Raw genomic sequence first — 271,157 nt, 5'->3', positions numbered from 1 at the left:
TTTAATATTTATAATTGCACAAGCTAATAAAAAAATCTATGCAATAGCTTTACCGCGGCAGTTCCCGAGTGCCACACGTTTTTATTCTGAGTGATGGTGTTCTAAGAGCATGCACGGCACATGGCCCTATATGTTTCGATCATAGAACAATAACGTGGTACTTTTTACCGCTTATTTATCTAGTGTTAAGTGGTTATCGGAGCTTATAAATATCATAGCTTGAATGTCGCCATCCGCCTTGAAACATGAGTTCGAAGTCTTAATTGTATTGGATAAAAGCTGTTTCATATTTCAAAGCTTGTCCACTTCGAGGTCGTTATGGGTTATGGAGGCGCAAATCGCCCTACTATCAGTTAAACTTGCAAGTTTAAGTCTGAAGCATAGGCGTTAATCCGCTATGTAAATCGGTTAATCCGGTATCCGGTTAATACGTCTCAAGGTGGACTCACGGTCTGTTGTCTATTAGTTTCGATAGCAATCAGACAGCTCAACATCAAGTAAACCCTAAGCTCGACTGCTTCGACACAACTGTAAAAATACCAGATCAGGCAAGAAAATAAAATAATAAGAATAAAATAACCGTGGGTGGTAGTCTGTACCATGCGGTCCATGCCACCCACGATCGAACGAACACAGTGGAGGAACGTCACATGTGGTCGCAACCCTCAGTAGTGAACGATATAGAAGAAGAAGAAAGGAGATAAAGGCGATTAGATTTTTATTAAATCCCATCGATTCTCTAAGCGAAATTATATATTTAACGTCATACTATATCAAAAACGTGTTTAGGGCAATCCTAAACATAAAATGTCATATTATTGTTTTTAAATACGGGAACACACTAATAAGTATGGCAACACAGTTAGTTGCAGTTGCACGAAAATTCTGGACAGACGTGCACGTGTTGTACATCAAGAAATAAAAATCCTTCGCTCTGAATCTAGTTTTTATTGAAGCTAGCACACAAAAATGCAGTCCACGCTCTAAACAAAATGTACTAATAAACTTAAGTCATACGTCAAATGGAAATTGTAAGCTGCGAGCGTTACTGTATAATGAATTTTATTTCATTTACGTAGCCTTGATGTTTAATTTAACTTTGAAACAAAGTAATGCACTTTCTAAGATTATGCTTTACGACAACTTATGCACTAGCTTCTTTAGATTGAGTCTATCTAATAAAACTGTTCATTTTAGTAATGGTAGTCTTCAAAGCGTGATAGAATGCGCGTAGTAGGTGAGCTCACGGGGCTCAAATCTGATGACGTTGCTAATACGAACCCTAGCAAGCGCTGTACTTCGCAGAATCTACCATCGGATCGGAAACGCGACCCACTGAGAAGATCCGGCGAGAAACTCATTAGGCTGTTTCTGAGGGTTAATTTACTCGTCGAGCCCTTAGTCGCAAGCGACGGGTTCGACTAGATCGATGACCGGTGCTGGAGGTACTTAAAAGCACCGTTAGTGGATCGGGAGGAAGACCAGTGCGACGAACGCGTTAAGGTATGCAAGTTAACAGTGTGCTTAGTGTTAGTTTTTAACGTTCTCGATAGCGTAAAAGTGAACTCAGATTTGTATGCAGTTGGAACAGCGCCCCTAGCGGCAAACGTAGGCAAACGTTCCAATTCCATACAAAATTGAGGTAACTTTTACGCGATCGAGAACTTTAAAAAACTCGCACTAACCACACAGATACGGAAACGAAGTGATTTTGAGCCTCGTTTTTATCACTTTCGATGAAAAATGAATTAATGTTGATAATGCTAAATTGTCATCATGCTGGTTAGACCCATTTTTTTTTCGGGGCGGGGGCCGAACCTCCTACGAGGTCCCCGCGCCTAGGGGGCTCGCGGAGTATGTGAAACTCAACGATCTGCAGGTGTTGAGAGCAGACCGCGGGCCCAAGGAATTTTAGGGCCCACCCACTAAACGACTCCCCTGCACTCTTCCACCCGACGTCCGATCTCCGTCCGGGGTCAAAACCCGGTCAGAATAGGGGGTTACCGCGGTCAACACCACAACCAGACACGCGGATGTTGGTTAGACCCTAGCTTAGCAACTAGGCAATGCCCAAAGCTGGATGAGAGAAGCCGAGAATCTTGCTCAGTGACGTGCAATTTATAGAGGCCCATGTGGACTGCTATAGGCTGATGACAATGACGATGATGAATACCCCAAGTAATAACTTACTTATCAAATGGCACGAGCAGGGCATGTTTTTTTTTTTTTTTTTTATAACAACTAAGTGGCAAACGAGCAAGACGGGTCATGTGAACCTGTGCTAGAGAAACTGGCCACATTGCTAGAGAAGCTCGCGAATCTCTAACTAACCTTGGTTAATAGCTCCTCCCCACTGCTCGTATACAACAACCCTCGACCTCATACGACGCAACCTATGGTCTTTACCACAGAGCTAGACTTGGTAGTTTTGCGTTATTATACTTATATGTGCAAAATTATAATTTGCGTAATTACTGGCGGTGGCGCGCCTTGTAAGCCTGCACTGGCTATTATTAGCACCCTGACTATTTCAGCCAAGAAGCAGTAATGCATTCCGATTTGGAGGGTAGGGTAGCCATTTTACATTAAAAACAGAGATCTTAGAACTCAGTCTCAAGGTGAGCAGCGGCGTTTAAGTTGTTGATGTCTATGGGCACCATGGTGACCCCTTAACACTAGGTGGGCCGTGAGCTTGTCAAAAAATCTGAGCAACAAAAAATAAAAATTATTATAATTAAATAATTGAAAAATTACCAGAGATGCATCGATATCGTATGGCCATATTTCGGTATATATTTATTTTAACTTTCTATTGTATACCTAACTGCCACTTTATATGTAAAGACGTAATATATTCTTCTCTTTTACGTTTTTTGGCGACACAACAAGTGCTAAATATTTTCTAACGACTTCAATTAATTTACGTACCTCTTTAAAACTTAGACAACATCCCTGTGTGTCAGTTTTAAATATATTAAATCGTTCGGAAAGGCGAGCTGTAAGTAACGGCAGTACCCTATTTGAGACCGCTTTATAGCGTAATGAATAATACAACGAGTATTACCATTTGATTCACTTAAATCGTACGATTTTCGTTTAATCCATTGTACATTAATACACGTGAAGTAAAAACTTTGTGCGCCTTTTTATGAAAATTGCGCGGACGGAGGAGTATAAAATTTCCCACACTTATAGAGAATGTGCAGAATGGTAATATTTTTTTTATAATTATGCATAAAAAATACATCATATCAATTTAAAAAAAAATACACACACTACCATGTAGTTAACACACAAATGCGCATACATGCTCTTTTATTTATTATTAAAGTCTTTGGTCCAATTGAGAATAGATATTAATATTGTTTGTCTTTAATATTACTTCTCTATAGGCCTTGGCGCAATTTGTGATTATAGAAGTAAAGTATTTGACAATAGAAGCATAACAATGTTCAAACTTATAATTTAATTTAATAATTATGATCGAACTTCGACTATTGGGCGACCACTACTGTTTATAATTACACAAATATTTACAGCTAAACTTGGGTATCTTACATATCCAACCGCCTAAAAGCCTGAAGCTGCCTTAGCGGAAATAGTAGCCAATAGATTTCTGTTTGCTACATGTAAAAATTGCAGTATGTAAGATTCATAGCTCGACGCGAGTCTCCTTTTTGCCATTTTTTGCGCATTTTTTGTGGCTAGAATTAATCTTAATGGTAACCGTCGTGCAGAAATAACAAAAAAAACGGTCTTCATTTCCCAGTACAGATACCGAAAAGAATAGGGGTGCATTGGAAGACACCTACACTCCGCATTGGGTCGAGACGAGTTAAAAAAGAAAATCTTAATGATGCGTTATTGTTTTGTTCACTATTGAATATTTAAATAGAACATACAAAATTTGGATTGGAGCCTGGCAAAACATATTTTTGTTAGGTATTAATTCTGCTGGACAGTCTCTGTGGTAGCTAAAGTGAATGCATCAATACTAGCTACAGTTGTAATATTGTCTACAGGTTTAACGTTCTTCCAATACAGTTGTGTGCGTGAGATGTATCGTAGTTAATAGAATTATATTTAAGGAGTGCCGCAAGGCTCCGTTCTCTCACCGCTCCTATTTAGTTTATTTATTAATGATATTCCCCGGTCGCCGCCGACCCAGCTAGCCTTATTCGCTGACGACACAACCGTTTACTACTCAAGTAGAAACAAGTCCCTAATCGCGAGTAAACTCCAGAGCGCAGCGTTAGCCCTCGGACAGTGGTTCCGAAAATGGCGCATAGACATCAACCCGGCGAAAAGCACAGCAGTGTTATTTCAAAGGGGAAACTCACCGCTTATTTCCTCCCGCATTAGGAGGAGAAATATCACTCCCCCGATCACCCTCTTCGGCCAACCTATACCCTGGGTCAGGAAGGTTAAGTACCTGGGAGTCACCCTGGATGCATCCATGACATTCCACCCACACATAAAAACAGTCCGCGACCGTGCCGCATTCATTCTCGGCAGACTCTATCCCATGATCTGTAAGCGGAGTAAAATGTCCCTTCGGAACAAGGTGACACTTTACAAAACTTGCATAAGGCCCGTCATGACTTACGCGAGTGTGGTGTTCGCTCACGCGGCCCTCCAATCCCTACAATCCCGCTTTTGCAGGTTAGCGGTCGGAGCTCCGTGGTTCGTGAGGAACGTTGACCTACACGACGACCTGGGCCTCGAATCTATACAGAAATACATGAAGTCAGCGTCGGAACGGTACTTCGATAAGGCTATGCGTCATGATAATCGCCTTATCGTAGCCGCCGCTGACTACTCCCCGAATCCTGATCATGCAGGAGCCAATCACCGTCGACGCCCTAGACACGTCCTTACGGATCCATCAGATCCAATAACCTTTGCATTAGATGCCTTCAGCTCTAATACTAGGAGCAGGCTTAGGGACCCCAGTAACCGTACTCGTCGAACTCGACAAAGAGGTCGACGTGCAACCTAGCCCATGCATCAGCCTGCTGAGTTTCTCGCCGGATCTTCTCAACGGGTCGCGATTCCGATCCGGTAGTAGATTCATTCGCGAAGCAATTGCTCTTGAGTTGTTAGGTCTCCTTCGGAGGCGCTCGGGCAGCTGTTAGCAAATCCCACCCCTCCTGGCTGAGCCTTTGCTCGCCCACCTGTCCTGGTGAAACTGGAAAGGCCTTCGGGCCACCAGTAATCTCTCAATCATAAAAAAAAAAGAATTATATTTTTTAACTCTTTATAAAATCCAAGTTTTTATGTGTTGTAAGTTGCAAACCTCTTTCAAGTGTACGAAGCGTCTCAAAATAGAAAAACATAGCTACAGTACCTAGTTAAGTAGTAGAATAGCCTTAAGACAGTTAGTTCGAAAATGGCTTACTACACATATACACATGTAGGTTCTATATTTTGTAGTGTATATGTTACCGGAAATGTATGAAATCAAGGAATTGTATACAAATCCTAGGAAATGTGTACAATTCCGATACTATTTAGGAAATGTATAAAATATTGTTTGAAAAACTATTTAATGCATAGATATCCTAGGAAATGTATAAATTTCCTCGGAATTGTATATAATTCCAATATCGTATTAGGAAATGTATAAAGTAAATGCTTTCTGTAATAAAACACGTTGTTAATAATATTTTTTAAATATAACACTTATTGAGACAATCGGGTAACAGTCATACCGTAAAATAATAATAATATATTCAGATTATCTTAATAATTAAAACTTCTAAAATCAACTATCTATTAACTTTTAACGTATCACAAAATCAACTTATATTTATTCTTATAAAATCAAATTTTCATTTGGCAAGTAATCAGTCTGATAATTAAATAATTATAAATGTCAAAGTATAAAAGTAAATCTTTATATGATAATACTTTGTCAGTCCATATAGCTATTTATTTTTGCAGGGTAAGCTCGAATGGCATTTGGAAGTACATAATACTTTATTTTTAAAACACAGACATCTTGAAGTAGCACAGTTTTTCTTGCAAAGGCACTTCTTAAATCCCTGGTCGGTTCCAGTGGATTGCAAGTTGGCAACTGACCGTAGTGCAAGACTCGTCCCGCTGTCCCCGCGTACCCACCAATATCTTAAATGTTTTACATTTCCGATTGCTATTTAGGAAATGTATAGATTTCCTAGGAAATGTGTAATGTGTAAGTATAATATAATTTATTTCACACATTTCCGTGCGATTTTAGGAATTACATACATTTCCTAGGAATTGTATACAATGACGGATTACATACATTTCCGTTAACATATATAAACTCGAGTTAAGAAATAAAATTACATTGACATTACAATGATAAACTGGCCATATTTCACGATGTGTAGTGGCCGAAACGCAATGTATTTAACAATAATAATGATTTACCGGCTCCCAAGTAAGATTTAAGGTTCCCCAGGCGTGGTGGACGCTCCAAGCGGTTACAATTGATTTATTTATAGAACCCGGCTTCCAGTACCTGGTATGCCACTTAGTTGGCTAAACCGATTTTCATTTGATATTTCCTTTTGTTTACGTTAGGACGCCATGATCGATGATAGGTCTTTAAAGTATAATAAATTCACGCTCCATTTGTTACTTGTTAGCTGATACACAGCAAAACCTAAGTACGACTGTGTTCATTTTACTTTTATTACTTAAGTGGGTGGACGAGCTCACAGCCCACCCGGTGTTAAGTGGTTACTGGAGCCCATAGACATCTACAACGTAAATGCGCCACTCACCTTGAGATATAAGCTCCAAGCTCTTAGTATAGTTACAACGGCTGCCCCAACCTTCAAACCGAAACGCATTACTGCTCCACGGCAAAAATACGCAGAGTGATGGTACCTACCCGTGCGGAGTCACAAGAGGTCTAACCACAAGTAAAGATTGAGATGAAGATCTTTTTTTTTAAATGCGTTTGTTTATTTATTTATATGAAGACTATAGGAGATTTGTTATGTTTAGAACTGGTTTCAAAAGTACAATTATTGCTACTGAATAGGTGCAATTCTTAACATACTTACCGTATAATTATTAGATGATAAAAAACTTCGTAATACTTACATTGGTGGTAGGACCTCTTGTGAGTCCGCACGGGTAGGAACCACGACCCCGCCCTTTTTCTGCCGTGAAGCAGTAATGCGTTTCGGTTTGAAGGGTGGGACAGCCGTTGTAACTATACTGAGACCTTAGAACTGATATCTCAAGGTGGGTGGTGCATTTACATCGTAGATGTCTATGGGCTCCAATAACCACTTAACACCAGGTGGGCTGTGAGCTCGTCCCCCTATCTAAGCAATAAAAAAAAAGAAAATAATAGCTTTCCAATCTCATTCGTATTTTTTATTAATATTTTCAGTCCGCTCACGTCCACTGCTGGACATACGCCTCCCCCAAGGTTTGCCACTATAACCATAATAACACAAAAAATAATTAATAGATACTCAACATTAATAGTTCGAATGAGTTAGTGGCGAAAATAAACTTTCTTACTAAAACAATGGAAGCTCTAATATTTTAGAAATTAACAGATTAACCTATACCTTAAATAGTCCAACATTTTTTTTTTACATATTCTTAGTAAACAAATTAAATAACAAAAATACTTATTTACTTCGTCTACTAAAGGTAACAACAAATAATATGGTTGCTTTAAAAAGAGTTGTAGATACTTTTATTAGTACTAGTTGTCCTTCACAATATCGTCAGTCTTTAGTTTCACAAACAATTAGTGATGAACTTAACGGAGCTGTTACATCGATAGATCAATCGCGTACTTGACACGATCATTTATTATTAAAATCGAAACTCGTCATGAATAATATTTCTTTGTCTATAATTAAATTTAAAAACATTTGTAGATTATTATTTATGTATAAATATTAATCTTATTACGGTCTGTTTATTACTTTTATTACCTCATTTATTACCTTATAAAGAACAAAAAATAGCAGTTAGCATGTACATATATCGAGAAATAATAAAATAAGTATTTAGTTTAAAAAGCAACAAAAAACGTTAAAATATCAAACCGATTTAATAATTAATTTCTTTTTTTTTTAATCTGTCATCAATGATCGGAATAGGTATTAGAATTCGTTTCTACCTATTCGATATTCAAATGATGTTATGAAATGGTTGTACTGTCATCGGTTCTTGATGCTAGTGTAAAATTTCAAGTTAATCGATACGTCTTGAAATCGATAAAAATGGATAAAGTTTTCATTACATACAAACAATCATCATATGCACATACCAAGCCTATAAAAGCAAGTTAAATTAAAACCGAAATGAGCGGGAAAAAACCATTTAGTGCTTTAACCAGGGCAGCCCTGCAATTGCGACAGTGATGAATATTAATAGTTAGAATTTATTAGAATTGGTTTTTATTTGACATCAAATAGTGTAGTAACAGAAATGATTCATTCAGAGAATCTAGTCTTTAAATCGCAGTTCTGGAGTCTATCGACAGCGCCCAGCCTCCGGCCCTACGGTCATAAAACTTTCACGACCTTCCCTATTACCGGTTTTTTTGGTTCATGTGAATACTAAAGCGAGCTTTCCAGTGATTTCAGAGCTTTCCCTACTTCGCGCCACGGTACTTTGTTTTGACTTAATAAAACTAAGAAAATGGTTTTTTTTTTAAACCAAATTCCAATCATTAAATTACACATTTTACCTAAATGGCACGTGAGCGATAGCTGTGATTATATCCGTGGAACTTTCCGTGAGTATTGGTATTTTTTGTTTTCACATGGCTTAAATTCGAACTCTGGAGCCTGAGCGTGGCGATTGTGTGATCCGCTCGACGGACTGCGGTGCATTGACGTACAGTAACTAAAATTATGCATCTTACTGCTTATTTATTTGTGCTACTTGCTTGAACATTTTGCATCAATTGCTTATTGAGCTATATTTGGGAAACATTTAACAATGCATTGTGAGGGTTGCACTACAAAATTATGCAAGGAAAAATTTAAGTGCAATAAATGTGCTTCAGAATACTGCTTTGATTGCCTGAATATTGCTTCCGCTTCAAGGAAACAATTAAGCGCTAAGCAAATTGCGTCTTTAAGCTGTCCTTCTTGTCAAAACGTTACGAAACGTAAAACTAACTGCAATACTCCGATCCACAAGCGTCCTGATTTGAATGACACTGTCAATGCTTCTTCCTCTTTTACTTCCTACGACTCGACTGCAGTGGATGCTTCCTCGGACATGGAATCGATCAGCGGACAAGTGACCTTGGAGAGCATAGGGCAGCTTCTCGATATGAAACTAGCGCCTGGCTCTTCGTTCATGACTCATTTGCGATCCTCGCTTAGGAAGGATATCACAGAAATGGTGTCTCAGGAGGTTAATCGTGCTGTTGAGGGCTTGAGAGTGGATTTCTCGCAAACGACGGATTTCATGTCTGCTGAGCAGAAAAGTATCCGATCCAAAATTTGTGATAAGGAAAAAGAAATCGAGTTACTCAGACTACAACTTAATAAAACCGGGGAATCTTTACACAGGCTTCAGAATCGAGTTTCTATGGTGGAGAAAATTTCTCGAGACCTTAATATTGAGATTCACGAAGTTCCGGAGAATAATCATGAGAACCTTAATCACTTATTTAAAAAACTTTGTGAGTGTTTGAGTGTCAACATATCTGATGCAGATATCAAATCTTGTCGTCGAGTTGCTAAAATGAATCCTGACTCGAGAAGGCCAAGAAATATACTAATCTCACTGTCATCCCAGCGTCTTCGTGATGAGGTTCTATCTGCGTTTACTAGGTATAACAAGTCTAATTCAAAAAATAAGCTTGGAACCGCTCACGTCGGCTTAACATGCGCGGTTTCAAGGATTTATGTATCTGAGCATCTCTCTCCTGAGGCTAAGGAACTTCATAGCATGGCTAGAAAACTGAGCAAAGAGAAAAATTATAAATTTGTTTGGGTTCGTTTTGGTCAAATTTATATTCGAAAGGACGAGAAATGTCCCGCAGTTCATATTAAAAATATTGAAATTATTAATAAACTGAGAAACGAGTAATTGCAAATAATTGTGCTATTGTATTTAATTATTATTATTATTTCTTTCTTTAAAAACTTCTATTATATTGATTATTAAGTATTTAGTTAAGTAGTTATATCTTTATTAATAATTAATTAGTGTATAGCTTTAATATTAACATAATTTTAATTATGCTTTCAATATATTACCAGAATGTAAATAGGATGCGCAGTAAGCTTGTAGACTTTCGTTTGAATCTACTTACCAATAATTACGATGTAGTATGCCTGACGGAAACGAATCTTAATAAGTCAGTGTTTGACGGAGAAGTGTTCGACTCGCGTTATGCTGTCTTTAGGAGAGATCGTGTGGATTCCTCCTCTCATAAAATTGAGGGAGGTGGTGTTTTAATAGCAGTCCAGAAAAAATTTGAGGTTATTCGTCAGGCATCTTGGGATAGTAATATGGAGGATGTCTGGGTAACTCTGTTTATGAAAGGATCTTCGTCGCATCTTAACATATGCGTGTGTTATTTGCCTCCAGATTTAAATTATGATAAGCTGAATGAATTTTATTCTAATTGTCAGAAAATAATCTTGAACGATCATCCTGATGACGACTATTTGTTATTGGGAGATTTTAACCAACCAGATTACATCTCAGCCATGCGTATTGCTTCTCCCTCAAAACTTAATATTTGTGCTGGAGATCAGCCTTGTACCAGTGGGAAACTCTGCTTACTGGAAGAGTTTATGAATTCTTGTAACTTAATACAGTTTAATTACATACAAAATAATATCGACCGCATTTTAGACTTAGTGCTCTCAAATCTTATTAATGTTAAAGTTGGTGATGTAGAATCAATGAGTAGGTTGGATAAGTATCATCCAGCGATCATAATAAGCTTATCAGCCCAGCCAGTCTCAAGAAGTTTGGCAAAATGCAATAATAAACAATTAAATTTTAACAAATGTGATTACAATAAAATAAAAAATGACCTACGTTTCGTGGATTGGAGCATGCTTTTATCATCGTCATCGGATATTAATAAAAATACACAAATATTTTATGATATGTTATTCGAAATAATTGCTCGCCATACACCTTTGACCTCGTATAAATATAATACTTACCCTGTTTGGTTTAGTAAACCTCTAATTAATTGTATAATAGAAAAAAATAAGTATCATAAAATGTACAAAAAATTTGGAAATCCACGTGATTATGATGTGTTTTCAATGTTACGCCATCGTTGCAAAGTGTTGACCAAAGAGTGCTATAAAAGATACATTGCAAGTACAGAAGAATCTTTACAGAAGGACACTAATGCATTTTGGAGATTTATTAACAACAGGAAAGGTCACGTTTCTATACCAAACGTGGTTACTTATGCTGGCGACTCCGCTTCTAACGGTCAGTCAATAAGTGAACTGTTTTCACGGTATTTCGGCTCTGTTTTTGTTAATGATCACAATCAAGATGATTTTCTCAATCATAGCTGCACGGAAATCGATAACCATATTTCTTCCATACTAACGCAAGTTTCAATAAGTGAGAGTGACATACAACGGAAAATTAAACAGTTAGATGGAAAGAAGGGTCCGGGCCCCGATAAACTTCCTCCTTCTTTTATTAAGACATGTGGAAAGGAACTTTCTGTTCCGCTTAACATTATTTTTAATAGTTCTCTTAGATCTGGTACTTTTCCAAGTTATTGGAAAACTGCGCACATTATTCCTATACACAAAAGTGGTGATAAATCTTGCTGTGAAAATTATAGACCCATTAGTATATTGTCGTGTTTTGCTAAACTGTTTGAGTCGTTAGTATATGTTTATCTTTACAACCATATGAAACCATTGATCTCTAGCCGGCAGCATGGTTTTGTTAAGAACCGATCTACGATTTCCAATCTCCTTGAGTATAAGCATTACCTGTGTCAAGCTTTTGCCACTAGAGGACAGGTTGATTCTATCTATACGGATTTCTCTAAGGCTTTTGATAAAGTTTGTCATCGATTACTTTGTCGCAAGTTGTTTTCATACGGTGTTCATGGAAATTTGTATCGATGGATTTGTTCGTATCTGGAAAATCGAAGTCAACTGGTGGCATTGAAGGGTTTTGTTTCTGCTCCGGTGCAGGTTGGTTCTGGTGTTCCCCAGGGATCCCACTTAGGACCCCTCCTTTTTATAATTTTTATTAATGATTTGATTGAGAAATTATCTTGCAGTTGTCTTTTGTATGCCGACGATCTAAAGGTCTATAATGTTATCTCCCAGACATCCGATTGTCTCGCCTTACAAAAAGATTTGGACATTGTATCGGAATGGTGCAAGGTCAATCACATGCATTTGAACATAAATAAATGTTCCATAATTACGTTCACTAATAAAAAACATAAAATTATTCATACATACACAATTGAGGGCGAGACACTAAAAAGACTATTCATAGTTAAAGATTTGGGTATCATCTTCGATGAAAAACTTTCATTTAGGGAACACTATGAACAGATTACTTGTAGGGCAAATAAGTTATTGGGGTTTGTATTGAGATCATCAAAAGATTTTAAGAATCCTCGGAGTGTTTTGTATCTGTACTTCAGTTTAGTGAGAAGTGTATTGGAATACGGCAGTCCAATATGGTCCCCTAATTACAGAGTGCACATTAACACTATTGAGCGTGTGCAAATGAAGTGTTTAAGATTATTAAGTTATCGTATACAACCAGGCCGCTCTGAACTTAAATACGAGCAAAGACTATTAAACTATAACATGCAGTCACTAGAAGATCGACGTACATGCACTGATCTGATATACTTATATAAGATAATTCACTCTCTGTTGGATTCGCCTGAACTATTATCTCAGATTTCACTAAACATTAAATTTAGTGCTCGGAGGGTCAACCAAAACAATTTGTTTGCATTGCTAATTTACAAAAACAATATATCTTACTATAATCCCATTACCCGAATGTGTCGTACCTATAACGAACTGGCAAGGTCGTCACCTGAGTTAGATATTTTTACTTGTAGGTTAGTTACGTTTCGAAAAATGTTCAAGGGCATCCTCCACTTTATTAATAGGTAGGTTAATGTAATTGTTAAATGTATTATATTGTGAATTTTTTTTTTCCTTACATTATTCGTTAGATTAGTTTTTGTTATTGTGTTGTTTTGTCATAATTGTAAGGAACATTGTTATATAAATTCAGCACTATATGTCTTGTTTTGTCGTGCGCACATGTCTTATGTTGCAAGCCAGATTTTGTTTCTTTTTATTTGTGTTTTTTGTGTATCTTTAGCTTGTGATGTGTGTTGTGAGCCTAATAAAATAAATAAAAATAAAATAAAAAAATAAAAAATAAAATCAAATCAAATCAATTTTTACTTTTCAACATAAATGAAAGTATACACTTGTTAAACGTCAAAAAGAACTACCGCCAATTCACAAAAACTAGGCTCCGTCTTGAGAAGAACTGGCAAGGACCTCAGCCGGCATGTCTTTTTTTTTTTAAATATTAGAATATTTTTTTTAAATATTAGATTTCTTTAAATATACATCAGGTTTCAAATGGGGTTCAGTATCTTCTGGAAGGTGTAATGAAATTGGCTCTTACAGTAACGAAACACAATTCCATTCCAGGTCAAACTATAGGTCTACAAAGTACAGAAGCCTCCACTCCGAGACCTTGAAGTACCAGGTTGTTCAATTTAACTCGTATGAAGGCCGTTTAGACTAGTGATAAACTTCACCAGGGATTGCTGGAAACCTCTGGGTCTGAGGAGTTGGGTTTTTTCTGTATTTTGTGTCGTGTTCGTGTTCCACGAGGAGTGATCTAAAGGATTTTGAAGTCTTCATGGCCTAAAGGATAAGACGCTCAGTGCATTCATATCCTTCCTCGAATGAATTTTCAAGGAATCCTTCGCAGTAGGCGCACGTAACTACGCCGCAGGCATGGTTATTGTCCATGTCGGACAAGCGGTGATATCTTACCAAATGGCCCATAAGCTCGTCTATCGACCATGAGGAATAAAACAATCGATCTGTCGATATTTACTACATTTTGTTGTTGTCTACACTTCACTGATCTTTAATAAAACGTAAGTCATGTTGTATGCAGTGAAAGTAATATGTCCTGATATTATAAGGCCTGCTATATGCTCAGTATATATATATATATATGAATATATGAAAAGCTATAATCATTATACCTAAATTTTTTTTAGGATTGACTATAAAATAATGAATAGAAAAAATGTGTAAATGCAATGAATGTGTATAGAAAATCATCTGTGCCGATAACTTTTGCAAAAGATGTTTATATTTCAAAGTGGAATGGAATATGGACAAGAAGTGAAACCAGTAGAGTTATTTATTTATTGAGCGGAAATTTCAAAATTTCATTTATATACTCAACCAAAGAACCATTCAATTTCTTAATCCAATATCATAAACATTTCGGCATTACGAAAAAAAAAAACTGATTAAAAAGCCCAAAGTAATGAAACCGAGCATAAATTCGACAATTTTCGCACGAACGAACATCGTTCCCTACCTAATTTGAGGCTTTAAAAAAATTAATTAGCCCGTGCCTCATAGCTGAGACGAAGCAGGAAAATTTTAACGGCTCCCAACTGACAAGCTTTCTTTTACGCGGCGTCTACTATTCCTATCTGCAGGCGTTAATACTTAAAATTAAATAATGTAGGTACTAATAATTCATTCCAATATTAATTTTATGGGCTTAAGAAAGGATAGCTTCTTATCTTCAATGTGTATTATGGGCGTCGATAAACAACCATATGTAAAGGTATTTAATTAATTCAATGCTATGATTTCTCATGCGAGATCTACAAACCAGACAAAGATTATAATTAATTGTTCTGAGTAATTTAGCGCCAATTGAACTAATTTTTTTTTTCATTTAATCTATTGTCAAAATATTTATAAATGTCAAAATACTTTATTTAAACAGCTGTCTATATTCATTATGATTTATGATGACATTCTCCGTTATCCCTGCTGCGATGGCGCTCCTTTAGTTTGAGGGTCGTGACCACCTCCATTGATGGCTTTAGTCTGCACGAAGTTGTGCTATCTCATCCTATCTTCGAATATTCAGAGAGCATCGTAGACGGTGGAATGAAGGGCAGTGCGAAACTGGTCAGACCAACGCATTCGACTGCGCCCCAGCGATATTTTCCTTCCACTTTGTCAGTAATCAATATACATATAACAATTATACAGGATGGAGCGCCTGGTGACGGCGTTGTTTTTAAAAATGATGACGCCCTTCTCTTCGTTGTTATCATGCCTTCCATAGTGACAGTAAAACTTACTTTTCCAAATAATTCCGTTTATAGAATTGTGTACAACAATAACAACAAAGAGCTCCACATCGTTCGGCTGCTCAAGCTGGAATGTGTTGTGCGACAATAGCAACTCGTGTTTAAAGTAGAACAGTGGGTGTAGTTTGTTCAAGAGTTTAGTATTTTAACAGCTACCGTTAGTGAAGCCGTCGTGGCCTAAAGGATAAAACGCAAAATTATAATTTGCATAATCACTGGTGGTAGGACCTCTTGGGAGTCCGCAGGAGTAGGTACCACCACCCCGCCTATTTCCGCCGTGAAGCAGTAATACGTTTCGGTTCGAAGGGTGGGGCTATATATATCTCAAGATTCAAGTATTCAATCTGTTTAAAAGATGGGACATCATGTGGTCAGATAAATGGCCGAGTGTCCATGGGCTCCAATAACGACTTAACATATGGTGTGCCGTGGCTCCGTTCACTCGAATATGACCGGGCTCTGAAACTGTAATACTTTAAGACAAATATGTTTTTGTATGCATAACTAACGGCATCTTGTAACGAATGCCCCTAAACTTAATAATATATGTTGGTAAAGTTAAGGCCTTTAATTATTGCATAACTAAACAAAGAATATAAAAAAATAATGATGATGAAAAAAATAAAAAAACATACAAGTCTTTATTTGTTACAGAAAATTTACAAAATCCTTCATTAAAAATAAAATATAGGATAGGTAATATGTTTCTGCCATCTACAGGAGCAATGAGAAACTAATTGAAGCGAAGCTATCTAGTGGCAGACGCCCGTAAACATTTTTGTTGAGTCCTTAAGTTACTCATCTATAGCTAATTTATGTTTTTTTTATTGCTTAGATGGGTGGACGAGCTCACAGCCCACCTGGTGTTAAGTGGTTACTGGAGCACATAGACATCTACAGCGTAAATGCGCCACCCACCTTGAGAATCAGATATAAGTTCTAAGATCTCAGTATAGTTACAACGGCTGCCCTACCCTTCAGACCAAAATGCATTACTGCTTCACGGCAGAAATAAGCAGGGCGATGGTACCTACCCACGCGGACTCACAAGAGGTTCTACCACCGGTAAAAATCCAACCGAATATGTGTATTATCTATGGAATATGAAACAAAAAAGTCAACAAACCCTGAAGTATGCTAAGTTTAATTACATAATGAAATCTGGATATATTTATATTACCAACGATGCTGTACATAAGTTGTTTGTAGTAAGATAAAAATTTTAGAAAAAAACGCTACTAAATAATAGTCCACAGCATTTCACAGCTCCAGTGAGAATCAACTCTAAACGTCATAAAAATGTTCGTAAAATGAACCGTCGAAAAGATTTTCATTCTGACAACTCGTCTATATATATTTTTTTCTTCTTTTTAATTGAACTTCTTACAAGTGGAGGGAAGTTTTTAATTAGTCACCCTGTACAATTTTCTGTTGGATAAAAAATTAATGCACACTTTCTTTTTCCTAAATTTTATGTGCTACAAGTAAACGCATATTATTATCTAAAAAAAAACCGTGTTTATTAAAGTATACAAATATGATTAAGTCATCATATATTTGAACATCCAATAGCACTCATTGTCCACTTAAATTATTAACTTTTCTTTCCGAGCAGGCGGCCAAAGCTCCTTCGAGGTATCCGCGACTAGGGGGCACGCGGAGTATTTGGGACTTGACTAGAGTTAAATTAGCGAAAATAAACAGATGGTCTGTAATGGCACATATTGTTTTAGGCTCTTAAAACACCATTAGGCTACCTAAAAGCCACCTATATTTGTTATATCGACGTCAGAATATCAAACAAACTGCTTTTAATAACTTGACGGAATCGGACAAAGCAACGTAGCCATTCATTGTTCTTCAAATATAACAAGTTCACAGTAAATAAGGCCATACAAATTTGTAAATCTATATCCAACCTGCAAAATGGTCAAGAGAAAATATATTTTCACCATACCATCTGAACCTACCTGATTTACCACTAAGTATTTTTTTAAAAATTCATTACTGTAAGAACTGGGAACCCTCTTAAAATGTATTTATCTATCTATATCTTATACCTTTAAACGAGCAATTCTTGTATATATACATATAATCTAAATCTCGGAAACGGCTCCAACGATTTTCATAAAATTTAGTATACAGGGGATTTCAGGGGCGATAAATCGATCTAGCTACGATTTATTTTCAGAAAATGTTGTTTTATTCGTGTTTTCAATAATCAACTTTATCGATAATCAACTTTATGACTCTTCCCGACATATATTGGCGAATAATAATAATACTTTTACTGCTTTAAAGACACAACAAGATTTCGTTATAAAAAAAAAGGCGGTCATTATCTAGTATTAATTAAAGTCGATGTGTGTATGTGTGACTCTAAAACAGCTGGACAGATTTCAATGAAATTTTCAGGATAAACTAATTTATTTTTCAGATTGGCCTGGCGGTTATTGCTGTGAGGGTTGGTAGCGATCAGATCAAAGATCGGCCAGCGAAGCGTGCTGTTCAGTTTTTACAATAACAAAACAATAGATTAAATGTAATAATATGAATCGTAAGCATGGGTATGTCAGTGATTTTGATCACATTTCGATCATTGTGCCAACGCTAAAAATGTTAAGGCTTTTAAAATAGCGTTCGCGCAATGTTCTTCAAATATCCCGTCATATTAGCTTTAAGATAAGTTAACGGGAATACAGGAAGTTAGGTAAGAAATTAAAATATGTAGTTGCTACTAAATTAGAAATAAAGGCAGTAACCGGGGTAGTGACTCCCATACCTAATAGCTTTTATCATCATTCAATCATTCATCCAACAGAAATATTTACGTGCAACTTGATTTTTTATTGTTTAAATTAAGTCAATTATTTTAGCTGAAAGATAACGTTAGATCGTTCTGAATGATGACTGATTCGATGGTGCATTAGTTAGCGACACTGACTGTTGCGTCGAGGGTCGTGGGTTCGATTCCCACATACCTATATATTTAAACGTATATAAGTACGTTTGTCAGTCTCAACAATAACACAGGGAACTCTAATTTGTGGTCGGGTGATACTGTGCCTGGTTTAATCCCAGTTATTTATTTATTTAATATTATTATTTATATTACAAAAAGCATATTAAAAAATACGTGCAAAGCCCCAATTGTGTTGCGAGTCAACGATTGTAACGTATGGTTAAAACCACTTTTACAATTTAATTTTAAGTTGTTTACGTCGAATTATCGAAGACTTTACAGTTTTCCTTTTACAGTTTTTATACGTCGACATCTGAATACTGTGCAAATTTCCGTCTACTTTTGTATAAAAATATTTCATGTGTAACTTGACTGTGTAAATGTAAATTTACTACACATCAATCTGTAAACAAAAGTAAATCATAGTCATTTAAAAAAGTTGAATTATGAGGGGACCTGATATGAGCTTTAAGCAAAGAGCTTTAGAAAATGCAAGGCTCTTAGATGAGTATCTTATTAGAACGATTGTTTTGTTTGAAATTTAAAATATCTATCTAAAAATTTTTGTTTTTAAAACAATATTGCTAGGAGGGCATCTCTACACTGTATTGTAACTCCCGTACCCAACTTCCATCCCAGAGCTGCGTGCAGTAAATTGAAAAAGCACTAAAAAATATGATATTCACTTTAAGTTACTTTCACCAAGCTGTCTTCCTAGGATTTCCCACACAGCATAAAAGGCCAAACCCGAAAGCTCTCCATCCAGCCCGCCCGAGGGCCACATCCATAATCTGATATAGGATTTCGGCCAATTTCACCTCACACTTAATTCGTTCAGGGAGTTAGTTTTGTACGAACGTAATTAAGGAAAGTTTTTGGATTAAGCGCCTTGTTTTTCCACTCGCAACGACCAGTTTATTTCGACCCCAGAGCCCGCCCCGCGCTACCTTGAAATTCGGACAGATGAAGAGGGGCCTGTTTTGTAATTAAAGCTCAAACGGGAGTGGGCGATGCTGCCAACATTTTTCGGCCACTTATTTAGTTTTAGTTTAGCGAGTCATTTCGAAAACTCGACGCCCCCAGACGGTGAGATATCAGGTAATTTCGTTGTTGTAAATTTGTTTTGTTGGCTCGTTTCCGCGGTGCTGAGTTTTGTCTTGTTAACCTAGATTTTTAACACGACTTTTTTCGTGGTAAAATTTAAGCAAAAGTTGTAGGAACAAAATTAATATAACTATTTTGTTATTCGATCTAAAGTTGGAAATTTATGTTAGATCTAATGAATCATTGTACGAGACGTATTTGTCTATAATAACATATAATATATTCTCTTGAATTGAACTTATAATCTTTTTTTTTTTTTTGAAGCACAAGTTTTGAGAAGCATATGTTGTATAAAAACAATCGCTATCACATCGACACAAGAATGTCTGTAAACGTTTATCTGGCCACCTTTAAGCGCAACAACAGAATGGAACCCCATTTACTTGTATGTATGTATGTATACAAAGGGTAGGGAAGAGCGTTACTTTTCAAAAAAAACAAAAGAAAATTCAGCGGAATGCTCGCCATAAATTGTACGACTCGCGGGACTACTACGTTTGCATACCACCCGACAATACTGTGACCATACGTTTTGTATAATATAAAACTATGGAAATTTAGGAAATAGTAGATGATTTTCAAATTCCTTACGTTTTTTATTAAAATTACTTACATGTTTTTTTTTTCTCATACGACGTGTACTACACTTTGTACATATATTTGTAAATGCTTCCGATCCAAACATGTTATTTGTCGACGTATGAATATTGTGGTAAGTTATAATGCGTTATAATGTAACAAAACACTATTATTTTTTCTAAGCATGAAGATAAAAATTGTTTTTAATCTTTGAAGTTTAATTAATTTATTTGTCCCATTGGATAGGTGACCTGATATATATTATATTATGTAAGTTAAGTATACGTACAAACATATAGTTTGAATAGTATAATAAATACAGTCAGTACATTTAACTGATTACATAAAGGAAACTATAAATCAAATAATTTTTTTTGATTCAAGTTTATAACGGCTAAATAAACAAAATCTTCATCAAGTATTTCGATCTAATTTCACTTATTTTCAATTTTAAAATCATCGTAAATCATATTCACCCAACGTTCGTCAACAGAACACAGAGGTATAAAACTATACGTAACGCACACACGTGGCGCTGTTAGGGCCGCGCCGCACTAGCAGTCTTCCCCGCCCAGCCCCGTATACATGATTTCCCGTGGCACAGCCCTAGATGAGCTGGCACTTAAGACCGTATTGTTCCTTTGTTTTTAAGAACGTGAGCCGGTTTATAAAAATACACACTGAATATTTCGCGAATGTACGCCTGTCGTTTTGACTATGATATTTCTATGACGAACGTTGAATTATTAAAAAAATATTATTAATTTTTTTTCCATTTTCTACGACCTTCTGCTGCCTTGTAATCTAGTAATTAACAACACCATGTCAAATTCAAAAGATGAAATCAATAGGCGTATGATATAATTAATTATGAAAAAGAGAATTAATTTAAATTTTTTAACAGATTTTTTATTTTTTAGTGCTTAGATAGGTGGACGAGCTCACAGCCCACCTGGTGTTAAGTGGTTACTAGAGCCCATAGTCATCTACGACGTAAATGGGCCACCCACCTCGATATTTAAAAGCTAAGGTCTCAGTATAGTTACAACGGCTGCCCGATACGGCTGAAGGATACTTCAAAACGAAACGCATTACTGCTTCACGGCAGAAATAGGCAGAGTGGTGGTACCTACCCGTGCAGAGCACAAGAGGTCCTGCCACCAGTAGAACCAGGTTTCGGTGATGCCAAGCACTAGTTACACAGGAATTGTTGCTAGAAACGAAAGGCGACGCTCTATCGCTTTTCAACTAAGTTTATGTGCCATATCACGTAAAAAATATATAGTATTAAAATATGTTACAAATCTCTGTGCAAAATTTCATACATATCTCTTAACACATGATTGCCACGTAGGTCAAGCGTGCCCTACGCGGCGCACTGAAATAATCGTGTCGATTTCTGTTACTAAGCGCCTGGATTACCTAACATCGCCTTCTTTTGTATGTTAATGTGTCTTTTAGGTCACTTAGAAATAGATTCATTCTCAGTATCTTCAGATTCGTCTTTCCCAGAATCTACTAGAAATTCTGGCACCTTAGTAAGAAGATCGAAGATAGAAATCGACATAATTACTTCAGTGCGCCGCGTAGCACACCGGCGACCTACATTACAGTCAATAGAGTAAGATCCCAGGGCCCCCAGACGTCACGTATTTTCTGACGAACGAAATGTGGCCGATTGCGTAGTGTTAGTATGTACTACTACCTACCTACTACCTTGCTTCGACGGCCAAGTTTCAGGTACTCAAGGTACATAAAATCATTACCTACTTCACGTAAATACTGAAAGCTGGCGTGATTGAGTAAAAAACATATTATACAAAATTTTAACATTTATTAAACTCGTATTAGTGTTAGACTTTAGATTGATCAATAGATGGTGAATTTTGTTTTCGATGTTAGAATGATTTAGAAATAAAAAACATAAATGGATTGCATGAAGCGTGAAAAACTTACAAGGGTGTTAAGTGGTTATCGGAGTCCATGGATAAAGTCGTTTGACTGCTTCACAGAAGAAAATACGCAAGGTGTGATGAATGACGTGCCAACTATTCGTGAGTTCGTCAACATCTTTCGACCACAACACAACCCTACGTCCCGTGAAACAATTTGGCGAAGGGCCTCTCTATGTACAAGTGCGTTTTACTATGTATAAAATATGGGTAAACAATCTAATATGACCCCCAGTTTTGCAAGTCTGAAATCAGTGTTTCTCCATTAACTAATACATTTAGACGACTTCGTGTCTAAAAATCGCATTTATTAGGGATTCTTTGACTTATCTGAAGGATGGGTGACGGGTTTGAAGTTGATGCTGTGGGCTTCAAGGACTTCTTGTTATTTAATGGGCTTTATCCGATTATCGGCAGGAATAAGAATGAGTTAGGTATCATGTTCGAGAAAAACGAAGTTTTCTACAATTTTATAAATGCCTCCGAAACATATTTTAGCTCTACTGAGACTCGAGTATGTTGGCGTTGGAATATAATTGAATACGTCAGAAGCAGTTCTAATAAAGTTGATTTAGTTTGAGTGACTTTGTGAAGGCCTTTGGCCTCATAAATCGCACATTGCTTCTAGCCCAACCTAAATACATTCCCAGTCCAGTTCCAGCCTTTAATGAATTAATTATTTTTATTAATTTTATAATATTTTCTATTGCCTTTGCAGTCAGCCCATGGACTTCAGAAACGCCAGGGACAGAGCCAAGCCCCTGCCTACCGTAAACTTACTTTAAACACTGTTACATCACTGTAACTAATTTATGTATAGAACCTCGTCTAAATTAACATCTAAAATAAAACATCACACATAATCCATGTTATTTAATACAAATAAATAAGCTACAATAAAATTATTGTTATTTTACTCACAATTACATATCTACTTTAAGTAAATAAAAAATAATTACAGGAATAATATTGAAAAACACACGCACACGTCTCTTCTGTTTTCTTTGGTTAAATTTATAAAAGAAATTAATTAAATTTAATAGATACTTTGTTTCATTAAAAAGAACTTAACGTAGACGTAAATTGTGCTCATTGTGATGAGAATATTTACAATACATACTCAACACAATCACGAAAAATTTTTAACCTCAATTTTCCATTCCATAGCTACTATTTATTTAAAATCAGGGCAATTATGGAACGCAATAGAATATATGTTTCGCTAAAATATGTCAAACAAAAATCATTCTGTTGAAGATTTAATTGATTTCGTGATAAGTACATTTTATAGCAATATATGTGTGTTCTAAAAAAACGTGAATTACAATTTCATGTCTACTAATCGTTATTATCATTTATTGACTGTATTTATTAAATGGTTGTACGTTAATATCATTCATAATATTATTTATTATATAGGTATCTTCAAATCTAAGTACAGAAATGCAAAGTATAAATGCAATATAAAAATACAGTTTAATTAGATTATGTTTGTTTTCAATAAATCTATCGTTATATTGATCCGTTTCAATCCAATATTCATATCAAAATTTGCACAACAAAGAAAAAAAAATATTAAGAAAATTTATTGCTTCTTATTTATAATTAATAAGTTTCTAGCCTCATTTTTACATTTAAGTCTATTATATCTAAAGTAATTAAGGCACGTAAAGTGTGAGCAATGCTGGGTGAATCGTGGAATATTCTAGAGCGTTCTAGAACATACGAAGGTTTCAATGATTAATGGAGAAATTTAAACTTTCACAAAAAAAAATTCGGTAAACTTGATATTCATTTATTCTCCTTACATAACAAATAGCCCCTTCGTATAAAACATAAGGAAAATTCGCGTAATGCACTCCATTTATCAGCAAATATCCTTAATCGTATTACAAGATGCAACTCGAAACTTTAGGATGGAACTCAATAAATACACAATCCATTATTTACAGATGATTCTTGATGATTTAAAAAAAAAAAAGTCACACCCGTCGCAATGCTCTGTTAATTCCATCTACCTATAATTGGCCGACCTGCTCGGTCCTTCGGTGGGCTCCAGTACGATCCGCTTGAAGCATCCATCTGGAAGCTGTTCAAGGATGCCCTTGACGTTCTCAACTTCAGACCGAAGGAGGTCGTGCTCATCTTGATATTCTTTCATCCATCTGAAATTGTTGAACACAATAAATACGACTTTTTTTGTGTATTAATCGACACACTTAATTACTTCTGTAAATAGGTGTAGGTGACCTCAAAGAACTAAATATCTCTCACAGGTTATCGTCAACAGTGCAATCCAGGATTCTTCGATATTTTGGACACGTATCGCGACGGCCAGCAGAGTCTATCGAGAAACTTGTTCAGGGTAGGGTCAATGGAAAGAGATCTCGTGGACGAACCCCCATGCGTGGAACTGATCAGGTGAAAGACCTTACTGAAACCCCACTTAACGAGTACGTGCGCCGGGCCTCGGTTCGTGGACTATGGAAAACATCTGTCAAGGCTTTAATAAGCAAGAATTCCACATGACCACTACTGCTCTGCCAAGAGCAACCGATTATCATGATGATGACCTCATGAGCTATCCGGTATTCCACGGTTACAGAGCCCATGGACAAAACCTCCTAAAGTGGGACTGAGGTCTAAAAACGACTGCTTTACTTCTAAAACACAATTTACAAGTACTTCGCAAGTTCATGAGGTAGTATTGTAGGTACTTACAATAAAAACTCACAGTAAGTCCTACCGTCAATATTTACTTAATAAATTTTAGGGACACTATTTTTCTTTTAATTTTCAGGGATAGTACGAATTTAAGTATTTATTCATTTGAAATTAACATAAATAGATTGTAAAATAAATTGACATTAAAAAAATATATTGTTAATTTCAATAAACAATTTTTCTTTTGAAATCTATGTTATTGGGTTCTGACGGAATATTTGATTTCCTATTATTTAGATAATAAGTAGCCTTTAAGCTTAATAATCGTTTAGCTTTTAGAAGCTAGAAACAAATTATATGATAAAAACAACAATAATACGTTTAAATAAGCCACGATTAAAACTAAAAATCAGTGCCAGTACAGTTTTTTATATAATAAATACAATTTACCTCTGATGATTATTCTTGGCTTCTGTCAATGTTTTTATTTTCCCATCAAGATCTACACCTCTCAATGCTTTTTCGGCACTGTCCAAGCTTTCCTCTGTAAAGAAATAATTCATAATTTAGATTAGATATTATGCACTTAATTGACTTAACACATGACAAGGAAAATAAAAATAAGGTAAACTTTAAAATGAACATATAAAAGTGCTACAATTGACGACTCTATAGCGTAGAGCGATCTCCGCTCGGTAACCATATATGTTTCGGACAATGGACTGCATTTTGTGTTAGGTCGCTGGCCAGCGTCAATAAAACTTCATTTAGAAATAAGGCTTTTATTTCTTTTGGTACACAAGACACGTACTAAGCACGACCAGAGATTTCGTACAACTACAACGACTAGTGTTGCCACATGTTAATGTGTTGCCATACTAGAAATTTTACATTTAAATATGTATAAAATGTTATTTTTATGATTGCCCTAAACAGCGCACGGTGGAACATTATTAATGGCTGCAAAGCAAATATGATATTGCGTTATTATTATATTATTGATTGTGCGGCTTCACAACACGCCGCGCCGATGACAACAGTGATGCCAACTAATAAAGTCAATTTCTTCAGCCAGTAGAAGACGACATCAATTTCCAAAACAACTATTGCAAGGTTGTAACATTAATAATGATTCAGATTTTCAGTCTGTCTTCAAGGTTTGACACTATTGATTGATTGATTGACTTTTTTTTTTATTGCTTAGATAGGTGGACGAGCTCACAGCCCACCTGGTGTTAAGTGGTTACTGGAGCCCATAGACATCTACAACGTAAATGCCGCAACCCACCTTAGGATTCTAAGGTCTCAGTATAGTTACAACGGATGCCCCACCCTTCAAACTCAAACACATTACTGCTTCACGGCAGAAACGGACAGGGTGGTGGTACCTACCCGTGCGGACTCACAAGAGGTCCTGCCACCAGTAAAAAATTAATATTAGTTAGAATGGTGAATTAACTCCGATACATACTTAATCTGTCCAATGCTTCATCGTCGAGCGTTGGGAGATTCTGCAGCTCATCCATAATGACTTTCAGATCCTCAAGACCTTTGGTGACTTGTTTCTCAGCTTCCCGAGCGTCGATATTCGCCTGACCAACCTGTTTTTAAAATAAATTTAATCTATACATATAAAAATGAATTGGTGTTCGTTAGTCTCGCTAAAACTCGAGAACGGCTGGACCGATTTGGCTAATTTTGGTCTTGAATTATTTGTCAAAGTCCAGAGAAGGTTTAAAAGGTAGATAAATATGAAAATTCTCGGAATTAAAGAAAGTTTAGGTCTTTTATTTATCGATTGAGGCACTACGAACTCTGCCGGGTCAGCTAGTGTACAATAAATATAAAACTTCAGAGGTGTCAAGGGACACCCGGATGGAACGAAGTTTCTTTCGATTAATTAGTGAAGGAATTGTAATTTTTTTTTTAAGTTATAGTAATAAATTACGGCATTATGAAGAAGAAAAAAAACAATACTATGAACTAAATTACTATTGTTGAAACGCTATCTCGAGAAACTGTACTCATTACGCGGACCAATCGGATACGAGCAATGTCACGCGATAAGCGCCTACACGTTGGTTGGTCAGAATGACGGATCTAAAAAGTGTTGTGACAACTTTTCGTAAGAATTTTTTCCGTCTAGCCCCCTTTCACAACGCGCGATAAGGAACTTCGTTCCAATTATCAACCAACACTTGTAATTTAGACTGTCCAATACCTAATAACTTTGGATAACTTTTTAAAATATTTTATCACGATAGTATGATATACATAGCTAAGCTATTTGGTTTCCTACTATGTAATGAAATTATTTTTGTATCTTTTTTTAGGATATCACATCACATTTCTCAGATTGAATTCTTTATTACGAATTCCATTAACAGGTCAACAAAACCACGCATTCGCTACAGACTTTCCTATACGTATAGGATATAAAGAAACCAATGAAACATAAATACAGCCCATTGCATTTCTCGTCGTATCTTCTCAGCGGGTCGCGATTCCGATCGGTGGTAGATTCAGCTAAGCACTGCTCTTCCTAAAACTAGCGTTGGCAATTCTCTCAAGTTGAGCCCGTGAGCTCACCTACCCAGCGAATAGGTAGGAGAAAAAAAACATAAATAACAATAAGTATTTGTTATCGCTCCACCATCATTAGACACGAAATTAAAACCTCAGCTAAAATCTCTAAAAGTTTCAAGTGGAGTATGTAATTTGTTGTTTAATTATTAATTTGTTTTGTATTTAAAAATTATAACATACCTAAAATGTTAGAACCCTGTCATCATACGACCGACTATTAGAACTAGGAGAATGTTTAAATAAAATTAACTATTATTGATATCATGGAACCTTCTGAGAATAGAAGAACACAACACTTTTATATTTTGCTACATTGGAACTTCACCCGGAATATATGGGGTGGGATTCATAATACACAAGTCTTTGGAGGGGGCCTTTACCCAGACCGGGATTTCTTGTTAACTTATAATTATTATTATTTTAATAAACGTAGGTACTTATATTACTAACATAATTTAAGCTAACTTGCTAACAAAAGTCATGTTTGTTGTTTAATGTAACACTAGATGATGACCGAGCTTTGCTCGTTTTTTTTTGACAACGCCATCTTGTTGTGTCTTTAAAGCGGTTAGTTGCCCTCAATTAAGAAAAATAGTATTATTATTCGCCAATAGATGTCGGGAAGAGTCATAAAGTTGATTATCGATAAACACGAATAAAACAACATTTTCTGAAAATAAATCCTAGCTAGATCGATTTATCGCCCCCGAAATCCCCTGTATACTAAATTTTATGAAAATCGTTGGAGCCGTTTCCGAGATTCAGATTATATATACAGTCAAACCTGGATAAGCGAGAATTCAAGGGAGCACAATCTCATTCTCGCTTATAGAGGTGTCATCATAATCGCCTTATCGTTGTCGCCGCTGACTACTCCCCGAATCCTGATCATGCAGGAGCCAGTCACCGTCGACGCCCTAGACACGTCCTTAGATCCATCAGATCCAATAACCTTTGCATTAGACGCCTTCAGCTCTAACACTAGGAGCAGGCTTAGGGACCCCGGTAACCGTACTCGTCGAACTCGACAAGGAAGGAGGTCGACGTGCAACCTAACCCATGCATCAGCCCGCTGAGTCTCTCGCCGGATCTTCTCAGCGGGTCGCGATTCCGATCCGGTAATAGATTCATTCGCGAAGCAGCTGCCCTTGAGTTGTTAGGCGCTTGAGCTTTAGCTATTAGCAAATCCCACCCCTCCTAGCTCGACTGTCACTTATAGAGGTAGGTAGAGGAGATAGGTAGCAGTCCCACTCACGGAGGTCCATGAGGGAAAAACGACTCTCTCTTACAGAGGTTTCTGTTTCTTGCTAATAGAGGTTTTGGGAGCTTAAAATTACGGGTCCTGGCTATTACTCTCACTTATAGAGTTTTCTCACTTATCCAGTTCTCACTTACCCAGGTTTGACTGTATATACAAGAATTGCTCGTTTAAAGGTATAAGATTATAATCCACTTAAGATTGTAAAACCAGAAATAAAAGTGTTATTATTATTAATTTTTTTTATGTAATTTGTATGTACCTTCATTTTTGCGTCACGCGTTAACTGCATGTTGTCGGCTGCTTTTTTCTCCAACTCCTCGATCTGTTTCTCCGTACCTCGCACACGAGCTGTAATCACATGTATCTATGTTACGATAAAACCCAAATTTTATAACACATATTCGTATTCGTTAAACTACGCCGGGAAGCCAGATAATGAAATTGTCTTATAACAAACGTGAGACAATATTGATTTAAATATTATTTCCAAGCACTAAGAGTTATCTTGTAAATTAAAATTCGTTTGATAGCTGAGAAAAGTACCATCAAGTTGCCCATTGTAGAGGAAATGGAAAATGTTTTAGTCCATCAAACCTATTTTTTCTGTTTCATGTTTAATTAATGACCCCGGCACAAATATTTTTACAATTTTCAATGAGTTTAACGCGCTCCGACCGCATTTCGTGTTCGTTCATAGATTATGACAAGAATCGAATGCCTTCTAAAATTGCAAGGCTTATGACGGAGCTCATTTATGTTTGAAACATAATAAAGGAAAAGACGATTTCTTCGTGACGTTCAAAATATATAAAATCAGGTTTGAAGGACCATAGTGTATTTTGTGTGGTTAATGATATATTTACAAAACTGTGAAATTTTGAAAGTTTTTCAGTAAGGCTTGAGAGTAAGGTAATTAAACTTCAAGCGGCAACCCTTTTTGACCTTTATTCGGAACTTAGTTAGGAGTAAGGTAAAAGGTAACGCAATATTTAAATTTATCTTCAACTTTCTCTATAATCATTATTTCTTAAATCTGAACTACATATATCTTTTTTATTATATATCTATATTAGAATATTTCCAATTAATATTACATAACATTATTTAAAACTTACTAATCAGTTTGTCTGACTCGTCTCTCAAGTTCACAGCTTTTGCTTTGGCAGCGGACGCTTTCTTCTTGATTTCGTGGGCGGCCTTTTAAAAACAAACAGAAAAACATGTATTTGTTTTAATTTATGACGTTTTGTTGCTTCGAATGTGTTGAATGTTCACTTTGAGACATGAGGAACGATTGTCTTTTTTAGGATGGAACCTTTACTGGGAGTTCGAAGGCCGTTCCAACTTCCAACTTCTGATGGTAGTACCTCTTGTGAGTCCGTACGGGTAGGTACCACTGTGCTATATTTATTTATGTTTATGTAGCCGTCCAAATATTGTGAGCGAGTATTGTTAATTAAACAAGTGATAGTGTTTTGTGGACACGTACTTTTATAAGAACAATACATACAATACTGACGTGCTGTAGGCACACCACCACCCTGCCTATTTCTGCCGTGGAGCAGTAATGCGTTTCGGTTTGAAGGGCGGCTCAGCCGTTGTGACGGCCGCTTAACATTACAATTTGAAGAGCTAGCTGGATCCTATTATCAAATCCCGATTCTGATCCGGCAGGACATGCATTCGATACGTGTCGTACAGCTGTTAGCAGATCCCTGCCATTCATGATGAGCCCGTGCTCACTCACCTCTTTTATTTTTATTGCTTAGATGGGCGAACGAGCTCACAGCCCACCTGGTGTTAAATGGTTACTGGAGCCCATAGACATCTACAACGAAAACGCCGCCACCCACCTTGAGATATGAGTTCTTAGGTCTCAGTATAGTTACCACCGCTGCCCAGACCTTCAACCCGAAACACATTACTGCTTCACGGCAGAAACGGGCAGGGGGGTGGTACCTACCCGTGCGGATTCACAAGAGTTCCTACCACTAGTAAAAGGCAATACCTCAGAAGCTTTGTCGGCATATTCCTTTTGCGCCTGCTGGGCCAAGTCCCTGGCCTCCTTCGCCTTGTCACTGGCGGCGACCAACTCCTCGGTGATGCTGTTGATGCTCTCCTCGGCCGCCGCTACCTTCTCTTGGACGGCCGGCACGTCCATCGTGGCTTGGATCGCTTGCTTGTGCGACTCGGTCACTTGATCACTGAACTCTGTTCGTGAATGATATCAAGAAATCGAGACGTGTTTTAAAAAAAAGCAATTTATAATTAAAAGCTAGCGATCGTGTGCGAAGAATTTCGGACTCCAGCACGCGGAAAGTGGTAACCTATGGCTATGCTGACGTAGATTAAAAGCTAACATTTCTTTGTGTTTGTAAAATGATTATGAAACTTATTAGCTGTTTTTGGTAGTCCAAGGTGGGTTTTGTCGTAGTACTACGATTTTACGATAGATGGCGTACCTATGGTTTCAATAAATGTGTATGATAAATTAATTTGGCGTTAATCACACGAATACTACAATATAAAATAGATTTCTGTCGAGTAGATGCTGTTTCGATTTCGTAAAATTATTGTTTGTCAAGCACACTTAAACGCTGACGTCACAATTCATTTTACACCTAAATACGTTGTTTTCAAAATTCCCATGGAGAAGGAGTACAGAAAGACGTATCAGGAATCAAAATCCTGTATTAAGATCGAGCTGCGACAAATCGACAATAGATAGAACATCGGAAACAAATTGGAACAGCGCCCCTAGCGGCAAACTAAGGGAAGCTGTTCCAACTCTATACAAATTTGAGTTAACTTTTATGCGATCGAGAAGTTACAAAGCTCGCACTAAGCACACTGGTAGTCGTAAAATAACTATAGTAAAATTATTATATTTTGTCCGTGCAGTTTGGGTCATGAAACATAGCCCGGTTAGGGCGGTGAGCATGTTGCGCAGGCGTAACGCCATTATCGATAAAAACAAATGAGTCATCGAAGGCAGGTACACGGCGGTGGGGTGGTATACGAAGGGTGGTGAGACATTGTTATGTTATGAGTCATTTGTTGTACCTACCTGCAAATTATAGTACATATGTCGAAGAGAAATGTGTTTTTATGCATTCGCTCTCTGAATATCTTTAGTGACCAATGGCTACTCCTTTGTTTTGTACCAAAACTGCAGAATTTATTCAAAATAATATTTGCACGTGTGTTAATTTTTTTCACTGAAATGAAAATAGATCCCAAAAAGTTACAAAGTGTGAATTTCTGCCGTTCTCATTAACTTGCTGCGGCGATATGTGGTTTAAGTGTTCAATTTGTGATTTTTACTTTCATTTTTATCACTAACCCACAAAACGACAAAACTAAATACACTATCGATAACGCTTATCGACAACAATAATGCGCATCACTATGCCCGTCCATAAGGCTCGTGAGTGGAAGAGAGAGCGAAATACTCGCTTCACCGCTCCGATTATTTATGACCCAAACTGCACGGACAAAATAATTCTACTATAGTCAACCTGCCTTTTGACAATATTTGAAACAGAATGAAACACTGCAGAGTCGCCACCGATGCCGCTATTTACCTTTTAAAGTCTTGTAAATCTCATTTGCGGCTGTCAACGTGGCTTTCGTGAGTTCCACATCGTTTTTAGCTTGCGCCTGCAGCTCATCCAGCTTAGCGAGGAGATCGTTGAGTTCCTCCTGCCTGTCGTGACCTTGTTCCAGCAAGTCCCGACCGCGCCTTATGCCATCCTCTAAATTGTGAAGGGTGTCTTCGTTCTCAGCTATCAAACGGTCCAGCTCTGCTGATTTCTCATCAATCTGTAACGAGAACGGTGAGACATGCGGTAGTACTCAAAAGGTATTAAAGGTTTCATAACAGCCAGTGCCATAAGCGTTGTTATTTGGTAAGTTCTAAGGACTTTTGTCAAAGTATAATTTTTATAATCATTAAAACGGATCGACTGACTCGGTAGTTAGCGGCCCTAACTGTTCGTGTCGTGAGTAATCGTAAGTATGAAATTTCCCACACTTATAAATAGAGAATGTAGAGAAGGAGCGCAAAATGTTATTATTATTTTTAATTATGCCTACAAAATAAATTAAATCAATAAAAGAAACTTGACGCACACTACCATGTATTCGACACACACTTAAATACTCTTTGTTTATTGTGAAACTTTTATTATTGTTTAAAGTCTGTGGTCAAATTGAGAATAGATTAACATTCTTTGTCTATGATGTTATTTGTCTAAAGTGTAGTTTTGGCAAAATCTGTGATTATAGGAAGTAAAATAATACTCTTTGACAATAGAACCATTATGACCATTAATGTTCAAACTTATAATTTCAATTAATTATAGTCGAATTTCAACTACTTTTTTTTTCATTGCTTATATATACCTATATGTGTGGACGAGCTCACAGCCAACCTGGTGTTAAATGGTTACTGGAGCCCATAGACATCTACGACGTAAATGCGCCACCCACCTTGAGATATAAGTTTTAAGGTCTCAGTATAGTTACAACGGCTGCCCCACCCTTCAAATCGATACGCATTACTGCTTCACGGCAGAAATAGGCAGGGTGGTGGTATCCACCCGTGCGGACTCGCAAGAGGTCCTACCACCAGTAATTACGCAAATTATAATTTTGCGAGTTTGGTTTTTATTACACGATGTTATTCCTTCACCGTGGAAGTCAATCATGAACATTTGTTGAGTACGTATTTCGTTAGAAAAATTGGTACCCGCCTGCGGGATTCGAACACCGGTGCATCGCTAGATACGAATGCACCAGACGTCTTATCCTTTAGGCCACGACGACTGTGTTTTATTAAAATAACTAGCGGTCCGCCCCGGCTTCGCTCGGATGGCAGCGCACGCGATATTTTAGGTAATTTTTTACACCTTGGGTTACATTATTGGAAATTAGTAAGGATCCCTAATATAATTCGCGTGTAGCCTGTGTCACCCGGGGATAGTGTAGCTTGCCAAAAGTGAAAGAAATTTTCGAATTCAAGTCAATCGTGAAGAGTACCTGCGGAACCACTAGTATATATAAAAATGTTAATCAATCTTTGTTATCCATAGCAACGGGAATCTTAAATTGGGACCAAATATGGCTATGATATTTATACCGTTCTATTCATCTCCATTGAATCTTCGTGAAGCTTGTTGAGCTTGATGTCGGGCAGCAGCGTGGTGTTGACCTCCGCGTACAGACCTAAAGCTTCGTCATACACAGCTCTGGCTCTCTTTAAAGCTTGATCGGCAAGCTCTGTCATACTGTTCAGTTTTCCCGAAGCCGCATTCAGTTCGTTCGTTAGGATCTGAACCTCGTTACTGTGAATTCAAATTTAAAATATCATGTTTACCTACTTATTATGTACATTGCTCCGATTTATTGTTTGTGATCTTGCACAGGCAGTAAGTACTGATTAAGTATTTCTGATGTTAAACATATTCTACTGGATAATTTAACGGTGGTCAAAGTGTCGTGTGGCATCTATGGCTTATAAATAAAATACAAGTAAGCCGCGTGACATATCGATCTAATAATTACGAAACAACTCCTGTAGGAAAAGGTATATAGTTTTTATTATTTTATTTTTAGTTATTGCTTAGATGTGTGGGCGAGCTCACGGCTCACCTGGTGTTAAGTGGTTACCGGAGCCCAGACATCTACAACGTAAATGCCGTGACCTACCTTGAGATTTGAGTTTACAGCACAACGGTTGTCCCACCCTTTAAGTCGAAACGCATTACTGCTTCACGGCAGAAATAGGCAGTTATCTATACATCTATATATAAATAAATACTACATATAAATAAAATTGGAATATCTGTTTGTAATATTGAAATAACTAATTTTTAAAATACGCATATGCATATAATGTTATATAATATACGCTACGGTACACCAAAATAACATTTTTCACAATTTTTGTCGTCTGTCTATTCAATCCAGCTAATCTCTGGAACGGCTGGACCGATTTTGACGAGACTTTCACTGATAGGTAGCTTTTGATATAAAGAGTAACTTAGACTACTTTTTTTAGACCAATTTCACCCCGCGGAGTCACCGCGGGGAGAAGCTATTTATATATGTGTTAGCATTCATAATGTCCATGTACCAACTAATTACCTAATATTGGCTTGTTTATTGATGCCATCTTTGGCGATCTTGTTTGCGACAAGCGAAGAGTTGAAGGCCTTGTCCGCTATATCTCTGATGTTCCTTGCTTCGTTCTCTAACTTCTCAGCGAGAAGCCTGGATTCTTTGGCGAGCGCTGACATGTCCACGGACTGCTTGCCAAACTGGTCTGATCTGTTGCGCGCTTTCGCTAACGCTGCTGCTCCTTCCCCGTCCAAGTACTCCAGAGCGCTCTGTTTGAGGAGAGATGTACTTTCTATGAACAGCATTCGCTTGTAACTTGTAAGGTTGTAGATGTATGGAATTTAGAATGTAAAATTGAAACTATATACTCGTATAGCTTCGTAATGCAATCATTGATATTAAAAACAATGATACTTTTAATTCATTGTTTACGATGCATTATATATCTATGCAGTAAATTAATTAAAGTTTTTATTACGAATAATAATAAATGTTCATAAAAGAATATCACAATAGTCTTCTCGCCAAAAGAGTACTAATCAAATTTATGTGAATAAGAGTGATGTTTAATAAGTTTAAAATTATTAAATAAGCGAATGATTTATTACGTTGATTTCCTTCTGGGCGGCCTCTATGGTGCCCTCGGCTTTGGAGACATTTCCCTTGCTCTTCTCAACAGCTTCGTTGCCGTCAAAGCTCTCGTCCTCGATTTTGAAGAGCATATTTCTGAGAGAAAAAAAATGTACATTTCATAAACTAAATCTATTTTATTTCGAGCCACAGCTAGAAACATAAAGTGTTTTTAAACATAAGCATACTAGTATCATTCGTTGTAATGAATATAAACACTGATTACAACAAACCTGTAACTCAATTCATTGGCCAGTCTGAACAAGTTGGCCCCTGCTATCGCGAATATAATGCGCCTAAGGCAGAACTTAGGGTTAGATATACCCAATTAGATATGCGGTTAGATATACCGTCTGAACCGGGAGCCTTGCGAGGACGTAGCTCTTTGATTTGTCGGCAGATTTGCCACAAACAACGCTCGGGCGAACAAAGGCCGGGGTAGCAAAAACCGGACGAAAAAAGGCCTGGCGATTGAGTGGTCGACGAGCACGTCCGCACGTGAGGGGTGCTTCTATAGGAATGAGATTTGGACGTGCGACTTATAAGAGGCTGGTATTTTTAGATAATCTGAGGCCAATGGAATACAGGCCAATGACTTATACGAGAGGTGACAGAATCACAAGATTTCCTTTTTCTATGAAAGAAGGATTAGTGTTGGCCCGAAGGCCTTTTCAGTTTCATCAGGACAGGAAGGCGAGCAAAGGCTCAGCCAGGAGCGGTGGGATTTGCTAACAGCTACCCGAAAGCCTCTGAAGGAGACCTAACAACACAAGAGCAGTTGTTTCGCGAATGAATTTATTACCGGATCGGAATCGCGACCCGCTGAGAAGATTCGGCGAGAAACTCAGGGGGCTGATGCATGGGTTAGGTTGCGACGAAATGTTTGCTGAGATCAACGAGTACAGTGGCAAGATTTCGTTTAGGAAATCAAAATCCACGTGAAGTCCACTAAAGTAAGTTAGTTTTTTTGTATTTATAGTAAATACCTAATGTCAGCAAGTCTGTCAGCCAGTTCAGCCAAATTGTCGGTGAGGCTGGAGCCCCCTGTGTTGCCAAGGCCTATTTGTGCTTCCTGAGATAAGCTCTCTATCTCGGCTCTGACACGCTGCAGTTCATTATCGAAGTCAGCGTTTTCCACCACCGTTGGAGCCTTCGATATTTTAGCCAAAATCTAAAAAAATTAAATTAAAATTTATATTAGTGTGTTTGTCTTATAATATTAATTCATTTGGTTTCAATCGAGTTGTAAGGTTACTATTAAGCTTACTATTATGATTATAATACCATCAGTAGTATCTTTTATTTTATTTTCTGACGTAATACCCTCAAAATAGAACAGTCAGCAAGATCGTAGTGGTTTAATATTTCTGTCGCAAAGCAGCTATACGTGTCGATTTGAATGGTGAGCCAGTCGTCATGAAGTCTAAGTCTATTGACGATTAGACCTCTTGTCTCAAAGAGGGTTTCGAAATTTTACTATGAAATCTAGTAATTTATCGACACGGCACAAAATGCTATGGTATGAAAATTTTGAACTATTTGCTTTTACCTCATCAAGCTCTTGCAGCTCACGTCTGTGCTGATTGACCGCATCGAGAACCAAATTGTAGCAAGGGGGACAGTCCTCACAACCCTGGCCATCGAGACGACGCTTTTTGTTCTCCATACATCTGGAAGTTGCAACAATATACACTATGAATGTAGTACAAAGATAATAAGAGGCGCCGTAGGGCATCCCGGAGCAGCCGGGGCCAAGGACAGAAGCATCTGTGGCGTAATTGGTTCATCTTCGGTGCCCTGGCCTTTAATTGTATGACCAAAACAATTTTTATTCTAAGCAACAAGTACTCACGATTTCTTCTTTTATTACGTACCTACTATTTGTTCTAGTTTCATTTGTGGTCTTGCAGACTATTGAATGATCTTGTCGTTTTAAAAAAGTGAAGTTCAATAGTGAGTGACCTCTCGCATCAAGCTTTGGAGTACAAAGGGTGGACATTCAATATTATTTTATTTCACTGTCATCTAGTGACGAACTGTTAAAGCATTTCGAAAAGTTTTGATGATATTTTTGTTTAAAATAATTTATAGAAGAGCTCTTAAGTAGTGTTGAATATAAGTTTAAATGAGGATTTGATGCAACATTTAATTCAATGCTACTATAATAGATGACTCTGCGACCCATTTTTTATTTATTTATTATAGCACCATCTAGTGAAAAGGATTTGACAGCAGTTAAGTTACGGCGAACGAGTTAATTATAAAAAAAAGAATTTATTTAATTAAAACGATGTTTATTCGTTTGAATGTACTACAAGACTAATTTATAATTACAATATATTTATTAAAGTAAACTTATTGCTAAATCTGCAATGGTGCAGTTTCTGTTATGACGCACGGGGTCATCCGATGTGGATTCAGCAAATACGGGCATCGGGCGATTGCCTAACTCCTCCCTCCTTAAGATAGAAGCGCGTCCCGCAGCTTCCAGCAGCGTCCTCGGTGCTAGTGTTCTCGGGGCTCTCGTTCTTTGATTGTAGTCGTCGCTGTCTCCACTGCCACAGCTTCCAGATGATTATTGCTATCAGAATGAGGTAGAGTCCCAGTGTTGACCAACTTGGGGTAGTCATCATAGTCTGCCAGTCGATGATAGGTTGTTGAATGTTTTCGACCCGGTCCATCAGTTCGTGGATGCTATCCAGAGATATATCTTTCAGTTGTAGGTTATAGCGAATATTCCCTTCTAGAATAGTGGTTTCGCTGGGAATGGGTACGATTTCATCAGCTGTAATAGTGTCCGTGTTTGTCTTCAGTGTTCGGTTGAATATTTCCACTTGACAATCGCTTGTAATGCTGGCGATGTATATTCCTGACATCTTTTTATAGTCAGATTTCCTTCCGCAGCGAGATTTCAGGATTTGTTCGTCTTTCAAGATGATAAGCCATTTGTTGTCTTCTAGTCTCTGGATCTTGCCTTGTTTCAGGTTCATCCTGGCACGGGTGCAGTTTGTGCTCTCGTGTTTTATAAGAGTTACTATGCAGTCTTCAGAGTTCTCCACAGGTTGGGTGTTCAGCGATGTGCAGAGTTGGACGTCTTGTGTGATCTTCTTGCAATCTTCCTCCAGGTATGAGTACTCGTTGGTTCCCAGTGCTAGGTATTTGGATTTAGGAATAATGGTGAGGTTTTGTTTATCTGGTATGGAGTATAGATGGATAAGGTCATAAAGGTTTTCATCTATAGAAGGGATATCTAGTATGAATGTTAGTGCGTCGTTTGTGCTATACGCTTTTACGCTAATAGAGCTCTCTATACTATGAATATTTTTAATACTTATTCTATCAACGGGTCTAAATTGGTAAAGTTTTTGAATAGCTGTTATTTCACTTATAAGACTGTGTGGAGCTATAATGCTAGGATGCATTACTTCTAGTTGTGCAAAGGTCATGGCGTCTTCTAATATAACTAATTTATCTAAGAGTAATTGCAAACTAAAATATATTTGGATATATAAATCTAAAAAGTGCAATCTGCTTATTACTACGTTATTACTTAAAGTGGCGTTTTTTAACATTGAACCTATCTTTTTCTGATTTTCGTCTAATAACTTGATCTGTTTACTAAATTCTTCAACTACGTGCTTTGCTATGAATAAAGTTTGTTTTTGAGATGTGTTAATATTATGGACTGAATTACGTAGATTAGATAATTCATTTTCAAACTTAATAGCGTCTTCATAATCCAGATTACCTGTAATAGTTTTAACTACTGAACCTAAACCGTTAATTAAGCCACGTCTAAATCTATGGTGCGGTGCAATAAATGCTAACTTCTTCCCTATTAAATGTAAACTATTTTCTATTTGATCCTTATATGCTCTATGCAGGTCTTCGTTACCTTCAGCAGCTTTAGTACTGGCATATAAAGACATAAGCTTTAAGCTTGTTTCATGTAAATACGATACGTTATATAGGCAGGCCAGACTAAAAGTGTCTATCTGCTTCAAAATTTGTCCTTGTTTTAACAAAAGGATGCCATTAGTATTGTCTATAGGATTAAGGGTCAAGTCGGCGGCTGTGTAGAGTACGAAGGCTCCTGCGATGAGGGCCCTGGAACAAGATGTGGTCTACGTAAGAGTTTGAAATGAACTCGAATCGATTTAGAATTTGGGTGGTGCCCTATAATTTCTGCGACATTATTAGGGTGTAAATGAATGATTTTATACGGACCTTTAAATACTGGTTTTGTCTTGTCGCTCCTGGTGGTTTTGGCGACCTGTTTGTAAACGGTTTCACCTACCTTAAACGTGATTGTTTCCGCTGCCTGGTTTCTCTTTTCTATTACCTGCTCTTTGTTCTTAGACACGTGGGCTGCTATACATTCCTGTACTGCTTCTGCATTCTTGCGGTGATTGAGGACATAATCTTGATAAAATTCTTTAGGATAATATAGCTCTAATGGATTTCGGGATGCCGTATGACCGAATAAAAGCTCACGTGGTGTATAGCCTGTAGTAGAATGAATAGCGTTGTTATAGGCGATGATAGCGTATTTCATGATCAATTGTATGGGGTCGTCTTTATTTGTCATTTTTTGAATTCTTATTATTTCTGCGATGGTTGAATGAAATCGTTCAATGGGTGAGTTAGAGTTTGGGTTGTAAGGCGTCGTGAAGTGAATGTGGATATCATGCGAAGCACATATCTCTTTTATGACGTCATTATCGAACTTTGTATCTGAGTCTGTGGTGATTTTAAGAGGTAGTCCTAGTACAGAAAATACTTGTAATAGAGCTTCTGCGATGTGAACACTACTAGAAGCATTCAGAGGCACCGCCTGGGCAAATTTAGAGAAATTGTCGATAATTGTTAAAAACGTTGCACCTCCAGTACTATAGAGATCCATGAACAAGTGTTGAAATGGCTTCGTAGGTGTCTCTGTTATAATCAATGGAGGTTTTAAGGGATTTCTTTCATATTTGGCCTTTAGGCAAAGGTCGCATTGATTAATGAACCTTTGAACTGTCAATAACATATTAGGCCAGTGATAATTCCTATGCAGATGCTTAAAGGTCTCTTGGATACCGCGATGCGATGATTTACCTTCGTGATATCGCTTAATGAGTTCTTGTTGTTCAGTTTTATTTTCAACAAGTGTGACCCGCGAAGTACATCTTATTAATTTAGGTCCTCTGTCATTAAAGATCGTAGTATACACTCTTGAAAAGGCTAAGTATAGATTTTCGTCGTAAAAATAGCAATGAAAAACACGGTCAGCTATTGTGTGTTCCTTTAAAAATTTGATAATTTCTGATTCAGTGTTATTTACTGGGATGAAAACATCCTTAATAACTGTCCTAGAGTTTGTTGATCTGTCCTCTACTCTGTATGTAGAACCTGGTGTGGACCTAACGTAAAATTGTTTCAACTGTCTATCAATAGCGTCGGATATTATAGGGATACCGTTATTTTCATTATCAGGTTGGGTATGATTTGTAGAAACTAATTGATCGGGGTCGACTGTTGTTGCACTCCTTGTGTCTGTCTCTTCGTCAATTTGAGAGGGATAGATACTGGTCATTTCTACGTCATTGTTGTTATAAGGTTGGTCGTCATTGTCAGTATTGTTACGTTCATTGTCTTGGTTATTCGGGTCATTAGTTTCTACCTCTGCCTGTCTACGGGCGTTTTCGAATATTCTATTTATTATGTTGTCGTCACTATTGTCGTCAACATTAACAGCTAGAGAATCTATACTATTATGAAAAATTTTTGCTCGGGATAGTGCATCTGCGTTAGTGTTTTGTTTGCCCTTTTTATAAACAACTTTGTAATCATACTCTGCCAACTTTAGTTTCCATCGTGTTAATTTAGAGTTAGGGTCCTTTAGACTCATTAACCATGTAAGGGGTCTATGGTCCGTATAAATTGTAAATTTACGGCCATATAAGTAAGGTCTAAAATACTTAATTGCCCATACTATCCCTAACAGTTCTTTCTCTATGGTAGAGTAACGGATCTCAGTATCTGATAATGTCCTTGAGGCATAGGCTACTGGTTTATCTGAGCCCACATTGCCTTGGGAAAGTACTGCTCCTAAAGCAAAGTCAGATGCGTCTGTCGTTAAAATAAACGGCTTGTCGAAGTCAGGGTATTGCAGGATTGGGGCGTTTGTTAGAATTTGTTTGCATTTATCAACTGCGTCTAAAAATTCGTTTGTATGTTCAACCTTTGCGTTCTTTTTTAGACATGCTGTTAAAGGTTTCGTCAACTTCGCAAAGTCCTTTATAAACTTCCTATAGTACCCGACTAGTCCTAAGAAAGCTTTTATGTCTTTTTGCGTTTGTGGTATAGGGAAATTTAATACTGCTTTAATTTTGTCCTTGTTAGGATTTAGTCCTTGGTCCGTCAATTCATGTCCTAGAAAGTTAACGTGCTTCTGTAGAAATTCTGATTTGTCTAACTGAACTTTCAAATTATGCATTTTGAATCGCTGAAATACTAATTTCAGTTTTTCATTGTGGTTTTGTAGGGACGTCGCCGCTATTATGACGTCATCTAAGTACGTAAATACGTTGTCTATACCTCGGAGTATATGGTCCATAAGACGCTGGAAAGTGCTCGGGGCATTTTTTAGTCCGAAAGGCATTCTTAGGAACTCATAGTGGCCTCTTTCAGTAGTAAACGCTGTTTTCTCTACGTCTTTAGGGTGCATTTCTAATTGATGGTAGCCGCTTGCTAAATCTATGGTCGTGAAATATTGTGCGCGCCCTAATCTGTCAAGGATGTCGTTAATGTTTGGTAAGGGGTACTTGTCTTCTATAATTCTGTCATTAAGTCTTCTATAGTCAATAACAAGTCTCCATTTAACTTTTCCTGATGCATCCGGTTTTTTTGGAACAATGTGTACCGGGCACGACCAAGGGGAGATACTTTCCCTAATGATTCCTTGTTTTAATAGACTATCTACCTGTTTCTGTATCTCTGTTCGTTGTTGGGGAGCCTGTCTATAACTTCGTACAAAGATGGGGGTGTCGTCGGTTAGTCTTAATTCGTGTTTTACTGTATGGGTAAACGATAAAGGAATGTTTTCCGAGTAGAATATGTCACGGTACTGATAGCAGATTTTAGTAATTTCCCGTTTTTCTTCCTCGTTCATGTGGCTGGTACGAATTTTCTTTAAATTTTCACAAAGTTCTTTATCTATGTCAGTTTCCGTCTCAATTTTGTTAATTTCGTACTTGTGACTGTTTTCTATCAACTGTGACGGTAGTGGGCTTAGGGCTAACATACGATTGTTACTCACTATTTGTTGTGTATCATTATAATTGATTATAGATGTCCTGAAAGTCCCGTTTTTTACTGTCACTATCGCGGCTGGTGACTTTAATCCTTTAGACCAAGTGAAATCGTCACAAATATAATAACCGTCGGTGTAATTTGTTTTAACCGTTATAAACCTCTCGCAGTTCGGTTCTATTTTAACTTGCTTTACCGGATAGTCGAAATAGATTGGTATTTCGGTATTAAATGTTCGCAACACTTTGTTTTTGAAATCTATACTACAGCCTAATTTTTTAAACAAGTCCATCCCAATAAGGCCCTTATATTTTGGGTCAAAATCAAACAATAAAAATTTATGGTGTATGTCGGTGTTGAACAGGTAAGGTAAAGGTAAAATTGCGACGTGCTCGTGACGAGTAGTAGCATGCGCGGTTTTTACCGTAAATGGCTCACGTTCGATGCAATGTTCGAGACTAGTACCGGCTATTACATCGGGTGATATCATACAATGTGAGGCACCAGTATCTAATAAAAATTTACCTTGAAACTCCGGTAATTCGATGTAAGGGAGGTGGTCTTTGCCGTGGTGGTTGAGGTTAACAGTCTTTATCAGCTGAGGTTCGATTGGTCCTCGTCCTGAAGAAAATCCTGTTGATTTGATTCTTCTCCCGACATATCTGGCATATACTCGTAGTTTTGGTCACTGTATTGCATATTATGGTTATAGTACTCACCACTGTAATATGGGTCGTAACTGTCAGGGTAATACTGCTCCTGGCTATGCTGTGTGTAAAACATTTCTTCCGGTGCAAAGCGCGGTTTTTCGGGCTTTTTTACTGACCTCATAGTGACGTCTGATACTCTTTGTGGTGGGTTTATTTGCTGTCGAGGTACATTTAGTTGTGGTCTAAAGTTGCCTGTATTCCTAAAGGTACCTGATCCGCTAGGTCTCACATTACCTGACGCCGAACCACTCCTCCAAGACGGCATGGTTGGCCCTCGTTGTGGTTTTAGCTCCGGGTTCCAACTATTGCGCGGGGGAAGGTTACTTACCGGGTAAGAGATTTGGTTAGACTTAGTTATTTCCTTTTGCTTATGCTGTATATTTAGTGAACTAAAGCTATTATTAAATCTATTAAAAGCTAATCGGGCTTCCTCTTGTCTAGCCGTTACTATAGCTGCTTCTAGAGTCGAGGGTTTTGAAATCCTCACCCCAATAGATACGTGAAAGTCTAAGTGACTTACATATTGGTCTATTACCATATTTTCGTAGTATGACTTATCTGTGTGTCTACCTACCACGTTTAATGTGTCTAATATTTCTCGCAAACGTTTACCAAATGACTCTGCGTCTTCGTTCTTATTACGACGCAACCTTATTAATTCTTGCATCAATTGTATTTCGTTGCGTGGTTCGCCTAATCTACGCGTTAGTGCTGTTTTAATAGCTTGCCAACTATCCACGTTTCCCTCGGAGGCTATTGCACAAATTGCAGTATCGCTCAGTTTACTCTTAATTAAGCTAATAAGAGCGGGGTGTACCCTAACTGGTTGATCCAATAATGATATAACATTTTCTACTTCTTTAATAAAATAGTTCAATGTTTTAGGGTTACCATCGTACTTAGGTAACAGTTCAGAAACGAACTTAAAAGTTGCTAGTTCGATGTTTGCCATTGCCATCTTTATAAGCTATACAACACAAAACTATAAAACTCACAATTAAATAACTTTGTAATAATGTTTTACGTAAGATTATTAGCTAGTACTCTGCTTATTCTGTACGACAAAAGCGTGAAAATGAATTATCAGCAACGTTATATGATCCGCGATTTTAGCAAACAATAAAACGTACCGATGATTTATAATATTGCTATCCAAGCGAATTACAACTGTGTCATTGACATATGCATATATAAAAAAAAAAAAAACCTATCAGATTCACCTACTCTAGTGTATGAAGTGCTTTGTTTATAGCGATTTTAGTCTATACACAAACACACATAACATTCAGGATATAACGGCAGGAAATATAGCACAGGAAACTGGGAATACAACTTGCACTCACCCCAATGTCCTTTGCATCTCCAACCGGGCCTTGTAGTACAGCAGGACTCCCAATTCTCCGGAACTCCCGCTTGATGATAGTCGCCGTTCGTAGATCCGTTGTATGAGCTCGCGAAAATAACGGTTGATACCGTTCACTCAAGCCTGAAGAGTTATATTCAAGGCGAGTGTCGCGATCCTACCGACTGCGCCAGTTAAGTTACGGCGAACGAGTTAATTATAAAAAAAAGAATTTATTTAATTAAAACGATGTTTATTCGTTTGAATGTACTACAAGACTAATTTATAATTACAATATATTTATTAAAGTAAACTTATTGCTAAATCTGCAATGGTGCAGTTTCTGTTATGACGCACGGGGTCATCCGATGTGGATTCAGCAAATACGGGCATCGGGCGATTGCCTAACTCAGCTCTTACAAATTTTTTTTTTTTTTTTTTTTTTTTTTATTGCCTTTGTAGGCAGACGAGCGTACGGCCCACCTGATGGTGAGTGGTTACCGTCGCCCATGGACTTCAGCAATGCCAGGAGCAGAGCCAAGCCGCTGCCTACTGCATAAATATATTTAGTGCATTTTATTTCAAATATTGAAATACAGCCACGCTCTCCTGCGGCTTATAGGTATAGGATTCCCCTAGATATGCAAATAAAAGCATTAAGCTAAATCATATTTTGAAAATGAAATCAAGTTAACCAAACCATTCTCTAGCGATACCCCGTCATTCATTTGGTAAATTGATTTACCAGATTTTTTGTCTAATCGTTATAAATAGCTTTACAAACTAAACTTATGCTTATATTGTTTGAGATGGTATGGACATGTGACGAGACGAAATAACAATGAGGTTGTTAAGAGTTTAATGAATGTGGAAGGCTTTAGAGGAAGAGGTAGACCTGAGAAAAAGTTGATGGATTGCGTGAAAGACGATAAATTGGGAGTGAGCGAAGAAATGGTATATGATAGAGCAGGGATAGCCAACCGGTATCGCGATAGACCGGTCGATCGTGGCTATTATTAGTTCAGTCGATCGTAGCAAGAAAAAATAAATAAATATATAGAACAGACTGCGCAACATAATCACCAATCATCATCATGCACGCATCATCTTCATGTTGTATGATTTGTGAATGACCATTACGTCACATTATTTATCCTCTCTTGTACACAACAGTTTTCTTTTATTAAATCATTACAGGTTTATTTTAATATTTTTAATAAAAGAAACTATACTACTTATTTGTATACTGAATTACATTGTTTCGTTAAATTTCAAGAAATGTCATTGGTAGATCGCAGAGGGTTTCGTCAGTAGACAGTAGATCTTGGTTCTAATCAAGTTGGCCACCCCTGTGATAGAGGAGTGTGGAAAGAGAGAAAACATGTTGCGCCGACCCCAGAGCACTGATAATATACATTTCATCTCATACTAGAACGAACATAAATGGAAGTCAACTGTACCAGTAAACAGTCTTTGACGACTCCATGAAGCGTCCATTAGACCACCAGCTTGTTGACTAAGCATTCTTAACTAAAGCCTAAACATTCTTAAGACCCCAATACTACTATTAATACTACTACTACTGACCTGTCACAGCGGCGTCCTTCAACGTTTTCCTGGCAGGTACACTGCCCGGAGACGTCGCACTGGTAGTTGGTGGAACCCCACTCATCACAGTCGCAACCCTTGCATCCCTCCACTGAGAAACCGTAGTGGTAGTCTCGGCAGCGATCGCAGTGCTTCCTATTAACGCATACTTATAATGAAGGTTCCGTCACATATCTTGGTTGGTACAACACGAAGACATTTGGACATGATATCGAAATGTCAATGGTTTAAATTGACGGTTTTTTTAGGTATGGGTGAAAGAGCTCGGAGAGGGTGAAGGAGAAGGTACCTTCTTTTCAAGTCTAGTGGCAATGCGTACGCTAGTCACGGATGGGTCAATAATAAATGAGGAAACAGTCACGACTAATGACACTTGCCAGTGTGTGCGTTTTTACGTAACATTTCACTTATGCATTTTTTCATAATGTTTATTTGTAAACGCTTTTTATTTAGCTTTTATTGCATTGATAAGTGAAGAAGCTCACGGCTCACTTGATATTGAATCTTACTTGAGACATGAGCTCAAAGATTCATTAGGTTTGCGCAATAGCTGTCGCACTCTTCGCCTTGGAGCAAACGATTCATCTCGGTGTGCAAATACGCAAGACCGGACCTACCCGTCTCTTTATAGGCTTTATAGGCTCACCCATCGATTCCTGGTTTGCAGTAGCACTGCCCCGTGCGCGGATGGCAGGTGCTGTTGTACGAACCCTCGAGATTGCAGTCGCAGGGCTTGCAGCCATCGCCGGAGAAGATGTTATAGTAGCCGTCCTGTTGCGTAATTGATAGCATAAAAAATCGTCGTGCCCTAAAGGATAAGACGTTCGGTGCATTCGTATCTAGCGATGCAACGGTATTCGAATCCCGCAGACGGGTACCAATTTTTGTAATGTAATACGTACTTAACAAATGTTCACGATTGACTTCCACGGTGAAGGAATAACATAGTGTAATAAAAATCAAACCCGCAAAATTATAATTTGCGCAATTATTGGTGGTAAGGACCTCTTGTGAATCCGCACGGGTAGGTACCACCACCCTGCCTATTTCTGCCGTGAAGCAGTAATGCGTTTCGGTTTGAAAGGTTACTGGAGCCCATAGATATCTACAGCGTAAATGCGCCACCCACCTTGACATATAAGTTCTAAAGTCTCAACTATAGTTACAACGGCTGCCCCACCCTTCAAACCGAAACGCATTACTGCTTCACGGCAGAAATAGGCAGGGCGGTGGTACCTACCCGTGCGGGCTGAAGAGGTCCTACCACCAATTCTCAAATTTTACCACAAAACGCTGTCAACTCTGAATTTATTTACAAACACAATGTTTATTGGACACAGCATACTCATATTGTTATCGACAGCATCGCTCGTACTTACTTCACACTTATCGCAGTTTTTGCCGATAACGTGAGGTCGGCAGGTGCAGTATCCTGTAAGTCCGTCACATAGAGGAGGTCCCTCGGGACTCTCTACCGTCCCGCCTTCGTGACACTCGCAGGGCTGGCAATCACCCTTCTGTTTAGGATCCAATGCGTCACCGTAGTAACCTATGACAGATTAATAATTTAATTAAAATTAACTCATTTGCTACCGTATTATTGTAAAGTTAGATAGAAACTTTAAATCTACGAATTCACTCTAAAATAAGTTATAAATTAATGAAACGATTACAATAGAGATGTGACATTAAAATATTCTGATCTTATTTATTAATCAGAAAAATATCGAAATTTCATGATACTTATTCAATTTGAATACTCGTAAATTCATCAAAATGAATAACAATTTTGTGATGTAAATAACAGTCACCACAGCAAATTTTTGTGATTTATTTTACATTTATCATTCTACAAAAAGAGGTGGTAATAATTTTTTGTAAGTTATTTTAGATCCGATTGGTAGTGATATTGTTGCTCTAAGTTTTGGCAAAGTTTTTATGACCGGCCGCCTGCCTGACGTCAACCCTCCTTGGGAATGCTTTTGTTGACCTTGGGCCGAGGTTTTATTGGCTTTGGTCTGACTTTGGCTATTAGTCGCCTGATATTGATATTATATTATATATTATATTTGGCGACTAAGAGCCAAAGGAGAAAACATGTTGCGCCGACCCCAGGTGACTGGGAAAAGGGCAGGATAATGATGATGATGGTAGTGATATTGTGTTAGTTATTTTCTTACTTATTCCTAGAATTTTAAAACATTACGAACGATTATAAATTTCTGTTGTCAAAACTTGTTTGATTTTATATATCTTTAACATACTATGTGTTTTTTTTTTACTTCCTATTGTCCTTCCTTCCTATCCTTATGGGGTTATACTAGATTCTTCGAACGAGTAGGTTCCGTAGGTAGGTAGGTAGGTAGTTCACGGGGCTCTACTGACGACGTTGCGAACACGAACCCTAGCAAGAGCCGTGCTTCGCAGAATCTACCACCGGATCGGAAACGCGGTACACTGAGAAGATCCGGCGAGAAACTCAGTGGGCTGTGTCTGTGGGTTAATTTACTCGCCGAGCCCTACGACGTGTAATATGTGGTAATAAACAAGATAAGCAGGCAAGTTGTCAGAGGTCGCAGGAACACGTCAAATGTACGTTCAACACTAGACAAAAAGATTGAGTGACCTCTGTTCTAATCAATAAGCAAATCATTTGAATGCTCACCACTGAGGCATTTGTCGCAGTGCTGCCCGGCCGTGTTGTAGATGCACTTGAGACACTCCCCGGTGGTTCGGTTGCAGTTGCCGACAGCATTGAGGTCGACGTTCCCGTTACACTGACATTCCTCGCATTGCTTCTGAGGCCCGAACTGCCCGTTAGGATCGCCGAAGTGCCCGTCGGCGCAAACCTCGCACCTCGGTCCTGTGAAACGATTTCCCATGAATATTCGAGAAACTTCATGCACAATACCATGTAATTTGATTTTCAAAGTGCTGTAACCAATTATTGAATTCAAATATATATTTTTTTATTGCTTAGATATGTGGACAAGCTCACGGCTCACCTGTAGTTAAGTGATTGCCGGAGCCTATAGACATCTACAACGTAAATGTCGCCACTCACCTTGAGATATGAGTTCTAAGATCTGTTTTTATTCAACGGCTGCCATACCCTTCAAACCGAATCGCATTACTGTTTCACGGCAAAAATAGGCAGGGTGGTGGTAGTACTTATCCGTGCGGACTTACAAGACGTCCTACAACCAGTAAACAGCTTACAAGCGCAGTTAAAACACTGTGCCTTTTAAAATCCTTACCAGCGTAACCGTCGGGACAGTCAGTACACACGATGCTCTGGTCCATGAGTTGGATGCAACCACTGTCCTTCGGACAGGGACAAGGCTTACAGTCGTCTGGAGTTCCAGCGATAGCATTCCCGTAGAAACCTTTCGCGCAGAGCTCACAGTTGCTACCGGTCGTATTGTGCTTACAGATACAGAATCCTGAAAGATTAACCATTAATGACTCTTAAAGTATATATAAAACGAAATTACCATTCGGCTACCGAGAACTAAGGTGCCTCTTGAATGAAGGTAGGTCCTAATAGGCAACAAAACAAAACACCAACGCGGCGAAAAAGCAAAAAAAAAGGATAAGAAAAATATAAATCCAAAAGAAGTGCAAATAAATGCCAATAACTCACCAGTCGCGGTGTCACAAATATGGGCATGTCCGTTACAATCGCAAGGTATGCAAGTCGAGTACGGTCCGCCGTTGGCAGGCTCGTGCTTGAACCCTGGTGCGCACTCTTCACAGTAGTCCCCAACATAGGCTTTGGGACACGAGCATTTCTCCACCCAGTTAGCTGGAGCCGCCCCTTTCTCTCTGCCAATCTTGGCCGTTTCCAACTTGAAGTTGATCAGGTACCCGACACCGCCTTTGTTGTATGTTCCCCTGATTTTGATTGCCGTCAAATTCTGAAGGATCGACATGAACTCATAGTTCGAAAGCGTCGGAGACCAGCCGTAGCGAGGGTCTTCCTGCAGTCTGAACGTATACTCTTGAGGCTAGAACAAGCGACACAGATACTTGAATAACAATTATTCGGAGAACATCAAAATAATCGCGTTTGCCGCTTATTTGCTATTCGCAATCGCACCATCTTTCAATGAGAACTTTACTACTTACTTGATCAGTGGGTTCTGGATTGTTCTGTCCGTAAATGTTCATTGAAATAGAAGTCCGGGCGCCCTCGAGGATAATGTCCTGAGCAGATGGATAGCCACTATGTTCGCCTAATTTCAGCGAAAATTTCATATCGTGGTTGTACGATGGCCGCTGATCGCCAAGGAATTGATTCGGCGCAAGGAAATAAACGATCTCAGTATTCTTTGACACGACCGCTGAAAAAAACACCCCCATTAAGGCTAATGCACCTAAGGTTTCTTCTTATTATTATTATTTACTAGGTGTACCCGTCCGGGCATTTAAAATTAACATTATTATTTCTCACCCCCACAAAGATTCTCATCATTAACGCCCCCGCAACTGGTGTAGGGAGTCCAACACTCATATAAATATTAGCCTATCCATTAAGTACATGTATTTTCTACATGGATACCCAGTTTCAAGTCAATCAGATGCACGGTTCAGTAGTTAAAACGGAACATCCGTAAAAACCACTGTAGATTTATATATATTAGTATAGATTAATCACAAATTGGTACCAAAACAGACAAATTTGTTTAGATTTTCAAAAATAAACCTAACAGACTAGCAATTACCTATATTCTGCGTATTAGCATTAAACTGCAATTGTGCCGGTTTGCCTGTTTCATCAACAGCATCCCACTTCTCCGAGTCTCGAATGAAATGAGCGCTGATGTCGTGAACCTGGTATTTCGGAGCGGAGCTGCACTGGGACGAATGGCCGAAGCAGAAGCAGGGTGTGCATCCAAACTCGTTCTGTAAATCTAGATTGAAGAAGCCGGGCTTGCACCTAGAATGATAGTGATTATTGATTTACAAGCTGGATCAAAGCTATTTTAAAATATTTATGAGGTGATTTATATAGTTCGATGAGTATTATAGTGTAAGTTGATGTACGAAATAATATGTGCTTAGGTATTGTGTTGCTTTTGTTTTTTTGTAACTTAAATTTATAAATTTCTCTTCTTGTTCACTTTTTACTTACCTATATGTGATTTTGATTGTGGAAACATAGTTGGTTATTGTTTTAGCTATTTTTTTTAAATATGATATGTATTGTACTGTGTGTTTCTCAAACGAATAAATAAATAAAATCATCAGAAACAGGATCTACCATTTTAGTGCTTTCAAAATTATAAGCACACGATATGTTTGTAGTCAATCATTATACTTAAATACAATTTCCATCACCTTTAGCTTGGTTCTATCTATCTATCAGTCCACAGACGTCCACTACTGGACATAGGTCTCCCCCAAGCCTCGCCACGATTGGTCCTGCGCTGCTTACATCCAGCGGATCCCCGCGAACCTCAACAAGTCGTCAGTCATTTTGTACTGATGATCTCTTTGAGTTTGAGGATTGGACCTCTTGTGAGTCCACACAGGTAGGTACCACCACCCTGCCTATTTCTACCGTGAAGCAGTAATGCGTTTCGGTTTGAAGAGTGGGGCAGCCTTTGTAACCATACTGAGACCTTAGGACTTATATCTCAAAGTGGGTGGCGCATTTACGTTGTAGATGTCTATGGGCTCCAGTTACCACTTAACACCAGGTGGACTGTGAGCTCGTCCACCCATCTAAGCAATAAAAATAAATAAATAAAACTTGTGGAAGGCCCATGCTACGTCTTCCGGTACGCGGTCGCCACTCAAGAACTTTTCAGCCCCAACGGCGAACCGTTCTACGAGCAATGTGTCCTGCCCACTGGCACTTCAACGTCGCAATCCTTAGCCTAGTTGTTTGTAATTCGTAATCAAATAATAGTGGTTTATAAAAACAAGTCTTACTCCCGACAGCGTCTGCCCTCGACGTTCTGTTTGCACAGACAGACACCGGTCTGCGGGTCGCACTGAGGGGTGTTGCCGTACGACCCGGACTCGTTACAGCCGCAAGGCTTGCATCCTTGGTTCGTAAACTCGTAATGGTTCGGCGCACAGGCGTCACACTTGTCCCCTGTCACTCCGGGCTTGCATTGGCACTTGCCTTCTGCATTGCATTGAAGGCTTCGAGAACCTAAGCAATGAATTGAACAAAATCTTATTTGATTGGTGAAAACGTCAAAAGTCAATCTCATAATGCAATGAAGGAAGCATTTTATTTACCTAAATGTAACATTCAATTATGTTTATCTTGCGAAAAACTACCCTCTTAATCGATAACAATTAGTATATTTGAGTGCACTATCAAAATTTTTTTATTTATTTCATTTACTTCAGATTTTGCATCCATATTACATTTATTAACATTTCATATAGTATACCAGAATGAAATAAAAACAATAAGTACAATTTCCGAATAAAAAAAAACAATAGTAAAAACAAAAAATAAAAATGAAATTCAGAACTACCTTAACCTAAAACTGGTTTGGACCCAGAGTGCTATCTATCTCTCTCTCTATATCTATCTATTCGCACATACGCAAACATTCCCGACGCACCGCAGTGACGCGGCAGCGACACAATAATATGACTTTTTTATATTTATTTTACCAAATCTCTTACGTTTTTACTATCAGTCCAATAACTAGTTGTTCTCATTAGAATGTTTACCGGTAGGGTTACAGTTGCAAGGCAAACAGATGTCTTCGGGACTCTGGTAGAAGTTCTCCCTGCACCGCTCACAGTTGGGGCCGTCTCGGTTGTCACTGCACTCGAGACAGTGCCCTCCGTGTCCGGTCCTTTCGTACAACTCTTTGTCGAAGTAGCATTTGTTCGAGAAACCGTTGCAGTTGCACGCTGAGGGAGATTAGCACACGTCACTTATATATGTAATAAATCGATAATAAATTCTGTTAAAACAAGTTTTGCTTTTCATCAAACCATATGCCCAAAATTTTATGTTTACGGTATGCAAATTTAAACATTCTTATAACTAGGACGGCAAAAATTAAAATTGACAAGTAAAAAAAAAAATGGCGCCAAGTCGTCAAAACGCGAAAATATGTCTGCCATTCAAAATTCAAGGTAATATAGTATCGAATGTTTCAAATTATAATTAGTTTAAATAAACTTTACTCATATAAATTTAATTTTTTGTATCAAAAAATATAATCTCAAGAAACAGAGAAAAGACTACAGTCGCATTCGTATAAAAATGATTGTGTGAATGAATGAATGCTATGTGACGGCCAGAAGTAGAAGCCCATTTTCGAGCAATTTCGGGCATTTTCCCGAGAATATAACACCGTCATTTAATGAGTGTTAAATCAATAAAATTATTAAACAATGCGACGTTACATAGCGACCGCCAAATGAACTACTAAATGTTATGAAAAAAGACTTAAAACTCAAAAAATATAATTTACTTTATGTCTTATATAATCATACTATTTTTAACATCTACAATTGAAAACGTCTTGTAAAAATTACTCAAGATTTGGTTCTTTGTGAACGGTATATACGATAGCGGTGCTGCATTGGTTTGATGGCATTAAAAAGTCCATTACGTTCGCTCTTTGAAGGGATTCTCCTCCAGGAAACCCTATATTTACGCTTTAAGCTGAACTAAGCAATTCGCAAAGAAAAACAAAATTCGCCATGCCAAACAATCGCATAATTAAACTTAAACTTATTCAGAGTTTTAACTGTTTATTGATTGAAATAATACTACAAATATTATAAAAAAAATATAAAATTATAAAAAAAGTTTTTTTTTTATATAGGCAATCAAAACATTTCTCAACAAACAAAGCAATAGCTATCACTAAAATACTCTATACTAGCATAGACAGGAGAATCTACAAAATTCAAAACTTAAAGATAAGTGGAGAGGAAAATCGCTAAAAATGCACATTAACATAATATTCCGTTAAACTTAAGGGGTAAGGACCGCGACGTATCGACGCTCATGCAGTGAAGTATCTATGTTGCGGTGTGACTGAGTGAAAGAATTACGTTGTACAAATCATTGTACATAATACACTTTTAATATTTACAATTACAAATGTACAAGTACAAATCCGTAATATATGCTAAACACCCTCACAAGAATCTATTCGTATTTAGCTAGAAAAATATTTAAGCGGGAAATAAAAGAACGTATATTTTTTAATAAACAATAATGATTTGATAATTTTCGCATTTAAATAACGAAACGGAAAACCGGTGGTGTCTTTTATTATTAATCATTGAAGTTCGTAAAATAAAGTTAAGGGTTATGAGAACGAGCCAATTATCATAATTTAATGAATAACGACCATTAAATGTTCTTCATACAAGTCTAGGTAGGTAATTAAATTCATATCGATGTATTTAATTAACAAAATTGTGTATTCATTTAACTAACTTCCAACACTACGAGAAAAGTGACCTAAACTCAAACTACATTTTTTTAATGCAGCGATTTCATTGTAGCATATTATTGGAATAAATCTACAAAAAAGGTAATAAAAAAGTGGCATAACTAAAGCACTCCACAAAAACATACAGCAAAACAAAAGTAATGATGTGAAGCAACATTATTCATCATTCAGATTTGTGAATCGGACGAATGAATGAATGAATGAATGAAAATTCTTTATTGCACAAAATAGTGTACAAAGGCGAACTTAACGCCATGCAGGCATTCTCATCCAGTTAACCCTCGTTGATGAAGTGAAAGATTGAAGAAGTTCGTAGCTGTGATGAAGTTAATACATGGCGATAATTTAAAGAACTACAGTAGACATGAGTAAAATGAACACTAGGTTATAAATTACATTGCCAAAACAAATACATAGATACATACATACAAATATACATACAAAGATAAATAGATAAGAAATACAAATATCAAATAAAATAAATTATATAAACCACAACTACATACTAATACAAAACAATCAAGCTATCAGTGTTTTGAAAAAGAGATCATGTGCTTGGACATGGACGACTAATAAGTACTTTTATTTTATTTTTATTGCTTAGACGGGATTAACATTTGAGACTAACCCTTGCACTCATGCACGTTGGTAGATGAAGCACGTCCCCACGGCGCGTCATTATAGAAATCTAAGCAACGTTCACATTCGCGTCCAGCAGTGTTATGTTCGCATCTGGAAGCCAAATTTATACCAACTATATAATCGTTAAACAATTACTAATTATAATTTTTTGCTTCGATGCGTGGACGAGCCTGGTGTTAAGTGGTTACTGGAACCCATAGACATTTACAACGTAGTTGCGCCACCCACCTTGAGATATAAGTTCTAAGGTATCAAGTATAGTTCAATAAAGGATTAAGTAAATGTAACACCCAAAAGAAGAAACTAACAAACGGTGACGTCATACAGGCGGCTATTCGTAAGCCGAGCTAAATCCTTATGCAACATGAAAGAGAACCCACTTAATGTGGGATAAGCACAAGAAGAATAAATAGAAGAGAAATAAATAAACCATTTCTCCATCATACCGGCACGATCTGGTCTTTGTTCCGTCAGGCTGCTGTTGAGAATCGCACACTGATGCGTGGCCGTTGCATTTGCACCTGGCGCCCACAGCCACATCAGCAATAGCGTACCAATACGATTGTAGGACCTGGACGTCCCCGAAGATCTCGTCACCGAAGGTATTGAGGCGGTCGAGGGAGATACGCAGGTCGGTAGCCGTCACCCAGTCCTGTGAATTGAAATACAGAATAATGCCTTCTGAATTTCTATTGGATCGTCTTACTCTTTTTTTTTAGTAAATACTTTTTAGTAAATATTATCATCTCAAGACTTTCTATAATTAAATCGGTAGATAAAATTTAAATATAACGGGTATCAATCAAATAAAAGATTCTTCTACGAGATATTCTTGTAAATCTAATCGTTATTATATTTGGCATATAGCATATTGATTTTGGTTATAGGTATTTTAAATGTCAGAGAGTAAGTTCAGATTTAAATGAGTTAAGATATACATTATTTATTCATCATTAGATACTGTACACTTTTGCTGAACGCTGATTTACAATATTTAATGCGACTATATTTGTTGACGAATTGTCTGCGAGTGACTTCGCAATACATTGTAACCTTACTATATAGATGCATAATAAGCTTAGCTTACTCGTAGTTCCAGCCGGCATAGTTACATTAGAAAAATTTCATCAATTTCGATTTAAAATTAGCATTTCAATAATTATACCTGTAATTCGGGACTGCTGTCGAACGTATATGCCGAAGGTCGTCCCTCCAGCGTCGAGAACGGCACGTTGCCTCCGGATAACGGAGATATATCTGAATATTCGCTGGTGCAGAGAGCCCTAGTCTCCGCACCTAATTCAGCACTTTTCTGCTCTTCAACTCCGTAAGTTTCTCGACATGAGGCACTAAAGAAATAAATATGCACTTTAAATTTGTTGTAAGTATTAACCAATTTGTATACAGAAACCTTCTCGAATTTCTGTGAAAGTAGTTAAATCGTCAAGTAGTCGAATCTTAAGCTTATAATATAGGTGCACAAACCCATATAGACATCTATACTAATATTATAAAGCTGAAGAGTTTGTTTGTTTGAACTCGCTAATCTCAGGAACTACTGGTCCGACTTGAAAAATTCTTTCAGTATCAGATAGCCCATATATTGAGGAAGGCTATAGGCTATATACCATCACGTTAAGAATAATAGGGCTAATAGGTTTAAGTGGAGTACCAATAACGAATGTTTCAAAATCTGGGTATTTTTCCCTTTTGAGAGCTTAAGCTATATGTAGCTATACGCCAAAGTAACTATCTCACGCGGATGAAGTCGCGGGCAAAAGCTAGTTCTTAATAGTACTATGCCCTTCTTTGTTATCTTGTCCCTCCAAAGTACCCTTTCTCCTACCGCATCCTTATTTCCCTCTTTTTTCACTGGTGGGGCGTGTTGTGAAACAGCCTGAATACAACTATCCTATGTAAGCAGACATTCGTTCTCGTTTGAAGAGTGGGGCAAACTTATACTGTGCTGTATAAATTAACTTCACAAGCATTTAATGATTACACCAAATGGAAGTCAAATAGTTATGCCCCTGTATCTTGCATAGAATAACAAAAATAACATTAATTTAATTTACTTACATTTACATTTTTAATCTATTGTCACACTGGTGAAATATGAAATATAATTAAGAAAATTCCATTAAGATCATTTCACAGATTCCCCTTGAGTTACGGCTTCTTTTTGGGACTGGTGGTATAGTTTATATTAACATTTAATAATTTAAAAAGTGTACCTAACAATGAGACACAAGCTGAAACAAAACCTTTTGATTTGATTTACCTGAAATATTGGAATGGCTCCCAAACTTTGTCTTCGTTTGTCTTCTTGTAAATTGCAAAACTTTGAGGTCGAGGCGAATAAAACACTATCCGGACATACGTAATATCATACGCTTTGCCTGTTGATAACGAAATAAAGCATTTATATCTATTTATTTTCTTTAGATTAGTAATTTTCTAATTAAAATTTTTTTCATGGTTAACTAATCTATAGTTCCATAGAATTCGCAAACTTACCCAAATGTAAGGTCAAATTCACTTGATTGGGGTACTGGATGCCTTCCTTCATTGTCTCCGACTGCCACCAAGTCTGGTTGTCCTGCTCGTGATGAAGGTCGGTTAAGTAATAGCTGGAGAACTGTCCTGGTTGACAGTAGTCACAGGACCTGAAAATTTTCAATTAATTTTGACTCGCTCCTAATTTTATTAAATAAAGGAATATTGCTTGATAGAGTTAGGAAAAAGATATGCATTTAAAGTTACTATAGAAAGCTTAAAGGTTGGTTTGTTATTTGTTTAGCATTTATAAATAATTCAAGTTGACGCTGAATAGAGCTTTTAGAATCGGGCTGTTAGCTTGGTGCTCGTAAAGTCATACCTACGTAAATTCTGCATTTTAGAAGTGATGTTTACCAACTTCTCGTAACTTCATTTAATATTTAATATTTATAGCAAATACCTTGTAGACGTCCCAGCGGATGTCTGTATGCAGTATAACTTTACTCCGTTGTCTCCACAGGTGTTGGTCGCCTCCATCTGGACCAAATAGGCGGCGTTCTCGAACTCTGGTATGCATCTCTGTTTCAAAAGATAACTTGTAATTAATACGATAATTTATACATTTAACCACTTCGACAAAGCGGCACGACACGAGAACTCTCTCATCGTGGCCGCCGGTAACTACATTCCCGTTCCTGCGGACAGAATGGAAAGCAGTCGACGTCGCCCAAAACACGTCATTTCGGATCCTCCCGATCCACTAGCGGTGCTTTTAGGTACGCCAAGCACCGGTCATCATTCTCGTCGAACCCGTCACTTGCGATGAAGGGCTCGACGAGTAAATTAACCCTCAGACACGGGCCACTGAGTTTCCCGCCGGATCTTCTCAGTGGGTCGCGTTTCCGATCCGGTGGTAGATTCGGCGAAGCACTGCTCTTGCTAAGGCCAATGTTAGCAACACATCCGGCTTGAGCCCCGAGAGCTCACCTACCCACTAGGGTAACGCTGATATCGCCTCTCAAGGCTATCTATCAACATAGATAAGAAAAAAAATGTATTTGATAAATAATAATTCCAAAACGTATATTTATTATGTTAAGTCTCACATACGACACTTGAATGAATGCTTCGAATGAAAATATGCAAAGTTCTCAATATTGCATGACGAACGTACCTACTCAAACTAAGACATATCAATTATATAAAAGACAATCGTATCGAATCAGCGAAAAGTATCAGCGATCTTATAAGAAAACAATGAATTCAAAAAAACTACTAAAAAACACGGTTTTATAGAAAATCCTAGTAAAAGATAGAAAATAAATTTATTGTAAAAAAATCGTAGGGTGCATGGTGTCAATAGTTATACATATTTTATTGACAGCTATGAGTAGAAGGATTAACATTTTGATAATTTATCTTAAAAAAGCACTCCACGCTACTTTTACAATAAATTTATTATCTATTTTTTAATTAGTTTTTCTATAAAAGAGTGTTTTTTTAATTTATTTTAAATATTATATATTGATTATTTTTTAGTTTAACTAGCAATATGTATCACTAATTATTCACATTCAGGCAAATACAACAATTTCCAATTTGCTAAGAGAAAAAAAGAAGGCACTGACATGAATTTGTTGTTTTGATTGAAGAAAGTAAATAGGAGATCTAACTGCTTAAAATAGTGAATTGTCATCAGTCCTTGTTAAGTATGGCAAATTTCAAGTTAATCCAACGTTTTGAAGGAGTTAAAATGATTTATAAAGATTACGTTACATACTAACCTACGTATGAAATTAATAAAAGCGTATTAGAAATAAACGCTTCTTTAGTTTCTTTTTGCATAGATCGATAAACAAGCTCACGGTCTATGTGATTTTAAGTGATGACTGGAGCTCGTAGACCTCACAACGTTACAGCCGCCACGTCCCTTGAGACAAGAATTCAGTTGTTCTGTCTCACCGGTCATATTTCACCTTTCGAGAAGTAAAGTTGGTCTACCTCTTGACAGAGATGGATAGGACGATCGATTGAAGGGACAACACTAAGCCTTCTCAACAGAAACACAAAATTTACAATTTACAAAATTAACAATTTAAATTTGGAGTCTATTATTTATTAGACAACTTTATTCTACGACTAATCAAGACCATTCATAATTTCCACGATGAAAGAAGCCAGCCGTTAACTCGTCGACCCAACTAAGCAATAAAGAAAAATGTATATCAACGACATATCCATCTATCAAATGATACTTCACGATTCATGTTATAAACTATATACCTATATGGATGATAAACTAAATACCTACATGTTGATAATAATCTATCAATCTATCTACTAATCATTTCGTATTGTAAGCACACGATGCATCGTATTGCTTGTAAAGAGTTCTGAGAATTTTAAAATTAACCTACGAACGAATAGAAATAGACAAGAAGTGTTCTTAGTATTCGCATTAGGTAGTGTTTATATGAAAAATAAATTGTCTTTGCAATCCTAACAGTGATTACAAAAAAAAAATGTTTCTAATGTTATCATTAGAAGCATCATTGTAGCATTTTCTTTGGGTTTTCGAGTCGTAGCTATAATTAAAATTATTTGTACGATAGTCCATGACCAGGAAACCCGTAAAGTGTCCGAAACTTCGGAAATGTAATGATGATTCTCGTCGAACTCGTCAGGTCGGAAGAGTTGGAACGTTTGCCTACGTTTTTCGCTAGGGGCGCTGTTCCAACTCCATACAAATTTGAGTTAACTTTTACGCTATCGAGAACGTTAAAAAACTCGCACTAAGCAAACAGGAGTATTCGTTTCCGTTGTTTTTTTTTAAATGAAATTTCTTCTTTTTAATAAAGCGAAGGGTATCTACAGAACGTACAGCCAAGCATAACAACCGAGACTTGCGGACAGCCCCCCGACCGGTGTGAACGTCCTAACTAACGCAGCAACTAAATATAGAAGCACTATTTTGGCGGCAAAACTACCATCTGGAATTGACGAGAACGAGCTTCCTTGTTGTCGATGCGTTTTTATTACAACAACACGGATTAAGATATCGATTAGTAACAAGTATTAAATAAAGGAATGTTTAAGAAATAAATGTTAAAATAAGTATGTTTCGAGTACCCTATGCTTTGAGTTCTGAGCATCGCTTCTGATTAAATTACATCTCGTCTTTCATATCCTTTAACTTTATTGATGGTAATAAGAACACTCGCCAAAAATAGGATCAAATTTTTTTATTCACAAAGAAGACTACGGTCAGATTCCATGCTCGGTATACATAGGTGGAAGAGAACTTGACGTAACGAACAATTCATTACCTACCTTTTTTTTTATTATGCTTAAAAAATACATTAAATCAATAAAACAAACATAACACACACTACACTGTATTTGACACACACACGCATGCATACTATTTGTTTATTGTCAATCTTTTCTTATTGCTTTTAGTCCGTGGTCAAATTGAGAATAGATTAATTATAGTTTGTCTTTATTCATGTTTGTCTAAAGTGTAGTCTTGGCAAAATCTGTGATTAAAGAAGTATAAATAGTCTTTGACAACAGAATCATAACAGTGTACAACTTATAATTTCGATTAATTATAGTCGAATTTCGACTACTGGGGGACCACTAGTTTATCATTAAATGACGTCATCGCAGCCTTTTCCAAACGACTAGTTGGTCGTAGCCTAAGAGTTTCTGCGACAATTCTTCTATGAACGATATTTGCAAAGAGTCTTGGGTGGTATGCAGCGACTTGATTGTGCCCCTGCGATTACTGATTATCAGAGACACGATGACTGTTTTGCTTTTTATATAAGCATTACGATAGACCGCACACAGCCGATAGACGTATGCGTGGACGCATCTAGCAGCAAGACCGATGATTCCTATTAAAATATAGTACTTTAAATGGAACACACCTATGACGTAAATAAATTTCGGCATCGCGATATCGCGAATATTCACGGCGGGAAGTCGTTGGATGCGGAAGGCGGAGGACCGCATTATGTGGAAGGCATTGGGGAAGGCCTATGTCCAGCAGTGGGCAGATAAAGGCTGATGATGATGATGATGATGATGATATCGCGCTTGCTTTGTTAAAGACTGGGAACGTCGATTATTTCGAGTAACGTTCGCGTAACGTTAAAAACTTTCATTTATCTCATTGGGTGGTCTCTGATATCGATATTCGCTTGATATTATATTATTATTGCGATCAATATATAATTGCTACAATCTGGTCAACTGACAAAAGACGTTATCGTCCCGCCCTAGACCCTAGACTAGTTTTTTAGGTTAATTTTCATTACTTCACAACCAATCGTAAAATTAGATTCATAGTAGAGGATTGAAAAGCAATTGTTAAAAATTAAAACAAATCCTAAAACGTAATCTTTCGCAATTTCGGACATTAATTATTATTCTACAGTATGACAATTAAGTTCTCGTATAATTGTAACGGATGCGAACTGATAAGTGTTCCGTTGGCCTCCCGATAACGTCCACAAGCGAGGGAGTAAACGAACTCATTACATATCAATGGACTTACAAATATTTTTGATAACCTCCGCGATTATCAACCAAAAAATGTATGGCAACAATAACTAAGTTTAAAATATAAAATGGTTATGGACCGAAAAATTACTGCGGCGATGGCCAATGAAAATGAATAATCTCCGCGATTATCAACCAAAAAATGTATGGCAACAATAAGTAAGTTTAAAATATAAAATGGTTAGGGACCGAAAAATTACTCCGGCGATGGCAAATGAAAATTAAGCCTGCGAGTGCGCACAGGTAGATAATAAAGAAGACGTTAAATAATAATAATAATAGCATATTTTTTTGTACGTTCTATAAAACAAACACCAAAGATGTGTTCACGAATCGAAGAACTATTACGCGCCTAATTTGCGGGTTCAATCACTTTGCAGGGTAACTGCAGAGCCGCACTTGGGCAGCGGTGATTACAACTAAATTCCCCGCGTCAATTTAATATCCTCGTGGCTGAAAATTTTAAATATTGAACGTAATACTGTTGATTCTTTTAATCGATATATAATATATTCCTCATAATCCTCATACTAGTTAAAACTTTGAACTAAAGTATACACGTGTACTTAATGTAGAATATTAATTATTCGTTTATATGTTAAGAAAATGCTTGCAATCAAATTCTTTATTTCTTTAATTTATTTATAATATGCGGTTCAATTATTGAAATTTAAATTTTAAATAAGCATAGTGCTTAATTTTTTCAGAAATTCAAATTGTATATTTATAACATGACCTGTTTTAAATTTAGTAAATGTACGTGCACTATTTAAAAGCATTGGAACGAAAAAAAATCAAAAGCGAACGATTACGTCACTTAAATAAAGCTTACCTGACAACTTTAACTAAAGCTCTATAAAATGCGTTAAAGTTACAGTAAAAGACTGGTCTAAAATCTAAACCCTTAATTCAATTAGAAAGTAATGAATACCTACATAAGCACATGATATATAAATCTAGATATCATTGGTTGATAGGCGTGTTACGTTTTATAATGAAATGATATACATAAGCTTGCATTCCGAGACTACAACGGAATCTGAGTTCGGCCGCGTTTGCCTCGAACCAAGTAAGACAGCAAACAAAAACAAACGCTTAGCACACGGAGCGACGACCACAAGTATAAATGTAAAAGCTCTGACCACTTACTTGAGGTTTTCCATCGGATTTATAACAAGAGGCTCGTTTAGAGCCGACCCTCGGCGTTTGGTAATAATTCTGAGCCACGGCTACGCTCAAGATACTGAGCAAATATGTGTAAATGAGCGGCCGCGCCATTTTGTCGGAGCGCGTGGAGTCGACGTCGATTCACACGCTCGTCGGCCAAGCACTAACGCTCCGAGCGTTTCACAACACTGGCGCAAAGAGTAAGTCAGCGCGCAGTAGGAGCTGTGCTCTCATTTGTCTCTCAGAAGCAAACGCTTCGTATAAACATACTGTAATTGTATTATAAACCCTAGTTAAGGTTACGCTGAAATAGCCTCTCAAGGCCCTCAGCTTATTGATTTAATTTATGTTTTGCAAAGGTTTTTTTTCATTGCATAGATTGGTGGATGGAACCCATAAATATCTACAACGTAAATGCCGCCACCCATCTTGAGATATGAGTTCTAAAGTCTCAGTATAGTTAAAACGGTTGCTCCACCCTTCAAGCCGAAAAGCATTACTTACTGCTTTACGACAGAAATAGGCCGGATGGTGCTACCTAAAATTATTAAAAGCCTTACTTACGTTACGTTGCCTTCATTAATAATTATTAATTCGCGACGCTTGGTATATAAAAGTTGTTTGTGTTCAAAACGCATTTTACAACTATTAGCATACAATTTTCGAATAAAATTATATTAATGATAGCTTAGAAATAATAAAACATGGATTTTTAAATAAAGCAATTAACGCAAATTAAAGCAAAATATAATAAAAAAAATATTAAATAAAACAATTAACCCCCGATGAGCAGTGAGCTTGTTCACGCGTCTATGCCATAGAGTAGAATAATAATATGAAACAAAATTCACATTTTAATTTGATTTGGTTAACACTAATTGAGGTTTAGTTTAAATAATTTAATTTTATTCGTAAATAAATATTTTTTTATGATATTTTACCAAAGTTAATAATCGAAAGCCTGCGAGGGTTAGAAACTTAAAATAATATATAAAAACGGCTCGTGCATCACCCAGAACACGATCATTATTGATGGCAATGCACAAGAAGCATGTGAGGTCAAATGACGAAAGCACACAAACAACGTAACTCACAACCATAAGAAGAGTATTTGGATAAATGTTGCCTAACATGGAATATTATTACTAATATTATAACTATTTCTATACTTATCTAAAATCTTATTAACTATACAACAATTAAAATTTTTTTTTAGAAACACTATATTGAAAAATACTGCCGCTAATGGCGGTGTCTACGATACAAACCACCAGTAGTTAGGACTCCAGAGTGAGAAACCTCCTCACAATATGTGCGGTATCGAAGATAACTAACTGCCTTCTGTATCAGGCCCCTAACCCACCTGAATAACGAAAGTATCTTAAGGTTGATCAAAACTTTGCCAATTTCTATTACTATTACTAATATTAATGCTAATACTATTCAAATAACATAAGTAGATCATTTATTTTGTTTTTAATTATGTTGCTCGAATTACACAGTCAGATCTGGATTTATTCTATGCCAGTCGGACAGACGTGGCCCCTTACCGACCTTTTTTTGTAGACAAACCTGAAAAGGCCTGCGCTTTTGTTTTCTGTTAGAACGCCAACTCGACTTTTCGACGAAAAAACCGACGAACCGTATAAAGGATCAGACATTTACAAATTATTATTTTTGTGTTAATCTGCCGCCTGTTTCGTTTATCGACTGTCAAAGATATAGTACAAGAACTGTTCTGTTGACGGGATTTTTATTTTCGTTGACGAGACGGTGTGCTTAAAGCGATTATGCGTCACAGAATATTTTGTACATGACAAGAAAACGGTACTCACTGGTTTTGATAATGAGCAACTGACTTAAAAAAATTACAATTAATTAAAATTAGAAAATTAATTTTCACGTGTTTTCATTATTTGGCGCACGGCTAATCTACTATTAACTATTATTATATATTAGCTACTGATCATTGCTCTCCATAGCTGTCACAGTATGGACGGATCCTTGAGGTCGATGTCTCAATGTTGCATAACGACTTTCCACCGTTCAAATCGAAATCTATGATGAGTGTCAGCAGCTATAGGCATGGTGGTATCTAATGATACAGGTCCGGGAATTTTACATTATAATCGAAGTGTTCAACTATAGATGTTTGCCGGATGTGATTATAATAAATTCGTAATTTACTGATTAGCAATAAAACGTGAAAGAAAGTTATCTCTATTGGTTATAATGGAAACATTGTATGTACGTATGTATGAGTATTACGTCTGGAACAACTCATATTGAGACTGGCACTTCAAAGTTAAACTGTCTACTAATGTACATACGTCATACTTAATGATTAATTGAAGTTTTATTTCAAACAACAGTGGTTGATTGAAGAATTCAACGAATGTGACAGAAGTTTATAATTGATGTCGCAAATACCTTTTTTTTTGTCAGGAGGAAATCGCCGGACTTCCGCCCTCCACTGGATAGAGGGCGGAGCATGTCAGAGTCGAATTGACTAAAGACTCCTGTCGCTCAACAACCAACGTCCAAACCTCGCATGAGACAGAACTCATGAAGAGGCAAAGGGAGGAAAGTGAAGCGTTTAGTGCGGAGCACATCTCTCCCATTACTCTCCCCCTCGGGACGCCGGACTGGCGGTCGTCGGCGCCACGACCACCAAATGTATTCTGTTAAATTGCTTTTAAAATAATTTACGGAACAAAACCTATGCTGATTTATAAAACTTATAGCTGCTTTCCCATGGAAATAAGTTTTTGAAATATATAATTTACATATAAGATTATGAGTGTATACCTATAAGAACATATGGATCGAAACCAAAAAATGTTTAGAGTAAAAGAAATGATGTATGAAGAAGTGGAAGAAGAAACCATATGATATTAGAAAAAAGCTTAAAATTAGCTTAAAATTATTGTGAGCATGTGTTAATTAGTTACACGTGTACATTGTATCGAAAATAAATCGTGCTCTGTCGCATCCAGCGTGCGACTTCTATTTCTATATACACTAGTTCATGTTGCTATCCACTAGTTTATAAAACTGTTCAAATGAGGCATAAGCGCAGCTATTTAATGATCGTTTGTATTTACATGCATACATAAGGATAGCGACAGTTTCTATTTAGTGATTTACAGGTGAGTGTGTTCACAAAATAACTATAATTATTCAACTAAAATCGATGTGTTTATTAACAATGAAAAATATAGGAAATCGTTTTCTTCATTATACTCTTCGGGGCTAAAACATTGAATTGTATAGTTTAATTAAGATTAAGAAATAGTATTTATTACATGTGAATTAAGTTCTCGTAATATTTTATATACATTTATTACAAACACATTAATTATAAAATATTTAAGATGATTGAAAAATGCTTTTTTTCGGATTTTCAAATATAAACTTTCCAATACATATTTCAAATATATTACTGTTTTTTTGAAAACACAAAATCTAAGTTAAACTTAATAATCAATGTTGCAAATTGACGAATAGATTTATTTTTTTACTTTATCAAACGACACTAATTTAGTTTTCCCGTAAATCGCAGTGCTATCTGTCGAATGTAGATTACTTCCTTTGCCTAGCGAGCACATGACTAAGCCTCTGTGTAACCGAGTGCATTAGGTCACGACTACACTTGTTTCATTCACACTCAAACATTCGTCTCTCTCGCACGGGAGCTTTGAGCTTCCCGTGACTTGTTCGACCTGATAAAAAAGATCTTGCGACTATCCGAGAAAAAAAAAATACACACTGCTTAATAGATAAGCGAGGCTCCTGAAATATTTTATTGTAATGTTTTTTTTTTTACCAAAAACAAAATAACGTTAAACGTATTTGAGTTTAATATCGGAGTATTTTTATTGAAATTACAATTTAATCAGTTCAGTTTCAGTTTATCTCGTTGTATTTTACTTGGAATGTGTATAACCCCCTATAATTGCTGCATTGTCTGTTTATGTTTGTTTGTCGGAGTATTAGTCAAAAATTACTAGCTGAGCAAAAATTTAGTGACATCGAAGGAATATTTTTTTCGATGTTTAAATTTATCACAACTATATATGTATAGTCTTAGCTAACTGCGTATATATCTAATATCACAGTATCATGTAGGTATATTAATTACATTTCTAAGATTTCATTGTAGCTTAATGCATAGGTATATTATAGTCAGATATAGAGTCTACTTATAGACATAGTTTTGTATTCCACGTTGTATGCAATTCCATGTCTATACAAAGAAATGAAATTGGAGTGTCTGTTTGTAAATAAAATGACTACAATTTTTACTTAATGCGTAAGTATGTATGCACACCATATACCAACTTTTTACATACACCAATTTTCATTTTTATTTTGTCTGTCTTTCTGTTTGTCTGTCTGTCTGTTTGTTCCGTCTAATCGTTGGAACGGCTGCACCGATTTTGACGGGACTTTCACTGATAGGTAGCTGATGTTATAAGAAGTAACTTGGGTTATTTTTAGACTAGCTTCGCCCCGCAGCGTTACCCGCGGTACGACAATAACCATAGATAACAATAACCGCGGGGCTCAGCTAGTATTACATAAAAACAAAATCAGTTCTAATCATAACCTTCAATAACTGCCCTTCAAATTTATCACTACGTTTTTTCAGTAATCGTCAACTACAAAATGATTATTAAAATACCGAATTTATAATATTGGAGTATTGCGTGATGTTTTTTAATTATTATTTATATTAGTTTAAATTTTGGTATTATTCTTATTGCATTGCCTACACACACACACACACACACACACACACACACACACACACACACACGCACGCACGCACGCACGCACGCACGCACGCACGCACAAACGCACGCACGCACGCACGCACGCACACGCACACGCACACGCACACGCACACGCACATATATAATGAAGAGATTATGATTAGAACTGATTTTGTTTTTATCTAATACAGAATTGCGTACAACGATTACTGTTAGGTTTTTATTAGAACATCTATAACACATTCTGTAGTATCACAACACAACAGCGTTTCGTACCCTGAGATATGACGTGGACGATTCAACTGTTACCTTTCAACTTGAAAATAGAATTGTGCACACATTTGTTCTTCCTCTATCGTCTGGGAACATGTGCTAAGTACGTGCGTACCTAGATGTGGAATCTGCCAGAATAGTTCAGGACGAAATAGTTGCATAACTCTAAGCGAATTATTATTATTCGTCGAAAGATTTTTTTTACATATTTATATTATTTAATACAAAAGGCCTCTAAATATAAACAAAGGTGTTCTTTTAATTTTACCGGAGCCTTCAGAAATGAACTTTTTTTTCTTTTTTTCCTACCTTTTCGCTGGTAGCCTAAGGGGCTGTTCCAGCTACGCCCGGACGGGGTAGGTGAGCTGACGGGCTCAACCTGAGGGAATTTGCTAACACTAGCCCTAGCAAGAGCAGTGCTTTGCAGAGTCTACCACCGGATCGGAATCGCGACCCACTGAGAAGATCCGGCGAGAAACTCAGTAGGCTGTGTCTATCGCTCGTCGAACTCTTCGTCATAATCGACGAGTTCGACGAGCAAGTGCCTGAAAGCACCGAGAGTGAATCCGGGGAACCGACAAGATATTATGTTTCGGGCGACGATGACTTTGCGTTGCCCCATCGCGGTCGTATAAGGGAATCGAACCTCAAGATGTAATAGCCGCTGCCTTTTCCTTGAAACACGACATTAAATTCTCAATTTTCAACTGTAACGAATATATCATATTTTTAACTACCCAAAACCATATCTATATATTAATACGTGAAGCAAAAACTTTGTACCCCTTTTTACGAAAATTGCGGGGACGGAGGAGCATGAAACTTCCCACACTTATAGAGAATATGGGGAAGGAGTGCAGAATATTAATATTTTTTTAAATTACGCATAAAAAATACATTGCACACACTACCATATATTTGACATACACACGCATGCATACTACATTTATTGATCCTGGCTGAGCCTTTGCTCGCCCACCTGTCCTGGTGAAACTGGAAAGGCCTCCGGGCCACCAGTAATCCTTCAATCATAAAAAAAAAAAAAAAAAAAAATACATTTATTGTCAAACTTTTCTTATTGCTCATGGTGTGTGGTCAAATTGAGAATATATTAAATATTGTTTGTCTTTTATTAATATTTGTCTAAAGTGTAGTCTTAGCTAAATCTGTGTTTATAAAAGTATAATAATCTTTGACAATATAATCATAACAATATTCAAACTTATAATTTCAATTAATTATAGTCGAATTTCGACTACTGCGGGACCACTAACCAATCTAAAACCATATATTATACGAGTATATGAAAGTTAGTAATATGTATTATGAATGAATATGTCATTCTAAACAAATATGTATTATATCTAAAAAGTTACACAAGTCTGTGTGCTAATTATTGTCTAAGCAAAATTCATTTTAAACATTAACCGAAAACGTGGTCTGCAGATGTTTAGATTACGTAATTCTAAAACTAGTGGTTTTTTAATAGCTAAGCTAGGCATTCGAGGAGAACTCAGAACTCATGTGATTTTTAGCGGATTTTGGACCCTATTGCCTTCGCAATTTGAATGTCGTTGCTCAACTTGAAACTCGATGTCGAAATCTCATAATATGTATAGTATAACGGGTGTACCACACTTTAAGCCTTTAACCCATTCTCACGGATCGCTTGGAACCTCTAGGTCTGCGGAAGGACTTTATTTCTCTCTATATTTTGTACAATTTGTTCCATGGGAAGTGCTCTGAGGAATTGTTTGAGATGATCCTATCATCTCGTTTTTACTACATCTCGAGTTCGTCCATACTACCTATAGCCACTGCGTCCATCCAAATCCGGCGTTGTAATGAGCTCCCCTCCACGTTATTTCCCGAGCGGTATGACATGTCTTTCTTCAGACGAGGCTTGTGGAAAGTACTTAACGGTAGGCAGCGGCTTGGCTCTTCCCCTGGCATTGCTGACGTCGATGCGCAGCGGTAGCCATTCACCATCAGGTGGGCCGTATGCTTGTCTGCAAGGGCCCAGGGGCAATGGCAATACAAAGGCAATAAAAAAAGCTACAAAATATAATTACTCCGAATATATGACAGCGGGATACTCACGTGGGTTCGAAATCAAAATACGCCTATATCATATCGACACACACGTTAGCTTTTTATGTTTGAGAGATTACTTTTCAGGCCTTTTCAGTTTCACTAGGACAAGTGGGCGAGCAAAGGCTCTGGCAAGAGGGGTGGGATTTGCTAACAGTTGCCCGAGTGCCTCTAAGAAGACCTAACAACTCAAGAGCAGCTGCTTCGTGAATGAATCTACTACCGAATAGGAAGCTCAGGGGGCTGATGCATGGGTTAGCTTGCACGTCGATCTCTTTGCCGAAATCGAGGAGTAACGTTAGCTACTAACGAACTAACATAGGAAACCAACTCAATAGATCTATCAAAAGATTCTAAAGCGCGCAATCTTAGCTATTCCTCTTTTAATGATTTCATTAAACACAATCTCCGTTCTCGAGAAAGTTAAAACAAAAGATTAAAGTGTTAACGTCAACAGAGGTCCTTGAACCCGATTATCAGCTCGTGGCACCCGAAAATACTTCCGTCCTATCTATATTTAGGAACACTATCAAAAGATACAGTTTTATGTATGTAGGTCTTAATTCGATAAAATTCTCGGGAATTCATTCTCACGTGATTAGCAGACGCATCTTTATCGCTGCGTTCTGGTCGGACTGAATTCGATTACAAACAAAAATTAACCGCCTTGCTTAGCTCTTAAGGAATATAATAGGAAATCAGTAGTTAATGAAAATGCATTTTCAACTGTTTGTCTTGTCGATTCGAGGAAACATTTACTTTGCAATTGTCCGGTGCTTATTCCTCCACAGTTTCTCACAGGAGTCTTAATAGGCGCCTGATTTAAAACCTAGGTATTTAAAGTTGATTTTAAAGTTTCTAGACGCAAACCAGATTTTAATTCGATCTAAGTGGATAGAGCTGTAAGTTGAGCCGCGTCGTCTCACCCCTTTTAACAGCCGCCGCGCATTTTCCACTCACTAATTACTGCTGTACCTGTTGCTAAACTGCCACAACTCAGGAAATCACAAAATTTTCGTTGTTTTTTTCTTCGGATTACGTGTGAGAATACTCGGGGTATTAAGTTGTTGAACTGAATTGAACATAAAAGATAATACTATTGTGTATTTAAAATAAATAAATAAAACATATTCCCCGTACATATACCGTGACAATACGGCACATTTACGTAAATCTCATTAGGAAGGCTCAAATTTATTTGTGATGAGATTTTGTGTAGCGGATATAATGAACACAATTTCTTTAAAGAACACGTCAATATTTTACCAAAATATGATATAATATATGAGAGAAGAGCATGGGTGCATGAATGGAAGAGGACATTTTGCGCCGACCACACATGATGTCAGATAAGGACCAAAAGACGAATAAGGAATAAACATTTTACAGTATAAACAGAGACATGCAAAGCTACATTTAAAAATGATCAAACTTAGTTTCCTTTTAACAATAGACTAAGCAAATGTTATTTTCAATAATCTAAGCCTTCACAGAAATACGTCCTCGATTCAATGAATAATCTACAACAAAAAGGATTGTATTACACGCCACGTTAATCAAATTAATAGTTCGGATAATTCGTGATATTATCACGGTATGGTCCCCGAGGTACGAGCCTCCTTGTATAAAACGCGACAATTCGAATTATTGTAGTTGTGCTGTTCTCCCTGAGGGTGTAGTCACACGCGACTGCCATTCAGCTCTCAGCACCAGTTGCTGTGGCAGTTTGGATGTGTCCACCGGTCCTGACACACCATGGACGCTAAGGTATTCCTAACTAGTTAATAAAGTGATAAGTTAATAGGCAAAAACTTAATGGGACTTGTATTGAATTTTGAAATCGTAATCAGCTTCCTGTTCTTTTAAGCCAATCTACTACTATTTTCATTGATAGCCGAAATTCTAATGCACAGATTATCGGAATACAATTTTATACATTGTTTTAATGTTCAATTTAATGACAATTCATCGGAGGGATGTTCGCGTGGCTTAATGAAAAAATAAAAAATAAACGATGCAATACAACAATTTTACGTTTTTATATAATACATCACAGACGTCCTTAAAATTATTATTCAATGCTGTTTAAGTATTTCAAAGGCACCCTTTTATTGATGAATTTAGTCGAAGATAAAATAATTTCGGGTAAACGTTATCTTTACTAAGACACGCTATTTTTTACAGTTTTTAAAGACAGCAAACACGGAAGTAAACGCTGTGAATAATAATAATAATCCTAATAATAATACAAAGTTAGTATTCCATGAACAAATATATATGACGATATTTTTTTTATTGCCTAGATGTGTGGGCGAGCTCACAGCCCACCTGGTGTTAAGTGGTTACTGGAACCCATAGACATCTACAACGCAAATGCGCCACACACCTTGAGATAGAAGTTCTAAGGTCTCAGTATAGTTACAACGGCTGCCCCACCCTTCAAACCGAAACGCATTACTGCTTCACGGCAGAAATAGGCGGGGCGGTGGTACCTACCCGTGCGGACTCACAAGAGGTCCTACCACCAGTAAGAACAACGATTGTATTGTCATTTGGGCATTAATAAACTAACAGTATTTAAACCGACAAAACTAAAAGGTACCGTATACCTTAGTGTGTTCTTTTTCTTAAGTTTCACTGACTGCTGTTGATTAAGCCGTATTGATGGTTTCTGAATAAAATTTATTTAGTTGCTACGTAAATATCAACTTTGTTTCACTTAATCCTTAAGAAGATTTTCCATTACAGAGCAAAGAGCGTGGTATTCTGAAGCTGGAGCCTCGACCGAAACTCTCAGGCGAAGCCAAAATGGAGTTGTCACCAATGGTAATTCCAATACATTATTTTTTCATAGTACAAATTGCGTATTTAATTGAGTTAACAATAAACATGTAAGAGTATGATTCTCAACTAATATTTCAATTAACAATAACAATCTGGCCTGCCCGATAATTCAGGACTTTTAACAAACAAATTTAGGCTACGATCTTTCTTCACTCTTCTATCTTCTATCTACTATCTTTAATCACTTACAGCTTTTATTTATTTTAATTGATGTTATTTAACTGGTAATTTTAATAATATATCAATGATTCTATGTACAGTTATGGACTGGCTTTTGAAATGGACGTTTTTAATTAATGAATAATAAGAGAGATGCCGTGTCTGGATCTCGTAACGTGAGCATTGGCGGGAAGATATGCTCAACAAACATATTAATAACCACAAGCCCACTGAGGTTCTCGCCGGATCTTCTCAGTGGGTCGCGATTACAATCCGGTGGTAGGTTCAGCGAAGCACTGCTCTTGCTGGGGCTAGTTTTAGCAAATTCTCTGAGGTTGACCCTTTTTTTTTTTTTTTTTCAACCTGTGAGCTCACCTACCGCTTGGATGGAATGCCCCCTAAACTGCCGGCGAACAGGTATGGAAAATAAAATAATTCATCGACAATCAGCCGACAAGAGTGAACTTCTTCTTTATTCTCCACCTTATCCCTCCAGGTGGGGTCGGCACGGCTATTTTTTCTCTTCCGTTCTCTTCTATCAGCCGTCATCTCAACACCCACTCCTCGCTCCCTCATATCGTCATTCACACGAATGAACGACTTATAAATACTTAATACATATATGATCCAAGACTGTATGTATCTTGATACTCTTTGACTGGAGTTTTCATTCCTTTTTCACAAAAATGTAGTTTTGTGACTCCTTGATAAGACACGCCCCACCAAACCATCATTGACGCAGGATGATGACCACGTTTTACCTTTCCGACCACTTGAGCAACATCTTTAGAACTGTGAGCGTACACTTTATCATTTTGCTTATTGTAGTGTTCTTCAATCGTGAACATTTTTTCATCGGTAAAGTGGATATTTCTGTGCCTTTCACCTGCGTATCGCGACAGAAGGCGTTTTGATCGATTCACTCTTTTTAATTGTAAAGATTGATTTAGGCCATGTCCTGTATATCGACGATAAGCACCGAGCTTCGGATCTTGTTTTATAAAACGCGACAGAGTTGTAGCAGAAATCTTCGTTTCTCGCGATAAGATTTTTTACTTCCTGATGGGGTTTCGACGAATTCTAGCTTTATCAGCATTAACAGTCTTTGTAGTTCTAACATACGGCTGATACTACTAAGCCTTTGAAGTGTCTGGAATATGACCGACGGCTCCATACCCACTTTGTGCAAGGCGATCACTGCAATCCTATTTTCTTTAACGCCCCATTTCATATTGTAATTTGATAATGAACACTAATAAATATGTGGAACGGCGCAAAATCGAAAGAAGTTTTTAAAATAATATACGTTTTCCAAATTCAAAATATAAATAAAAGTTGGAAAAAAAAAATGTTACAGTATTTATGACGAGACTTGTTATTTACGTAATATATTTTGGGGCAATAAAATTGAAAGAATAAAGAAGAAGAAGAAAAAGTTGTGACCTCGACATAAGACACATTCAGCTTATTGTTTCTGATAGCTTACAACACGTGAGCCAATGCGGCTATCAACTCTAATGAGAATTCAAGATACATACGTCATCTCACTACCTAAAATTACCGATACGCAATTACCGAATCGCTTAAGCAAACACTGTGTTTTCGGGGCTGGTGTTATTTTTTTAAATCATAATGCATTAATTACGAGCCAATAGGCGCGGCGGGGTGCCGCTAATTGACGAAATGTAACACTAGCTTTACGTAACCTGAAAATTGAATGGCCTTTAGCAATGGGAACGTACAGAATCATATTTTATTAGGTACATATCGACGCTTGAAAGATAAACGTGACTAAGCGACAATAACTGCTTTGTATATAAATGATAGGCAATAACCATATTCGATGCGCAAAAAAAAATATTTCTAGGTCTATTAAATTTATTTCAATCCTAAACCTAGATTCTACAGCTGGTGGTAGGACCTCTTGGGAGTCCGCACGGGTAGGTACCACCACCCCGCCTATTTCCGCCGTGAAGCAGTAATGCGTTTCGGTTCGAAGGGTGGGGTAGCCGTTGTAACTATACTGAGACCTTAGAACTTATATCTCATGGTGGGTGGCGCATTTACGTTGTAGATGTCTATGGGCTCCAGTAACCACTTAACACCAGGTGGGCTGTGAGCTCGTCCACCCATCTAAGCATTAAAAAAAAAATTCGTTAAAATAGTTTTTTTTTCAGGTATTTCAACTTTAATTTATTCTACTGTAAAGTTCACGCATTGTCGCTTAGTCACGTTTGCGTTTCAAGCGTCGATATACATTTTCCTTGATCTAGATCGGTACAAGTAAAACGTACAGAACAAACAAAAAAATATACATACATATATGGAGATAAATAATTTTAATTTGCATTAATTACTCTCAAAGAGAAATTGCAATGGGAAATATGTATGCGTAAATGAATTAAAGACTTTCTATCTATTGTGGAAGTGAATTATTTTATATTGATTGAATCTTTTTTTTTTTGACTACTATAAAATTGCCAAACATAACAATTCTGTAGTTATGAACTCGTTAAATTCAAATCATTATATTACTTATATAGACCGAATAAACAAATCAAAGTTTTTTTTTAAAACACTTCTGGTTATAGTAAGCATCTGAAATGTCGCAAAAGAAAAACGAGATTTATTTAAAATTGATTGTGGGCGAATATTATAGAAAAGTCAGTAGGTAAGTAGTTAGATACCCTAGCCGAAAGCCGAATCATAGACGAAAAGCAAACTTCAACTTCTAAACTAGGCCAACTCTCCTTCTGAAGCCAGGCTCGCCTCACAGTTGATAGTCACTCCGTTAGTTAGCTCAGACAAATTCTGACATTCAAATTAGATTAATATAGGATTTTGAAAGTTTTAAATAATTTGTTTAATCTTTCGACCTTATGCGCGCTTATTATTAATCAATCTCATTACCAACAATTCAGTTACGTATAAGTGAAAATTTGTCATATGATCTCTAGTTTACGAATATGTACCTATATATTAAGTATTTATTGCTACAGATCTGCCAAATTCATAAATATACGAAAATAATAGACGAACATAAGGCCCGCTTGATAATGAGTGTTCGCTATTTTTAATGGACATTAGGAATGCCATAGGCAAAGCCAAACGTCTTCACACCGAAGCTTGCAAAAGGCTTGGTGAAACATAAATAATTGTAATCGATCGTATTTAATGATGTCATTTAAGGAATCAGTAACACAACAGTAAAAACAACAAATTTTGTTTTCAGAAAAAAGTTATGTTTTTAAAGTTGGCAAGCCGCAAACCTTTTTTTGATTAAAATAAATAACGTTTACTTAAACGTTAAATAACTTTATTTAAAACAAGATAAATTTGTAGAAATCTGTCGTTAATTACAATGCTGCAACCTAACGCTGGGGGTGGAGTGCTAATCACGAAATGACTGGATAGGGATGTCGCATGCACCAAATAAAAATTTAAATCCACTGAATTTATTTTACATTTATTACGCTATAAAAGTATTAACATTATAAAGAAACGAAACCTATTACGTACATTTATTTTCATTTGGGGCAAAGTTTATTTAAAAAAATATAGTGATTTTCCTGCCCTTTCTATTTAGCATTAGGATTTCCTCAGTAATTTTATCAGGAAATCTATCCATGGCTCGTTTCGGTGAAATAAAACACGAAAATATATGTCGGTGGTTGGGTTCAACAAATCAGCACGAATTCAGAGAATTTAACCTGGTGGGTGCTCGGAATCACTTTGATAATTTCAGCAGGCACTCTCATACAAAATAAATAAATAATAATAGTAAAAATCCGCTGAATGTAGGCTGCGCAAGACCGGTTATCGTGCGAGAGGCTCGACGAGTGAAGTAACCCACAGACACAGCCCACTGAGTTTCTCACCGGATCTTCTCAATAGGTTGCGTTCCGATCCGGTGGTAAATTCTGCGAAGGAAATTCATTTGACCAATGCTTGAGGTACCTAAAAGCACCATTAATGGATCGGGAGGAACCGAAATGACTTGCTTAGGGCGACATCGACTGTTTACCATTCGGTCCACAGGGTCAGGTATGAAAACGCATTAAAATCCTATCTTATTGTCCTCACCAATTAAGTGAGTGAATAGATTATTACGGGGTCGTCGTACTCCCTTACGGGGGCACGGAGCGGGCCTCGGGGTAAGCCCCACTACCCGGGCAGACGCTCCCTGCCACATAGGGCAGGGGTGAAATGAATGCAAGACTGGATTGGGGGGGGGGCTGTTCGCAGCGTGCTTCGGCACACTCGCATCGACAAAAATACATACATATATTTAATACGACGGGCTTGATGATGCAGGAGGAGTGATGCCCGCGGACGACGCACCCCGGCGCCGGCTGCTGCCCTCTGCTTCCTAATGCTATTTTTTTTTTTTTTTTTTTTTTTTTTTTTTTTTTTTTTTTTTTTTTTTTTTTTTTTTTTTTTTTTCCTTACTATCTAACTACAACTAACTACAACTAAACTAAACTAACTAAACTACTATATACAACAGGGACAACAGTCAGCAACCGTGAGGCCCGCCACCGGCCCCATGCCGCGGCCCCACCTCTACAAACCAGAGGAGGAGCCGCGGCACTAGTTTGGCGCTCACCCGTTCTGGGCTCCCCAAAAGGAGAAGACCATCGCGGGGAGGGACCGATATGAAACACTCCCCAGACGGGGGAGTGGTCCACCCAACGGGGGTGGAAAATGGGTCCCCATAGGGGGGCACCCCAACAGTGTGGGGGGAGATGAAGAGTGTGGACAGCTCAGTCCCATGGGGGCACTCATTATGAGCACTCCCATATCACTCCGGTTAAGCCGACTATCTTACCATAGCCGGGGGTTCCAGTAGCTCCCTTGGTAGCGCCCGACCATCAGGTGGTCTGGCGTGCAAGGGAGCTATATTGTGGAGGTGCTCGTGGGATCCACCGTCAGCCCGCTCGTAAAGATTACGAGCTAGCCTCCGGATGAACTCCTCGAGCGACTCCACGTCCAGATCCCGGGCGATTACGTCATTTCTGACGTAACGCCCTGCTCCGACTATCGTGCGAAGAGCCAGATTTTGCTGGACCTGTAACCTCGCCCGCATACCCTGCGGGATGAGGTGATACCAGGCCTCAGCTGCGTACGTGATACGGGAACGGACATACGTCTTATAAATGCCGAGCTTAGTCCTGACCGGCAACCTGGAGGCCAACACCGGCCGGAGGAGGAATCTCGCACAGCGAGCGGCCGCCAACGCCTTATTGGCGTGGGCGGTCATCCTCAAACTCCGGTCGATATCGACCCCCAAGTACCGGACACTGGACCTAAACTCGACATTAGCGCCACGGAGACTGAGCTGTCCCGGGACGACTGTTGTGCGGACCGGACCGAAGAGGATAGCCGCAGTCTTCCCCACGTTGACCGCGACCCTCCATCGATCCAGCCACTGGGGCAGTAAGTCCAAGAGCCTCTGCATCCTCAAAATGGCCGCAGAGGGGACGTTGGATGACGAGAAGTAGGCGCTGTCGTCGGCAAACAGCGCCAACTTCACGTCTACTTCCCACGCTTGGAGGTTACCCTCGAGCGTGGGAATGTCGTTTGTGTAGAGAGCGTAGAGGAGTGGAGCCAGGACGCTTCCCTGCGGAACTCCGGCCGTGACTGGGCGCACCGACGACTTGGCGCCCTCGACCGCGACAAAGAAGGATCTTCCCTCCAGGTACGACCCCAGCAGTCGCACGTAGGCGTGCTGGAGGTCCGTGTTCTGCACCAGCTTGTGGATCAGTCCCGCATGCCAGACACGGTCGAAGGCTTTCTCGATATCGAGAAAGACTGCGGCCGTGTACTGGCGCGCGTTGGACCGATCCGCCAAGTGATGCATGACGCGGACCAATTGCAGCGTTGTCGAGTGACCGCTGCGAAACCCGAACTGCTCGGGTCTGGGAAGGATGTGCGGCGACACCCTTCTCAGCAGCAGCCTCTCGAACAACTTGCCCACATGCGACAGCAAGGTGATCGGACGGTAACTGGAGGGATTTCTCCTATCCTTGCCGGGTTTGGGCAAGGCGATAACCTTGCCCAATTTCCAAATTCCCGGGAAGTGTCCTGTGGACAGAATGGAATTGAACAGCCGTGTCATGTATGACACGACCGTTTCAGGGAAGTGGAAGAATGCGAGGGAGGGGATACCGTCCTCACCCGGCGCCTTGCGCCTCTTCATCCGCTTGATGGAGAGGCGCAATTCACTGGGAGTGATGAAAACATCATCTCCCAACGGTGGCACCGGGGAGGAGAGTAGGTTCGCTACGCTCTCTTCCACCGATTGGTGGAATGCGGCCTCTGAGGGTGCAGAGTCATTCGGAACGAACTGCCGCTCCAGCATTGCGGGAGTGAATAGAAATTTTAGGAATAACCTATAGCGCTAGACAGCGACTTAGCTGTGCTTCTAACATGGCTGACGTCCATGAGCGATGGTAACCAATTACCATTAAATAAGTCTTATATTCGTCCCGTTTATTGGGAAGACAATATTTTTCTTTTGTTTTTAAAATTTCATTAATAACATTATATTTTTAATTTTTCGTTTTTAAAAGTTTTAATGTTTTACAATTATTTTTCTCACTGTCAACCCTGTATGTTCCTTCAAGTTAATCAGCGTCAAAGTCACTGAATCTCTATGTCGATGACGTCTTGTCACGACATTCCACTGCTATTGAAGATTCTAATTTAATTTTCAATTCAAAAACAACAGGTTTCAACATGGGGCCGTCCATTTTATGCCCTCATTCATGTTGTCGTGTACAAACCTATTACGAGTAATATCAAGTAAGGTACATTTCTATCTGGACGAAGAAAATTGAAGCTGGCTGAAGAAAATTATTAAATTAATAATTTATGTACCTATCATAGTTGGTGCTAGAACGATTTATAAGTTCGCATAGAAGGGTACCACTATCCTGTTTGTTTCTGATTCCATTGCGTAGCAGTTACGTGGTCCGTATTAAAGAATAGCCGTTATATAATTATTAAATGGCGGTGATATTTCATAACATGCTGTTAGCTTAGGTTTCCGGTAACTAGTTACCAAAAGAAGTTCCGTGGGCTCATTCACTCATCTACGATACAATACAGTGTTTTATAGAGGCGGTCCCATCCTTCAAATCTCAATGCATGATTCTTATTATTGCCTTTTTTATGTTTGCTGGCGGTAGGACGTCTTGTGAGTCCGCACGGGTAGGTACCACCACTCTGCTTGTTTCGTTAATACGTTTCAGTTTGAAGGGTGGGGCAACCGTTGTAATTATACTAAGACCTTAGAACTCATATCTCAAGGTCGATGACGCCATTTACGTTGTAGATGTCTATGGGCTCCGGTAATCATTTAACACCAGGTGGGCTGTGAGCTCGTCCACCCATCTAAGCAATAAAAAAGTAAAAAAAAAACTTATCCACATGACTTTAGGGGTTATTCTGGCTTCGCCTTAATAAGTAAGTAGGTGAGCTCCCGGAGCTTAGCTAAAAGAAGATGCTAACCAGTCCATACCAATCCCATTAAATTTAAAATTTTCTACAAACATTAATTAGCGCTAGTAACTAAGAGTAGCATTGTCTACGACAATGTTTAAAATTTCCCATTCGAATCACAGCAACATAACAAAATATTACGCATTTAATGAAAATAATCAAAGAATTACACGAAATAGCTTTTATTGGCACGAGTCAGGACAAAGATTAATGTTTCGCGTGAATAAGTCTATTATATCATTAGGTAATATGAATTACAGAAGCGCACGCAGACAGCTAATTTGACTGTCTCTAAAAAAAATACAGAGACACGTTTCGTTTCTTTTTTTATATTGGATATTTTTTTTAACAATGTCTTAAATACTATACTACGTAATGTAAATACTATATATCTGATATTTCAAGTAAGATAGATACTGTATCTTGAGATGCCGGCTAAAGGCTGTGCTGCCTTTATTTGAGACACGAAATTAACGGCAATTTTGTGGTTTTTGTCATTTCAGTTATCATCCCATTTTCGTCAGGAAGAACTTTTTAAAAAAAAAGTTTGCGTTCTTAAATATTAGTAGTGTAAATGGTATGAGTTTTAGTTTTCAAAAATCATAAAATTAAATTAATATTTAGATAGACAATTTGAATAAATCAATTTTGATAAGACAATCACAAAAGATAACTAGATTCTGAGATTAAACATTATACCTAAACTGGCTACGATAAAGTAAATATAAATACATTATTTTAAAAGAAAAAATTATGTATCCTTCGTACTGCCTCAACATATTCAGTTGATCTGATATGGGACCCTGGACCAATAAAAAAATAAGTCAAAATGAACATTGAAACTTTTTTCAAACTAACATAGTGGCCACAGATTAAAAATCAGTATAGAAAGAAAAATGCTGCTGCCTGCTTTGAAAAATTAACTTTTTTATCTGAGCCTTAAAATCAAATTATGTTTTTAAAAATAAAACTGTCCATTTCAATCAATTTCGACCGCGTCTGTACGAAAGTTGAAGTTATTTCTTACCGCACCTCCCAATAACAAGCCGCCCTGTATATTAATTTACGATCCTAAGGCTCACCTCATAATAACTGCTATAAAAACATATTTTTTATCGTAGCCCGGAATATGAAACATATTTATAACTAGGCTATTTAGTTCGAAATGTCATAAAACAATTATCTTGTAAAAGTACAATGATAATTAGGAATTCTTAATTCAAATGTGACAGTTGTAATAGATTATTTTTTTCTTTTGATGACGGGATGCAATGCGTGACAAAAATCAGTTTGTATTAAGTTCAGTTCGCAAAGCACCTGATCGGTGTCGTAAATCGTTTAATTTATTGTGTGGTGTGCGGCGAGCCTTGTTTGACTTCAGTCGATACTTGATAAGCCACAGCACAGTCTGATTGCTGTTCCCCCGATCACAGGACGGACAGGATCGGTCAGTGCTCACGAAAATATATATTTTTTTACATAGAAAAAAAATCTTAGAATATTAGTTGATAGTTTCAAATAATAATAAAAAAATTGGTTTCTCCGAAAAAGAAATTCTTAATATTCGAATTGTTATGCAGTCATGAAAATTTTCAATTTCCACGGAGGTATCGTATCAAAAAATTCCCTTGGCTCCAATTACTAATTTTCCATTCAAGGAATCCATCCAATCCGATTAAAGTGTTAATTCGTAGCATTCGTAATCACATAAATTGCTAGTTTTGGTGCTTATTTAGGAAATGGAAACACGCAATATAAAAACGTACGGTGGTAATTAAAATCTGACATCAAAAATAAATGGAAATAATTACGGTCCTTTCAAAATTTCTTTAAGTAATGAAAGTTAAATTGAACAAACAAAAACATTAGCGTATTATTCGCCGCGGGGTGTCTTGTGTCATCATTATTATTAATTTGACCTGCTAGAAAAATATAGAAAAAACCCATGTGCTTCAGAAATGTCACGTTAAAGACTCAAACACCCAAACTAAACGATTAATTTTAAATTTTAAATTATTAAAACAAGGCCCGGTAATGTAATAAATTAAATAACAATTTATTTCGATCGGATAGAAAATGTACAGGTTATTGATGTCTTTATTCTGTTTTTATTTATTTATTTAATAACGACTCATACAGATCGTCTACTTAATTTTATGGTTTTAATCATTCTTCTGTGAGAAGATACCAAGGATCTTGACAATCTTTCTCAGTAATTACTTCACTTTATAAATTTATGTCCAGAAAAATCCAACAAAGGTTTAAATAAATAAATCCATAATGATAATAATATTTTTTAATACATATTTTATTTTATAGAATGAACTAGATAGAACTGTATAGAACAATTATCTGGTAAAAAACGCAATAACTATATTTAGTTATGTAAGTTGTAATAATTGTTTACATTCTACGGATTACTTTTTAGGTTTCGTCTGATCATCCTCCGACCTCGCCGCAGCCTTCAATAGACCGGTTATCGGTGACGTGGGCGGACCCTGGTAACATGACATCCTCGGGAGTTAACCTATTCCATCTGCCCTCAGAGACACCCATCACTGAGGTTAGGTTTTCGCCAACAGGTGGAGGTGAGTATAATGAGTTATCAAATGACGTTTGCAAATCATGCCTTATATATTTTTAGTCCTTATTCAGTATAGAGTGTTTCAAAAAGTCTTGTTAGTCTGACTCCTTGCTATATGAGCCTTGATGTTTAAGCAGTTGTTTTGATGGTTTAAATAAAGAAAATAAATATTACCACTACATTGAAGACTATAAAATGGTTACTGTTTTTTTTTTTAATTTCATCCTCCCATTTAGTTTTAAGTATGGCTTCATTTTTACTGTCTCATAAACTATAATGCGGTTTATTATGAGAGCATCGTAATTGTTAAAAATTATAGACTGGGAATATAATTAGCGATGTTCGAAGGAAAGGGATAAGCTGCCGTCGGACTTGTTTATTACCGCGGCTCGATCAAAGAAACGCTGCATATTACCTACATCTTTGAGAATATTACAAGCTGTTCATATAGCACCATTCCTTATTAAAAATAAATAAAAAAAAACGATATTTTTGAGACAGTTAATGTCGATTCCTTTCGGACTGAACCTAACCCTAACCCTCAATTTCCCGCGTATTTAACTGTGTTTAACAAAGTACACATATTGAAGATTTTTGCCTATATTATGTGCACTATTCATGTGCACAGAAATTTTCAAGTTCATATTCGAGCTTTGAATATTTTGTTTTAAGTACAATTCTATGCTTTAAAGTAAATATTTCATTCAGAAGACTGAGAAGAATATTTTAATGCATTATGGTTTTTTTAACGTAGCAAATGTAAATTCATTCCCGTAGACTTTCACGAAGAAAAATACTATTATGATCATATATTACTGCACTAACCCATGTAATGAAATACTTACATTTAAAACATCAGTTCAGAATACACAAAAACTCATATACTGAAGAAAAATAAAACAATTAAAGAAAAATGAAAATGCAATGCAATTTTGGCCGATTTCATTTGCACTGTTATTACTATTGTTTTTTAAACTTTTCACAATACATTCACATTTAATAAATATTTTATAGTGCCTTCTTTAAATCACATCACATTTATATTTGAATGTGTTTTCGTTTTGTTCCTTGGCCTTGTTTTTGAAACTCGACCGATTAAGATTCTTTGACAAACTGTCAGTATTTGTCGCATTTGTGCTCTAAGCCAGACTTGAATTTATTATTTATAGAAGAATTCGCGTCTGCTCAGGCTTTTTGATTTATGAAATCTCTGAAGGAGAAATTTACTGTAGATATATTTCTAGAATTTATAGCCATTACTTTGAAAGTGATTTTCTGTAATAATTTAACAAATTCTGTAGTGTAAATTTCACATAATCAAACAAGGCCTTTATCGTGTGTGTTTTATCAAGCAACATAACGTCTAAACTGTCTCTCACAGACGGCTCTGATGATGAGACTTATTCCGCGAGCCTGAGCGCAGTACTACGGCAGCGCCGCGCCAGCGTGAGGAGGTCCCGTAAGGGTCGCACCAGGAGACCATCGTCACCATTCATGAACGACGAGAGCAGGCCGCGGCGACGGTCTTCTGTTTTCACAACCAGCTCTGGGGAGTAAGGGAATTCTGAATGCGTCTCGCACAACAATTTCAGACGCTCATAATGGAATTTTACAGTTTTTTTTCTTTTTTTTTATTACTTATATGAGTGGACGAGCTCACAGCCCACCTGGTGTTAAATGGTTACCGGAGCCCATAGACATCCACAACGTAAATGCGCCACCCACCTTGAGATATAAGTTCTAAGGTTTCAAGTATAGTTACAACGGCTGCCCCACCCTTCAAACCGAATCGCATTACTGCTTCACGGCAGAAACAGGCAGGGTGGTGGTACCCACCCGCGCGGACTCACACGGGGTCCCACCACCAGTAAGAATAGAACCACAGGAATAAAGTATTAGACTATTATTAAAGAAAATTTATGTATGCGATTCCATCACTTCAACACACAATCAAATACTTTCCAATCATTTATCTGTAGTAATAATATCCTTGTGCTATCTTAATCTTTAGCAACAGAGCAAAAAAAGGAACGATATTTCTAAACTTAAGATATTTTATATTCTAGCTTTGTTAACTAACTTAGCTCTTCCACTAAGTTTATTATCCTAATTTACTATACCCAAATTGAACCATACGTTTCTGAGTAAAGAGGACGTGGAAAAACAAAGCCGATATTTTTATAAACAATTTTCAATTTCTACAACTAACATAACTTAAAAAAATATACTCTGGTGCTCTTAAAGTACTAGTTGCTAACGCGAATCTTCCGGCTGATTCATTACTACAAATAAGTTTTAACATCCAACAACTATCTTCACTACTTGCTTCTTGGCGTAAACGCACTCTATCGGTATATTAGTAAAAATGTTTTTTCTATCCCAGCACGGCCATTTCTATGGAAGAAGTGCAGCAAACGATCGTAACCCAGGAGCAGATCTTCGAGAACATTCATCTGCATAAAGAAGTGTTAGGCTCGGTGAAGCAACAACCATTGGGCATGAGACGAAAACTTAAGATTGTACACCAGGTATCCCTTATTTTACTGGCCTCCACTGTTTAAGGCCATCAGCGCAAAAGTATGACGTATAATGGAATTTATTTAAAATATAATAAATTGGGATGCAAAACCGGCCTATCCATAGTTTCACCCATAGATAACAGATAGCTTTGTAAACATTGTTTTTCCGCGTATTTTTTTTTTTGCCTACTCAAATTCAAATTCATTCAAACCTAATAGCCTACATACTAACTATGGTAAGCTTAGGCCACTTTTGCGCTGATGGCCTCATTTGTACATACTCTGAAACTTAGATTGGGACAAATCTGGAAATTTTACTAGTTCAAGCTGACTTTCTTCGTTTGTTTTAATAGTAATAATTTGAAGTCGTGCCCTCATTTTAGGCTAAAACGTACATCAAACGACACGAAGGCCAACTTCAGGAGCGTTTGGCGCAGTCCAAGTGTACAAAGGATATTTACGCCAGATTCAATATACTTATGGCTGCGGTGAGTTATAGAAATTTGAAAAACCGATATTAAAGAAATTACAGTGATATTAAGAATACAAAATTTTTGGTAGATTTAAGTCCACAAAATAATTTTTATTAACTTTGGAGTGACTTTATAGCAACGTAAAATTAAAAACAAGTGTTAGTATAGCAAGCCGCTGCCTAGCATTTTGGTAGGCAGCGGCTTGGCTCTGCCCTTGGCATTGCTGAAGTCCATGGGCGACGATAACCACTCACCATCAGGTGGGCCGTATGCTCGTCAGACTACAAAGGTAATGAAAAAAAAAAAACCTTATTATGAGCCTGCACGGTGGCATACAACCCTGCCTACTTTTGAATCAATTCTTGAATCCGTTGCGATTTGAAGGTTGAGGCAGTCGTTCTACTGTAAAAACTAAGACTTAGAACTCATGTCTCGAGGTGATTGGCAGCATTTACATTGTTGATATTATGATGTATGGCTACCACTTAACGCAAGGTGCTCACCTAAGTGTGAGTTCGTCCAACGATAACAAAAAAATACCTTTTAATATAAAGACTAAATTTGTATGCCGTTGGAACTTTTGTCTTCGGTGCCGCTAGTTCCAACTGCATATAAATTTGAGTTACGTTAAAAAACTCGCACTAAGCACATTGTAGCCTCTTCCACTATAATACTAGAGATAACTAACATAGAACAAGACCGTTCTGGCGTTTGTTTACTTTTAGAAATGGCAACAAGTGAAACGTGAAGCCGCAAATACTTCGAATCTACTCATTCCCTGGGAATTACGGATCAAAGAAATCGAATCGCATTTTGGCTCGGTGGTCGCATCATACTTCACGTTCCTCCGCTGGTTGTTTTGGGTTAACCTGGTTATCGGATTCATTCTGCTCGTCTTTGTTATAGTCCCAGAGGTAGGTTCCGTTATTTCCTTGTTTATGTCGCGAATCAAAATATCTGTTTGCTTAGTACGGTGCTTAAATTTATTACATAAATCCGGTAGCTGAATCAATATGTCAGAAAATAAAGCAATACACTACGAAATATATCTATCAAGAATTGTAAAGACACAGACGGACATATGGAATTGCAATTTTATCTGGTTTTGAATGCAAGCAAACGCTTAACACATTTAATGCCAACTACGCGGCGTCCTAAAGGATCGGGAGGCCGAACACACGACGCCGTGGCATGATCAATTTGTTAAAATTAATAGCGCGAACCCTAATCCAACATTTGATATTATAAGATCGGTGCTTTATGTTTATGACCATGTACTTCATGCAAAGTTATCGCAGCGGTACTGGTTTTATCGTAAAAAAAGTAAATTTTTACCAGAATCTAATGAGCACTATAATCTATATCTATAATTTATAGTAAATTTTACATATAGCCCAATAACAGCATTACACACCAGTTTTTTTTTGTTGCTTAGATTTGTGGACGAGCTCACAGCCCACCTGGTGTTAAGTGGTTACTGGAGCCCATAAACATCTACAACGTACCTAAATGCGCCACCCACCTTGAGATATAGTTCTAAGGTCTCAGTATAGTTACAACGGCTACTCCACCCTTCAAACCGAAACGCATTGCTGCTTCACGGTAGAAATAGGTGGGGAAGTGGTACCTACCCGTGCGGTCTAATAAGAGGTCGTACCACCAGTAAATAGTAAGGAATTACAAATTGCCATATTCTTCTAGTATCTAACAGCCGATCCTCTGCAAGACGGCGAAAGGAAGATAATAATGGAGGACGAAATACGCAATTCTACGAAGCTGTTGACCCTTTGGGAGTTCGAAGGTGTACTGAAATACTCTCCAATATTCTACGGCTATTACAGCAACCTGGAACGACCACAGTACAGGATGCCGCTCGCCTATTTCCTGACCGGCCTCGTTGTTTACATTTATAGCTTCGTGGCTATTCTTAGAAAGTGAGTTCGAAATCAACCGTTGTTGTACAAGTTTCAATAATTCTAAATCATGCGACACGACAATTCCAATGGTACCAAAAAAAAAAGCATTGAAACTAAAATTCCTGAAAAAAAGAACTGGACACAGAGGAAAATTCAATTTCGTAAAATAAATGATGATTTAATAAATTAAAAGCAGGTCGCAAAACCGTATAACCTTTGAAGGGAGTAGCGGGCAGTGTATATAAACAAAACAACTGCAATAGATCTCCAACTATTTTCTCACCTACCCATATATAATATTACAAAAAACATTCTTGCATATTTTTTTTAGAATGGCAGAAAATTCTCGAATGTCTAAATTATCAGAGAAAGAAGACGAATGCATATTCTCGTGGAAGCTATTCACTGGATGGGATTTCATGATAGGCAACACAGAGACAGCACACAATCGCATAGCATCGATCATACTCGGTTTCAAAGAAGCGTTACTTGAAGAAGCTGAGAAGAAGAAAGACTTGAGAAAGTAAGAAACATAAGCTGAGTAACAACTAGTTTTTAACTTGCTTTTACGAACTCTAGATCAGTCTCTTTCGTGAGCATAACTGTATTTATATTTGAGCACTATCACTGACACTATAACTGACTTTCAAAGAAAAATGAAAATATTTATTTATATTAAATAACTCGTGCCTGAATTCGGTTGCAGCTGGCGCATTATATCTCTTCGTGTCTTCGTCAATCTGTGTGTGATCATCCTACTTGCTGTGTCTGCATACGCGGTAGTCTATGTTGTGACGGGCTCTGATAACAACCAGAAAGTTCGCAGCTGGTGGTGCGAGAATAAGACCACGATAGTCGTCACTGGTATCTCGATTACGTTTCCGGTTTTCTTCGAGCTACTTGGTTTCTTGGAGCATTACCACCCGAGGAAGCAGCTCAGGTTACAATTGGCAAGGTTAAAACTTATCGTCATTGTCACTTATCATGATTGCACACCTAGTTAACAATATTTTAAATTATTAATTTTCCTTTCCAGAATAATGCTTCTTAATTTGCTGAATTTGTATTCTTTGATTTTTGCCTTGTTCAACAAAATCGATGGCATGAGCAAAGATCTAGACTCCTTACAGCCGAAGCTGGACATGAATGCGACAGCTTTTCCCGAAATACTACTGAATATGACTGAAGTATTAGCCACCAATATGCCTAGCGAATGCTTTGAAGAAAGAATTATATGTGGGTCATGTAATATGGAGATAACGTTTCAATTTAGTATAATGAATGACACAGATTCGCCGTTGCACATATACAAAAGTAAAACCAAAGCTACTAGACAAGAGCGTGCAATAATATTAAAAAATATATATGCAAATGAAAACGAAAGCATTAAAGATGAAACTGCCATAGACGAAGCAGATGCTGAATATTCGACAGAATCACAATTTTCAAGTTCTGCTACAGAAAACGAATATTCCATTTCAACCGACATGCAGAATGGATCCGAAACAACGGTACTCGAGAGTATATTATTACATAGAAAACAACTACAAAATTTACATAAAATAATACTATTGATACCACCGGTTGTAGTCAATAAGCCAAATCAAACTTCAGATATCGATTACAATGAATATGAGGAAGCAGGCTCGGGATCATCTTCAGTTGAGAACACGAAAACAATAACAGATACCGTGAGTACTGAATCGTTTCTCTCGTCAACAGAAAGCTTAGAAACGGAAATTACAGAAGAAATTAAAACTATAGATTTCGAAACAACTACATCGACATCTATTACAAGTGACGTGACTTATGACCCGAGTACCGATTCAGAACTAACACCAAGCACACCCGATGGAATTACCGACACAACAACAAGCTTTGATGATGTAACATCTAGTACATTAGATTTTAGTAGTAAAGATATGTCGGACATCATCACAGAGAGCGTGGAGATTGATACTACTACTCAAGTAAATAAATTAATTGACGATTTTACAACTAATATATACATATCAACTGAACCATTCACACCTACAGAAATAAGCGAAACAACAACATATAAGGATGTAGAAAACGTCTATGTATATCCTAACATTGATATGGTTTTCAACTGCACAGTCAATTGTGGAGGTCTTAACGTTACTCAAGTCACCTATATATCTAACTTTACGATAGTAGAGAGAATTTGTTACGTAACCAAATGCCAATATAGTACGCTAAACTATTTGCGAGACAATCAGATTAATATGACCATCGTAGACATGGTGTATACCGATCAAAACAATAGAAAGGTTTATAACTTGACAAAGGACACAAAAAAGAAATTATTGAAACTGTGTTGGGAAACCATGTTCGGACAAGAACTCGTTAAATTAACTATGATGGATTTAGTGAGTAATTTTACAAATTGGACTTGAATTTTTATATCAAAAAGAAAAAAGTTCAAGCTTTTATTTTACTATTTCAGGTATTTGTACTTTTGAGTGCTTTATTTATGGACTTCTTTCGGGCACTGTTTGTGCGATATATGAACCGCTGCTGGTGCTGGGATTTGGAGAAAAAGTTTCCGGAGTATGGGGACTTTAAGATCGCCGAGAATATTTTACATTTAATAAATAATCAAGGAATGGTTTGGATGGGAATGTTCTTTTCACCCGGCCTTGTGGTTCTGAACGTAGTAAAATTGATGATCATGATGTACTTACGTTCGTGGGCTGTTATGACCTGCAATGTGCCCCACGAAGTCGTATTCAGAGTTTCAAAGAGCAACAATTTCTATTTGGCCTTACTGTTAACCATGTTGTTTCTTTGTGTTCTACCAGTCGGCTACGCTATTGTTTGGGTGAAACCGTCTTGGCATTGTGGGCCTTTCTCTGAATATGACAGGATTTCCGAAATCCTAACCAAAAAAATAAAAAAGAAGCTACCAACTACATTAAACTTTGCATTACAATATATAGCATCTCCAGCAATCGTCATACCTTTATTGGTTCTCTTAATTCTTATAATTTATTACTTGATATCGCTAACTAACTCTTTGAGGGAAGCCAATAACGATTTAAAGGCAAGTTCATATCTATTCACATAAATTTGTAAGTTTTTAACGGCTTTTATTAAGTTAAAAAATTTACAGATTCAACTTCGCCGTGAACGAACCGAGGAGCGAAGAAAAATGTTCCAACTGGCTGATACAAGAAGACGCGCTGGGTCATCAGCAATGGATAATACTCCTTTTGCTCGATGGAAGAAGGCTCTACCGTCTTTGCCATTTAGCAAATCCATCGATTCCGACGATCGTAAAGCATCAACTGGCGATGAGATTATTCTGCCTTCGAAGAAAAAGAAAGGTATAAATATATACTTTTTTATTAATTTTTATTTTGTTTTATTTTTATATTTTCTAATAAAATGTAATTTCCAGGTGGAATCTTTGCGAAAATCGTTGGAATGGCTTTAGATAAAAAAGTTGACGTAGAAGCAGTATCTGAAGTAGATAATATGTCGCCATCTCTTAACAATGCTGATGACGAAACCGATACAGACTTTCATGAAACATTACCCAAAGAAGTATTGAAAGCAAAAGATATAACCATAGTTGCACACTATGACAAAGCAAAAGAAAATATTGTACTAGCTAAGCGAAATGATAGTGAAGAAAACAAAACAACTGTTAACGGGAAATCGTTGAAAGTAAAAAATGATAATAAAACAGAAAAGAAAGCCGTATTCGAAAAGCAAATGAAAGATCCGCAGTACGGAGATATTGAAAAACCTGAGGAAGGTAAAGCTCCAGAACCGTATCCTAAACAAACTGTTGCACAACGCGAGGATATGAGGATTTGTAAGAAACAAACATCAGAATCGAGTACGAAGTCAAAGCAATCTGATTCCATTGGATCTGTAATACCAGTCATAACCATAAGTACTACTGAAAGTGATGAAGAAACACTATCTAAAATAGAAAAAATTGAGGAAAAAGAAAAGGACAAAAAAACGAACAAAAACAACACCGACTTGAAGTCACTCAGAAGGCAGAGTAGCGTTGATAGTATACAAGAAATTAAGCTCCCAAAAGAGAAAAAACAAGAAGAAGGACATAAATTTCAGTACTCGCTGTGAATGTAGAACTTACGTTAACTAAGTTACAAATATTATACTTTATTTAATCACAAATGCTCTTTTATTTTATGAATAAATATAGTAAAATATACATCGATATATAGAGAGAAAAATAAGAAGAGTTCTTAGTTGCCTTATTACAATATCTAGTAGAGCAAACGCAAACGTAATATCTGACGAATAACGATATCGCACGACTGAATGGCGTCAAAACGGCATGGGGACTCCCCACACACCCATCAGTTTGTGTGTGCAGTACATATTCTAAACTCATAAGTCTCTTTGAGGCATAACTTTTCCCCATCATGGGGGGCATAGTTCGACATCCTCGTTCATTATAATCGTGTCCAACATCCAAATATCTCTTGAAACATCCCCCAATAAACGTGCTACCATTACATTTGGTCCTATATTTTCTCATTAAATACTTTTCGCTCTCATCGCCTCTTTCAAAGATGTCGAAGCACGTTTCGTTACTTAGTCCAGTGTTGTTCATACCGCAAGTATAACATCTGGCAGTACTATTTGCTCTTCTAAGAAAAGCGACAACGGGTAACGCGCGTGCCTCGAATTTTGCACGACTTATTTCGGTATTTCTGTTAATAGATTCTGGTATCGTTATTTTCAAAAAATTCATGTCCGCTTCTGGCAGCGTGGTTGTTTTTGATAATTCATAGTCCGTATGAGCTATTTTAAAGTTTCTTTGTTTGAAATGATAAAAATCGTTTACCGTTTCTAGTCCTGTTTTGTGGCCGTAATCAGGATTTTCGAAAATTTCATGTATTTTGTAACTGCGTGTCGGAAAATACGATCGCAATGTTTTTTTTTTATTTAAAAAATGTGCAGATACTGATTCGCTTGACGCTATAGTCGGTCGATATACTAATATTTCACTATTATTATCGTCATTTATTCTAACTTCCGAAACGAATGACGAATGTATCCCTTGCGTCGGTCGAAATAATAATATTTCTTTCGTCAAACCACTCTCAATACCATTCGAGTACGTATAATTTCTATATCTGCTTTGAAAATCTGAAGGCAACAAAATTTTACGTGGCGATTGATCCCAAAATTGATTTAAATTGTAATGCTCGAAGAATTTTGTTTGTGGCTTTTCTGCTTCGGTATTAGACCATTCAGGAGAAATACTGGTAAATATTTGATCGTAAGCCGAGTTCTTCCGAAATTCTTCGTCTTCGTAATCCTGAGAAAGAACTTCACTTGTTGCAGAATAATGATGAGGGTTCTTCATCCGCGACAGTAAAGATAAATGAGAAATCTGAACGTTATAACTAATTTGTATAAGTACAAATAATATAAGTTTCATTTTGTTCCGGAAAAAAGTTAATAATTGAATATTATTTGATTAAAATATTTATATTAACAAAAGAAAACAAACCTGTAAACATGTCAAAGACCAAATTTCAAATAGACCATAGATAATTAATCTAATTATTATCGAGAATCAAAAAACAATTGGTTTCTTCATAATAAACTTTTTACCTCAACAATTTCTATTACGGTCGTAATATTTCAATCGGACTCAGCGCGAACTTAAAATGAAACGACTGAACTCGCCCTGGTTGATAAAGATCCACCCTTTGCGCGTCAAGCTACGAGCGAACTTTGGTTACATGGATAGCCGAGCGCCCGCGCATTCGGCGCGAGGACGCCACGCGGGCAACATGGCGCCCGTTCCTGCGCTCCTGTTTCTATTATTCTTCCTCCACGTGACTCGATCCGAGATCCTGACCCCGCCGTACTTTAATTTGGCTCAGGGGAAGAAGATTGTGGCCACGGCGACATGCGGAGACGAGGGACCCGAGTGGTACTGCAAGTTGGTCGGCGTTATTGCAGATCACGACGAGCGCGTGATACAGGGACAGGTAATGTTTACGTTTTTGTCTCCTTGTTTGTGTGTGCGGATGAATGGATGAGTAGATTTTGTTAACACAGATCAGAGACAAATGCTATTCGCTCGAATTATTTGGAAGAATTGAATGTTAAAGACTCCTTTAAAATATATTTACTTTTAAAGTATGCAACTAAATATTTTATTTTATCGCTATTTCATTTCAAGTAATTATCGTTTTTCCACCTTTTAATAATACTTATTATATTATGTTGTTAATTTAAATCTGTACTATTAATGTTTAAAAAATATAAATCGATGGAGACATGTAGGCTGGCTTTCTCTTGTTTAGCAGAAACGAAATGTCAAAAGTTCGTTCCCCGACGAGGATAAAGCTTGTTTTCGACTTTATACCTGTTCTTAACCTTTTTAGTTTCTATTAGCTGGATCATTAATATGCGTCTTTATTCGTATTGATCTATATGGTTGGAAGGGATCCAGCTGTTCTGCCGTACCCTAGAGGCGATAACCACTTACAGCCCACTGTTCCTTGGCATGGTCGTAGTGTATTTATGTATTATAATTTAACAATTTGTAATATTATTTCAATCAAAAATATATTAATTGAATTTAAATTGTTGACCCTTCGGATATTGGCCTTTAGTAGGTACATGCGTATCAATAAATTCTAACAATTTAATGTAAGCAATTGTCGCGTGCAATGGTATGCGAGTGTCTTATTACATTACGAAGAATTTTAAAATTTAATGCTAGTTAAATTTTTATTAAATATTTTGTGTCTATTTTAAGATATTTTATTTTGCGAAATCATAAATTTTGTAACAACACTATCAACACATACATAAATTTTTAGGACATTGAATTAAATGCTAATCCTTAATTCATTTTACGTTTATAATACTCCTTTTATTGAATGCTATTATATAGTAGTGAATAGTAATTACTAAGCCATCCGTAAAACTTTTTTTATGAGTGAGGGATTACTGGTGGCACGAATGCCTCTCCAGTTTCACCAGGATAGGTGGGCTAGCAGAGGCTCAGCCAGGAGTTGTGGGATTTGCTAACAGCTGTCCGAGCGCCTCCAAAGGAGACCTAACAACTGAAGGGCAGCTGCTTCGCGAATGAATCTACTACCGGATCGCGACCCGCTAAGAAGATACCGGCGAGAAACTCAGCGGGCTGATGCTTAGGTTAGGTTGCACGTCGAACTCTTTGCCGAGTTCGACGAGTAAGCCGTAAAACTATTGTGATGTCATGTACATACAAATATGTCGGTAGCGTACTGTGAGTCCGAACTGGTAGGTACCACAACCCCTCGTAATGCTCGCCGACCCTCGCCGCGAAGCAGTCCGTTGTTGCAATTTGAAGAATTCCACATCCATTATAGAAAGCAATTAAGACAAAAGCCTCGTGTCTATATAGTTGGTGTTGTTAAGTCCACGGAACTCGGCAAGTACCATTTTTTTCCCTACCTATCCGCTGGTAGCCTAAGGGGCTATTCCAGATATGCGCAGACGGATAGATGAGCTAAGGGACTCATCCTGAGAAAATTTGCTAACTAACACTAACCCTAGCAAGAACAGGCTTCGAACCTACCACCCGATCAGAATAGTAATCCACTGAGAAGATCCGGCGAAAAACTCAGTGGGCTCGGTAACCACGTAATACCAATTTCATTCATGACAACAATCAAAGTATAAACTACTAGCTGTACCCATCCGCTTCGCTGGGCATTTAAAATTACCATCATTATTACTCACCCCCACAAAGATTCTCATCATTAACGCCCCCGCAACTGGTGTAGGTAGTCCAACATTCACATAAATATTAGCCTATCCATTAAGCACAAGCAAGTTTTCTACGTGGATACCAAGTTTTAAGTCAATCGGATGCATGGTTCAGTAGTTATAACGGAACATCCGTAAAAATCACTATAGATTTATATATTAAGTATAAATATGACTGTATCTAGTATATTTGGAAAAAAAGGATAAAAAGATTATTATCGGCGATGATCTTAAAAAGATCAACTAACTGTTTTGCTACGCAAGTTTAGATAAACATAACACATAGTGGCACTTTCCTAATTCTAACCTGAAACCGTTTATGAGAACGCAGTTCACTGATGAATCATGAGCTTAATACTTAGGTGAGTCCGCGCGGATAGGTACCACCGCCCTGCCTACTTCTGCCGTGAAGCAGTAATGAGTTTCAGTTTGAAGGGTGGGGCAGCCGTTGTAACTATACTGAGACCTTAGAACTTGTATCTCAAGGTGGGTGGCGCGTCTACGTTGTAGATGTCTATGGGCTCCAGCAACCACAACACCAGGTGGGCTGTGAGCTCGTCCAACCACCTAAGCAATAAAAAAAAAATAGTACATGATCGTCATAGCAGAACGATATTTCTCACGGAATTTTATCGAAGGCTTTCTGTCGAACATATTTCAATAGCCCTATCCCCCGTGAGTTTGATTACATCACAAAAATATATCTATACGTGAGATACGATAGTACAAAGCTTATAGTCTATAGAAGTCAAAAAAAAAAACTACTTTGCTATAAAACAAAAAAAATACTAAAATGCTGATACCTACTAAACATATAATCGTAATATTAGTTCGAAACAAAATCGATTAATTGCTCAAAATTGTAGCATTAAAAGACTGAGTAAAATTTTGGAAGAATATAAACATCAAGATTTACTAATGTATCCGTTCTCACGTCCAAAATCGCAGGTTCGAGAATACTTATATGAGACTGTCGTATTTTATATGAATTGACTTCTAGAGACTGAAGACATGCCTCTGCCTATTCGTGATAGGGAAGATCGAGGTAAAGAGACCTCGCAGGCGCAGTCCGACAAGGTGGTTTGATCAAATCCGCACCACACTAAAGATCCCATTCCACGAAGTCCTTCATGCGGCCAATGATCGGAGGCGCTGGAGGGACATTACTAGAAGTAAAGTCCTGTTAAAATATGATGGTCACGACCCTCAGCAGTAAGAAGACGACGCGAGGAGTGAGACATACCTAATGCCTGACAGCGAGACTGCAAACAAGCAAGAAAAGTTCACAAAATTCGTATTATCATTAAAAATAATTACAAATCGTAAATTGCTTCAGAGGCATCGAACCCGTTATCGGCGGGATGGTGAGCCAACAGGACGCAAGATAATGTTATCAGCTATCTGGGCCAGCCACTGATGTAGGCGCGTTCCGCGTCATCTCTAAACCCGAAAATCAAACAATTTAAAAGCGTTTTTCTTTTTTTTAGCTAAATCGTAACTCGCAGAGATAACCATATATCTGAGCGACATTGTCGTTACTTATTTTGACCTCACAAAAATCTATAAACTTATTTAATTTAAAATTGATTATGTTAATTTCAAAAAAGAAAAAAACGCGATATGCACTAAACTCATAATCGTAGTGAATCCAAGCTCAATGATATGATTCTATTACTACCTATCTGGAATCACCAGCTCTGTGATAACAAAATATACTTTTAGGATGCATTATCTTCAGTTTAGATGTGAATGAAACTTTAATTCAAAGTCGCATTACGATTAAACATTACTTTAGGAAAGATAACGGTGTAAACCAAATAAAGAAACGGTTGTAATGAAAAAAAAAAAAACAATTCCATTCTATATTCACACAATGATTTCACAAATGTCATCACGTTTCAAAAAAAAACAATCTACCACAATTAAAAATTGTTTCAACTATGATCCTGTTTGGACAAAGTAAAATATGCTAGACAATAATGTCAAATAGACAAACAAAATATTTCATAATGAACAAAGAAGGACGCAGGTACCTTACATATAGAAAAAAGTATTATAAACGAGCGATTTTTTACTGGTGGTAGGACCTCTTGTGAATCCGCACGGGTAGGTACCACCATCCCGCCTAGTTTCTGCCGTGAAGCAGTAATGCGTTTCGGTTTGAAGGGTGGGGCAGCCGTTGTAACTATACTTGATACCTTAGAACTTATATCTCAAGGTGGGTGGCGCATTTACGTTGTGGATGTCTATGTGCTCCAGTGACCACTTAACACCAGGTGGGCTGTGAGCTCGTCCACCCATCTAAGCAATAAGAAAAAGATATTTCTTAGTTAGCGCGAACGAAGCCCCATGCGAAACCTTGTATTTCACAAGAACATCAAACTCATTAAACACTGTCGGTAGTTGTGCTAACGGCCGTCGTTAATAACTGATAAAGTCTGTAGCGAACTGGAACAAATGCCCTTTGACCTTATTATCGCGTCATGAATGAATTCCATCAAAAAGTATTTAACATTAAAATTCGACACTTTTTTATGTAGATTAAATCCACATTTGTCAGTAGGGATCGAACAAACAAATAATTGTTCGAAATTAAATGGCTAGAACAAACACTGATAGTGCATTAGGTTCACTAGCCACTAGATTAACAATACGATCAAACATATCTTAGTTTCGACAATTTGTACTGAAAGCTATTTATAAAGTTCGCAAGTGGGGTACAATATCTGCAGGCAATTAATGCTACATTTCAAAATGATGAAATTAATATTTTATAGCAAAGCAGCTCTGACCTTTATTCAACGACGCACCAACATACTCTTCACAAATTCCTATATGCCTACAATGTGTCGCGATTCTGATCCGGTGATAGATTCTGCGAAACACTTATCTTGCTAGGGTAGATGTTAGCAACGTATCTCAGACTGAGCCCCGTGAGCTCGCTTCTCTCTACCAGTTAGGGAGAAACTAAAATATACCCCAAGGCTACTGGTATTTAGGTAGGAAAACAAATAACAGCTTACTCATGAGAAGCTTTGCGTGAAAATACAACCTGTATGTCTTGTAATCTACCACTGGATTGGTATCGCGACCGACTGAAAAGATCCGGCGAGAAACTGAGAGACTGTGGGTGTGAATTAAGTTTCACGTCGAATTCTTAAAATTACCCACAGTGGATTGAGACGATCTGTAATGACATGTTTAAGCCTATGACGGCTGTGGGTTGCCCCGTCGTCTGATGATGACAGTATTCATGAGCTGGACCTCCAAGTGTTATTAGATTTGGCAACGCCAGCACAACTGTCTCCTGAGCTTAAGGCGTGGTAGATCAAATTTCTTTTTATGGTCTAATATTGATAGGTACTTTCGCGGATTAACTGGAAAGATACTTGCATTGTATGTACAGCGTAATTGGGCTCCCATATATTGATAACAAAACGGATCATTGCCAAATAAATTATCCATCTCGAAAATTTTGAAGATGTTTCCACCGTAATAATTTTTCACCCTCATAATTTCACATATTTACTAATTAACCATTTTCGTGTTCTAAGCACACCGTTTCTAGGAATATCGGCAATAAACGTTTTTAGTTTTTGTGGACATGTGGCGGCCACATGCGTTCGCGCATCCCATCTAAACGTCCCTTTGTTTCTAAGCCGACTCGGACAAAGGCTTCCATAAAAACACTCCTAAAAGTTCGTATAGTTTAAACCAGGTTTAAACGTTCACTTTAACAAGACTTATGGCATAAGCAGTTAAACCATGATATTATTACCTCCTACATAGTAAGCTTGTTCCTCGATAAACTGGTCTATAACTCTGCACTTCGAAAACACCCCACCGTGGTCGAATAGCCAATCGGCCAAGGTCAATTTACAATGAATAAAATAATAAACACGTCAGTAACCGTTAGCACAAGCTAAATTTGAATCTCACTGACTTATGACCTATAGTTCGGATATTATCGATAAAAGGTGTGTGGATTGAACTCAGCAGAACGTTAGCTAGTGTTCCAAAATCAAAAGCTAACAAATTTAATATTTTAAAGTTTACGAATTCAACTGTATTAAGTTTGAGTTTATCTAGTGCGACGAAAACATATACCAGACAATAATAATAATTAGTATATCCAGACCATAAATACCAAACAAGTAACAAAGATTCTAACTTCGCACGAGAATCCTATCATCCCAAACAAAAATAAACTAGCACGATGTAACATGGATGGAAAACAGGAAATTGAAGAAAGGCCCAGGATCTACAGAAATTTAACAAATAGGTTCAGATTTCTATACATATATTTATTTTTCCCCTGCAAAACGTAATATACCATTATATCTAGGCTCGGAATATGTTTTTGTCCCATTCGGTGTCCACCCTTGATCCGTGGGGTCCTAACGCTATAAGGCTTTTTAAGGAAATAGCAAAAAGGTTAGTCGACATCACAGGAGACCGAAGATCTGGCAACTACCTTGGACAAAGAATTAGTCTAGCTATTCGAAGGGGAAACGCTGCCAGTATCTTCGGAACCTTGCCTAAAGGGACTCCTTTTAATAATATATTTTAGTTATTAAATTATTGTTATTATTTATTTAATATTATTTTAATATTATTAATTTAGTATTTAATTATTTGTTATAACGCCATATTTGATTTTACTTTGAAAATTTCATATACCATTTGGAATTTAAGTTGTGAAGAAATCGTGGAACTTCGCAAGTTCATGTCACATGTTTTACAAGTCCTCTTTTTTTCACTTGAGAACAGACAGCCGTAAAACTCTGAAAGCCATAAAGACGTTGTGAATGACCGAATTTATTTTGTGAATGCTATGTTATATGAGCATGCGGCCTTTGTGAGAAAGGTTTAGAAGACAGAATGGATTCCGGCTTTGTTTTATTGAACGATTCTTTAGTTATTGCGAATGACCTCAAAGAACACGATACCTTTGATGTCGCAAACAAGAAAACATCTGTATATTTAAGCCTAATCCTACTGACATTGTATGGGCCAGTCGTTCGCCAAACACTGACCTCTTAAGTCGATTGTACCATCTTCCTTAAAAAATTTTTTACAAGGCAATTGGCTCATCTCAAAGCACTTTTTCTATTAAGACAGAAGCTCGATACGATAGTCCAGTTATCGAGGCCGCTGCCACCTAGACCGAACTTAGCTCACGTCGCAATCAACCACCATTATCGCCTTAGACACATCCTCACAGATCCTTTTAATCCAGTCTCGGGGCGATTGAACCCTACCACTACTAACGCGGATTACATAACCGACCCAGCCTAAGGGGCAAGGTAGAGCCGCCGTCGTCCTAAGCATTTCTCATCGAACCTATTCTCGGTGCGTTTAGGTTCTCCAAGCACCGGTCACTGTCTAACTCGTCGAGAGCTACGAGTTAATTTAAACCCACTGAGCTTCTGGCCGGATCTTCTCAGTGGATCGCGATTCCGATCCGATGGTAGATTCAGCGAAGCACTGTTCTTGATAAGTATAGTGTTAGCAAATATCTGGTATCATCATCAGCCTATAGCAGTCCACTGCTGGACATAGGCCTCTCCAATTGTTCACCACTGAGCACTCACTGGATGAAAAAAGCCGAGGATCGTGCCCAGTGGCGAATATCTGGTATATCTTGATATACCTTTATATATATGTTAACGGAAATGTATGTAATCCGTCATTGTATACAATTCCTAGGAAATGTATGTAATTCCTAAAATCGCACGGAAATGTGTGAAATAAATTATATTATACTTACACATTACACATTTCCTAGGAAATATATACATTTCCTAAATAGCAATCGGAAATGTAAAACATTTAAGATATTGGTGGGTACGCGGGGACAGCGGGACGAGTTTTGCACTACGGTCAGTTGCCAACTTGCAATTCACTGGAACCGGCCAGGGATTTAAGAAGTGCCTTTGCAAGAAAAACTGTGCTACATCAAGATGTCTGTATTTTAAAAATAAAGTATTATGTACTTCTAAATGCCATTCGAGCTTACCCTGCAAAAATAAATAGCTATATGGACTGACAAAGTATTATAATATAAAGATTTACTTTTATACTTTGACATTTATAATTACTTAATTATCAGACTGATTACTTGCCAAATGAAAATTTGATTTTATAAGAATAAATATAAGTTGATTTTGTGATACGTTAAAAGTTAATAGATAGTTGATTTTAAAAGTTTTAATTAGTAAGATAATATGAATATATTTTTATTATTTTACGGTATGACTGTTACCCGATTGTCTCAATAAGTGTTATAATAAAAAAATATTATTAACAACGTGTTTTATTACAGAAAGCATTTACTTTATACATTTCCTAATACGATATTGGAATTATATACAATTCCGAGGAAATTTATACATTTCCTAGGATATCTATGCATTAAATAGTTTTTCAAACAATATTTTATACACTTCCTAAATAGTATCGGAATTGTACACATTTCCTAAGATTTGTATACAATTCCTTGATTTCATACATTTCCGGTAACATATATATAAAACACATAAAGCTACCAATGATTAGGTAGAAGATAAAACAAACAAAAAAACATTAGGAGCAACCAATGCGTAGGTTATCTTACTCGCTGAAGTCATCGAAGAGTTCAAAGTGACGCTTAGCCCATGGCATTACTCGCGGGCTTGCTGCTTTTAAGCAGATAGGCCTCCTTCTGGGGCGCCCGGATCGCTAAAAATCCTCCCCCTCGAACACACCCACTTAAGTGGTAACGCTCCGAGCCACAACACTTCCATATCAAAAACTAAAAGGTTTTATTTTATTATATCAATAATTTCAATAAAGTAGGCAACACAGCTTATTTAAAATACAGTTTTATTGCACCAAATATTTATTATGTACATAAATAAAGTATTAACTCATTGTCATAACTACAATTAAAGATGAATTGTGAATTAAAAAAAATAGTTATCTGGTTATATAATTGTTAATATCCGTGATGTTATTTATTGGTATGCTGAGTATGAATGCTTATGTACTGACCAAGCTGTATTCGCCCTCAGGTTTGCGACATTTGTGATGCGAACAACGAAGCCAAGAAGCATCCCCCGGAGTACGCGGTTGACGACCGTCGGACCTGGTGGCAGTCGCCTCCACTATCGCGCGGCATGAAGTACAACGAAGTCAATCTTACCATTGACCTTGGACAGGTAAACACTATTGGCATTTTTCATGATTAAACATTGAAGATACTTATCGCATTGACAACAAATGAAAATCTTTTACAATAACGTCACAATAGTTGCTGCAATGACAACAAATGGCCATACCTCTGAGATTTAATCCGAAATCCTTTTTTTACTATCGCACCGCCCACAACTGCAACATTTTGCATCCATTATCTAGGAAAAAACTGCGTCCATCCATAGTGCGTTTATAAACTATATATTTGTGTGTGACACAACACAACACAACTTCAACACAAACCTGAATATTCTACCCTTGTATATACTATCCTTTTAATATTATTTCGAGACTGAAACAGCGTTTTTAATAAAATAATATACACCCGATCCTGTGGACCGAATGATAAACAGTCGACGTCGCCCTAAACACGTCATTTCGGATACTCCCGATCCACTGACGGTGTTTTTAGGTACCTCAAGCAGTGGTCATCGTTCTAGTCAAACCTGTCGCTTGCGAGGAAGGGCTTGACTAGTAAATTAACCCACAGACACAGCCCACTGAGTTTCTCGCCGGATCTTCTCAGTGGGTCGCGTTCCGATCCGGTGGTAGATTCTGGGAAGCACTGTTCTTTCTAGGGCCAGTACTAGCAACACTCCTGGCTTGAGGCCCGTGAGTTCATCTACACATCAAGGCGAAGCGGAAATAGCCTCTCAAGGCTATCAGCGTAGGTAGGGAAAAGAAAAAAAAGAAAAGAATTAAATTAAGAATGATAGAGATATACAAGTTGGACCTATAGATCATAGACGGTAGGAACGAAATTTTATGGCGCTGTCTTTTTTGGTCTATGAACGAGTGCGTCTCCGCACGGTATCCTCAGTGTGCCAGAAATAGTTGGTGATGGTGCATTGACCCCTATTCGAACAACTAACGCTGCAAGGATGATAAAATTTATTTTAGAACTACTGAAACGGTGCATGCTGCTTCGAATACCAAACGGAAAATGAAATCGGTTTAATATATTTTCGAATCCTCGTCGGCCATGGACAAGCTGACCGACTCGCCGGTTATCTAACATTTTAGAAATTAATTGAGATTCAGGATGCTGTTATGCATTTGGGTTTGAAGTGTGGGACAGTAAAAACGGAGATTTCAACTTTAGGTTTCAAGTTGGATACCACCATTGGAGTCGTCTGTGATGATATCTATGGTGTATGAAGCGACATGATTTCTATAGCCTCGAATAACCAATTTAAGCCACGTGACCTGAGACCCCGTTGATCACGTAGGGTAATAAAAAAAAATCCATTTCTTTATTGCTCAAACCTGAGGTTACTATTAAAATAATAAAATACAATTTAATAATCACTTAATCCAAATTAAGCAATCGCAGAGAACAAACAATAGTACGTATTATTAAATTTGTCTTGCAATAATATACATAGACAATGTGTATGCATTACAATGCATACAAACGAAACATAATATACTTCGCACGTATTTCGTAACATTATAAACGCATACAGAACAGTTCTTTCTCGGAGTTGCAATTATCTATATTATCGACCATTAGCATGTTCAGTCATTGATCTCTAAAATCTGAGAAAGAAGTGTGAAATAATACATTGGGTGGCAAAAAATGCAACAAAGGGTTCGACATCATAATAATATTATTTTATAAATAGAACCACTGAGAAGTAAGTTTTTTTTTTTTTAAGAGGTTTTATGACCTGGTAACTAAGACCTTTAAGTCATGTCTTATTTTACTTTTTAATCTTAATTTTATGAAAAATGATAATATGAAGTGAAATGAAATGAAGATGATTAATTTGAGACATTAATCAACTGGGATGAAATTAAATGAAATGAGATGATATGGGATGAAATATAATCGCAGTAAAATGGTGGTCATTTACTGAGTTTTTTCAGTGGACTTTTTGGAGGAACCCGAGAAGTTACGTCCAGCAGCTTTGTTTCATTTTCCCACATTTGTGCACTTTCACAGATATTAAACAGTTAATAAACCACCATTATTACACATTCAAACCTGAAGAAACACTAAATAGACAAAATAATACAAATCACACAACTTCACTCCTCGCGTTCCCGCCAAAAAGTCAGTAAGAATTTAGAACCTGTACCTACACAGATAAATAAAAAAAAAAAAAAACAGTTTAAATTTCGAACTTTAAACGAACCCATTTTGTATTAAATATTTTAAGCGCCATTTATATTAAATAATCACAAAATCGTGTTTTCCATGTATAATATTTTAAAAATATATATTAATATCATCGTTTATAAAAGTAAGTACTAGTTGTAGTTAGCAGCCTACAGAAATATTCGAATAATTGTTGCTTGTCCTGTAAATAAGAAATAAACTCATATGTATCAAGTTCATTAAAACAATGTTTGGTGTTTATAGAAATCAATGCGTAGCGAAATATGACACATATCTTTTAAGTATTGTTTTATACATTAAAGACGTGTAAAGCTTTGCTATAAAGAACAAAATTTTGTTCAAAATTAACATTTAACTTTATGTATATATATGTATATGTTTTCTTTTCTTTTCATTCGCTAGTAGCGTGGCTATTATTCCAGCTAAGCATGGGCGGGTGAGCCCACGGTTCAAACTGAGAGAATTGCTAACACTGACCTTGGTAAAAGCAGTGTTCCACTGAATCTACCACCGGATCGTAATCGCGATCTACTGAGAAAATTCGGGCAGAAACTCAATGAGTGGAAAAAAGCAATGAAGATATTATCTAATGCGAATCGCGAATGGCACCAATTCTGTTTTGCGTAATTTCTTTAGTGTGATATCAAAGTGCCCATCTAATTTTATACGGCTTGCCAACCAAACCATCTGCTCATCTTTGCGGTTGCCTGCCTGCATTTTTAAATCTCCGTTCTCTCATTTTAAAAAAGCCGGATGGTATGAACTCGGTGACTCTGGATGATCTCAGCTCCGGTGGCGAGAGATGCGATAGTAAAATGAGATGACCGGATCATCTAAAACAATTCCATTGATTCCCCATTGGACCTACGATTGCCGACTCTAATATAATCAAGGAGAATCATACTAAAAAAGTAGGATCCTGTAATTATTTATGAGACTAATTATATTAGTATAGAACAGGACTTTAGATTGTTTAATTCGTAATAGCCTATAAAATAAGTTATATTAAATTGGAAACATAATTTATTAGAAAATGACCTAGTATCAATAATTAAAAATATATATAATTCCGTAGTTAGTAATGGTAGTAGAAAAGGTTCCTGGTTAATTATAATCAAGCAGATTTATAAGTCTTATTTCAATATGAAATAGATTATAAAACAAATAGAATACAAAACAAAATATAAATACGAAAATATTATAGTAAATTTATATTGTAAGGCCGTACACGGAGGTACTTACTATCTACCTATGCCTAATTCTGACGCGAAGAAATTATGTTTTGCTTTCAAGGGTGGGACAGCTGCTATAAAATACAATTAAGACTGCAATTTCATGTCTCAAGAGTGGCGGGATTCACGATGTTACATTTATAAGCTCCGATAGCTATATAAGCAGAGAAGCAAAAATTCCCCTGGCGACGGGGCAAAGCAAAGCCGCCTTCGCTCAAAACATGTCTTGTCAGATCCCCCGGATCCACTCTCAGTGCTTTTAGGCTCCTCAAGCACCAGTCACCCTTCTCGTTGAAATAGTCGACTCGGACAAAGAGTTCGACGGGCGTACTAGCCCATAGACACAACCCACTGCGTTTCTTGCCGGATCTTTTCAGTGAGTCGCGATTCCGACGGTAGCATATTCACCGAAGCGCTGTTCATGCTAGGGCTAGTGTTTGCAATTCTCTCAGGTCGAGCCCGTCGGCTCACCTACCGGTCCGGGAGAAGTAGGATTAGGAGTTGGCTACAACAATTAGGTAGGGAAAAAAAAGCCAGAAATTTAATCGCCTAAAAGAGAAATAACTAAGAAAAAGATTGAAATATAACATTAAGATAGCCGCGTGCTAAAAAAAAATGTAGCTAAATTTGCACATAATAAGCATAGTATGTCAAAGGAATGGAATCCAGTATTAAATGGGAAAAACATTGACCGTTGCACCAAACAATATACGATGCTAAATGTATTTAAAAAAGCTTGAGTGATTTAACAGTATTCATGTTTTATATGTGCGTTAAACACAAATGCAAATCGCGATTGAAACGTTCACTTTTAGACGAGTATTTTTTTCAGTTAAATGAGACACAATGATAATGAGTCAAACAAACAAAAAACAAGTGAAACAAAAATCATTTTTTTTTTATTGCTTAGATTTGTGGACGAGCTCACAGCCCACCTGGTGTTAAGTGGTTACTGGAGCCCATAGACATCTTCAATGTAAATGCGCCACTTACCTTGAGATATAAGTTCTAAGGTCTCAGTATAGTTACAACGGCTGCCCCACCTTTCAAACCGAAACGCATTACTGCTTCACGGCAGAAATAGGCGGAGTGGTGGTACCTACCCGTGCGGACTCACAAGAGGTCCTACCACCAGTAACAATGAGAACTTCAATGTTACGCCTCAAGTTGGTGTTTAGGTTGTTGCGAATAGGAAGTCCCTGTAATCGCATTAATCGCCCACGCTTATGCGGATCGTGTGCTCCAATTGGAAACCCACATTACTTCAATATGAAAAGAATTATATTTGCAGCGCTTCAATAAATTGCCGAAAAGATATAGGAATGATTTTGTCCTGTCAGCTTCACTTCTTTTCTTCTACTTGCTCTTATTACACATCATATGAGGTCAGCGCAGTATGTACTCTTATCATGCTGCATAAGGATTTGACAGAGTTTGAAAAGAAATTTAAAATACCAATAAGATAAATATTTATACATATCACATTTTGTTCGTTTTTCATAAAATACGTAGAAACTTATCATCTTGACCGGTGCTTATAAATTCAGGGAAGATTTGAATAAATAGAACAGAGTTGTATTGAAAATGACTCGAATACAAAGGCAGATTGTGTATATTAACTAAATTGAGATGTGAACTATAGAAATTTGGATATTTTTCTCATTTTCTAATAATCATAGTTTTACAACCAATTTGAAATGTGAAGAGACGAATCAGTAAGAAATAGAGCTTGCTGTTTTTCCAATACTGGCTATACATCGCTACACACCATCTAGAATATCTAGGAAGTATTCTAGAAACAAGGGATTTTTTTTAAAATTATTTAAACAATTCTTCGTCGTCACTAATCTTATCTTATACCTTTAAATGAGCAATTCTTGTATATTATATATATATATATAATCTGAATCTCGGAAACGGCTCCAACGATTTTCATAAAATTTAGTATACAGGGGATTTCGGGGGCGATAAATCGATCTAGCTACGATTTATTTTCAGAAAATGTTGTTTTATTCGTGTTTTTAATAATCAACTTTATCGATAATCAACTTTATGACTCTTCCCGACATCTATTGGCGAATAATAATACTATTTTTCTTAATTGAGGGTAACTAACCGCTTTAAAGACACAACAAGATGGCGTTATAAAAAAAAAATCATCATCTAGTTTTATTGACACAGTCACACAGTCGATGAAGTGCAGCTATATATCATGATCGTGGAGCCTATAAATAAACATAGCCATTTCATTGGACGTGTCATAAAAATGTTTGTCTAATATGCCGTTACAGTTACGACAGGACGAAGTGGGTGTTGATAGCGGGCCATCGATAGCACGAAGTCGTTGTAAAGGCGAGGTCACAGGTCTATGAGATTACATTATCTCTTACAATAATAGATCGTTTCTAATAAAAAATATATATAGGAGCATCCAAATTTACGATCGCGCTGGAATTAATATTACAAGGAGTTGTAAATGTTGATGCTGTTCGGAATGTTTTATGGTGATTGCATCGCATTTATTCCAATATTTACCAATAAAAATATTTTCTTTACATAGCGTGCCGTACTTAGAATCAACCACAATTAGGAATGAGAGGAAAAAAACACATCTCAATGTCCTATATTTTGAATTAATTGTATGCATTAGCAAGCCATAACACGTGGAGTACTTCAATACATTCAAACAGGCGTACGTACATAATACACATACGCATAGCAAACGTGAATTATGCTATCAATATATCCTTTAAATTTATTTTGAGTATTTAATCATTTAATTTAGGTAATTAATGTATTCTGTATAAAGATGATTGTTCACAGGAATTCCACGTGGCGTACGTGTTCGTGAAGATGGGAAACTCACCTCGCCCTGAACTCTGGGTGCTTGAGAAATCGACTGACTACGGAAAAACATTTAAGCCTTGGCAGTATTTCTCTGATTCTCCACAGTAAGTACTGTTACTGTATTTTTTTTATCAGCCCATGGACGTCCACTGCTGGACATAGGCCTCCCCCAAGCCTCGCCACAAAAAAAACCCAACATGGCTGACACAAATAAAACTGTTACTGTACAATTGGCATTATTGTCTGTGATCCAATTTACGAGTCTATGAACGAACGAATTCATTAAATACTTTTAAATTACTCAAACATGCACTATTCTTTTCTACAGAGATTGCGAGAGATACTTCGGTAAGGAAAGCCTGCAGCCAATTACGAAAGACGATTCTGTAATTTGCAGCACTGAATACTCGAAAATTGTACCCCTCGAGGATGGTGAGGTAAGAGAATTATCACAAACGCCTCCCAGAATATTTTTAAGGTTCATTAATACATTTATATTACATGTTTTTTTAAGGAATTTTATGACCTAGTAACTAAGGCCTTTAAGTCATGTCTTATTTTAATTTATATTCTTATTTTTATAAAAAATATAATATGGAGTTCAATAAAATGAAATGAAGATGATTGATTTGAGACATTAATCATCTGGCATGAAATTAAATTAAATGAGATGATATGGGATGAAATATAATCTCAGTAAAATGGTGGTCATTTACTGAGATTTTTTCAGTGGACTTCTTGGAGGATCGCGTTAATAAACCGCTGTTTTATTTAGTGTTTTTTCAAGTTTAATGAAGAAATACTAAATAAAACAAATCACATAACTTCACTCCTCGTGTTCCCGCCAAAAAGTCCTTATATTACATGTGCAAACTGACAACCACAGATAATATTATAGAATACGTACGAAAGTATACCTAATTATTAAGCCTCTTTAAAGTTTACCATTGAAAATTTTAATTGAACTTCTCATCCACAGATACCTATATCTTTATTGAACGATCGCCCTTCGTCGAATATGTACTTCAATTCGTCGGTGCTGCAAGAGTGGACGAGAGCAACCAACGTGAGGCTGCGACTGCTCCGGACCAAGAACTTGCTGGGACATCTTATGTCTGTGGCTCGACAAGATCCTACAGTCACCAGACGCGTAAGTCACCGCATGTGTTCAAGCACCAGTTTTTTCAAACTACGCTTGTCATATTATTTCTAAGCCGCATGTATTCAAGTACTAGTTTTTCCAAACAACACTTTTTAAATTATTTCCAAAGACTGCAACACTTTTTTTTCTAACTAAGCTGATAGCTCTGAGAGGCTATGTCAGCGTAACCTAACAAGTAGGTGAGCTCAAACCTGACGACGTTGCTAACACTAACCCTAGCAAGGGCAGTACTTCGAAGAATCTACCACCGGATCGGAAACGCGACCCACTGAGAAGATCCGGCGAGAAACTCAGTGGGCTGTGTCCGTGGGTTAATTTACTCGCCGAGCCTTTGGTCGCAAGTGACTGGTTCGACAAGAACGGTGACCGGACAAACACTACTGACGAGTGTTTTAAAGGAAAATATTTAAAATTAACATACTATATTATTTAATTAGCGTCGTGCCTTCCTATCTATTTAAATTAAGTAAAATTACAGTTGAAGTCAGCGATAAATATGTATTAGTAATTTTTTTTTAAATTATAATCACTTCAATAGTCTTTATCGGTTGCATGACGTAAATACATGACTAAATGTGTCACTATAGTACAGTAATAATTGACGTAATCAGGTTAAAAAAAATAAGGTCGGTTGTACCCTTTGCTAAAATCGTTTCATGGGGATTCTTGTAAAGATTTTTGAAATTTAATAATTTTGTCAATGAAATATTATACTAAGCACTGGTATTTTAAGAAATATCTCGAATATTAATTCATATAATATTGATCGTAAATAAATTATTGATACTTTAGTACTTAGACTATGCCTGACTTGTAACGTCATGGCGAACCAAACCCTTCACATAACCATTCCGACTATTTTATTTCAGTCCAATAAATACCTTATGGTTGGATTACTGCATTATATGAAGCGTGCATCTTATTTTACTAAACTTAACTTCATCTTATGTCAAGAGGTCATTACCCTTAATGAATGGGAAATTAATAGAAAAAGGCAACAAGCATCTCGAAATAATCCACCCCTGTTTCCGTACAGTACTTCTACAGTATCAAGGACATCAGTATCGGGGGTAGGTGCATGTGCAACGGCCACGCCGACACGTGCGAGCCGGCCGATCCTGCTGGGAACCTCAACATTCTGGTGTGTCGGTGTCAGCACAACACGTGCGGTCCTCAGTGCAACAAGTGCTGCTCCGGCTTCGAGCAGAAGAAGTGGAGGATCTCGCAGAACTGGGACAGGTTTTCCTGCGAACGTGAGTATTGCAACCTAGGCCATAGCTTATAGAAAAAACATTTAATTCTGACAAGCAGATATCGCACCCTGTAATAATATCATTTTTTCTTACACTATTTTTAATATTAAGATTTATTTTCTATTTTTTAGTGGGATTTTCTATAAAAGCGTATTGTTTAGTGTTTTTTAAACTATTATTTATTTTTCATTTTTTAGTTGAATTTCAATTTTTATTTTATCTATATATTTAAAAAAAATATATTATATATTGAATTGTCATCGGTCCTTAATAAGTATACCAAATTTCGAGTTAATCCGACGTTTTGAAGGGGGTCAAAATCATGTTCAAAGATTCCATTACAAACATACATATGTCTGAAGCTAATAAAAGCGTATTAAAAATATATTTATAAATCGCTTGCTCCATATTTCATCTGTAAATTCCGTATCAGCCTGCAACTGCCACAACCACACGACCGAGTGCACGTACGATCCCGAAATCGATGAGAAACGCCTCTCGTTGGACATCAACGGGAGGTACGAAGGTGGTGGAAAATGTCAGAACTGTCAGCACAACACCGAGGGTATCAACTGCAACAAGTGCAGACCGACGTTCTACAGACCCTATGGAAAGAGATGGGACGAGCTTGACGTTTGCCAACGTGAGTACTACTCTCTTATTTCCATCAGTCCATTAGAATCTTGCCCACTGAGTTTCTCGCCGGATCTTCTCAGTGGGTCGCGTTTCCGATCCGGTGGTAGATTCTGCGAAGGACGGCTCTTACTAGGGCCAGTGTAAACAACACTTCCGGTTTGAGCCCCGTAAGGTCACTTCACGTTAGGGCCAAGCTGAAATAGCCTCTCAAGGCTATCAACATAGATAGAAAAAAAAACAATTTAATAATAACTAATTTGACAATGCCAATAGTAAGAAGTCATAAGAAGACGACCCCCGAATTTTCTACGCCCTTTCTCACAAGAACTGCGACTCTTGATAACCCATCATAGAATTTGTTATTTGGTATCTATCTATATCATTTTAGGGCATCATTGTTATCAAATTTTCTTCAAAGCTTGCAATTGTACGCCGAACTAAAATATATGTTAACAGGTTGCTAAATAATAAAACATTATATAGGTACTTTGATTACTTGAATAATAGCAACAATGCACCTGCTTACACTAAAACCGCAAATAGCTTTTTCGTTTACATTACATTCGTACAAAATATTATTTCTTTTCGCTTCGACAATTAATTACTTTCCTTCAAACGACCTTGACGGGCAGATAGGTAGAGAGGCGTTAAGTAGCTACTTTACTGTTTCCCTGGAATTACTGACACCCATGAGTGACGTTAACCACTCGCCACCAGACCGTACGCTCCTCTGCCTAAAACAAACTCGAATAACACAAACAAGATAGATATGAAATATAGTACATTGTGCACCAACGGAGAAAAGTTGGAATTTAACTGTTTTTTAATTTTTGAATAAACTACTACTAATTGAATAAGAACTGTTTGGTGAACTCATCTTTGTTTAATACTTCACTATTAAATTTTATTGCCTTTTGTTTATTTCACTTTTACACTAAACACAATATTGCAAATTACCCGAGCACAACAATGGCGGATAATTTTAGGTGCGTGAGAGCAGACGTAGACACTAACGCCCATGCACTTGTACCCAAGGAGGAAAAGTTAAACTTTCGTCCCTGTACAGCGGGACGAAAACCGAACTTTCGGCGTAGGCAGGAGAAAAAATAATTGTATTAACCCTCCAGCGTGTCAGTGCGACCCCCATTTCTCGACCGGTAACTGCGAGGAGGAATCCGGTAGGTGCGAGTGTCGACCAGAGTTCCAGCCCCCTGACTGCAGTTCCTGTGCGTACGGGTACTTTGACTATCCGAACTGCAAGCCTTGCACGTGCAATTTGAACGGAACAGAAGGAGAGCACTGCACGCCCACAGACGGACTGGTGAGTTACAGAGGAACTAATTCAACAAACAATTAATGTCATAAGGCAGAATCTATATATTATTATTATGAAGTAAAAACTTTGTACCCATTTTTACGAAAATAGCACGGACGAAGGAGTATGAAATTTCCCACACTATCGAATATAGAGGACTGCTAATATTTTTTTTAAATTATGCTATGATGATTAAATTATGCTATCAATATAAAAGTAAAACATACCTCAGTACTCGACTCAGTACTGTACTAAGTACAGTAAGTACACTTTTAATATGTTTTAGAATCGATACAGCTGTGCAGACAGATAAATTGAAAATATAAAATAGATTGTAACGAATTTTCAGTGGCAATAGACTACTTTTTATTTGTATAATAAATATCGTTAAAAAATAAATAAAGTAATGAATGTAATTTCTAGAAAATATCCAATATAACGTGATATTTCCAATAACTATTAGAAATCTCTGCACAGTGTCCCTGCAAATACAACTACGCTGGAAAGTCTTGTGAGATTTGCGAAGACGGTTACTATTCACCGGAATGTAAAAGTGAGTAACAAATATATGTTTATTCTCTCAGTGCTTAAGCAAGAATCGATGTTTAACGTAAAGAACGCAAAACAAAAATCGCAATGGCGCGATTTAGGTACTTATCAGTTTTATTTGGTTCCCCGATAGACATTGTTGCACTCTCAGTTGTTATATCGAGGGGTGTAAAGGCAATTTTTTTTTATTGCTTAGATGAGTGGACTAGCTCACAGCCCACCTGGTGTTAAGTGGTTACTGGAGCCCATAGACATCTACGACGTAAATGCGCCACCCACCTTGAGATATAAGTTCTAAGGTCTCAAGTATAGTTACAACGGCTGCCCCATCCTTCAAACCGAAACGCATTACTGCTTCACGGCAGAAATAGGCGGGGCGGAGGTACCTACCCGCGCGGACTCACAAGAGGTCCTACCACGAGTAAAAATTAAACTTCAATTAAGTTTACTCTATTCAAATAGCTGAAGAAGTTTTTTTTCCATGATGTTTTTTCTCCAACTTTAAATGGCTCTCCTGTTAAGTTGCAAATGTGTCGTTTAAGCCCAATAGCCTTTCACCTCCCAATACGACAGCTGTTCAATGATCCTGATTGTTGATTTAAATTTCTTGATGATCAATGGCGAACGTAGTCCGCGAATGAACAATACGGGTACGTTAATGTTTCCGCAGACTGCGAGTGCAATACGGTCGGCTCGGTGTCGTACGTTTGCGACAAGCTGACTGGGGACTGCACGTGCAAGAGCAAGTACAGCGGCAGGACATGCAACCAGTGCCAGGCCGGCTACTACAACTATCCCACTTGCAAACGTGAGTTGAAATTATACGCACTTTAAACATAAACAGGCTTTACAGATTCAATCTGGAGTTACCTTTATAGAGGGAAGGACTTGAACCACAAAACCCGTGGAGATACCAGGCCGGGCGTCGGATACAGGGGTTGCTAACTACTCTATCATAAACCCCCTTAACTGACCCAGGCAACACAAAGCCGCCGTCACCCCAAAACATGTCTTGTCGGATCCCCCCGATTCAACTCTTGTTGCTTTTAGACTCTTCAAGCACCGGTCATCGTCCCCATCAAAGCATTCAACGAGCGAAGTAACCCGTAGACATAACCCACTAAGTTTCTCGCCGAATCTTCTGGGTGGCGATTACGATCCTGTGGTAGATTACGCGAAGCACTGCTCTAGGGATAGTGTTAGCAAATTCACTCAAATTGAGCCCGTGAGCTCACCTACCCGTTCGAACATAGCTGAAATAGCCTCTTTGGCCACTAGCCAAGTAGGGATAAGAAAAATCAACGAACCTTTTTTATTAGTAATTAAGGTTTTGTAGTAGTATTGCACAGCATTCGTCCAAGAAATATTTGTTTGAACGATCATAGTTAAAATTTTATCATTTTTTTTAAACTAGCTTGCAACTGCGATACCAGCGGAACTGAACCCAGCATTTGCGATGACGTCAGTGGACAGTGTATCTGCAAAGCCGGCTTCGGAGGACCTAGATGCGACCAGTGTTTGTCAGGGTGAGATCATACAGATTAATTATACATTTTTGGAGAAATCGACGAAAACCCACCGAGGTGGTAAAATTGCTCAGTACACGAACGCAGCGACGGTCCGAATGTAATAGTCAATAAAGATGCCACAAACTAGAAAATTATCCTTAGCCTTAGAAATCATAATCCTTAGCCTGATAGAAAAGAACTGTGCTTTCTAAACTGATATATCATTTTTTACGGCCATTGGCGTCTCTACCTTTTGACCTCATTTGCTAAATGTCATTGTAATGTCTTATATAACTGTCATAGCTGTCGTATTGTAGTTGCTCTTTCGATTGGGATCTTCTACCTCAACAAATAAAAAAACATTAAATGCACGTTACAGTCTTACGACCACAAATAAACAATCTTTCACGGCCACATTACAAATACTATCATTTAGCGGGTTGCTACTGCGGTTTTTTTCCCGAGATTTCGGCAGAATCGGAAACTTATTAACAGTAAAAATTGTGATTTAATAATTGCTTTGGCGGGAACGCGAGGAGTGAAGTTGTGTGATTAGTTTTATTTTGTCTATTTAGTGTTTCTTTGGGTTTAAATGTGTAATAACGGTGATTTACTACCTGTTTAGTAACTGTAAAAGTGCACAAATGCGGGAAAATGGAACAAAGCCGCTGAACGTAACTTCTCGGGATCCTCCAAAAGATTATATTTCATCCCATGTCATTTCATCTCATATTTAATTTCATACCAATTGATTAAGTTTCCTTCGTTTTTTATTATGCATTAACTGTAAATAATTAAAACGGTGAATTATAAAAATCTTATCACTTGACGCTGGCTAATGCACAAACCGTGCCGGAGCCAAAAACTAAAGAAGAAGAAGAATGATTGCCTTTAAAATGACGACTACAGGTATTACATGCAAGTGCTCGGTCGGGAGCGACAATGCGTGCCCTGTAATTGCGACCCAACAGGCTCCACGTCAACCAGTTGCTCAGCTGACGGGAAATGCAACTGCTTGACCAACTTCGGTGGCGCTCAGTGTGACCAGTGCTCTCCTGGCTACTACAAATACCCCGATTGTTTATGTGAGTATAACACAATGAACAAACTTAATGCTCTCAGTGCTGGTTTGAGAGGTTTACAGGACTGAGTTCGCGTCTTAAAATTCCATTATAGGTACTTTTCCATATACTATTTTCATCCACAATAACTACAATAAATACGTTGAGTTAAATTATTTTAAATTAAACTAATGATTATTTATGAGTGCAGGAAAATGTCAAAGACACTAAGATGCGACTGCATATTAAAGTATTTAAGCTTCAGATGGGAATACATTTTTGAAGTTGTCGTGGCCTAAATGATAAAACGCCCGGTACATTCGTGTCGAGCGATGTACCGGTGTTCGAATCCCGCAGGCATGTAGCAATTTTTCTAATGAAATACGTACTTAACAAATGTTCACGATTGACGGTTCCACGGTGAAGGAACAAGATCGTGTAATAAAAATCAAACCGGCAAAATTATAATTTGCGTAATTACTGGTAGTAGGGCGTCTTGTGAGTCCGCGCGAGTAGGTACCACCGCCCCGCCTATTTCTGCCGTGAAGCATGCGGTTCGGTTTGGAAGGTGGGGCAGCCGTTATAACTATACTGAGACCTTAGAACTCAAATCTCAAGGTGCCTGGCGGCATTTACGTTGTAGATGTCTATGGGCTCCGGTAACCACTTAACACCAGATGGGCTGTGAGCTCGTCCATGAATGGAATAAAATAAAATGAATAAATATATATATATAAAAAACGATGACAAATGCACTCTAACGCCCGGCGTGTGCATAGTCAACCGTCGAACAATTTAACTAACACTTCGACTTCTTTGTTCCAAATCCTAATAAAATGAACTTGAGCTATAATATATTCCCGGCGTGCAGCTTGCAACTGTGACGTGTCCGGCTCGATCGGGTCCACGTGCGACGACAACGGACTCTGCCACTGCAAGTCGAACTTCGACGGAGCCAAATGCGACACGTGCCGGGAGCAGTTCTACAACTACCCGGCCTGCGAGGAGTGCAACTGCGACCCGAGAGGGGTCACGGCCAGCTTCGCGGGTAACGTGTGCTTCGCAAATAAAAAACAACCCTAAAAATGTCGTGTGAGAGAGAGAAAGAGTATTCTTAATTGTACACCAAAAAACAAATAAACAGTGCGATACATTAAATACAAAAAACCATCAGGTGCACAAGAATCATTTGGAAACGAACCACGCGCGGTGTACATATATGTACACATACATATACACATACATATACACATACATATACACATACATACATATATCCATAAATATACATACAATTCATACACAACGTAATATAATAATTAATATCAATCGTGATCAATTTTTAATTGGCAATATAGGTACGTGTTTATCGCTTCTCGGCCTTTTGGCTAAGATCAAAGTGTAGTATCTGTACTGGTGGTAGGACCTCTTGTAAGCCCTCACGGGTAGGTACCACTGCCCTGCCTAATTCTGCCGCAATAATACGTTTAGGTTTGAAGGGTGGGGCAGCCGTTGTAACTATACTGAGACCTTATAACTTATATCTCAAGGTTAGTGGCGCATTTACTTTGTAGATGTCTATGGGCTCCAGTAATCACTTAACACCAGGTGGGCTGTGAGCTCGTCCACCCATCTAAGCAATAAAAAAAAAAACGTTGTGTTTTTCCTCAAAAGAATAGAATACCTTTGGCTAGTTATAAGATTGTTAAGTGACAAAAAATCTTGATGTTATAGTATGGTTCAGGGCTTAGTGCGATTCTTGCGACTTGGTTAATACGTAAAAGGAAAAGACTATTTTCTATGATTCAAAACAAAACAATCTTAAACTTGTACTATTGATATTAGTTCAGTCCGACCACCGGTTAAGGAAATGTTGCCATTAAATGAAGGTACTGATACGCTATCGGGTATCTTGGATATATCGGGTACTTAACAGGAACGTAGAGGTACGAAGGTTCCCGTAGATAGAAACCTTCTTAACAGGAACATCATCAGTAACAACTATACTAAGTTTCATCAAAATCTGAATACATGATTTAACGCGCATCAATCTTTATTAATAATACGCTATTATCAACTTGATATATATCCATATATTTATTTAGTATATTATGGCGCTTGAGATATTGATTTTGCCAGTGTCACAGTATAAAAGAAAAAAATGTACTTAAAAAACAGCTTGGTATGTACGGGAATTACATACTCGATCCTGTAGACCAAATTGTAAATAGTCGACGTCGCCCAAAACACGTCATTACGGAACCTCCCGATCCATTAACAGTGATTTTAGGTACCACAAGCACCGGTCACCGACCTCGTCGAAACCGTCGCTTGCGACGAAGGGCTCGACGAGCGAATTAACCCGTAGACACAGCCCACTGAGTTTCTCGCCGGATCTTCTCAGTGAGTCGCGTTTGCAATCCAGTGGTAGATTCTGCGAAACACTGCTCTTGCTAGGGCCAGTGTTAGCATCGCTACGGTTTGAACCCCGTGAGCTCACCTACATGTTAGGGCGAAGCTGAAATAGCCTCTCAAGGCTATAAGCAAAGGTAGGAAAAAAATGTATGTTTGTTTGTAACGGAATTTTTTAATGTAATTTTTAGCGATTTCAACACGTCCGATTAATTTGAAAATTAGCACACGAATCATGGACTGATCATTTTAACCGATTAAAACCGTTTACCAATAATTTAAACCGGTAATAATCGTTTTGTAACTTCGGCCCAATTATTCATTCATTCATTCATTCATATTAAACCAAAAAGAATTTAATAGTATTCATAATTTAACGGCAGACTTCACAAACCACCTAAGAAATAAATCACAAAGGAAATACAGTCTGAGAAATTCACAATCAAGAACAACCGGTATCAATAGGATATGAAAAAGGATGAAATTAATAATTATCAGTTCGGCTCGCTATTTAAATTTAAGCGTGTTTTTTTTTAAATTTTTATACTACATGTATTATTATATTTTCTAGGTTGTGGGTCCGTCCCTGCCGGAGAACTGTGTCAGTGCAAAGATCGAGTCCAAGGTCGAATCTGCAACGACTGCAAACCTCTGTATTGGAATCTTCAAGAATATAACCCTTTTGGATGTGAACGTAAGATTCAAAATTCAAAGAGATAATTCGCTGATATTATATTTTTCAAATCTTTTCAATCATCGTTTTTTTTTTATTGTACAGTACTTACAATAAATTGCTTAAACATTATAATAGTAATAATATTTCAATAGGGCCGTCTTACTCGTGCAGCGTCTACCAATTTATTTTTTATTTTTTATAAATTACTTGTCTAAGTGAATATGTATTGGCAATACATAATGGTAATTATCCAATAAAATAGAACATAACTTACTATCATAAAGGCCATACGGAAAAATAAACATCTTGTTCTATTCTACTTTTAAAAAAACATGTTTTTATTTTATGTTAACATCGATTATTATCTTCTTTAGAGTGTAATTGCAATCTCGCCGGCACATTGAATAGTCTCGGCGCTTGCAACACCAAATCCGGCCAATGTGTGTGCAAGCAACACGTCGGGGAACGTCAGTGTGACCAATGCCTGGACGGTTTCTACCGACTACAGACCAACGACGTCTTCGGATGCACTGGTTAGTACCAGCAGATTTTCTATTGAAGCGTGCGTGAGTATTTTTTTTCACAAATGGGATATCTTTCAATAAGCGGTGTCTTTACTTGCATATCCGTAACATGCAGATTCTTAAAATTTATTCGGATTTCGCGAGACACATATAACTAAAGCTATTTTAATAATTTTTTTCTCGCTTTCATTCATATTATCTCGCGTTTCAAATACTTTACAGTTTCCGTGATCGCTCACGCCCCACTGAATTTTCTTGATGGAGATTTATAAAGATTATGGAATTATACCTCGAAACTAGTAACGATAATGTCATGCTCACTAATTTGACTATTAAAATTTTCGTTTAAGTATTTTGAGATTTTGTCAGCTTGCAATGGAAAGCGTACAAAACTTTGCGCTCAGCAATGAAATACCGTTGCAATTGAATTGCAAATAAGTTGTGCGTGAAACGTAATTAACTGAAATCAAGTAAACCAGTCCACCGATAGTTTTGTACACTTTACATTTCTGCTGAGGTTATTACAGTTCCTATTGTGGTTCTGAAACCATGTACAGATGCAACATTTCTAAAATTACTGGAATATGTCATATAAAAACGACAAATATCCAAGCTGCTTGTAGTTTGTTGTAACTGTTACATATTTGTGATTTCAACAATAATTAAATGTAAAACGATGTTTTTATATGTCGGGTCAAGTTTTTTAAAAGTTTTACATATAATATAATTTTCACTCACCCACACGTCGAACAGAATGCGATTGCGACATCGGCGGCTCAATCGACAACAACTGCGACAAGACGACCGGACAGTGCCACTGTCACTCCAGGGTCGAAGGCAGACGCTGTGACCAGCCCATCCGTGCCCACTACTTCCCCACTCTCCACCAGTTCCAATACGAAGTAGAGGATGGAGTCACCCAATCCGGTCCTGTTCGATACAGGAATTCCGAAGAGGTCTTCCCTGAGTATTCCTGGAAAGGATACGTTGTGTTCTCTTTACTTCAGGTCAGTATTTAATTCGATTCAGCTAATCACATTTATTTCAAATATCGACTCGTCCTGACCTAAAGGATAAGATGCCTGGTACATTCGTATCGAGCAATGCTACTGTGGTGGTGTTCGAATCCCGCGTGCAGGTACCAATGATCCAATGGAACATGCTCGGTCGGTCAATAAGCATCCTGTCTATTCCTGGCATGACGCAGTCACGAATACCAACTGGAATGACATGCAGTTATAAATTCAATTGGAGACTGCGATTACATGACTCTCAAAGTGGCATTCACATTATGATATCTACCATCTAGAGGGCTGTTGGCTCATTCAGCCGCCTATGCAAAAACAAGTACTTCCTATTCGCATTGTCGACTAACACAAGTTTCTCTAGTTGCGATATGACTAAGTAATCGTAAGTTTACATAGAAGTAAATGATGGTCAGCGCCAATAAAGATCGTAAGATTCACCTCCAGCATCGGGTCTCAACAATATTCATTTGTTTATTTCCATAGAAAAAAAGAAAGGATCCCAAAGTGGAATACTCCTGAGCACGTATATAAGTTACACGAAGCGAGAAACGCTCTCGCGTTTCAATTGTACTATACTAGTGTGCTAGTGTGTACACACAATCCTTGTATCGTCTTTCAGAATGAAGTCATTAACATTATCCAAATAACAAAGTCTTCGCTGTACCGCATGGTGCTAAAGTACGCTAATCCGCTGCGAGACCCCGTCGTCGCCAACATCGTCATCACTCCGGAGAGCGTCGTGGATATCCAACAGAAGTAAGACATAAAAATATGGTTAGCCCTAATCAAGTGTTGCAAATTTTCTTAAACATTAGCTTTTAATTCGTTTAAGAATTGTTACTATAACTATTACCACCTCAGGCTAGGGGAGTAAAGTTTATCCAGATTACCTAGAACCTCTGCGTTCATTGACAGTGCGTTTGCAGAGATATTTTTTGCCACATACCATCCTAGCTTATAATAATTATAAATATTTGTTCCAAACATAAATTCCAATCTTTAAAAATAAAGACCAATAACTAAAAAAAAATAACGATACTCGGAAAAGGTTATCGGCTCAGCAATGGCTGACAGTAGCGACTCAACCGGTACTGCGATGCGGTACTTCACTCCACGGTCTTTCTTGAGTGCTGCAACATGTTTTGTTCAAACAAGGCTTACTCTGTTATTGTTGATGATCATGAGCCAGAATAACCACTTACCAACAAGTGAGCCCTACGCGCGTCTCACAAAAATGTCAAAAAATATGTATGTCATGTCGTCAATTGTATGTCGTCGTGGCCTAAAGGATAAGATGTCCGGTGCATTTGTGTTGAGCGATGCACCGGTGCTCTCGGTGAATCTCAGACGGGTACCAATTTTTCTAATGAAATACGTACTCAACAAATGTTCACGATTGACTTCCACGGTGAAGGAATTGCATCGTGTAATAAAAATCAAACCCGCAAAATTATAATTTGCGTAATTACTGGTGGTAGGACCTCTTGTGACTCTCTATGGGTAGGTACCACCACCCTGCCTATTTCTGCCGTAAAGCAGTAATGCGTTTGAGCTTGAAGGGTGGGGCAGCCGTTGTAACTATACTTGAGACCTTAGAATTTATACCGGTCACCGTCCTCGTCGAACCCGTCGCTTGCGACGAAGGGCTCGACGAGCGAACTAACCCATAGACACAGCCCACTGAGTTTCTCGCCGGATCTTCTCAGTGGCTGGCGTTTCCGATCCGGTGGTAGATTCTGCGAAGCACTGCTCTTGCTAGGGTCAGTGTTAGCAACTCCGGTTGAGCCCCGTGAGCTCACCTACAAACGTTAGGGCGAAGCTGAAATAGCCTCTTAGCCTCTCAAGGCTATCAGCATAGGTAGGACAACTTATATCTCAAGGTGGCGCATTTAGATTGCAGATCTATGGGCTCCAGTAACCACTTAACACCAGGTGGGCTGTGAGCTCGTCCACCCATACAAGCAATAAAAAAAAAAAAAAAATCTACACAATAATTGCAAAGCTTGCAATAACTTTGTTCGTGTTAATAGTTGAAATTCAGCATTTACATTGTGTAGTTAGTTACATTTTCTAAAGTCGAGAATTGAGATTTTTATTATTTAAAACCAAATTTAGAACCGGGCGGATATTAAAGGTTAAACTTTCGTCCAAGGTTCAACGTCTATTTGCGTCCAACGGTCCTACCGCAACTGGTCACCGTGGCCGGCGATAAAGGCGTCACTCCTGCTCCCTTCGTAATGAACCCTGGCAACTGGACGGTCACCATCAAAACGAACAAAGAAATCATGATTGTAAGTTTGTATGTTGTTATGTGCTAGTTGTATTATCGTTGTAAATCAACTAAAGAGACTTAATCATCTAAGGTCCATATTTTCGGTGCAAATCTGGTTATACAACTTGACTTTTAGATGCGGAGCCTCAGTTTCGGAGTGGCATACAAGCCGATTTATATTTCTTTATTCTTTATTGTACACACAGTTAATATTACAGTAATTGCGATAAGATATAAAAATGGCGAGCTTAACTCAACAATTGAGTTTTCTACCAGCTAACCGTTCTTAACGAAAGAAAGCTTTAAATGAGTGGGTAGAAGAATACAATCTAATCAATTTACAATTTACAATCTAAACAATAATAAAAATAAACAATTTGTTACTAATTAAATCTTAGCACGACTTACTACATTACACCATCCCGAAAGAAAACGAATTCAGAAATTTAATGTGAATGCGAAATGTTTCAAAGATTTATGTCACATCGACAAACAACGGCCAAACACATTGAGATTAAAAATGTAACCTGTAAAATGTGACTTGGACTTTTTTCCCTACAGGATTACTTCGTTCTTATCCCAGAAGCGTATTATGAAGCAACGATCCTAACCAAAATGGTCGATAAGCCTTGTATTGTGGGTGACAAGAAACTATGCAGACAATTTGCGTACCCAAGTCTTAGTGGAAAATCAACGGCTGACGTAACCAGCCTTGTCACCTCCGTGGACTCGTTCATCGATGATCCTGTTGTGAGTATCGAGGAATATACTAGAAGCAACATGCGGATTATTGGTAGCCCAGGCTTTCTGGTCAAAAGTCTGTAAGAAATCCCAGAAGGTACACCGTTGATGAAGTTAATGTTAATGCTAATGTTAATGCTAAGGATATTTAGAGATCTTGGACTGAGTGGCAGTTTCTGATTGGTGGGTCGACAGTCCGAATGTTGTGTTGAGAAATTGTATCATTTACACAGTATCTTCAAAGCTCTTCCAGTCCAATTTTGGTCTAGCCTATTGCCCAACAAAAAATACAAATTTCAGATTTTGACTTTTCTTGTGCCATGTCAATAAATCCATACTATTCATTCGAAACGTGTCCATTTAATTACATTTAATTTTACAGCAATTATCTGAACTGAAAGTTGAACCAAATACGATCCCGATCCTGCGAACTACTCTTCAGTACAACATGAGAATAGAAAAACCGGGTCAATATGTCCTCCTGGTTGAATACGTGACCCCGGCGGCCCGGAACCAGGACCTCAACACCGGAAACTCTACTTACTCTTCGGTTGTGAAGACTCCTGTCACTATTAAGTTCCAGTCAGGGCCTGATGATCAACATTTAGTCGAAACAGATGGGATAATCAACTTCAATGATTGTCCGTACACGGCGCCCTGTAGACAAGTGATGGTGGATGACTACTCCAGGATCCAATTTGTTACCGTAACAGATCCAAATAATGTCGTGTTTCTATTGGTGAGTAGAAACTGATGTTAGAATTGAATCATAGTGATTTATATAATTATATTCAGCTGTGTGCTTAGTGCGAGTTGTTTAACGTTCTCGATAGCGTAAAAGTTAACTCGAATTTGTATGGAGTTGGAACATTTTGTCGCTAAGGACGTTATTCCAACTGCATACAAATTTGAGTTAACTTTTACGCTATCGAGAACATTAAAAACTCGCACTAAGCACACTGAACTGCGAATACACTACTACTAGTGACTACACGTTTAGTCAAATCGTAAGACGCGGAGGGAATTCCATAGAGAAGTGGGTCATTTATAGATGAGTCCTGTAGAAACTAGACTATACAAATACCAACATAGAGGCACCGTAATGCATGCATCATGCAGTATGGCTGGCGGCTTTTTCAAGTAGTCCTAGGGTAGCCCGCTGGTACATAGGACCCTCAAAAGTTGTCTCCTCTTGACTCTGTCCTGCGCAACATCCGTGACATCACTCCAGATCAAGCCGACAGTCCTCATATCGCTCTATACGGTGCGTCGCTTCTTATTCAAAGAATTTCACGAAATGTAATGCAGATCAAAAACCCCTAACTTATCAAACGAATATTGATAATGTTAGCATAAGTTAACAATAATCACAAAGTTATCACGGTCGTTTCGCGAGATCTTTACCCTTCGAGAACTTTTTCGTTACACCCTGTATATACCTTTTTTTTTTTAAATTACAACCGTTCTTTTAACAGGACCAACCAGATACGGAGGCCGCTATCAAATCAGTGGTCGCGATACCGCAGGCCGAGTGGCATCTGGACTATCTAACTCCCCGACCCTACTGCTTGAGGAGAAACGGACGCTGCGATCCCGCCGTCTTCAATGCAGTTGTCGATGCTAAAAAGGTGACTACAATATTTGCAGTATTTATTAAACATACAATATTTTATAAGATAAAATATAAATAAACCGGTGGTAGGACGTCTTGTGAGTCCCAACGGGTAGGTAGCACCACCCTGCCTATTTCAGACGTGAAGCAGTAACCACTTAACACCAGGTGGGCCGTGAGCTCGTCCACCTATCTAAGCAATAAAAAATATAAAAATTAATCAATAAATTGACTGCGTGTCTTTAAAAAATTAAGTCAGCTGCATTGATTTTCTGCATGTAAAAACCAAGATTCGTAATAAATTCATATTGATTTGTGTTAATTCTAGAGTTTCTTGAATACTGATTAGTCTATTAGAAAATAATAGTTTTATTGTTTTTTTTTGACTTCTTCGTGATCTAAACGAGTTTTTACCATCGCAGCAGTTGAAGACTATAAGAGAAGTAGATACACATGTTATAATAAATATATATTTAAATACATACTGATTAAAAGAACCTTAAACTGTATTTTAATCTAAAAATAAACCTTAGTAAGTTCTTTGACCCGTCTAGCATGTTAACATTTCATTGCGCGCTCATCATTTGCTTTTCTTATATGATTATTGTTTTCATTTTCTTTTAATACATTCTATATACTCTATATTTCTTCTCTATAGTGGTGGTATGCATATTGTTGAAAATTACATACATTTTATCAGCCTCAAATACTATATATTTCAAGGATTCTGTTTCATTTTTTGTACATAGGTGGAGTTTGAATCGGGAACCGGCGGCGACCGTGAGACGAGACCTCAAATATTAAATAACTCAACGACCGTTGTATATTTACCAACGCAATCCGAACCTGTCATTTTGGAGGGCAAGGTTTCCGCGCCCGGAGAATATCTGTTCATGGTGCACTATTACCAACCAGATCATCCTGGTAAGTTTCGTAATTAGAAAAAAGACTCTTATGTCACCCAAAATAAAGTTCAAATTTCCATTTGTGATAACAACAAAGTTAAAGCTCACTTTAAAAATTTTGTTTCAAACATGGTCTATGTGTCACTAACAATTCTTTCACCGTATAGAAAGCACCATGGAAGTGACGGTGAACACGGACGGTCAAAAGCAAGAGACAAACCTGCCGATACAGCACTGCCCGTCCAACTCAGGATGCAGGGCTCTTCTCAGGAAACCAGATACCAGCACCAGTTTTCTTGTAAACGAAAACTTCACATTGGTATTCAAGGTTCGTTTCATCAGTCATTCGCGTTTTACTGAGTTAGCACAACCACGCTAAAGTAGCATATTGCTTCGAAACTCAAAGCTCAACGTTCTAACAATTAGTTATTGGTAAGTTCTAAAATAACTTGAAATAATAACTGGGAACAAATCACGAAAAGACAACTGGCCCCTAATTAGGATAACCAGAAACTGACATACTGACTTATATAACTTGAAATATAAACATATATAGATAATGAATAGACAAAGAGCAAATAAGCCTGATTTTTGCCCGATGTGGGAATCGGACCCACGACCCTCGACATAACAGTCAGGGACGCTAAATACTGGATCACCGAGTCAGTTCTGAACACATGTATATTATTTGATATGCAATATTTTCTAGGGGTCCAGAGCTAAATGTCCTTACAATTTCGTCCCGTCAGTCTGTATGACACGACCATACTCTGAGACTAACAGGACACTGGGTGAATTATAAATAAAACATTAACGGAACCATTATAGTAAATTAAAACAACATAGGAATAAGAAAAAAAAAATAAGATTATTGGTTAAATAAAGCAATTAAACAAAGCTACTGCTTTGACAGTGAGGATTATTTATTTATTTCAAATATTTTGTCAAAAGTGTCAGGGTGTCGCAAACCTTTCAAGGATTCAATAGAATGATCCGAAAATGTAACTACATAGTATGTATATTCCGAAGAAAATTCTGGACGGCACTAAAAAAATCCGAGTGAAACTTAAATACAGTAATCAAACTATAATTAATTACTAGCGGACACGACAGACGTTGTCCTGCATAAATTCATTCAATTCGATCCAGCCGTCTACATGTAGCATAGATAAATAACCTAGATACTGACTGCAGCGCCATCTGCCGGGCTGATTTGTAAATCTAAACCATCCAGGGCACCACCCAAACGCATACAAAAAAAATCATTCAAATCGGTCTAGCCGTTTAAGAGTAAGTGATAAACACACGCACAGAAAATATATATATAAAGATAAATAAAATACGTACGAATTTTACAAACGAAATGCCTTTCCACCAGGGTAACACCAGTAAAGGGGTCTGGTTGGACTATGTCCTGGTAATAGAGGCTTCCGACTTCACCGACGCAGTCCTCACCGAAGCAAACATCTTGGACTACACCAGGGAGTTTATAGAAAAATGTGCAAGCTACAATTATTACATCAGCCCCAATGAAACTGGTAAGTTTTACGGATAGCTTTATACGTATAAATGTGTACATTATCATGTTTACATAATCTATATATTAATACGTGAAGCAAAAACTTTGTATCCCTTTTAACGAAAATTGCGCTGACGGAGGAATATGAAATTTTCCACACTTATAGAGAACATAGAGAAGAAGTGCACAATGCTAATATTTTTTTTAAATAATGCATAAAAGATACATTAAATCAATAAAGAAAACATTACACACACTACATACCATGTATTTGACGCACACACGCATGCATACTATTTATTGTCAAACTTTTGTTCTTGACGTCTGTTGTCAAATTGAGAATACATTAAATATTGTTTGCCTTTGTTAATATTTTTTATAGTGTAGTCTTGGCGAAATTTGTGAGTATAGAAGTATAAAATACAATCATACCTAATAGTGTACAAGCTTACAATTCCAATTAATTATAGTCGAATTTCGACTACTGCGGGACCTCTAATAATTGTAAATAGACATGCTTTAACAACCGACTACAAATAGAAAAAAAAAGAAATTCCAAAACAAAATAATATACCCTAAAAACAAATATCATCGAAATCGGTTGGCGTGATATTGAGTTATTCATTAATTTGTCGCGCACGTGCTTAATGCAAATTCAAGACTTATATGGTTTTCTCATGGATATCATTATCAGAGCTGGACTAAATTGAAATGGGACCACACGAGAAGCGTCAGCTTTCTAATAAATAAAAAAAGCTGAATCCTATACATTTATGTGTTTGTGTCTCTATGGACTTATTTTTTCGTTTCATCGAGTTTGAAACCACAACGATTCTAAAAAAGTTTCACTTCAAAATGTAACAAAACAAAATGAATGATTCTCTTGTCAGGTCTGTGTCGTGAAGCGATGTTCTCGATAACGTCGGAATACAACAGCGGCGCCAGACCTTGCCTCTGCGACTTCATGGGCTCGACCGAGCTGGAGTGCAATACGTTCGGCGGACAATGTCCCTGCAAGCCAAACGTCATCGGCAGGACGTGCAGTGCCTGTCGGACCGGGTACTACGGGTTCCCGAACTGCCGCCCGTGCCACTGCCCCTCCACGGCCATATGTGACGACAACGGTAACATCGGATTATCACTCTTCTGTGTCCAGAAATAAATTTTATTTTACCTTACAGAATTACAAGACTCATTTACAGAATTAACTATACTGAGACCTTGAATTTGTATCTCAAGGTGGGTAGCGCATTTACGTTGTGGATGTCTATGGGCTCCAATAACCACTTAACACCAGGTGGGCATTGTATAGTGGGTTTAGTGTTAGTTTAGTGTTTTTTTTTGTTTAGTGGGTGGGTCCTAAAATCCTTGGGCCCGCGGTCTGCTCACAACACCATGCAGATCGTTGAGTCTCACATACCTCGTAGAAGGTTCGGCCCTCTACTCGAAAAAAAAAAAAAAAAAAAAGTTGGGCATTGTACAACGCACAATAATGCACAAGAAAGACCGCGACCACTCCGTTTTTTTTCCTACCTAAGCTGGTGGTTTTAAGAGACCATTTCAGCGTAGCCTTAACGAGTAGGTGAGCTCACGGGGCTCAAACCTGACTTCGTTACTAACACTAACCCTAGCAGGAGCAGCGCTTCGCAGAATCTACCACCGGATCGGACACAACCTACTAAGAAAATCCGGCGAGAAACTCAGTAGGCTGTGTCTGTGGGTTAATTTACTCGCCGAGCCCTTCGACGAGATCGATGACCGGTTCACTCCGCCATGAGCTCAAATGACTAAGAACTCTATTTGAGTTTGAGTTTACCCGATTCACGAATCGACACTTATTTTGTTTAAAGGCATGTGCATCTGCCCTAAGAACGTGGAGGGTGAGAACTGCGATCGCTGCAAACCGTACACGTTCAATTTCGACGTGCAGCGCGGCTGCGACGACTGCAACTGCAACCCGCTCGGCGTCGTCGGCAACCAGCTACAGTGCGAAGCCGACAGCGGGAAATGCGCGTCAGTACTAGTACCTCCATGCGAAATACAATAACGGGAAATTAATTCATCACTACATAGTATAAAACAAAGTCGCTTTCTCTGTCCCTATATCCCTACGTATGCTTAAATCTTTAAAACTACGCAACGGATTTTGATGCGGTTTTTTTTAATAGATAAAGTGATTAAAGAGGAAGGTTTAAATGTATAATAACATCCATTAAACAGTAGAGAAATACTGTTGTCAATAATAAATTACAGTTCCCTAAGCGAAGCGAGGGCGGGTCGCTAGTTCATAATAAATTCGGAATTGCTTGAGATGACACCATCATCTCGTTTTTATCATCGCACCGCCAGCCCCCGGAGTAGAGTTCATCCATACTACCTGGAGCCACTGCGGTCATCCACAGTGCGTTTCCAAAGATCTTTTTTGCCACGTACCATCCGGCTATGGAATGAGCTCCCCTCCACGGTGTTTCCCGAGCGCTATGACATATCCTTCTTCAAACGAGGCTTGTGGAGAGTATTAAGCGGTAGGCAGCGGCTTGGCTCTGCTCCTGGCATTGCTGACGTCCATGAGTGACGATAACCACTCAACATCAGGTGGACCGTATGCTCGTCTGCTTACTAGGGCAATTAAAAAAAATGAAGTACAAAAATAACAAAAACTTTTTTAAAATCATTATATACAGACAACATAAACAACATCTTTGTATAATATAGTAGTATGTGTAACTCGTTTACATTGTATACAAAACTTGTCAGGTGTCGCGAGAACGTCCGCGGACGCGTGTGTGACCATTGCGTGCCCGGACACTACGCGTTCCCTGACTGCTACCAGTGCACCTGCAATCGACACGGTACAACGTATGACGTGTGCGATCAGAACACAGCGCAGTGCTACTGCAAGACCAACGTCCGAGGACAGGTCCGATGTTACGATACATTTAAATCAAAGACTCCTAAAGTTATTTCGACGTTAAACACTGGTGGTAGGACCTCTTGTGAGTCCGCGCGGGTAGGTACCCACGACTCTGCCTATTTCTACCGTGAAGCAGTAATGCGTTTCGGTTCGAAGGGTGGGGCAGCCGTTGTAACTATACTGAGACCTTAGAACTTATATCTCAAGGTGGGTATCGGCATTTTTAGATGTCTATGTGCTCCGATAACCGCTAAACACTAGATGAGCCGTGAGCTCGTACACAACCTAAATGCCGACACTTATCTTGAGATATTATGTGTTCTAAGGTCTCAGTATAGCTACAATGGCTGCCCCTCCCTTCAGACCGAAACGCATTACTGCTTCACGGTAGAAATAGGCAGGACAGTCGTACCTACCCGTGCGGACTCACAAGACGTCCTACCACCAGTATATCGTTGAAAACATTGAATACATGGCAATATCTTCCTAAAATAACTAAATATACCTTATACAGGCTTGTGACACTTGCAAGGAGGAATATTTCAATCTTCAAGACGACAACCCGGACGGATGCACGAAATGTTTCTGCTTTGGGAAAACCACACGATGTTCTAGCTCGTACTACACTTGGGCCGCTGTGAGTATGCTTTCGTATATACGGATTAAGTTTCAGTACTGATTTTAATGTTTCTTTATCATTTGAAAACGTTTTTAATGGACTCACAAAAACTAATTTAATTTACAGTACTTAATATGTAGTAACTTTTTAACCTTGCTTGTCATAATCTTCTTTTAATAAAATTCTTTTTTAATACGCTTTTATTAGCTTCAGACGTATGTATTCGGATAACTTGAAATTTGGTATACTTATTAAGGACCGAAGACAATACAATATATAAAAAAAATAAAAAAAAATTGAAGAAATTCAACTAAAAAATTAAAAATAAATAATAGTTTAAAAAAAATAACAAAATACGCTTTTAGAAAATCCAACTAAAAAATAGAAAATAAATTTTAATAAATTTGAATTAAAAATAGTCTAAGAAAAAATGATTTTATTGTAAAAAAAAGTGTGGGGTGCTTGGTATCAGTAGTTATAAATATTTTAGGATATGAATAGAAGGGTTATTTTGATAATACCCTGAAAAGCACCCCACGCTTTTTTACAATAAAATCATTTTTTTCTTACACTCTTTTTAATTCAAATTTATTGTAATTTATTAATAATGTACAAGTGTAAATATTGTGCTGCTTGCCAGTAGTAATAGTATTATCGTGCTTGCCAGTAGTAATAGTAATAGTATATCGTATATATTTTTCGTATTTTTTTATACTAGTTTATACCGCTTTCTAAGTCTACACACGTACCTAGCCTTCATTCCCGCAATGAACCAAAGGGAAACGGGACTACAGAAAATCAGCGTTATTCGTTTTATCGACTTTGAACAGCATTAGCTGAGTTACCTCCTTCTGCCTTTTTCTTTTTTTCTTTTCTTTTTATATTTTATTTTATTTAGTGTGAAAGACAATAAATGATTTTATTATTTTTATTATTACGTACAAAGTTTTTATTCTCGAATTTTTATGAATTTCGGTAAATACTAAAAACCACGGGCCTAAGCCAAGTGGAGTTGAGTTATTATTATTATTAATGTAAACTAGATGAGTATAAATCAGCGGCTGTAAAAATATTATCAGCGTCGTCTGCTTATACGCCCACTGTGTGGTAGAATCTTCAACAAGAATATAGATTTTTTAAGTCACACGAGAACTCACCGCCGACAAAATCCAATAAGCAACGAAACAAGAAAAATATACAGATTAATTATCAAATATGTTTTTTTTCCATCTGAATACTGTTAATATCGTATTAGTATATCTATTATAATTATATTCGTGTTAAGGGTAAACCATCCAACAGTTAGATAAACTTGTACTTATTTATACTAAATATCGACATATCTTGTCGGCAGCGGCTTGGCTTTGGTCCTAGATATACACGGGCGACGGTAACTGCTCATCATCAGATGGATCGTATGGTTGTCTGCCTACAAGAACAATAAAAAAATGACATTCATAAAATTATATAAAAAAAAAACAATAATGAATATCTAATCTTTCTGAATTTAAAATTCACAGTACCAATAACTGAAAAGTGAAAATAATAGTACGATTTATCCGTCGTTCACAGATTGATGAAATGGTAGATTGGTATCCAGTGGATGTGTTAATTAACAATACTATAGAGTTGTACCCACACGAGGATGTGCCTGAGCTCACCAATGTAACGGTGCTTACTGTCGGCCTCAACGATGGCGTGACAAATGGAAAAGTTGCATACTTTGGAGCCCCAGAATATTATTTAGGTGAGTATTATTAAACATCACTACTCCATTGCCAGGTTTGTACATGAAAGTCTTATAAACGAAGTACACGGGAGAGCATTGGATGCGTGTGCCCTACGTGTATAGAAGTTATTGTTATCATTATTAATAATTTCGCGTTAACACTACTCTTATAGCACAACCAAAGAGTCGTTTTAAGGAACATGCATTCTGCACGTGATGATGATCTTCCAGCAGGTGATATTGCTCGGTAGACCGACAGTCCGAATGTTTTGTTCGGAACTTGTATATATGCAAGCTTATCTTGAAAATGTCCTCAAATATCTTGTGTTCTGTGATGGCTACCGTCACTTCTATTCTATTGATCTATCGTTCTATTGTTGTTCTTCAGGTAAACGTCTGACCTCATACGGAGGCTACCTCACGTATACGGTACATTACACAACTAGAGGCGACGGTGACGCTGTGGCCGCTCCTGACGTCATCATTGCTGGACCAAACGGGTTGGTTTACTAACTTATTGTCGATCCCAGTGTACTTGATTACCGGCCGATTGTCATCCGTCCGTAGACACCAAAATTCAAATTTGATTACATAATTTTTCGAAAGCTCGACCTGCCTAATTAATCATTCCGCAATCAATTATCTCAGGTATTTAGTCCACAACAGCGTTGAACAGCCTCCCGTGGGGATGCCCTGGACGCATTCCGTGAAGCTATCCGAAGAGGAATTCAGTACCTTGGACGGCGCACCTGTCACCAGGGACCAGTTCATGCACGCCTTAGTGAACATCTCAGGCTTATACATACGAGCCTCATATTGGGAATACTCAATCGAAACAAGGTAAGGACTATGACGTCATCTACTTTCGGTAACAATTTAAAAAAAAACAGTTTTGAAGTTATACTTCTTTAAGCGCGTTATGAAAAATTGATGAGAGTGAAATTTTACGATGCGCGCGCACCGTGACACAAAATGAACAGAGTGAAGTTGCCCACTAAATCGCTCATCACAATACGACCGACGTAACTTGGCGAGTCTGAATATAGCCGCAGGTGAACTTTCCGAACCGTACCGAGAGTTACCGAATTTATACGATGTCAAGAAAAGGGATGTCCAATATGCGCGTTTGAGGATGTTGCTTAATCGATTTTTTTTTAAATTGATTAAAAAAAATAGGAATAAATTTAATAAAAAGAAAATATAACTTCTTACGCGCGCACATAAGTACACGCACCCTTTTTTTAATAGTCTTCTAATCCACAGCCTATCAAACGTGGTGCTAGAGATCGGCGTAGACTATTATATGGGCGACGAGCTGGTGGTCCGCCGCGCAACATCCGTCGAAGAGTGCCAGTGTCCGAGGGCGTACCGCGGTCTCTCCTGCGAACAATGTGCGGAAGGACACTACCGCCTGCCTTCCGGCTTCTGTGTCCCATGCCAGTGCAACGGACACTCTGACCAGTGCGATGTCAATACCGGGATATGTCTGGTACGTTGGTAATCCTATCGAGCGCTTTTTTATTTGTTTTGATGGTCATCAATATGGCTCATACCATTTCGATAAAGCGGCACGACACGAAGACCCTCTCATCGTGGTCGCCGGTAACTACATTTCCGATCCTGCGGACAGAATGGTAAACAGTCCACGTCGCCCAAAACACATTATTTCGGATCCTCCCGATCAACTAACGGTACTTTTAGGTACCCCGGCTAGAATCATAGTCTGCAGAAAATTGATGAGATTTTGTTTTAAAATAACTTTTAATTGCTATTTGAATTAAAATTAAAATTACCCAAACTAAAGAAAGCACATTTTAATCAATTTCTTAAAATGTATTTACAGTGTTCAATTAGTCAACAAATAATTGACATGATTTTGAATCTTCTCTGTAAACCGTATGTATAGTTTCGGAGAATCTTCCGTATTCATGGTAATAACGTGTGGTTAATTCCTCATGGGCTTTTAGGTATAGTATTATATAGGAATATAGTTTGTGATAAAAAAAAACTTTAATTTTTTATTGCTTTGATGGCTGGACGAGATCACAGCCCACCTGATGTTAAGTGGTTACTGGAGCCCATGGACATCTACAACGTAAATGCGTCACCCACCTTGAGATATAAGATCTCAGTATAGTTACAACGGCTGCCTCACCTTTCAAATCGAAACGCATTACTACTTCACTGCAGAAATAGCCAGGGTAGTGGTACCTACCCGTGCGGACTCATAAGAGGTCCTACCACCAGTGAATATATCAAAGCCCCTTGACTTTACAACGTGAAGGCCTATTCGATTTGATTGTTAACGCTATTTGTTCGGACTTAAACATGTCCGGTTATAACATCTCCCGTAGAACTGCGCGGACAACACTATCGGTGATCACTGTGAGTTCTGCATGTCCGGTTACCATGGCGACGCGACAGTGGGAACTCCGCGGGACTGTCTCATCTGTGCATGCCCGATGCCTTACCCTTCCAATAAGTATGATTTCGTCACAATAATTATTTCCATAGTTTAAAATCCGCAATATTAAAATTGTGATTGTGATTAGACTCTGCGACATGGAAGCCGCCACCGACCTTGGTACACGAACTCTATATATCTTAGAGTATCTTAAATATGAATCATAGCCATAGACGATCATAACCTATGATCTTCTCAATGTTCAAACCCATTTATATGCTACTATCTCTTATGCATATCTTTACAAATCACCGAGACCAGGCTCATGTCTTGTAAAATGCAGGTCTTAGAGATTTATTTAAGTTGTTAAATTTACCAAGTTGAATAAATTACTAACGTAAGGGAAAAACGGTTGTGAATTGTTAAGTTTAAAAACTTGTCGTTTTAGTAATTTCATGTCTCGTGCATCTGTAATGTATAGTGAAGGTAGATGAATCTACTATTTATTTTTTTTACATTTACTTTTAATTAACTGCTTAATTGTATCATTACGATCGCGATTAGTATTATTTTATTGGGAAGAGCATTTGTTCTGAGATCAATTCCTATTGTCAATCAGAGACAGAAGACATTAGTATTATCTAGCATAACTTATAACTGGAAACATATCACGCACTTAGTTTTAATCAGTCAAAACAAAAACAAACAAAAAAACGGTACCATCCGTCCCAAAATTACGATTCTCTGTGTTGTGGATACCAGAGACTATTTATATACGTCTCAATGTTTACCTACATAGATAATAAACACCCATAAAAAGAGCAAACAAATCTATTCATCACATGAACGTTTGCCCGACGTGGGAATCGAACCCACGACCCTCGGTTCAACAGTCAGAGCCACTAACTACTGCTCAACCGAGTCGATCAGTCAGTACCTAGTTATACATTTTTTTAAACAGCTTCGCCCTGAGTTGTGACCTGAGCGAGAACGGATCTCTGATCTCGTGTAACTGCCAGCCTGGCTACGGAGGCGCTCGCTGCGAATACTGCGCAGCCGGATACTATGGCATCCCCGAAGACACCGGTGAGAGACACTTTAATTGATACCGTCAGCCCAAAAGTGGCCTAACCTGCCACATTTAGTGTGGAGATAACGAGGTTTGAATTTACTTTTACACTGCTTCGTAGGCAAAAACAATACGCGCAAAAATAATGTTTCCAAAACCATCTGTTATCTATGGGTGAAATCAGGAATAGACCAGGTCGGTTTGGCATCAAAATTTATTATCTTTTTAAATATATTGCAATAAATAAGCATGAATACGAAAAATTCAGGGTCAGGCCACTTTTGCACTGACGGCCTCAATTCATTTACATTTGTTTTCAAGTCCCTATACTTCAAAAAGCACTTGACTCGGCGCGATTTCAATTACATCGCGTGCGATTAAAAAACTTTAAAAAAGTTCTTTGTTCATTGCGTTTTTATCGTGTTCTTGTCATCGGTGACTTCACATTTTGCTACATATACCTAGGTTTATTTAAATCCATTTTTTATTTAGCGGTTCCATTGCGTCTCTGTCTTATAATTCTAGATTAATTGAAGTTTCTATTTCGTAGTCGGTTTTAATTTTCACTATGACAACAACATTCTAAAGTATCAGATCTTCATACAGGCGACTACTGCAAGCCTTGCAACTGCTCTGGTAACATCAACCCCCAAGACCCGGGTTCCTGTGACAGCATCAACGGCGATTGCCTCAAGTGCGTCAATAACACCGCCGGAGCCGCCTGTAATCTTTGCGCTCCAGGCTTTTACGGAGATGCTATCTTCTCTAAAAACTGCACAGGTACATTTTAATGGCAATCACTTTTACCGGTTTTTATTAATATATTATATCTTTTTCCTTTTACAGCTTCCACGATTATCACAAGAGTAGATACCAAATAATCACATTGAATTGATATCTTGTGCGGCAAAAAAATTATTGATATTTTCTCAACCACGAACTTCAGTGTTTTTTTAAATGTGGATCTTATAAGCAATTTCTTTTTGGATATTTTTATTCCTCATAAGTGTGGTATGACAAACGATCTACACAAATTTTTCAATTGTTTCCCAACTAAATCTCTGCTTGTTACTTGTTTGTCCGGAATTTTAATACATATTTCTAAATGCATTACAGCAATCAAAAGTTATGTGCTTAAATTAAAACCGTACCAGTAAAATTAAACTATATAACTATTCACCTCTGAAACCTTTATTAATTTTGCTGTCAGCACATTCCTATCCACCAATTTTACTTATAATCATTATACGAATATTAAATTACAATTAGGAGGAATTATCTAGGAACGTACTCTCAGTTTCGGCCACATACCTACCGTTATATTTAAAGACTCATTAACATGAACTTGACATTTATAGACTACATAACCTCCTCCGTGCGTCGTATTCCTCAGTGCTGAGGGTCGTGGCTTTTGCGGAGCACTTTTGTTAGGACTATGTTCTTCCACTAATTCCTGTACTCCACGCAGTGGATAGTGAAATTGATGCTAGAGTCCAAAGTCGTCTTAATCTGATCGAAAGCACATAACCGCAAGAGTCTAATACAGTATTGGCAATCATTTCCATACCAAAGATCATATATTAATTAGTTTATATGTAGGTCGACCGAACCAAAGAAACTGCTCCCTAAAACTCCCCCTTGTCGTCTAGCTTGCATATGCGACGAATTTGGCATGGCGGACTGCGACTCAACCACGGGGACGTGTGTATGCAGACCTGGGGTCATTGGGGAGAAGTGCGATCGCTGTGCTCCGGACCACTGGGGTCTGAACACTGGACTAGGGTGCACTCCTTGTAACTGCGGCATCGCCTCTGAGTCGACACAGTGTGATGACGATAACGGCCAGTGCAGGTAACATTTCCTCTGTTCGTTTTTTTTTATACATACAGCTCACCTAATGGCCAGTAGTTACCGTCGCCCATGTCAGCAATGCCAGGGGCAGAGTCAAGCCCCTGCCTACCGTTAAGTACTCTCCACAAGCCTCGCTTGAAGAAGGATATGTCATAGCGCTCGGGAAACACCATGGAGGGGAGCCCATTCCAAAGCCGGATGGTACGTAGCAAAAGAGATATTTGGAAACGCACTGTGGATAACCGCAGTGGCTCCAGGTAGTATGGATGAACTCTACTCCGGTGACGAGCGGTGCGATGGTAAAAATGAGATGATGGTATAATCTCAAACAATTCCTCAGAGCACTCCTCATAGAACATACGGTACAAAATACAACTTGATTACTGCAGCACTGTGTGGTGTCCTACATACAAAACCCATATTAACAGGATTGAGAGAATTCAAAACAAGTTACTTCGCCACATGTCGTACCGTTTTAGGCCGCCTAATTATGTTGAATCTTATGTTGATAGGGCTAAATATTTTAAAATGCAAACATTGAGTGATCGCCGCGATATGTTAGGCTTATGTTTTTTACATCAAGTTATGAGCGGTACTGTCGACTCCCAATTCATCCTCAATAAATTCTCTTTGAAGGTGCCATCTAGGTTACCTCGTCGCCCCGTTGCTCTTTTCAGCACCCGCTTTAGCAGAACCAATCTAGGCAAGCACTCACCTACTCCTCGTCTAACTAACCTTTATAATAATCTAGTTAGAAAAGTTGAAAACCTTGACATATTTGGCGATTCCCTTCCAATATTTAAGAACAAAATTATAAAAAGTTGTTGTTGAACCTCAGCCTCAGCCTTGGTCTGAGTACTCGGGTATTACTGCCCTTGTTGTCTTTCTTGTGTTTTTAATTTTTATTATTATTAATAGTATTGTTAAATCTCTATTAATATATTAATGTAATGCATGCTGTGATTGCCTATAATTAGAGTTGCAGTTATCAATTGCTCTATACATGTCAATGTTATTTTATGTCTTACTGTAAGCCCTGTCGGTAATCCTTAAATAAATAAATAAAAGAAGCGAAGTCGCTCCACAGACCCAGAGGTCCCAAACGATACTGCATGTTCTGATGAACTGCGCGTGCTTTGTTTAAGCTGTTAGTTTTGCTATTTAAGTTTTACCATTACTGAAACTACCAATACCGTAATGAGTAACTTTCAGAGGCACATCTAATTCCTGTAACAAGAGTAAATTTAAATTCTAGTCTACGTTTAAAATATGTAGGTTCTAGAAAATTCTAAATTCGGTTACCAATAGAATTAGGCCTATTGCTTATGAGATTTCTTCCTTAGTTTATTTAATACCATATTAAAATATAGATTTGTTGGTAAAGATTAGTAATCGTAAAGATGAAGTTTAGTAAGGCTTTTGTAATCTGGTCCACTGGTTCTTTGTATGTACTATTTTTACAGTACCCTCAAAACACGATTAAAAATATTTTAAATGTACCGTATTGTAATATTCACGTCATTATGTAAAATATGGGTATAAGACAATGTTAAAATACATCTTCGCCTTCGTAACAGATGCGCTAAAGGAGTAACAGGCAAGCAGTGTGACCAATGCGCGGCTGGATTTTGGAACTACACCAAAGACGGATGCGATCGTAAGTGTTAAATAAATACTTCCAAATATATTGGTTACCAGTTAATACTATTGTGTAACAGTTTTTCACAAACGTAGAAGTAAAATATAGGTAGGCATCTAGGCTGCTTCATACCAGACTGTCTCAGTGGTGCAGTAATTAGCACCCCTGACTGCTCCGACGGTCGTGGGTTCGTTTCCCACATCGGGCAAACATTCATGTGATGAACAGGTTTGTTTGCTTTTGTCTGAGTGTTTATTGCCTATATACTCGTATGTATACATATCTTTAAACGAATATAAGTGTATATGCCAGTCTCTGGTACACAGGGAATTTTAATTTGGGCCCAGACGAGCGTGCGTGATTTGTTCCAAGTTTTTTATTATTAATTATATGCCACTCTGAAAATCAAGGATAATGTTCAGTAGTATACATTCTGAACCTGATGATGAGGAAATTAAAACCACGTTTCTCAATGTTCAACTGGCAGAAGTGACCAGTCTTTCGCAAAAATACTTTATTCAATACACTACCTATCGTAGAAGGGTTACGGCTTTATTTTTTCATGTCCCAGTTCATACGTGCGCATGGTAATCGCTTTCAACTTTTTTCTTGGTGCTTCTTGAGATTTATCATCATTGGAAGGGCGTCTTATGAGTCCTCACGGGTAGGTACCACCACCCTGCCTATTTCCGCCGCGAAGCATTTTCAGTTTAATAGTTGAGATAGCCAAACAAAATAGAGGAAAATAAGGGTAAAGGTTGGGATAGTAGTACAATAAAAGACAGAATCCGTTTTAAAATTATATATTTCAACATTGTTTTTTTGTTTTTTTTTGTTGAAATTTTTTTCTTTTAATATATTCAAAAAAATCCATCTACCACCGGTTCGGAAAACTACGCCCCGTCCTGAGAAGAACCGGCGTAAGAAACTCAGCGGGCTTATCTTTATTCTTTATATCTTTCATTCTCTTTCTCTTTGTTTTTATCTTTTCTTTTTTTTTCAATATTGATTTTAACATTTTACACAGATAATGTACACAAGTTTATCATATTACATAAATAGTGTTACATTGCTGGCGTTTTCTTTACAATTACATATTTCACCTTTATAGTTAGTTTTAGTTAAAAGTGTATGTTGTTATATTAAAATATAAGTGACGTAATATGTTCAGTTTAATTCAGAATTAAAATAAGAATAATTTTTTTAATATTTATGTATGGTTGTACTCTGTGTCTTTTGTGTCGTGGGCACTTAAATATATTTATTTATACTATAGATTTAGTTTTATTTAAGTAAAAATGCAACACTGTTGTTTTAAGTATTTTTCATATATTTTTATTGTTTTTTTGGATGGATTATTAATAAGCATATAATATTATGTACATTTATATATTTTGAAATTGAAATTAAATTTTTTGTCGGCTATATTTATATTCTTTATTTGTTTTATTTTTATTTTCTGAATATATGCGTTTTTGATTGAATTATATTACATATACACAATATATGTTTAATTATTTATGTATGCATTTCTTTGATTTTCAGATTTATAATTTAACATGTTATTTTTTATTTCATTTGGTATTTTCATAATTTTAGTACTTAAATAAAATTATACATATTGTAAATTTTTAAATATATTATTCTATTGTTCAATATTATTTTATACATATTTTTTTGTTTTTTATTTTATTTTTCTTGCCGTGGAAATAATATATAACAATTATTCTTTTAATTAATATATCGACAAAGTTTTACAAAACAATATTTTATTATTTTTAATTGCCCACCTTGCTTGAGACCCGAATTTTAAAATTTTTTCTTATCTCTTTTTAACATATTTATATATTTTTTTAATTCGATTACAAAAATTCTAATACCCGATTTGAAAGTTTATGCCATGTCCTGATAAAAACCGTCTCGGGAATTTTACATTCTTATTTTGTGGTTTTTTATTGTTACTTTAGTGTTCAATTTTTACTTTAACTTTTTTAAATGAACATAACGAACGTATCCGCATATTTTAATAGTCTTTGTTTAATGGCGATCAGGCTACCTCGTCTAAATTGTAACCGACGCCAATTTTATTCACAGCCTAAACATGCTCCGATAATATACGTCAATATAAATAAATAAATAAATATATACATAATAAAATATATAACAGTGCAGTGCTGTATCATATGAAAAATACATGCGAATAATAAGTAATAAACACGAATATTATATGTGCTGGAAAATATACTACACAGATAACGTAATGTTAATATTATATATATACACTAAGTGTAGGACTGAAAAAAATGTAAAATGCTCGTTTTCAGATTGTAACTGCAATACGGGGTATTCAGTTGGCTTTATGTGTAACGCCACCGGGCAGTGTGAGTGCTTGCCGGGTGTCATAGGAGAGAAGTGTGATCGGTGTCCAGAAAGGTAATAAAAAAAAAACTATATAGCCTATAACTTTTAGGTATGACTAATGCTCTCTAAATTCGTTTTGCAATTCGCTACAGGTGGGTTTTGATTCCGCAAGAAGGATGCCTCGAATGCGACTCGTGTACAGATGCCCTAATATTCTCGGTCGAAGATCTAAGCGCGCTACTCGCTAATGAAACAATGGACTTTAAGGTAATATACCGTGAGTCTTTTTTTTTATCACGGCTCTAATTTTCTTTTGGGATCCGCTAATGAGTTTTCCCGCTCATAACAAACAGGACAAGGCGGACTCGTTCTTCACGACGCAACGCCTCAACTACATATCCAATCAAACCGAACTGCTTCGTCCAAAAGTCGCGCAATTGAAGACCGTCGATATCGGCGAAGTCACATCGTCTATCAAGACCTTGGAAACCAGTGCTAAGAACCTACTCAGATCGGTGAGTTTACTTAATATATATACATATTTTTTTTTTTAAATTATGTATTTAAATTTCATTTTAATGTATGCAGGCGGAATTTGCGGCGACTGACAGCGACAAACAAATAAGTCGCGCCGCGAAACTAGCGGAAGACGCGGAGAGGACATTAGCAGCGGTCAGGGAGAGCGCGCGGGAGGCCACCGAAGTCGTCAAGCACGTGGCCGACCTGGCCACCGGACTCGAACTCAGCCAGCAGCCGAAGGTCGACAGCGCACTAACCGAAGCGAGGCAGATAAGAGATGACATCGCCGGTAAGTTCTGATGATGCGACTCTAAAGCGAAAGTCGTATCGAGTAATTTCCTTTAGCCTCCGAGGCTGATACAAAACAAAATTTATTGTAATCCGCCAAAAAAAATTTGCCAATGAAACAGGACTTCCACGTGGTTTTTAATGATTAAATCTATATTCCGTTTGCATCAGAAAATTTCAATGCACTGGCACAGTTAACTAGACCTATTTAAATGGACTTCTAATTTCGTACGCCTAGATTATCTGTGGTGAAAACGAATAAAAAAAAAAAAAAAAAACGAGAAGCATTCTAAACGCGCACAACTAATCAGTCAAAATCATTACGTTTGTATGTGCAGTAAAAGTGCAACATTCGTATATCGGTCACCTAACCATGTAATCAAGGCTTTTGATTGATTGTGAATGCAAACTAAACGTGTGAACATTTCAATCGATGAAGTTTAGTGTAATTTTGTAATTGTTAGCGCTCTTTTCCTGATAGACAAAGACTTGGTGCCAAAGAAACAACAAGCAGAAGCTGTATTCCTGAACACGACCACGCAAATCGAACGTATGAACTTTTTCGTGCAACCGGTCAACGAACAAGCCAAGGCAAGTTCCCATCGCCCCGATCTTGTCCTAATTCAGAACTCGAACTAACATTAAGAGCTGTTTTGTTGCATTCGATGCTAAGCCTCTGAGTGATCTAGCAATAGTGAAACGAAACGTCACGTTTCAATGAACCGCCAAACTAAATGCGTATGTATACTCTGTAACATCTAGGCAACGGGCAACTAACTAATCTAGGCATAACGCTAAATATTACGAAAATAAATCATAACCATGTGAAGTAAATCTAGTTGTGTTTTTGTACAGAAATTCGAGTCGCTCGTTAACGCGACCCGCGAGCTCAAAGACAAGCTAGACGATATGCTGGAGTACACCGATCTGGCGCAGCACACTGCCCACACTGCAGAGGAGCTAAATACTAAAAACAGGTTCGATTTCCGACTTAATCATTAACAATTATTACTTAATTCCGGTTATCAATTACAATAACTTTGATTTCCGGGGGAAAAAAAAAAAAAAAAAGAACTATCCGACAATCATCCGACTGAGCCGTGTACTCGATTGCTTATAGGTTATCGAAATTCGGCAACAAAGTGAACTCTGTTACGAAACTGAACACGGCGGCGATGGGGGACCTCATCGACGCGGCGTACGACATCGGCAACGCGACGTACAACAACATGGCGGTCGGCGCGAGGCTGGCGGGCGCGGGTCGAGCGGCGGCGGACCTCGACGCCGCCAACCGGGACGTCGCCGACCGGCTCGACGCCCTCACCGGAGAACTGCCGCAGTTCGAGCACCTAACGTCCGAGGCTACGCACCACGCCACCATGCTCAGGAGGAGGGTAAATATCGGCGCGTTTTCATACATCACCGTCCGCGGTCATGCAATTATCACTAATCGAATACCGTTCAACTAAGTGCGGTCGAATAGTGTAAATGAGGTACCTGTAATGGGCACTTGAAACGTGACTCGGAAAAATATCGAATTAATAGGAAAGCGTTGATTTGCGGATGTGTGACGCGTGTGGTGTGTTCTGTGGTCTCGTGTAACGTGAGCTATGTCAGGGGTTCGGTAAGGAGTTTCATTGTTGTGTAGGCGGATAGCCTGCGCGAACTAGCCGAGCGGGAGAACAACAACAGCCGCACTCAACACGCTTACACCGCGGCGTCGGCGTACTCCTCCATCTACCAGGAGATCAACAAGGCGAAGGAGGCAGCTAAAGAAGCGGAGGATGCTGTGGCTAACGTTACCAAACTCGTGAGTTGCACTATTCTTTTTATTACGAACGGACACCGGCGCCCTCGAATACCCGTTCTGTATTTGGACGCGTCGGAAATTGTAAAAGAAGAACATGTAAAAGATTAAGAGATTACGATTCTTCAATGAATACCTAATATTAAAAAAAAAAGTAGAGTAGTAAAAAAAATATTTTAATTAATTAGTTTTGTCTAATATGTATGTATGTAAAAATATTTTAATTAAATAGTTTTGTTTTTGTTCCCCGTTCCTTTGCCGGTATTCTATTCGAAAGAATTCCTTCTTCTGTCACCATTCCGACCAGCCTGTAGAGCTTTATTATGTGACTTTATACCGTCAATAACTTTTCGGGCTCCACGCTAAGACGTTTCTTGTGCGCGGGAGCCGGGCATACATAATAAACGGAACAATACTTTTTTTTTTATATATAAATATATATTTACTAACGATCACGCCACGTTAACTGGTCCCGTGCTAAGTTCGTAAAGAACTTGTGTTACAGATCTAGATAACGGAAATGAATGTAAGATTTTTATTATAGACATACATATATATACACATATATATATTATATATATAATATACATCCATAACCCTGAAAAAGACATTTTATATTTATCATACAAATATCTTCCCTTGGCGGGATTCGAACCCGCGACCCCCTCGTGTAGTGACCATGTCACTTACCACTAAACCGGACGACGCTATCGGAGACTTCGACCGTTAAATATGAGATTAGTACGTATCCAATGTTCCGTAGAATCGTATTCTGGACGAGCGCGTACGTCCGGCCCGCGAGCGATCCTCATCGCTGCTGGCGGACGCCACCAAGGCCCAACACGCCGTCGACCAAAAGCTCCTACCCAACCTCACCGCCACCGAGGAGGTGCTCAGAAAGATCCGAGACCACTTGAGCAGGGCCGACGATGACGACAACGCTATACAACTGTAAGTAACACTTGACTCAGTCAAACGATTATCCTAATAGGTTTTTTTTTGCACAAATTCCGTCAGCCGTTTTCTTTGAATCGGGCCTTTAGTTTCTCGCTAAACGTTTAAACGGCCCTTTTGAATTTATTTTTTAAATATTCGAGAACTATCGTTTGCCTAGCTACTACATCACACAACATTTACTACCTGTAAAAACTTAAGAATATATACAGCGGTCATGTTAGTTATCGGATGCTCCTAATCTGTGCATTGTGGTTTTGTTGTTAAATAAAAAGCCGAGTGTGTTGGTTCCTAATGGATATTGATAGTGTGGAAAGATGTACCTACTTTGAAGACTAGAGAAAAAAAAAGTGTTATATATAATTTTGTCTACTTACCACTTTGATTAAAATACAATGAGACTTGTAACCTCAAGTGTAAATGCAGCATGCACGTTCCATATATATACTACTTATTATGTAGCTGAATGTGTCTGTATCTATCTACTGAGTATTAAAATGTTATACTTATAAAACACACATAAATACTTTTTTTTTCTACACAATTATTTAAATCTTCTATATATTCACACACATAACCACAAAAAGCATGTTCCAAAAAAAACATTTGGGCTAGGTTATGATTACACCTAACCCTAAATATTGATTTCTTTGGGTTTCGAACCTATCCATATTAAGTGTTTCATACGAAAACGGCTGACGTTTCATTGTACATATTAAAACATACACTTTACACATATATTTAACAAAAATAATACTTCGCTTCGCACAGTTCGCTTCCGCCATTAACAACGGTTACCTTAGAAGAAGAGACGAACAAAGCAGACAGAGTAAATGCAACGATCGGAACCACCTTCAGCGTCATGTCACATCTAGGACCCGAGCTCGCGACCAGCAAGGACTGGGCCCAGACCCTGCCCAAGCTGGCTGACGAGGGCCAGAAAATGACTTCGAATGTTGAGAGCCACCGTAAGTTTGACAACAGCGTGACTTCTTCAACAACGACTCGCACAGTAGAAAGGACAATTGTTTTCTTGGCCGGCCGTGACCCAACTGGGTGGGACTTCCTCCCGACCGATACAAATACAGTGTCACAGAAAAAAAAAACAAATGTTATTTTTGATTATTGTGCAAATGCAAACATGCTTGAAGACATCTTGTTACAACATTCTCTTCTTTTCTTTTTTGGTTTTTTTTTTGTTAACATTTTATAACAATTTTATAGTTTTTTTTTTTTTTTTTCGAACATAACATAAATCCACGTTATTATTTTGCACCAGCCTACATCGAGTACCGTGGTCCCTGGCGCACTCAAATTATTATATTACTCACAGAACATTTATTTATACGTTTTTTTTTTTTTTCGGTAACAGTTAAAAACATCAATGACATGGAGCCGCAAATCTCGTCATCGTATCACACCGTGAAGATGCGTCAAGAAGATTTGGAGAGACGACGTCGAGACGCAGACGAAAAACTTCAGAAACTTAAGGACTTAGTCGAACAGGTACTCGTGCAGAGTCTGGTATTATTACCAAGGCCTACGTAATGTTTTAGACAAGTTTCTGCCAATGTTTGCTAGTCTATTCGGTCTCGTAAAAACTATTTGCTTTTTTTCTTTTTTTTTTTTACTCTTGTCCAATGCCAGAAGTATGCCAACTTAGGGTGGATTTTTGCTAGCCCGTGGACCATATTTATGTTTCGCTTAGTACTCACGAAGGTTTTAAAATGATCGCGGTTGCGTATATTTTTTATCGAATATGACTAAGATGGTCCTCCTCGATTTCTTAGATATTTATTTCACGCATTAATTCCATTTCAGTAAATAGGCATGTAGCATTTTTAGCATTTTAGTTTTAATGAATATCGTATTCCGAATTTAGTTTGTTCCACCGCGACCACTTATCGTTTTTTGATTTATCTACTTGTGATTACACAAACATAATTATTATTATTTTTATTTTTTTTTCAAAATGACCCTATTGCATTGACTGAAAAAGTGAGAATTACTCTAATATGCCTAATAGGATCCCCTCTTCCTCTGTTTTTTAGAAATTTGTTAAACCCATTAAATCCAATTCAGTAAATAGGCATATAACATTTTTATAGTTTTAATTAATAACGTATTCTGAATTTAGTTTGTTATACCAATTTTAAATTTTAATTTTAAATTTTTTCAAAGTGACCATGATTGACCAACAAAATGAGAATTATTCTAATATGCCTAAGAGGATCCTCTTTCCTCTGTTTCTTAGCTATTTGTTTAACGAATTAATTCAAATTCAGTAAATAGGCTAGTAACATTTTTTTTATTTTAATGAATATCATATTACGAATTTAGTTTGCTCTACCACGACCACTTATTGTTTATTGGGTTATCTACTGTGATTACACAATCATATTTTTGTTCAATTTTTATTTTCATGTTTACCATATTGGATTGACCGATAAATTGAGATTTATTCTAATACGCCTAAGGGGATCACCCCTTTCCGTGTTTCTTAAATATTTACTTAACGCATTAATTCCAATTCAGTAAATAGGCTGGTAACATTTTTTTGTAACTTTATGGAATAACATATTCTGAATTTAGGTTGTTCTACCGCGACCACTTATTTATTGTTTGTTGGTTTATCTACTGTGATTACACATACATACTTTTTTCAATTTAAATGTTTTCTTTGACCATATTGGATTTACCGACAAAACGAGATTTACTCTAATATGCTTAAGAGGATTCCTCCTTCTTCTGTTTCTTAGAAATTTGTTTAACCCAATCATTTCAATTCATAAATAGGCTTGTGTTTTTTTTTTGTTTTAATGAATATCGTATTCCGAATTTAGTTTGCTCTACCGCGACCACTTATTGTTTGTTGGTTTATCTGCTGTGATTACACATACATACTTTTTTTCAATTTAAATGTTTTCTTTGACCCTATTGGATTTACCGACAAAACGAGATTTACTCTAATATGCTTAAGAGAATTCCTCCTTCCGCTGTTTCTTAGAAATTTGTTTAACCCAATCATTTCAATTCATTAAATAGGCTTGTGTTTTTTTTTCAGTTCAGTAAATAGGCAGGTAACATTTTTTTAGTTATAATGAATATCGTATTCTTGAATTTAGTTTGTTTTACCGCGACCGAATAGAAATTACTTATAATTTTTTATTTACATATTAATTTTGTTGAGTCGGAATTTGTGATACGGTGACCAAAAGTTAATTGACTAGCTTTTTGTTGATTTATTCATTCTATATTTTTTTATCTATAATAATTTACAAATCGCGTATTTTGTAATAATGATGCACGGTAATTTTCATGATAAGACATTTATATATATGATTACGCGGTTTTGTATTCTGTTTATTTATTTTTGTAAGTTCACCCTTCCCACCTACCCCGACTAGTTTCGAAAAGAAATTTCATTACAAAATTAACGCTTCTCTCTTAACCCCAGGCGCGTACGGTAGCTAATCGCATTCAAGTTGGAGTGACGTTTGATCGGTGGTCGACATTGCAACCCCGCCTACCGGATACGGTCGATGAGATGTCAACCTCCACGCACGTGTCGGCATACTTCCGAACAAAGGAAAAGGATGGCTTCATTCTGTACCTCGGCAACCCTAAGGGAACCATGCTGAGGAGAACCAAATCGGTATGTCTTAAAATCATAATATTCTTACACTATTAACAACATAACAATGATTTGTACCATATTACAGCATACAATAAACTTATAACGCACTCATGAGTACACGCACTAAATATAACCGGCACTATATAACACACAAACTCACACTCACTTCGTAACACGCGCACATCATAAAAACACACACTCACACATGTAACGCACTCACAACACTTCAACACAATTTCTAATATTTCACACTACCGTTTTTTAGGACGACTACATGGTGATCGGCATTCAGAACGGATACCCGTATGTAGTGATGGACATCGGGGACAGCTCCGAACCTGGCCAGGATCCGGCGAGGGTCTCCATTGACAAGATGGTTGCCGACAACCGCTGGTACCAAGTCATCGTTGACAGGTAACTCCACAGAACCCTATTATCAAAAATACCTTTGAAAATCCTTTGTGAAGGATCCTCTCTTGAAATCGAAATTAATAAAATATTAATTTACCATATTCCAAATAGCTTGATATAAAACGTGTGAGTCCGCAGTGTAAAGCGTATTAAACTCTGACATCAATCTGGTGCACAAGTTGCTAGTTTTCCTAGCTTTATTGCTGAATTATATGATTATAAATTTAACTTATAACAAAGCAACAAGTTTGTTATTGACACTCTAGTTTTGTACGACTTACAATGCGTTTCGCAAAAGAAATAAATAAAATTATTACACACAACAAGAAATTTTCAGTCTAGCCTATGAACCAGTTCTTTTAGACGCGCGTCTACTGGTTTTTTTTCTAAGACTAAATAATGTGCAGATTGGGTCGTCGAGTAAAACTCTCAATCCGCGAGAGCCTGGACAATGGAACGGATACTATCCACTCCAAGGAGGCTGACTTACCCGGACATCATACTATCTTCAACCTGGACAAAGAAAAGTCCAAGTTGTACGTGGGTGGAGTGCCTTCCGATGCCAAACTCCAGGGTATTAGTTTTCCAGCCTTCGAAGGTCAAATAGAAGAGCTGATGATTGGAGATACACCAGTTGGCTTATGGAACTTTGTCAGTGCCAATAAACTGAAGGGAGCCAGACAGAGGTATGTACAAAATACTGTTTTCAAACCCCATCAACTCAAACCCATTTAGAAAACTATATTTAGTACCTTACAATTTACAGATATCTACATATTATTATAAATCTTATATAAAAATTATTTTACCAGGGATAAATTGATCTCCTCGCAGTCTGGCCCTCAAGAGTACAGGTTCGATGGCCGTGGATATGCCACGATGGCTGGCCGAGGTTATTTGACGCCTCAATCTAATCAAGTGCTTCTCTTCTTCCGCACGTACGCTCCGAACGGCTTGATATACCTGGTCGGGGAAGGAGGATATTTCTTCTCATTACTGATGCAAGATGGAAGGGTTTACTTGCAGGTATTTTTATTTTATAATTATTGTAAAATTTAAATATTTATCTTCATTTAATTACGTTTTGTTTGTAGCCCCCTCCGCATTGACTCATTGTAACCCCCCTTCGCATTGACAGAGAATTTCGTTTGTTAAAATAAAATCATTATTGTTCTAAGGTGTCATTAGGCAACACAGAGGATTTGATAATAGTTGGCACAACCCGAGCATACAATGATGGTAAATGGCATAAATTGGACGCTCGCCGGTTCCTTGCCAAGTGCTCTCTGACCGTGGACAACGAGGTGCTCAAAGCGGAGTCCAATTCGCCCAGCGCCGACATACCGAGCTTAGACACTATGAACTTCGGAGGGAACAACAAAGGAATACTGCAAGTGCCGGATCGAGGCTTCGACGGTTGTATGAGGCAGATCAGCATCAACGGAGTAAACCTGGATCTCAGTGAGAATCTAGAATCGATCGGCATGGCGTATGGATGCCAGGTGAGCTTTATAGAATTGAAGCCTTTGATTGCTGTAACGATCAAAGAAATACTTGAAGTTACAACCCAATATATTTAGATTTTATTATGAATATGTAATTTAAAATTAGAACGCACTTTGTACGGCATAAGTCTACCTTACTGAGGCTTCTCCGGATGGAAGGAGCGGAACATCTGCGCATTACTCCTTTACGCACCAGCTATCTGCGCACACTTAATCTGCGCACAAGATATTTGCGCATACTTGATCTGCGCACAAGAGCATTTGCGCATATCGAAGAAATCAGAAGTTAGAGCAGCCATTTTGTTTCAGTACAAATAAAGAAATACTGATTTTAAAATACGGTCTAAAAGAAATGATATCACATCACTCACAATCAGATCGCAAACTCACTATTAACTATAACACTGCATTTGACATCAAATCTCAATTATTATAGTTACATTTAAAAATGTCCGAGCTCTCTAGCTTTTGAATATTATTAGTACATTTAGTTTGATAAAAAGAAAGTATTGTTTTTGTTACATCCATTTTTGTTAGAGTTTCGTCGATGATCTGAGCGCGACGCCTTAATAAAATTTTAGTTCCGAATGATCGATCAGATGAAAACAAAGGAATCGATATTCAAAATAATAATTTTGAATGCCTAGTGACCACGTGGTGGTGACACTATGAGCACGTTTCAGTACAGCAACAAACCGTCTTTCAGTTCGCTTCGTTGGTATCGTTCAACGGTACTGACAGCTACCTTCGCTTCGTCGACGTGACCAGCGAGAACCCGCAGCTGACCCTCAAGTTCAAGACCGCAAAACCTAACGGACTCCTATTCGTCTACGTCAGCAGGACACAGACCGCGATAATGCCCGACAGCATATCTCTATCGCTCGTAAACGGTCCGTACTATTTACTTTTAGATTTTGCTTCATTTGAATTTACCAAACATTTTAGACCTATTATTAAGGACCGCTTCCACTAAATTAGCCGTTTTTATTTTTATTATAATATATCACGACCCGGAACGAATGTATTGTAATGAAACTGGAATTGAACGGGTTCGTTCACTAAATATTCGTTTATCTCGTTTTTAAACAGGCAAACTCGTTGTTGTGAGTCAAAGGGAACAACTCGACACTGGATTGAACACGTATAACGACTCACAGTGGCACGTGTTGACGGTGACGCACAACACTAGCGCCCTCAAACTAGTAGTCGACGACTTCGATTACTTCAGGTGGGTAAGATTCGAAAGAACGGAATTTGTTTCAGAGAAAATAAATGCTTTTTAAAAAAACCTTAACGGGGCTGAGTGGTCTAGATGTTTCGGCGGCCATTTTGTGCAGCACGGGTCAACCTAGGTTTGAACTCGCCCGAGTGCGGGGGGGTGGGGCGCAAGTGCATCTGCGCACACCTATGCGCACAAATCATTGATTTTATCCGAACACTGCATTTACACAAAATATATTGAAATTTACTAATAATTAAAGTAAAAAAAAACACGGTGTTTCTTGAAACTTATTATTTTTGTGAGTTATTGTTTTTTTTTTTCTTTTTTCCTTCCAGACTTTTATTATTAGTAAAACAATTCACGCTATATTATTATTTATTATAATGTAAAGCATTTTTCGAACGCGCGCTCCTTTGAAAGCGAGTTCTTATGCCGGTAAACAAATCACGTAACACGTATACTAGTCCCGATTATCGCCTAAACGATTTTATTTTGCCCACAAAATTTTGTTAATTCGTTTCACTATCAAAAACAAAAAAAAAACTTCCATCATTTCCAATTGTTAATTTATTTAAATAAACGAGTTAATGTTATTAGGGCACCTACCTGGTGTGCTTGCAGTTGCAGATCGAAACCAATGAATCGAAAATATAATTCGTCGATGTAGAATGTACGTCTAATCCCACGTGTTAAACGCGATCCTTTATGCGGTGCAACGGTGAATCGAAATGTCGATTGCGTTGCGCATCTCTCGAGCTAAGATGAGACAGACGGGTGCAGAACGAGGCTGGGGCGTGTTACCCCCATCCCTCGCTCATAAATCAACTCGCGCATCCTTATCGATCCGTCTGCGAGACCCAGAAGCTAATATGTACTTATTGTGGACCCCTTTATATTTATACACACATCTATCAGCAATTTCTTGGATTTTCGATGAATTACGTCGAAATTTAAACGTTAAAAGTATATTTTAGACTACCACAAACACTCGTATTTTAAATAAAATAAAAAAAAGAAAAGAAAACATTGACAACGTGTAAATTTATCAGAGATATAACGGTTGAGCTCGAGTGATGAGTGATTTAATTCAATAGATGTTTCCTATGCAGGATACTATGTATAATAGTATGAGAATGAAACGGTTAAAAAAAGAATTGTTGCAAATAAAAACTGGATGCACGCAAAAAATTATGTCTATCAATTAATGAGAAGTTTTACAACAGTTTGAATTGAATTTGTGATTTTGAAAAGACTTACCTTCTCAAGGCGTCGGTCTTCGAAGCAACGTAGCAGCAGTGTAGCTCGCGCCCGGTCCTGAAGAAAATTGATTCGGAATCAGGGCACCTAGGCTGGGCACTAGGCGTCTAAGTCTGTGTTGCCATTACAAAAATGATTGCGTTCGGATATTCATTCATTGGTGTCGAATTTCATTTGTAAATATCATACCTAAAATTGCGTATACACTAAAAGGGATTAAAAACATGGTAGTGTGTGTAATGTTTTTCTTAATAATTAAATAAATCAATTATTGATCTATTGTATTTTTTGTGCTTAATTAAAAAAATATATTAATACTCTGCACTCCTTATTATTTACTAGACCGCTCCGGCTCCGCTCGGGTCTTTAACAAAAATTTCAAGGATATCTGACGTTGTTTTATTTTTTTAAATTGCGGCATAACTTTATTAGTTAGACATATTATTATGCTGTCGTAGCACTTTTTGTAAATAATAATGTGTTCTACAAAGTTGTAGTACATTATTATATTCTATCATGAATAGTTATTGCAGGGCATGCGACGTAAAGAATATTTATGGTATTTTTTTTACATCTTGGGTTACATTATTGGAGTTTTAGTAAGGATCCCTATTTTTTTTTTCAAAAAAGATTATAGCCTATTTCACTCGGGAATAGTGTAGCTTCCAAACAGTTAAAGAATTTTTCAAATCGGTTCAGTAGTTTCGGAGCCTATTCAATACAAACAAACAAATCTTTCCTCTTTATAATATTAGTATAGATAAGTGTGAGAAATTTCATACTGCTCCGACCGCGGAATTTTTGTAAAAAGGGGTACCCGTTTTTGCTTCACGTATTAATATTATTATATAGATACTAGCTGACCCGGCAGACTTCGTAGTGCCTCAATCGATAAATAAAAGACCTAAACTTTTGTTTAAGATAAACTTAAAACAAACAAAAGGAATCCGTCCGACGGGGGACACTTCAAAGGAAAAACAAAATTGTTATTTTTATTTAATTCCGAATATTTTTATATTTATCTAACCTTTTAAACCTTCTCTGGACTTCAACAAATAATTCAAGACCAAAATTAGCCAAATCGGTCAAGTCGTTTTCATGTTATGTCGTGACAACGGAAAACGGGTTTCATTTTTATATATATAGATAAAAAAAATCGCGTGAATCTACAAATTGAATTTTTATTCACGTCCTCAGTACGGACACCGCGCCGCCACCGCTCCACATACTTGACGGGGTTCTCTTCATCGGCGGCGTGCAGCCGGGCTACGTGGTGAGTGGCTCGCTCGGCAGCAAAGTCCCGTTCACGGGCTGCATAGGCGACGCCACAATCAACGGGCAGGTCCTCAACCTGCTGGAGCCGTTCAGCAATAACAGCGTCACGTTCGGAAGGTGCGGCACGACGATCACAACGGGCGGCGTCAATCCAGGTGCGTATCGATTGAACTAACCACAAATTTAATTTAGGTCTGTCGTTCCGATAATTCATCGAACTCTCTTCTTTAGCTTGTGTCAACCTTTAATGTAGTCTTCGTATGCACTCCGTTCTTTTCGGTCTCTTGCCTTTCGCGTCCAATCCTTACCAACCTTACCAGTTATTTTGGTCGGTCGGTCCACTAAATTGGTATTCATCAAACTATGTTTTCATGAATCAGTAAATTAAACTCAACTCGACTGAATGTAATAAAGTAAAGTTTAAATCACATTATTCATGCAATATTTTTTTTGTATTTATTGAGTTAATTAAATATTTTGTGTAAAAACAGTAAAAAAGATTAGTAGCAAACCAACATTCGTTTGCAGGAAGGGGACTGAATTCCCTCTTCGTCAACGCGAAGTTTTTTTTAATCATCTACCTCTCAGACTTTTATAAACAGATCATATCATATAAACAGATTTATTTTCTAAATTTTTTTAGTTTAGCCTCTTCAATTCTAAAGGTGCGATATATTTTATGATTTTTGACAACTGTGTACCGTCATACAGACAAGGTGACTTGGTCGATACCAACGTCGCCTGATGTCCTGCCGATGCCTGAGCCGGTGCCCGTCTCCCCTGTCAATGCATTACCAGAAACAACCACAGCAAAAGGTTATAATGAAAATATTTTTTTGTCCATTATTTGGAATCATTTAAATTGTGAAACTTAATTATTCCCTTGCCACCAAAATCGAACGATAATTATTGTAGAAATATTTTCTTTTTCCTTTAATTTATTCTATTTGTCATAAACTATTTTAAAATGTTGTTCTAAATTCTTAAGCATCTTATCCAACCTCGGCGGTATATGTCCAATAAAAGACAAAATAATAATAACCATGAAGCTAAAGATCAATTGTGCCGACAAATCTGTAACTGTACCACCGTACCACCTTTAAAATTGATCCACAACTCGCAGTGAAGCTAAGGAATGGGCCGATCTCACCACTACCACCGCTGCCAACACTCGCACCACCAGAGCAGACGACCAGGGCTCCAGTAACTCGAGCGCCCATCACTGCACCACCCACTCCGCCTACCACTACCACCAAACGACCGGCACCCAAACCAGAGTCAGGCTGTGCTTTGGCCTATGACCCACACTACAGCCTAGGAGACCCCAATGAAGGCTATAGATTTGGTATGTGTTTAAACATGTTTGTTTTTCTGTTTGTATGACTATCCAGTACATTATCATAACAAATGGGGACCAAGTCAAGTAAATTCAAGTAAATTTTACTATCTAACTTGGTTATATTATCTTGCTTATGTTTTAACAGTTATAAATTGTATGTGTTATATAAATTGTGTTAATGAGATGATTCCATTATTACTTAATATGAAGGTTTGAACGAATTCTACAAGATATTTACTGTTATGATGAAAAAACAACCTAAAATACTTAGATACAAACTAAAATATTCTAAGGAACCCTAAATATTTAATGAATCCAATCATGAAAATAAGTTTTTAGTGGCCATACTCTGATCTTTTAAAAATAATTGTATTATCTATATCCTTTGTTAAATTGTTCCTAAATAAATAATTAAAGGAAAACCAAATCGGTGCAGGTTCACGTAACGTGAGTCGTATTGAGTACGCGAAGCTCCCCGGTCGACAACTGGAAGGGTTCGACCTCACAATATCGTTCCGCACCTTCGACAAGCAAGGCGGCGTCATATTCTACGCCGAGTCAGCACACGATAAGAACCCCGTGCAGTTCTTAGCGTTTTTCATGAGGGACGCCAAGGTGAGGAGAACACGAAAACAAAACATTAAGTACATAGTGTATCCAAAGCACATATTAGGCGGGAATTTAATTTTTTTCGCGCCAATCTTATGTCACTTTTGACACAAGTGTGTTTATTGTCTATGGTTCGAAGGCTATATGGACCTAGATCCCCTTGTCTTCCCTAGTAAGGAAAAATTGTACCAAAAAAATGTCAATGGTTCGTGCCTAGATGCTCTCTATAAAATTGTCATTAATAGAGGCTAACTCAAAGCAAAGTAAATTTAATAAAAGTAACATGTAAATAATAAAAGAAACAATAACATATAACATATATCGTCACAATTCAAATAACTCGGTCTTTAATTATTACAATGATTTCCAGCTCCATTACATGTTCAACTGCGGCGGTGAGACGGGCGTAATATCCTCGACGCACACTTACAACGACATAGACTGGCACACGGTGACTCTGACACGGAACGGAGGTCACGGTAAACTGGCCGTCGACTCTGAAATGGTCGGGGAAACCAGTGTTACATGTAACACGCCTCTATCGCTAGCGCCACCTTACTATTACGGAGGCTTGCGATACGTTAACGAAAGAATTTCGAAGATCTTCGACGTGAGTTAATTATTTCATTCAAAAACATTAATGTTAGATTTTTAATGTCAAAATGTGATATTTAATTTGTATTTATTTAATTTTAATTTCATTACTCTCAATTAAATTATAGCTTTTTTTTTATTTCACCCGAATTAATACACGGTCGGCATATTTATGTTCAATTGCAATATAACAGACATTCATGTGTCTATTAATATTTTATTCAACAACATAAACTAACAACAATATTCATACACAACACAGCTTATGTCAGCTTAGAATAACACTGAGAGATTCTCTCTCTCTCTGCAGAATAGGGAGTGTCTTACCAGCGCTTGCAGTCTTCCACTGACATTTATTGGTGATATTTTGTTGGTCCCACTGCCTTGCCTATTTCTGACGGAAAGCAGTCACTCTTACCGGCTTAATGCGCGAGATAGCCAGCCAAGGATGGCTGTATTCGCGTTTTGATTTCTTTGGATTCCTGTAACTTAACACAAATAGAAAAAATCTGTAAACATCACCCTAAAGATTTCCACGCCATTTCTAAAAGTATATTGGTAGATGAATGTAGATCTTTCTAGATTCTCCAACAAGTAATTCTTTGTGCCTTTCAATTTTTGTTTTCTTCCAGAACTTCTACCAGCCGTTTATGGGCTGCCTCAAGGGACTTCTCATGAACGGTCAACAAGTGACTCGTATTGGCAACGCTGTGAACGCCTTGCGATGCGTCGATAACATCGAAGACGGCGTCTACTTCGAAGCATCGAACAATACACACAGCAACTATTTGAAGGTAAGGATCCGGGTAGCATTTCACCAAAAAACTACCAATTCTTCTTTAATAATTTCAAAATTATTTGATTTTTAAAAATTGCTTTCGATTTAAAAAAGATACGCTCATGAATTTTGTTGTACTTTGAATCCTGTTAAAGAATCTGTACGTAGGCCGTGTTGCGAAGCGGCCAGGAAACCGTGTATGGTATAGTACAAGCTGACAAAGCAAAACAGCAATGTACATAACACAAGCAATGTACCACGTACAGACTATATGTTTAAATTGACATCGTTACGGAACGAAAACAACCTTCGACGTCCGACAAACGATTCGTAATTCAAAAGTACCGGTAACCGTACTCGTCGAACTCGACAAAGAGGTCGACGTGCAACCTAACCCATGCATCAGCCCGCTGAGTTTCTCGCCGGATCTTCTCAGCGGGTCGCGATTCCGATCCGGTAGTAGATTCATTCGCGAAGTAGCTGCTCTTGGGTGGTTAGGTCTCCTTCGGAGGCGCTCGGGCAGCTGTTAGCAAATCGCACCCCTCCTGGCTGAGCCTTTGCTCGCCCACCTGACCTGGTGAAACTGGAAAGACCTTCGGGCCACAAGTATCAATCAATCATAAAAAATAATATTCAAAAGTACCCGCGTATGTTTATTCACGACCTGAAACTCCCCAGTTGCTAGAGAACTTCAAAGTTGGGGACGAGGTGTCTATATCAATGGAGGTACGTCCCCGTAACACCACGGGGCTGCTGCTCAGCGTCCACGGGAAGAAGGACTACATGGTGCTTGAGCTGCTCGACAGCGAAGTGGTCGCGAACGTCGAGAACGGAAACGGACCGTTCCGCGCTACGTACAAACTCAGCAACAAACATTACCTGTGCGACGGAAACTGGCACAAGATTCACGGTGAGTTTAGAGTTTACAGATAGCATAGAACCAGTACGAACCAGTAGTCTCCGGAACGCCACTACCGACCATTGTGTGTAAGGTTGAAGTTTCACTAACGTTACAATAATCATCCGTCATGCGTTACGATTATGTTATTATATCATAAAGATATAGAGAAAAAATCAGATTTCGAACTCGTGTCTCAAAGAAGGCTATCATTTTGTGGCTTCTAAGAGCTCCGATCGCTCTTTTCTGAAATCTTCTACAATATGATAATTATTAAAAAAATATCTAACACCTTTTTTACGCTTTGCTCATTCATACGTCTTAGCCATCTTCCATTTCTCTCTCATTCTATCTGCCATTCTCTTTTCCCTTTTTTACCGTTTTCTTTGACTCACATCTGAACGCTCGGTTCCACACTCTCTTCATACGTTCCATTATTACCAATCTTACATCTAATAATACTTTTTTAAATAAATCTTCATGAAATTCGTCTGACAGTCGTGAAATCTCTGTACGTGGTCTCGGTGGGTGTCGACGGTCACTTCTCGAAGCCCGGGATCGGCGCGTACACATCGACGGACACGCATTCCGCGCTCTACATCGGCGGTCACGAGCGCCCGATACACAAGGTGCGAGGGGTTCACTCTCGGAGGGGCTTCACGGGATGCGTGAGGAACATTGTGGTTGGAGAGACGCCGGTCAAGGTCCCTAACTCCGCCGTGGGCCGCGGAGCTCACGTGGGCGTCTGCCCCCAGGACTAACTTCACAACACTCAAACTTAAACCAGACCAGACAAAGAAAACGTTTACGACAATCAGATCATTTTTGTCTGCGTTCACAACCAAAACAAGCAATGTATCACGAACAGCAATGTATTAATATGAATTAATTTCTGAAAAATAATAAATTACAAAAAGTTAAATTATTGAATTATTGAAATTAATTGTAAAGTTTTATACATATCAATTCCGTTTGATAATGTTTTGTGCTTAACCAAATACATTACTAACAACAGATCCGACTTTTATTGTAAACATTTAAATCGAAAAAATGTGATTACAAATTAATTAACTACAAATGAAACTCTTCAATGAAAATAAACAAATAATTTTATTAAGACAATTCTCACAAAAATATGGAATGATCGAAGCCTATAATTTATCAACTAATCGATACTAAATAGGACAGTTTAGACTAACATTTTATCAACTAAAGACATAATAAAATATTGCACGAATTCCAAACTAATTTATACTACAATAGGAAGCGGAAAGTATACGTATAGTACGGATGACAACACCTTTAATTATCAAAACCTTTCTCAGTTTATCGATTTAACACGAAAAAATATATTTGTAAATGAAAACAGAATTGATTGAATCGATATAGAATTATAATCGATTTCCGTTCATCGTCACTATAAAAAACTTTTTTAATTATGGCAATGAGAGCCCGATCATGTCATTATAACAAACAGGACATTTAAACTGAATAAAACATGTATAACACTACTAAATTCTATTAATTTACTACACAAATATGATTTCCTGTTAATCAAACAACGACACCGAAATCTAGAACCGCTCCTATTTAATATTAATACTATACGGATAATAATCCGTTCGTATGAATCCCGAGAAGCTTAAGTTACGAACGTCAAAATTCACGACGACAAAATATCTCCTTAAAACTAACTTAGTGCTATTTTTATTTTTGATCAGGCAGTGCTATGTTTTCATTTGTTCGTGTACAATTTACTTATTTAATCACAATTCAGATTGTAAAGTTAAACTTGAAGTCAAAATAGGTGACTTGGAAACAATATTTTTTTTAATCCGAAACATTTTTTTTAAAGAAACGAAGTCCAAATCGTGGAACGATAAAATCAAATAAATTTTGCTCGAGTCGAAAATGATTAAGTTCGTGTGATTAATATATTATTATTATTATTGTACAATCGAGTCATTTTCTATTAATATAAGTCGACGAAAATCTACAAAATTCTAATATACTCTTAAAATGTTTAGCAAAAATTTCATCAACCGGAATCATAAATGCTATCAAATAAAATCGATTATCAAAGATTGAAAAGTTACTTTCTTTACCAAACACCTAAACTATAACAACATGAAAACCTATTGTTTATTTATTTAACTTGTAATATGTGTATATAATGTTTCTTATCGCCTTCTAAAAATCGACATTTATGGGTTGAACGTAGCTCTGAGACTTCGAAGAAGATCACTAATTATTTTAGATAAATGGCGGCAAATGGGAGCCAGTCAGTCACACTCGGTTACACATGAACCCAGTAAACACAAACATCCAATCATTAAAATATCTCGATAATTTTGATTTTGTAAAAATCGATGAGTTAATAATGAATCAATAATCGAATCATTTATTCTTAGCACTAATAAACTAATTTACTATAAGATAAAAGGAAGCCTGGAAGGAAGCATACTTCGTTTAACATAATGGTTTAGAAAAACTTCATGAATCCACAAAAGATACGGTGTCTTCGTTATTTAGGGAATTGATATCGACATCGCGATGCACAGCACTAGTTTTAGAATGTTTCTCTTATAAATATTAGAGAGTAACGATAAAAGGAAGATCTTACACCGAGCGGGTGATAGCTCGGTAGAACGACTGTCCATGTTTTTTTTTTGGAAGGAGCTTTTACGAAGCCCCGATGGCTTTTCTAGTTTCACCGGGACATGTGGGCGAGCACGAGCTCAACCAGGAAGTATGGGATTTGCTAACAGCGCAAGGGCAGCTGCTTCGCGAATGAATCTACCACCGGATGGAAATCGCGACCCGCTGAGAAGATCCGGTGAGAAACTCAGCAGGCTGATGTATGGGCTAAGTTTCACATCAAACTCGTCAGAGTATGTTTAGGACCATCCTAATGTTATTGGTCGGAACTTGTATATAGTTAAAAATGTCATTGGCAACATTCAGATAACTGTCAAATATCTTGCGTTCTAAGATGGCTGCCCGCTACAAACACTTATTCGCTTTAAGGTTTGAAGCAGAAACTTATTCGTTAATCAGTTACGTATTTGGTGTGCAATATTTTACTGATCACCGAAATTAAAACGAAAGAGAATAAATTAATTTCCCAGAAATTTCTGCGATGCTATAAGTACATCCCTACCGTCGACCTACTCTCTACCTGTACGTAAAATTCGATGTAGGAAGGTCTCTACAAATAATAGATCTACCTTTAAATTTTGAACGTGCATGAATAATATCATTATATTTTAAAAATAATGTTAAACAAACTGGGTGGACACGATGAACATAAACTTTAAATTTATAATCGAAATCGATAGCTACATTAAAATTTGTACTGGAAGTTGATCCGAATTCGATTCAAATAATTTTAAAAATTTACTCGCAAGTAAATCGTTCGATTTGAATGATATATAAAAAAAAGACAACATTAAAAAGTTCAATAATCGTTTACAACAGTATAATTATCGACTAGATTGAGACGGAATTTGGGAACTAAAAGTCCTATTGAGTGATTGACTTTTAGAATTCTACTAAATGACACGGGACGTCGGACCTAATTCGTGAATGATTCAACTAGGAGTCAAAGTTGTAACCCAAAACATTCTAGGCTAAATGTCTCCTATTCAATGTTGCGTTACGTATTAAAAACTCGTTGGCGTAATTCAGCCAGACCAACTACAAAAAAAAAAAAAATTGCTTATTAATTAAAATGAGATCGAAGCGTCCTTTCAGACAAACAATAATCGTTAACGGCACGTTTGATACGCATAACTAACCACTAACGTTTTAAACTAACTAACAATAGAACGCACTAGTACATAAACGCTAAAATATTTATCGAAAAATAATCAGATTTGATAAATATATATATATACTGGAAATGGCTTCGTCGTTTGTTTGTCCATCGAATGGAAGGCTTCGCGACTCGATTGAGCTCACCCTTTACATATATAGAAAAAGCCATTTCTTTATTATAATACTGAGAGATCATACTAAATCACTAATCAATACAAAATAATTGATAATTGAATTCTTGAGCAGAGCGCCATCCCGATTTAAATGACACTGAAAAATAATTAATAATAAGGTTAAATTACAGCCCGTTTCCATCGTTGATAATATTATATGTTAGAGCGCTCTTGGTTGGTAAGTATTTCAGAAAAAAAAAAAATTGCTTATATGGGTGAACGATCTCACAGCCCACTTGGTGTTAAATGGTTACTGGAGCCCATAGACATCTACGACGTAAATGCGCCACCCTCCTTGACATATAAGTTCTAAGGCCTCAGTATAGTTACAACGGCTGCCCCACCCTTCAAACCGAAACGCATTACTGCTTCACGGCAGAAACAGGCATGGTGGTGGCACCCACGCGTGCGGACTTACAAGACGTCCTACCACCAGTTAGCTTGTTAAGTTTATGATGGGCAGTGGCTTGGTTCCGCCCCTCGCATTGCTGACGTCCATAGGCGACGGTCACCATTTACCATCAGGTGGGCCGTATGCTCATTGGTCTACAAGGGCAATAAAAAAAAGTTCAATATCCCAAGCAGGATTGTCTTCTATATTGAATATCTAGACCCGGGATACATACATTTTAGTGGTTTTCTTGTTGCTCTTCTGATACATGGATCCCCTGGCCAGGCCGGCCGGCCCGTTGGCTGTTCCCGAAGGTCCGCGGGCCAGGGTCTGCTGGGTGACGTCACGGTACTCCGGACCCTCGACGCGCACTGCATTACCAGCGCGATACTCTGGGTTGGGGCCATTCCAGGGCATGTAATCCTCGCTGTCGAAGCACGTTAACATATGAAAATCGATTGAAGAATGTATATCTATATAACTATAACTATACTTGAGACCTTAGAACTTCTATCTCAAGGTGGGTGGCGCATTTACGTCGTAGATGTCTATGGACTCTGGTGATCACTAAACACCAAGTGAGCAGGTGGGTAGCTTCACTCATTCATCTTAGCAATAAAAACTATTGTGGCGGTAGCCATCATACAACACTAGATACCATTTGACAGATGCCTGAATCTCGCTTACGACATTTTCAAGATAAGCTTGCACATATACAAGTTCCGAACAACAACATTCGGACCGTCGGTCTACCGAGCAATATCGCTCGGTTGTATATTTGACGACGGAAGGAAGATCTTTCGCATCTGTCAAATACCTAGCTAGTGTTGTATGATGGCCACACTATCATATACGGTTAAAATTATTTCATTACAAACGTACAGCAAAAGACTCTCTCTGGGACCACGGCGCAGCGTTGGATTGGGCCCATTTGCTTGCGAACAATACGGCGACTTGTATTTAGTCTCGGCTCCGTTATTAGTCTTCAGTATTGGCCTGCAACACAATCATTTCATTTAAAAAAAACACGACAATAAAAAACATTTATTCCCAATTATAAAAAAAAAAGAAAAAACTTCTCTGTTAACGCGCAAATTTCATTAAGTCGTTTTAACCTCCAATACAACATGTTCCGGCCAAAACAAAAAAAAACAAAAACTTTGGTCAAATAAATTTCTTAAAGTAAATTAAAAAAAAATTCAAGTAATAATAAAATAAATAGGAAAATTGTTGCATTACGTCATTAAAGCAAAATTCCAATATTTGATCAATATATACTAACAATAATTATTTTTTTAAAAATAAACACCTTTTACAGGTACTCCACGTTCGTATAAAGAATGAAGCCAACAGATAAAAAAAAAATCAATAATTGCATGCATTCAATATTAAGCTATGGTGATGGTTATCCATTCGTTAGTTGATCCAATGAACACAATATGTGTTAAGTTCGATACATTAAAAAGGTTAGGAATTCGTTTAAAAAGTTCCTACGATTTATCCTTACATTTATCTAATTTAATTAAAGGATTTATCCTAATGTATAACGCAAAACATTTATCTACATAATTCAATTTTATAAACATAAAATTCAATTGTGTAAATTGATATTTACAAAATTGAATTTGATAATTCAATTTCTATTGCAAGGTTAAAATCATTTAAATATTCTTTTAAAATTAACAAAACTAAAAACAAAAAAAGGGAGAAAACGCAAAAGTAACAACAAGCAAGGTTTGTATCATGTGAAAAATATTGTATAATATGCTAAAATAATAATAATCAGCGCTCAAACTAAGCTATATAATGTGGTGTTATGATAATTTTTTTACATGCATTCAGTTTTAGAAAATCACACTATTATTATTACATTAATCTCATAAATTACACATACATACATTATTTTATAAATTTTTCTAAATAACTAATTTATAATAAACGACGCACAATGAATACGGTATCTAAATATCATAATATTTATTAAAACGACAAACGAGTTTGACAAATTGAATTATCTTATATATTATTTTTATATTTGCATATCAGCACTGGTATTGTACGACCTTTAAATATGGCTTCGAGGTATGGCACAAGTAGACCTTTTTTTTATTCTTGTTCGTTCTAACAAAACAACGAAATTGTTCCACCGATTCCAAAAAAAATTCTGTAGATGTAGCATTGAAGTCAGAATTATTCATTAACTACCAATACATAAGTTGTTTTTTTTATCCGGCCTATTCTCTGGTACTCTAAAAGGCTATTCCAGCTTCACGCGGATCGGTACGTGTGAGGGCTGTGTATATGGGTGTGTATACGGAGTGGGCTGTGTATATGGGTCAGTTTACTCGCCGAACGCAAGCGACGGGTTCGACGAGAACGATGACCGGTGCTTGGGGCACCTAAAAGCACCGTTAGTGGATCGGAAGGATCCGAAATGACGTGTTTAGGATGACGCCGACTGTTTACCATTCGGTCTGCAGGATTGGGTATGCGTATAGTTATAACTAAACAATAAGCACATCTCTATTTTTCTTCCTACTGTAAACCAATATACGATGTGTGTTTAACACGTGCTCAATTCGACAACATCTAATTATACGTTCGCTTAAAAAAACGTAATTTAAAAACAAAATCAAAAACTTTTATTGACCCGCTTAAAACGTTGCTTGCTTATGACGTTCCCTATATTCCACCACAACACAAATATTGCGAACTACACTAACTATATATAGACTATAAGCACTAATCCTATTACATATACTTCCCAAATATCGAACCTTCAATTGATTCCTAAATAAAACTAGTTTCCCTACCCTTTCCACACTAGTAGTCGCAAATACACAAACCGTGCGAGCCACAATAAAAAAAAATGACTATAAGCATTTCGTATTTTAGGCTGTTAACGTTTTAACACGTCTGACTACGACCTAGAGAGACTCTAAAAGATGCGTACTGTCCAAACGTGACTTTGATTAAGGGACGATATGTACATCAATCTATACGTATAACATTGAGATCCAGAATCGCACGCGCATGCACACACACACACACAGAGAGCGGAACATACTTAAGTTTCTCGGTCCATATCTTGAGACGTCGTGAGGCCTGCACGGGCGCCGGTTGACTCGGCTCGTAATCGAAGACCACACTCGAACTGATTTACGGAATGCATGAGTGATGATAGCTTAATGGCCTATGAGGTCTTGTCATTTGTTTTTATAGTTACATAGCTTATATTAGCTCGCTCTGATACAGCGGTCGGGGAACTTTTTTAATTATTATCCCAAAATATTTTTATTTAAGTTGATATTAGCCCATGGCGAAGAACAAAAAAAAACGAAATCGATTCTTTTTAGCATTTTTCATATTATAGACCCCATGATAATTAAAAAAAAATTTTTTTTTTAGTTTCATCGAATTTGAAATAACAACGATTCTAAAGAAGTTTCACTTCAATATATACTTTTTGCTCACAAAAGTTTCATTTTACCCCATTTGGGGTAATTTACCCCGGTTCCCCGACCGCTGCTTTAATACAACGCTCACAATCGTAAGCTATCGTATAATTATTGTTATGGTATTCTATTTTATGTATTATGTTGATAAAGTTTGACAGGCGTTATTGATACTGACTGTGGAGCGTTTGAGATTCTGCGATTATTGAATTGTACCGTGTCAACAACGACCTCATCGACCACTGTTCAAAACAACCGTGATGTGTATTAGTGTTGTGAATATATCAGTAAGTATTTCTTAAATATGGTCTCAATTTATTTTAATGTGTATGATTTTGATAATTATATCGAAATGTGAAAGTCTATTTGGTTTAAGCGACATTTTACTTAATACGCGACATTTATCTTTGTAATTAAAGGTGCGTTTTATTTGGTATTATTAGCATCGACAGTACGATGTTTTTAATTGAACTTCTCTCTATTTGGTTTAAGCGACGTTTTTGCAATTTTATCGGAGAACAAAACAATTATTCAGATATTTGAATGGAGAATATTGTACTTTTAGGTTAGGAATATTATGTTCTTTTTTTTATAATAAATTTGAATGGAGTAAACTTAACTGAAGTTCAATTAAAAACATCGTACTGTCGATGCTAATAATACCAAATAAAACGCACCTTTAATTACAAAGATAAATGTCGCGTATTAAGTAAAATGTCGCTTGAACTAAATAGCATTTCACCCCTAGTAGGTATGTCACTCAGTTCGTAGAGATTTAAAATTTAATATTAATAATTCGTAGTGTTAGTACGTGATCATCGATACCGACGTATCCACAACACTAAACGATAAGCTAAAAAGCAATTGGACCAAATAATTTATTAGGGATAGTGTACAATTTAGGGTGTGTGTTATATTTTTTTTTTCCAGCAAATCATAATATTGGAACGAAGTTCCTTATCGCGCGTTGTGAAAGGGGGCTAGACGGAAAAAAATCTTACGAAAAGTTGTCACGACACTTTTTAGATCCGTCATTCTGACCAATCAACGTGTAGGCGCTTATCGCGTGACATTGCTCGTATCCGATTGGTCCGCGTAATGAGTACAGTTTCTCGAGATAGCGTTTCAACAATAGTAATTTAGTTCATAGTATTGTTTTTTTTTTCTTCATAATGCCGTAATTTATTTTTATAACTTAAAAAAAAAATTCCTTCACTAATTAATCGAAAGGAACTTCGTTCCATCCGGGTGTCCCTTGACGCCTCTGAAGTTTTTTTTCCTTAGAAATTATTTTGAATTTGAAACGTGACGTTTATTTAGCAGTAACCGTAGGTCAATCCGGATTAAAAGCAATAAAGTTATTTACAGAAAACCATGGGATGCCACGAAATATTTATTTAGGGGCGTGACATTATTAATATTTGACTTACATATATGTATGAGCGTTGGTGTTTCAATATAAAAACGACACATGATTTGCGGTAAGCTCTGTTAAGTTTCCGCTGACGCACACATCCAAATATCATAGTCAAAACATACTCAAAACATACACAAACACAACCAGTTCTGAAAGTGAACAAGAATCTATTTAATAGACGAACGTTGAGATAACAATGAAATATTTCGGCTTGGCTAATTCAAAGCCAAATCGATTGATATATTAATTTCGTTTCGTACTATTCTGAAAAGAGTTATTTAGTTATTTAGAACGGGCCCTAAAACTGTAGAGTGCATTTATTTTTAAAACTGTATTAAATACAAATTTTTGTATTAAAAATATTTACAACAATACGTATCTATATGTGACTCCAAATCAATGACATTAAAATTTTCGTCTAGTTTGATTATTTGTTTGTTTAATCAAATTTTGTTCACATTTCAATATATGTGATCATCACCCAGTACAACTTCATTCATACTACGAATTTCAAATTTACTTTTGAAGATAAAAAAAAAGGGTGCGTGTACTTATGTAAAAAATCGATTAAACAACATCCTCAAACACGCATATAGGACATCCCTTTTCTTGACATCGTATAAATTCGGTAATTCTCGGTACGGTTCGGAAAGTTCACCTGCGGCTATATTCAGACTCGCCAAGTTACGTCGGTCGTATGTAATGAGCGATTTAGTGGGCAAATTCATTCTGTTAATTTTGTGTCGCATCGTAAAATTTCACTGTCATCAATTTTTCATAACGCGCCTAAAGAAGTATAACTTCATAAAAAAAAAAAAACTTTCAGAACTGGTATACTAGTGTAGGTAATACTAAGTATGACATTTCCTTGTACACTCACTCTCGTCTTGTGTCCGGTACGAATCGACGCGGCATCTGCACTTCGGGAGCCCTCGCCTGATGAGTGGCCTCTTCCTTGGACACGGTGGACAGTATGTGGTGAGCTCTATCCTCGTTGAAGTCGACGCTCTCGAGCGCGATAATAATTAAGCGCTCAGGGATCCAGGGATACTTCAACTCGAACTGCCTTTTCACTACAGCGGGAGATACATACGATTTATGAGGCATTCTCATTGTATATCTCGTCCTAAACTATATTTTAGGGCAGGGGTCGGCAACGCGACGCCCCCGATCGATTTTAATGCGCTCTCGCTGGACTAATGTAAATGTATGAGAGCCAGAGCGACTTACTTACTCTTGTCAAACGGCGATATACAGCAAGTAGTCAGTTGAGTTTAGTATTATGCATAGATTAGCAGTTTGCTAACCTTGAGCGTATCTAATGACACGCACGTATTTTTTGTTAGTGTGTGATCGTATTCCGAATAGACCACGCGTAGACCGTTCATTTAAAACTACCCAGTAATCCGAAATCATTATTTTCTTTCAATACCGAACAAAGTTTAATGAATCACATTTAGATAATTGTTTAAGGACTGTGACCTCTAAATATATCCCCAATTATAAGAAATAAGCTGAAAATATGGACACCCAAGTTTCACACTGAATTATATGTGTCATTATGGGTGCGTTCCACTAAGCGTTCACAACGATCACGCTCACGACCGCAATTTTTCCCGTTCCACTTGCTTGTGAGCGTTACTGTCGTAAACTCAAGTGGAATGGATTTATAGAGCGTTTTGAGCGTGGAGGTAAATAATACAAACGGCGAGTTAATAAAAAGCTTTAAGAGGTTAGGTTATAATCTGTAAGCCTTGAAAATAAACTTATTTAATTATTGTTTAAATCGATTCATATTGAAAACATTTATAATTTAATCTTTTATATTTAATATTAGTGGTGTATTTAATTAATTTACGTTCAAATGTAATTAAAATGTCTTTTCGGCGGCTTTTCGGCACTTGGATATTTGCTAAGAGGTCGCAATAATGCTCCAGATAGTATCTCTTTCCGCATAAAATAAAGTAAGCTTAACGGTCGCCATTTTTGATGCTTTGAATTTTGAAAACGCCGCTAATTTTCTCAACGATCACTTCGACCCACCTTTTTAGATGGGTCGTCGTGGGCTTCACGTGAGCGTAAGTCATGACGTCATAAGTGACGTTTTCGCCGCGACCACAACGATCGCGGTCGTTATGTGGAACGACTAAAGGAGTATTTTGATCGTTGTGGGCGCTTAGTGGAACGCACCCTATGTATGACACCAACAAAATAAAGTTATAAACATTTTTTAATGCCTATTGATACCTGTTGACTATCTGTAAAATAGGCGCCCTCGGTGTATTTCAAATTTAGTATTGCGCCCTTAAAGACAAAGAGGTTGCCGACCCCTCTTTTAGGAAATACGATAGCAATGACGTCATATAATATCCATACTACGGGAAACGAATACTATAATTTACAAACTAAACCTATTTATTTGTTTATTGACATATAATTTTACTTTTGGCCCTAAATTCATGATACACAGCGACATCTTGTGATATTTGCAATGAAAAAAAATATGTATTACATCGGAGTTGAGTTACAAATTGATTTCCTTTACAAAATCTTTAATATTTCATCTCCTTTTTAGTCAACGATTATTTTTGATGTGCATTTATAGATTTTCTATAATTTAAAAGTTTAAAAAAAATTTACAAGGTTTGGAGGCTAATATTTTTTTCCGTCTTGGACCTTCATCTATCTATTATACTAGAGTACTAATACGTATTAGGTAGTATTAAAATATTATCAAGTATTCGATACGATTTACATAACATATTCGACTAGTTCACTTACAGAGTTGCTTCTCTTCGTTTGTCTTCATGATGACCACTTTCTTGATCGGCTGCGGTGTTGGGATATCTTTCTTCTTCTGCTGGGCTGAGATGTCTTTCTTGACGTAGCCCAGCCCGATCAGCTCCTCGCTGGCCTTCTGGACATTATTATCTTTGTTGGCGAGTACGTCGATGATGATGGTCTCGTCCGCTTTCGGGAACACGCTCTTCAGGTATCTAACATTAAACCATATAGAAGCTTTATTGTACAAAAAAAAAACTCACACAAATGCAAAACACTTTTTTTACAATAAAATCCACGCTCTTTTTACAATAAAATTATTTTTTCTTAGACTATTTTTAATTCAAATTTACTACAATTTATTTTCTATTTTTTAGTTGGATTTTCTATAAAAGCGTATTTCGTTAGTTTTTTTAAACTATTAGTTATTTTTCATTTTTAGTAGAATTTCAATTTTTTCAGTTGTTTTTAATATTGAATTGTCATCGGTCCTTAATAAGAATAATACCAAATTTCGAGTTAATCCGAAATCATGTTCATCATGGTCAAAATCATGTTCAAAGATTCCGTTACATACTAACATACATACGTCTGAAGCTAATAAAAGCGTATTAAAAAGTACAATGGGCAGTCTCTTCCAGACAACCACCAGGCGGCCAAAAATAATTTCAGGAAATAAATTAATTATTTATAAATACACAACTATATATTAACATCATTAACATAACATTAACCCGTCGATATAATGAAAATGTGATAAGACTATTTTTATTATTAAATAATGTAATGTAATACATTTTATGTACATTATTTATTACATTATTTTCTTTATTGTGATTATTTATTTAATTCTTGGTCGTGAAGTCAAACGTTTATAACAATTGATATACACGGAGACTTTAACGTGTTCACATAAATTCAAGTTCACAATTACTTTGCAGTAAACGCAATCAGAAACGTGGTACCGACCCGCGTGAGATCTTAACAGTGCGTTTCCAGAGATCTTTTTTGCCACGTACCATCCGGCTATGGAATGAGCTCCCCTCCACGGTGTTTCCCGAGCGCTATGACATGTCCTTCTTCAAACGAGGCTTGTGGAGAGTATTAAGCGGTAGGCAGCGGCTTGGTTCTGCCCCTGGCATTGCTGAAGTCCATGGGCAACGGTAACCACTCACCATCAGGTGGGCCGTATGCTCGTCTGCCTACAAGGGCAATAAAAAAAAAAAAAAAAAAAAAAAAAATTAATGTAAAATTAGTCTTACTATCCACTTTCCCGTATAAATATTTAAACAATACGATCATCCTACTTTCATTCTTTTAAACACTATTCTTTTTAATACGTTTAAAAAACAAACAAAAGTATTCTACATAAGTTTTCTTAGGTGGGCGTTTTAGAATTAGCGACATCTAGTAACGGCCACTGCGAAAATCGACAGCGAAACATTGATCTCTTGGAACCACTCACACGACTGTACCATATTTCATTATGACCCGATAAACATATTTTTATTTTATTATGTATATATAATTCGTTTTTTCATACTTAAGCTTCATCTTCGGAGAGGGGTGACGCGCGGGTTGACTCTCCCTATCGAAGTTTCTCGCGGTTCCATAGTAGCTTGATGCGCCAGATCCTGGGCGAAGAAGGGACGGTGAACCTGTCGATATTATCGATAGCAAATTGATAAAAAAAAACAATTAAGCTTTTAGTTTTGGTTTCTGTAGTTTGCAGTTTTCAAGCTATGTTTACCTTTTATGAAACTAATAACACACACTGCCTCGAGGACATAGTCGGTTTTTTTATTACTATAGCTTAGATGAGTTTACTAACTCACAGTCCAACTGGTGTTAAGAGGTCAACAGAGCCCATAGACATCAACAACGTAAACACCGCCACGCACCTCGAGACATGAGTTCTAAATCTCAGTTTTGACAGTACAAAGGCTGGCCCGCCCTTCAAACAGAAACGCATTACTGCTTCACGGCAGAAATAGGCAGGGTGGGGTCAGCTACCCGTGAGGCCCCACAAGATCCCTCTACCATATTAACATGTTACTGAAACACCGTTAAAGACACAAGTTTGCGCGTTCACTGCCAAGAAGGACCCCTTTGTCATGGCGCCGCAATTCCAAGGAGTATCCCTGCAACCTTCCAAGAGTATCGGGATACTTGGGGTCGACATTTCGAGCGACGTCCAGTTTCGGAGTCATTTGGAAGGCAAAGCCAAGTTGGCGTCCAAAATGCTGGGAGTCCTCAACAGAGCGAAGCGGTACTTCACGCCTGGACAAAGACTTTTGCTTTATAAAGCACAAGTCCGGCCTCGCGTGGAGTACTGCTCCCATCTCTGGGCCGGGGCTCCCAAATACCAGCTTCTTCGATTTGACTCCATACAGAGGCGGGCCGTTCGAATTGTCGATAATCCCATTCTCACAGATCGTTTTGAACCTTTGGGTCTGCGCAGGGACTTCGGTTCCCTCTGTATTTTGTACCGTATGTTCCATGGGGAGTGCTCTGAGGAATTATTCGAGATGATACCGGCATCTCGTTTTTACCACCGCACCGCCCGCCACCGGAGTAGAGTTCATCCATACTACCTGGAGCCACTGCGGTCATCCACAGTGCGTTTCCAGAGATCTTTTTTGCCACGCACCATCCGGCTATGGAATGAGCTCCCCTCCACGGTGTTTCCCGCTATGACATGTCCTTCTTCAAACGAGGCTTATGGAGAGTATTAAGCGGTAGGCAGCGGCTTGGCTCTGCCCCTGGCATTGCTGAAGTCCATGAGCGACGGTAACCACTCACCATCAGGTGGGCCGTATACTCGTCTGCCTACAAGGGCAATAAATAAAAATAAAATAAAAAAAACGTTATTTTTCCCTGAAGAAATCAATTACAGGCTCATACTCACCCTGCGGCGTCCCCGTCATCGGCGTATAATGACTCGAGCCGTGGAGCGAGCCGGATATGCCCTTGGCGAACTGCATCGCGTTACAAAGGCTGGTTGCGTTCCGCTGTAGTCGGGCCCCCGGCGGGGACAGAGCGTGCGGCCCCGGGGTCACAAGGGGGTGCTTCTCGACTTGCAGAGCGCTGATCACGACAGCTTCGCGATTGTAGTATCTGGAATCGGCAAATTTATATTATGTATATCATCATCATCAACAGCCCACAGTCGTCTACTGCTGGACATAGGCCTCTCCCAATCCACACCACTGAGCCCGGTCTACGGCTCTCCTCATCCACTTCTTACCGGCCACCATTCGGAGGTCCATCGCACCACCTAGCCAGGGGGCGCCCCATTATGTATATACAACATGTAATATATCATCCAGGTAAGCAAGCGATATTAATAGGTTTTTACGATTAATACGGTAACACAAATAACATATTTTATATCAGCAATGTATACTTAGTCTGGCCATAAATACTGTTATAATTAAAAATAAACAAAATATTACATTTGAATTTGGAATCTGTCATTTTTATATGATTGCTCATTGAGTTTTCTCATTTTGGTACCAATACATTGTACAATATTTTGCGATATTAAAATGGAGTGGGGTAATAGAGAGAACCGAATCGCTGTGATTGCATTACACAAAGTAGGTATGGAGCCAAATGCAATTTTTAAAACTCTCCATACGCTTGGTATTAGTAAAATGTTTGTGTACCGGGCTATAGGTGCAATGAGACCTTTGTTTGTGACCGAAAAAGATCTGGCCGTCCACGTAGTGTTCGTACGAAAAAGGTGGTCAAAGCAGTAAGGGAAAGAATTCGAAGAAATCCTGTCCGAAAGCAAAAGATTTCATCTCGGGAGATGAAGATAGGACCTAAAACCATGTCGCGTATTTTAAAAGATGACTTAGGACTTGCAGCCTATAAGAGACGTACTGATCATTTCTTAACTGATAATTTAAAAGAGAATAGGTTGGTAAAATCAAAACAACTACTGAAGCGGTACGCAAACAAGATACCATTCTTGAGAAGGTAGTGAAGCCCCTTAACAACACCATGTTCAATAATCAAGAATGGTCCTTCCAGCAAGACTCGGTGCCAGGTCATAAAGCTCGGTCTACGCAGTCTTGGTTGGAAAGGAACGTTTCGAACTTCATCAGAGCTGAAGACTGGCCGTCGTCTAGCCCTGATCTTAATCCGCTGGATTATGACTTATGGTCAGTTTTAGAGAGTACGGCTTGCTCTAAACGCCATGATAATTTGGAGTCCCTAAAACAATCCGTACGATTGGCAGTAAAAAATTTTCCCATGGAAAGAGTGCGTGCTTCTATTGATAACTGGCCTCAACGTTTAAAGGATTGTATTGCAGCCAATGGAGACCACTTCGAATAAACTTTTTAGACTTTAAATTGTTTTATATTTATGTACTAAACTAACACTGTAAAAGTAATAAATGTTATTGGCAATAGATTATTTTTTTATTTTTAATTGTAACAGTATTTATGGCCAGACTGAGTATATGGACGCATACGCCACTATTGGCAATAATTAACATGATATATATATATATATAGTTTAGCTTATACATAGTTTATTCTATTAAAATATTTATTTATTATTAGCAAGGACTTTTTCGCGGGAACGCTCCTCGCGTGAAATTGTGTTTTTTTTGTTGTCTATTTAGTGTTTTTTCAGGTTTAAATGTGTATTAGTGGTGGTTTATTGGCTGTTTAGTATCTGTGAAAGTGCACAAATGAGGGAAAATCAAACAAAGCCGCTGAACAAACTTCTCGGGATCCTTCAAAAAGTCCATTGAAAAAGTCTCAGTAAATGACCACCATTTTACTGAGATTATATTTCATCCCATATCACCTCATCATTTCATTTCATTTCATTTCACTCCATATTATCATTTTTCATAAAAATATAAGTTAATAATTAAAATAAGACTTGACCTAAAGGTCTTAGTTACCAGGTCATAAAATCCCTTAAAAAATTATTAGCAAGGTGAAAGTGTTATTCTATGTTAATTAACATTTAGTAGACATTGTTTTGTATGTGAAAATGTTCAGAATAAAATATGTTTAATGTGTATATTATTGTTTAAATACACAAATGACTATAATTAATTCAATTAATAATTATATATTAACAAAAATTTATATTATAATTAACATTAATAATTTGATTAAGTATTGTAATTGTTATACAAATCATGTAATTGGCTATTATTAGGCTGGATAATAATAATGTTAGTTTATATTAGTCAAAAGTAATTTATGTAAAATAAGTTAATGTCAGAGTCATGTAAAATCACTAAAATTTGTACTAGTATTGCGAATATTAAGCTATAATATAATTTGTAAATTGTTTCGCAGTAATTACATTTGTTTGTATAAAAAAAGTTGTAGTTGCTATAACAATCAAAAAATGGCTAATTGTGTAAAAACTAAAGCCTTCGTCAAACAGAACGCGTACTTAGCGCCGCGTGCTTAACGTCGCGCTCTTCAAATTGACTAGATGAGTCTAACGCTCCTTGACGCAACGCATTCACCAAATCATAGTGCCTTTCGATAGCAGTGTGAAATTTTAAAAGTATTAAGAAATCGAGTGATTCAGATGTGGCATTGTATAAGCATGGATATTTTCTAACTATTTATATCATTTTTTCGGGCATTATCTAGTATTTTAATACACATTCACTCGGACGCTAAAATAAAATTTGTAAAAAATTATAACTCCTGACGTCAAAGCGTCCTAACGCCGCGACAGAGCGCTGCGTACTTATAGCGCTGGGGCTCTGTTGACGGTATGTTACCATAGTAGTACAACACATCTCGGCGTCATAGCGCGGCGTCAGTTTAGCGCTCTGACGAGCGCTAATTACGCGTTCTGTTTGACGAAGGCTTAAGACGTAGCTTTTTGTAATAAACAAGTAATGTTAACGTTTTATAGAATTGTATTGTATTTTCATTGTAATAGATCTTATGTGTAAATACCCTGGCGAATCGCCAACATATACGTATATTGCATTTACGGAGCTGGGATATTCATTTGAGTATTACTATTGAATCGTTTACAAAATTTGTTTTATTCAACGTGCTCATCTCGCTTGATGGTCTTGAGTATCTCCAGAATTTGAAGAATAACGAGGGTACTTTTGAGCAGCGAAGCTTATTATTAAGGGAAGATTCCCCGAGTTGAGCATAATGCAGAAATTATGTTCATTTCGTTTTATTTTCTATCATCTCGTTAAATGTGCGATTCCGTATTTTACAAGAATAAATCAAATACACGTTGAAAGGCCAAAGAAACGTGCCCTAAACAAAGACATTGATTCAAAGGTATTGTGTTCTCAAGTTTGTTCTCTTCTTGGATGTTTCTTTTTGCAACAGAAGGCATGATTACTCGCAACATTATAAATTTTGTCATAAACACAAATGTTATAGAGAACAATATAAGGTAATCTATATATTAATACGTGAAACAAGAACTTTGTACCCCTTTATACGCCGTATAATTGCGCCGTCAGAGGAGTATAAAAAATCCCATACTTATTTTATTTCTTTCCTACCTATGCTGATGGCCTTGAGAAGCCATTTCAGCTTCACCATATGGTGTAGATAAGCTCACGGGGCTCAAACCGGAAGTGTTGGTAACACTGGCCCTAGCAAAAGCAGTCCTTCGCAAAATCTTCCACCGGATCGGAAACGCGACCCACTGAGAACCTCCGGCGAGAAACCAGTGGGCTGTGTCTATAAGTTAATCTACTCGTCGCGCAAGGGACGGGTTCGGCGAGGACGATGACCGGTGCTTGAGGTACCTAAAAGTACCATTAATGGATCGGGAGGATCCGTAATGACGTGTTCAGGGCGACGTCGATTGTTTACCATTCGATTTGACACACACACACACACGCGCATATATACTCTTTTGTTTATCGTTAAAGTCTGTGGTCAAATTGAGAATAGATTAACATTGTTTGTCTTTAATATTATTTGTCTATAGTGTAGTCTTGGCGAAAACTGTGATCAAAGAAGTATTTTAAGTCTTTGACAATAGAACCAATAATAATGCTCAAACTTAAAAGTTAAAATTATTATAGTCGAATTTAAACTAATGAGGGACCAATAATAATAAAAACCGTGAACATCATTGTATGTGTAGCGTGCAACACTAGCACATAAAGTCGCACTCGGGCGTCTTCGGGCGCGATCGGAATTCCCGAATGCGCAGGTGTCAGGTGTCACTAGATGTCAGTCGACAAGATTCACGCGCCAATTTGAAGTCTAACATATGGACTTTTTGACGGGAACGCGAGTAGTGAAGTTGTGTGATTTGTCTATTAAGTGTTTCTTCAGGTTTAAATGTGTAATAACGGTGGTTTATTAACTGTTTAATATCTGTGAAAGTGCACAAATGTGGGAAAATTAGACAAAGCCGTTGGACGTAACTTCTCGGGATCCTCCAAAAAGTACACTGAAAATATGTCAGTAAATGACCACTATTTTACTGAGATTATATTTCATCCCGTATCATCTCATCTCACTATATTTAATTTCATCCCAGTTGATTAATTTCTTAAATTAATCATCTTCATTTCATTTCATTTCGCTCTATCTTATCATTTTTCATAAAAATAAGAATATAAATTAAAATAAGACATGACCTAAAGGTCTTCGTTACCAGGTCATAAAATCCCTTAATAAAAAAAAGTCTAACATAACATTAACAAATATCTTTGTAAATTATTATAACTAGTATCACCTAGTGCTTAGCTTCTTTTTCTTCGTTTGCTGTTAAAATTATAACACTGTACACTACCAAAACATTATGAGTGTTTAAATTATAAAATAATGTTATTGACTTATTTATTTTTAGTGAAAATTTCCCGCTAATAGAAGAGTAAATAACAAACCACATTTATGTAAGCAATCTAGAAGCCAGGATGTGTTAAATGAATAGACGCCATAAATAAGTACGAACTAATTCACACTATGCAAGGATTGAAACAAAACAGCTTACTTCTTCAGCAAGATCTTGATGTGCGTCTCGCTAACGGTCGGGAACATGGCGCTGATCTTGGCCACCAAAGAGTCCGTGTCAGAGTTGAGCGTCAAAGAGTCTTGAAACTTCTCGTTCAGATGAGACACCCGGCCTGGTATCGGGCTGCCTCTCGGTGTGAGGCACAAAGCCCTGCCCAGCACTGGACTCTCTTGCGGCGTAGCAAAAGTACGAGCGTCCTGTACATAAAAGCCAGTTTATATTTTAGGTTTGATTACATTAACAGATTTTTTTTTCTATTGTTGAAGAACCTAGGCACATGGTTCACTTGACGGTCTCTCGTGGCCGTTAGAAATCCTGGGGAGAGCCAAGCCGCGGTCTACTGCAATTTAAATCAAAGAAGATATTGAAGTGGTGCTAAAGACACATTATAACAATAACAAGACAAACGCAATACAATTTTCTCAAACTTAATCCACTTGTCGTCGTTGTGGCCAAAAGGATAAGACGTCCGGTGCATTCGTATGTAGCAATGCACCGGTGTTCGAATCCCGCAGGCAGGTACCAATTTTTGTAATGAAATACGTACTTAACAAAATTTCACGATTGACGGAATAACAACGTGTAATAAAAATCAAACCCGCAAAATTATAATTTGCATAATTACTGGTGGTAGGACCTCTTGTGAGTCCGCACGGATAGGTAACACCGCCCCGCCTATTTCTGCCATGAAGCAGTAATGCGTTTCCGTTTGAAGGGTGTATGGCGCATTTACGTTGTAGATGTCTATGGGCTCCAGTAACCACTTAACGCCAGGTGGGCTGTGAGCTCGTCCACACAATAAAAAAAAAACTAAAAAAATATTAAAGTTAACTTACCAGATGAGGTTTGAGCCCTTTAGGATGGAACAGTTTCGGACTGCTCTGGGCCTGGAAGGCGTGCTGCAGCCTGACTGGCGAGGGATAAGGGTGTACATGGTAAGGTGACCCGTGCGTCGTCTGTTCATTCCGAACGGTACAGACATGGCGGACAAACAAGACTGTGAACAACCGTGCGAGCGAAATTAACATTACACACTACATCTGCATGTGCATCTTGTACGGACCACATTTTGACTGCATTAATTCCGCTAATGTCAGTAATGCATCTTCTCTTTAATCGATCTTAAACGAGCTCACGTCACGTCAAATACGGAATTAACCGGTTACCAAAAACATTTCTGAAAACATGTCAACATGAAGTTTCGAACCAAAAGGATAGCACACTAGTACAAAAAAACAAAGCCCATTATTATACCGAACACCATTGCGGTGTTATCAAATCAATTGTAATTTAGTTTCTTCTTTCTTACTTGACTTACTTCTTTTCTTACTTGGCTGTAATGCTCTAGAAGACAATCGTTATTTTTACTTTACCGGCGACTATGGAGGCATTGACCGCTGCGAAGCGCTGCATGTTTAAAATTAATGTAATATTACATTTTAAACGAAATACAATAAACAACATCGTGCAATTTTATTCTAACAATTATTTTATTTTATTTTATTAACATCGAGCAAACATCTAAACAAAATATTACATTCATTACGTTTAAATTTATTTATTATTAAAGAAAAAAGGTAACTATCTCCAGCAGAGCCTCTTTTTTGTGTTACGAATAATAAAATGAAAAACTTCGATCCAAATCTGAATCAATTGTAATCAATTATACAGAGAATCGCGGGCGAAACAACTTATTTAATATAGAACTAACACAAATACTTCAGCGCCATTACGCTTGACATCCAGTCGAGTACGATAAATAAAATGCAACAGTTTAGTATAATGCAATACCGCTTTTCAAGAACTACAAGGATCAAATCTTTAAATAGTCTCATCGAAATTTATTAACTTGCTAAAACATGTATATTAAGAAAATATTATCTCACATTATTATATCTGTATTGTCCAAATTGATGATGCATGGTGACTTGATTTATGGGAACAACACCGGACGCCGGAAGAGAACTGCAGACGCGGGCAACTAAAGCCTAAAATCGATCGAACCCCCCTTCGTACCCGCTCGAAGTGCATCTATCCCGTGTCCTAGCCATCCGGGAGTGGCAAAAATAGCCCAGTTTAACAGGTCAACTTGTGACCTCGTTTACGATGATTACATAATTAATACATAATATATATTATATAATAATATATTTAAAAATATATCACATAAAAATATCATAAATAAAAAATAAATTAGACTCCTATATGTTTAAATAAATTTAATGTTACCTTTATTTTTATTAATAAATACATTAAAATATGATTTTCATAACGTCTTTGTTTACGATGCAATAACAAATTCTTCGAAAAAAAAACCCTAGTTTAGTTACGAATAAATAAAAAATATGTAGGTACAAAATAAATAAGACTTTTGTTTTTTTCAAGTGAGATTTTGTTATCCGTTAATTATTGGCTTACTTTTTAATGCTAACTGCTTTAAGAACGCATTCATCAAGGAACAAATACGAAATGAGTGTAGCGCCGATCGCGTCTTCATATTTCTATGGTGTAAAACATCTTTTCTCTCAAAAATTCTCTAAATTACGTATTTTTCTAACTGGCTTAACTTAATAACTACCGGTAATGAAAATTCAACTTCTTCCATGAATGCGGTATCGGTACAGTACATTTGGATGTCGGAGATATTTTCAAAATATGCGTTCGAAGTTAATTTGATGGGCTAACTCCCCTTGAACGAATTATCGCGTCTCTTGTGGATTCTTCGAGTCTGAGCAAATAACTCTGGATTTTAATGATTAAAGAAAGCAAGAAACACAAATACATTTTTTTTAACGGATTTGTTTTTTCCTATTGTTTCTTTTTCGTATCACTCTTGTCAGAGCGGTTGGTGATCATGCTGTATCATTGCATTGTGGCCAGATAGATGTTATACGCCTCACGGGTAATCGCCACTTCTCCCGGTTTGTGGGGAGCACGATACACTCATGTAAACAACCGCATACTGCCGACTTGACTTAATCCGTCCATCGCACGGACAATCTATTGTTTTTGCTTTTCCTAAATTTCTCTTCGAAATATCACAATTTGTAATCTATTTTTGGAAAAAAGAAAAAAAGGCTTTCATACGAATTTATGTTTTTTCGTTGTTCTCGAGGTATCTATCGGCTTCTCGCCCATAATTAATTTAAAAGCAATCCTTTCAACAAATCATACCCTAAAATTTGTCGCACATATGTATTACTAAAATACATTTGAGATAATTACAGTTCAGATTTCATTCAGGTTCAAATTGGAAAGGTGATTTCGTGAGTTTCCAACCTTTGGTTATCTGATGTTTTAATAGATGAGCTGAACAATGCTAAGCAGGGTATTGCACGGGAACAATTAAAATTATATTTTAATATATTTATTATTATGTAGTTTACTTAGCTCTACATCAACTAAAACTATTACTAATTTTCTTAGTTAGACAAACATATTTAACTATCTTTTTTGCTAGTTATTATTAAAATTCATGATTGATCTATAAATAAACTAAAGTTATAAAAATATAACCAGTCAACTTTTTAACCACAGGATACACCACAGACACACAAACCTGGTTTATTTTCAAAATGCCGAATTGCTAAAAATATTTTTGACCAACTGTTTGGAAATGGAGGCTAATCAGAGATATAAACTGATTTTAATTGAAATTAAAAATTAACTAAAAACATTCGTGGTAATGGAAAAAGGCATTATAAAATATGTACAAAAATGTATTTATATCTGTAATTTTATTATATAAATTGATACAGTAAAACAACAGTGACTATAAGAAGATGATTTTAGCTGGTGTAAAATAGTACAAAATAGAAAAAAAAATTGGTATAATCAATAGGAGGCCTATATCAGAAAAATATATCAGAAAATAATCTCAGAATAAAAATCGACTGAATCAGTGGTGCAGTTGTTAGCACCCCGCTCGTGCAGATAGTCATGGGTTCAACTCTCACATCGCCCAAACATTCATGTGAGGAACTGATTTGTTTTAGTCTGGGTGTTTATTATCTATATATATATACATAATATATATTTTATGTTACGTATGTATATATCAGTCTCTGGTACTCAAAATACAACGAATATTAATTTGGGGACAGATAACTGTATGTGATTTGTTCCCACTTATTATTTATATATATAAAAATTAATAGATGTTCGTTAGTCTCGCTAAAACTCGAGAACTACTGGACCGATTTGACTAATTTTGGTCTTGAATTATTTGCGGAAGTCCAGACAACGTTTAAAGGTTTTTTTTCCTTTGATGACCCCCCCCCCCTTGGACAGATTCCTTTTGTTTGTTTGTTTTAAGTTTATTTTATACTAAAGTTTAGGTCTTTTATTTATCGATTGAGGCACTACAAAGTCTGCCGGGTCAGCTAGTTTATTTATATTTATTATATCAAAGTATCCTCAAATATCATTTACCTATAATCTTAATTTACTTAAGTACAATATTAGAAAGAAGGTTATTTTTATTTGATAGCTCATGACCTACCTGAAATATGAGATTGAAGTCCCATTGATGACAATCAGGACTATAGCTTACAACTACAAACATACCAAATAGTATTGGTAGTTGTTCAAGATAGCTCACAGTATATTAATCTATAACTAAATATTTTTTTAGTTTTTTTTAGTTATACTTTATTATTTTATTCATTTTAAAATTACTCAATTCAATGTTCTCTGCCCTTAAATTCTTGATTGCAAAAATAATTAACAGCTACCATTTCTTGATGTGCAATTTATAATACTGAATACCAAAACCCACCACAAAACATCAATATTTTATAATAGCTGTCCCAGCTTTCAAGCCAGATCAGATGACTGATTTGTGGCAGAGATAGACAATATGTGTGGGCTTATTGTTTGGGTTATACATAATTGGTGATAGGACATATATGAGCCTATCTGGATAAGATCCACCAACTTGTATATTTCTGCCGCAATTGTCAAGTGTTCCTGATAGATGGATATAACAGCCTTTCCTACAGTGGAGACCTAAAACCTCATGTCTCTTAGAACTATTTAATATGCAGCAGAACAGGAGGTCACCCTCACTCAGTTAAGATTACATTTTCTAATTCATGAGCCATTACAATATGTGTAAATAGAAACATGTATATATATAAATATATAAATAGACTGATAGAATAAATATATATATAAATAGACTGTTAAGATAAGCTTAATAGAGAATCATAATGTAGGTTAGGGTCTAAGATAAGAATATAAGACTTGTTCAATTAATAGCAAATATTGGTTAAGATTTGAAGGATCAGTTAATTATATTTGGTCACATTAAGTACCTAGTATTTTTAAAACAGTAAAAGAGGCCATTTTTGCTAATAATATTGTTTCTTTGTTAAATTTGATTTCATTTGAGAACCTTATCCGATAGCGACGGGGCAAAGCCACCCTCGCCTGAAACATGTCTTGATGGATCCCTCAGATTTACTCTCGGTGGTTTTAGACCCCTATGGCACCAATCAATGTCATCGTCAAACTCGAGTTCGACATGCAAACTAACCATAGACATAGCCCACTGAATTTGTTGCCGGACCTCCTCAGTGGGTCGTGATTCCAATCCAGTAGCAGATTCTGCGAAGCACTGCTCTTTCCAGGGCTAGTATTAACAAACTCTCTCTCTCTGAGCCCATGTGCTCACCTACCCGTCCGCGCGTAGCTGGTCTAGCCTCCTAGGCTACCAGCGAATAGGTATAGAAAATATGTGAGAACTTAAGCTAACTTTAGAACAATTAGTAATTAACAAGTTAGTAAATGCTTTACATTTAATGTATTTATTAGTCTATTAAAACATATTCACCTGTGGTTGTATGCAGTCTAACGCGATATGATGAGCAGCATTCTGCAGAGTCTTGTGTTTAGATTTGTTCTCCTCCATAATTTGACCTATACAAGACTCACAGATATGACATGAGTATCACAGAAATTGCTGAGGAAAATCTTGCTATCTTAATAATTGGCAACGTATGGAAGATACATGGTATTATAACACGACAATCAGCATATATGTTTATTAAAAACAACCCGTGAATTATTTATTTTTTATGATCCATTTGGAAATCTGTAGGTTTGTTTTCGTTGTTTTGATGAAACAAGAAACCCGAAGAATATAAATACACACCACACGGACGTAGTACAAATTCATAATATTTACTATGTTATCGTTTCATTCGTGGTACTATTTCATTTAGTCGCTTAATAATACTAGCAAGAAATCAATACCGACCTGCCATAGATTATTAAAAAATGCTTAAAGCATTAGGTACAACAAGTACAAGTACAAGTGCAAGTTTGACCTTTCCTAGAAGTATTTTAATATGACACTGTTCAACATAGTTGCTTGAATGTAATATTAAATTATCATTTTCAGCGTGACACCAGGTAATCGCTTCTTTTCCAATGTACTATCATATAAACTGATAGAGTGGAATGCATTCCTATTCCCCGAAACCAAGCCACTGCCTTTAACCAAGAAATCTACAGATCACGTATGTGTACGTGATTATATCTGCAAATCAGTTTTTCCTTTTCCCTTCAACCATTATTTAGTTTTGAAAAAGCCTGAGCTTTAATTTGCGTTTGTGGTATTTCCTTAGCCCTTTTCTAAAATCTTCTTCTTTAACCGTGGTTCAAGCCATAACGGCAATCAAAGGTGCTATACGCCCTCTCATTCACGACCACGTGACTTATATTATCACGTACTCTTTATTGTAATTTTATTTCTAAATACGTAAACAAAAAACACTCAATATTACTCTTACCATACCAAGAATGTGCTTCAATCATCATCACCAACGATCATCGTATCATATGATAAGGTATCAATATTGATACCTTTATAATTAAGCAACATATGTCTCAAAAACTATTAATAGGTATTGTGCATATTGAAATATTGTCAAGTAACCTGTTGGTGTATGACTGGCTTTATGTCTCTTAATTTAAATATAGTTTTTTTCTGTATATACCTATCTACGTTATGAAAAGTTATATTTATAAATTTAAGGCAGGATTGATTTATTATCAAATAGGAACATCAACTAAAATGCTATTTACGCAATAAGATAAATTCAAGTGAAGTATGTACACAGTTTCAATTTTAGAATACGAAAATACACTAATGCAAATTTCTACTTTGTTGATAATATAAATGTGTTCTATCGTACATATTGAATTTTCAATGTCTGTTTACGAGTTTTTTTACTGGAAATTACAAATATGATACTTATTTACATCAAATTATTTAATCTAATACTTATTATTGTTTATTGCTCCTTTGAACCACTACAGAGGAAGACTATATGCATCATGTAACCTTCACAATGATAATATTTCACATTAAGTTTAAAAGAAAATAGATAATTTAATTAGTATGTAATATTATGAGATTATTAGCATTTCGGATGATATTTGATAAATTTTAAATTTGCCGCTTTTACTTAGTTACGAGAAGTTACGTGAAATGAAATGTTTCTATTTCGATTTAATTATGGCGGACGATGATTGAACGATAGCATATCTTTTATTTAGTAGGAACGAATTAAAGTAAATAAACGTTAATGTAATTGTCGGAAACAGTCCAACACCGTGAAGGTGTAGTGCCGGGGTGGGCGGATACAAGATATGGCCGAGAATAGAAGTTCGGACAACGTCGTCATGCCGGACATTACCGAAGTATCCGAAGCCGATCCATTGTCGACGGCGACCGAGCACGACAACGAGCGGGTGGAGGGCACGTCTGTGTTGTCTACCACCATCAAAAACACCCGGCTGTCCAATGATTCTAACGGAGTTGTGACTGTACCAGTCTCGTTGCCAGTTGGGACGCTCATCGCGGGTACCACCTTCAACGTAATCACGTCAGACCATTTGCCGCATTTCAAGCCAATGATCTGCGTTGACAATGGTTTTATTTCGGGTGGGCCAGTGAGCGATGAGTTAAAAGCAACACACATCGTCATCCAGAACCCTCCTTCTCCTACTCGAACTAATTGCGAGGATGTGGTGGTAGCTGCGCCTGCGCCGCGATCGATGAGTGCACGATCATGGACGGAGACTGCGAACATGCCAGTGCTGCCGGTACGCTGTAAAAATACATCAGCAGAGCTCCACAAAAATAAATTCGGTTCAGGGGGCAGAGGCAGGTGTATCAAATACGGCATAGAGTGGTACACTCCTAGTGAGTTCGAAGCTCTATGTGGCAGAGCCTCTAGCAAAGATTGGAAGAGGTCTATAAGGTTTGGTGGAAGAAGTATTCAAGCTCTCATTGATGAGGGTATTTTGACTCCACATGCTACAAGCTGCACTTGCGGAGCTTGCTGTGATGATAAATCTGGTAAGTAATGCATGTTAAGTATGCTACAATTGAATATATTTTGAATGCTAAATTGCTGTGAATTTTTAAGCAGTAGTTTTATTAGTATTATTGTGATTATAAACCTGTAATAATGAAATCTACAGCCATGGGACCAGTGAGACTATTCACTCCATATAAAAGAAAGCGAAAGGAAGAAAGAAGTGAGAAGAAACCAAAAATTAAAAGAGAAAGCAGCATTGGAGAGAGTGAAGTGGATAACATACACCAGAGCAGTGAGAATAGTCACTCAAAAGAAGCTTGGCAGAGCATCGCTGAGGGTTTGGAAACTACTACCGATTACCAGATACTGGGGAACCCTGAAATCAAGACTGACCCCCCTCCAAGTAAATATTTTTATATCATAAATATTTATATGTTGAATTACTAGCCTTTGCTGGCTATTACAGCATTCAAAATAAGATTAGAAAACAAAAAAGCTAACTAGGATATTTTTCATTCTTTTGTATTAGAGCACATATTAGATCTTAGCGGCATGGGTGACATTAATTTAGATCTCTTTACTGTGACAAATATTTTGCAATAACTTTGCTAAATGTTGCAAATTGCGACCACTTGCGAATGGAAATTATTATTATAACATTAAATATTTTACTGATTAGTGACTGTATAAAATAAAATTTTAAATGAAATTAACAATTTACAAATTGGATGACAAATTTACAATTGGATGCTCAAATGGAGCATGCATTATGTATGTACTGGTTTTGATGTTACTAAGACAATTTATGCCTCATTTAAATGATAATAATAGTCAATTTAAACATTAATGCAAAAAATTGATATTTACGTATTTTTTCTCAGAAGTCTAGAGTTAGGTGTCTCTATGTTGTTTAAATTGATTGACAATTTAATGTAGATTTTTTGAATAAACAGCTTGCGTAAAGTTCAAGAATTTACATTGTTTTCTGTAGGCTATCAAAAATACAAGCTAAGCTATCATTAATTAAAATTCTGTTTGCAATGCAAAGAAATGGCAATGGCAACCATATACTTAAGCGAATTTTAAAAACAATTTTAACAAGAATTTTGTTTATCAACTATGGCATTTAGTAGATGATCATACCACTTAGATCATCTTAAAAGCTCTGTATAACCTAGTTATACACTACTGCTGCACCATCTCAACATTCAGCATGTGTGTGCCAAGCGTAATGCCATTATATCATCCTCTTATTGCTCATGCCTAACTTTTAAATATTTTCTCCTCCATCTGCCAAGAGGACTTCTTTGTAATAATAGTTCATTATCGGTCAAGTGGCCAGTGATTTCTTTTGTTGTTATTATCCTACTGTTATTTAACTTAACTACTGTTATGCTGGCAGGTAATTTGAGTTTTATTTATATTAGGGTCAGTGTCTATTGACTTAGGTAAATTAATAAAAAATTGTTGCAATAGAGATGTCATTCCTGTAAATATGATGAGTTCAGAATTTATTGCATTTTGTGTGAACGAAAATGATTACCTACTTAATTTCCCCTTTAATCAACTACCCTTAATACACCGTAAGGTGATTCTGTTTATCAATTAACATAAATAATTGCACTTCAAGTTATTGTCACCAATGCTTGTAGTATGGCTTTTTGTTTCAATATATTTCAATTTTGCATTCGCTTACTGTGGCCAGCTGTGGTTAGCTGTAGTTATTGGATTCTGGTGTAATCTTTACCAGTGCATGTACATTAATTTATGTTTAGTTTATTGATGCGTATATTCAAGTCTTCTGACTTTATTTAAAAAATCAGTTTCATATTAGCATGATCACAATAAAAGAAGAGTTTTAAGACTTCCTTATCATCTACAAAATTTGACTTCCCTATCTCAAAATTCTTAGGACTCCCTGTAGTAGATTAGCAGCACCATTGTGATGAATGATGTCTTTTTTACGTAATTTCTTTTAATTACTGAAAATTGATTCTTCCTCGCTTCGGTTTCCTCAATGCTGAGGGCCGTGACTCCCTTCTCACAACAAGAGTTTATTGTGGATCACTCTATGCCATTTGTTCTTATCTCCCGCTGAGTGTAGAGCATATCGTGAAATGTGGTGTTGCAGATCTGGTCAGTCCAAAGTCCACTTTGCCAGTAACTATTAGCTTCTCCCAGTTACTGTCATCCTTTTTGGCAATGTGTGGCCAAAGTATTCCAGATCTCTACATAGCCAGATGTTAGAAAGCCTCTTTTGTATTTGGACTTCTTGGAGGATTGACACATTGATTTGACGTGCTCTTCAAATTATCCCTAGCATCTTTCGCCAGCACCACATCTGAAATGCATCAATAAGGTCGCGATCAGCTTTTTTCAAGGTCCAGGTCTCTGTCAGTATAGGGACATGGAGAACACTAAAGTGTGTACAAGATTGCTCTTGATTTTCAGAGAGATGTTTTAATTGTTTTAGACTGTTAGAATAAGTAGACTGTGAACTATGCTAGGAAAGTTTTATTCTAAGACTTTACTTGAATATTTTATAGTTCCTTTATGGATATCAAGTTGTGTGTATCATGTGTCTATCTGATTCTGAATATTGTCACCATTGTTTTGAAAGTACCTGTGCATACATATAATGTTTCGTTTTGCTGCCTCAAATTTCCTGACTAAAACGTCATTCTTTAAACAAATAAAGATACCGGAACATTTCCAACTTCCTACGCTATGATTTAAATTATTAACTCCTTGGTCACATCTAAACTAAAGTCAATAATGATGTATTATAGGTGAAAGAGGAAGCTGACTATACTCTTAATCATCTGCTGAGTTAGCAGCAGGTTCCAACATTAACAATGAAACATTGCATCAAATTGGCCATCTAATAAAAATAAGTAGTGCTGCATGAGCTGAAAGCTGTGCTTATTCGATGCTTGTCAGTGGTTTTGTAGGGTCCAGGCTTCTGAGCCACACCAAGATGGAAAAGACCAGTGTTCGAGCGATATGTAGTTTTGTTCATCTGTTTATATTGCTCTTTTGGAAGTAATTATGAAGGGAAAGTATTCCACCGAGTGGGTGATATTGCTCGGTAGACCAGCGGTCCGAACGTTGTTGTCCAGAACTTCTATATGGAAGCTTATCTTTAAACTGTCGTAAGCAAGATTCAGGCATCTGTCAAATATTTTGTGTTCCATGACGGCTATCCGCCACACCGTCTTCAACTATACTATTCAACTGGGCAGGTCATGGCTACTACTATGCGTGAACGAGTTTCTATTATAGTTTGCAATTACTCTTGTACTTTTAATAAAGAGACAAGGTACATAAACTCTTCCACAGCTTTGTATTTCTATAATATACTAGTCTTTTTGTGATCTTAATTGCCAGTCCCGTCTCCTCATTGACAATATAGACAACTCTAAAGATCGGCCATTTCATTTTTAAAAGATGCAAACAGCATAGTGGAAGTTAGATATACTCCCGATTTTACGCATTATGAATACTCCGTAAAAATTTTAGGTATAGGATGGCAGATATCATAATCACCAGTCACACTCCTTTTTGAAATTGGGAGGAGCTCGATCTAGCGTTCCCCAACCTAATGGTGCCGTATCTAACCTCGTACAGATTTCTAATTAGGATCATAATATGCTCTGACACTCTTGCCATTTTTAAGATATCCCATAATTGTTGCTATTTCACATAGTCAATGCTTTCTTTTTGTGTTAGTCGACAAAGTACACAATCACTGGTATGTTGAAATCTTAAAACTTTTCAGCTATTGATTCATTTGATATTCCTTCGTAACTTGTTCTTGAGGTATTTGCCAGTCTAGAAATTATCTGAGGTAGTTGTTAATGATTAGCAATAGGATTTTGCTAGTATGCGATATTACCGATTATACCTAAAGGCATTAATAGTTTAAAAACGAGATGATGATTCTTTCTATTAAAATAAACACATAAAGAGGTGAAAGGCTATTTGGTTTAAACGACATTCTTGCAGCTTTACAAGAGAGCCATTTAACATTTAAAATTTGGAAAAAATAACATAACAAAAAAACTTCTTGAGATACTTGAATATAGTAAATATAATTGAAGTTCAATTAAAAACATCGAACTGTTGATACTAATACCAATAAAACGGATCTTTAATTACAGAGATCAATGTCGCTTAAACTAAAATGCCTTTCGCCTCTCGATATGTATGTGTAAACATCAATGTCACTAGTATATATAGTATAGAATTAATGCGTTGACTATCTGGATTTATAGTCTGCGAAATTTTCCTACCCTGTAACAGAAAAGCTGTTTAAACCATCTTGAAAGCCATGGCATATTTTGATTGCACCATTGTACTAATTTATTCCTTTTAAGTGAAATTCTTACAAGAGATTATAACCTATAAGCTAAGACTATAATGCGATTAATATAGCAAATATCCATTTCAGATCAGATTATAGTCATAGTACCATGAAGTTATTCTCATTTCTTAGCAGATGTACCAGACATGAGCGCTGTTTTAAAACGTCTAGATGACATCAGTGAAACCCTAGTGAGGCTGTCCACGGAACTAAAGCAATGTGTAGAAGATGTTAGACGGGTCAGTGCTCGACAACTAGAGCGCTTGGAGCAAGAACGGACGTCAGCCCTACTCGCTGCCAGTGTCGATGATCAGGTTGATCCTGAGCAAGTATTATTGCATAATGTTGAAGATACAGAATCTAAGAAGGTACAGGTAGATATTATTATCTGTTATCTTGATTATTCAAATTTCTGTAATAAATTCATTTTTTCTATAAATAATTTTAAAATTTTGAGCGAATAGAATATTGGATAAAATTTTATTAAATAAAATATTCTTACTTTACAGTGCGCTAATTGCAACCGTGAAGCATCAGCAGAATGTTCTTTATGCAGGCGTACACCATATTGTTCCACATATTGTCAGAAGAAGGACTGGGCTTCACATCAGATTGAGTGCCTACGATCGGTGCCAGCAATACATACTGATGCACAACAGCACCAATCAATAATGCTGATTGTTGAAAGCCAGCACCAATAGAAGGTATTTTGTATTTATTATTATAATTACTGTTGAAGGTTGTCTGACATTCTAGAGCAGTGATATGGAACTAATGTGCCACAGCACTTATACGTGTTGACTGAAATAGACAGCTACATTGCACAGAGCAATTTGTAAATTAAAATATGAAAACAGGTTAGGAAAACATTACTAAGAACATATTTATAGATACGCCTGCATGGGGTAAGTGAGCTCACGGGCTCAACCTCAGAGAATTTGCTAGCACTAGTCCTACCATGAGTAGTGCTTCGCAGAATTCGTATCGGGTTCGCGATCTACTGAGAATAACCGGCGAGAAACTCAGTTGGCTGTTTCTGTGGGTTAGTTCGCTGGTCGAATTCTTCATCGTGATCGATGAGTTCGACGAGGGCAGTGACCGGTGCTTGAGAGGCTTAAAAGCACCGAGAGTGAATTCGGGGGTCCGACAAGATATGTTTCGGGCGACGGTGGCTTTGCGTTGCCACAAAGAGACAAATTACTTCGCTTGCAGATCATGGGATAGAGTCGACAGAGTAGGATTGCGGCTCGGTCGTGTACTGACTTAATCTGGGGCCCGAATGTCATCCCTCTATCGAGGGTGACGTCTAGGTACTTAGCTTTCGAAGTCCACGGTATGGTCTGGACAAGGATTTTAATGGCGAGAATGTAGTTACCGCGCCTAATTGGTGATGAGGTACTAGCAGCAGTGTTGGGATGGCGACCCCTTTTGAAGAGTACGGCTGTGCTTTTCGTGGGGTTGATGTCAATGCGCCACTTCCACAACCATTGTCCTAAATTGGTGGCCGCTATCTGGAGTGCGCATGAAAAACATCTTCCTACTCGAGTAGTAAATAGCCGTATCCTCGGCGAAAAGGCCTAACTGACTCCGGCCAAGATATTTCGCAGGCGAGAGCGAGTTCCCTCGACTCGATACCGAAACGAACGGTTCGACAAGAAGTCTCGCATAATGAACACGAGACTGTCTGGCAGGCCCACGTTATTCAGTTTATAAATTAACCCGTTATGCCAGACTGTCGAACACCACCGCGATATTGAAGAAGAGAGCTCCCGTGGGGACGGGTCTGCGTTTATTAGCCCTACTAAGATGTACTCCGTAAGACGGTGCACTTGCTGAATGCCCGAGTATTTCGTGCGGAATCTGAATTTTTTTATCGATCAGGATGCCTTTCGAGGTTATGAAGTCCCAGATGCGTTTGCGAAATAATAACTCGTACAATTTGCCTATCACTGGGAGGAGGCTGATCGGGCGGTAGCTCGCGGGATCATTTTTAGGTTTACCAGGTTTGTGTATGGCAATAACGTCCGCTTCTTTCCAGACCGCGGGAAAGATGCAATTCGTCATAGCGGCATATACGAGTAAAATAGAAACCAAAATCAGTTGGGTGGGTAATTTTTTTAAAACGCGGTTGTGGATTCCATCCGAGCCTGGAGCTTTCCGTGGTTGTATGTTCGGGATTTCTTCTTTTACTTCGTCAATCGTAACAGGGGGTAACGTGTTCGCGGGTGACTGGGAATCCCTGTCCGCTAACCGCTAACTCGGTGTGTTCGGGGTCCACGATTTGAGAACTGGTGGTGCACTGCTCTTGCAGTGCATCGGCCAATAACTGCCTTTTCATCGTCATCGAAAGCTGAGGGTTGGCCTGAGGGGCGTACAAGGGGAAGCATAGTGGCGATATTTTCCGATTTGAGGGTCCTAGCTAGTAGCCAGTATGCTTGGTGAGAGGGCGCGAGTTCTTCTAAATAACTTTTCCGCCTTATATTTCGGACTTCGTCTAGGCGAGATTTGATATCCACTGTAGACGACGCATCTGTATCCAGTTTGATCATTTTCATATTATGTAAAAAAACAAGTATTTGTAAGCAAAATCATCTGATGTTCATTTAATTAAAAAGAGGAGAGTGTGCTATTAGTACTGTAAAACAATATCAGTGAAATGGCTGCTACGTTTGCATGATCATAATATTGTTTTTCATAAAATTTTACATCACCAATTCGCACCTTGGGATTGTATGAATCGATTCAGTATTTCCATTTTTTAAAGTCCTTGAATCGATTGTGGGCCATTGGCATCGGCAATATCTTATGATTCCGGCCATACTGAACCATTAACATCGTTCGATAGCTCAACCATAACCGTTTGTCTAGCCTCATTTCCGGAAAAGTAAAATTCAATGATCCCTCCAGATAAAAAACCGCACAAAACAGTCCCCTGTTGAGGGTAGGGAGCCTTTTTAACAATAATCTGGACTCTGGGTTTTCCAATCTCTAAATGCGACGGTTCTGATTGCTCATATAGCCTCCAAGGTAAAAATGGGCCTCATGACCCCAGAGATTATTCGATTAATTGATTGAAATTTATGGATTGAACTTTAAAGCCTTAAGACCCAAGTTATTTTAAATGCAATGTAATGTCGTTTAAGGAATGCCCAATTCCAAAAATCGATGAAACAAGGGTAAAATCCTGTGTTTTCCTCACACTATGGCCTACAACAGCACTATTCTCATTGTTTTTGAACGACGAGCACGAGCTCAAATCTTCAAGTCTTAACAGCTCAAAAATTTTCACTAATTCCACAATTGCTGGCCCAGAAGGTGCTACGACCCAGAATGGTTTAGTTTTGCAAACCTTAATCGCGGTTATACCATTTGTTGTAATTAATTTTAATAACTTCAATGCGTTGTTGAAGTGTACGTCGTTCCATTTTATTAGTGGCGTAGTTTTTACCATAGTTAATACACTTATATTTAAGATACATGCGCAATCTCCAATTTTTTTTGCTTTAGTTGGGCAGGTTTTTTCGTGTCATCTGTCAAGGAGTGATTTTTTTTTTTTTCGGGCTTTGTGCCGAACTCCCCGTGCCTAGGGGGCGCGCAGGGTATGTGGGACTTGACGATCTACAGATGTTGGGAGCAGACCGCGGGCCCAAGGAATTTTAGGGCCCTACCGCACTAGAGGGCGCGCGGGCTATGTGGGACTTGACGATCTGCAAGGTGTTGAGAGCAGACCGCGGACCCATGGACTTCTACCGCACTAAACGACTCCCCCGCACTCTTACACCCGACGTCTCCGTCCAGGGTCAGAACCCGGTCAGAGTAAGGGGGTTCCCGCGGTCAACACTACAACCAGACACGCGGCGCCACCTCCAGGACGCCCGACCGACGGATTTTTCGAGGCGATAGTCGACGACTAAGGACGCCGGTCTCCGCGGTACGGTGGCCTTACCCGGCCGCCCGGGCGATGCCGCTGGTGTTCCGGGATACCCCGCTGGGCCAGAACCAGCCTGCCGGGCCGAAACACGATACACCGCCCACCGGGTCGCTCTTCTACAGTATGTTCGGCGACGACAGCGACGACGTCAATGCGGACCGCATCGCAGGCCGCAGCCGCCGACGCGTCGTTCCGTCCTCCTGGTGCCAGTGCACTAAAGTTACGGTAGCGTGCAGCGCAGCCTCAACCCCCTTAGGTCGCTCCGTGACCATCACCGGGAGGAGACTGCCTCCTCACAGGGGCCGGAGCTGGACAAACGCCCTCCTCCGAACCCCGGTAGCTTAACTCGTGGCAACTGTTAAAATAGCGGGCTATTCAAAACGAAACGTCTTATTGGAGATATAGAGATATTTAAGATATTTGAACATTTTTGTGAGAGAATTCCTCTTATAGACTATAACCATTGCATGAATTCGTATTTAATTTTTTTATTATCCCTATTTATGTTAATATTATATTTTTCTTTTCAGGCAAAATTAAGTCATCCTTGAACAATAAGATGATTTCTTTGAAAAACCTAAATTGCGGTCAACGGGAAGATCACATTATATTTGGAGAATTTTTTTGACCCGACGTGAACTTAAACAAACATTCTGATAGTGATAAATTCAACATTTAACAATATCTGTTTTGATCTTGAAGTAACTGAAACAAAGATAAAAGTTGTGTGTATGTCGATAAAAAAACAATGTATTGTAACATTCATTTTGACGGGAATTTCCAGTCAATTCTAGCATAACATAGCCAGTACATTAAGTATTGGAACATGAATACCTCATTCACCACTTAGAAAATGGTAAATTATACCAGTGCTATTGTTACCACCGACGCTAATGCTATTATGGCCTCCAGTGACGACCCTAACACATTGACCGTCATAAAAAAATCGAGTATTTTCATTCAGGCCACTGTGCTCACCAGTGAGCCTTATCTTACTGAACCATTCGGGCCATGAGGGTCATCTGTGGGCCGCGTGAGGGTTCCAACGTAAACGCTTCCTACAGGCTAAAGATTGCAGCTATCAAGCAAAACGCGTATGAAAGTGAGCCACGTGGCCCTTTAGCAGAATCTAACGACGTGGTTTTCAAATCCAATGTAAACTTTTAGTTTTTATCAAGATATATCCTTTAGCGTATTAAAATATCTTAAAACGCATTTATAAAAATTATCGCGTTTTATATTTTATAATATAATGAACATTTCAAGTTGATAAAAATAACTGATTCCCTGATTTTGGCCTGGCCCGAATGGTATAGCAGGTTGCAAAGCGTTTAGCGTGTTAACTGCTAACAGCAATGGGTGGACCAAGCCCATTGGCGTTAGTGAACAAACACTATTATCGACCTTTCATTGATGCGTACGGAATTAAAATAATTATGTAATTATTGTAAAATTAATTATTATGTAATATTATTCCTAAGTTCAGAGCCAGGGTTGAGTATAACTAATGCCATGCTCTTTTCTTGTAATATTTTGTGATAAATGAAGTAAGAATTTATCTTAATCTTTATGTTTGAGGGGCTTGTTAAATATTTGCTCAACGCTTATAAACTACGAAATCAATTTGAGACTCATGACAAACATCATACTTTTAGTACTAAATTAATGCTTTATAATTCACAATGTCATTGTTTTCTATATTTTTATAATTAATTATCTTTTATTTTAACGGGAATTATATTTAAATGCTTCTTCTTAATCTGGAACTTTCATCACATAGAAAGAAGTTAAAAAAATGAAAAATCACAAAGAGAACTCTTGTATATTTAAACAATTAAGTTGAGTAAAATAACATTTAATGTAAGCCATAATTATTTGACTCTTTGGTCTTCTTAAATTTATTTGTATAGGTTTTTATGAGTTAAAGCAAGATTTTAAAATCCGACTTGTGATCATGAATATAAGACGTCTTTTCTTTTAGTTAAATGGTCATATTATGATGTTTATGAAATAAGTGATAAGCACTAATCTCAGTAGCAACATATATCATATACCTTAGAAATGAATAATAAAACAAACTTGGATATATTTTCTGCTTTTGTTCATAACAATGAAGAGTAAAATTATTATTTTAAGTTCCAAATTTTTTTTATGTTGTTCAGAGTAACATTAATTGGATTCGACTCGAAAATATGATTCTGTGAAAAAACGTTTGTGTGTAAATTAGGTTATATATTATGTAATGGAAGTTCGTCGAAGCATTTACTAATGTCTTCCAATTGTATGTACTATTAATGTACCAGAATTGTAAATCGCTTTTTTTTCTTTGAAATTTTCAAAGCCAATTACTCATTACCGCCTTAACTGAGTTGCTTAATGCATTCCTCAGAGATAGATATCACTACCACCATAATCGATTTTTCTCAAGAATAATGTGTACCATTAGTTATCAAACATTATTCAGCTTATCTTTGCAAATATTTTGTTCAGATCTCGGTCTTAACTTACATGAAATTTAAACTAATAACAGAAAGTATTTTTTTTTAAAATACAGCTGAGTATTACTTACAATAATTTGAAACAATATATCCATTTTTGTGATTAATATTTAGCAAGAAAACGGTATTTTAAATTTTATTTTCTCGTCGCTTCGATAACATCCAATAACTGTCGTAGACGTTTTGTAGAATTGTTAAGTACAGTTAAGTTTTAACTCTGAGAACTTGCATGAATGCAGAAAAAAAATCCAGTGTATCTTATTTCGAAACTACATCAGTGGTCGGCAACTTAAGGCCCTTTGACTCCCCAGCCACGGCTCTTTCGCGAAATGCTTAATTCAGGTACGGAATTTGTACGGATTATGTAAAAATTTTCAAAATTTAGGGTTTTAAAAATATATGTTAAAAAAATGGAACTTTGAATAAATTTTAATTGTGTTATTATGTTCACTAGGCTAGAGTTTTCTGTCAACTGCATCATTATATATTTTCATTATCATTCGCCTCTGTAAATTTCTCAATCTGTTTCCGTCGTGGACATTCCGTACATTAGTGCATTGGCTTCCCATAGCAGACTTGATGTAGTCCGCAGGTTTGGCCTGGTTCTCTTTATCTTAAGCTTTTTGTTGTCCTCTCCGCTTGACATGATCGACCGTAGATATTGTATAGCAGCTAGATAGATAGGAAGATTCCTAACCTTCTAACCGAAACAATTGACTGCTTCGTCAGAATGGTGCCACTTATCTAGCGGTGCCGACTTGTAATAAATACGCCCTACTACTAATGGAGAGACTCTTAGTGAGAGGTAAAGTGGATGGAAGACTATTCAGAGGTCGGAGCAAAAAACATAGAGTGACCAGGTTTCCGAACATCTGGATACGAGACTGAGCCACGGACTTCACTGTGCTACAGACCGACATAAGTGGCTACAAATTACAAAAATGCTCAGTAATGAGCGATCGACTGAAGGATGAGGAGGATTATTAGTGACTTGCTGTACCCGTCCGCTTCGCTGGGCATTTAAAATTAACATTATTATTTATTGTCATTTATTGTTATTAGGGAGTCCAACACTCATATAAATATTAGCCTATCCATTAAATACATGTATTTTCTATATGGATACCAAGTTTCAAGTCAATCGGATGCACGGTTCAGTAGTTAAAACGGAACATCGTAAAAACCACTGTAGATTTATATATTACTATGGATATGGATTATTATTATATTGAATTAATGAATAGCCTTTTATTCAGATCCATATTACGAGTACAATTGTATAATCTAGACTTTTATTTGGATTTTACTTAGTTTCTGTACATCTGTTTGTAAATCGACAAAGGCCTCCTCCGACTGCGACGTATATTTTTGTTTCTTTGTAGTTATTTCTCTGTGTTGTTGGAGGGTTGTGGTCTTTATCCCCCACGAGGACCAGTCAGCTTGAGGGAAAACGTGTTTCTTCTGTATGTTTATTTTCGTAGTTTGTTTGGATTTTCCGTTTACCGGTTCATTGCTATTGTGTATCGGGTGTAGGCCGTGTAGGTTTGTTGGTAAAAAGTGAGTACTGAGTCTCATTACATCGAAGGCATTTATCCTGCTAACTTTGGCAGAGCATAGTGTGCTGTTTTCTGGGTTGTCATTAGGAGAGTGACGGTGAGATCGTTGGTTTTTCTTTTCCATTTTTTAGTTTTATTTTATTTTATTTTTTTATTGTTTAGATGGGTGGACGAGCTCACAGCCCACCTAGTGTTAAGTGGTTACTGGATCCCATAGACATCTACAACGTAAATGCGCCACCCACCTTGAGATATAAGTTCTAAGGTCTCAGTATAGTTACAACGGCTGCCCCACCCTTCAAATCGAAACGCATTACTGCTTCACGGCAGAAATAGGCAGGGTGGTGGTACCTTGTCAGCAATTGTCTTACGAAATCGAATACGACACATTTGGAACAGCAAAAAAAGGCGTTTTAAATACTGTCAATTTTATTTTAATTGGTCATCCATACTTGTAAAGACACGGGCTGATAACATTCCATTTTGAAAAAAAAACACATTGCCTTTTTTATTTCTGTCGTTCTCTTGTTTGAAATGTTATCACGAAATCCGAATTGTTGATGTTAGTTGTAAAAAAAACTAATAAAGATGTGATATATTTTGAGGAATTTGTTCACGTTTGGTTGGATCACGTGTCACCACAGGCTGGGTCTGTGTGATGCAAAACATCTGCCTGACTACGCGTTTTCTGGTCGCCTCTCTGTGTACCTACCTATTATTTCCTTATCGATTTGGAATTATTTAAAATTTTAATTTAGCAAAATGCACCGTTGTTATTGATGCCATATCCCACAAAAGGTTTCTTTTTTTAAAACATTGAGAGCGAAACTCCATAAAATATTTGAAGACTATTGTAACGGCTTTGTTTTGTGGTAATTAATTTTCTTTCTAAAAGGGGCGATGTCTGGATATTGCGGTGAACGAAGAGGAGAACTTTATTTGGTAGCTCCTCTAGTTTGGTCACAAGCTGACCTGTCCTGTGGGTCGACCTAAACGAACAAATTCGCTTATAGTAAATAACAAACTTTGTTGAATGGCGAACTTTTATAATGAACGTTCGATTTTTCGTACAGACTAGTGAAGGTATAGTTAAAAACACCATATTGTACCGATTTCGTAACGTAATGTAGAATTCGACAAATTATACACTCTAACCAGTTCACGGCGTATTTACTTACCGAGGGATCCTTTGTTTCAATTTGAATTGTATTGAATTATTTTGTTACTTTAATTCTATGAACCGTAACGTGGTTTAGGTTGTAACTTCTTGCGAATAAATTCTTTACACAAAGGTTTTAGTGCTATCGCCTTTCGTTAGTTGTTTTTTTCATACGTAGACGAATATGGCGAATGTCATTAACAATTACAGTGAATCCGTGTGCTTAGTGCGAGTTTTTTAACGTTCTCGTTAACGTAAAAGCTAGCTCATATTTGTATGGATTGGGATCGTTTGCCTACGTTTGCCGCTAGGGGCGCTGTTCCAACTGCATACAAAATTGGCTTAACTTTTACTCTATCGAGAACGTTAAACAACTCGCACTAAGCACACCGATCGAGGATCGAACCACATGGCACAGCAGCTACTCACTAACTACTGCATCTTTATCTATTTCAAGGGTTAGTGTTAACACGTTAGTGTTCCAGTAGTGGTACCATTGGTACCTACTACTCGGCCTAAGTAGCACCAAACATACCTTTTAGATTTTATTCGGAGTTCAGAAATTTCAAGTGAAACATAATTATATTTTATTGGATTGGACTTGCGGGGTCGGCTTATTGGGATTCGATTATTGTAAGATCTGAATATGGACTGTCAATGTGTGTAAATAATGCGAGTTTTTTTTTTTCATCCAACTAAGGCATTTCCCAGGTTTGAATATTCGAGAGTTTACTCTGTAATTTCTCGTTAGTCAGAAAAACAAATCAAACGACTTTGTATATCTAGCAATGATTAATTTCGGAGAATTACAGAGACACATATTCTAATAGAGGCGTTAAAATTTAATTTAAAAAAATATTGCAAAGTAATCGTTATAATTTGATTAACATTTTCTAGTTTTCCTCAATTGCGCGGCGGATTCGTTTATTATATTGATCTTTGCAAAATATTATCTAAATCAAACTGCCCAATTAAATCTCGAATCTTCTTTGTTACGAAACAAAAGTATGAAAAACAAAAATGTCTTTGAAAATGTACTTGTCTTTTCATACTTCATACCAGTAAAACATCCTAAAAAGTTTTTACGTGATTTGAAAATTCTGGTAACAATCAAGCATAATGAATTGAATTGATTTCTATGTCTAAGTACATTTCGCATATACGGTGCTATAAAGTCACTTATGCAATATTTGTTAACACTGAACAGTGTGCTTAGTGCGAGTTTTTTAACGTTCTCGATAGCGTAAAAGTTAGCTCATATGTGTACGGAGTTCGCCTACGTTTGCCGCTAGGGGCACTGTTCTAACTGCATACAAATCGAGTTAATTTTTACGCTTTTGAGAACGTTAAAAAAGTCGCACTAAGCACACTGAGTATGAGAAAATACATTTTTTAATAGTTATTAGTGAGACGAGAGAGATGTTTGCTTTTATTGATGGAGTTTAAAGTTGTAGTTTAAATATTATCATTTTATTTCTATAGCCTAGCAAATCTATGTAAGAATTATATAATAGGAAGTTGAATTTTCCAATGTTTCTCCTGAAAAATTACATAATTTGCATAAGTGACGTTATCGCACCGTAGGTATATGTGCGATATGTTTAAGCAATTTATATTGTGTTCCGTGTTCAATTTATATGTGTGTAATGACCATTTTATTAATATCTAATATCTTGTAGTATTCTTGTCCGTACCTCGATTGCATTTTACTGGTGGTAGGACCTCTTGTGAGTCCGCACGGGTAGGTACCACCGCCCTGCCTATTTCTATCTGCCTATTTCTGCCGTGAAGCAGTAATGCGTTTCGGTTTGAAGGGTGGGGCAGCCGTTGTAACTATAATTGAGACCTTAGAACTTATATCTCAAGGTGGGTGGCGCATTTGCGTTGTAGATGTCTATGGGCTCCAGTAACCACTTAACGCCGGGTGGGCTGTGAGCTCGTCCACTCATATAAGCAATAAAAAAAAATAAAAAAAAAACATGTGGAAAATATTTTGTCAGTTTATATTTATCAAGTACAGTCTGGCTTAAACTCGAATTTTAAAGCGACGTTTAACAAAAATGTGGTGAATGTTTTCCTTAAAATAAACGGCTGCGATAATTTTGGGTGTGACGTGTAACTTGCACCTGGCTAGTGTGTATGCAAGAATGTGCAATTATGTACGAATATATAATACGAACTTTTAAATTGTTCTTTACTGGTGGTAGGACCTCTTAAGAGTCCACGCGGGTAGGTACCACCACCCTACTTATTTCTGCCGTGAAGCAGTAATGCGTTTCGGTTTGAAGGGTGGGGCAGCCGTTGTAACTATACTTGAGACTTTCGAACTTATATCTCAAGGTGGGTGGCGTATTTACGTTGTAGATGTCTGTGGGCTCCAGTAACCACTTAACACCATGTGGGATGTGAGCTCGTCCACCCATATAAGCAATAAAAAAAAATTGTGGTACTTATCAGGATTTGAATTATCAACTGATTAAATCGTATTTCTAAACTTCCTTCAAATATCGCTTAGTGTTATGTGTACAGAATTAGGAATACAGTACATTAAAACTATCTTCTATCAGTAGTATCTTGTATTGTTCACGAAACATTTTTCCTTCGAATAATATATTTTTATTAAATGACCTTAATCAATGCATAATAATATTATTATATAGTCCAGAATGAGACTACAAGCTTTCGAGCTGAAAATATTTTAACGTGTAGTATAATTTATAATAATTGTATATTAAATTTAAGATGTGTTTTCTGAGTGTTGTACGTTTTTAGAATAAATAATATAAGGTACATATTGTCTGATGTAGTCTGATAATCAAGCAGATGTTAACTGAGAATTAGGAACTAATCCACTTTTATTTTGCTGACTGATGAAACATGGACATTACTGTCGAAATTACGAAATTCTGCATTTAATTGCATGTTTCGCGTTCTACTGAAGATGCTTATGCGCTCGGTAGACTGGTTATACGAATACTCAAAATTGGCAGATGTTAATAGTGTATTGATAATGTCATTACCCGGTCTGCTTTTCATGGTCATTCTTGACAGACTGGTCATAGTATAGTTCTGAACTCACTATGTAGATACGTGGTCAGCCTACCCCTGATTTAATATTTTTGGTCCAACCCTACATCTCTAGATGTACAATGTAGCAATTTATTGAAAAAATATTTAAACTGGATACAATTAAGAAATATTATGTGATTGTCCATATTTTTAAATTCAGCTACTTTAATTGTTTTTTAGTTTTAACATTTTGGTAATTTGGTTTCTTTCTGCATCATAACATCCTGCTATTTTAAAATATGGTATAAAATACAAGCTTCTATTATTTTTACTTATGATAACATTTGTATTTTCTTTTCGTTTCAATTGTGAATAAATATAAAGTAAAGGTATAATAATAATAAACTTTAATTAAATACAAATGTAATTAGAATGCTGTATCATAGATACGTGAACAGTACTTATTAATTCAACGCTTTGTAGATACAATTTACTTAAATACTACATATGTACAATATTATCTACCATATACAAGAGTATATTTTACACATATTCGGTTTAAATATAAAAATTAGTACGTTAATATTAAGGCTCTCAAATAAATAATTTTATATTCGCCATCGACGGTACTGTCTTAGACCTTTGTAGGTATTCTTCGTGTAGTGAGATTAGATGTGTTGTTTCGGCTTAAGTATTTTACAGCGTACGTGGATGATGTGTGCAGTTTTGGTATAGAAAAATAATATTTACGGTATGTTCTTGATTAGGATGAAAAGTATAAATCGAACTGATAAGTAAACAGAAAAGTGAGTAAGGATTTTTTATGAAACATTTCGAATTTTTGTCATCGTAATTTCTTTTAGACGTCTTTGTTCAGTTGCTGTAGTATTTAAGGGTACGATTTTCTACTGCGCAACTCCGTAACAACTGCATTGCGAACGGATGGATAAAAAAAGGCACTCCCCTTTCAAAGTACGGGTGGCGCCCGGGAACCAAATGTATAATGAAGTCGGGAGCTATATGCAACTCGATGCAGCTCTGTATTGATTCGTCTGAGGCGAGGCTGCGTTGCGCAGTGCAAGTCTGGCGGCGCGCCTGTATTCAGAACAAAGGAAGTTACATTGTACCTACTTCCCGACACGTGTCCTTTGAACCCTATGTAGGTAACTACTTCTCATAACATTTACGTTTTATCAATCACAGTTATTTTATGAATATTCTTACACATATCGCCACGATATTTATTTATTTATTACACTTCATGTAAAATTTACATTGGCGGACTTAATGCCTAAGGCATTCTCTACCAGTCAACAACCAAAGGTAGTGCAGAGTAAATAGTGGTAGGTGCAATGAAATTTATATTAAGTTACGAATACATACGCAAAAAAAGTATACATATACATACATACATATAATACATGTTTAATATAGTAAAGTAAATTAATTTATCCCCAACCATGTTCTTCATGCAAACGAACAAAGAAAAATCATGTGCATATATTTATATACATGGTTACTTTAAAACAGTAGATTAATGTCTCTTGTTACTTTCGAATAACACGTGCCCAACATCCTCCGTTTTTGTCTGTAAATGAACAAAGCTGAACGAATACTTGTGGATATGGTTGTTAGCCCTGCCGAAACTTTATTCTTAATTATTACTAACACGATACCTACATAAGTCATTACCTAAAACCGTATGTCGTCTTCATTAGATTTTATATTACGTACGTGATGTAAAAATATTGTGTATCTTTATTATTAAATAGTTACCATTGCGTTTGAACGTACGAGAAAAATGTACTTCCATTACCAAATATTAAATGTAAATTGTTTAGGTTTTTAAAATATCGTTATTTTTTACTATCGAAGCTCGGCTCATCAGGGCTATTTGTTTAGTCTTAATTGTTAAATGATTTCACGTTAGGAAACAGTCTTGGAGCTCATTTGATTGAATTAATTAGTTAATATTTTTTAAGATTTAATCATTACTTTGGATTGATTGGAATATATTTGATTAGAACATTTTTCTCATATATCATAATATTCATTATATTTCATTCATAATAAATAGTATCGGTATTAAAATAATATGAATTGTGTTTAGTACAGAATTAATATTTTTTTAATTTGTGAATTGGTTGGCTCTGGTGTCGAACGCAGAGAAATCTGTTAAATGAAAGCTTTTTGATGAACTTGTTCCATTAAGGGTGGATTCGACCAAACTTAAATTTATACTCGAGTAACTATACGAGGAATAACCTATTCCATGATTTTAATCTCGAGTAAATCCATAGTCGTTTTTCCACGTATACTTGCGCTAGGAATAACAATACGCGAATAGCAGAGTGAATGGTGAACAAAAATAAAATCCGGCAAATAAATGTTGTTGTTCAACGGCATAGTGCAAGAGCATACAAATCGTCAACTCGATTTTGCCGTATTTTAGTGTGAAAAAGTAGCTGTTGTGAAAGATATCCAGCTGTCAAACGTATTATTTTTATTTGTTGTTTGTTTGAGGGAATTGTCAAGTTTCAAGTGTCAAGAAATCAGATGTTGGACTGACTGACGCCATTACTTTATTCTAGGAATAGCTCCGTTATTCCGTGCGCAACGGCGGTATAGTAACAATTCCCGAATAGGCCCACTATTCTTAGAATTGTAGATGGTAAAACGTAAAATTGATTTACTCTCGATTAACTGACGAGTTATTCTAAGAATAAGATTTACTCTTGTTTGGTCGAATCGACCCTTAAAGATCGATGAGTGTTTTAGAAAAACTGCTTCTAAAACATTCATCGATCGATGATTTTATATTTATTTCAAAAATTAATTTCAGATATCTCAAAGCAGACACGAAGCTTATCACGTGTTATATAATTTCAATTAATATTTTTGACATGAATTGCATTTTTTGTATTTGATTCTTTTATTAATCAGAATTGTTTTTTTTTTTAAGATGAATTATAAGTTTATTATCAGTTACATCCATATCACATACGAGCTTCGAGTACACTCGTGGGTAAATAAATAATTATTTTACCTAAATTAAATAAATTGTTGAAAAACATACTGTTCCCTTTGTTTTTATTGGGCTGTTGTTGTAAATAAATAAAAAATTCATGTTTTTAGGCAACATATTGTTTCTACATTTATTTTGCCCCGTTCTCGATTCCTTTTCATTTTCATATACCTATTCCTAGTGTATTCGTAAGGCGGTGTAACTACTCACGCACCGCACGTACCATCCGGCTATGGAATGAGCTCCACTCCAGGGTGTTTCCCGAGCGCTATGACAAGTCCTTCTTCAAACGAGGCTTGTGGAGAGTATTAAGCGGTAGGCAGCGGCTTGGCTCTGCCCCTGGCATTGCTGAAGTCCATGAGCGACGGTAACCACTCACCATCGGGTGGGCCGTATGCTCGTCTGCATACAAGGGAAATAAAAAAATAAAAAAAAGGCGTACTAGCTCACACCAAGTGTCGAATGATAATTTCAATGATTTGATAATTATGTCATAGTGGCAATTGATTGTGATACTAGACAGTGAATGATAATAATATAATGATAATTTTTAGTTATATACATATTAATAAAGAATCCATCTATTTCGTGACGTAAACTGATGTATTTAATCAGAATGTTGTGATAGCAAATGATAAAAGCCATCATAAACATTTTGCAAAATTCACAGGTGCCCGTACGCCAGCCAAGAAACCTCTTTTGTTTTGTCCACGGCGTTTGAAACTGACTTTATAAAGAACATCGCCTCTACCCTGTGTATATATCCCGTTGCGTGAACAGACTGTAAAATAAACTGAATGAAATGTAATAATGAAATAATAGCCGTGGCTCTGTTCTGCTTTATTGATAAAATCCGGTCGTAAATGGAGTAGCTGGCATTTCTTTCGCCATTAATCTGAAACAAAATAAGAGGGTTCTTGGCTGGTTTACGGGCAACCGTGAATTTTGCAATGCGTATGATGGCTTTTATCATTTGCTATTACAACGTTCTGATTAAATACATCAGTTTGCGTCACGGACTAGATGGATTCTTTATTAATATATAAAATTATAAATTGACGACACTGGTACTTAGCAGACTTTGAAAAGCTGTCAAAATAAGGGTTGACCCTTCTTTTATTCTTCCATTTACAGATGTTCTCGAATGGTAAACCGTCGACGTCGCCCAAAGCACGTCATTACGGATCCTCCTGATCCATTAACTGTGCTTTTAGGCACCACAAACACCGGTCACCGTCCTCGTCGAACTCGTCGCTTGCGACGAAGGGCTCGACGAGCGAACTAACCCATAGACACAGCCCACTGAGTTTCTCGCCGGATCTTCTCAGTGGGTCGCGTTTCCGATCCGGTGGTAGATTCTGCGAAGCACTGCTCTTGCTAGGGTCAGTGTTAGAAACTCCGGTTTGAGCCCCGTGAGCTCACCTACAAACGTTAGGGTGAAGCTGAAATAGCCTCTCAAGACTATCAGCATAGGTAGGGGAAAAAAAACGATGTTCCTTCAAGGTGAAATTTGTTTGAGAATGTACCCACATAGCCATCGAACATAGAAATGCATGGATGGATGTGCATGATAATGCAGATTTTGAAGTCTCGTGATCGATAGTGATACTTGTATCAGTCCTGGATTGTGAAGAGTACTTGGAATCAATTGAGCTATCATATCCTACTACACGGAGAGGCTACGCATGTCATTCTTAAAACAAGGTTTGAATAGAGTCCTAAACGGGACCGCTGTTCTTCTAGGATTACCAGTAAAGACCAAATGGGATGAACGTGACGCGATGTAACGATTGCAATAAAACATAGCTATTATGTTGAACACAGATAGAACAAGGTACACCCGTCCGTGCGAAGCTCAATAGCCTTATAATAGGCTACCAGCGAATAGCTAGGTAAAAAAAACAAGATCAAACTTAATTATAACTATAAAAGTGGCTGTACTGATACCTTAGAATTCATATCTCAATGTGGGTGGCGGCATTTGCGTTGTAGATGGTATGACGTCTATGTAAATTGTTCTGAGCAGAGTCGTACTTAGGGGCGTAGTATCTAAGATTTACGTGGGAACTTTCTATAGTATGAGAGATCAAAGAGAATAACGCTCAAAACGTATTCTAACTTATTCCCATCACCAAATTCCCTAATTACTTATAGTGTAACCATGCGTTTTGTTTTTTGTTCGCATCTCCTAACTGTAACTACTTGAGACCGTAGAACTTGTACCTCAAAGTGGGTGGCGCAGTTACGTTGTAGATCTCTATGGGATCCAGTAACCACTTAAAACCAGGTGGGCTGTGAACTAGTCCACTTATGTAAGCTATAAATTTAAAAAAAAAAAACTACTAGGTTTCCTTAATACTCAATTTGAGAATCGCAGATAGACTGCGAGTATTGACGTTTCATCGTCCCCCACAGGGGAAATACTTTGTGCGCATACGCGAAATAGCACCTACTGTTGTGAGCGTAGGTAGATTGAAAACGTCTGGAGTGTTCCATCAACGTATCTAGTATGCTTATGTACATATATTCATCGAGCACATGATTAAAACTTAAATTAGCCTCGCGTAGAATTACAGACTGCTAAGCTGATGGAAAAGCGATTGAAGTGGAAATTTGATTTCGATGCCATCACCGTTTCACAGCTTAAGGTCTAAGTGAAAGGTATTTCAGGATATTACGGTTTCATTTAGAACGTAGTGTTTATGGTTTTCTTGTTCGTAGATGGGTGGACTAGCTCACAGCCCACCTGGTGTTAAGTGGTTACTGGAGCCCATAGACATCTACAACATAAATAACCTCTCACCTTGAGATAAAGTTCTAAGGTCTCAGTATGATTACAACGGCTGCCCTGCACTTTAAACTGAGACGCATTACTGCTTCACGGCAGAAATAGGCGGGGTGGTGGTATCTACCCGTGCGGACTCACAAGAGGTCCTACCACCAGTAATTATATTACTGCTTCGGATATTTTTAATTATTTACGGTTTTTGTGATTACCTTAGTAGAATTAGTCAGTAGGTACCTAATCATATCGACGACTTGAGTGAATGTGAGAAACGTTATTGGTATTCTCTTAACAAATAAGTTAATTCAATCACATTCGTATTCTTTTTATAGCAATTTCTATATTGCTAATTGGTATTTTTTAGCTATCCAACTCCTATTGAAACTACCTAGTGGTGTGTGGCTAGAGATATTAATTTCTTAAGGAACAACTACCTACAGGTTTCAGGTTCCAAACATCCATCAGGTTTTCTAGCATCAAATTGCAACAATGTATTGCGATCAATACTATGGGCGTTGGTCTGTTTGAGTTCTAGAAATATCCATTGCGTGCGTCTAGGGTGTGGCTGCATGATACTCATTACTTAGAGGTATGATAGCCTAGCTCGAATATATTAAAACCGATTGTGTAGTCTACAAATACCTGTTGAAAAATAAAACTATTACTATTTTCTATATTATATTTTCATTATTTGGTTATTTAGGAATTTCGATCATTGGACGAAATAATTTAAACGAGCAGACGAGCTCACTGCCCACGCGATCTTGGTCGTTACCGGGGCTCATAGATATCACAAAACGAATGCTATAAAAACTTCAAATAGGTACCTCAATTAAAATTTCAATTACGACTATATCTCGTGTTGTTGTTAATACATTATTTCAAACGCGTAGAATACTTTACAGTTTTCGTGGTCATACTTATGGTACCAAAGTTTGAAATTTTTATTTATTAACGTCTGCCCCACCCTTCGATCCTGAATACTCGGCTGATTCGCGGAAGAAACAAGTAGGACATTCGTACTTACGCAAGCAGATCTCAGAATCACACTCTACGTTTGTGGCATGATTGAAGGTGTTAAAATAAATCAGATGCGCAGCTTTTTTATTTATTTCTAATTTTTTTTTTATTAAAAATTGTATTCACTCGTAAATGTAGATATAAGGATTGCTCTCGACCAAAGCGATGTCTTTCTCGAGCTGCTTGAGTTCTTGTTCCATTTTTGTTTTGCGTAAAATTTTCGGTATCGTATCGGTCAGCATCGGCAACTGAAGAAACGCTTTTTGCATCAGCTCCCAGTTGTTCTTCAAATCCTGAACAATAATAAATAGTGAATAAATAAATAAAGGGTGCACTCTTATCACGTCGTATTTTTTCGTTGGCAGTCGATCATTAAAAAATATATAATACTAGCTGAACCCGCCCGCTTCACTGCACATTTAGAATTAACCTGATTATTTACTGTCTTTATTATTAGGGAGTCCAACAATCATATAAATATTAGCCTATCCATTAAGTACATGTATTTTTAGCATGGATACCAAGCTTAAAGTCAATCGGATGCATGGTTCAGTAGTTATAACGGAACATCCGTAAAAACCACTGTAGATTTGTATATCAGTATTTATAGATATAGATAGTATACAAAATACATAATATACAAAATTCTGGCAGACTTGAAAGAGGTCCGAAACGCAACAATCTTTGCCGTTGACCTCATCCTTGCGTCGTTCTCTTCATTACTGAGGGTCGTGACTCTCTCGCTGCATCAATCTCTCTTGTATGATTGTTCTCCATCTGACAGTTGCCGTTGACAATTAAATATAATCTATAAATTTTCATCGCCTTCCCATAAATTGTCAAGAGGTCAGTGTTGGACAGCCGTAATAATACCATCAAGTCTTATGTTCGAACTCGTGTTTCGGAACAGAAATTAGTTTTTATTATAATACAAATACTATAGGTAGGTATTCATTCAATTGGTTCTAGCAACAATTTTTAGCTCTTCTAAATTCCGAATATATCAATATTGAAAGAAACCATAAACACGGACAGACTGAAGGTAGAATGTGAGGAACAGACATATACATATTATATCGACATTTTTAAAACTTTCCAGGAGAGCCATTTAAAGTATAAAATTTGGATAAATATCATGAAAAAAAAACTTCTTCAGCTAATTGAGTGAAGCAAACTTAATTGAAGTTTTTATGTTTTTTAATTTTTTAATGCTTAGATGGGTGGACGAGCTCACAGCCCACTTGGTGTTAAGTGGTTACTGGAGCCCATAGACATTCACAACGTAAATGCGCCACCCACCTTGAGATATAAGTTCTAAGATCTCAAGTATAGTTACAACGGCTGCCCCACCCTTCAAACCGAAACGCATTACTGCTTCACGGCAGAAATAATTTAAAACATCGGACTATTGATGTTATTGCAAAATAAAACGCATCTTTAGTTACAAAAATATATGTCGCGTATTAAGCGAAATGTCGCTTAAACCAAATAGGTTTTCACCTCTCGATATGTATGTATGTCGACTATCTTTTTAGTCCGTTTTTGCCGCTTCCTCTTTGTGTCACTAATATAGTGTACACGATTTGTATATACCGAGGTAAGAACCCGTTAAATTATAATATTATAGAATTTTCATAATGTGGATGATCTCAAAAGTTTAATGCAATTCGTAGTGGTACCTATTCGCTTTAAGTATATTTCCAGTCTAGTCAAGCAGCAAAGAAACTGCGAAGAAATTTCACAAAGAAATTTAAATTTATTAACATTTACATTAACACGAAAATGAGTAAAAACGTCCTTGTCAGGTCTTAATTTTGGTTAGGATTGTCTTGGTCGTCACGGCTTTAAATAGCAATAAATTCGATTTATATACACATTAGATTTTTAATGAAGAAAAATACCATCAAGATAAGCGAGTGCATATGAAAATATAAAGTCATCATTACTTGTTATCATCAGTGTCGTTACTGGAACGAACGAGAGTAATTCTCAGTAAAGAACGCCCAAGTTTTCGGTGTAGAGTTTCAATAAAGGATGCAGAACAAACAACGTGCAATGTATATGCACATATTTACAGCTTACTGTTTTGAAAGTATGTATTTTTTTATTTTTTTTATTTATTGCTTAGATGTGTGGACGAGCTCACAGCCCACCTGGTGTTAAGTGGTTACTGGAGCCCATAGACATCTACAGCGTAAATGCGCCACCTTGAGATATAAGTTCTAAGATCTCAGTATAGTTACAACGGCTGCCCCACCCTTCAAACCGAAACGCATTATTGCTTCACGGCAGAAATAGGCGGGGCGGTGGTACCTACCCGTGCGGACTCACAAGAGGTCCTACCACCAGTATGTACTTCTGAACTGAATTTTACCTATATTACCGTTCACTGTGTTTTAGTAAAACGAATTTTTATTTATCGACTGTTATGCTATTTTGTGCTCGTATTTATAAAATCCCAAAAGCAAGACTTAGTTAATTTTACGGCTATTTAGAGACCATGGTAAAATTCTCGTTTGTGTGAGGTATAACGATAGTCCTACCCTTCGAACCGCTACACCTACTTTGTGGTAAAAATAGAATGGACCACGGTGCCGTCTTAGGGCGTACTGCCAGTGAGGCTTTTATATTTTTGACTCCTTTACGAAAATTGTTCGTGAGTTCATCTTAATTCTGGCGCACACCATTCCTTAATGAGATTGGTCTGTTGGGTATTATAACAAAATGTTGCTGCGGTAAAAAAAAAATATATTGATGCGTGGACGATCTCACGGCCCACCTGATCTTAAGTGGTTACCGGAGCCCATAAGCATTTACAATGTAAATGCGCCACCCAACTTGAGACATGAGTTCTAAGGTTTTAAAAGTACAACGGCTGCCCCGCCCTTCAAACCGAAACGCATTACTGCTTCACGGCATAAATAGGCAGGGTGGTGGTACCTACCCGTGCGGACTCACAAGAGGTCCTACCACTAATAATTACGCAAATTATAATTTTGCGGGTTTGATTTTTATTACACGATGTTATTGTTTCATCGTGGAAGTCAATCGTTAACATGTGTTATGTACGTAGGTATTTCATTAGAAAAATTGGTACCCGCCTGCGGGATTTAAACACCGTTGCATCGCTAGATAGAAATGCACCGAACGTCTGATCCTTTAAGCCACGACGACTTTAAAATACTTTTATATGTTATATAATTAAACTGCTGTCATGGCTAAGCTCGCAGAGAAGTTTTTAAATCTGAAATCTTATCGATAACTTTATGATTTAACTCAGCAATATTATCTTTTTCTGTTTTCTAATTATTATTTAATGTGGTTTACCATAGACACTGAATTATTGCAAACCGAATATCAATGGCGGTTCTATTTAAGCCTCTCGCTCTTTTGATCGATTAAGTAACATTCTATTAAGATACCTTCAACAGCTTCTGCCGTTCCTCCTCGCTGATAAGCTTGCACAAGCTCTCCTTGTTCTGATCAGCGAGCCTGATCTCTTCGAGAGCCTTCTGGATTTTTCTGTTACGCCTTACTAAATATTCTGGAACTCGACCAAAATCCGGTCTGAGGCAATACTCGGGGACTTCGCCTGAACCCTTAATTTTCTTGATGTGCCCATCTCTCGTGTCAACTAGCCTGTTGAATAGAAATTATGGAAGCGTATTAATCTTCCAGAAAATGAACACATGGTTATTGAAATAAATCAAAATACAATAGTATTAGCATTTTTAAGTGAAAAATGTTGGATAATAGGCTACTCCGGTAAAACATCTTTTAGCCAACTCTGGTATATTAATAGGCAGTAAAAACTGCATGCAACAACAAGGGGTGTCTCGATTAAGGGCTTCAGATTCCTTATGTTTATCACTGCTATAAAATTGGAGCAATAATAATCAATAAGGGTTGTAGCAATTTGCTGAATCCCTTCTATAGTAAGGTTTATCTGTTTTAGCGAATTTTGATTTAAGGAAATAGTAGCACCAGAGGCCATTAATCTATTGTTTTTTAAATTTGCTATGTTTCTAACTGAACATAACGTGTGAATATCAATCGAAAGCCCGTTTGCTGTATCTAATCGTCGTGGCGTAAAGGATAAAATACCGAGTATACTCGTGTATGGCCTGACGACCGCCAGTCCGGCGTCCCGAGGGGGAGGGTGATGGGAGAGATGTGCTCCGCACTAAACGCTTCACTTTCCCCCCTTTGCCTTGTCATGAGTTCTGTCTCATGCGAGGTTTGGACGTTGGTTGTTGAGCGACAGGAGGTTTTAGTCAGTTCGACTCTGACATACCCCGCCTAGTATCCCCAGAAAAGGGCGGAAGTCCGGCGATTTCCTCCTGAACAAAAAAAAAAAAATTCCGATATCAAAATGCCGAAACTAATGTTACTAATGTGTACTAATTTTTCTAAGGAAATTCGACCTTAAAAACAGTTTCTCGAACGACTTCCATGATTAAAGATTAAAATCGCAAGACTAAAGAAAAATAAAAACGGCAAAAACACATAATTTTGCAATGCCCTTATAAAATACAACTTAAACATTGACTTCGGCATTCATGTGATATATAGTTTATAGCTTCCGATAATCATTTAACACCTGGACAGAGGGCGCGTTCACCTGTCTATGCGAGTTAAAAAAAAAATGTTACCTACCAACTATGTAGGTTTGCGGCTCCACTTGCAAAGTTGAACCGTGTATAAATTCTACTTAAAACTGAGAATTATTCTTAGCCGTTTCAGAATTTCCGTGTATCGTCATCATCATCATCATAATCATCAACAGCCCACAGTCGTCCACTGCTGGACATAGGCCTCTCCCAATCTACACCACTAAGCCCGGTCTGCGGCTCTCCTCATCCACTTCTTGCCGGCCACCGTGCGGAGGTCATCACACCATCTAGCCAGGGGGCGTGGGAACGTTACGTTTTCCGCTGCGCGGTCTCCACTCGAGCACCAGTCTGCTCCAGCGATCGTCAGTCCTACGGCATATATGGCCAGCCCACTGCCACTTCAGCTTGCTGACTCTTTGAGCTATGTCGACGACTTTAGTTCTTTGTCAAATAATCTCATTCCGGATTTTATCCTTCAGAGAAACTCCGAGCATGGCTCTTTCCATGGCTCGCTGAGCGACTTTGAGCTGACGGACCAACCGTCATGTGAGTGTCGTATGTCTTTGGTATTCATTACATGTTATACATAGCACCAAGTACAATGTAAATACATTTACAAGTTATGAAAAAAAAAAAGTCGATGGAAGCACAAAATTATTATTTTTACTTTCGCGCTTTTAAAGGCCGGAAAAGCTATTTTTAAACTGTACCTTTAACACAGGCTAGAGGTTAAACTTTTTATTTCATTTGTAATACATTCGTTAAAATCACTTTTAAGACTAAAGTAAATTTTCAGAGTATTCGTGCTTTATGGAGATTTGTGCTCTCTTCGGATAAGGTGTAGATGAGAATGTGATGGCGCCAGCCCTGATAATTCTAGGAATAGTTACAAAATATGTACACCACATTAGGAGCAATTGTTAATTTAGTTATAACCCAACAACTACGCACCGTGGCTCCACCGGTTTGGCTTTAGTTTTTATAGCTTTCTTAATATTCAGAATTTTGAAGTTCTTCTGCGGTTTCTCCTCTTTTTTCCCGGGTGGCGGTCTTCTCGGCACGGGAGGAAGATTGCCACCGACGCACTGGTGATCTGTGCATTTAACAGGCTGCCCAATGCCTTCTCCCTTTTTGAGGAATTGTTCTGGAGGCTTAACCGGAGTCTCAGCATAGCCGAACGTACGACGGAGCTTCGGTTTCTTTGTCTCTTTTAACTCTTTCTCTAATTTTGATTCGTACCTGGTAGCATAAAATTTTAATTTAATAGTCATCATAAGAAATGATTATTTCTACAATGTAAAATAAAATAATTATTATGACCCACAAAGGAGCCTCTGGGTCTGCGGAGGGACTTCGGTTCCCTCTGTATTTTGTACCGTATGTTCCACGGGGAGTGCTCTGAGGAATTGTTCGTGATGATACCAGCATCTCGTTTTTACCATCGCACCGCCCGCCACCGGAGTAGAGTTCATCCATACTACCTGGAGCCACTGCGGTCATCCACAGTGCGTTTCCAGAGATCTTTTTTACCACGTACCATCCGGCTATGGAATGAGCTCCCCTCCACGGTGTTTCCCGAGCGCTATGACATGTCCTTCTTCAAACGAGGCTTATGGAGAGTATTAAGCGGTAGGCAGCGGCTTGGCTCTGCCCCTGGCATTGCTGAAGTCCATGGGCGACGGTAACCACTCACCATCAGGTGGGCCGTATGCCCGTCTGCCTACAAAGGCAATAAAAAAAAAAAAGGATAATAGATTAAGAGCAATAAACTTTATATAATAAGTAATAAGCTTTCATTATTGAAAGCTACTATTTTCAATTAAAAAAGTCCCTCGCAGTGTACCTAGTGCGTTATGCTTTTTTTGTAATTCGTGCTTCGTGGAAATAATCATGATGTTATCATCGCCATTCCACAAATGAAGCTTAATTAATTACTTTCCCCTGGAACTAAAGTCGCTATATCTACTGCTACGATTTCTAGAACATTGTCCATCATCGAACCATGATACCATTTAACCATGAAACCAGAAAAGCAGAAATGAAAATCCTTCCAAAGTGTTCCCGGAGTCAAGGTTAGATTATTTTTACTTACTTTTTTAAATAACTGTTACTCTTATTAGTACTCTTTTTTAATAAGTAATCTTTAGTTTATTTTATTATAAATTATCATTAAACAATAACGTATTTTTTAATTATAAAAATATAGCTTTTTTCTGCTCGTTACAGCGGTTCGAAAAAAATATTTAAGTGCCGTCTATCATCTGATTTATATTATTGGAGTTACAAAGTAAATTTTATGAGACAAAGGCATACAGTAAAGTACGATTTACTTAATTTTAATTTGCCTACGGATCATTAAAAAAACATCGTTACAAACTACATATTCCTACAGTTTATTTATGTGTAGAAATATTTTAACTAAACAAATTTTAACATAAGCTGCAACGAGTCAACAAAGTGATGCAAATTTGAATGCCAAACGGGGTTACAACTGTTTATATTAAAACATAAAACTTTCCATGAACCGCCAAACATAAACCGCTTTAAAATACCACGAGATCGTGCTTTAAGCACGTCAAAACAAAACCATTCAAAATTCAGATAGGTCTAATTTTTTAACGAGCACGATTTCTTTGTTCTCGACCACACCCATCGTCATATAGCTTGTTGTTATGTATAGAATCGTTCTGTCGGGGCGACACGTCTCGCCACCCCAGATTTATTGATCCCGACGATCGGTGATGGTTTCCCGGGCCGAGCGTCGCCGTTGCTATATTGATTTCATCCCCAGGTATCTTTCTAGACGTTACCATGGCAGCCGCCCCCTAGTTAATTCGGGGTTTGGCGAGACGCCTCATATACCTAATATGGTTATGTTTAAAAAGCGGCTAGACGTTAAGTGTAGCTATACTTGTGCATTTCAGGATCCGTTGTTAGTTATGGTTCGATTTACAGCTTATTCTCTTGAGAAATGTCAGTGTTTATTTATTTAATGCTCTATAGAAATGCTGTGAAACAGCTTAACGAGTAATATGTAGTAATTGGAGTCTAAAGATATCATAAAATGAATACCGAGAACCGCTTGCATACATGAGATTAAAGTCTCATTTATAATGTATAAAAGTTGTTCCGCCTTTCAATCCAGATCGTATGCCCTGAATAGGCAAGATGGTGGTTCCTATTCGCCGGACTTACAATACATCATACCACAAGTAGAACGTCAAGGATGCCACGGTTTGAATAGTATTGGAACAACCCATATCCTAAACTTCGAACTGAAACGTGCAACCTTTTTGGGATATTGTGGGATAAATATACCAATCAGTGGGGACTCACAAAACGTCCTAACTTAAGCAATGTTCATTTTATTGTTACGATGCTTTTGACAAAAAACTTGCATAAATCGTAATTTCGAACTCTGTCACAATTGATCACTATCAAACTGAAACGGCTCAATTTTACTAGTTTTAATTTCAGATCGGTTGAGCTTAATGGAAAATGTAAAATCAAAAAAATGCCAAATGCAAAGTTAAGCTATTACGTGCCTTGAAGTACGTACATTCGAAAAGTATAAAAATTCACATAAAATCCTTTTTAATTTACCTACTAAAAGACGTGTCATTTTCCGGTAATGAAAAACTGTAAATTTTCATAAGGCTTTTGAAGGTGCAGTTGTTTTGTGCATCAAAGAACGACAAACAAATACCTACATTTCATAGATCACAAAAAATTTTAAACGATATTATTATGGCCCGATTAGTTTTGCGATTCAGTCTATTTCCTGTATTTAATGAGATAACGACGATAATGCAAGAAACAGTAGACAGTAATGTCTAAATACCAATCAGTCCTGGTGGATTTATTTAATCTATTATGCGTTATTGAATTCTACTAGTTCTAATTCGACTCCGACTCGAAGGAAGATGTATTCGCGTACCAGCTGTCTCTAAGCTATTAGGCCTCCCTCGGAGGCAGTCGAATAATTGTTAGCAACCTCCTCTCGGCTGAAGCCCCGTGTTCGCCGGAGAAGCTAGGAGGCTGAAAAGCCTTCGGGGTATCAGCAAACCCCAGAATAGAAATCCCAGAAATAATAAGGAAAAATGAGGTTGGAGTTTTAACCATATTATCTACATGAGGGCTTGTGAACCTAGCATACTACGAGTAAAAAGACGAGTAAAAAGATTTCATCTAGAATCGGCTGTAATTATCAGCAACTTAATATTTTAAGCAACATAAATAATAACAACTTGTAAACTACCTGGGTGTCTTTGGAGGCTCAGGCGGAGGCTTATCGAGGATTGTATAAATAACTTCGTTATGGTGTACTATTTCTACCAAGGACATACTAAAATATAGAAATAATCTATAAAAACCTCTGACTGGGGAAGTTAATCAACAAAACTATATTGCGTCGTCATAGAAACTGTCATGTAGTAGTTATAACTTATGGTGATCGTTACGAAATCTATACGGAATTTGAGTTAAGAGTGAATTTAACCATTTTGTCATAGATAGCTGAAATCAAGCAATATAAAACAGAAACATAGATTCTCTGATAAAAATATATATACTTTAAATTATTGTAATACTAACATATAGGGCGTTAACGTTTTTTGAATTTAGCGCTATTTCAGCGTTCTATCATTGGTCGGGCTTGTTCGTACTCCTTCGGATAATCAATATCACAGCTTTGTAAAATTTTGTTCTGGCAATACAATGTCTACCTTTGTCAGCTTAAAGTCAAAACAAATGTCATTTATTTTACTTTTTGCGGATATTTTTAGATATTTTACTTATTTTTCCATGTACTCTCGTGAATAAGGGTTGTATAATATATTGCAACTAAAAAAAAACATGTTGGGAGGCTGTCTGAAAGGTGGCATTGACAAGTGTAATTTGTATAGAGTTGCCGGTGTCCTCAATAGGCGGTTTTCGAGCCGCTTAGATGCATTGGACTACGAAGAAAAATTAGAAGATTGCTTGTCAGTACTACCATCCAAAGCAAAGGTGGTAATATGCGGCGGGGGTGTAATGGGGGCGGCTGTCGCGTACCACCTGGCCAACCGGGGGTGGGGTGACAGAACCGTAGTCGTCGAGAAAGAAAAGTAAGTACCTATGCATCTCCCTCTGAACCTAGCCAGTCGCTTGCGGATTCCATGTCCGCGCAGCTTCAGTTCAATAACCTAGGAAGTAATTAGATATAGCTAGCACTAGCTTCCTATGATGCAGTAGATCAATAAATATGCAGGCAAAGCTCAGAAGGGCTTCAGCCTCCATGGCTGGAGGTCCTCTCCACATTTTAGTTTAATACTTGAGTTCTAAATTTCAAAGTGAAATAGTAGATTATTTTAAAGTATTTTAATTTAGTTTAATCTTCTTATATTGTGAAGGTAAGTAAAGATTTTCGTTATTTTTTCATTTATGTTGTATCTCCGCCCTTTGTAGTCTCCAATTATTGATTTTTGCTCAACTTTGTTTAATTTTGTCATAAGATATATAGAAAAGCTTGGGATTGATTTTAACAAACCTTTTTAAGACCTTTCTCATATCCTCCAATTACCCACTTTTTTGTTCTTTGTTGAGTTTTTATATTTTTTTTATTTAAAATTCCTAGAATTTTTTTCTTTAGTATACCTCAAAAACATTATGTAATCCATGTATTTTCTGATCTTCCACTTTAAAAAATATGAGGATGGGTGTGGTCAATGCAACATTATATTGATTTTTATACTACACATTTTTAAATTTGTTGTACACAAGTGACAGTTATTAAATATTGTTTTATATTGTTTTAGAGTGGGTGCAGGGAGTCGCTGGCATTCATCAGGCCTTGTTGGAGCATTCAAGCCAACACTTGCTCAGGTGAGGCTTGCCCAGTCCTCAATTAGGCTTCTTAAGGAGCTTGAGGCTCGTGGTAGGCCCACAGGGTGGAAACAATGTGGTTCACTATTATTGGCAAGAACAAGAGACCGCATGACTGTTTACAGAAGAATGAAAAGTCAGTCTGTGTAAGTACAGTTTAAAGTATACTACAAGCCTTTGTTATCTACCTACATGAATCAATTTATTAAACCTGCCTATAGATCGTGGAGCATAGATTGTGACTTAGTTACACCAAAGAAATGTCATGAATTATTTCCAATGCTGAATGTTGAAGATGTGCTTGGAGGCCTGTGGATTCCAGGTGATGGTGTAGGAGACCCGCATTTGCTCTGTATGTCTCTTATGAGAGAAGCAACTGATAAAGGTGAGAAAACATTTTTTTTTATAATTTTTATGGAATTAAATATGAATAGTTATTTGAATATTGAAATTTATGTACGTACTTTAGAAAAGTTTAATTTTAGGTGTGGGTGTGATGGAAGATTGTTCTGTGACAGCTGTGCTATCGAAAGACGACAAAGTGTCTGGAGTGGAAACTACAAATGGTGCAATCGAGTGTGATTACTTTATCAACTGTGCGGGCTTTTGGGCTAGACAGGTAGGTGGTGAAACAGTGCAATAATTCATATTTAGATGTCAACAATTGAAATAAATTGTTTTTTTTGTAACCAGGTCGGACAGTTGGCACGACCGCAGGTGAAAGTACCCTTACTACCATGTGAACATTACTATCTGCATACCAAGCCCATTGATAATCTTGATCCAATGACTCCAGGTAAAATATAATTTGAACAGTAGTAGAAAATATCAAACATTAAATCTTAAATAGCTTATTATTAAGTTAATGTACATACTGGATTCATCTTATATATTTTTCAGTCATCCGAGACCCAGATGGTTATATATATCTTCGAGAAAGAGATGGATGCATTTTAGCAGGTGGATTCGAACCAATTGCGAAACCTGTTTATGAGGAAGAAAGTATGTTTAAGATGATGTTTTTGTTTATTATAATAAATAAAGAGAAAATACCCTTACCCCTTCCTGGCTATAAAAATATGCTTTTCCAATAATAACACAGATAGTAAATGTTGTAGTTAATTAATGTAAGTTAAATATGTTTTATTGTAAGATTATGTATGTCTTATATATTATTCATGTCCCATCACTCTTGTATTTTCCCAAAATAAAGGTATCCCAGTTTTTTTTAATCCCTAATTCCTAGAAATTTCAATTTTACTTTCAAGAATCCCTTTTAATTTTATTTTTCCTTACTTCCTTAATTAGTCGAGAACGCGTCACAACGTTGTTTGCCCGAAGACTGGGATCACTTCCACGTGTTGCTGCAGGAGTTGCTGCAACGGGTGCCCGGTCTGAACCAGGCCGTGCTCCACAAGCTGTGCAATGGACTAGAGGCATTCTCTCCTGACTGCAAGTGGATCGTTGGAGAAGCACCAGAGGTAAGTGATTAGTTAGTATATTTTAGCTTTTCCTATAACAGCGGTCGGGGAACTTTTTAATTATTACCCCAAAATACTTTTGTGTAAGTTGATATTACCCCATGGGGAAGAACAAAAAAAATACTAAATTGCTTTTTTTTAGTATCTTTCATATTATAAGCCCCCGTGATCATTTTGAAAAGAAAACAATAACTAAAAATTTAACGATTCTAAAGAAGTTTCACTTCAATATTATATACTTTTTACTCACGAAAGTTTCATTTTTACCCCCCAAACTTTCATTTTACCCCATTTGGGGTAATTTACCCCGGTTCCTCGACCGCTGCCCTAGAAATATCGACAGGAAAATTTTAAACAAATATACATTATGAGTACCCTAAAATGATAAGTCATGTAAAATGAACACCCCTAAGCCACGAGATATAAATACAGGTTACTCTCTAAAATGTAACCCATCTAATGTCCATGAAAACGTCACGTAATGTGTGACGTCACAAGCTAGGTCTCCATTAGCATGGAGCTCTCAAATCAAGCCAACGCTTAAAGATCTTCTAGCTTGATCCGCCCAGATACTGGTGTTGCCAATAATGTTAGGCAGAGCTTACATTATCTCGTCCTTGAAGTACTAGATACTTTACCTTCAATATTCCACTAGTTAAATCGATTTGAAATTTCGAAATTATTTTCTTGCTTATTTTTGTGCACAAGCTCACGGCCCACCTGGCGCTTAGTGGTTACCGAAGCTCATAAGAATCCACAATGTAAATACAGTCACTCCTCATCAGACATAACTCTCAGTTTTGTAGTCACAACGGTCGCCCCGTGGCAGAAATAGGCAGGGTGCTGGTACCTACCCGTGTGAGCCTTCACAGCCCTACCACCAGTAATTACGCAAATTATAATATTTACGGACTTGATTATTATTAGTCGTTCGTGACTATTTGTTAAGTAGTAGGTACTTAGGTCACTAGGTGGGTATTTTAATAGAGAAATTGGTAGCTATGGAATGTGGGATTCGAACACCAACCAACACAGTCGCATCGCTCGATACGAATTCGTTTTCTCCTTTAGACGACGACGCCTTAAAAACTTTATAGCTTGATTGCTTGAAGCATTCCTTCAAAATACGATGAATAAACCCCCCAATCGTGAGAATAATTTGATAGAGAGACAGCAAAAAAAAACCGTTGTGTCTTTTAAACTACATAATTGTACTAGCTTTTTATCAAATGGAAATATTGAAATTTTTAAATGTAACGCCAATGAAACAATGCCATTTCAAAAATTACACAATATTTTGACAACAAATAAAATAAGATATTGAATAGAAGTTTTCCCTTCTTGGTTATCGTCAAAAGAAATCGAAATCGTTTTATCACAATGTACGTTTTTTTTTTGTAACCGAACAAGAAATATTAAAACTAAATATAAGTCTGTGCAAAAGTTTTTCTTTTTATTACTTCACTTTGTTACACAATTATTCGATATGAAAACGGGCTTCGAAGTGTTTCCGAATGAAACGAGGCTTAATTGAACCAAAAAGCGCATCCACTTGATGTTTAAAACAGTTTTTTGGTTGTTAAGTTCCATTTTATTTGTAGACAAGCGGCAACATTTTCTTTAATTTAAATAAATACTTAGAAGAGATAGAAGTCCAAAGTCCAAGATCGAGTATGAAGACGAATAGTGCCGTTGATGGCCCGAAATTCCGAATTTTAGCTTTATTAATGCTAAATTCGGTCTTTCGGGCATATCAAAGGCACCGGCAAAACATCGTCGGAACATTCACCAGCAACCACGGAGAGCTACGGTTGAAGACGGGAGTATTTCTAGCAAGAACCGTCTAATATAGTTTTTCGTTTGACATTAAACGCTTAGAATTGATTTCCGAAGAAGCCCGAACGTGTCCCCCATTTAACGCATGTACGGTTCAAGGATTAAGGATCTGAGAAGAGCGAAACAGCAAAATGGAAAACTACCCTTAAGAAAATCTTCTCTTAAATCATAGAAGTTAATTTTCTTGTGCGCTTACCAACTATGCGCTCGCGCATCTTCGAGTCCAGCTCAAGCTTGAACAGCGGCTTAGGAAAATGTATGGGCGTGTCTGAAATTTAACTTAACAACAAGACTTGATGAATAAAAAAAAACTATTGATAAAATAGCAAAAAAACCCTTTTTGATCTATATTTATTTATTTTAAACATCGTTTTAATAGGTTCTAGTAGGCTGTTTAATAAAACAACGCTAATATCATAGTACACGGTTTTTTACTAGTGGTAGGAGCTCTTGTGAGTCCGCACGGGTAGGTACCACCACTCTGGCCTATTTTTGCCGTGAAGCAGTAATGCGTTTCAGTTTGGAGGCTGGGGCAGCCGTTGTAACTATACTGAGACCTTAGAACTCATATCTCAAGGTGGGTGGCGGTATTTACGTTGTAGATGTCTATGGGCTCCAGTAACCACTTAACACCAGGTTGGCTGTGAGCTCGTCCCACCCATCTATGCAATAAAAAATAAAAAAACACACGAAGGCTTATGAATCAGATTTACACAAAAGAATCTTAAAATAGAAATTAAGTTCAGTGCAACAAAATCCCTTTGGATTTCTCGTTGTAACACGTTTTAGATGACGCTTACATTGTTGAAGGAAAGTAATTTAAATAAATGAATAGTAAGTTATTGGGAGCAAATCACGCACCGTTATCCGACCCCAATCTAGGGTTCCCTGTGTTATGGCTACCAGAAACCGACTAACATATTAATATACGTTTAAATATATACATACACTAGCTGTACCCGTCCGCTTCGCTGGGCATTTAAAATTAACATTATTATTTCTCACCCCCACAAAGATTCTCATCATTAACGCCCCCGCAACTGGTGTAGGGAGTCCAACACTCGTATAAATATTAGCCTATCCATTAAGTACATATATTTTCTACATGGATATCAAGTTTCAAGTCAATCGGATGGACGATTCAGTAGTTGTAACGGAACATCCGTAAAAACCATTTTAGATTTATATATTAGTATATATAAACAACGCCCAGGCAAAGAGCAATCAAACCTGTACATCACACGAATGTTTGCCCAATGTGGGAACGGAACTCATGACCCTCGGCGCAATAGTTAAAGGAGCTAGCTTTTGAACCACCAAGTCGGTCAGTTTGCATCGTGAAAAAGACTTTGCGAAGTCTAAGAAACCCTTAACATGTTTTTTTGTATGTCGTCTCTGCAATTTTCACTGTATACTTTGATCTGAATGTAAAAGGCGTGACGCACGCCGAAGATACTATAATATTCTATCTTAACATACAATATCGTTCGCAAAACATTTTGTATGAACTATCACGCATGGTTGAGATAATAAATATTTGATAGTTCATACAAAATGTAAAGCGAGCGATATTGTATGTTAAAATAAAATATTATAGTATCTTCGCCGTGTGTTACGCCGTTAAGCATCGAGAATGATATCTCATACTACTTGGAACAAAAAAATATTTTATAACATAAGTACTTACATAGTTTATAAGTTAAATGTTGTATATAGTAATTGAATAATTATTATTAAGGATTATTGGCAAATTGTACACATCAGAAAGAAGCATAGTTTTGGTTAGAATATGTCGCGGCTGCTAATATAGAACATTTGATAAATAATTAATGATAATCGCTACAGAACACAAAGGTAAAAAAAACCTAAATATACCTATTACCTTCTACAAGAGACGTAATATTATTCAATAGAAAATAGTTATTTTAATTTAAACCGAATTGATGTATAAAAAAGAAGTGAGAATTTTTTCAAAATGAAGCCAATTGATAGTATTTTTGATGAAGAGAAATGATTCATTTTGAAAAAAAATGCTTTAATCCTACTTTCACTTCGGAATGTATAATTAAACTTGTAGAAAAAAGTCGTGCACAGGTAGTAATTGCGTCATTTTAATTTATAATCTCTTCAATTGTCCGATGAAAATATTACAATAATATTAATAATTATCATCATTGTATTGTTCTTTATAATGTGCTTAGTTTTATAAAATATATACCTATTGGTTTTTGCAAGCTCTAATAGTTGGAATTCTAGTTGTTTCCGCTTCTGTCTCGCTCTGGCCATCACGGTTTCGAACATTTCTGCTGATTCGTTGTTTGTTTGTAAGACGACAACTCGGTGGGAACATTATAATACCATTTATGATGTGTACGTACTTTCTTTTTCAACGTGGACGCGCGGAGTCTACTTGTCTCGTATATTTAAAGAACTTTTTTGTTAAAAAAAACAAAGTTTTTGTCAAAGATTTTTCGTATAATAATTAATCTGCCATATTCGACTTCGGATTCGATTGTGTCGGTCCACCTCTTGCGTCGTCTCCGTATGGGTTTTAGGCCACCACGTGGTGTGAGTACCAATGAAATAAATCATAAAAATCCAGAGGAAATCTCAGATACTCTAGTTTCAAACAGTCGCTCGGTGAAGGTGGTGATTTTTCCGATTTCGCTATCAGAACGCCGCTTTCAGATGTTGAACTACCACGTGGCGGCCGGCATGAAGACTGTGGGCATATCCGCTGCCGGTGGCGTCGCTGAGGCGACGGTTGACGAGATCATCGACGGCTACAGCAAGTACGATATGCATGAGTTGGGCGTCAATCGTTTCCTTGGACTGCACAACAACAAGAGATTCCTTAGAGACCGCGTTAAGGAGGTTCCAGGTTTGTAAATTAATATCTTAGAATAGGATCTTAGGTATGATAATAGTAAATTCAGATAGTTTCTATTCCGTTTTGGAAAGTCGAGTAGCCCGCTGGGTTTCTCGGGATCTTCTCAGCGGGTCGCGATTCCGATCTGGTTGTAGATTCATTCGCGAAGCAGCTATTCTTCAGTTGTCCTTTGGAGGCGCTCAGGTTGCTGTTAGCTAATTCCACCTCTCCTGGCTGAGCCCTTGCTCAGCCCTTGCTCGCCCACCTGCCCTGGTGAAACTAGAAAGGGTCACTAGTAATCTTTCAATCATAAAAAAACTCGAGTTCTTTATAATTCACTATTATGTTCGGTGATTAGGGTGGGGTTGGGGTGCTAATACCGTAGTGATTCAGTAACACATTTGTGAATACGTGGAAAGAGCTTGCAGTTTTTATGGCCATACAGTGAAATATTTTACCTAATTACGTTCGTGAATTAGACAATAATAGTAAAGATATTGTACATTATCTATAGGCGTTCATTACGGCCTTCCGTATCCGTTCTACGAATTCGAGACTGGTCGTAACTTGCGCTTGTCTCCCATCTACCCGACACTGAGAGACAACGGAGCAGTCTTCGGTCAGGTTATGGGCTACGAGAGACCAACGTGGTTCGAGACCGTAGGTAAAGTATAATTAGTGTACACGATAGCCTTATAAAAACCAAATAACGTATATTGAAACTACTGAACTTAATCAGCATTAAGCTCACTACCAAGTTTTTAGCAACTACCCAGCAGAAGGTAATAGGAAAAAAAGAAGACCCTAGAGTAAACAAACGATATTTTTTTGCAAACCTAATCCAAATGTAATTGTCGTTTTGATCATTTCAAATAAATCTTTGACCCATAATGTAAAGCAAACAAAAAAAATACATCAATGTACTCGTTAGTGCAACATAAAAAACGGACGCCTTCGGTCCTTGAATACGATCGAATTGTCTTTCCGAATTAGAGAATGAGAGCGAGAAACCGCGTCCGTTCAAGATAGCGCACACGAGAACTTTCGGGAAGCCGCCCTGGTTCGACGCGGTGCAGCGTGAGTACTGGGCGTGCCGGGAGCGGGTCGGCCTCTCCGACTACTCCTCCTTCACCAAGATAGACATACAGGTAGGTAACATTGCGGTGGTAGATCCTGCGAAGCACGGCTCTTGCTAGGGTTAGTGTTAGCTACGTCGTCAGGCTTTAGCCCCGTGAGCTCACCTACTATTTGAGGTTACGCTGAAATAGTCTCTCAAGGTTCTTAGCTTAGGTAGGAAAAAAAAAACATCATTCCTGTTGTATTAGAAGTTTCACTTTAAAATATAAAAATCAATGCTAAATTCACAGCAAATTAATTTAAATAATAATTATAAATATTATTAACTTATAAAAAACGTTATACGTGCGCGCGCTGTATATAATAAAATTGCGCAATAATCGGTATTCCGACGCTCCGCACTTTATACTCATAATCGCACATAAAAGCACTTGAAATAAGACAACGTTTGAGTTTTTCATATGAATTTCTCGAAATTCGAAGATAAGGGAAATTAGCTATTTTATAAATACACAGTACTGTCCCCTATTAAGAAATGCTTACGGCCCTATGCAGTGGCGGAACATTTTATTGAATCCGAATATCATTGGGATTAATATATGAAAAAAATCGATATGAGCCAAGCCCCAGTTGAGATATTTCCAAGATTGAATCGAAAAAAATAAATCAATTCGTCTTACTAATCACGATTTCGATATTATTTTATATAGACGTTTTAATATGTAATACATTTTCAATATGTAAATGAATATGAAAGGTACTTTAGCAATACAGTACTAAAGTTATTAATTAATACTGAAAAGAACGATAAGAACTCGTGCATGCGCAATCGCAATTCGTATGGCGATTAAAATGTAAATACAATAAATTACGGCTTCACATGACCTATATCTAAGTCTGTTTAATTTTCATTTCATATTATAATGGCAATAGGCACCCGGACTTTAATAATAATAATAATATGGAAATTTCTAGTAATTTATATTACTTTTGATAATCTTCATTTATGACCTCAAATGGCCATGGCCTCAAATGACGTCACTCGTAATATTGTTGCCTTCGGTCGAACTCTGTAAAATTTGCGTGGAATTTTGCTGAATAAAACTATTTTACAACTCAAAAATAAAATTTCGTCGTAATTTTTTGTAACCATCATACATCTAGTAATGTTTATATAAACGGTAAGCAATAATTTAGTTACCAGACCACCAAAGATGTGTAAAGCTTTAGGCTAGACTCTTCATCTTTTTTATCATTTTCCTAACAGTCTCAAGGTCGCGAGGTGGTGGAACTCCTGCAGTATCTCTGTTCCAACGACGTGGACGTTCCCGTCGGGAGTATCATTCACACTGGAATGCAGAACGAGCGAGGGGGTTACGAGAATGACTGCAGCCTGGCTAGGATATCGGAGAACCAGTGAGGCTGTGTTTTTATTGTATCGTAAATGGATGGATGAGGTCAAGCCCTTTAGGTTACATACCACATAGGTGCCGCGTATACATTGAAATATCATTTCAATGTCTCGAGTTGTGTTGGGATAACGATTCTTCAAACGAGACCATTGTTTGTTCGCAACGTGACTAATTCTCGAGAAGGTTCTATGACTCCGCCTCAGACACCGCTCACTGAGTTTCTCGCCGGATCTTCTCAGTGGGTCGCGTTTCCGATCCGGTGGTAGATTCTGCGAAGCACGGCTCTTGCTAGGGTTCGTGTTAGCAACGTCATCAAGTTTGAGCCCCGTGAGCTCACCTATTAGTTAAGGCGACGCTGATATAGCCTCTCAAGGCTCTTAGCTTAGGTAGGAAAAAAATGAAGAATAGAAGTCAATTTTTAAACAACCAAAATTATTAATTTGGGTTTTTTATTTCTCTTACAATCATCGAAAAGGTTAATGTTTGATAACCCACACGTAAAGATAGACGTATTTAATTTTGTCTTGCAACAAATTTCGATTATGTACCTATTTATCAAGTTGAAATCTCGTCAGCGTCGTTGTGGCTTGGAACACGATGAAACGGAAATGTCACTTGAAAAGCGACACTAAAAAGAGACATCTATAGGATTTAGCATGAAAAAAATGAGATAGAGTATGTCGGCGTTACGCCAGGGTTTTCACACATGAGATTTATTACAATGAAAATACAATACAATTCTATAAAACGTTAACATTACTTGTTTATTACAAAAAGCCACGTCTTAGTTTTTACACAATTAGCCATTTTGTGATGATTGTAGCAACTACAACTTTTTTTATACAAACAAATATAATCACTGCGAAACAATTAACAAAATATTAATATATTAATATTCAATTATTTATACAGTAATTTGTGGTCTTCTTTGGACTTCTACAAATAATTCATGACAAAAATTAGCCAAATCGGTGAAGCCGTTTTCGAGTTTTAGCGAGACTAACGAACCGCAATTCATTTTTATATACATATGTATAGATAGTGGCGTTTGCGCCCATAAGCAGGTACTTCGGAAGATTTTCGCGTCTGCATTGTCTTTTTAATGCCCGTGTTCCGTTTTAGTTACATGATGATAGCTCCGACGATCCAGCAGACGCGCTGCAAGGTGTGGCTGAAGCGACACCTGCCCAGCAATGGTTCGGTGACCCTCTCCGACGTGACGTCGATGTACACCGCCATCTGCGTCATGGGTCCGTTCACGAGGAGTTTGCTCTCCGAACTGACCGACACTGACCTGTCGCCTTCGAACTTTCCGTTCTTCACGTTCAAGGAGATCGACGTCGGTCTGGCCAATGGGATTCGGGCGATGAATCTGACGCACACCGGAGAGCTGGGATATGTGCTCTATATACCTAACGAGGTGAGTGGGCTGGTAACACTGTTTTTTACCAAAAAGTGCAAATTAAAACCTCTATTCAACACTCAGAACACTTACAGAGCACTTTACGATTCATAGTTCACTTCTTGTTTCACTTCGAGTAAATCCGATTACTAATTTCGTGCCATCTCTGCAACGCTTTAATAGTCGATACGACATCTCTAGATTTATCAAGAACATTCTGGGCAAGTCGAGTAGTTTCGATGTGTGTTTCCGTTATCTGACAATAGATGGCGTTGTACATGTCAAGCGTTCTCGATGTTACTAGTTCGTTTGATATTCGTTTCTGCTGTTCGGCAATAGAGGGCGTTACTCTAACCGGCGTAACATACTTTTTCTGCCGTGGAACCGCACTCGCGGTGGCGTCGTTTATTTTGGATCAAGAAGGCTCACGAATCAGACGGGAGCTCAAAGAAACTGGTTTGTTTTTTAGTTTGCTCTCCACGTGTACAATCGCCTGATGACTGTGGGTGAGAAGTACGGGATAAGCCACGTCGGTTATTATGCGTCGCGTGCGCTACGCGTCGAAAAGTTCTTCGCTTTTTGGGGCCAGGATCTCGATACGATGACGACTCCTCTAGAATGTGGACGCACGTGGCGTGTTAAATTCGACGTGAGTACATTGGTTGAGTCGAATTGAATCGTAACTGACTGATTAATTTAAATTATAAGTTTAAACATTATTATGGTTCTATTGTCAAAGAATATTATAATTCTATAATCAAAGATTTAGCCAAGAATAGACTACGAAAGATAAACAATATTAATCTATTCTCAATTTGAGCACAGACTTTAAACAATAACAAAAGTTTGACAATAAACGAAGCGTATTTAAGTGTGTGTTATGTTTCTTTTATTGATTCAATGAATTTTTAAGGCATAATTAAAAAAAAATATTAACCTTCTGCACTCTTTCTCTATAAGTGTGATAAAGTTCATCTTTGTCCATCCACGCAATTTTCTTGAAAAGGGGTACAATGTTTTTGATTCGCGTAATACTAAAAGAGTAGTAGCTGATATCATTATTGCATTTTTGTCTTTAACAGAAAGACATAAAGTTCATCGGTCGGGATGCCCTCCTGAAGCAGCGGGAGGACGGTATCCGACGTCAATATGTCCAATTGTTGTTGACCGACCACGACCACGAGCTGGACCTTTGGTCGTGGGGCGGGGAGCCGATATATAGAGACGGGAACTATTGTGGTCAGACAACCACCACCAGTTACGGATTCACATTCAAGAAACAGGTTCGTGATTTTAACGAGTCTCATTGTTCTAGGAGGTAAAATAAATGTATTTTTGAAGTGAAACTTCTTTAGAATCGTGATTTCAAACTCGATGAAACGAAATGAAACGAAACGAAAAAATAAGTGCGCCGCGATTGGCTTGCCGAAGCGGCTCCGAGCGGCGCCGACAAATCACGAAGCGCTCTACACGGTCTAAGATATAAGTTCTACGGTCACAGTTTTTACAGTACAACAGCTGCCCCACCCTTTAAAACCAAAACGCATTACTGCTTCACGGCAGAAATTGGCAGGGTGGTGGTAACTATCCGCGCGGATTCAGTAGACGTTCTACCACCAGTATCAACGGCTCGTGGACCGCTTAACACTATAGTAAGAAAGCTACTTCATTTGATTTAATAAAAAACGAGATTGCTTTCAGGTATGCCTTGGTTTCGTCGAGAAACGCGATAAGGACGGTGTTACGCAGAAAGTTGACAACGATTACGTTCTGAGCGGCCATTATGAGATCGACATAGCCGGGATAAGGTTAGTAAATATATTGTACAACAAAAACTACACTATCGATATATATAGATTCTACTCCGTAGAATAATTGATGAGTATCATTCCCTTATCACAGTGATGCACGATCTTGATGTGTTCCACGACAAGTTGCGTGTATTTAAGGACAGAATAGGAAAAGAAAGGAAAAGGGACCTTAACTTTAACTTTAATCGTTGATCATTTCTTGTTCTATAACTGACTTGTTGTTACTTAACATTATATTAACATTTCTTCTTTTCTTCTTTTCGATATGACATGATATTTTTAGACATTTTTATTAATATTTCAACAAATAGTACTGTTTTTTTTTTAATTATTATTATTATTATTGTATTCCATTTTCGAGCCGATGAATTGCCAATGCTATGTACGCCATTGTTGTCACATGCATCAGGCCATAAATTAAATAGTTTAAATTTATTTTCAATGTTAGATGTTTGTGATGTGGCAGTACTTATTTAAATAAATAAATAAATATATATATGTTTATTGATTTTGTTAGCAGACGAGCATACGGCCCACTTGATGTGTGAGCCTCGTTTGAAGGAGGATATATGATAGCGCCGTGGAGGGGAGCTCATTCCATTTTTTTTATTATTGAGAATAAAGTCGTTTTTCTGTATAGGTACGCGGCAAAAGTAAATCTGCACTCCCCGAACTTACCAACGAAGTATCCCGACAAGGAACGCGACGTCTACCAGGCAACGAGGAAACTGCACGAGCCCCAACAGTTCCTCGGCCGGCATTACCAGCCGTAAAACTGTATCCAGCCGAACTGGAATGCTGAACTTTGACAAGGAATTCAAAATGCTTGCAATCTAAGATAACAAACAGTATAAAATTAATAGTAGTAATACCTAATTATATAGATATAGTATAGCTTCTTCATAGTTACATTTATTCCTCGATTAAGTATAAAAGTAATCGATTTTCGCTATTAGTAAATATTTTCATGAACATAAATGTCTGTCTAACTAAAGAGCAGACCAAAAAAGGAATGAAAATTTGAAATATTTCTAAATGTTGCCTAATTCTTTTCTTTTTTTTAAATTCTTTTTTACTTTTTAATTATTATTTTTACATTTGTTTTAATTTCACTCGATCATCATCACATTACTTTAATCATTTTAACATCAATTATCCTATTGCATAAGTCATTAAAAACGAAAAAAAAAAAAAAAACATTTCTAAAAATGTTATCCTTTATTAGTTAGTTAACTTAGTTTTTTTTCTTTATTATCATCATTTTTTTATATTATATTTTTTTAAAGAGTTAAACTCTGTTAGTTTGTAGTTACTTTAAAAGAATAATAATCAAAACACACCATAAATGCTCAAAAAACTTAAAATATAGTCGATACATATAGGCTTATAGCGCCCAGGATGTAATTAAAGGTTGTCTAAAGGTAAATGACAGTTTAGATTGTAAGTACGTAATTATTCTAAATAGATTTAATTAATTAGTAGTTAATAATAGTAATAATCTACTATTTCACTTTGAACAACAACAAAAAAAACCTAATTATAATTTACTTCTATTTTTAATGAGAGTTTCAATATAGTGCAGTAAGAGGCAGATACTGTAGTAGTATATTGTTCTTTAATGTATTTTTTGTTTTAATTTTTTTTTTTCTGAGAATCTCATTTATTTTTACGAATTATACAAATGAAATTCTTTCTAATTAAGATTAATATTAATTTCGTGGCGTCGCTATATAAAAGTCCTATGTAGCGGAATCGACATTTTCATTTATTTAGTTTTATGGTCGACGATGAGGAGGAAATCTGCCTTCGATTAGGATTTCAGTACTCGCGTTTAATATGTTGCTTGCTCGTGGCGTATTGAATGTTTCTAGGGTCACGGATTCGAAGTCACGAACCGATGTCTATGCGGTTTTGTCTTCCAAAAACGTTCAGAACATATTTGTTGGTAATTCGATGAGATTTGTAACAAAACGAGCGTGCAACTATTAAGGCAACAAGAAATACGAGTGTGAACGATACGCTGTGAACATCGATAATTTCACGCAGCAAACTTTTTTTTTGTTTTTTTTTTTTTTTAAGCTAACTTAGGGTTTTCATGTAGTTATATTTACTTTCACTTAGTTCGGAGGTATCGAATACTGAATCCGAATGGTGATTAATCTTATAATTTGATAGGTAGTTGTTCTCGTTGGAGAAGAAGCATTATAGCGTGATCCTCCTGACTAACTTTATACAGGGGGTTCACTTTTGTTTCTCATTTTAATCTTGTTAAATATTAATTTGGGTGTTTAATTTTTTTGTTGACGCTTTCCAATCGGTGTCGACTAGGGTGACTTTTAAAAATTAGTATTATTTCGTATTATTTTCCTTGTTTTTTTTTTTTTTTTTTAAATATAATGTTACCCACTTAGAATATTTAAGATCGCTGAGCTGAACTGTTTTCAAATGGTGCCTTGATTCGAATTTTCTTTTCACTATCGTTTGTTTGTTTGGAGCCTTGAATTGTTTTTACAAGGTCAGACGTGAGTGGGATGTGAACGGTTTTTAACTTGGGACGGCGTTATACAATATGCGTGCACGCTGCTAGCACTTTTAATTGGGTGTAAAACATTCTACTCAATACATTCGGCAGATTCGAAAACGTTTATCGTTCGGTTTAGAATTAAATATGTTTTTGTTTTTCGTTTATTTTAAGAAAATTTTAAGCTGCTTTCAGCTTATGATGGTGCCTTAATTCGATTGTGTTCTTAATATTCGTTTGTTTCGGTTTAAAAAAAGGATTTTGACGTTCGGTTTTTATAACTTTGTTTTTCAGAAGAGTTTTATATAGTTAATGCATCGAGAGAAGTTTTTTTTTTTATATTCTCTTATACTAAACGATACTCATTCAAAAACAAACACATAAGTATCGGTTTATATCTATTATTTAAAATCAACGTTTCTCCTTCAACACATAAGTTCAAGTTATAGTTCATAAATTATAATTCACTTACAGTACTTCATTGAGCTTACGTTCTCTCGGTGTATTTGCTGATTCGGGTCGTTTGAAATTAGTGTTTAATATTCCGTAAATGTAACTCTTAAAACAATATGCGTAAATATGCATAGAACATTTGAGACATAAGTAAAAAAATGTTGTTCATTGTCTGCAGAATAGACAATTCGAAGTCAACAATACTAAAGAAAGGTGATGCAATTGTATTTGATAAGTTTAAAATATTTAAAAAATGTCGTCAATGTTAAAAATGCAAAATAATATTCAAGACTAATTTAAAAAGATCCGTGAGTCGGTAGAAAGCGTTTAGGTGGGAGGATCTTGGTGCGGGGTCCGACTGGCTAGTTACCACCACCTTGCCTGTTTCTATCGCAAGACAATATGAATGTTGTTTAATTGCGTTACGACGGGCAAGGGATCCAGTTTTCACGGGCACCAGAGGAATAATACCGTAGTCCTCAAGGTGACGCATCTTCATTTGCAGATGCTATTGTGATGCAGTAATCTACTTAAGACCAGGTGGTTATTTGCACTAATATGTCACCCATTAGCAGACGGCTGGTTAATTCTATCACACTCATCGTTAATAACCAGGTGTAATTTTCATGAAGTCACCGCATGTTATCTCTCATATCTTCTCCCCCATTTAATGATCAAGTTACATTTCTTGATACTCATAAATACCATCATTCCATAATCTTCACTATTCTCGACTATTATCTTACTAAGGATAACTTTCGTCATAGAATGCTCTTTAAAATGTTAAACGAAAACTGTTGACTGCAAACGAACTCTTTGGATCTTTAGACAATCAATCGATAATGTGTGATGAATTTAATTGCCTTGTCTGTATGTCTTTGGCTGCTTCCAATCTGGATGAACGGAGGGTGTGGGAATGCAGGGGGGTGATTGGAAGGCACGCGTTGTTTAGTTAGATCCCTGTCTGACTATTGCGCTTTTTCTTCGTTTTTTTGCTACAAATTACTCTGTTATGGTTTGCGTGAACTCGCAATTACTAGTATGACAAATCTCGTTAAAATTGAACGAAATTGTGGGAAACGTTAACTTGCAAGATCTGAGAGTGGTTTTTTTTACAGCTGTAACGGTTTCAGGGGCACTCGATTTGAGGCGAAACTCGAACAATGAATACCCATGATACATAACCTCTCGGTTCTCTGTTTCTTCATAGTTTCGTTGTTTTATTTAAACTGTGTCGATAATGTTCTTGAGCGACTCTGACCCGGGGTACGAGACCTTAGCCGGTAACAATTTTACTGCAGGTCTGTGAACTATGCGGGCTATTTAACGTGCAGTATCGTGTTGGAATTTTCGTATTTCAATAATTATTTTGAGCGAGTGAAATTTGTAGCCTATGATTATTTTTGAGTGCTCGTATTCATATGTGTATGATTTTAGGTTGGCAGGTCAGAATTGGGGGCTGACGACTTGTCGTTACGTGTTTTGGATTTTTTTTCTCGGGTCGTACGATCGACGATTGTCATGGGGGGTCATAGGGGAGAGTGGGTTGCGCGGAATTAATACTGGTCGGTTTTGTTTGTTGTTGGTCATGTTCGTACACATCCAGGTCGACGTCGTTTTATGTAGAGATGCGCAAATATTGTCCGATTCCCGATTAGGTTCGATTTCCCCTTTTAAAAATATGTATCAGTATACATTAAAACATGAATACTCGTGACGAATGCGTAATCCAGCTAATGCGAGATTGGTACTTCGATTGCGATTTTTTATTGTTTCTAATTTTTTATTCTGGATAAACATTAACAAAGAAAGTTCACGATATTACGTTTGGCGGCGTACCAAAATTCTTATGGCAACATTGAATTACGTTTGCCTTCGTAAGATAATAAAAAAAAAAACAATATCAGTAAAATGGCTTCCTCGGACGTGAACCCTATTTATGATTCTGCCATTTGAGTGATGCATTTGTAAAATTTGTTTTTATGGTACTACATATTGGTATTTTATTTTGATCTTCTCAAGCACGGAAAGTGTCTTTAATTTTATAGTTAAAACTATTATTTGGTAGTACTGTAAATATATTTTAATTTCTTTTTTTTTGGTATTATTTTAAAATGAATTTCTCGTATGAGGAAACGTTTAAGGAGTTTACGTCAATTTGAATTCGTTTGTTTGAAGAATTCGTGCTTTTGTCGAACTTTTTTAATTCCTCATAAGACCGATTTATAAAGAGGCATGTGGATTTGAATGGAAACCAAGAAATCCGCATTATTATTCAGTAAACGTTTCCTTGTAGGGCGACCAGCGCGATCGCATTGCTACGGTCGTTTTGCGGAGAAATTCACGAGGCTGGATACCGTCACAATGTGTTCAATAAATGTATAGATATATTTTATGTGTCGCACGGCGCTGCGGCCATTTTTAATTGTAAGTTGTCTCCCTTTTTTGTTGAGCTCGGCTGCCGGATGGCGCACTGGCAAATCTTGGCTCCCGATGTTCTAGTTGCAGTCGTCTCGCTCGAAGCGATTGTGTACATGGCCAACTAACGATTAGTTAAGCGATCGTCATTATTTTTTGGTAATTATCGGATACTTCTGTCTTCTTAGTGTTACTTCTGTGAAATTGAAGTTGTTAACGCGATACGGAATAATCCAGATGGAGCATTGCGTTGTTTAAGTTTTTGAATCTCGCATCCACTGCAGTGTGAGGTTTTCGCAATGCACTCAAGTGTACTCGTACTGCTAATCAGATAACACGACACTTATATTTGTTTTCGAATTTCTAAATTACGCCAGATTTTTCACCTCTTTCCTTTTTACTTAACACACGTATTTCGAAGCCGCTCATCGACCTTTTGATTGTGGGTCATAAGCGCACGTTTTACTTTTCCTATCGATGGGCGGATTTTTGTTAAAATTGTTGTTTATGATTTCGGTATTTTGTAATTTGAGTGAGCCCTTTTCATTCATAAATCTACGATTCAAATTGAAAAGTCACTTAAGATCGTTCAAAAATAAATACGATTGTTCATGTACCTATGTTTTAGTCACTGTTTTCATGTTACATTCAAACGATCATTTCATTTGATCATTCGTTCATTTATCATTCATTCATTTATCATTCATTCGTTCATCGTTCATTAACTCGTTTATCTATAAACTATTATGCTACATTCACTCGTTCATATTTCATTGAATCATTATCCATTTACCATTCATTAAACTATGAATCATTATGTTCATTTGAAATAAATATCAGTTTTACAAAATACTCATATCATATGTTTCTTTCATTCATTCATTTTCATTGAGACTACGAAATATTTGGTGTCTCTTACATTAAATCATTCATTAAACTATAACAAATCAAATTTTCATTACATATTGATCGTTCACATAAATCACTGTTTTAAAGATTGATTTCAAAGGAAGCTAAAGTTTTCGTTTGTTCCATAAAGACAAGTTAATTATCTAAGACTACTTATCAATTAATTACTCTTAGTTTTGTACTGTTAGGGAACTTAGATGTAATAAATGTACAATAATTTCAGCATATTTCCGTCATTAGGCGAACATATTATACTGTAATATGTTTTCTCTTTCTATATTAAAACTAAACTATATTTTTCACTGTTCATTTTTTTCTACATTTGGCGTGTCCTGCATTCTTGCTCATCTAACATGCTTCATCGTTTTCGCCTTCGCGGCTATGATCTACTTAATATATCATTTACTAATATATCAATCAATTTATTCGAAGTAGTAATAAAATAACCACGAGATAATTAGTCGTGAATTAATTTAGGTTTAGATTAATGTATGTCAACAATACACTGTTATTCTTTTTGTGTGACCCGAGTGAAGTGATCTAAGAATATTTAAAAAATCCTACGTGAAAGATGTTACATTAGTAACTGAGATACGGGTAAAGTAACGATGAAGAGGAGTGAAAAGTTACTTGAGATTTGAATCTGAAAAAAGACGAGAAATTCTGAGAAGTTTTCGTAAATTCAACTGAACTACAAAACATCAATCGCAACATTCAGCTTAATCGATCTTTTAATTCAATTGACGTACACACAATTATAATAAATAAGGAAGGAATTGAGAGGAAGTTATCGCTGAATCTTTGACTTATAATCACAAAGTGCACTTAAATAAAATACGATGTCTTCCTGTGTTTGAATTACGCGCGTGTCAAAGATCAAATGACGCTGCAAGATTGGTGAACGAATGAATGAATGATGAATGAAACGACCGATTGAAATGAAGATGAACTATTTGTAACCAGCTGTGGTTTGGGAAGCTATCTATCTATCAGTATAAAAGCGTATTGTTGACATAGTGGTTCTTGTATTTCGGGTTTCAGCCGCGGAACCATAGCGTATAGTGATTGTATAATCAAATCGTATGTTCTACCTTCAAGACTGATATTTGCAGAAAAAAACGTTGTTTTCTACGCAACGGATTCATTTTAAAGTAATCAGCCGAATGAAGCTGATAGTTTCTTTCTATTCGAGTTTCTTGGGCTTCTTACTAATAAATCATTGTATGAATAGTTGATCACGCAGCCCGATGCCAAACTAGATATTTTAATATTAAGTTGCAAATTCAATTTTAAGGGGTCGTTTACGTAAATAGATTTAAGTACTCTGTATGTGTAAGCCGATTTCAAAAGGCGTCTATGACTATATTATCGCAAATCAATGTGTAGATTTAGACTTTTTAACATATTGTATGATCCAAATAATCGAACCTTAAGGTTTATTCGTGTATGCATTATTCTAGTCCTTTGTTTCGCAGTGATATTGGCCATGGTGGAGTTAATGGGAAATGAAAGAAATTATATGGATTGGACAATGGAAACAAGGGACTATATTTAGTTTTTAAGTTCAGGTCCGTTTTATAAAAGGAATCTTTTTAATGAGAGCGGCCACTTCAGTAACCGTCGAAATGTGAAATTAATGTGAAAAGCGTGATTTATTATCCGCTGCGCCGCTGCGGTCACATGGTTGTGTAAAAATGATTCCGAACTTCGTGGCGGGTACTCGGAAGTTTGTTGACGCGAAGCAATCATAAACTAGTTGTATAGAAAATGTGTCGAAAGAATGAGAGAAGGCTACAAATAAGTAGTTGATATGCGAAGAGATTGGAAATGTGATGGTAGATATAAATACGCGGGAACTGTGATTAGTCAATTAGTATTTTGCGCGTGCTAAAAGTTGTTTTACGCAACGAAAAATTGTCTATATAAAACGGGCCTATTAATATGAAGTATTGTCTATTTGACTGAAAACGAAAGGTTGTAGGAATATAAATAAAATTTCTGTTTCTTTCTTTTTTTGATACGTATTACTTTGATACTAGTTCTATACGTTTTTGTACTCCAATATGTAGGGAAATGACATTGGGCACGCACTGTGCGTGTAACATACGTATTGATTAATATTAATAAAGAATACGAGCGAAATGTACTGATTATAAACAATATAGCAATTATTGTGCAATAAAATGTGCAGTTTTATTTTAAAACCAAGTCAAATATTAAGTCTTTGCCTACGAAATTGCCTCTCGTCGAACCCGTCGCTTGCGACGAAGGGCTCGACGAGTGAATTAACCCGCAGACACAACTCGCTGAGTTTCTCGCCGGATCTTCTCAGTGGGTCGCGTTTTCAATCCGGTGGTAGATTCTGCGAAGCACGGCTCTTTCTAGGGTTCGTGTTAGCAACATCGTCAGGTTTGAACCCCGTGAGCTTACCTACCAGTTAAGGTTACGCTGAAATAGCCTTTCAAGGCCATCCGCTTAGGTAGGGGAAAAAATGGATGAGAAATTTACAACCCTTCCTAGCTCTTGTAGCTTAGAGACCGCCTGTAATGCCATATAAGATCGAGCGTGGTCGTGATCGAGAGGATGACTGATTAATTAAAACTCGCTGAAGACTCGCAAGCTTCTCCGTAATTGTGCCCAGTTCCATCAAGGTCTAATCAACATGATAATCGCTTACGATACTTAATCAAAAAGATAAATGTTATTCAAAATTCCTTTGCCTCTTGTTAAGCAACGTAGGTAAGGCACACCATAACGCGTACGTCGCAGGTAATCGTTCAGTTCATGCGGCACTCATTTTCACCAAGATTTCTTTTTTTTACCTTGCCAGTTTGACGCAAATTGATCAATATTGTTTTGATACTAATGTTGGTAACTGCTGCTAACTCAGTGGTAGATTGAGTACCTATTCGTCGTTGTTGACTTTAGTTTCGGGTGACCACAGGGTTCATTCGTATTCTATAGACGAAAATTTCCATATTGGAAGTGTTCAAACCCATTTATTGTATATACGAGTCGTGCGTTCGTTTGTAATGTTCACTCCATACATGTCATTAATGTTGTGAGTAGTTTGTGCGGAATGCTTTAGCAACGAGTGAACGAACGGGTCTTCAATAAATACTCATATTTTCACCGTTTCCATATTGATGTAACGAATGAACAAAACATTAATCAATAAACAAATTAATGAATTTGAAATTACAATTCCATATTTTTAAAATAAATTTCAAATTAATCAAATTCGATCTATTAATTATAATATGTAAAGTTATATGAATCACAATTGATTCATTCAAATTATTTGATTTTGAATTTATTGTCAGCCCTAAATGAATTACGTTTCAAATGACCTGTATTGTAAAATTGCTACTTCATATATACTATACATACTATACAACCTACTATTAAATATTATATTTGCAATACATTTAGTAGGCGGCGGCATTTAGTAGATAATGGGAATTTAAGAGAGCATGGTTATGAATTTTCACAGAATCAACAGATGTATGTATTGTGTCATGGTTTATACGTTTCGATCTAGATGTTACAATGAGAGCTGCTATTTGAAAACATCACTGCGGTTGATTTCTCATATCAGACAATCGTGATCATTATTGGATGTACTACAATTTGATTTTGATGCACTATATTTTTTGCATTTCGAAGAAATAAGCTAGCTGATTACAGATAACTTTTTTTACATTACAGATACATTTTTAACCTTTAATATTCTTAATCAAATATGTTTGACCCATTGACCTTTGTTATCAAATTTTTTTATTAAGAACTGGTAACATTGATAAAAAGACCACCATGTCACCGTATTTTTTTTAAAGCTCGGCTCCACTTTCTTTGTGCCAGCGATGATGTCAAAACCTTGAAAATTACCATTTTAAATTAATATACATAATAATAATTAAAAAAAGACTTTAAAATAGTTTGAGATCTTTTTCTAATACTCTTGTATACCATAAAGGTTTCATGGTTGTTATTACTGCGTACAATGTACCTAAAGTACATATTATACTTACATACATTACTACACCGCGTTTTACATGTTATGTATGTTTTGAACATTACTTAATATGTAAAAATGCGATGCAGAAAAATAATTGAAAGGTATTGATTATAAAAGCAATTGTAATGAAAAAAAAAAAACTACAGCGTCAACATAACTTTATTGTGAAACAAAAATGAGCAAAGTTTTAAAAGATAATTCTAGTACAACTTATATTTGTAGAGTGCTATTTAATTAGGGCACGGAAATTTGAGTAAAAAGCTGAGTTAACATTTTATTGATATTTTATTTACATTAATCACTAAATCACGTAATGATCGTTTATTTATTAGGAACATTTGATTGTGTTCAATTAAAGCATGTTTTTTTTTTAGTTTACACCAATATACCACGTGAAAATTTAAATTATTGGTAGGAAACAGAAATAAAAACATTTAGTTTGAAGGTGGTCGGACCTGTTGTGAGTCCACACGGGTAGGTACCACCAACCTGCCTATTTCTGCCGTGAAGCTGTAATGCGTTTCGGTTCGAAGGGTGGGGCAGCCGTTGTAACTATACTGAGACCTTAGAACTTATATCTCAAGGTGGGTGGCGCATTTACGTTGTAGATGTCTATGGGCTCCAGTAATCACTTAACACCAGGTGGGCTGTGAGCTCGTCCACACATAAAAGCAATAAATAAAAATGTTTTTTTTTTCTTAAAGAAAACAACAAGAATGCTTAGTGTTGCTAGAGTTCACCACAATTTATATGAGACATTTAATTCTCAATATAAAATTTGGCTTCACTGTTCGTACACATAACTTTTCTATTCAGTTTGATAATTTCGAGGGTTGAATCGTTATTTGGTTTAAGCGACATTTTTTGCAAGTTTACAGAAGCGCCACTTAAAGTTTGAAAAAAAGATCGTAACAAAAAACTTCTTCAGCTATTTAAATGAGGGTAAACTTAATTGAAGTTGAATTAAAAGAATCAAATTGCCTTTACACTAATACTAATACTAAATAAAAAAGGCATATAACTACATACAAAGATTAATATGGCATATTAAGCTAAATATCTTGGGGTGGGATTCTTAATACGCGCCTTTGGAGGAGGCCTTTACCCAAACCAGGCTTTCTTGTTAATTTATAATTATTTTAATACACGTACTTATATTACTAACATAATTTTGAGCTAACTTGCTAACAAAAGTCATATTTGTTGTTTAATGTAATATTATAATCCACCTAAGATTGTAAAAAAAGAAATAAAAAGGCTTATTATTATATTATTATTATTATTAAGTTAAGCGCAATGTCATTTAAATCAAATAGGCTTTCAACTCTCGATTTATACTTTTTAACAGTGACGCTATACTTTTAAGGCTTCGTCAAACAGAACGCGTAATTAGCGCGCGTCAGAGCGCTACGCTATGACGCCGAGATGTGATGTACTACTGTGGTAACATACCGTCAAACAGAGCGCCAGCGCTATAGCGCTTATAGCGCTATAGCGCTGGCGCTAGTAGTAGTACATACATAGTACCACAGTAGTCCAACACATCTCGGCGTCGTAGGGCCGTCAGTTTAGCGCTCTGACGCGCGCTAATTACGCGTTCTGTTTGACGAAGGCTTTAAAATGTGTGTTCAAAACTTAATTTTAGTATTTGCGTAACCGTAACTGATTGCAAAAGTATTTCAAATAATGTTACATTTACGGAAAAAATCGATCAAAGTTTTACAGTTTTACACATTATACACGACCGTCCTAATACAAAATTATTAGTCATTTTAGGCATCAATCACATGAGATTTGAACTCATTACTTCAAGGGTAGCAACCGAAAGCTTGGCTTATTTTACGTTAAAACTAAATCCAAATAATTTTTCACGAGGTATAATTTGGATTACAGATCGACTATTTTATTGTAATGAAGCCACATATTATTAGAAATACAATATAATTATAATATTATTATCAAGTAGTATGAGTGCTAGTTTTATTATATATAGTAAATTATCAAAATTTATCATCAAAAATATGGATATATTGCTAAAATGTTACAGTGTGAACTCTAAATAAGTAACTATTGACATGTTTTACAAATCGATCGTGTAAGGATGTCGTTATTAAATTAGTATGTCCCCTTATTTAATTAGAGTATTCGCTCGCAAATAAGCAGCGGAAGTTTTTGATTATCCGGTGTCAAATCGGCCCATGGACATCACAACGTTTATCTGATCGTTAGAATACTATAATCAATTTCATTAGAACTGTCGATCGAGATGTAAAAAAAATTTGTAACAATAATAACACATTACAAATTGCACAAATACAGTTAGACAATTCCACTATACGCGATAAGTTTGAGTATACATGTAAGAGGTTTAGAAAAGTGTTTCTATTTATGTAAGGCAATCAATTTCATAATTTATTGCTTTCTTTGCACACATCACACTTGCAGGCGTAGCTTACAATTATTGAGGATGCAAATGGGGCATTCGACTGTTCCAACAAATCCTAGCAGATAACGATATAGGTACGACAAGTATTACTCCAAATAAACAAAACACAAAAAAAATAATGTATAATTAACTGTAGATTAATTGGTAAGAAAAAGTTATGAATTCAAATGTGTAAAAGCAATAAAAAAGCAATGCAAAAGGAAAATCAATAAATTTCAATGCAAAAGTACAAAATGGGTCAGTTAACCCGTTATGGTATGTTAAATAAAATATTGTTTTTATTTTATAGTTTCACCAGCGTCCACGTGGAATTTGATGAAACATTATAATATGATAATAATTTTAGAATATTCCTAAAATAGCTATGTAAATTACAAGATATAAATTATATCAGCTATCTGCCAGTGATAGTCCTGTCAAAATTAGTACAGCCCTTCCACAGATTAGCCGGAACAAACAGACAGACAAAAATTGTAAAAAATGTTATTTTGGGATATGTACCGTATACACATTCATATGCATATAGTAAAAAGCTGTTATTTTAATATTACAAACAGACACTTCAACTTTATATATTTGTATAGATTTCTTCAGTCATGTACGACATAACAGTCAAATACCCCATTGCTAGTTTAACTTTTTTTTTAAAGTAGCTATCAATTTATCTACTTATAATTATGTAATATTTTTTTTTTTTATATCTTATATTATATTAGGTATATAAATAATGTTGCTTTTAATATTTATGTTCAATAGCTTTGTACAAAATCGATTATCGAGTTATTTATTCGTTTATGACTTCTTCATTAGGCTCGCAAGTGTAAAATATTTAATAAAACGTATAGGACAATAATTTTATTAAAGTGTATCAAAATAAGTTTATCAATGTATTCGTTTTTTTTTTATATCAGTAATTTGTATAAATCATTTACACTTTAATTTTTATGACATAAACACATAAATGTAAATAAACTATTTACTTCTAATTTAAAATATGTAATCCTTAAAATTAATTCTCACTTTTGTCATACCGTATTTATTCATTGTTAGAATTTTCGTTTATAATTATTTACATTGTTTTTTTTTTTTTTTATATAATCCTTTATTATACATCAAGTGTATTTAACTGTGTCAATAGAATAAAATAATGCTTTACGAATATATTTTTATGCGGCAACAAATAAACTATTGTGTAAAATAAAACAGTGACCGTCTATTTTTTCTAAAATACAAAGTCTGATCATAAATCCTTTTGTCATACATAAAAAAAAAAAAACGTTTTGGCGGGAATGCTATTTATTTTACGATTATTATTTTTTAATAACAAAAGTGTGTAGCATTAGTATATGTATTTATGTGTATATAGACGATTGACTTTAATTAACTTAGCTCCATTTTTTAATATATTCCATTAAATATCCCTTTTTAATTCTGACATGCTATGAGAAATCATATGCACCACATCGGCATGATATTAAACTATACATTTTAATCTAAATACTGTTATATTTATTTAGGTGTAGTAAATGTATACAAGACAAAATTTATAGAAATATAATGTTTTTATTTATTTTTATTGCTATATTTTCTCACTATTCTCACTTTCTGTCAATTCTGATTTATATATTATATTATCTATTAATATAATATTGATTTAGAATAAATTTTATGTTATATATAGTTCATATATTTTGAAGTACTTAAGAATAAATTAAGTTGATTATGTCTATAAAATATATAGCTTTTCTTCTATTTTCAATATACAGGGTGTTTCAAAAAGAATAGATAATCCTGAAACACCTTATAGTAGAGCTATTTGGAAATCAAAATATTTTTTTTTTTTTTATTATATTATAATATTCTACATGGACTATACTAAGGAATATGCAGGAAATCGTATGAGTAGCTAGTGTAATTTTTTATAAAAGTTAATCTGAACTTAAATTTTAATCATGATATTTGTTTTTTTTTCTTTATTTTTAATTTGGGTACTACCTAGTTTTTTTTTATCTTTTTTTATTTTGTGTCCCCAATAGCTCTACTATGAGGTGTTTCAGGATTATCCATTCTTTCTGGGACACCCTGTATAGACACGTTATTATTTGATTTCTTTGTAGCATACAAAAGTACAAAAAAAAACTATAAAAAACAGTTCTCATATATAAGTTTGTTGGGCTGATTTCTGTTACAAATTTCATTTCAGTTTTCTTTATTATTATTAACTTCTTACGTCTTACGATTATTACAATAGTCACACAACACAAATATAAAAGTATCAAGATTAATAGCACGGCATCTCACTATTATATTATTGTTTGTCATTTACATAGAAGAGGAAATAGCATTATTATAAAATTTGAAAAATGCATTTTATTTTTAATATATTTTTGGTTCGTTTTACGTTGATCCCTACGCTGATTCAGTTTCCTCAGGAAAAGTATTTTTGTTTTTTTTTACGATAACCATTAGTTATATGCTACGATATATTAAAAACGTATACGTTCTAGTTACGGTAGGTGATCGCGAGACGGCGACACATCAGCCATACTTAAAAATAATGTCTTTACTATTTTGTTTAACACCAGACATGTGAAATACATCATCGAACGCTGCGCCTTAAAACAACACGTACTGTGAATGTTTTGAACGCACTTATATTAAATAGACGTACTTGAATGATTTAAATGTAAAGCGTCCTGTAAATGATCAAATTGTTTGTCAAATTATTTGACAGTATGCAGCTTTGTTTGACGCGTTTCTAAAACAGTCTACATGTTTGACGTCTTTGATGGAAATCTTGATTGACGGCGTGTTTGACAAACAAGTTTGAACGTGTATGAGGGTGTTTGTCAAACAAGATCTCAGTCGTTGCTCGACACGTTGATCTTGTTGCGGCGAGAAGAAAATCGAATTTACGGGCAAGTTTTAACAAACTTGTTTGATCGTTTAAGCTATTATTTGATAAAAACATAAAGTTGGACAAACAAACTGGTGGTAGGACCTCTTGTGAGTCCGCGCGTGTAGGTACTACCGCCCTGTCTATTTCTGCCGTGAAGCAGTAATGCGTTTCGGTTTGAAGGGTGGGGCAGCCGTTGTAATTATACTAAGACCTTAGAACTTATATCTCAAGGTGGGTGGCGCATTTACGTTGTAGATGTCTATGGGCTCCAGTAACCACTTAACACCAGGTGGGCTGTGAGCGCGACTACCGATCTAAGCAATAAAAATAAAATTTGATCGTTTACAGGGCGCTTCATGAAAGCTATTTGTAAATTTTGAAATATTACATCCACCGCGAATCACGCCGTTGGCCTTTGACACGTGTCACTTGTGTCATCTGTCAAACGGAACCCTTCACAGTTTGAAGAACCGACAAGAGAAGTGAGACCAGGCGGCCATGCAGACGTGGCAGGCTTCCCTGGTGGACCTGTGTTATATCTTCAGGTTGTAGTGCAGATTGTTGTGTATCGTGTCCGAATGTTCCGGGGTTCGACTATGGGCGAGGAGTGAAGCCACTATCGATTCTTGTTCTTTGAGCCTCTTCACCAAAGGCTCCCAGGAACCGTAGTTCAAGTCCATCAGCTGTATGGATTTCTTTATGATCTTGTGGGCTTCGAGACACCATTCCCTGGAAATTGTTTACGTAGACTCAATCGTTGTGAAAGGTTGGCCGTTATTAATCAAAATGATTTTGTAATTATATAGGGTGTTGTTTTTTCTTTCATCATTACTACATAAACTTAACTTAAAACTACGCAAAGGATTTTGATGCGGTTTTTTTAATAGATAGAGTGATTGAAGAGGAAGGTTTATATGTATAATAACATCCATTAAATAGTGGAGAAATACTGTTATTTTTGAGGTTTCTAATGTGATGTCGTCAATAATCAATAATAAAATTTCATGTTTCCGAAGCGAAGCGAGGGCGGGTCGCTAGTTTAACAATATTTTCATTTTACAGCTTTGTAAAATGAAAATATTGAACGAGTCCTGAAAATAATTTTCAGTTTTACTAATCATGTCAGATTGCCTCAATATAAAGCTTTTCTTGGTATGCATTGCATATGTATGCGTTTTTTTTGAAATTGATATTTAAGCGGTTACTTCTTACTTCAAGTATACATAAGTATTTACCTGTATTCAGGGCTCTGTGGTAAGTTGATGAGTCTCTCTAGCATCACGTCCGATAGTTTTCTTAGCTCATGCGCTACCTTTAGTACAAGACAAATTATTTTTTATAAAAATAGTGGATGTTATATTTATATTGATGTCGTCGTGGCCTAAAGGATAAGGCGCCCGGTAGTACGATCGTATCGGGCAATGCGACTATGTCAGTGTTCGAATCCCGCAGGCGGGTACCAATTTTTCTAATAAAATACGTACTTAACCAATGTTCACGATTGACTTCCACGGTGAAGGAGTGGCATAGTACAATAAAATATTAAAAGCAAAAAAATTGTAATATGCTTAATTACGGATGTTAGGGCTTCTTATGAGTCTGCACGAGTACCTACCACCAATCTGCCTATTTTTGCCGCAAAGCAGTATTGCGTTTCGGTTTAAATGGCGGGGTAGTGGTCGCGCTACAGAACTAAGATTAAGAGTTCATGTCTAAAAGTGGGTGACGGTATTTACGTTGTAGCTGTATATGGGCTCTGGTAACCGCTTAACACCAGGTGGACAGTGAGCTCGTCCACCAGTCTAAGCAACAAGAAAATTAGGTTAAAATGATATTTCTCAGTGACAAAAGATATTTTGGCATCCGACGCCATATTGAAAAATAAGCTTAGGCGTTAGGGTGAAATGTCCTTAGACGCGGGATGCATTCCATTGCTGGTTCACTGAAAACATGCAGCAATCTTGATTAATATAACACTTAACATCAAAACATCCGTGAGCTCTTAACCGACAGCTACATAAAATTATTGAGGCCGTCAGCGCAAAAGTTTAAGGTTTAAGTTTCATGAATTTAAAGTTGAGTAGACAAAAAAAAACAATACTCGCAAAAATAATATTTACAAATCCATCTGTTATCTATGAGCGAAACTATGGATAGGTCGGTCTTGCAACAAAATTATATTTTAAATAAATTGCAAGATAAATGAGACCGTCAGCGCAAAAGTGGCCTAACCCACAATTTTTCATATTCGCGCCTATAAATTGCAATTTATTTAAAACATAAACAAATTTTGATGCAAAACCCATAGTTTCACACATAGATAACAGATGGATTTGTAAATATTATTTTTGCGTGTATTGTTTTTGCCTACAAAGCAGTGTAAAAGTAAATTCAAATCTCGATATCTCCATGCGAACTATGGTAAGCTTAAGACACTTTTGCGCTGAGGGCCTCAAATATAAGCAAGATTATGAAAAATTGTGGGTTAGGCCACTTTTGCGCTGTCGGCCTCAATTGTGAATAAAAAGGAGCGTTCGTTTGCGATAGAACAGTACCTCCATAGATTATTTTTTTTTGGTCACGAGGAAATCGCCGGACTTCCGCCCTCCCTGGGGATGGAGGGCGGGGCATGTCAGAGTCGAACTGACTAAAGCCTCCTGTCGCTCAACAACCAACGTCCAGACCTCGCATGAGACAGAACTCATGAAAAGGCAAAGGGGGCAAAGTTAAGCGTTTAGTGCGGAGCACATCTCTCCCGTCACCCTCCCCCACCTTCATCGATAGGGAAAATAAAGACGATGTCTTACCTCAACGCTAAACGATCCGAATTGATATTCCAAACTCTGAATGTTTTGCTTGATCAGCTCGACGCTCCTACTGAACTCGCCTGTAAACGTTCACATACGATATTATTTCATTAAAACACAATATATTCATTGCGCGTCTAAAACTTTACGATTCAAAGTTCATTCGTTTAAATGTTGCTAGTTAATATTTACAGTCCGCTAGACTTCCCATCGCCTATATCAATCTGGTTACGTTCTACGTCTATGCTTTCCGAACTCGATTTCTCCTTTTCTTAGGTTGATGACGTCATTATACGACACAATGTATAGGCACCGACCTACCTTGTAACGTAGGACGGAAGTCTTATTCTCTTATATTGTAATAAGATATCCTCTACCTTTTAGTGGACAACAAGAATGCCTAACTGAAATAGTATAGTTGCATTCACATAGGCAGGGTTAATGTACGCCTGTCCTAACACCAGTACGAGTAGAAGTAGGGGGTAAGAAGTAAGTATAGGTAGGGAGAAGTAGACGGTAAGAATAAGTAAGTATAAGTAGGGAGAAGTAGGGGGTTAGATAAGAATTAAAGAAAAACAATTTAGATGAGTTAAGTGCATGCAGTAGCACCAACAAGATCTGGTTGCGCTCGCATTCCCAGAAATGCAAGATTCTAATGTATTCATCAGACGATACGAACAGATTAGAATCTTTGTAGCGGTCCCCTTACCAGGCTCGTCCAGACCGGGGTCCTTCGATCGCAACGCGTCCTTAACAATCCTTACCGGAATCAGCGTATATTCTGGCCAGTCTATCGGCGGCAGCCCGCAGGGACGTGTGGTGTCGATGCCAAACTTGCTGTTTCATTTTGTAAGCCGCATGAGCCTTCTCGAAACGTTCCTCAACTGTGGCCGCCCGTTCAGCTGTTTGATAAACGTAATAATATTGTTTTTCTTCTTTTTTTCTTAGGTCTTTTTTTTCCTACCTAAGCTGAGAGCCTTGAGAGGCTATTTCAGCGTAACCTTAACTAGTAGGTGAGCTCACGGGGCTCAAACTTGACGTTGTTGCTAACACGGACCCTGGCAAGAACCGTGCTTCGCAGAATCTACCACCGGATCGGAAACGCGACCCACTGAGAAGATCCGGCGAGAAACTCAGTGGGCTGTGGGTATTTTCTTAGATGGGTGGATGGACGGCCTACCCGGTATTAAATTGTAAATACCGCCACCCACCTTGAGACATAAGTTCTAAGGTCTCAGTATAGTTACAACGGCTGCCCCACCCATCAAACCGAAACGCATTACTGCTTCACAGCAGAAATAGGCGGGGTGGTGGTACCTACCCGTGCGGACTCACAAGAGGCCCTACCACCAGTGGTTGCGCTGGTTTAGAACTGTAAATTTTTGGTTTCGAAAAATAGCAACATTTAATTTGGTTTTGCAAATCATCTCCCATCCCTCTCCCGCACTTTACCTACGGACGCGTGCGAGCGAGATCGTGTAGCGACATCGAGTCGATAAGAAATGTAATGGCTGAACAACCGCGCGCGCGCTTCGTGTCTCTGTTGTTATATATTCGTAAATAAGTGAAATTGTTGGTGTTTCTCATCGCGTAGCGGTACACGAGCCTGCAGGAAGGACTACATAAGGTATTGTGCATCCTTCCTTTACCGCAGAACTGCCGCTTCTTATCGTTTCTTTCCGCGGTTTGTGTCCTTCATTTGCAACGACCAAACTAACTAATTCGTAGTTATCGCTTATTTTGCATCTGCAACCAATCTAAATACGATCTTTGGGAAGAGTATTTTACCATAGGCTATATACCCTTGGCATAGCTAATTTCCATGAGCGACAGTGACTTCTAACCATAAAGTGGACAGTATGAGCTTACAAGGGCATTATATAAAGGCAAGAAGAAAAAAAATTACGTTAACTTTTAATTTATTTTGATTTAATTTTATTGAAGTGAAACTTCTTTATCGGCGTTGGAAAAAAATTTACCGTCACATTTTTCGGTTACGCGTCACATTTTTCCGTTACGCGCCATCTTTTTTGTATTCATGTCTATGATAATAAAATCCTTTTGTTTAAACTTTATCTAATTTAACTTTTTTGTATTCATGTCTATGATAATAAAATCCTTTTGTTTAAACTTTATCTAATTTAACTTTATTTAACCAATTTCTAGAAAGTTCATTTTTCGAAAAATAAGGCCATAAAGAAGTTTCACTTCTTACGTGTGTACACTAGTACACGCACACATTTTTATTTTAAGCGTTAAAATGAAATAACTGTTTCATATTTAGTATAATTGTGATTTGAAAGTAGATGAAAGAGAAAAAAAAGCGATTTTTGCCTTTATATTTTTCTTTTATTTTATTTATCAACATATCAATGTTAAATGTGAATGTTAATCTGGATCTTTGTGCAAGGTTGATTTTATTATTATTATTTAATATTACTATAAAAAGAGACACAAGTATCCATCTGTAAGATTTAGCTTGAGAGTGAATGAGATAGAACATTTGGGAAGGTTACGTTTTTATAACGTGTGAATAGCATAGATGGTGTGTTTCGTTATACATTAAGCCATCCCGCTACATCGTTACCTTGATCCATCAAGTCTTCGGCTTTTTCTATAGCGGACAACGCTCGGTCTATTTGCAGTTCAGCGTGGCATTGCTGACACAGGGCTCTCTTCCCGCACCACAGGACCGGCCCTTTGCACGTCTGGCAAGCGTACGCGGTGAACAAAGACTGGAATAAAATGAAATGAAAAAGGAATTAGGGTGGGCCAAAATAAAAACTTAATTTTTTTTTCTTTAGGCACTACGAAAATATCGTCCAAGATGACCAAATAAAAAAGGTGGTAAAGTTTGAGCTCTTAGTATTCATATTTTCAGGTGCCGCATTTTGATTTTTGATTTCCCATTTAAATAACACGGGATAAAAAAAATTTCTTTGGAATTTTATTGTATCTCAGCGAATTATCGTGTAGTTATATATGTATATTAATACGTGAAGAAACGGGCCCTAAATAAAGAGATTGATTCAAAGGTATTGTGTTCTCAAGTTTGTTCTCTTCTTAGATGACTCTTTTTGCAACAGAAGGCATGATTACTCGTAACATTTTAAATTTTGGCATAGACCTGATATATTATATTTTATTTTTTTCATTTTGGCGCCATAATATATAATAATACGCATATAATAATACGAAAATTGCGCGGGCGGAGGAGTATGAAATTAACGACGCTCATAGAGAGAGGGAGGGCAGGCAGGGCAGAAATAGGCAGGTTGATTGTATCCTGGTGTACCTACCCGTGCGAGCCTCACAAGGAGCCCTACCACGAGTAATTACGCAAATTATTTTTTTACAGGCTGATTTTTATTACACCGTGTTGTCATTCCGTGGTCGTTCGCGAATATTTGTTAAGTACGTATTTCAATAGAAAATTTGGTACCTGTATGTGGGATTGGAACACCGACGCAGTCATATCGCTCGATACGAGCGCACAAGATATCTCATCCGTCACTACTACTTCACTGCCGTCGTACCACGGGTGGTGGCACATACCCAAGCAGGCTTCCATCACACTCCACCACCAGAAGAAAGTGTGCTAAAATCCTTCTTTCACTTACCTTTTTTTTTGCCTACCTAAGCTGAGAGCCTTGAGAGGCTATTTCAGCGTAACCTTGACTAGTAGGTGAGTTCACGGGGCTAACACGAACCCTAGCAAGAGCAGTGCTTCGCAGAATCTACCACCGGATCGAAAACGCGACCCACTGAGAAGATCCGGCGAGAAACTCAGTGGGCTGTGTCTGAGGGTTAATTTACTCGTCGTTCATCGCAAGCGACGGGTTCGACGAGAACGATGACCGGTGCTTGAGGTACATAGAAGCACCGTTAGTGGATCGGGAGGATCCGAGATGACGTGTTTTGGGCGACGTCGACTGCTTTCCATTCTGTCCGCACGATCGGGAATGTAGTTACCGGCGGCCACGATGAGAGTTGTTCTCGTGTCGTGCCGCTTTATCGAAGTGGTGGTACCTACCCATGCAGGCTTCTAACGCGCCCTACCACCAGAAGAGAGTGCACCAAAGATTACCACTTACCACAAAATCCTTCCGGTCAGTATCGAGGCAAGCGGTGCACATACAGTTGAACATGTACTGAGCTCTGAGTTGCGCTCGTCTCTGGGCGGTAGTCTCTCTGGAACGATGAGGACCGTAGCAGTTGAAGACTTCCGTGGCCACGGGCATCTCACGCGAACAACGAACTATCAGACGACTGTTGTAGAAACTGGAAACGTTAAATTTGTGTGTGTAATGCGTTTCGGTTTGAAAGGGTGGGGCAGCCGTTGTAATTATACTGAGACCTTAGAACTTATATCTCAAGGTGGGTGGCGCATTTACGTTGTAGATGTTTATGGGCTCCAGTAACCACTTAACACTAGGTGGACTGAGAGCTCGTTCACCCATCTAAGCAATAAAAAAATAAAAATAAAGTTTTATTCAAAAACCACGTTTTTTTATATTTATTGATTTCCCTTATATGTCTCTATACTGAAAACTGCGGGTAGGATGTTAGTAGTGGAAAAATATGTCTACCCTCTTCCTAGATCGCTTTTGAGTGGTATTAATCACAGAGTTTTAGTAGTGAAATTTTAAAACGACTCACGTATTTACAATGTTCGGGTCACACGAGTGATTCATCATGGCGGCCGACGGATAAATGGCGGTAGCGCGACGCACCTCTCGCTCAGATATCGTCCTACCGGCTGTAAGTAATATTTACATTGATACTTAATCAAATTTATTTTTTACATTTACAAATCATAATTTTTACACAGGATATCGCTGGATGCGGCCAACTCAGGATCTGTAATACGGCGGACCTTCAGGGAGGTCTGTAACCAGCTCTGGATCTCTGCGGCCAGATAACGACGCTAACACGAACTCGTGTGTTGTTTTTAATTTTTTTCATAGGAGTGTTACTTTGCGGCGATTATGATTGTTGGATACTAAACAGGGGCATAAGTACGTGAGTGCTGCCATCTACTTTGAAAGAAAGACTCAAAATTTTTGTTTGTCAAACTGGTTGTTCCAAAGGACAATGCCCATTTTCTATGGGCGTTTGGGCTCCTAAAAAAAGTTGTCGGGTCATGATGGTTTTAACTTAATTTGATAGACAAAGAAATATTGTTTCATATTCAGAAAACGATTTTTATATTCTTACCCAGGTTTAAGAGAAATCTGTTTTTTTCTGCAGCTAAAATTAAGTTGTGAACTATTTTCGTCGAAATCAATAATCGCTCTCATCATTATTTACAGTATTAAATAAGTTAGTTATTATTATTATTATATCCTGATAATAATAATAAAATGAAATAAAAATCCGGAAGCCGGCAACGATATTGTTGTTGTTGTTTTTAAATTCGCCAATAATTAGGCAAAGAGCGTAGCCTATACAGCCTAGTTTGTCGTAGTTATATTTTTTTAATGTCAATAAAAAGCCGGTGTATCACTTTTATTGCTTTTTGGGAATTTTCACGTCAACTCGATGAATAGCACATTGAGTGAGCGTGAATTTCCGCAGACCTTTTATCTTGGAAAAAAAACAAAACAGTCACTGCTATGTTAGCCACAGTTTTATTCCAATGCCTCAATAATCGTGAACAACGATTATTGACGTTTAATACACAAAACCAATTTATATATTATACATCACAATAAACTATTAAAAAAACATTAAAATAAAACTTCAAGTGACGCTTCACTCGGGTAGCTGCCAAAACTCTCTGATCATATTTAATAAGAATAGAGTAATGGTAGGCCATTGAGATTTTTACTAATGGAATCATTAATATCTAAAAATATTAAATAGTTCATGGTTTTAAGTAATAATTATTATTACAATAAATAAATATTTAATTTAACAAAAATAAACTAAAAAGTCTGTGAATTATAACCATTAGCTTTTTTTTTAATTGTTGTTCAAGTCACAGACAACTCTTTCGTTTGGCAGCATATAGGCTTACTATAAGGCTGTATGGGCTAAGCCCTTTGCCTATTGGCGAATTTAAAAACTATGGCACTCAGTTTTGGGATGTTATCAAATAAGTAATTTATTTTTTTGTAAAACAATTAGTCTAGTCAACAAGTTCAAAAACGTGTTAAATAGACATAAAGCTCCTAAAAATATGTACGATAGCTCATTGGATGCGGAATGATGTCTACAAAAATGTTTTTTAAGGGCTTATTAGCACATAAAAAATTGCGATTGTTATAAACAAAATAAGATTTAAAAAAAAAGGAATTTGGTTTTTCCTTAATAATTTCTAAAATAATGATATTTAAGGAATTTTGAAAAAAGATCCTGCACGAGGAGGAAATTTCCAATAAAAAAGTCCCAACTCCCGGAATTCTATCTCTATTATTTATTAAAAAAAATTAACGCTGAAAATAGCGCTCCGCGAGGTCGCTACGGCATAGGCGCGCCGTCTAAAAAGCCGGTATATCACCTAAAATATTTTTTTTATAGTATTAAATAACAATTTAAAAATTTGAATAAATTATGGTGTAATCTGAACACTTGAACGAAAAAAACCTAGGTGAAAAAAAAATTTTACATCGATTTTTCAAAAATTTACACCATTGTTAATTAACTAAATTTTTTCCAATCTCTGTTTTTATAAATTACGGTATAAAAGTTTCAATAATTCATCTATAAATTTTTCCCTTCGTGGAGCTCTTATCATTTAAGTACTTAATAAAGTAATGCCAAAAAGATTTTTTAAACTTTATTATTTTGATAATTATAATTTTTTTTAATTAACAAAAAAAAAAAAAATCTAAAAAATGTTATGAAAAATAGTTTTTTTCCGTAATATCTTAATATTGCTGTTTTTGCATCTACCATAGGTATTAATTAACATTTAAAAAAAAAAATTTTACGCTATTTGTTAAGAATTTGTTTATAAACAAATACACTATTTTGGGACTTTTAAAAAAAAAAAATTACCGTCTTATTGTATAGGTGAAATAAAGATTTAAAAAAAAAAAAAATCTTAAATAAATGTTTTAATTGTTTAAAATCGTTTTTTTCATATTTCAATTGTTTAAGAAATTATTTTTTTCTTAAAAATCATCATTGACTCTTTTCAGCGGATTAACAAGGAAATACATTTTTTTATAAATAATTTCATTGTTTATTAACTTAACAATTTGTTATAAAAAATTAATATTAATCGTTATATTTTTTTTTCGAAAACTACAAAAAATTACAAAAACAACCATACATAACAAAATATAGAAAAAAAAAATTGTGTTTTTTACAGCATTTTTAGATATTATATGATAATGAAATTACAGCCGTTACATAATTTGTCAAGCTTGTTATAACTTTTAAACTATAAGAGATACGGTAAAGGACACTCAGGTCATGTTTATAAAGGATTTATTTATCTTTAAAATAAATTCAAAATCGATCCTGTAACTATTGTTTATCAGTTATAAGCATTTGTTTATAAAAATTTAAGATTTTTTTGATATTTTTTGAAATTTCATTAGCTTATAATTTGTTGAATAATATAGATACAGCTACGGACACAAAAACTTTTTTGTTCTATGATAAAATATCTTTCTAATTACGTATAAATCATAGAAATATATAATTTTGTTTAAATAATATACTAGTTTTAATTTATACTTACCTCATTTACATTCTGCTATCGATCAGTTTTCATTTATTTATCAAATGCTTATAACAACTGATAAACAATAGTTACAGGATCGATTTTGAATTTATTTTAAAGATAAATAAATCCTTTATAAAAATGACCTGAGTGTCCTTTACCGTATCTCTTATAGTTTAAAAGTTATAACAATTTATAACTTGACAAATTATGTAACGGCTGTAATTTCATTATCATATAATATCTAAAAATGATGTAAAAAATACAAATTTTTTTTTTCTGTATTTTGTTATGTAATTGTAATTTGTTTTTGTAATTTTTTGTAGTTTTCGAAAAAAAATATAACGATTAATATTAATTTTTTATAACAAATTGTTAAGTTAATAAACAATGAAATTATTTATAAAAAAATGTATTTCTTTGTTAATCCGCTGAAAAGAGTCAATGATGATTTTTAAGAAAAAAATAATTTCTTAAACAATTGAAATATGAAAAAAACGATTTTAAACAATTAAAACATTTATTTAAGAAATTTTTTTTTTTTTAAATCTTTATTTCACCTATACAATAAGACGGTAAAAATTTTTTTTTAAAAAGTCCCAAAATAGTGTATTTGTTTATAAACAATTTCTTAACAAATAGCGTAAATTTTTTTTTTTAATGTTAATTAATACCTATGGTAGATGCAAAAACAGCAATATTAAGATATTACGGAAAAAAACTATTTTTCATAACATTTTTTAGAAATTAATTTTTTTGTTAATTAAAAAAAATTATAATTATCAAAATAATAAAGATTAAAAAATCTTTTTGGCATTACTTTATTAAGTACTTAAATGATAAGAGCTCCACGAAGCAAAAAATTTATAGATGAATTATTAAAACTTTTATACCGTAATTTATAAAAACAGAGATTGGAAAAAATTTAGTAAATTAACAATGGTGTAAATTTTTGAAAAATCGATGTAAAATTTTTTTTTCACCTAGTTTTTTTTCGTTCAAGTGTTCAGATTACACCATAATTTATTCAAATTTTTAAATTGTTATTTAATACTATAAAAAAAATATTTTAGGTGATATACCGGCTTTTTAGACAGCGCGCCTATGCCGTAGCAATCTCGCGGAGCGCTATTTTCAGCGTTAATTTTTTTTTATAAATAATAGAGATAGAATTCCGGGAGTTGGGACTTTTTTATTGGAAATTTCCTCCTCTTTCAGGATCTTTATTCAAAATTCCTTAAATATCATTATTTTAGAAATTATTAAGGAAAAACCAAATTCTTCTTTTTTTAAATCTTATTTTGTTTATAACAATCGCAATTTTTTATGTGCTAATAAGCCCTTAAAAAACATTTTTGTAGACATCATTCCGCATCCAATGAGCTATCGTACATATTTTTAGGAGCTTTATGTCTATTTAACACGTTTTTGAACTTGTTGACTAGACTAAATGCCAGGCTGAAAGAAATGTTGATACATAAACTAAACAACGTGAAAAAATAAGGCATAGTTTTTCAAGTACAAATAGTTTAGACATAAATTTGGCCCACTTTTGGGCATTGTCCTTTCAAACCTTAACAATAACCGAAAAGACACAAAGGTCTGTTAACATAAATATCCTAAAACCAGTAAAAACCGCGAATCTTTTTGTGCCCTTTTAAGAACCCACGAGAAAATTTAGAGTGGTGCTATTCTAGATCTTTCTATAATATATAAAAAAATCTAACCTTTCGCATCGTCCTCTTCGATAGTCGCCAGACTCAAAGCCGCGTGTCCGTTGCAGACCAGCTGCCCCAGGCTACGGAGTAACAGCGAAGCGGAGAACAGACGCAGCTGCGACTTGTTTAGCGTATACGGAATTTTATCGGGCAAATCATCGAAGAACGTCGTGAAATTCTCCAAGTAGAGAGTCAGCATTGTTGCGGTCTTGAAACACGAAACCAGAAGAGAGTATTACGTGCTGGTAGTGGTTAAGGAGAACCAGGGAACACAGAAAAGGCAGGTTAAAGATTGCGAATCATCAACTACGGTTTATTTTTATATAATAGACTAGCGACCCGCCCTCGCTTCGCTTCGGAAACTGTAATTTATTATTGATTTCTCCACTATTTAATGGATGTTATTATACATATAAACCTTCCTCTTTAATCACTCTATCTATTAAAAGAAACCGCATCAAAATCTGTTGCGTAGTTTTAAAGATTTAAGCATACATAGGGATATAGGGACAGAGAAAGCGATTTTGTTTTATACTATGTAGTGATACACGTAATAATGACGACAGATCTCTGAAATAGCATGCGATCGTAGAATGCCTCTTTAGCTCAAGGGGAAAGTTAACAAAACGGTCATTAGACTTGTCGTGCTGTATGGTTCTGAATGTTGGGCGACGAAAGTAAAGCATGAAAGGGGAGTACACGCGGCAGAGATGCGAATATTGAGATGGATGTGTAGTGACAAGAATGGACAAGATAAGGAATGAGTATATCAGAGGAAATGTGAAAGTAGCCCCCGTGATTGACAAATCAAAGAGCGGACGGTTAGCGTGGTATGGACGTGTGATGCGTAGAGAGAAGATGCATGTGACTAGGAGATGTATGGCAATGGTAGTGCAAGGTAGAGGGGGAAGAAGTCGACCCAAGAACACATGGATGGAGTGTGTGAATGACGATATAAGAGAGAGAAAGAAGTGAGTGTTGAGATGACGGCTCATAGAAGAGAATGCAATAGAAAAAAATCGCTTGAGATAAAAAAAAGAAGAAGAAGATACACGTAATGATGCTATAGATATACTCACGAGTGCATACTGTATGTAATCGGTGCTGTTCATTTTATCAAAATTCGTGACCAAATTGAACATCCTGTAGAAAGGGGGCGTGTCCCGTGTGTATATCTGAACGTTGTCGACGTTTGCGTAGCCATTGAAGAGATCGGATGCTGAAGTCGGTGTACGTGCCCCCAGTGGCAGCTGGGGGAAACCGGCGCTGACCGATACTAAGAGTACCCTGACGATAAAACCGAAACTTGAAATCTCTAAAGTCTAAGACAAATATATGTGGTATCACTGGTGGTAGGACCTATTGTGACTCCGCGCGGGTAGGTACCACCGCCCTGCCTATTTCTGCCGTGAAGCAATAATGCGTTTCAGTTTGAAGGGTGGGGCAGCTGTTGTAACTATACTTGAGACCTTAGAACTTATATCTCAAGGTGGGTGGCGCATTTACGTTGTAGATGTCTATGGGCTCCAGTGACCACTTAACACCAGGTGGGCTGTGAGCTCGTCCACCCATCTAAGCAATAAAAAAAAAATAAAAAAATATGTAACCTCTATGTGATTTATGACATCTTAAAAGAGGTTATAATAAGGTGACATAAATGGTATTTTGAAACATGAGAAGAAGAAACATTAGAAATATTAAAACATTTTTGAATATTGAAATAAGTATATGAAACATAAAAACTGATGAAGCAATAGTTTTAAATGTTGTTTCTCTTTATAGATCAACTCAATTTGTGCTATAGTTTTACTGGGCTAAACTTTATTTTATGGTCAATAAAATAATACATTATATATATTCACAGGGTGTTATCGTTGTTGCAAGGTATGACTGCGCGCCGCCCTTAGTTGTGTGAGTGACCGATCTGTATACGCGTCAGTGTAGGTTATATGTAGCTAATGTGGCTACTGACCAGTGACCCCTCTGTCGAGTACACACACCAACGAAAATGTGCATTTACGATTACAACTACAAATAAAGGCCACGCGCGCTCGTATTTTACAACAACTATAAGAGAACTATTCTCGGAACCGACACTATCCTAATTTACTTAGCTAAGCATCAATAGTTCTTCTAGAACATTCCGTGGGTGTGCGATATACAGTAGAGACTTTTACAACGTTACTTGAGAAAACACCCATGTTTTCATGAAGAATCACAATACACTCTGTATTTAATAAAATTATAACCCAATACTAAAATGTCTGATATTGATATGGTTTCAGTGTTGGTAGTTTATAGACAGAGCTAGACTTGAAAAATACTATTTCCCATCACAACAAAAGCTTTATATGGTTATATTTAAACTGAAAATGAAAATTTGTATGCAGAAACAAATACATTTTTTTTTGTTTTATTGCTTAGATGGGTGGACCAGCTCACAGCCCACCTGGTGTTAAGTGGTTACTGGAGCCCATGGACATCTACAACGTGAATGCGCCACACACCTTGAGATATCAATTCTAAGGTCTCAAGTATAGTTACGACTACCCCGCCCTTCAAACCGAAGCACATTACTGCTTCCCGGCAGAAATAAGCAGGGTGGTGGTAGGCCGTGTGGACTCTCAAGTAATCCTACCATCAGTAAATATACTATATACTAATATATTCATATTATAACTATAATATAAGTTAATTATTTACCTTAGAGCTAAATGTGCTATCCCTATAGTAGGGAACAAATCAAACTGGGCTCCGGGGCATTCCCAGCGATGGAACGTGTGCAAACCATGCTCTCTACAAGTTTCACTGCAGTAGCAGCTTCGAGAACATACACTGCAACTAAAGACATAGATTATAAAAGTTTTAGGGAGGCATTAAAATAAATTTTGAGAGTCCCCGCGGGTAGATCCACCACTCTGCCTATTTCTGCCGTGAAGCAGTAATGCGTTTCGGTTTGAAGGGTGGGGCAGCCGTTGTAACTATACTTGAGACCTCAGAAGTTATATCTCAAGGTGGGTGGCGCATTTACGTTGTAGATGTCTATGGGCTCCAGTAACCACTTAACAGCAGGTGGGCTGAGAGCTCGTCTACGTCATTTAAGCAAAAAAAAAAATTACGTGTTATTTTGCATATAATATGTTTATTTTTAAAAATTCAATGCAAGTCACCTATAAATATTTAGTTAGTTCTGGCAATCTTGGATTCTAATTTGTGAGGGTTTTCCAATACCGTTGAACAATAAGAGTGCTACCCACTTGGTTGTTCGGATTGTTAATTACCCTGGTCTCCTAAGTTGTTTGGAACCAAGGAGAGACCAAAGAAAAAGAGTTATATATTGTACAGTTAACTGTATTTTGTACAGTTCAAGTACAAGCTACATTCTACATGACAATAGATTAAGAAAAAACAGACATTTTAGTTCTTTCCTTTTTTATTGACATTGTAGTCAAGCACACATACGACTATGGATATCAGTGCTTTTTTTATTGCCCTAACAGACAGACGAGCACACGGCCCAGCTGATTGTAAGTGGTTATTGTCGCTCATGGACATCAGCAACGCCAGGGGCACAGCCAAATCGCTGCCTACCGCTATATTTGTATCAGCCAGTATTATTGTCAATTTTACAAAGCAAATTGAATGAATATGAACACACTAGATACAAAACTATATAATTGACAATAGTCAATAAACGTCAGGTGAGATGTGGAGCTGCATTTAATTGTGAGAGTACCTGCCTACTCTCTATATCAGCAAACCAGAGGCAGAGCCGTGCTACTGCCTACTGCTAGTGGTGTAGACTTTACTCATATTTAGAACCACTGCTTTCGCTGCTCACACAATTCTAGATAGCTTGGGTAACGTATACGGCATTTGGCTCTTGTTTGTTTTGGAGAGCTTGAGTATGTCATGTCAAATGATGTAGAGCAGAAAACAGTGTGCTTAGTGACAGTTTTTTAACGTTCTGGATCGCGTAAAAGTTAACTCAAATTTGCATGGAGTTGGAACAGCGCCCTTAGCGGCAAATGAAGGAGAGAACTAAAGACACAGAGCAGCATAGGTTCTGTCCTGGGTGGGGCTAGGACGTTCGGGCTAAATTGCAAGAGGTTCGTTTAGTGGATGGATTCTGCAGTCCCACTTGTCTCAGGCCGAAATCTCGTGAGTAAGCACAACCCTAGCCCCAAAATAAAAGCACTAACAAATACTCACGGAACAGTATTGATGTCAGTTCGACAGCATGTTTCGCAGACTAAGCGCCCTCCTTCATTCGGCAACGTGACACAAGCGTACGGCTCCTCTGAGAATATGACATCACCTCGTTTTGTCGCTTTCTTGGTTACGACGTGTCGACCAGCTGCTTTGCTGCGTCTGAAAGATGAGAAATAAAGACAAATAAAAATTGCCTTAAAAAGTGACAAATACATTATATGTACTGGTGGTAGGACCTCTTGTGAGTCCGCACGGGTAGGTACCGCCGCCCCGCCTATTTCTGCCGTGAAGCAGTAATGTGTTTCAGTTTGAAGGGTGGGGCAGCCGTTCTAACTATACTGAGACCTTAGAACTTATATCTCAAGGTGTGTGGCGCATTTACGTTGTAGATGTCTATGGGTTCCAGTAACCACTTAACACCAGGTGGGCTGTGAGCCCGTCCACACATCTAGGCAATAAATAAAAAAAATGTAAACACACAAATTGATTAAGGCATTATCATGTGGCACGGTGCGTGGGGTGAAAAGTAATGATTTTCTTTTTATCTCTTTAGAATTCTAATTCTGCAAGTCTAACAGTCTTTGTAAAGAATATGTATACATTTCCACAACTGAAGAGTGTGTAGTTTATAGCCTTCTTGAATTTCCAACTTACAGCATGAAATTCTTATGCTTTCAATCAGATATACTATAGAACCTACTTCAATTGTAAAGCGTTGGAGGCAGAAACAAACTCCTCGTTCTCTCCCATGTAGAAATCAGGTATCTCATCTTCTTCAGAACGGTCAACATCTTTCACAACCTCCAGTTTCTTTTCCAAATCACAAAGATGGCGATCAAACTCACCTGAATCATATCAATGACAAATTTACACTTGCAGATATAAGGTCAATAAGCTAGAATAATAATCCTTAACCTTAAAAATCATCAGCCAATAATGTTATCAAATTTCTAGTCTTAATTTATATGATAAACTCTATATTTTTGGTCAAATTTATTTAGCAATTCTATTACTAAATTTTTTATACTGAAGTCAAGATATACTCCAATGTTATAGGTATCTAAACTAAGTAACAATACAGACTCAACAAATGGTTTGTTGTATTTAAATATTCCTATTTAAATTATCATTTAATCGATACTGTTTTGGGTTACAATGAAATGGTGTACTTGAACGTAGAAAAGCAAATATATTAACAAGAAGTTAAGTTCAATGTTAAAATGCAGATATATCAGTCCATCTGTCTTCAACAATTACTTTGAAATCTAATATTAAATTCAATTGTTTTGAGTATTCTTTTTTTATTCCATATCCTTAATTCCCCCATAAAAAAGAAATATTAAAATATATTTCACACATCACAGTGGAGTATCACACAATTTATTACTTATGGGTGTTTTTTGACTGAGGGGTATTTTTTAAGCCCCTCACATTCTTACAAATTTTTAGTGATGACTAGAATTGAAAAAACTATTCAAAACATTATTCATTACACACCTTTATGGGACATGGAGAGTTTTAGTGTAGCTGCATGTTGTTTTGCTTCAATCAATGCTTCTCGTGCAGCAACTGTTCTGCACAACTCTATAAGACAATCAGCTCTTCGGAGCAGGAGCTTGTGACGTAACTCTGACGGGTAGCCATTGGATATCGCCAGTTTAATGTCTGACAAGCAGTCCTGATGACAATGTATATAGTATACAGTAATTTTTTGATAAAAATAGCTACTGTAGCAATTTTGCAATATTTATTCGCAAGAGCACCAAAACAAAAGTCGCATAGCAATAAACGTTTTTGATAAAAAGAGTCGAATTTTTTATGTTTTTGGAACAGCAGAGTGCAATATTACAGCTTTGACAGCGAGTCAATACAATTACCTCATTTCGTTTCAATCGCAACAGTGCAGCTGATCTGTTAGCAAGTGCAAGAGGATACATTGGGCCTGTTTGGTTGGCATATGTGACACTTTTCGAATAGTAACTGTAACTTGCTTCAATATTGTTAGATCGGAACTTGTCATTTCCTTTTTGTCTCCATAGTAATGCTATTTCATCACATTTTGTAGCTGTGTCAGATTCACTTCTTTTTTTTGCATATGTCGCTTTCATTTGGTTTAACCATTGAAGGAGAATTTGCCTGAAAATAAAACATTTGTATGCCATAAATCAGTAATACTTGCAACATAAGTAATTTAATTTTACTGAGGCTTCAAAATTTAATTTTACAGATTATGTCTAAGGCTCTCTGGTTAGTAACCAATTATGAAATACATTAAAACTGGGTCATAGTAAAAAAAGAAATTTGAGCTACTTCTAAATTCTCAACATAGTACTTAGTGGCTCATTTTTATTATTGTTATATTTTCATTATGGAAATGATTTATGAGTATATGTTAAGTAGGTATTTCATTAAAATAATATTTTACAAGTACAGATGCATCTTTCGATACGAATGCACCAGGCATCTTATTCTTTAGCTTACGACGTTGACTTATCAATAATGGGTACATCAAATCAAATATGATGAAGGTGGTAGATTTAAGCTGTTTGATGGTACTTCAAGACTCCCCATTACATCCTCTATCAGAAGAGACGATAAGCTTATTTAGTTATTATTCTATAATAATTTTTAACTTAATTGAACTTCAATTTGTGCGGTTTTTAATTATTACCAATGTTAAACAAAAAATAAGCCAATTAAATGCTGTCAGAGGTTATCTATAAATTATCCACACGCATTCAATCCACAAACATAAGCTCACCGAATTCCCTCGTTTTTGTAAAAATAGTTCATTGTATCTATTTCCGAATCGCCAGTCCTGTCTATTTTTTTTTCCTCCGAAGAAATAAGTAAGAGCAGTATTTCCCATTGTTTCGAACAATTTTCGGGTAGACTAAGACTACTCATATTGCTATGTTTACTACTCAGGCACTCGTTTTTATACTATTTATCTTCTTACATACAAACAATTACTTGAAAATTTTATTTTTGAAATTAAAAAACAAACTTAATAAAATACATAAAAGAATGAAGAATGACAACATGAATGAATGATGAATTCAGATGAATTCAATGAATGAACAATTGCGATTATAGATAATACACATTACACTTAATATATTATTACTAGAATTGCGATGTAGGCCTGATAGATATAATTCTAAATGATTAAGAGAACATTAATTATTATAAAATTTTGGTCAGATTATATTAAATTGACATTTAATTTTTTATCAGCTGTAGAATTTTATTTGGATTCGTCTATACAGGCAAAGAGGCAAAGTGTTTTTAGCCAAGGTCAAAGCTCTGCTGTTGTAAGAAAAGTAAATTGGAACATAGTTCAACGAAATAGAATATAGATTAATAGAAATAACCTCTTTTAAAATGGTGGGAATTTATTAAAATCTCACAGGGTTTTGCAGAAGAACCCTAGAAACCAAGTCCGCAATTTCGTTACATAGCTAAGCATATATATTATAGTTATTAAGTTTTCTTAATAACGCATTTAAACATTAAAAAGCCCTAAATTGACAATTAAGAAAAACTAACACTACTTGACACCTTGCAACCCCGCCAAAAAGCTTAAAATTGAATTAAATTTTATCAACGAGTTTTGTTCCATTCATTCATTATTATCTACATACTAGCTGACCCGGCAGACTTCGTAGTGCCTCAATCGATAAATAAAAGACCTAAACTTTTGTTTATGATAAACTTAAAACAAACAAAAGGAATCCGTCCGACGGGGGACATATCAAAGGAAAAACAAAATTGTTATTTTTATTTAATTCCGAACATTTTTATATTTATCTAACCTTTTAAACCTTCTCTGGACTTCAACAAATAATTCAAGACCAAAATTAGCCAAATCGGTCAAGCCGTTTTCATGTTATGTCGTGACAACGGAAAACGGGTTTCATTTTTATATATATAGATTAATACGCGAAGCATAAACTTTGTACCCCTTTTTACGTAAATTGCGCTTACGGAGGAGCATGAACCCACACTAGAGAATATAGAGTAGGAGTGTAGAATGTTAATATATTCTTGAATTATGCATAAAAATACATTAAATCAATTAAAAAAAACATTACACACAATACCGTGTATTTGACACACACACGCATGGATAATATTTATTTATTGTCAAACTTTTCTTATTGTTTAAAGTTTGTGCTCAAATTGACCATAGATTAATATTGCTTGTCTTTATTAATATTTGTCTTTGACAATAGAATCATAATAGTGTACAAACTTATAATTTCAATTGACTATAGTCGAATTTC

At 36.9% G+C, this 271,157-nt stretch overlaps 8 protein-coding genes, 1 long non-coding RNA gene, 2 other non-coding genes and 1 pseudogene across 18 annotated transcripts; 7 read left to right on the top strand and 5 right to left on the bottom strand.

The window, feature by feature from the left end:
- Nucleotides 1-22,837: 22,837 nt before the first annotated feature.
- Nucleotides 22,838-63,707, bottom strand: LOC101746961 (laminin subunit gamma-1). The gene is made up of 29 exons (XM_004932757.5): nucleotides 63,503-63,707; nucleotides 58,248-58,366; nucleotides 57,806-57,954; nucleotides 57,570-57,687; nucleotides 56,454-56,637; nucleotides 55,735-55,940; nucleotides 55,275-55,378; nucleotides 52,896-53,081; nucleotides 52,134-52,359; nucleotides 50,921-51,135; nucleotides 50,325-50,539; nucleotides 49,840-50,203; nucleotides 49,454-49,639; nucleotides 48,862-49,059; nucleotides 47,576-47,745; nucleotides 46,843-46,967; nucleotides 46,176-46,331; nucleotides 36,790-36,910; nucleotides 36,227-36,411; nucleotides 35,219-35,336; nucleotides 34,638-34,879; nucleotides 33,631-33,835; nucleotides 32,075-32,312; nucleotides 30,499-30,701; nucleotides 29,606-29,687; nucleotides 28,750-28,838; nucleotides 26,115-26,244; nucleotides 25,094-25,187; nucleotides 22,838-24,144 (listed from the first exon to the last, which is right to left on the bottom strand). Exons 1-29 carry the CDS (start codon nucleotides 63,629-63,631, stop codon nucleotides 23,994-23,996), a joined length of 4,908 nt encoding a protein of 1,635 aa, XP_004932814.1. The 5' UTR covers nucleotides 63,632-63,707; the 3' UTR covers nucleotides 22,838-23,993.
- Nucleotides 63,708-72,387: 8,680 nt separating this feature from the next.
- On the top strand, nucleotides 72,388-92,830 carry LOC101739801 (transmembrane channel-like protein). 2 transcript variants are annotated; one of them, XM_062676104.1, is made up of 14 exons: nucleotides 72,388-72,426; nucleotides 73,408-73,485; nucleotides 83,594-83,753; nucleotides 85,131-85,302; nucleotides 86,133-86,277; nucleotides 86,652-86,756; nucleotides 87,467-87,655; nucleotides 88,443-88,675; nucleotides 88,989-89,180; nucleotides 89,364-89,612; nucleotides 89,694-91,047; nucleotides 91,125-91,721; nucleotides 91,791-92,004; nucleotides 92,079-92,830. In XM_062676104.1, exons 1-14 carry the CDS (start codon nucleotides 72,415-72,417, stop codon nucleotides 92,774-92,776), a joined length of 4,398 nt encoding a protein of 1,465 aa, XP_062532088.1. In that variant the 5' UTR covers nucleotides 72,388-72,414; the 3' UTR covers nucleotides 92,777-92,830. The 2 variants fall into 2 exon arrangements, with proteins under 2 accessions (XP_062532088.1, XP_062532120.1); XM_062676136.1 differs by lacking the exons at nucleotides 72,388-72,426; nucleotides 73,408-73,485 and adding an exon at nucleotides 82,492-82,612.
- Nucleotides 92,831-94,420: 1,590 nt separating this feature from the next.
- On the top strand, nucleotides 94,421-161,739 carry LOC101742998 (laminin subunit alpha). The gene is made up of 63 exons (XM_038014239.2): nucleotides 94,421-94,665; nucleotides 103,492-103,638; nucleotides 109,850-109,977; nucleotides 110,202-110,310; nucleotides 110,853-111,023; nucleotides 112,072-112,288; nucleotides 112,722-112,931; nucleotides 114,052-114,245; nucleotides 114,717-114,792; nucleotides 115,459-115,596; nucleotides 116,203-116,314; nucleotides 117,206-117,381; nucleotides 118,229-118,405; nucleotides 120,341-120,463; nucleotides 120,820-120,978; nucleotides 121,723-121,976; nucleotides 122,617-122,753; nucleotides 124,150-124,288; nucleotides 124,831-125,019; nucleotides 125,393-125,749; nucleotides 126,486-126,638; nucleotides 127,372-127,546; nucleotides 127,695-127,855; nucleotides 128,906-129,065; nucleotides 129,937-130,170; nucleotides 130,897-131,059; nucleotides 131,804-131,966; nucleotides 132,475-132,597; nucleotides 134,152-134,326; nucleotides 134,697-134,808; nucleotides 134,957-135,148; nucleotides 135,572-135,797; nucleotides 136,663-136,790; nucleotides 137,674-137,798; nucleotides 138,388-138,561; nucleotides 139,431-139,632; nucleotides 141,210-141,289; nucleotides 143,596-143,704; nucleotides 143,785-143,899; nucleotides 143,986-144,147; nucleotides 144,221-144,440; nucleotides 144,921-145,030; nucleotides 145,295-145,416; nucleotides 145,560-145,833; nucleotides 146,088-146,249; nucleotides 147,010-147,197; nucleotides 147,972-148,168; nucleotides 148,573-148,706; nucleotides 150,658-150,855; nucleotides 151,103-151,251; nucleotides 151,656-151,934; nucleotides 152,061-152,274; nucleotides 152,427-152,750; nucleotides 153,460-153,643; nucleotides 153,843-153,981; nucleotides 156,430-156,662; nucleotides 157,219-157,323; nucleotides 157,631-157,852; nucleotides 158,283-158,461; nucleotides 158,826-159,065; nucleotides 159,682-159,843; nucleotides 160,506-160,737; nucleotides 161,224-161,739. The coding sequence occupies exons 1-63, from the start codon at nucleotides 94,465-94,467 to the stop codon at nucleotides 161,484-161,486; spliced, it is 11,076 nt and encodes a 3,691-aa protein (XP_037870167.2). The 5' UTR covers nucleotides 94,421-94,464; the 3' UTR covers nucleotides 161,487-161,739.
- Nucleotides 118,726-118,788, top strand: LOC119629269 (U2 spliceosomal RNA; annotated as a pseudogene).
- Nucleotides 148,959-155,382, bottom strand: LOC105842507 (uncharacterized). The gene is made up of 3 exons (XR_001140116.4): nucleotides 155,233-155,382; nucleotides 152,058-152,211; nucleotides 148,959-151,267 (listed from the first exon to the last, which is right to left on the bottom strand). It is a non-coding gene; the product is annotated as an uncharacterized LOC105842507 (long non-coding RNA).
- A 77-nt stretch (nucleotides 161,740-161,816) lies between the features above and the next one.
- Nucleotides 161,817-186,994, bottom strand: LOC105841890 (uncharacterized). Of its 2 annotated transcripts, XM_038014241.2 has the most exons (11): nucleotides 186,590-186,994; nucleotides 181,593-181,712; nucleotides 180,736-180,953; nucleotides 175,667-175,875; nucleotides 174,302-174,416; nucleotides 172,759-172,973; nucleotides 170,858-171,050; nucleotides 168,173-168,259; nucleotides 165,988-166,101; nucleotides 165,341-165,532; nucleotides 161,817-164,811 (listed from the first exon to the last, which is right to left on the bottom strand). In XM_038014241.2, exons 1-11 carry the CDS (start codon nucleotides 186,665-186,667, stop codon nucleotides 164,802-164,804), a joined length of 1,551 nt encoding a protein of 516 aa, XP_037870169.1. In that variant the 5' UTR covers nucleotides 186,668-186,994; the 3' UTR covers nucleotides 161,817-164,801. The 2 variants fall into 2 exon arrangements, with proteins under 2 accessions (XP_037870169.1, XP_037870175.1); XM_038014247.2 differs by lacking the exon at nucleotides 168,173-168,259 and having other exon boundaries at nucleotides 186,590-186,954.
- Nucleotides 186,995-187,785: 791 nt separating this feature from the next.
- On the top strand, nucleotides 187,786-208,741 carry LOC101742707 (deformed epidermal autoregulatory factor 1). 5 transcript variants are annotated; one of them, XM_062677036.1, is made up of 6 exons: nucleotides 187,788-189,124; nucleotides 189,250-189,489; nucleotides 193,585-193,817; nucleotides 193,959-194,153; nucleotides 197,911-198,546; nucleotides 198,647-208,741. In XM_062677036.1, exons 1-4 carry the CDS (start codon nucleotides 188,413-188,415, stop codon nucleotides 194,148-194,150), a joined length of 1,377 nt encoding a protein of 458 aa, XP_062533020.1. In that variant the 5' UTR covers nucleotides 187,788-188,412; the 3' UTR covers nucleotides 194,151-194,153; nucleotides 197,911-198,546; nucleotides 198,647-208,741. The 5 variants fall into 5 exon arrangements, with proteins under 5 accessions (XP_021208001.2, XP_062533020.1, XP_012551537.2 ...); XM_062677033.1 differs by having other exon boundaries at nucleotides 187,792-189,124; nucleotides 193,582-193,817; XM_021352326.3 differs by having other exon boundaries at nucleotides 187,786-189,124; nucleotides 193,585-193,823; nucleotides 197,911-208,741.
- A 3,763-nt stretch (nucleotides 208,742-212,504) lies between these two features.
- LOC101746820 (enkurin) lies at nucleotides 212,505-221,475 on the bottom strand. Its single transcript, XM_004932756.5, has 4 exons — nucleotides 221,304-221,475; nucleotides 217,997-218,284; nucleotides 215,855-216,071; nucleotides 212,505-212,725 (listed from the first exon to the last, which is right to left on the bottom strand). Exons 1-4 carry the CDS (start codon nucleotides 221,387-221,389, stop codon nucleotides 212,555-212,557), a joined length of 762 nt encoding a protein of 253 aa, XP_004932813.2. The 5' UTR covers nucleotides 221,390-221,475; the 3' UTR covers nucleotides 212,505-212,554.
- A 275-nt stretch (nucleotides 221,476-221,750) lies between these two features.
- Nucleotides 221,751-243,280, top strand: LOC101746594 (pyruvate dehydrogenase phosphatase regulatory subunit, mitochondrial). Of its 2 annotated transcripts, none has more exons than XM_004932754.5 (16): nucleotides 221,751-222,150; nucleotides 222,841-223,053; nucleotides 223,129-223,292; nucleotides 223,393-223,526; nucleotides 223,601-223,703; nucleotides 223,808-223,909; nucleotides 224,216-224,388; nucleotides 228,913-229,105; nucleotides 229,608-229,757; nucleotides 230,087-230,241; nucleotides 231,438-231,586; nucleotides 232,705-233,002; nucleotides 233,454-233,633; nucleotides 234,067-234,267; nucleotides 234,686-234,792; nucleotides 235,436-243,280. In XM_004932754.5, the coding sequence occupies exons 1-16, from the start codon at nucleotides 221,900-221,902 to the stop codon at nucleotides 235,566-235,568; spliced, it is 2,706 nt and encodes a 901-aa protein (XP_004932811.2). In that variant the 5' UTR covers nucleotides 221,751-221,899; the 3' UTR covers nucleotides 235,569-243,280. The 2 variants fall into 2 exon arrangements, with proteins under 2 accessions (XP_004932811.2, XP_004932812.2); XM_004932755.5 differs by lacking the exon at nucleotides 221,751-222,150 and adding an exon at nucleotides 222,284-222,435.
- On the top strand, nucleotides 225,899-225,989 carry Mir2760 (microRNA mir-2760). Its single transcript, NR_107329.1, has one exon. It is a non-coding gene; the product is annotated as a microRNA mir-2760 (primary transcript).
- Nucleotides 226,074-226,152, top strand: Mir2745 (microRNA mir-2745). The gene has a single exon (NR_107300.1). It is a non-coding gene; the product is annotated as a microRNA mir-2745 (primary transcript).
- A 1,975-nt stretch (nucleotides 243,281-245,255) lies between the features above and the next one.
- On the bottom strand, nucleotides 245,256-269,924 carry LOC101746452 (SET and MYND domain-containing protein 4). The gene is made up of 15 exons (XM_038021696.2): nucleotides 269,633-269,924; nucleotides 268,749-269,007; nucleotides 268,369-268,549; nucleotides 267,572-267,716; nucleotides 266,872-267,030; nucleotides 265,363-265,500; nucleotides 263,739-263,946; nucleotides 262,669-262,867; nucleotides 257,926-258,025; nucleotides 257,361-257,547; nucleotides 255,854-256,001; nucleotides 254,031-254,168; nucleotides 253,267-253,346; nucleotides 251,695-251,771; nucleotides 245,256-251,188 (listed from the first exon to the last, which is right to left on the bottom strand). The coding sequence occupies exons 1-15, from the start codon at nucleotides 269,776-269,778 to the stop codon at nucleotides 250,993-250,995; spliced, it is 2,361 nt and encodes a 786-aa protein (XP_037877624.1). The 5' UTR covers nucleotides 269,779-269,924; the 3' UTR covers nucleotides 245,256-250,992.
- Between the last annotated feature and the right edge of the window lie 1,233 nt (nucleotides 269,925-271,157).

Source organism: Bombyx mori, chromosome 1 (assembly GCF_030269925.1).
Source record: "Bombyx mori chromosome 1, ASM3026992v2".
NCBI classification, from domain to species: domain Eukaryota; kingdom Metazoa; phylum Arthropoda; class Insecta; order Lepidoptera; family Bombycidae; genus Bombyx; species Bombyx mori.
Note: the sequence above shows the minus strand (reverse complement) of the source record. Positions and strands in the feature narration are given on the sequence as shown.

Bases quoted from the DNA above. Each gene is read 5' to 3' on its own strand.
- LOC101746961 (XM_004932757.5), bottom strand. From the start codon at position 63,631: ATGGCGCGGCCGCTCATTTACACATATTTGCTCAGTATCTTGAGCGTA. The intron at 57,688-57,805 runs GTAAGTTTGCGA...CGTTATCAACAG, and splicing joins GAATTTGACCTTACATTTGG to GCAAAGCGTATGATATTACG. The intron at 35,337-36,226 runs GTATTTACTATA...TTTTTCTCTCAG, and splicing joins GACAGACTTGCTGACATTAG to AAATATGCTCTTCAAAATCG.
- LOC101739801 (XM_062676104.1), top strand. The intron at 89,181-89,363 runs GTAAGAAACATA...ATTCGGTTGCAG, and splicing joins AAGAAGAAAGACTTGAGAAA to CTGGCGCATTATATCTCTTC. The intron at 91,048-91,124 runs GTGAGTAATTTT...TTACTATTTCAG, and splicing joins AATTAACTATGATGGATTTA to GTATTTGTACTTTTGAGTGC.
- LOC101742998 (XM_038014239.2), top strand. From the start codon at position 94,465: ATGGCGCCCGTTCCTGCGCTCCTGTTTCTATTATTCTTCCTCCACGTG. The intron at 94,666-103,491 runs GTAATGTTTACG...ATTCGCCCTCAG, and splicing joins AGCGCGTGATACAGGGACAG to GTTTGCGACATTTGTGATGC. The intron at 120,979-121,722 runs GTTAGTACCAGC...CACGTCGAACAG, and splicing joins CGACGTCTTCGGATGCACTG to AATGCGATTGCGACATCGGC.
- LOC105841890 (XM_038014241.2), bottom strand. From the start codon at position 186,667: ATGGAGGAGAACAAATCTAAACACAAGACTCTGCAGAATGCTGCTCAT. The intron at 168,260-170,857 runs GTGAGTGTACAA...TCCGTAAATCAG, and splicing joins GTACCGGACACAAGACGAGA to TTCGAGTGTGGTCTTCGATT. The intron at 166,102-168,172 runs GTATGTTCCGCT...ATTGTGTTGCAG, and splicing joins ATATGGACCGAGAAACTTAA to GCCAATACTGAAGACTAATA.
- LOC101742707 (XM_012696083.4), top strand. From the start codon at position 188,413: ATGGCCGAGAATAGAAGTTCGGACAACGTCGTCATGCCGGACATTACC. The intron at 189,125-189,249 runs GTAAGTAATGCA...TGAAATCTACAG, and splicing joins TTGCTGTGATGATAAATCTG to CCATGGGACCAGTGAGACTA. The intron at 189,490-193,581 runs GTAAATATTTTT...CTCATTTCTTAG, and splicing joins CAAGACTGACCCCCCTCCAA to CAGATGTACCAGACATGAGC.
- LOC101746820 (XM_004932756.5), bottom strand. From the start codon at position 221,389: ATGTCCTTGGTAGAAATAGTACACCATAACGAAGTTATTTATACAATC. The intron at 218,285-221,303 runs GTAGTTTACAAG...TTATGCTACCAG, and splicing joins GAGCCTCCAAAGACACCCAG to GTACGAATCAAAATTAGAGA. The intron at 216,072-217,996 runs GTGCGTAGTTGT...TCTATTCAACAG, and splicing joins GCCAAACCGGTGGAGCCACG to GCTAGTTGACACGAGAGATG.
- LOC101746594 (XM_004932754.5), top strand. From the start codon at position 221,900: ATGTTGGGAGGCTGTCTGAAAGGTGGCATTGACAAGTGTAATTTGTAT. The intron at 223,527-223,600 runs GTAGGTGGTGAA...TTTTGTAACCAG, and splicing joins CGGGCTTTTGGGCTAGACAG to GTCGGACAGTTGGCACGACC. The intron at 233,003-233,453 runs GTGAGTGGGCTG...TTTGTTTTTTAG, and splicing joins TGCTCTATATACCTAACGAG to TTTGCTCTCCACGTGTACAA.
- LOC101746452 (XM_038021696.2), bottom strand. From the start codon at position 269,778: ATGAGTAGTCTTAGTCTACCCGAAAATTGTTCGAAACAATGGGAAATA. The intron at 254,169-255,853 runs GTAACGATGTAG...TTTATCAAACAG, and splicing joins CGAAGACTTGATGGATCAAG to CTGAACGGGCGGCCACAGTT. The intron at 251,772-253,266 runs GTAAGACATCGT...CTTGTACTAAAG, and splicing joins TCGGATCGTTTAGCGTTGAG to GTAGCGCATGAGCTAAGAAA.